General features: G+C 31.7%; 7 protein-coding genes across 15 annotated transcripts; 3 read left to right on the forward strand and 4 right to left on the reverse strand.

The window, feature by feature from the left end:
* Positions 1-9,246: 9,246 nt before the first annotated feature.
* Positions 9,247-25,668, reverse strand: LOC134724750 (patched domain-containing protein 3-like). 3 transcript variants are annotated; one of them, XM_063587962.1, is made up of 4 exons: positions 25,572-25,668; positions 15,280-16,287; positions 14,159-14,359; positions 9,247-11,222 (listed from the first exon to the last, which is right to left on the reverse strand). In XM_063587962.1, exons 2-4 carry the CDS (start codon positions 16,280-16,282, stop codon positions 9,823-9,825), a joined length of 2,604 nt encoding a protein of 867 aa, XP_063444032.1. In that variant the 5' UTR covers positions 16,283-16,287; positions 25,572-25,668; the 3' UTR covers positions 9,247-9,822. The 3 variants fall into 3 exon arrangements, with proteins under 3 accessions (XP_063444032.1, XP_063444033.1, XP_063444034.1); XM_063587963.1 differs by lacking the exon at positions 9,247-11,222 and adding an exon at positions 11,267-11,399; XM_063587964.1 differs by lacking the exon at positions 9,247-11,222 and adding an exon at positions 12,242-13,830.
* Positions 25,669-32,866: 7,198 nt separating this feature from the next.
* LOC134726217 (patched domain-containing protein 3-like) lies at positions 32,867-43,322 on the forward strand (the record flags this gene model as incomplete). Its single annotated transcript, XM_063590618.1, has 4 exons — positions 32,867-32,899; positions 36,680-37,454; positions 40,831-41,031; positions 41,790-43,322. Coding segments are annotated over 4 exons (2,463 nt in total), but the record flags the coding sequence as incomplete, so codon positions are not given.
* A 32,909-nt stretch (positions 43,323-76,231) lies between these two features.
* Positions 76,232-130,426, forward strand: LOC134724751 (ABC-type organic anion transporter ABCA8-like). Of its 7 annotated transcripts, none has more exons than XM_063587967.1 (35): positions 76,232-76,330; positions 88,257-88,367; positions 89,460-89,548; positions 90,278-90,698; positions 91,721-91,830; positions 93,243-93,463; positions 94,088-94,448; positions 94,702-94,846; positions 95,573-95,738; positions 96,727-96,785; positions 98,381-98,514; positions 98,893-99,045; positions 99,775-99,894; positions 100,822-100,960; positions 101,311-101,401; positions 101,840-101,979; positions 103,010-103,126; positions 103,980-104,405; positions 105,134-105,253; positions 108,267-108,406; positions 108,820-109,092; positions 110,533-110,664; positions 112,184-112,336; positions 113,095-113,232; positions 114,041-114,133; positions 115,039-115,251; positions 116,286-116,312; positions 120,672-120,902; positions 122,506-122,678; positions 123,212-123,287; positions 123,911-124,005; positions 124,274-124,393; positions 126,368-126,612; positions 127,129-127,184; positions 127,509-130,426. In XM_063587967.1, the coding sequence occupies exons 2-35, from the start codon at positions 88,334-88,336 to the stop codon at positions 127,608-127,610; spliced, it is 5,313 nt and encodes a 1,770-aa protein (XP_063444037.1). In that variant the 5' UTR covers positions 76,232-76,330; positions 88,257-88,333; the 3' UTR covers positions 127,611-130,426. The 7 variants fall into 7 exon arrangements, with proteins under 7 accessions (XP_063444037.1, XP_063444036.1, XP_063444040.1 ...); XM_063587966.1 differs by lacking the exon at positions 76,232-76,330 and adding an exon at positions 86,556-86,670; XM_063587970.1 differs by lacking the exons at positions 76,232-76,330; positions 116,286-116,312 and adding exons at positions 86,556-86,670; positions 116,961-116,984.
* A 12,882-nt stretch (positions 130,427-143,308) lies between these two features.
* Positions 143,309-163,882, reverse strand: LOC134726218 (uncharacterized). The gene is made up of 8 exons (XM_063590620.1): positions 163,674-163,882; positions 163,252-163,412; positions 162,434-162,637; positions 153,757-153,938; positions 152,930-153,104; positions 145,838-152,656; positions 144,838-145,008; positions 143,309-143,526 (listed from the first exon to the last, which is right to left on the reverse strand). Exons 1-8 carry the CDS (start codon positions 163,880-163,882, stop codon positions 143,378-143,380), a joined length of 8,070 nt encoding a protein of 2,689 aa, XP_063446690.1. The 3' UTR covers positions 143,309-143,377.
* A 16,263-nt stretch (positions 163,883-180,145) lies between these two features.
* Positions 180,146-186,597, reverse strand: LOC134726219 (patched domain-containing protein 3-like). The gene is made up of 4 exons (XM_063590621.1): positions 186,588-186,597; positions 185,084-186,091; positions 184,484-184,684; positions 180,146-181,631 (listed from the first exon to the last, which is right to left on the reverse strand). Exons 1-4 carry the CDS (start codon positions 186,595-186,597, stop codon positions 180,250-180,252), a joined length of 2,601 nt encoding a protein of 866 aa, XP_063446691.1. The 3' UTR covers positions 180,146-180,249.
* Positions 186,598-225,955: 39,358 nt separating this feature from the next.
* Positions 225,956-231,542, reverse strand: LOC134726220 (patched domain-containing protein 3-like). Its single transcript, XM_063590622.1, has 3 exons — positions 230,555-231,542; positions 228,663-228,872; positions 225,956-227,493 (listed from the first exon to the last, which is right to left on the reverse strand). The coding sequence occupies exons 1-3, from the start codon at positions 231,540-231,542 to the stop codon at positions 225,956-225,958; spliced, it is 2,736 nt and encodes a 911-aa protein (XP_063446692.1).
* Positions 231,543-261,105: 29,563 nt separating this feature from the next.
* On the forward strand, positions 261,106-270,189 carry LOC134726221 (probable polyketide synthase 1). Its single transcript, XM_063590623.1, has 4 exons — positions 261,106-261,304; positions 262,483-262,664; positions 263,752-263,968; positions 264,695-270,189. The coding sequence occupies exons 1-4, from the start codon at positions 261,106-261,108 to the stop codon at positions 270,187-270,189; spliced, it is 6,093 nt and encodes a 2,030-aa protein (XP_063446693.1).
* The last annotated feature ends 18,169 nt before the right edge of the window (positions 270,190-288,358 follow it).

Genomic DNA, 288,358 nt, shown 5'->3' on the forward strand with positions numbered 1-288,358 from the left:
AGCACTCTAAATTTTAAAACGTACATTTTGCTTTTGATTAACTTCTGAATGTATATTTAGACCTTATTGTTGTTTATATTTGAACATTAAGATTTAAATTTCGTATTTTCTTTATTTTTCGTTGACGAAAACAACATTTTCAGCATGGAATGTTTGCATATTTACAATTGATATTAGACAATATCGCTTTGTGATATAAGAAACGTTTTTATCGATTCGCTTCTTCCATAGACTGGGTATATCGTTTGCTTGAAAAATTAGTGACCACAACTCTCCAATCCAATACATCATTGCCTATAATATTTCCTTGATTGTTAAATATTGGTTTGTTGGTTGTCAATCTATGACTGCCAAGGTTAGTATCAGACGACGAAGGAAATTTATACAATAACATCTCAAAGTGGCAGAAGGCCCAGCTTCTCCCTTTTGTGGGAACAAAATTGTTTGATTATTAAGGAAATCACTGAAGCATGATTGGGGCGGGGCCCCACTTTGGCAGTCAGTGAGAATTCCTGGATATTTCACTTCATCTGCTGGAGTCTGCATCGGTAACAATACATGTACTATATCTGCCCTTGAATTTTTACTAGAAAGCATTTTTGTTTGCTTTGGAGATTCCGTATATCGTCAGGTTATCGGAATTCCTATGGGGACTAATTGTGCACCACTTTTGCGGACCTGTTTTCGTATTGCTATGATTTACAATTTATGACAAAAATCAGCAAATACCCATCGAAACAACATCTTATACACAAATTTAAAAATACTCATAGATATTTGGATGACATTTGGCTCTCAATAATGACGACGTCAGTATGTATACTAACGAAATATTATGTTGAACTTACTTTAAATAAAGCTAATACTAACAATAACCACTGCCCTTTCCTCGATCTTGATATCTATATCATTAACGGAAAGCTTAATACTAAAAGTAATGATAAAATAGATGATTTCTCATTTCCTATCGTTAATTATCAATTTTTGCTTGTCACCATCTTACGGTGTTGATATATCTCAACTTGTACGATTCGATCGTGTATGTAACAATGTTTTAGATTTTAACGAGATAAAATTTATGTATTACTGAAAAATCATTACAATAGGGTTTTCGATGTCACAAACTAGTCAAAACATTAACTAAATTTTATCATCTGTATAAGGACATCATTCGTAAATATAGCTCTCAACATGCAGACTTCTTACACGTTCAGGTATTTCACATCCAATATTTTATGGAAATTTTCTTTTTAAAGCACATAAATGTCAGTATTCACCTAAGAAGCTAACAAAAACTTTAAAAAGACTTATTAAGAAGGGATATAGTTACGATACTGTTGTCAGTTCATTAAGGATTGCATATTTTGGCGTTAATATTGATTCACTTATAGGGTCTTCGCATCGGAACTAAACACATTTATTTCAAAACCAGTTGTTGGCATTACACGGGTTATGTTCTTCTGAGTTATATCTCGTTATAAATGATGTGTCATGTGTTTTTTAGTATTCGTATCCAATTAGTATCCGTGTGCATTCAAGTATCAATACAAGCAAAATGCATTTAAGTCAAGCATGGTGTAATATAATTTAATTTCATACTATATAACTTCTTAATTTCTAGAAATAAAAAAAAATCATCGTTTAAAAACATTTTTTTTAGACAACTTGTCTATCAGTTCAGGGCAAGATCTTAAGTTAACATAATCAGTATTCATGTTTTTTCAACAGTAACTTTAAATCAGTATTCGAATTACACTTTACGACTTTCTCCCAAACGGCAAATATGATCTTAATCGGTTTTGGCAAAATGCCTTCGTTTTGTTATACTCTTCAACTTTATAAATGAATTCACAGACATCCGTGTACTTCAAAAGATTACCTGATTGATAACATACGACTACTTTTATTCTAAAGAAATAAAAATAATCGTCGTTTAAAAAATTGTTTGACTGGAATTGAATTCCAAAATTGGATTCACGGACATCCGTGTACTTTAAAAGACAAACGGCAAATATGAACTTAATCTGTTTTGGCAAAATGCCTTCGTTTTTTTATACTCTTCAACTTTATAAATAAATTCACAGACATCCGTGTACTTCAAAAGATTACCTGATTGATAACATACGACTAATTTTATTCTAAAGAAACAAAAATAATCGTCGTTTAAAAAATTGTTTGACTGGAATTAAATTCTAAAATTGGATTCACGGACATCCGTGTACTTTAAAAGACAACTTGATTGCTTTAAGAATACATACACGATTATTATAAATCATACATTTTAATGCTTCATTTAATTTTTAATGTAATTATATATTTGCATGTAAAATATTATTTATAATGCAACCTTAGTTTGTTTTTAAACGAAGAAACGATGCAAAGGTGCATTTAGAACCCATAAGTCGACCAAGGTCAAACAAAAAACGACGAAAATGCAAAAAAAATTCCACAAAAACTCCACCAAAAAAACATGGAGTTCATTTCTCTATGACGATCAAAATAAATGATTTAGAGAAATCCAGGCACGTACATATATGTTTTATTTTTTCTAATTGATCTCGTAAGGCGGTCATAAATAAATTTATCATAACATAACTTATTGAAATGCATCAGACTGACAAGTTGTCACAGCCAGCTCCGATGATCAGTTAGGCGTAACTGAGAATGAAACATCTAGACATTCAAACAAAAATCACATTAAACATACAACAACAAACACATTGATATAATATGGAACGTACAAAACAACGAAGATTCACTGGTCTTATAAGTGTTTCAAAAAGGTCTGAGTTGCCTTTAAACTTGTTTAAGGGCATACGATACAGTTACAGGGAAGGTAATGACGTTGCTAACGTAATTTGTTATTTTCGCGACGTCAAACTGTGACATATCGGGAAAAGATGCATTTTTCGACTGATTTTTATCATTCAAACTGATTTAATTTGAAAACGAGTTCATGGACCCCTATTTTTCAAAACGGCATTTTGTTTCATTTTGCAGGGAGATTATGTGACCCAAATTTTATAAAACTGTAAATAGAGGATTTTTTAAAATTTTGATAAACATGCAGTAAAAAATTACGTTTTTTCCTCAATTCATGAACATTTGATAAATGGGAGTTATTTCTGAATAAAAAATTGCATATTTTTTTAGGATATTTATAAAATACAGAAATTACCGATTATTTAACAAAAAACAATTTGTGTTTATCTTTTATAACAAAACAGTTATGTCTTTCTTTCGAAAAGGAAATTACGGCCACAAATCTGAATTTTGAGCAAATATACAAAATTTCGACCTCATTTTACTCAAAAAGTAGCACATGAAGATATATTTTTTATGACATATTTGATTTAATCAGGTAAAAAAATGCCTATATGCAAATTTTCATGAACTTGTAAATACAGGATCAAAATTGTATCGTATGCCCTTAAACTGTATTTGCAAGTTGTCCGAGTTGCCTGATTCAATTTTGTACAGATATTTCTTTAAAATCCGGTCTTTCAACAGTTTTCTATAGAAAAAAAACCATCAAAAGAGTTAATCATTGTTTTGAATTGACGGTTTATTTTTACACTTTAAAACGAACCAAGATAGATATGATACCTGTAAGTGTAATTGTAATCATTATCGAAGGTGTGTGCATGACAGTTTCTGCAAATGTCTAACAAAACTATACATTCAACTACATTCAAGACCTTACTCTCCACAGTGAGGCAAAATGTTGTCCGAACTATGTATTGGCTATCTGAACTACACAACAAGAAAAAACGTAGATACTTTATCTCGGCCTATAGCCTAATCAATATAAAGCCAACGGAGTCAAAATTCTAGATTCGTAAATTGTCAATTTGTAACTTGTACCTTTGTGCTTTGTAATATGAATATTTGTGTAATTCTTGAACTATTTATACTTAATCGACACTTTTCTAACGCGATGATTGCAAAGTGGGTTATTTGTTCAATCGACATTTGTACATTCATTTGTATGCCATATTTCATCACAGATATTTCATATCATGATAACAAATGGCGCTGCTATCGAACTTTCTGTTTTTTTTGGGAGGTCTCTTACTAAAAAATATCAGCTTCCTGCAAATATTGGCTAACTTGCTGCAGACTTACAGCAAATACCGAGTCTGTATTTGCGGCATGTTTGCTGCAAATGTGCTGCAGTCTGCTGCAAACAATTTACCATGCAAATGAGTGTTTGCCGCAGACTAACAGCAAACATTGATGCACAGATAAGTGTTTCCTGCAGACCTGCGACAAACATGTATATGCAAATTAATATTTCTCATGTGTGATTGCTGCAAAGCTGCAGAAACTACATACATTTACCAATGTCATGTTGTCTACACATTACATTATTTCAATTACAAAGCTAATTCCTAAAAAGTTTGGTTACATGAATACATACATACAACAATTCAAATACTTCATCGTTTGCAAAATTATCATATATCATAAGTAGATAGATAGATCTTTATTCTCATGAACTTAATGACATAGTTACAGAGATGAAAATATATACAATACAACTTATTTTGCATTTGTGGAATTTACATAAATAAACATAATTAAACCAGGAGGACAGACTTTCACTGATATCTAGTTTATAAATCTACACTATTTTTCTAGTAAGACAATATTGACCGTAGTGAATACATTTTTAAATTTAAGAATATTAACGTGTGTACAACAATAGTGTGGTAAGACAATAACAATCAAAACCAAGGAGTAAACGAAGACTAAAAAAACAAAGGACATTTACATCAACAGTTATAAATGATAAATAAGAATCAACAAAACAGGGTGTGAAATCAGGTACTCCGGAAGAGTAAGCATTTTCTGCACCGTATACGCCACCCGTCGTGTTATTTCTTTGTTCAGTTTGGTAATGATGGAAGGTTATAATGACTGAAGAAGAATATTCGATATGATTTCTGACACTCTTTTGTCATAATGGCCAATCAGCTATATTTATATCGTTCTTCTTTTTTTTTAAAGGACAATACATTACATAATGGAATTCATCGACGATATAACCAGATTAACAAAGATGACATAGTCTCTCGGGTCTTTAAACATTTTGCCACCTCCCTGTCTCCACTGGCAAACGGTGATTGTCACATCTAAATTTACGTAGTTTCAGTGCATAATTTAACGATAAAACTGAAAAATAATTTTCAAATTTAAGTTCTGTTTTGAATTATTTATAACATAGATCATTAGATTGTTGATTTACAGTTGCAAGCCATTCTTGTCTAAACTGATCTTTTAGCTTATGTTCAATGCTAAATACAATCCATTTTTTTATATACAATCTTTATTTTGTCATATGTTTGACATTCCACAATTATCAAAAGTACTTTTGATAAATAACAATCATTTGTTTTCAATTCCATACTTATTAAAATTGATATATATATCAACTTAGATAACATTGACGAAATCTTGTTATAAAAAGGTTGCATTAAAATTTCATCATCCGTAATTTAACGTATAAAGAAATCGGATATCTTCCCGGTTCCCCGAAAATCATAAAATATTTTTAACCGTTAAACATGTTTACAAAAACATTACTTTTTGAAAATATCATTACCTTTGTCTTGTTAACATTCAATTTAAGTTTTCACTTTTAAAAATATCGAGACAAACTATTTAAAAGTAATTGCAAATCTGTTATTGTCTCAGCAAGTAAAATCGAACAGTACACAATGTCCGAAATCAACCAAAATTGCTTATACCCGTGTATATTCAAGCGAGAATCTACGACCAGCTTGCATTGTAAATATCATCAGTATTAAAGTAATTTTTAAGACTATTTTCAGTTATTGCATGCCGATTTATCATATAAAACAATAATGAAAATTCATCGCACCTCCTTTTAACAATCAAGAGTATACAATTGTTTATTATAATTTCTATTACAAGTTAGCATATTTCTAGTAAAATCATGTGAACCAAATGTTGCTTTGATAGAATCAATTAAAACATCAGGAATATTTATGTAACTACAGCATTTATTTTTATATTTTGTTACATTTTCCTGATTACTATAAACAGATAATTCATCAATAACATTTCTTATTTTGTCACAATCTTTGTCATTTTTGGAATCATTCACTTCCTCAAATTTCCATTTTCAAATTTTTCTTCTATACCAATAAAAACGTTTTCAGGTAAATTAGGACTTTATTATCATTAGTGAACCATTTAACAAATTTACATCCAGTTTCAAAAGAATGGCCATAAAGTTTTTCGTCTGTCATTAATTTCTTTTGGAAACTGCTCACTAAAGCCGAATCGAGTATCCATCAACTCTCTTGTGGCTTTTCAAACAAACTCGCATTCTTTAAAGTTTCCGTTTGTTCGTCTTTGTTCGTCTTTGTCATGAAGCGGTATTCAAGTGAAAATCAGATTATCCCGCATTGATCTTGTTTGGAGGTCTATGTGCCGATCATACATGTATAAGTCATCTAGATCTTGTTGTAGTCAGAAGATTGTGTTATTAATGGCATCTTTGTCGGATCGAATAACATTAAAAGCACTTCCACCCTCTTTAACATCGTTTTTTGTTATGTTTAAATTGTTTGTTCAACAAGTTTATGCTCTTTTCGACCTCATCGACTCTTTTGAATATATTTTCGACGGCTTTCACTAAGGTTTGTACAGTTTTATAAAACTTATCTAATTTTTTAGACAGTTCATCTATAACCGACATTTTGTAAAAAATAATTCGATAACTTTCTTGGTAAGTATATCAAGTTCATTGTTTGCATCTATAGTAGGATTCATCATAGGTTGTAAGTTGTGTGGGGTACTTGTGTAAAACCCAGCAGCTGGTAGTGTTGGCGAAAATTGAGTGAAATTTGGATTTGGAATTGGCTGCAGCGATAAAGCATACTGTTGATACTGTGATTTGTTTTGTTGGATCATTTGGGAATTATAAACTGGAATGTTGAACGTATCCATTTTCACAGTTTTTATTACATTGCTAGCTATTTTATTTTGATTTGCATTGTTTTTGTTTACATTCGATATAGGCGTGTGAGTTGATTTCATTATCTTTCTTTTTGGTTTCTCACCACTTACTTTTTGATCACTCGTGTGTTTCTTTTTCTTTCAATTTTTGGCTTTCTTTTTTTTTTGGACTCATAGAAATTTTACAGTTCCTTTCACATAATAGTTATCAAAGGTACCAGGATTTTAATTTAATACGCCAGACGCGAGTTTCGTCAACATAAGACTCATCAGTGACGGTCAGATCAAAATAGTTATAAAGCCAAACAAGTACAAAGTTGAAAAGCATTGAAGACCAAAAAATCCAAATAGTTGTTCCAAATACATCTAAGGTTATCTCTTCCTTGGATAATAAAATCCTTAGTTTTTCGAAAAAATTAAAGTGTTAACATAAAATTAAATGCTTATTAAAACATAATATTAAATATTAAGTTACACTCTTCAAACATATTAGAGAGTACTGTATATATGTTACATGTTTGTAAATAATCTTCAGGTATTTGTGAAGGTGACGACTGTGATAACTAGTTTACAGTTCTATGATGAATTTGTACTTACAAATAATATCTTTGAAAACTAAACATTTTATATTCAACCTAAAGTGCCTCCCTGAAAACTTAAATTATAACTTGACTCATCATCATAATCAAGCACCAAATTTCAAATCTGTAATTTCCAGGAAGTTACCAAAAGGCATGTTCAGTCATGTATTATTTGCAATGATCTTGCAAACATATAGAATTATCAAAGATTTCTGCAATCTAGCTGCGAACATTCCTTACATTCTATTTTCCTGCAATCTTACTGCAAACTCAATTGTTTCTGCAAACTTGACGCAAGCTTGTAGCAAAAAACAGCAATGTTTGCAGGATGTTGGCAGCTAGCTGCAACAACTGCAAACATTATTCAAAGTGTTCATGCAAACAAGCCATTTGTTTGAAGCAAACTGGCAGCAATTTTGCTACATATTTGCAGCAAACATTTCAGTTTTGTAAGGGTTACCATTTTCGAAGTATAGATAACGTGGATGAAAGGTTAATTATTTTGCAATAATATTGAGGTAAACACACCGTTTACATTCTTTGTCAGGGTTATTATTGATGTATGTAGGTCACCAACAAATGACACACGCCTGCCCTTAATGAAAAAGACCTGTTTGAAATTGTAAAGAAAGACATATTTACCATATATCTGTTTTCTCATACAATTGGTATAACTCCATGCGGTTTCCATCAATTTTACCTCCGTAGTTCTTTCTTTATACTTTGATTAGGTAAAGAAATATCGGTTAACTGCATACTTTAACTAAATAAAAGTGGGAAAATGGTTGCCAGTAAAGGCAACAGTAGTATACCGCTGTTCAAAATTCATAAATCCGTGGACAAAAAACAAAATCGGGGTAACAAACTAAAACCGAGGGAAACGCATTAAATATAAGAGGAGAACAACGACACAACACTAAAATGTAACACACACAGAAACGGACCAAGCATCAGACAAAATGCCACGAGAATAACAAATATAACATCAAAACCAAATACATGAATTTGGGATAGACAAATACCGTGACGCGTCTTATCGCAATGTGAATTTACACTCAAAAATAAGAGAAAACAAACTTTTCTAAGTGGTGCAATCTTTCATGCGCATATGTCTTAAAAATGAAGAGTACCTACAAATACGCAGATCTGCCCGTTATTATCAATTTTTTGGAGCGTTGTTTTGTACAAATAAGTAAGAGTAAGTAAATAAAGATATAAGGAAATAAAACAATAAAACAATTATGAAATTGTTTAATGATTGATATATTTTATCCGTTTTACAATAGTATTTTGTTAATACACAGTTATTTGGAATATACAATACAGAATGTAAAGCTTTTATAAACAAATTGGAATTATCAAAAAACAAAACAACATCGAAATGTATGATTTATTGCAGAACTATAATTACTTTATTGTCATCGGTAATTTTGTAATATTATATGATCATTATATTTGGTATATAGATATGGGGTAAACTCATATTTTCACATCGAACTATGTCAGAAAACATCTGATTAATTGTGAAGAGTAGCTTTGACTACTGCTTAATGGAGAAATTTATCAAAGGCAGCAACACTAAAACCATCAGGCAATCATTAACGCTTTATAAAAGAGTGTTTAATACAATATGTCTGTTATAATGATAATCGATCTAAGACATAAGACATTGAGATAACAGAAATCGATTTAACGGAGATTATCAACCATTTTCCATAAATTTAAGATAAATATATAGAATTAAAGAAACACTTTATATAAAAAAAGAAAAGCACCGATGAAGTGTGAATACTAGCTCATAAATGTAATGCCTACGCTTCACTTTTCGAATGAATGACGTGAAATATTTCCAATAGATTGTGTTCTTTATTCATTCGTTGAAAAGAGCTAGAAAATCAGGAAATCTTAAAGCTATACAAAGCGATAACATAACGTCAAATGTGCATACAAAAAGAAAAACCTAACTATTCAACGATCTAATTAATCAAAGTACATCATTGTCCTCACAAATCAATCTTCTGTGGAAAATATGATTGATAAATGTATACAAAATTTTTCTAAGATAAAAAAAAAATTAACTAAAACATATTATATTTCATTCGAGTAATCAGTTATGTCTCAATCACCAATCAACTTGCATTGTGAACCTAAGAAGCCTGATATCAATATAAAGGATATAGTTCAAGGATTCAAAAGAAGGTATTTTTCATAAGATTGATTGAATATTATAAGTGGATATAATAACTTCTTTATGTTATATACGGGTGTCATTTGAAGAGTATCCGTCATTTACATTTGCAAGTTTTTCTTTTGTAAATATTGTTTTCTTTTCAGGCATCGAAGTTTTGCTAGGCCCAATTAGTGACAAAATAACAGGTAGAAAAAAAATTGCCTGGCCAAGACCGAACAAAATCACAAGAACCATTACTTTAAAAAAAGAAATAAAAACGTAAGATTCAGAAAATGCGAGCATGATTACCCCAGCCAAGGAGGACATGGCCCCATTAAATATTGGGCCACCAGACAGAATGAATGCTTCATTTACTCGTTCATTTCTGTTTTCACCATCAACGATTAAAAAAGCATGACACATATGTGTTGTATAATCGACAGAAAATCCGACACTCATTATTATATGAATCATAGTGATTGCACTTAAAGATAGTCCCCATAAATGCATGAAACCGAAAATTCCCAGCATAATAAATGCCATTGACAAGGTAACAAACACAATCACTAGTGGGTTTGATAGGAATATACTAGTTACAATAAGAACAACAACCGCTGCTATACCAACAGTCCGTATTGTATTCGGAAGAACGGCGACGTATTGCTCAAAATAAATAAAAGCAGGCGAGAAAGAAATTATTCTGAAATCCAATTTTTCAGTAATTTTTCTTATCCTCAACATCAACTGTCCTTGCATATATGAATCTTTGATATCATTTGTTATCATGTGGACTCTAGAATGGGAAATTGTACAGTTATCACTAAATATAACATCATTTAAGAGCGCTGAATTCTGTATATATACCTTTAAATTCATGCAAAATGATTGCTCGGAAGAATTGTTATATATATTTGATGATGTATATGAGCTTAGCCAATTAATTTCGTTTTCAGTACTTATGTCGTGATCATTTTTTATTTCAGTCAATATATTTTTTAATGCATTTTGAATTTTGCTTGATTTATAATTAATTTTTGAGGGAAAAACCAAGGAAATCATAAATGTTGAAGGGAAATGGTCGAAATCCCAGATACTATATGAATGGTAATATGATGATTTAGACACCAAATTTCGAAGAAGGAGACCCTGCCTTAAGTGAACAACTCCCCATGTAGAGAATCCCAAATAGACAAAAAAAGCTACTAATACTAATATTTTAAACGGAAGCCATAAGACTAATTTTGGAAATGCAATAGATGGAAACTTCTGAAGAAAACTTTCTTGCTCGCTCCTTGAGAAAGTTTGCGATCCAGTACAGCATGCTTTTTTTAAACAACTTCCTCCTTCATTACTTATTTCGTCTTTTGTTTTTGTTGGGAGACATGTTATGCAATGTCTTAGAGCTGCAACTCTTCGTTCATGTATGCTCATACAACCTAGGAAAAACGTCATCTGATTGACATAACACAGTAGCACAGCCAAACCTGAAATAATAATGATGAAAACGTCATCTGATTGACATAACACAGTAGCACAGCCAAACCTGAAATAATAATGATAAAAACGTCATCTGATTGACATAACACAGTAGCACAGCCAAACCTGAAATAATAATGATAAAAACGTCATCTGATTGACATAACACAGTAGCACAGCCAAACCTGAAATAATAATGATAAACGGCTTAATGGAAGAAATTACAGATATTTAAGTTAACTGATTTCTGGTTTTTAATTTACGCGGCAAACATTACATGCACATTCAGGACAATAGCATGGTCATATGTTAAAGTGTTTGCGTCTTATCCTTTTTGTTATAAATACCTTGACCCTGAAATAGGGTCTTTTCTAACATCAAATACCGAAACTGTCAGGTATAGAAATAAAATGTATTTTTTTTTATTAAATAATAGCATGCCCTCACTACATAAAAATGAGAAAGTTAGAATAAATCTGGTTCTTAACGAGCTTAACAGTCACTAATATATGTTATCCTATCCGGAAATGATATTCTGACTTTGAAACAACCATCATATGGGTTAACTCCTAAATGTTAAGTTCTTACCCAGATAAGGCAACAGTAGTTAACCGCTGTTCAAAGTCATTAATCGATTGATAGAAAATATATTCGGGTTACCAACTAAAAACGAGCATTTCATTAAGGTGCCAATTTACAACCGTTTCGCTTTCTCGTCATATTTTTGTTTTAGATATCCGTTATGTGCCGTTTTGTCGTGTTATTTTGAAAGAGTTATATTCACATTTTAGTGTAAGAAGTTCCCATCTTAAATTGAAAACAACTTGACATTTATCAGTTTCAATTTAAAAAATAGAGTGAAAATACTGGTCTTTCGCAGTGAACGCGAAGCATAATGTATGTATCAGTGATATACATGGATAAGCGTTGATTCTTGAAAAAGAAACCATGAGCCCGGAGGACGAATGGTTTGTGTTTCATGAATCAACACTTATCCATTGCATCTATAACTATAACTATTGTCTTAATGTCTTTTAAAAATCAACGCCTATTCTTAATTAGAAGGTATTGTAAGTGAGTTTAAATAACCATGCTATCGTGTCAAACGATCCATTACAATAAATTAAATATCACAATCAAATGGTTAAAAAAAAATATATATCATAACACAATACGTCTGTCCTGTAAGACCTTCATATGATCAGGCATCTGCATATTATCTGTTTTTTACAAAATAAAATATATTCAAACTTATTTCTATTAAAATTGAAAGTTGAGATGGAGAATGTGTCAAAGGGACAACAACCCGACACAGAAAAAAAATATATATAACATCTCCATGCCTTATATATCATGTACTGTAGTACGCCGCTAGATTAAAAACTGACGAGGAAAGGTAACAGACAAATTATGTAGTCAAACAGATGAAATCATATTATATTAATTTTATTTTATAAAAGAAAAATGGACAAATATGTGGAATAGCCAACAATAATCCGATAATAAATGACCAAACTCGCTTTTATTGCACAAAATATCCAAAATAAAATACAAAACAAGAACAAAAACTGAAAAATTTGAGAATAGGGACAACAATCAGAATTCTGGGATTCGAACCTAAACAGACAAGTTCTTACCTTTAATTCATTTATCTTGACCATGAAACCTCAAGGCTACCAACTCATACTATGTGTTTGCCTTTTATGTCCAGTGTTTCCGTTGTACCGATACATATCATATATTCAATTATAAACAAGTTTAAATTGAAAACTACGTTCAAACCTATGATTGCGTTGGCTAAAAACCGCAATTTTTATACGTGTGCATGTAAAACGAATTTCGTTGTAGAAGGGTCTAAATACAGCACAAACTACTTTTTCCAAAAGACCAAAAAAGTGAAAAAGTATATTTATATAACAAAACGCATTTGACTAACAGGTCGAACAACTGATGTTCTTTAATCCTGCTGACTGCCATTGGCGATTGCCAAATAAAATTGATCACAAGATGTAACAAAATGGATTTTAATATAACTTTAATACTAAACAGAAAACTAGTGGCCAAGATTTTATGCCACAAACATAAGGTCAATATTTTTTTTTTGTACACCAGATCCAGATTTCGACAATAAATGTCTCTTCAGTGATGTTAGGGATCGAAACGGTATTTGGAAGGCCATATATAATTTACCCTCATTGTTAGATAGACTCTTGTATTTCAAGAGTCAATAGGATGAATGGATCATATAAACCGGAGGGAAAATATGATACAAGCCCAAACGAAAAAATATAAACAAGTCTAAATTGAAAACTACGTTCAACCCTATGATTGCGTTGGATAAAAATAGACATTCTTATCGTGACCGATTGGTAGCCCAGAGGTTTCGTCTATATGTTGATATCAGAAACACGTAACAGAATTCATGGACGGGTCCGATTCCCGGTAAAGGCATATATACATTACATAAAATAAAGGGAAGTTTTTAAAATAATTCCATTAGTGAACAGAAATCAGTAAATATTTCAATTCAAACTTAATGAAATAAGGCACACATAGAACACAATAGAATATAATCTGGTGAGTCCATTTCAGCGACAGATGTAGGAAGCGTTGATTCTAGAAAAAGAAAAAAAGAATCCACGGTTAATGAATAGGCTGACGTCACCACAACGATCTAATTACAAATCGTATCGAGGGATCAACTGATTTTTATTGACATGACATCTCAAGGATGTTTCTACTATTATTATTTTATTTCATGCGATATTCATAACAAAATTACAAATACTTTCTTAAAACATTTTCGTAGGGTTTGTTTTTTATATGTTCGCATAAAATATTCCACATTTGCCTCGATTCATGCTTAATTACCATGTTGTCAACATTTTTATTTCGATGGTATATTGCATAAATTAAACTATTCCAAAGATAAAGTGCAAGTTACCAGTGTAAAAACAGAAATTTCGGACGCTTTGAAATGTTGACAACATCCCCGCAGCAAACGCTGTTACATTTGTCAGTGATGTGATTGTGATAGCTACTCCACTTGATTGTATAGTTCTTCCAACACGTTCCTCAGCTGATTTGTCTTTAGGTGCAGATGCAAGTCCTGACATCAGAATAAACATATCATCCACACCAATACCTAAATGGATAAAAACGATAAGTAACAGTACCGATTCCACCTTGAAAAGGTTTGCAGCAGTCCCTTAAAGAATTTTGGTTGATTATGAACAAGAAATAATTTGAGTTATTTTTTTTTTCATTTTATAATTCTGAAACAACATTACCATTTTGTCCAAAATGAATCAACTGGCCCGAGAACACAGTAATTTCGTAAAAAACGCAAATTAAAAAAAAAGCACCTGCGTTTTTTAACGACGATTTTTATAGAAAAATTATACCAAAATTATAGCAAGTGTATTGGCTGTAACCGAATATAAGTAATTTTAAATGTCGGTCTGTAATTCAGTTTGACAGCTTCAGAAACATTATTTGTTTACCTTTTCAAACTGACCAAATCACTACTTTACCTGAAAATTCATGCCCCAAGTGTTTTTTTACATTTAATTTCATCCCCTATTTACTTTTTTTGGGCATATAATATAAAGAAATAAATATGGAAGGTGTAAGAACAAAAATCAAATTATACACTGTTCACACATATATATATATTTCTTAATACAGATTGTGTAGGATTTCATATTGCGAAATTTAGCAAGCTATAAAACCAGGTTTAATTCACCACTTTCTAAATAAGAAAATGCCTATACCAAATCAGGAATATGTCAGTTGTTTTCCATTCGTTTAATGTGCTTTAGCATTTAATTTGTCATTTGTTTAAATATTTCCGTTTTGTTTTTTGTTGGTTTTCGGTTTTTGTGTTATTTTACTTATTATGAATTAAAATCTTGTAGAATTTTGAGCACTCCCTCCGCTTTTTTGGGGGGATTCGATTTCATTGATGAGTTATTTGATGACAAAACGCGGTTTTGACGTACAAAATTTGTAATCCTGGCATCTATGATGAGTTTTATTGTGTAAGTTTTTCATATGTATGCATACCAATAATGAGAAATGGCATAACTCCAACGATGTTTACAAATTCAACCTGTAAAGCACTACCAAGTCCCAAAGCGCCCAATATCGACAAACCACTAGCAACCACTCCTGCACGACCTAAATGTCCAGTATTCGATACGCAGTTACCACCAGCTGCCACGAAAGAGGCGTATGTAATCATCAACGTAAACGTTAAAGAAAAATATTTAATATCACCACCAGTATTGGCATCTAGTTCTTTGCCAAGAGAGTCTGAATTAGCAAATGCAATACTTATATTTTTATCGTCTTCATTGGACACAAAACCCTGCAATATGTCTATGAATTTCTGTTCCCACTTTTTTGCTAGCACATTACTTAAATATCTGTCTTGCCTTAGGTAAAAATTTATTTTCAAAGCTAAAACAGATATTATAAGTCCATCTGCATTTGTTAAAACACCACCAAGTGTTTGGTCTAAAAGTTCTTTCCTACCATCTTCTGTTACAAATTCCGGAAAGGTGACATTTCCGAATGCAACCTGTTTCCAAAAATAGTCAGAAAATATTACTGAATGACTGGCAACACAAGTATTATTACGACGTGCACACAAGCTTTGATATAAATACGTTTGATCTTCATGGGCGATTGAAATTTCTTCTACCGTTTTAATAATTGTTTGTATATTTGATTGAAACATTTCGTTTAATAAATTTCCATCGTTTTTTGATTTTATTATTATACTCCCATACCTGCCAAGGTCAAGCAAGCTTTGTTCATAGAAATTTGTACCAGTATAATCGGGAAAATAATTTCTGACCAACGCGCTGTCTTTATACGCCTGGCTATTACTTGGAGCATACACTGTCAACTCATTGTTGAACCTCATCCACAAAATATTTATAGCCAAGAGCCCATTTAGCATAATTGAAAACATTATTGCTGAAATAGGATTTCTCGCTATAAGTTGTCCATATTTATTAAAAGTCCCAGAAAGTCTTTCTTCAAATAATTGCGTTAAAAACATGACCACTGAAAAAGAAAAAAAAAAGTCATCTAAGAAATTTTCGAGATAAATATTATGTATATTTGCATTACCGAAAATGTGCTGTTTAAACAATTGAAATCTTAGCCCCACGGTATGTGGATATAAGAAACATTAGTATACTCAGAGAACTTCTTTATGAATGACACAATTGCGAAAAAAAACATTAGAGTTTTTCCAGAAACAAAATGATCGTTAAGGCCAAATAAATTTTGATGATATGCCTATAAAAGCTTAATGAACATTAAAGTAGCATATCAAAGCTTTTTACAGGGAAAGGAGCTAATAAATGTTTCGTTGGTAATTAGTTTCATACAGTAACAAACGATAACTTTATTAACTTGTTCGCTTCTTTGGCAATGATATAATTCGAGGGTGTGATGAGAGTTATTATTTGACCCTTAAAATTGTATGAATAATAAAATTGACCCTTTTGAAATAATGATAGTTTTATCTATAAACAGATAGAACACCATAATCTGTTCACTAGAACACATTTATTTCGTTTGTGAAATTCCTGGGACACAATAATCATTCTTTATTAATTATCAATGCCTGTCATATAGGTTTCTCCTTTTATTTTATTTTCAATTTATTATCTTGATTTCTTATAATCATATTTTAATACAGGTAGTGTTTAAAATTTAAGTATTATCGACAACTTAGGATTTTTTTTATATATATACTAATTAATGAAAAGAACTGAAATGATTTTTTTTTAATACTTTAATGGGAGTTCCCATGTATTTTGTTCAAAGACAATTTAGTTACACAAAATATGAAAATTTAAATACTGTGAACTGCATTTTCATCTGTTTGATTTTCTTTGATAATTAAAAACAATGAATTATAGTGTGCAAAAGTAATCATAACTCTGTTAACATAAAATGAAATCTTTTAAAAATCTGCATTCATTCAAATCAAAATTTTATAAATAAAAACTGACTAACTGATAAGATAATCAAGAGAATCATGTTTATAATAATCATGTATGGTTTTTTTCAGGGTATATATAAGAAAATAAAAAAATGCATATTAATTGTTATATTATAATAACGTTCGCATTATCTACATTGTTCATATGTGAACTATTTTCCAATCAACGACGATATATATTCATTTTCATTTTCTTTTTCTAATAACTTTGTACTTATACGGTTTTTATTGAAAAATTGATCGTATATATGTTACAGTGAATTTGTATAATAAGGGATTATGTAGAATCCCTGATTTTTCAGGGAATATGTAGAATCATTGGAATCATTAGTAATTATGTATAATCCCTGAAAATGACCAGTGATTTACATAATCACTGAATATTTTAATAATTATTCTACATATTCCCTAATATGATTTCAGGGATTATCAATAATTTAAGGATCCTTTGTTAAAAAATAAATAATAATATAGACAATTTTTTTTCTTTCATATTCCTTGCCAGATGAAATAATTTTGCTTTTAAACACAGAGGATAATCTTAAAGATATAACCAACACAAGGTTTCGAGATAAAGTTGAAGACTTCAAAATTATTAATAATCAACATTCCCTTTATAGCGATAACTTTAATACATGTATTGTTTGTTTAAGCGTCAAATGGATATTCATGTTCTAATTGTAAGTCCACAGAGCATGTTATTTTTGGTAAAAAGGATTATTAGACATGTGTTTTTTGTGTTTTTTTTGTGTTTTTTTTTTTATGTCAAATGAACTAGAAAATTCAAACTGAGAGAACTTACGCATCTAAATGTCATGGGGTAGAACTAGTAAGGATTATTAAATAGAACAAAATTTAGAGGAAGCTGGAATTTGGGTTTATATTCTAATAACAATTCCGCAGGGAAAAAAGGAAAGGGAAACCCCAAAAAGTTAATCATTGGCAATTGTTCACAAAAAGTCTGAAAAAGATTATTGCCTGGCCACAAAAAATGGTATTTTGCTCGAACAGGTTTGAGGTTGCTAATTCCCTTTTTTTCTCTTTTTTTCGGGATACCTTGAGATGTTTTATTGAACACTTTATTTTTATAAGGTGTGTCGAAAAATTTGATTCCACATGTGAAGGAAAGGGTTTTTTTAAAATGTAGATAATGTGATAGAAACAGATGTGAAGCAGCATGATTATTTTAATATAGTGTGCCTAATATTAAAAAAAATGGGGTTCTTATTTTGATATATTTACAATTTGTGTTTATAATGATGTTTTTTAATATGATTTTATAGAATAAATTATTTGACTTTTGTTCATTTTCTTTATAAATAAAACTATTCCTTCATTTCAGTTATTATGTATCATCTGTAACGTTTTTTCGAGTGATTATACATAATCCCTGAATTTTTTTTAGATTATATATAATCCCTAAACAAGCCAGTGATTCTACATGATCCCTGAAAAATTTCAGGGTTTCTACATTATCACTGATTATACAAATTTACTGTAACATTTACATTATATATATTTACGCCTAAAAAGTCTACAAAACAGCACCAACATTTAAACAAAAGGAACATTAAATATAAGAATCTAATACGTATAAATATTTGATTTAAATGAATGCAGGTCTTTATAAATATTTCGGATGACAGATATACTTGATCAGTATGATTAGAATTATGTAAAATGAATCATATGAATCTATTCTGATTTAATTGATATAATCATTACAGTAATACATTTAAAAACTGAACAACGCTTGCAGACTTCTAAAATTAAAAAAAAAGGTAAGTTAAGCATTTATAACAAAGATTGCCTACACATGTTTCTAAAAAGAATACTTATCTGCGACATGATCTGGTACAATTCTTTTATTTCATCGGTGACGAAAGTAAAGTTATTTCAAGAAAGACTGCGTAGAAATATTTCAAGTGTAATATATAACGGAAACATGAGAAATAACAGTGTCAACTATGAATTATGAAATGATTTCAACTAGTATAAGACTAATATTTCAAATTTGGCGAAGGTTAAGTAATTACCACAGTGGTTACGTATTCATACATCCAAAATGAATTGCTATCCAAATTGAAGATATACATATGAAAATTTAAGAACAATATAATATTATCAAAATATAAAAGCGTTAAATGCTGCAATATATATGACCATGTAAACAGATATAGAAAAGCAGGGAAATATATGATACTCCTTCATGCTACTTATGCAATGTTATTTAAAAGTCTGTTAAAAAATCATAACTTACGAATATTATGATAGATTTTACATATTATAATATGTTTTTTTGATAAAATAATACTTGGATTTCATATCCAAGGATTTGATAACGTAAAAATGAGACGAAAGATATTATGAAATTAAACAATTATAACTATGTAATTGTCTAGCATGAATACTACTAATCAGATTAAAAAAAAGATATGAAAATGTAAACTATATTTAAATATGAAGTGCTCAAACGGGTAGACATTTACATGCTTTATAAAGCAGTGAAACGAAAATTTACTATCATAATACAGAAGTGTCAGACATTTGTACCACATTTTAATACCTATCTAAATGATGCTTCATTAATTAAGTTAATAGCTTTTTTTTTAATTCTAGATACACTTAGTTTTATTTTAGATATCTAAAAATGCGTAAAACAATATATGATAAAATGGAGTTATACCGATATCAAAAGGTTTCACATCGGTTTTTCTCTGATTTTATGATTATACCAAAGGTAAACATGTTATACCCCAAAGTGTGAAAGTACATTCACAAAATTGATTTGTTCTGGATCAATAATTAAACGAAATATAAAGGACAAAATATTATACGGAAAAAAACCGTTATGTTTTTAGAAAATTGTAATTCTATTACACTACAACAATTAAAGTCTGAAATGGCCTATATCTGTACTCGACTGTACTGATTTTTACCCGACCAGTCTGAATTGGTCTGACTTTTACTTGACATTACTCAATCCCAGTCTGAACCATACTCGACTGTACTGAATCGTACTTTACCCTTATCTTTGCCGTTGAAAATAGTCTGAACTATTACTTGACCAGTCTAAAAAGTCTTAACCCATTCTCGACCTGTACTCGACCTTTTTTCCAGTCTAAATCATACTTAACCAAAGGTCTGAACAATACTCGACCAGTCTGACCCATACTAGACCAAATAACCTCTATTTTTTTAACTATTAAAATACATTTCTCTTTAACTGAAATATATAACAACAGCCAACAAAATTTATAAAGTATTTAACCTTAAAGTATTTATTATATTTATGATAAAAAAAATATATAATATATAATTTATATCAAAAAGGAATAAAATTAAATAAAATTGTTTTTCTGACTAGTGGTAAAATATAGAGTATAACCTCTGCTTGGGGCAAAGTCATAAATAAAATCACACCTGGTCAGATGTATTAAATTCTAAATAACATTTATTTAAATTTGCAACATCCTGTTTAACTTAAATAACAAAGCCTTTCAAATATACTAGATAAGTAATACACGAATTTAAGAAAATAGGACTTTCATTTTACATGTAAAACATACATGTACTGAGGTAATTAGACCATATTAAAGTGATTTTTTTAAAAAGGTTATCAAGGATTACTATGGAAATTCTATTATCATGATTATAATAAATTCTTGGTTTAATAAAACAAAACAACTAAGGTCTCATTTTTTTAATTTTGTTAAGTTGTTTTATACACTATTTTATTTATATCTTAATAAAAAAAAGCAACATTCACTGCATTATTAACACCATAAATCTATACTATGCTTAAGTTAATGGTGAAAAATAGTCCAGTTACCATAACATACTTCCGAAATATTCATAAAATTTTTAATAATATTGAAAATATTAGTCAAAATTATTTTTTTATATTTTTTGATCAGCTTGTTTTATTTATATTTTAAAGTTGATATATATTATTATGTAAGTGATGATTAATATTGTGTTGAAGTTATATTATGATTGATTATTGTGAAATTTTATTTTCAATACTATACTGAATACATTTTTAATTTCAAGTTGTTGTTAAAATTTCATTTTTATTAAAAATATTTCCTCAATTGATAAAATTTAGTTGATAGATACAAAGAATAGATCTAGGTTTGTTAAGACTTGGTCGAGTATGGTTCAGACTAGGTCGAGTATGGTTCAGACTAGGTCGAGTACGGTTCAGACTAGGTCGAGTATGGTTCAGACTAGGTTGAGCATGATTCAGATTCGTATAAAATGGTTAAGAACTGGTCAAGTACAATTTCAGACTGTTTGGTATGGTTTAGACTACAGTCGAGTATGATCAAGTAAATGTCAGACCAATTCAGACTGGTCGAGTAAAAATCAGAACAGTCGAGTACAGATATAGGCCATTTCAGACTTTATCTGGTTTGTAGTGTTGTTATATAAAAGGTAGCAATAGAGAACTTTTTTGTATACTTAAAAGTTTTGTAAACATCTTCAATACTATAAATAATGTTGTTTTTTAACTAGGTATAAAAAAGGTTTTGTTAAATGAAGTTATCGTAGATCAGCGGAATATAACGACTGATGTATACGGGTAACTTAAAGTTTTTGACGGAAATGCATCGAACTTGAAAGTTGTATATTGAACCAAACGCATCTATATTAAATTTAGTGTTGTCAACGATTAACCGGTTAACCGATTAACCGTCGGAAGGACCGAATATCGAATGCAACAAACGCTAACCGGTCAACCGGACTTTTACAGTTTTAATAGATTTAATCTTTATGTGTATAAAAATCGTTTAATGATTTTGTTCTATCTAAAAAAAAATATCGCCGTGTTCATTATTTTGACAAATCAGTTAGTGTCCAGTATATTGATTGCTTTTGTTAATCGAAAAATATAAATTTAACAAGAATGCTGTAACGAAGTCTCCTCAACAAGCTCCCATTATTAGCCATTCCAATGGTCCGATATTTTATTATCTATAGAATTCCCCTATATCTGGTTTGATTTGTTTTTTCGTCCCATACAAGAATATATATAGATTAGGGATGGGGATCTCGACCATTTACAACTTCGCAAACAAGATGGGGTGGGGTGACCCCTATGGACTTCCCTTTTCTTTCATTTGATCTATTTTCTTTTCCCATACAGGAATATATATGGTTTAGAGGTGGGGATCTAGAGGTAACCCAATGGATTTTCCCTTTATTTCATTTGATTTGTTTTATTGTCCCATGCAAGAATATATTTGGTTTAGGACTGAGGATCTCGACCGTTGACAAGTTCTCAAACTAGAGGGGTTGGGGTGACCCCAGAGACTTCCCTTTTATTTCATTTGATTTGTTTAAGTGTCCCATAAGATAATTGCACATTCTCAAATTGAAGGAAGTGGGAATACCCCCCAAGGACTCACCCCTTTTTTTTCTTTTTTTTTCTTGTCCTGTGATAATTTCTGAAGACTCGATTTGTTTATCACATACAGTTTTCAAAAAATAATCATTTGATTTTTTTTTTAAATAAAATCCCATAGGGTTCTATAGTAAACCTCTCCCCTCTTTATGCCCCTCAAAATACCCCTTAACAGACCCCAATGTACATGATTGATGGCTCCCCTAACCATTTTAGTCTAACATATTATAAAATCCTAAGTAAATCTGACAAGCCGTTTAGGTGAACCGCTGCGGACAAGTTCATTTTTAAAGTGGCGGAAGAAGAAGAGGAAGAAGAAGAATAAAAATAATCATAACTAACCAAAAACAATAAGTCTCCAAACTTTGTTTAGAAGACTTCATTAGAACTTAGACAACTTGTCTATCACCTCGGGGCAATATCAAAGTTTACATTATTAGCATACATGTTTTTTAAACAGTAACTTTAAATCAGTACTCCAATTGAATTTAATGATTTCCTTCATTAATTTTTTTTTAATTTAAAATTGGGTAGACCTAAATCTAAATGTGCAGCCTTTTTCGTGCAAGGCTTTATCATACTATATACCCAAAAATTGTGAAATGCAAATCAACGTGAACGTAATTAATGTACACTTGATGGTTCGAGTAACACGTTTAATCCTTTCCAATTGAAACACTCCACATAATTTGTTTATTAAGGAAAATGAAAGAATCATCAGTTTCAGACATTTTCAATTCGACGAGATCAAGAAATTTGTTTATCTTTTCAATCTGAAATTATTACAAACGCCGTAGTGGATACGACAGTATTAGATTATTAAGAGTCAAACTTTGCATTGAACCTCACAGACAAGCCGAATAATGCCCAAGGACAACCAGCAATTTCTCGTATTATAAAAAAGTACGTATGTAGGGTTTCATAGATAAGGTTTTCAAACTTAAACTTAAACTACCGGTTAACCGGTTAATCGGTCGAACGATTATTCCAGTAATCGATTAGTCAAAACTCTTCGATTTGATAACACTAATATCAATGAAATAATTGATGACAACGTTCAAATCGATGATAATAAGATGCCGCGACAGTTACAAATAAAACAGAACTCGATGACCGTCGCAAATAATCAATACTAAAACAAACCAATACCAAGAAGTTGTATAGATTCCCTTAAAAACAAAACTCGGTTAAAATTCCAAGTTTATAAATAGGAAAAGTCAATAAGAATGAATTAAAAAGAAAAAAGTTGTCAGATATGGACAATAAAACCGTATGGCAATATTTTTGAAATAAAGACAAATAACTCCCAACATTGGAATAACGAAATGGCAGACAAGACAAGAAAATGTTATTCCATAAAATCACTGTATACACGTTATTAAAAAGAATGAAATGATAAAACTTAGTATATGAAATAAATTAACAAGAAAAGAAAGTTACAATTACTATACATAATAAAAATTAGATGATATTGTTTAATTGTCAATGAGATAACTCTCCACTAGAGACCAAATGACATAGAAATTAGCAAATACAGGTAATCGTACTACCTCGAACAAAGCCTATACTGCATTGTCAGCTATAAAAGTCATTGACATGATAAATATGAAACATTTCAATCAAGGAAGCCAATTACCTCGTTTATATACAAATCAATGAACTTCAAACAGATTTGCTATACCGCAACAAACGACAACCACTAAATCACAGGCTCTTGTATTAAAACAATTTTGTTATTATAGTAGAAAAAAGGCTAGACCTGCTAGTGAATCTATTAAATTTACAACATATACTTTTTTTGTTGTTTGTAATAATTAACAAAATTGAATTAACTTTACACCGTTACAGTATACATGGTATAATTGATCCAAAACACTTTTCGTGTGTCGATTTGAGATCTACAATTCACAAGAAAATGAAAATCATCACCTAATTTTTGACATTGACGTTCAAAATTTCAATCCTGGTATCTATGATGAGCTTATTGACATATATCACACTATTTTCTGTTGTGACAGTGAAAGTTTACGTTTAACTTCATTGATTGAAAGTATTTTGCATTAATTATTCCAATATGTTTTGTTTAATTTGTCATTATTTAAAAGTCATGTATATCAATATCTATCAATACCTTTGCATCAATCAGTTCTAATTAAGTACGCCAGACGCGCGTTTCGTCTATTCAAGACTCATCAGTGACGCTCAAATCAAAATATTATAAAGGCAAACAAGTACAAAGTTAAAGAGCATTGAGGACCCAAAATTCAAAACAAATTGGGCCGAATACGGCTAAGGTAACCTATTACTGTAATAAGAAAATCTTTAAAGTTTTGTAACAGTCATAAAAATTACCATATAACTGATACTCATGTCAACTCCGAAGTGCTGACTACTGGGCTGGTGATACCCTCGGGGACGAAACGTCCACCAGCAGTAGCATCGATCCAGAGGTGTAAATAGTTATCAAAGGTACCAGGATTATAATTTAATAAGCCAGACACATGTTTCGTCTACACAAGACTCATCAGCGACGCTCATATCAAAATGTTATCAAGCCAAACATAACTTTGATAGGTTTCTCAAAATCATTTCACACACCACAAAAAGAAAGAAATCTGTAAACATATACAATATTTTAATAAAGCGAATTTAGATTATACTTTGAAGTAAATAGACACATGAAACAAAGTACAGAGAATCAAAATTTTAACTTCTTTTTTTCACCATTTTGTCAGGGATATCGTAGACCATAAATATATTCATAGATGAACTAATGTATTTGTAAAGGGAGAAACAAGACATTGCAATGTAGACTTGTCTCCTCTCTATCCGTTATTTTATAACTTCAAATCATAACACAATATTGTCAATATATGATCAAGGAAATTAACATTATATTTCGATAACAAATAAAATACAATACCTTACCTCTTGATTATAACAATTTATCGTTTAATCATACCATGTAATGATTATTTTATCACACTAGACACACGTATGATATTTCTAAACCTGTAAAGTATGCATACGGTTGACTGAATAAGGGTGTAAAAGTAAAGTTCAAATCCGGAACAGAAAATCCGTTACCTTATTCATTGATTATATTTTCTTAGATACAAACATTTGGTTTGGCTGTTAGTTTGTGATCCTACCAACTTACCACAAAAGGGATATCTCAACCTTATTTTACAGGGATGTTGTCATTGATACGGACTATGTTGAATTATTGGTCCTTTAATTAAAACCATTTGTTAACGGGGTAAAGGTTATCAACATGACACTGTAATACGATTTTTAAAAGTTTGATATTTTAGTCTTAAAATTTTATTTTAATTGTTGTAATTGGCTTTATAATAAAAACTAAAAGCAACACGTTATAAATGACATTAGTCGCAAGCGCTTTTTCTGGATTTACCTTTATCTGGAACGCTCAAAGCCAAATATTTGAAGGCCAAGAATGTATAAGAAGCTAAACAATTGAATAATTAAATAACAAAAAGATCCTAAAAAAATTTAGCCATATCCATGTACTACATTTAATTACTGCGAGTATTCTTTAATCGGTTCTTAAGGTCTTTTTTATTAGATTTCTGTGTGTCATGTCTATCTCAGGAGTCAAGACCTTACAAATTGAATCGTCCAGTCTTTATATGTTGTGCTGTACACATCTGTCCTAGGTTAGTAAATGAGTGCTTTTGCACTCATAATTAACTCAACAACATTTTGTATGTGCCTGCACATCTTTTCGTTGATTGATTTGTATTTTGTCATGTCAGGGCACTTTATAGCTGATTTTACGGTATGAGATTTTTTAAGATAACATATAATGTAATTGTAATGAAACATCAAATTTGTTTCGTTATAAATTGTGTGTTATCTTTCTAATGTCGATTCAAGCCGGTGCACATCCGTGTACTTTAATTAAAATACAACGTGTGTTAAAACAGCTTTATCTGATCTGAAATAACGACTTTATGCCGAATGAAATATGGTATTTGTGATCATTTGAGGAAAGATAAGTCATGCTTTGAATATAAAAGTGTGCCCTGTCGTATGGGATCAAATTAACTGTTTAACAGTAGATACATGTATAGTTACGGACGTCAACAACCATACATTACCCTTTAAAAAATTTCTATTAAAAATTTAAACATCAACACCTTTTTGTCGAAACACGAAAAACATATTAAGACACATTAGACAATCACTGGGAACGTTCCTGACTGAAGACCATTACATTGGGATTAAAATAGTTTTGTTTAGATCAGTACCAGAAAAGTGCAAAACTGTTAACTTATTTTTCTGTATTAGGGACATTGTTCAAATAATTCTTGACCTAATAATTGTTTTTAACACATGCAAATAAACGGTTCGGACAACTCTGAATTCAAGTTTTAATTTTATTTGAAAAAAAACAGAAGAAAAAGAAGGAAGTTGACTATTTTCACGTACGAAAAAGTTAAAAAACAAAAATACCGAACTCCGAGGAAAATTCAAAACGATAAGTCCCTAATCAAATGGCAAAATCAAAAGCTAAAACACATCGAACGAATGGATTACAACTGTCATGTTGCTGACTTGGTACAGGCCTTTTTTATGTAGAAAATGGCGAATTAAAAGTTTTATAGCTAGCTAAACCTCTCACTTATATAACAGTCGCATAAAATAAAATACCGATTAAGTTTCAGTTGAGTTTTAAAATCGTTTTGGTCAAATAAAGTTTGAATAACCATTATAAGTTAGACGGTACTTAGAGTTTAAAAAGAACATTAGAGGGTGTTATCTGTATTATATTTAACCGCCTCGTGAAAGTGTGATCGCGTCGACTGCGGAAAATAATGTGTTATATCCCTGGCAAGAATAGACAATTGTACCGAATTAGACTATTTACCGGATTTGTTATCTCATAAGCAACACGACGGGTGCCACATGTGGAGCAGATCCGCTTACCCTTCCGGAGCACATGAGTTCACCCCTAGTTTTTGGTGGGGTTCGTGTTATTTTTTCTTTATTTTATTATGTTGTTTCATGTGTTCTATTGTTTGTCTGTTTGTCCTTTTCATTTTAAGCCTTGGCGTTGTCAGTTTTTTTTTCGATTTATGGTTTTGATTGTCCCTCTGGTATCTTTCGTCCCTCTTGTGTAGTCGATGCTGCAACGACTGGTTAGCTCTGCGGCAGAAAAAAATGTGTTCTAGTATGTATTAAAACGGACCTTTTCCGAGGTCAATATACAATTGGAATGCATCCAGAAGAACGCAAATATATGAATACAAATGGAGATGACCTAATTAAAAATTAGTAAAATTTTTAACGTATAACCAAATCAGTAAAACTAGGTATTGTTTATTTTTTAACCTGCAAAGACAAAACTTTTTAAATCTTTTTATTTACGAAAAGTCAATATTTCTGTATTGAAATTTACGTCACAAGGGCAGACCCGCGTACTCATAGATGTGGTTAAAAGATATATTTTTGAAAATGTAAACGTGACAAGAACTATTTTGAATACTCCGAAAGCTTGTGACTTGAAAGAGATTTAGATTTTAGAACTTTTTATCTAAATAAAGTATAATGTTGACGCTTGGTAGTTGAAAATTCAAATATATAAAGTATACAAAAATCTATAGACTGGTTCCAATTTTTTTAACAATTGTTTTCTTAACTGCATCGACTCTCTTGGAACGATTAATTTTAAACTCATCGGCAGTTCAGGTCCGATTCCCGTATGCCCTTGACAGACACGATCAACAACTATTTTGCATTATCCCTCCGTGTGAGTCACATAATAAAAAAGCGACAAATAGTTTTGGTAATTCAAGTACGAAAATACTCGGAAAATGCAAATGATAGGGAAAAAATACCGGGCCGGTTGCAGGCGACTTTGTGAAAAAGACCGCTGAAAACAACTTGTTTTGTTTAATATTAACGTCAGATTTTTATAATGAGTAAACAGGTAAAGTAAACAAAATTTTTGCAAGTTAGTTAATTAAAACATATTTATTTATAGTAGATTGGGATACAAGTTATTGCAACTTATATTACTCCCTTTGCACTTTGCGGGTGCGAGTGCTGCCTTGTAGCGGCATAAGCTTGCTATTTTACGAAGTCTACAAGGATGTCTTTCAAGTATAAGAGATATGGCTCTCTCTTGACACGGGTAGGCCATTTATCGCCCCCTTCCAACGAACTTTCATCATTTCTCAAGACCATACTTGCAAATGGTGTCAAGGGAGAGCCGAAAATTCCGTCCCTGAAACTTCTCCCCGGAACGGGGATCGAACTAGGAACCTTTGTGTTAGTAGTCCAATGCGCTAAACACTTTACCACGGCTCTCCAGGTTAGTTTTTCAGGTCCCAGATTTCTTTTTTAAACAAATACAAAAAGGAGAAAAGTTACAAATCTATTGAATGCAGTAGGTGTAAATACATTATTTTAACACCTTTGAGTCAAAGTAAGGTTGTCGGAATCAGACAACTCGGACTTAGACATTTCGGACCAATCTGAAGACAACTCGGACCACTTTAAAAGACAACTCGAACTAGTTTGAATCACTATTCAGAATATTGTTTTGTCTTTGGCCTCTTGTTGCACATGTAAATATGTGTCAGAGTGTTTCCAAATAAAGTATATTGTACTGTATTGTCTAGATTTGACTTAAGTTGTTTTATATGTATATACTAGTATTTATAACATTGAAACTAAAAAGAACATTTCATAGGACGGATCCAATTTTGCATTAATATTTTCTAATGTAATATTTTAAAGTACACGGATGTCTATGAACCCAATTTCAGATTTAATGCAGGTCAAACCTTTTAGTGATGAAAATTTTCCTGTTTATTTAGAAATAAAGTAGGCGCATGCGTTCACATGTTTTAGTAACGAACTCGTTTGTACCAGGTATTTTCCTATAGAATACGTTGAAAATATGTTATGACAACATCAGAAATTGATTGATTTATTAATTTATTCATTCCGAGAATGCAACAGTATAATAGTAACTCGAGTGTTTAAAGAAATATTTAACTAGATGTTTGTATGATAATAACAATGTTTGATATCACCTACGATAGCGGTAACCCTTTCTGGTAAACAACGATCATACCATGATGATGAAATAACACTGGTATATCAGGTACAGGAACACCGCTATCCTCATTGTTTCGTGCTTTTAAAATCGAATATTAATCTTGTTATGGCTATCATGTATTTTAAGAGAGTATATCGTTTCTTCAAAGAATGAAAACAACACGTTATAAATTTCATGCGTCAGACGCGCTTTGTTAAAGGTAAGTCCTCTTTTCACATTACATTGTAGAAAGCTGTTTTGTAGTTCATGTTGTCTGGGTGCCGTAAATAAAATCTGAATTTAATAGAATTATAATAACAATAATAATAATAATAATAATACTGTGCTTATGCTGCGACTTTTGAAAAGACATACATGCATTAAATTCCTGTTTCAAATATTTTCAAAAACTCGGAGTCCTAAATTCGCGTTTTAACGATAACATCGCGCTGGTGGTGAGTCATATGCCAAACATTAATTTTATATAAATGATATAAATAGTAAATGACTGCCACGTGTGCAACAAATTGTGAGATAAATTTCCAGATGAGACAATATGTACTGACGTTTTTGCCAATGTGGTCCGTGCATCTTAGCTGATGTCATGAAGTGTATCTTGAAGGAGCGACAGCTTAAACATTTTGTTTTGTACACTTATACTAATACACCTATAATGGTTTACTTTTTTTAAAATTGTTATTTGGATGGAGAGTTGTCTCATTGACACTCACACCACATCTTCCTATATCTATGAATTTAAGCTTTTCCTTTTTAATGAACGAATTCTGTTTTTAAGTTTAAATTGACGCTTATTGCTAACTTGTGTTTATCGAAGTGATTAGATTCTTTAACTCATATTGATTATTGTTTTCAGTCTACAAATATGAGATATGTATTTATTAAAAAATGTATTGATATTGAGTAATAAATTCTATCTTATTATTGTGTCACATACTGATTGATCATTATACAATGACATAATAAAAATATCAATTAAAACAATCATTACCCAGTCATAAGATTGGCATATGAGACACATATCTACAAAACATTTCACATTTAAATATATGTAAATATAACATTTCCTAAAATTTGTTTTTTGTACAATTTCAAAAAGATTTATCATTTAAATAATTACAAATTCAATTCAAAAATCAATGAATAAATAAAATTTAGTGTAAGACTGCCGAAAATAGTAAAACAAAAAGCATAACGTTATAAATTTTTCGCGTCCAAAGCGTCAAAAAATCTATAGGGCCTAAAGTAAAACGGTCGACTGCAGGATACAAGTTGTTCTTCCAGCTACCAAAATAAAACACCTTTGCGTAAGCAGACAAAGCACGGTAAGGTTTAAATTAATTAAGTCATTGACATTTGGTTAAAAAGTTCTTTATCAAATATTTGTAATTTGTCTTCCGGGGTGTTCGTATTTAGTTTGTATAAACGACTGATAACGTCATAATCCAAATACAAGTTTAACGTCTATACTTTCGCAGACCATCGCACTTTAGCGAGACCATCGTACTTTAGCGTCCCAATCGCACTTTAGAGTCCTGCATATTTAATGTGCTTTTTTGCTGGTTTAATGAAATTAAAAGTACGTAGTGATGGTGTTTCATTTTCGTTATACGGATGCATTTAAATATTAATATTTTTCGTACAATAAGTAGCAGCTGCACTTGTATTTATAGTTTTTAACAAGATATATTGAATTATCAATAGGAATTTATTAGTACGGGTTGCAATTGGCCATGGTTTGATATTTTGTTAGGTATAGACAAAAAAAAACAGTATTATAAAGACAGCATACAAAGCAGGTACAAAACATTGAATTGTTTCATTTTCCGTTGTTTAGCAATCGAATAAAAATGAAAATATACACAACTGTTTTGCAAATATATGTTTTAGAAAGTCTTTTGAAATATATAATCTTCAATTTCTTGGACAAATCAAAAACAACATTCTATTTTGTATGAAAGAATACAAAGGATAAAACAATAGTTTAAACTAATAGGTAAGCAGCTAAGTAAATTTAAACAAAATTTAGAACCTGTCTATTATAGAGCATTATAATACTAAGTTTTAAAATTAAACACTAATAAATCTGAGTTTGAAAGCCCAAAATAATACCAAATTACCTCGAAATAACAACCGATCGATTTTAAGAATGAAATTTATATATAAAAAAAAACATGTTACATAAATATCCTGTATCCTGCTTTTATTGAAAGCGAACGGATGCATTTGAATCACTGTTTATGTCGGAATTTATTTTGTGGTCCCCGTTGAAATGTTGTCGCTTTATCAAAAAGTAACGTCGGCAAAATAAAGGTACATATTTTTTATTATTACACATTACACGCGTAAATTATAAATTGTTTAATAAAACATTATTAGAGTGTACATTGCCGGAATATGTAACATGGATGTGTAGTCGCTACAAAAAAAGGCGAAATAAAGCTCGGCAAACATCGTCGTTCTCTCTCATTTAAATTAAACAACTAAATGTTACATATTCCGACAATATTCGAATTTTGTATCTTCTGTGACACCTAAAATATCTTTTTAGCAATTATGACGTGGTCGATCTTTGAGAATCATTCACTTAAGAATACTTTTAAAGTATACTACCTTTCACATATGGTATACACCTTATAACAATAGATTTTACAAAAGGATTATTTTTTAGATTGAGTGTTCTTCAACGGGTTTTTTGTAGAGCCCTCGAACCTTACCCTTTTGGTCCATCGCACTTTAGCATGATACACCATTGTACTTTAGCGAACACACAACAATCTCACTTTAGTGTGAGACACAATCGTACTTTAGCGTATACCATCGCACTTTAGTATGACCATCGTACTTTAGAGTACCATCGCACTTTAGAGTCGTACAAATATATAAAATTTAAATTTCATTACCACATTTTATATTGTACCTATAATAATTTATATATTGATAGCTATGGAAATATATTTTAGATGTTGTGCTTTTACCATCTTCACCAGAAAGTTGACAGGGGTATAGGGGGCCTATTTGAAAGATATGGGAAATTTATAGCACGGCATCCCTGGAAGACTGTAATATGTGTTGGAATTATCAATGCTGCTCTTGGAGTTGGTCTTTTAAAACTTAATCCAGAATCAGGTATTCAACAGGAAATACTGCAAGCAAAGACAAAGAAACAGTAAGTTTTGCATGAAAACTGTTTTGTACATAATTGTTTCATAAAAACATCAACTTGGGTGTACATATCAAGCCAAAACATAGAAAGGTTTTAACTCATTCGATATATGTGTATGCGTACAAAAAGGTTGTTAAAAATGTTTGGAATGATATACGCTGTTATTTGGGCAAATGTATAAACAAATAGTTGGTTTTGTTTTGTAGAAATGTACATGATATTTGTGTACAGGATTGATTTTCTAGCAGTTATAACGTTGTTTTAAGGCCGTACCTTTTCTATCAGAACCAAACATTTTGAATTGGAAAAAAGATTATACTGCATTCGAATATGATATTCAACGTAACAAACAACCAAATGACACGTTCTATCAGATTATTTATTATTCAGCTAATGCATGTTGTTGAATTATTAATGATGTTATTTTGGAAGTTGTTACATAATTCATAATAGAGAACAAACAAAAAACAATTCGAATATTATGTCAATTTTTAAAACATGTAACTTTCTCGTAATTTAACATTTTCAGATTAAAGTATACAACATGAGTTATGTATACTATCAAAATTGTACTATGTTTAACCCCGCCGCATTTTTGTTAGTCTTGTATTATTGTAATTTTAGTTTCTTGTGTACAATTTGGAAATTAGTATGGCGTTCATTATCACTGAACTAGCATATTTTTGTTTATGGGCCAGCTGAAGGACGCCTCCGGGTGCGGTAATTTCTCGTTACATTGTATACCTGTTGGTGACCTTCTGCTGTTGTTTTTTCTATGGTCGGGTTTTTGTCTCTTTGATACATTCCCCATTTCCATTCTCAATTTTATTGTATATATCTATATTTTTATCATTGTTCAAATTCAATGTCTTGCATTTTCTTTAATATTTTCTTCAATAATTATCGGACTCATATAAAATAAGTGTTATATGATAACCTGAATACTCTATTATTTAAGTATTATTAAAATCTTAAATAAACAACAGTATTTAAAAAAATCGCTGACATATGATTATACTCCCCACCAATCGAAACAAATGTCCATCGTATTATTTAAAACATATATCCAAAATGGATCTCCTTCTCTTAAAGTCATAAGAAACGAGTGACCGGTGAAAAATTATGTTCTTCCAATTCTTGAACCAATGCATACACACATCATAAACTTAGTCTTCTGTGCACGAATTTGTCATTTTTTTCTTGTAAATTTCGTATAAAAGAGGGACGAAAGACACCAAAGGGACAGTCAATCGTCAATTTTTTTTCCAATCGGTCAGTGTTGTTGTGAAAATATGGCAGGTAATTAAAGTTCGTCGTTTGAAGCCGAAGTTTAACGATGGTCACCTGTTTGTCAACAATCGACAAAAAATAAACAAAAAAGCATGGAAAGAGAGCACGTGTTTAACATGTGTATTCAGATAATAGTTTATTTATCACCGGAGTTTTACAAGATGGGTTACACTGAGGTCACTTTGCATACGGAAAATATGTCGGGGGAATTGGTTGCTGGAAGCAAGCAATTAAAATAAAGTAAACTTCTTCTAAATATGAATAAATTAAAGAATGTTCTTCAGAAAAAAGTATAGGTACATAAGTTTTATAATGAAAACTATCCCTTGAGTTATAAAAAACATATGCATTATTTTTTTTGATTTGAGGTTTCTTATGACTTTAAATATGACTTTATTATGATGAAGTAACTTGTAAGATTTTTTTTAATTGACGAATCTGTATAAAATATAAGGGCAAAAATTTTCGGTGAATCGTGTTGGTGATCACAATAAACAAACTGGTAATTTGACAAACATTTCTATATAATATATATTTTTTAAATAACAGAAAATATTTGTAATTGTGTGTATAAAAGTAAAATAACAAAAAACCCGGACTCCAAGGAATATTCAAAACGGAAAGTCCCTAAACAAAGTTAAGTGTATGTTATCCAAAATGTATTATCATAAAGAAATGTCATTGAGACAATTTAAAAATATCTAGAATTACTTAATTTTTCGTTCATGTTACCAGATATATGTCTCAAAATAATACTGCCATTGTAAGCACTTGATATTTTCCCGGTTAATAGTGTGTAAGTCATCTCAACGATAGCTTTAGTGCTGTGATTGTCTAAGCAGTTTGGCAGTATGGGGATTTCAAACACACATCATCATACAAATTTTACCCATACTTAAACATATTATTTACTCCTTTTTTTAACACTCTATTCCTTAACTGAAATGAAATAGAAAAGAAAAAGCAGCCACAAACAATAATTTACATATTTAGATTGAATTTTGTTAACTTTTTGCCTAAAGAAGTCATTTTCAGGGTGCAATAAATGTGATTCTATTTAAAGTTCAGTGCCATTAATTGTACATTTTTTTTTACAAATGACAATTGACAATTAAATGTTTTAAAATACAATAAGTTTGAGGGTCTAAATAACAAATATAAAAAAACAATGAGTATATTCTTATTGATTTATAATCGATAAATCGACTTTTCTATACCTTTTTGTGGCTTCAAAATTGTTATCCGCAGTAATTCATATTATAGTTCTCATTTAACATCAGGAAAAAAAATATATGATTTTCGCCAAAACAAAATTTTGAATTATCTATACTCCGTTTGTGGAATTTCCACTAAATTTACTTGGGCAAATATTTTAAAATGTCCTGTACCAAGTCAGGAATATGGCCATTGTTATATTATTGTTCGTTTCTGTGTGTGTTACATTTAACGTTGCATTGCGTAACAGGGACATCATAAATGACAATTTTGCCCTGTATTATCAAAACAATAATGATTCTTTTCATTTATGAATGAAAAGGTCTTATTTTGAAAGGACTGAATGTCATAGTCTTACTTTTGTTATAGTTTCAGGCTCTTATCATACCATCTTCTATACCTTTTAGAATAGTTGTTTCTCAAATTTTAAAAATGCAATAAGGTTTATTTGTTGGACCTATTTTTTAACTGGTGGATACACACAGTGTAATATGTGTATAACCTGATCTTTAATAATATTAAGGTGGTATGGGTGGCTTTCGCCATCTTGGATTGTAAAAAACAGAGAACTTAAGGTTTAGATTTTCTATCAAGTTAGCAAAATTTGATGCAGGAATTCAGATATTTAATTTGTATTTCCATTTTAAAGAACCAATTTATACGAATATAACTTATACATATTAATATTTTTACAAGACTTTTAGTGTAGATTATTTTTGATCGTTTTAAAATTGGCATTTTAAGGTGAGGTTACTCTAAAACAGTGCATTTTCTGAAGGAATCTACATGAAATTTTCCTATTTTGTATTTTAGCCGGAAAAAACGTATGGTGACCCTACCTTTTCTTTTGATATTCTCAAAGCATTGTGTGAAAACTATATTTTCCAAATTTATTTTACAATTCTATCATTTTGTTTAGTTTCTAATCACAAAATGGTGTTTTTTCCTGTATAATCCATACAAACTGTGTCTTTTTGCCCTGACCTGTAATTTGAGAAAATGCGCGGTGTCCTATCACTTTTATTATATTTTTGAACAAACATCAATATATACTACGTTTTGGCAAAGTATGAACAAATTCTATCATTTTTATCATAGACTCCCATACCACCTTAACGGTACTACGTTAAACGTCTCTTCAGTGATGCTCGAGGCCAAACTATTTGAACATTTAAGTTTATTGAAAATTTTGAGAGCTTTGTAACCCAAAAAGGACAAAAAAGAAAATAAATAATGAAATTGAATAAAATTATTATCAAATCTTGTCATTGTTTTCAGGTTGAAACTTTGTTCAAAATCAACACAAGCGCAAACTTTAATGTACAAAGTTTGTCGGATTTGGGTCAGTACGGAGAAGTTATCATAGAACTCAAGAATGGAAATGATATACTAAACATAACAAATTGGAAGCACATTGAAGAACTCAACAATTACATTCGCAACACGACAGTCGAAGATTCTTCTGGAAACATTTACTTCTATTCAGATGTGTGTGCACGATCAAGTAATCAATGTGTTGTTGACGGTAGCTTCTTGCTAGATTCTAAATTTACGTCAGATATGAAAACAGGCAATATCACATATCCCCCTTATAACATAACGTTAGGACAAACAGTTCTTTTAGATCGATTTATTGGAAACGTAGTACTTGTAAATGGTTTAATCAAACATGCAACTGCCCTTAAGTTACGATTTAATCTTATATCTGAATCATTTGATTTATCCAGAAAATGGGAGAAAAAATTTGTTAAAAGAATGGCATCATTTCAAAATACTGATATAATGGTCAAATATTCCCATTCTGGTAGTCTGAGTGCTGAATTAAGCAAAAATGTAACTGGTGACATTTCCGTGTTTTCAGTTACATTTACGCTTATGATCGTATTTGCGTGTCTAGCTTTGATGGGAACGAACTGCGTTGATAATCGATATTACCTTGGTTTAGCTGGTGTTTTGTCTACATGCCTGGCGATTCTGGCATCATTTGGTCTTGTTAGTGTTTGTGGTGTTTCGTTTGTAGACATTGTTGGGATAATGCCGTTTTTGATATTAGGTACGTATCAAACGATTTAATCATGTTAATTTTATTAATATGTTTATGTACATAGCGGGCAAATGTTGTCATTAGATCTATTATAAATGCATTTCATTTGTAAAATCATTGACGATGAAATCTTGTCATATGATATATTATAACTGCATTTCATTTGTAAAATCATTGACGATGAAATCTTGTCATATAATCTATTATAAATGCATTTCATTTGTAAAATCATTGACGATGAAATTTCTATTGCGCTAGATGCACGTTTCGACAAATAAAGTCTCGTCGTGATATTCAGGGCTAAAGTTATTCAAAATTTAAAATCGAAATAAGTACAAGGAGTCAAAGCTTTGCATTCGGGAGATACATTCCTAGATCCGCAATGATTTTCTTTTTATTAAAACAGCAAAATTAACAAAACATTATTCATATTTTCATGCCAATACAGAAGGATTGAGCTATGGAGCTAGTAAAACTCTCGATCACTAAAAGTGGCCCCTTCCTGTATATATTTACCTATTAATTTACAATAAAACCTATTTTTATATATTTAAATTACTTAACTATGTGTAAATTTGAAGAAGAAACATAATATTTAACAAGTGACAAATTCAAAATCTTTTTTGATAATTTGGTCATAACACCCTGTCTTATTAAACTGTCAAATAGATAACACTTATCAAAAACAGTATTAATCAGAAAACAGTACTGTTATTAGATTTGCAATACGTAGTCGGTATAGTTTCGGTTTGTACCCTTTGGACTTAGGGACGCTTAACTATGGCAACAGAATACGCATGCTCGAAAATTCTTTCTGTGATTGGACAAAATGCTGTCATGGTGGGTGATTTGGTTGTGTTTGAAAAAACGTCTCGTTAATTATATCGTGATGGAAACCAAGTGAAAAACTATAAATATTTGAACTAGATCTTACAAAGATTTATATTTTTATTAAAATAATTGTTTCTCCAATAGCTCTTTGCATCCATGACAGCTGTTTATTCGGAACAATTATATAATTTTTAATGTAAACTTTGTTGTACAATCGTACATGACTTTTAGAACGAACCTACGCATGTGAGATTTCCGGGATTTAATTAAAGAGGTCCTACATCAATGTGCTTATCGAAATGATAGGTTTAAACATATACTCAAATTTAAATACGTCGGATATCTTTTTTAAAAATAGTTCTTGTTTTTTTATACGATATTTGCACCAATAACATTATTATTAATATATATAGCTATCAAATTTGTTATTATTATTTTCATTATTATTATTATTATTATTATTATTATTATTATTATTATTAAATATTAAATATTAAGTTATTATTATTATAATTATTATTATTATTATTATTATTATTATTATTTTACTATTATTATTATTATTATTATTATTATTATTATTATTATTATTATTATTATTATTATTATTATTATTATTATTATTATTATTATTATTATTATCATAAGTATTATTATTATTATTATTATTATTATTATTTTACACGTTGCTATATATCTTGTTTGGATAGTCCTTTCCATAAATACTAGACCAATTGCCAGAATATTTTTAATTTTCACCAATCTAACCGGCGCATAATTTAACTTTGGCGATTAACAAAATGTCAAAATTGACTTTACAGTTACCAATAATTACAACCTGTCATAAGAGAAATACATACTTATATATCTACAAAATCCTACTGGCTTTCAAAATAAACCTTCACAGATGGATTTTTTTATCCATTCTATATAAAGATAAGATGTGATATAATATACATCTCAAACCAAATCACTTAGATGCATAAGTCCCCGTACTTCCTTGAACAATAAAACTGTAAAGCAAGCTATAAAAGTTCATGATATAATGTTAAACAGTCAAAACACTATACACCATGGCCGGATTAATTGAAACCAATAAACGAAAAACATCTAAACGAAAGACAACTAATTGCTGGCTCATGACTTGGAACATGAACATTCTCAACTTTTACCTGGAAGAAGAAATGTCACAGCACAACAACATAAGAACCAATTATAAGAACCAAAATAGATAAGCAAATTACAGGTTTAAGAGTTCTTACATGTATTGTAATCTAAGTCAAAGTAAATTTCAACTGATCAATAAATCATGCCTTCTCAAACAATAATAGCTATGATAACATATTCAACGGCTTGAATGTACAGGCAAAAAATTGGATGGAAACATTACTTTGTGCAAGTTTTGACAGTATAAAAAACCATAGGCCTTCATAACTGCATACTTAAGTAAGGCAACAGTAGTATACCGCTGTTCAAAACTCATAAATCCATGGACAAAAAACAAAATCGGGGTAACAAACTAAAACCGAGGGAAACGCATTAAATATAAGAGGAGGACAACGACATAACACCGAAACGTAACACACACAGAAACGGACCAAGCATCAGACAAAACACCACGAGAATAACAAATATAACATGAAAACCAAATACATGAATTTGGGATAGACAAGTACCGTGCCATGTCTTATCTCAATTTCTCAAAAATAAGAGAAAACACAAACGACGCAACGTAAAAATGCAACACACACATAAACGAACAATAATATAACAATGGCCATCTTCCTGACTTGGTACAGGACACTTTTAAAGGGGAATAAAAGTGGTGGGTTGAACCTGGTTTTGTGGCATGCCAAACCTCGCACTTTAATGACAAAGTTAAATATAACATTGAGATGACAACATAATATTACAGGTCTACAATACAAAATAAATAAGAGAACATATTAGACAAAGAAAGACATGATTAATAGATAGCAAAAAGCATCAGGTTTAAAATTCAATACGCCAAAAACGCGCCGTGTCCACACAAAAATCAACAGTGACGCCCAGATATAAAAGATCGAAAGTGAAAAAAGTACAAAGTTGTACAGCACTGAAGATCAAAAGTTGAAAAGGTTTCGCCAAATACGACATTGTTTTTATGCCCGGGATAAGAACATTCTTATTATATAGAACAATTCATGCTTTTGCAAACAGTAAATTTTATCAAATGTATATGAAAGACTTTACATAAAGAAACTGAAGTATTAACTAATTACAGAAAACTAAACCCGAATAATATATATTCAAATACATTTCTATATTGTGTTATATGTACTTTTGTTTATTTGTCTGGTTATTTTTTGTGTACTTTAAGTTGTCTGTTGGTCTTTTCTTGCTCAGCCATGGAGTTGTCAGTTAATTTTCGACATGTGAGTTTGAATGTCCCTCTGGTATTTTTCGCCTCTCTTTTTTAATTTACTTCTATCAATCGAGACTGTTTTATAATGATATTGAGGTGTATGTCATGTAACTTAATCGATGATAAAAGAAATTTATATTTTTATTCCAGGTATAGGTGTGGACAATATGTTTATTCTTTTATCTGGCTTGGCTGATACAAAGAGTGACGATTCCGTCGAAGCACGTATTGGTAAGACAATAAGGACAAGTGGAATTGCTATCACCATAACATCATTAACAGACATCGTAGCGTTCTGTGCAGGTGCAGCATCAGTCTTTCCTAGTGTCCGCAATTTTTCTTGGTATACAGGTAAGTTCTAAACTTTAATTGACGTTTTTTCTTTATTATATAGATATTAGAAGATGTTGTATGAGTGCCAATGAAACAACTCTCCATCCAAGTCACAATTTATTTAAGTTAATCATCATAGGTCAAAGTACGGTATAAAGCACGGAGCCTTGGCTCACACCGAAAAGAAAGCTATAAAGTGCTCCAAAAATTACCTGTGTTAAACCATTCAAACGGAAAAAACAATGGTCTAAACTATATAAAAAAACAAAAAACGAGAAACACTTATGAACCACATCAACAAACGACAACTACTGAACATCAGACTCCTGACTTAGGACAGGTGCAAACAATTGCAGCGGGTTTAAACGTTTAAATGGTACCAAACCTTCACCCTATTTGAAACAAAAGTGTTACATCACATCATAGAGAGACACATTATAAAATATCATTTGTAATGGCTTAATTCAATCGAAAGACATATTAACACATGTTCACTTTTTAGGTTCATAGATTTTAAATTTCAAATAATAACTCACGTTAAATACTGACAAAACGTTAACTGGACAGGTCCAATGTTTTTATACAGATGGCTCATCTTAATTTAAATAAGAACTATCTTTCCGAGATATGATTGTTAATTGGTCGTGGTTCGTTCAACACCATTTATTTTAAATTAAAGAGCTACTGAATTATGCACCGAATATGTAAAGTGTTATTTCAATTTACTGTATGTGAACAGCTATTATTATTAGTATATAAGTATCGGTTTATTACAGGTTGTGCTGTTTTGTTTTGTTATTTCAATTACCTGACATTCTACACCGGAATCATGACTATCAATGAAGTTCGAGTTTCAAAACAGCGCCATTGGTTCACTTGTTGCAAAACAAAACCTCATCAATCACTCAAAGAGGAAGGAAAATCGAAAACAGTTGTCTTATTTTGTGGAGGTGCGCCACGTCAGAAGAGAGAAGAAGTTGAAGGACCTATTGAAAAATATCCAAAAATTCTATTAAAAAAAGCTGTAAAGAGTAAACCAACAAGGATTATTATCATACTACTATTTTTAGGCTATTTAGGTGTTTCGGCATGGGGTGCATGGAATTTTCGTGAGGATCTTGATCTCAGAAACTTAGTCTCTAGTGACTCTTATCATTATAAATTTTATGACACAAACTTAAAATTTTTCAGTCAAAGCTTCTTTGTGTCGTTCTATGTAAAATCTGAAATCGAATATAGATTTTCATTAAATGATTTAAACACTTTATTAAGAAAAGCTAAAGAAGATAAAGATATTCATAATACTTTTGAGCTCTCTTGGTTAGATTCATATACAAAATCCCCAGCATTTTTAAATGCATCGCAATCGAATTTTATTTTGGGATTGAAGACTTTTCTAAACACTCATGGCAACATATTTGTTAACGATGTCATTATTAGAAACAATTCAATTGTTGCATCACGGTTCCATGTTCTCAGCAAAAGCCTTACAACATCAAGCGATCAAGCTTCTCTAATGGTACGTGTCAGAGAAATTGCAAAGTCATCTACTTTGCCAGTATTTGTCTTTTCACCCAGTTTTGTTTTCTTCGAGCAATATGTACAAATTGTTCCACAAACAATTCAGACTTTGGCAATAGCTGTTTCTGTTGTGTTTTTAGTCACCGCTATATTTATGCCTTTGCCTGTCCTTATACTTTTGGTAACGGTTTCTGTTTCGATGATCATGGTAGGTGTTATTGGCTTAATGCAAATTTGGGGCCTCACTTTAAGTTCTGTGACGATGATCCATATTGTCATGTGTGTAGGATTTTCTGTTGATTTTAGTGCTCATATTTGTCATGCGTATGCGCATGTTCCAGGGAATAATAGAGATGCTAGAGTAAGTACAGCATTAGATTTGGCGGGAGGTCCTATATTAAATGGAGCACTTTCTTCTGTTATTGGTATAGTTGTGCTGGCTTTTTCAAAATCATACATTTTCTTTTCCTTTTTTAAAGTAATGTTTATTGTTGTGGTTGTAGGTGCTATGCATGCCATTTTTCTTCTTCCAGTATTGCTCTCTTGGATAGGCCCTATTTACGGAACACCAGACACAGAACCAGTAAACGACAAAATGAAATATTCAGAGAAAGACGAAAAAAACCAAAACGAACTTATGAATTATAAACCGAATACCATACCACGGATATCAACAGCAAGTCTACGAAGTTTAACTAATGCTTCTTAACGATTGTTATACTTATTCCAAGAACAACTACGTTTGTGGTGCCATTCAATGCTTATATATTTTGTTGTGCTTACAAAAATGAAAAAAATATCATGGTTTTAATTTCTATGCAGGGTTTTATGAAATTGATTGTCGTTTCTTCGTCGTCCATAGTTCATTTGAAATAGCGTTCAACTTGTCAGTTTCTTTCGACTGATTTTTGTTTTGTGTTTTGCTTGCTCCTTGTTATCTTCGACCTCTAGTTCTTCCAATTTAACAATTTTTAATTTCACAGAGAAAAGTTATAATTTTATAGGAAATGAATTTTGCAGTATTCATTATAGTTTCTTTTAAAATGATTGATAGACTAGTTATTTTTTTACCTGCTTACGAAAAGCCTTTGTATTTCTTATATTCGACCTTCTGCATCTTGAATATTTTTCATTTCAGTCTCAAAAAAGTAGACTGTATCACTGGCTAGATATGTAGTAGAATTTTTCTGAAAACTCAATAATGAGCAACTAAATAATGCCTGTAATCAACATTAAATAATGTTTAGAGATACTAACAATAGTTAATACTAGTACGCTTATATCAGATACAACAAAACTATCGCGTTTACTACCGACACAAAATTATGTTAATGCTCATGATTTCCTGATTTATCATCCAAGAGGTATGATTTTTATAATATGATTTATCATAAGACCTCTGTAAGGAAACAATATCGAAAGAAAAAAATCGCCTTATATGTATATATAACGAGAACAATCTAAACCTTAAATGATTTAAAATAGTCGCAACTTTTGAATACGGAATGTATAAATGTTAAATGTCAATTTAATTAGATTCATAACAATTGTCACAAAAGAGCATCATTCAAAGTGCTTATAATTTCAAAATGCTCTCTAAAAGGTAGTGCACAATGCAAGGTTACCTGCTGCAATATCAAAGGTGATGGCTCCTCATTTAATGAAGGTATTCTAGAACGTCTGAAATGAGTTAGTTAAGTTAAAATTAAAACTTTTTTATTCGAGCATCACTCGTGTAGTAAAATACAAACTGATTACAGGATAGTTATCAATGTAGTGGAACTCATTAGACCACTAGGTAATTTAGGTCACTGAAATGAACTAATGAACCTTATGGTCAAAATATTTCATTATCTTAAAAGCAAAATAACATTTAATGATTTTTTAGTTGGTTTATTTTATAAGCTTTGAACTGTAAATATGAACAAAGCCTGAACAAATCCATATATAATTGAAAAATATTGCCTAAAACAATCATAAGTGATATATGTGATAACACCTTATTAAACCTGTCTTGCTTTGTCATTATATTATTGAGAACTGGACCAAGTCGGGTGTGTCTATTTTTCTGTGATGGACTTTGTATTATGTATTCGGGTTTTGTTTTCTGTAATTAGTTAATACTTCAGTTTCATTATGTATATCTTTTATATTCATTTGATAAAATTTACTGTTTGCAATAGCATAAATTGTTCTATTATCTATTATAATAATAAGGATGTTCTTATTCCAAGCATAAAAACATATAGCCGTATTTGACACAACCTTTTTCAACTTTTGATCTTCAGTGCTGTACAACTTTGTACTTTTTTTCCCCTTTCGAGCTTTTATATCAGGGCGTCACTGGTGAGTCTTGCGTGGACGAGGCGCATTTCTTTGACGTATTGAATTTTAAACCTGATGCTTTTTGTTATATATTAATAATGTGTTTCTTTATCTAATACGTTCTCCTATTTATTTGTATTGTAGTCCTGTAATATCATGTTGTCATTTCAATGTTATATTCAACATTGCCATTAAAGTGCGAGGTTTGGCATGCCACAAAACCAGGTTCAACCCACCATTTTTATCTTTAAAAATGTCCTGTGTCAAGTCAGGAAAATGGCCATTGTTATCTTATAGTTCGTTTCTGTGTGTGTAACATTTTAACGTTGTGTTTCCCTTGTGTCGTTTGTTTTCTCTTATATTTGAGTGTGAATTAACATTACTATAAGACATGATACGGTACTTTTCTATCCCAAATTCATGTATTTGGTTTTGATGTTATATTTGTTATTCTCATCGGATTTTGTCTAATGCTTAGTCCATTTCTGTGTATGTTACATTTTAATTTTGTGTAGTTGCTCTCCTCTTATATTTAATGCGTTTCCCTCGGTTTTTGTTTGTTACCCTAATTTTGTTTTTTGTCCATAGATTTACGAGTTTTGAACAGCGGTATACTACTGTTGCCTTTATTTATATTAGTTTGATATGAATTTCAGAATTGATTATCCATATGTGGTGGGCCTGAGGTATGATTTAACGCGCCTATTAATGTGCTTGTAATAATATATGTGTGTGTGAGAGATTTATAACTGCGTGTCTGAAATTCTGTACTCGTTTTAATTTTGTGTTAACTTAATTGTGTACATATTTTAACTAAGTAATTTATACTGTAATTGAATGTTTTAACATAAAAATCATATGTTGAGTTTATATCTTAATTTGAGCCCTTTTGCACTATCGAGATTATTTGAGCGCACTTTCAGCAGAATGTTTTAAAAATATTGAATTCACTGAGTGAACAATCACAACTTAGCCTGGATGCAGCACAAAATCTGCAAATATCAGCATATATGAATTACCCAGCTAACAATGTAAAGCCCCAGTCCCACTAGACCACGATCACACCACGCTCACCGCGATCTAAAATAAATTTAGATCGTGGTGAGGTCGCGGTATGAGCGGTATGAAAATGAAAATTTTCGTTTCTTTCACGATACTACTACGTCCTCTCTACGCTTCTACAAAGATCCCGCTACGATTATACCACGTTCTCACCGCGCTTATTCTGCGACCTCACTACGCTTATCACTATCTTTCTACGCTCTTCACGTTCTCACTACGACCATTCCATGAGTTATCCGATTGCAACACGATCTTACTGCGATTATAACACGTTTTTACCACGATTATACTACGTTCATAGCGCGATCTTACTACGTTCTCAGCAATTTAACGTCAACATCGTGTTCCATATCAATACAGTTCAATTCCTTCTATTTCTGATCAAATCGTAGATTTCTCGGAAACAAAACAGTCATGCCACCAAAAGGAAGATGTGGTATGAGTCCCGATGAGACAAATCTCCATCCAAGAAACAATTTATAAAAGTAAACCATTATAGGCCAAGGTACGGCCTTCTACACGGAGCCTTGGCTCACATCAATCAGCACGTTATAAAGGACCCCAAATATTACTAGTGTTAAACCATTTAAACGGGAAAACCAACGGTCTAATCTATATAAAAACGAGAAGCATGGTTGAGCCGTTAGAGCAAATGGATAATTACATTCAAACAAACAAAATCTAGGGAGCTTTTTTATATATTTTATGTGAAAATGACAATGAGAATGATGGTCGTAGTGTGAACGTAGTCAGGTCGTAAGAAGAGCGTGATGAGGACGGCAAGGGCGTGCTAGAATCGTACTATGGTCGTAAACAGCGTGGTATAGTCGTAGTGAGAACGTGATGGTCGTAGTGAGATCGTGATAACGTCGCTGTGCGATCGTAGCGCAGTCTCTCCGAATAGAATCACGCTTTCGCTAAGCTCTCGCTACGATTGTACAGCGACCTTTGCGATCTTACTACGATCTTAGTCCGCTCTCACTACGCTTTTACTACGACCTGATTTCGCCACGACCGCACCACGATTGTTTTGAACATGTTCAAAGTTGGCCACGCTCTTCACGATCTTGAAGACCTCACCACGACCGTGATACGACCTTACTGCGATCTACACGATCGCACTACGATCATCAAAATTTGCATTTTTTTCACAGATCGTAGTGCGATCGTGGCCTAGTGGGCCTGGGGTATAACGTCGTAATTACGTCGTGACAATGTCATGTTTTCGTCGCATTGACGTCAGGTTATTACGTTGTATTTACGAAAAAGTGTATGGTTTTCTTGACGTTGTAACAACGTCGTATATTAACGATGTGATGACGTAAAATTACGTTTCTACAACGTTATTCCTAACATTACAACAACGTTTATATCACGTTATGTCGACGATGTCACAATGTCATACATTAACGTGTTGGTGACGTAAATTGACGTTTCCACAACGTTATCCCTGACATTACAACGTTTATATCACGTTATCACAACATCATACATTAACGTTTTGGTGACGTAAAATTACGTTTCTTCAACGTTATCCCTGACATTACAACAACGGTAATATCACGACACATTATGTCGACGTAATATACTTGCACTTTTATATTATGCTATATAATTGGCCCAAAAATGATCATAAATATATATATATATATATAAACGCCTAAAAAGTGTACATAACAACACCAATAACACAAAAAGGAACTGTAAATGTAATTATTTATAAATATTTCGGATAACAGATATCCTTCGTCAGTCAGATTCTGATGTTAAATGAATCATCTTTAAGTCTTCTTAGATTAAACTTTTACTAAATCTTGAAATTTATACAATAAAAAAGGCAAACCGAACATCAGTTAAGACGCTTGCATCATTGCAAAAATATGTTGAATATGAAATAGGTTATATGACTAATTACATCAGAGTTCAAATAAATGTTTTAAATAAAAATAATAATGTGCGATATGAACTAGCACAATTCTAAAGCTTTAACAGTGTCGATAATTATGATGTTACAAGAAAGATTGCGTCAATAAGAATTCCAAATAAACAGCATTGAACGGTCTTATTTCTAAATAAACAGCACTGAACGGTCTAAATTTCTAAATATTTCAGATTTAACAACTGTAGTGTAGTTACATTAGAGTCTGCGATGTTTAAAACAAACGGCCGTTTAAAAATTTTTTTTTACTAAAGTAAAATAGTTGGACGTGGCTTGGTACTTATACATCCATAAAAAAATTAAGCAATTTAGATTGTTATATTCAACAGATATATTTTAGAAATGAGTAAGGATAGAAATAGAAACGGGGACTGTAATAATAAGTGATATAACCCAGATGTGAAGCACTGCATGGTGTCGAATTACATCTTTTCATTTATCCCATTTGGTGCCAAAGTTGTTAATTTTCTTATCAAAAATCTTTCCCGAGTAAGTCTATCCTCCCTAGACCAAGCATAGTTGTGGTCAATGATAGTAATGGTCAGTCGATTGAGATCTGCCTTAGTGTGGCCAGGGGATCTCAAATGTCGACTAAGAGGGAGGTCTGGCTTGCATTGGTAGTCGCTACGATGACCGTTCATTCGTTTGTGAAACGGCTGTTCTGACTCGCCAACATACTGTTTACCACATTTACACTGTAGGAGATACACAACATTTGTAGTCTTGCAATTAACATTGCAAAATATGGTGTATTCTGTACCAGTGGAGTGACTGTTAAAAGTCTGGGTATCCAGTATTTGTTTGCAAGTCAGACATCGTTTGTTTCCACAACCCTTACAAGAGCCCACTGACGAAGAGCCTGCTTGAGAGCATAACTCAGCTCTCACCAGCAAGTCTTTAAGGCTTTTGGGCCTGCGGAAAGCCAGTACAGGTGGCTCGGGAAAGATCTTGGATAGTTTAGGATGTTTTTCGATATCTTTCCAACTTTCGCGGATAAGGTGAGACAAGTTGTCAAATTTTGGATGGTAATTCAACACAAAAGGCACCCTCCTGTTGACCTTTTTGACTTTATATTGTAAAAGTTCATCTCGGCTGATGTTGCTAGCACGAGAAAACCCTTTATCAATGTCTTTCCTTTTGTAGCCCCGATGTTTTAGGTGACCGCGAAGTTCTTGTAGTCGTTTTTTGGCAACATCGTTGGTGGAGCAAATCCTTTTTTATTCGTATGGCCTGGCTGTAGGGAATGCTCTTGGTGCAATGTTTAGGGTGACAACTTGAAGGAGACAGATATTGATGTTTGTCTGTGGGCTTGCAATACAGATCTGTAAATATGTTTCCATCCCTCAATTGCGTTGTAGTGTCAGGAAATGTGATCTTAGAGTCAGAGATTTCATATGTGAATTTTATTGAGGGATGGGCATCGTTGGCATGTTGAATAAACAAATCTAGTTCTTGTTCAGTATTATCCCACTTCATGTCAATATCGTCAATAAATCGGAACCAAGAGAGGGGTTGATAAAGAAAAGAATTGAGAATTCTCTGTTCTAATTTCCCCATAAAAATATTGGCATAAGACGGGGCCATCTTTGTTCCCATTGCTGTTCCATTAACTTGGAGAAAGTGCTCACCATTGAATGTAAGTTATTGCATTTTAATACCAAAGTAAGAAGCTGGATGAGACATTCAGTTGGTGGATGTAAGGTGTTACGAGAGTTCCAGACTTCCCTGCAGGCTTCTATACCATCGTCATGGGGGATATTAGTATAGAGGGAGGTAACATCAAGCGAGACAAGGATCGTTTCAGGTGGGAGAGGGTTCATAGATTCCATTTTTTTAAGATAATGTGTTGTGTCTTGAATATATGATGGTAAATTTTCTACGTGTGGTCGGAGATGAAAGTCAATAAATTCTGATATTTTTTCTGTAGGGTGGTCATTGGCGGAAACAATTGGTCTACCTGGATTATTGACTTTATGTATTTTGGGCAGTAGATAGAAACGCCCCAGCTTTGATTTTTCCGGTTTTAGATATTTAAATGTGGTTTGATGTAATTAGTCATATAACCTATTTCATATTCAACATATTTTTGCAATGATGCAAGCGTCTTAACTGATGTTCGGTTTGCCTTTTTTATTGTATAAATTTCAAGATTTAGTAAAAGTTTAATCTAAGAAGACTTAAATACTAAACCCCTTACGGGAAGGATTGTGCCTGATGTTCATATGATGAAATCATAATCTTTCAGTCAGTTTAATTGAAGTCTGGAGCTGGCATGTCAGTTAACTGCTAGTAGTCTGTTGTTATTTATGTATTATTGTCATTTTGTTTATTTTCTTTGGTTACATCTTCTGACATCAGACTCGGACTTCTCTTGAACTGAATTTTAATGTGCGTATTGTTATGCTTTTACTTTTCTACACTGGTTAGAGGTATAGGGGGAGGGTTGAGATCTCACAAACATGTTTAACCCCGCCGCATTTTTGCGCCTGTCCCAAGTCAGGAGCCTCTGGCCTTTGTTAGTCTTGTATTATTTAAATTTTAGTTTCTTGTGTACAATTTGGAAATTAGTATGGCGTTCATTATCACTGAACTAGTATATAATTGTTTAGGGGCCAGCTGAAGGACGCCTCCGGGTGCGGGAATTTCTCGCTACATTGAAGACCTGTTGGTGACCTTCTGCTGTTGTGTTTTTTATTTTGGTCGGGTTGTTGTCTCTTTGACACATTCCCCATTTCCATTCTCAATTTTATTAAAGATGATTCATTTAACAACAGAATCTGACTGACGAAGGATATCTGTTATCCGAAATATTTATAAATAATTATATTTATAGTTCCTTTTTGTGTTATTGGTGTTGTTATGTACACTTTTTAGGCGTTTATATAATTTATTTTATTGTGTACATGTATCGTTACTTGTAACGATCCAGCGCCCTCGTGAGAAAAATCGTTGACTATTATTCAGTCATATATATATGCAACTCGTCTAAACATCAACCCAACAATGTTAGATCTGTAAATTTGTTTTCGCAAATTTTTGGTTCTTCCCTAGCCGGGATTCGAACCCATGCTGCTGTGATATCGTGACACCAAATCGCCTGCACTGCAGCCGTCCCGCTAGACCACACGACCACCTGGGCTCTCAAAAAAAGAGCTTTCGGTGGCCATATGTTACCTTTCCACGTCAGTTTTAATCTAGCGGCGTTATATATACATAGTATCAACTGTGCTTGAGACCATGAGGTGACCTCTAGATGATACATCTTGGTGTTATTCTGTGAAGGAACTCGTATATTCGGCATCATCATCACCTTTTTTTTGTAGTTTCAATCGAATCACTGTTTCAGTAATTGTGATTTAACAGAACCATCCATAGCTTGGTCGCTGCCTTTTCGTATGCATTTGTTGATAGTTAGTGCTTGTAAAAATAATATGCATTTATCATATATGTTACTCTATAGGGGGATGTTGCCCCTGTCTCTTTGAAACGCGCGTCTGGCGTATATACTAAATTTAGTCCTGGTATCTATGATGAGTTTATTTACAACCACTGGGTCGGTGCCACTGTTGGTAGAGGTTCATTATTTGGCTTTTTTTTTAAACTTTTTTTTGATTCGAGCGTCACTGATGAGTCTTTTAAAGACGAAACGCGCGTCTGGCGTATATACTAAATTTAGTCCTGGTATCTATGATAAGTTTATATTAACCCGTCTTTAATTGCTGCCTATATGATATGGAATTTTCCCATTGTTGAGGGCCGTACAGTGGCCTCTATAGTTAATTTCTGTGTCGTTTTGTCTCTTGTGGGGAGTCTCATTGGCAATCATACCACTTCTTCTTTTTTGTATTCTTTTTTTTCATCTAGTGTATACATGTATAAGTATACATTTCTCATTTGGCCTGTTAGTAAATAATGCCTGTATATCAAAAAGTGAAGAATTGATTGTTAACTTTGTTTATTCTCAATGTTGTCCTGGGTCCCTGGTAGTAGTATTTCCTGATCTGCTGCCCTCTTAGCAATTGGTTCCTGCAATGACAATACAAACACTTAAATTATTATTATTCTAGGTCTAACATTATTGCGAATAAATACTAAATGTAGCTGTGTGTAAGACGTGGCTTTCCAAATCTTCTCGAAAAACACATGATTATATATTCAGTTAAACTTAATGTTTATACTCTTTATTGTCCAAAAAGACTATCATGATCATGCGAAGCGGATTATGTTAAATGTGAAAAGTCAAAAATTAATTTTATGGTCCTACAAATTCAAAATAAATTATTGCCATTCATTATAAATGAATTTCTGTCAAAAATAAGTCTCAAAGATATATATATATATATCTATATTAATACGAATAACAACGTATATACAGATGTTTGCGTATGAATATACAACGTCAGAGTGGGCGTGTCGCCATAAAAATTGATAACATTGAAAATAAAGCTTATTCTTTTAACCAATCAGAAGACAGTAAATACATCAAATTTATTTATATATCTATAATAACAATTTCGTACTGAGTTAAAAAAGAACCAACATAGAATACAAACAATAATAATTTTGTGAAATAATCCAAGATAGATCGCACTATACGGGGGAAATAAGACCATTCTTACCTTATGGCGTGTTCCTCCTGGTTTTGAGGGAGCATGCTTTAGGGTTTCCCCAATCAGTTCTTCGATGTCTGCTGTCCTTGCTGACGGGTAGTTCTTCATGTAAGACTCTACAAAAATTGACATTGATAAACTATCTGCATGTATATATATATATATATATATATATAAACGAGTCTAAATTGAAAACTACGTTCAAACCTATGACTGCGTTGGATAAAAACCGCAGTTTTTATACGTGTGCATGTCAAACAAATTTCGTTGTAGAAGGGTCTAAAAACAGCACAAACAACATTTTCCAAAAGACCAAAAGAGTGAAAAAGTATATTTAAACAAAACGCATTTGACTAACAGGTCGAACAACTGATGTTCTTTAACCCTGCTGACTGCAATTGACGATTGCCAAATAAAATTGATCACAAGATGTAACAAAATGGATTCTTATATAAATTTAATACGTCACAGAAAAATAATAATTGTTAACTTGTGGACAGGATGTTGTGCCACAAACATTCGGTGTCAATATTTCTTTAGTACACCATATCCGGATTTCGACAATAAATGTCTCTTCAGTGATGTTAGGAATCGAAACGGTATTTGGAAGGCCATATAAAAAGTATCCTCATTTTTAGAGAAAGTACCCTCATTTTTAGATTAACTCTTGAATTTTAAGAGTCAATATATAGGATGAACGGATCATATAAACCGGAGGGAAAATATGATACATGCCCAAACAAAAAATGTAAACGAGTCTAAATTGAAAACTACGTTCAAACCTATGACTGCGTTGGATAAAAACCGCAGTTTTTATACGTGTGCATGTCAAACAAATTTCGTTGTAGAAGGGTCTAAAAACAGCACAAACAACATTTTCCAAAAGACCAAAAGAGTGAAAAAGTATATTTAAACAAAACGCATTTGACTAACAGGTCGAACAACTGATGTTCTTTAACCCTGCTGACTGCAATTGACGATTGCCAAATAAAATTGATCACAAGATGTAACAAAATGGATTCTTATATAAATTTAATACGTCACAGAAAAAAAATAATTGTTAACTTGTGGACAGGATGTTGTGCCACAAACATTCGGTGTCAATATTTCTTTAGTACACCATATCCGGATTTCGACAATAAATGTCTCTTCAGTGATGTTAGGAATCGAAACGGTATTTGGAAGGCCATATAAAAAGTATCCTCATTTTTAGAGAAAGTACCCTCATTTTTAGATTAACTCTTGAATTTTAAGAGTCAATATATAGGATGAACGGATCATATAAAGCGGAGGGAAAATATGATACATGCCCAAACAAAAAATGTAAACGAGTCTAAATTGAAAACTACGTTCAAACCTATGACTGCGTTGGATAAAAACCGCAGTTTTTATACGTGTGCATGTCAAACAAATTTCGTTGTAGAAGGGTCTAAAAACAGCACAAACAACATTTTCCAAAAGACCAAAAGAGTGAAAAAGTATATTTAAACAAAACGCATTTGACTAACAGGTCGAACAACTGATGTTCTTTAACCCTGCTGACTGCAATTGACGATTGCCAAATAAAATTGATCACAAGATGTAACAAAATGGATTCTTATATAAATTTAATACGTCACAGAAAAAAAATAATTGTTAACTTGTGGACAGGATGTTGTGCCACAAACATTCGGTGTCAATATTTCTTTAGTACACCATATCCGGATTTCGACAATAAATGTCTCTTCAGTGATGTTAGGAATCGAAACGGTATTTGGAAGGCCATATAAAAAGTATCCTCATTTTTAGAGAAAGTACCCTCATTTTTAGATTAACTCTTGAATTTTAAGAGTCAATATATAGGATGAACGGATCATATAAACCGGAGGGAAAATATGATACATGCCCAAACAAAAAATGTAAACGAGTCTAAATTGAAAACTACGTTCAAACCTATGACTGCGTTGGATAAAAACCGCAGTTTTTATACGTGTGCATGTCAAACAAATTTCGTTGTAGAAGGGTCTAAAAACAGCACAAACAACATTTTCCAAAAGACCAAAAGAGTGAAAAAGTATATTTAAACAAAACGCATTTGACTAACAGGTCGAACAACTGATGTTCTTTAACCCTGCTGACTGCAATTGACGATTGCCAAATAAAATTGATCACAAGATGTAACAAAATGGATTCTTATATAAATTTAATACGTCACAGAAAAAAAATAATTGTTAACTTGTGGACAGGATGTTGTGCCACAAACATTCGGTGTCAATATTTCTTTAGTACACCATATCCGGATTTCGACAATAAATGTCTCTTCAGTGATGTTAGGAATCGAAACGGTATTTGGAAGGCCATATAAAAGGTATCCTCATTTTTAGAGAAAGTACCCTCATTTTTAGATTAACTCTTGAATTTTAAGAGTCAATATATAGGATGAACGGATCATATAAACCGGAGGGAAAATATGATACATGCCCAAACAAAAAATGTAAACGAGTCTAAATTGAAAACTACGTTCAAACCTATGACTGCGTTGGATAAAAACCGCAGTTTTTATACGTGTGCATGTCAAACAAATTTCGTTGTAGAAGGGTCTAAAAACAGCACAAACAACATTTTCCAAAAGACCAAAAGAGTGAAAAAGTATATTTAAACAAAACGCATTTGACTAACAGGTCGAACAACTGATGTTCTTTAACCCTGCTGACTGCAATTGACGATTGCCAAATAAAATTGATCACAAGATGTAACAAAATGGATTCTTATATAAATTTAATACGTCACAGAAAAAAAATAATTGTTAACTTGTGGACAGGATGTTGTGCCACAAACATTCGGTGTCAATATTTCTTTAGTACACCATATCCGGATTTCGACAATAAATGTCTCTTCAGTGATGTTAGGAATCGAAACGGTATTTGGAAGGCCATATAAAAAGTATCCTCATTTTTAGAGAAAGTACCCTCATTTTTAGATTAACTCTTGAATTTTAAGAGTCAATATATAGGATGAACGGATCATATAAACCGGAGGGAAAATATGATACATGCCCAAACAAAAAATGTAAACGAGTCTAAATTGAAAACTACGTTCAAACCTATGACTGCGTTGGATAAAAACCGCAGTTTTTATACGTGTGCATGTCAAACAAATTTCGTTGTAGAAGGGTCTAAAAACAGCACAAACAACATTTTCCAAAAGACCAAAAGAGTGAAAAAGTATATTTAAACAAAACGCATTTGACTAACAGGTCGAACAACTGATGTTCTTTAACCCTGCTGACTGCAATTGACGATTGCCAAATAAAATTGATCACAAGATGTAACAAAATGGATTCTTATATAAATTTAATACGTCACAGAAAAAAAATAATTGTTAACTTGTGGACAGGATGTTGTGCCACAAACATTCGGTGTCAATATTTCTTTAGTACACCATATCCGGATTTCGACAATAAATGTCTCTTCAGTGATGTTAGGAATCGAAACGGTATTTGGAAGGCCATATAAAAAGTATCCTCATTTTTAGAGAAAGTACCCTCATTTTTAGATTAACTCTTGAATTTTAAGAGTCAATATATAGGATGAACGGATCATATAAACCGGAGGGAAAATATGATACATGCCCAAACAAAAAATGTAAACGAGTCTAAATTGAAAACTACGTTCAAACCTATGACTGCGTTGGATAAAAACCGCAGTTTTTATACGTGTGCATGTCAAACAAATTTCGTTGTAGAAGGGTCTAAAAACAGCACAAACAACATTTTCCAAAAGACCAAAAGAGTGAAAAAGTATATTTAAACAAAACGCATTTGACTAACAGGTCGAACAACTGATGTTCTTTAACCCTGCTGACTGCAATTGACGATTGCCAAATAAAATTGATCACAAGATGTAACAAAATGGATTCTTATATAAATTTAATACGTCACAGAAAAAAAATAATTGTTAACTTGTGGACAGGATGTTGTGCCACAAACATTCGGTGTCAATATTTCTTTAGTACACCATATCCGGATTTCGACAATAAATGTCTCTTCAGTGATGTTAGGAATCGAAACGGTATTTGGAAGGCCATATAAAAAGTATCCTCATTTTTAGAGAAAGTACCCTCATTTTTAGATTAACTCTTGAATTTTAAGAGTCAATATATAGGATGAACGGATCATATAAACCGGAGGGAAAATATGATACATGCCCAAACAAAAAATGTAAACGAGTCTAAATTGAAAACTACGTTCAAACCTATGACTGCGTTGGATAAAAACCGCAGTTTTTATACGTGTGCATGTCAAACAAATTTCGTTGTAGAAGGGTCTAAAAACAGCACAAACAACATATATATATATATATAATAACATATCCATGCCTTATATATCATGTACTGTAGTACGCCGCTAGATTAAAACTGACGGGGAAAGGAAACACACGGCCACTGAAAGCTTTATTTTGTAGAGCCCAAGTGGTCGTGTGGTCTAGCGGGACGGCTGCAGTGCAGGCGATTTGGTGTCACGATATCACAGTAGCATGGGTTCGAATCCCGGCGAGGGAAGAACCAAAAATTTGCGAAAGCAAATTTACAGATCTAACATTGTTGGGTTGATGTTTAGATGAGTTATATATATATATATATATATATATATATATATATATAAATATATAGGTTTGAACGTAGTTTTCAATTTAGACTCGACACGAGTCTAAATTGAAAACTACGTTCAAACCTATGATTGCGTTGGATAAAAACCGCAATTTTTATACATGTGCATGTTAAACAAATTTCGTTGTAGAAGGGTCTAAAAACAGCACAAACAACATTTTCCAAAAGACCAAAAAAGTGAAAAAGTATATTTCAACAAAACGCATTTGACTAAAAGGTCGAACAACTGATGTGCTTGAACCCTGCTATAGAGTCTATAAGAATCTACCAACCATATATATATATTTTCGAGTCTAAATTGAAAACTACGTTCCAATCTATGATTGCGTTGGATAAAAACCGCAATTTTTATACGTGTGCATGTCAAACAAATTTCGTTGTAGAAGGGTCTAAAAACAGCACAAACAACATTTTCCAAAAGACCAAAAAAGTGAAAAGTATATTTAACCAAAACGCATTTGACTAACAGGTCGAACAACTGATGATCTTTAACCCTGCTGACTGCCATTGGCGATTGCCAAATAAAATTGATAACAAGATGTAACAAAATGGATCTTAATATAAATTGAAAACTAAACAGAAATTTTTTTTTTAACTTGTTGTCACGATGTTAAACCACAAACATACGGTGGCAATATTTTTAGTACACCAGATCCGGATTTCGAAAACAAAAACAAAAACAGATACCAACAATAATAACTTGTTTGGTTTAGATGCGTTTTATGAATTTATTTCAATCTGAATCACCAATTTCTTCGTCTGTTGAAACCTTAACGTTTTTTCTCAGTACTGTTTGTTTTTATAAAGGGACGTAACGCCACTACTAACCGTGTATGAAATAAGCCCCGCCTCCCTACTACCTTATATGGAACATAAAGGGACGTAATGAGATAAGCCCGCCTCCCTACTAACCTAATATCAAATATACACGGTCTCCACGAGGGCGCTTTTAACCATTCACATTCCTAGAAATGTATAGGAGGTAAGATATATATATACAAACAACAGCTATGTTTACAAAACATGTAATAAATCATATATACTATAGTTGTAACTAATTACTTTAGTACGGTGATCAGACCCAATATTTTTTAGATTTAATCGTCAAACATACCATATGGCTATATTATATATCATTGGATTCGGAAAAATGAGTACTATTGAAATATCGATGTCGTCAAAAAGAAATGTGGTAACAGTTTTGCATAAAATGAGGTCAAAGATCAAATTCTGTTTTTATTTTTTTTCTTCCATACTTTCAAAGTTTTAAGAAATATATAACAATTTAGGTTAATTCTCGATACAGACATTTTCGTATATCAATTGTCAATGAATAATCTCGAAAATTAAAAAAAAATGAATAAGAAATCGATTTTTTTCTGAAAAATTGGCGTTTTTCAAATACTTGTTCTATTACACAAGATCAACACATTTTCTGTTCAAATTTCAATAGTTACCTTGCCGTCTGACATTCAACCTCATCAATAAATGATGAATATTATTTTTTACCTGCATCCTACTGCAATAAAGGCATATTTTGCATAAGATCATTCATGAAATTCATTAAAACTAAAAATCACTCAATACTTCGAAAATAGTTACAAATCAACATTCCAATTAAAGAGATCCACACAACAGAATTATATCTTCTGGTTAATGGTCAAGAAACATGATTTGCAATTTTCTAAATAATTTTGACCTTTTACAGGATCAAAATCCGGACATGTAAGGTTTTGAAGCGAACAAACACATGACTCTTTCACATGCAGATTTTCCTTTCAATGAAGACACAAGATCCTGAAAGAATTCTGCTGTAATATGCCCTTTAAAATACACGGGGTGTAATGCATCATTTTACTCACGCCAACTGTATTCTAAAGGTGACCGGATAGGGGTTTAGCAATGTGTAATGCGGTCCAAATTTTTAGTTTGAAACGAAGTATGTTTACTTTTTAAATTGTTATTTGGATGGAGAATTGTCTCATTGGCACTCACACCACATCTTCCTATATCTGTTTCAGTGCCGTCTCGCAAGAAGTTAATCTGACTAAACTTAATAAAATTGAGAATGGAAATGGGGAATGTGTCAAAGAGACAACAACCCGACCAAATAGAAAAACAACAACAGAAGGTCACCAACAGGTCTTCAATGTAGCGAGAAATTCCCTCACCCGGAGGCGTCCTTCAGCTGGCCCCTAAACAAATATATACTAGTTCAGTGATAATGAACGCCATACTAATTTTCAAATTGTACACAAGAAACTAAAATTAAAATAATACAAGACTAAAAAAGGCCAGAGGCTCCTGACTTAGGACAGGTGCAAAAATGCGGCGGGGTTGAACATGTTTGTGAGATCTCAACCTTCCCCCTATACCTCTAATCAATGTAGAAAGGCAAACGCATAACAATACGCACATTAAAATGAAGTTCAAGAGAAGTCCGAGTCTGATGTCAGAAGATGTAACCAAAGAAAATAAACAAAATGACAATAATACATAAATAACAACAGACTACTAGCAGTTAACTTACATGCCAGCTCCAGACTTCAGTTAAACTGACTGAAAGATTATGATTTCATCATATGAACATCAGGCACAATCCTTCCCGTTAGGGGTTTAGTATCATACCATCATAACATTTATGAGAAGAACATAACCCGTGTCATGCCAACAACTTTACTAGTAGCAAACTTGAATAATTATTATGATGGAGTTGTTTTAAAGAGATAGTTCTGATCATAAACCTTTGAAATTATCTTTTATGCCATAACAAGGGCTTCATTATTGTCAATATTACCGAAACTCTAAAAACAACTGAAATAGTCGTGCGTGTCCTCTGAAGACTTGTAGACAAATTGTATACTTTTTCCAAACAGAGACGAAGTTGCGTCGCACCCGGTAATTACATGTGCAGCAGGCAATAGTTAACAAATTGTTAGGCTAAGACAGACACATAGTTATAGAATGGGTGAAAATCTCCGCCCATCATTTACACTGCTAATGTTCCACATCTGCAACCACAACTCGCTTGTGTGTGACCTATTTTTTTTATAGTAGCGAACACACAGAACAATTACAATTGTATAAGAGGTCCGTATGTTCACATTTCCCTAAACTCTGTGTCAAAGTTTAAGGCATTGTGTATAGGCCTGCTCTTGAGTGCTGAACAAGCTACGACAGACATGAACAGTGTTGTAATAACTTTTATAATTTCGGAATTAACAAACCTACTGACTATGTAAAGCTCACATAAGGTGGAATCTTCTGGGATTAGTCAACGTTTTCCAGTTAGAAATACTTCTCCCCTCAATAATCTGATACACTTTGATGGAAGCTGCATGTAGTCTCTGTGCGGCGTTCCCTTTCGGCAGACTTTATAGAGTTGTTCGTGTGGTAGCGATCAAAACATGTGCTACTATGTGCGCCAGAGAAATTCATTGGGACATATTCTTTTAATAGTAAGCTGCAATGTCGCCGTATGTTTGACCTTTTGTAGCATTAATAAATTGAACCAATGCCATACCATCTCTTATGTAAGTTGTGAGTGACGGTATAAAGGGAGGTAGGGTAAGTGCACAAGAGACTTAAGATTCGGATTGCTTCACAAAATCTACCTTGCATGATTTTCTCATGGTGCCTTCATTTTGAAAAGGGGATAATGGAATGGGTGCGACAACACATTTTCTATGATAACATCATCTCTACATCCTTCCGAATTCAGTGCACGTCTAATCACAAGCTATTGATTTATGCGACCTGGAAGTATTTCCCCCGATTTAGATTAAAGGTTTGTGTTTGACTTTGATTTTGGACTTCAAAAACCTCCTTGTGATCTTAAGAAAGAGCATTAGTGATAAAATGTTTAGACATGTTCAAGCCCCTCTCAACAACTGTGAGCAAAGAACCTCGAATATATCATGAAACATGCATTTAAGAAGAGATATTGATAAGACATTGAGGGTGTGATTCCACACCAAAGGGATCAGTCATGGATCATTTAGATGGTTCACAATAGAAATAACAAGCTCTTCATCTCTTTTCGTTGCTGTTGGCTGTGTTTCTTCTTGTGAATTTGCATAAATTTCAGCAATTCCATCCCTTTTAAGCATTACACGACTATGGATTCTATGAAATGTCTAGTAAGTGTCTTTATAACAAGCGCAGACTTTTGATTTGTTATGCCTACAGTGCCACCGAATCCGCCAATTGAGGCTTTTATATATGTCTTTTCTGTTGCCATATCATAGTACAGTTAAAATGTCCAGGAATCTGTCTAAAAAGCAAAGTAGCCATTTATAAAAGGTGATCGAATTTTCTCAGAAAAATTGAAGCATATCGAGTAGCCATCTTCGTGCGGTACGGTTGGTTACATTTGAGATGACGATCTCAAGGAAGAGACCAATTACCCTCTCGTTCTGCTCTAACTTTTGACAGCTAAATGTCTACTGCTTCAAGGAACATATCCCAGTATGTAAATTTAAGTAATACATCACATCCCAATTGCTTATTTATATCTATAAGGGGCTGCATATGAGCTTCGAATAGCTCCGTCATATGACCGTTATGAATTTTGTCTGGCTTGAATTGCTGAAATAGTGCTTCTGAGACAAATGCATCTGATATAATTGATTAACAAAGGTACAAATGTATGAAATATCATGATAAAGATATTAATTCTTTTACATTTTGCGTTAAAAAAAAATGGAATTAAATTGGAACGTACTCTATTAAATGCAAAGTATTCGTAGTGTAAAACTGTTACAAAAACTCTTTAATAACGAATTAATTTTGCTTAACTTTATTTGAAATCGTTAAAATAACACGAATAAGGTGTAACAACAATGTATATAATAACAGAAATCATATCACGGATGTTATTTTACAATGTTTAATGGTTTAACTTTTCTTAGTCGAATTTTCGTTCAAGTAAACTAACGTACTTCAAAGCCCATTTTACGAAAATTGCACCGTACGATTTTTTGACGACAAGTCAAAATGTTAAGTTTAACCTTTGAACTGTCAATACTGTGATTTTTAGCCGTATAGTCCGAATGACAATTAAACTCCTTAAATACGCTACTTTTCCTTACTCGGTCACCGTACTACTTTACATACAAAGTCAAATTATTCAGTGATAAAATTTGCATGTTTACTTACTTATCATTACTGCACACACTGGTAAAGGTTGAACTGCTATTTTCCCCTTTTTCCCCTTCAAACTGTATTTGGACCACAATCCTAAGGTGCCAATGGTTTTCAACATTCTCCTGATGGTGTCGCCACTAGAAAAACCACCTAGGGCACTCAGCTGTTTCACCTGTTGAATAGAACAAGAAATTAAACCGTTATAATGCACTATTCTAATTTTCTTTTTACATCGGGGAAAATGTATTAACCTTGTTGTGTGTGCCAGTCCTTCACACTTTCGTTTAACTTGAACTCCTCATATAAAGTGTTAAACTAAAGTAGTCAGGCCTTTTATTATATATGTCCTACATCAACGAAATTTTTGTCAAATCTATCATTTTTAAATCAGGTTGGAAAAAAAAGTAAGATGTGATTAGATAAACGAATTGTATTTTTTAGAAAACTGGATTTCTATATCGTTGCTAACTAACTAGGAAACTGCACACGCCATTATAAGTTATATATGGTTCGCTATTGACGCCCTCTGGATCCATAGAGGATAAGTATTAAAAATTCATAGGGGGTGAGGCCGAAAAACTCTAAGTTCAGTAATTTTGTGATTTTACCAGCTGTGCGATAAAACGCCGTATCTATAAAAGAGCATAACAGATGCATGACCATATTAATAACTAGAAAAAAACTGACAAATTCGATTGTGAAAAATCTAATTACCATTTTCCTCTTGAAAGATTGGTCGTCCTGCAACCTAAAGCAGAAGGACTCCATCTCCAGTACAGACTCAATCAAGTTGAAGTCTACTGCAGATTGCTCCTCTGCCTGAATATCTGCAGCTCCACTACCTGCAACATTAAGCTTTCTCAGGAGACTCAATATTTCCTGTTGATCCTTCTGTATAGAGTCCAACTTCTCCATAGAGGTGTTGTCTTTTCTCTCTTGTCGGGACATCCGAACAATAGGTGGAATAGGGGCTTCTGCATTAACTAGCTCATTACGCGAATGAGGACGACTGTCTATAGCTAATACAGATGCACTACACTCCATGGGTTCTGGTGAAAGAGATCTACCATCTGGAATTATATCATAAATGTATTTACATCATCATTGGGTTTGCATTTTTCAATTGGTACGAACAGCTTCATTGACTTAAATTAGAATTAATAAGATAAAAAAAAAGTTGACTGACATGTCGATTCATATACATGTGTTTAGCCAGAGACATACCAAACAACACCGCTTACCGTAACATATGGGATCTTTTCTGCCTCTTGGCGTAGAGGTACCAATTGGTGGACAGAGCAAGGAACATGAGGAAGGCACTGACCTTTCATCCGTAGTATTACCTACAAAAAAATAAAATGCAAAACTAAATATACTTTGCAAGCATGAAACTAGAACTGATTTACTGTCAAAAGATATCAATTATACAGCAACCAGCTCCATTTCCTGTGTATAAAGATATGCATATTTTTGGATTTCATGTTTCGAGCACGATTTTTGTGCTCCAAGAACTGAGCAAAGATTTTGACTTCATCCCCTAAAACATGGTTATACTGTCTCTATAAAGGATTATGAAGACTGAACACCTGACCACTTTCATATTTGTTTAACAATATTGAATAAAATACATAAATAGAGTATTGATTATATCCATGGACTTGTTAGATTAAATTGACACCCGGATTCGTTCTCGGTCAATTTTATCTGAACAGGTCCACCATATATACAACTTATGGATCTCGTCAAAAGTCCATAATTGGTAAATACTATATTCAAAACACATATGTGCAATGCTTACTTCCTATCAGTTTATATCATGTATGTTATCTAAACAGTACGGACAGGAATTTTTACCATATTTTTTAGCAAATTTACACATTAATCTACCATCTGAATTATTTAAAGCCCCGCTTAATTGAAGAAAATAACGCTTACTTGTTACTCGATGCATGCCACTGCTAGACTTTGAAATCTTCGCTTTCCTGCTACTGGCTGAACAACCCTGCTCTTCTTCTGGAAATGTAAGGAACAAGTATATAAACAATTCACCAAAATAGTCTATTAGTATTATGTTGATTACTGAATTTTCTTCTGTGAAGATCCATGGATATTGTAATTGATCAAGAATACAAAAATAATATTGTGCACATGAGCAAGATGAGTATTCAAACAAAACTCTTAGTAGAAAGTAATAAATACTTAGAGAACTTCATTGAATATGTTGGTTCAGATTGTACTATTTATGTAATTAAATGTGTCCATATAGATAAAGAAAACGATATACCATAGTCATAATCATCATATCGACTCGGTTGGCTGGTTTTCCTTTTTGGTGTCGTCTTTTCTTTCTCTTACTCTTCCTCTTCCTCTGTTTCTATATGAGAGGTATACTCTGCTAGTTTGCATCGTCTTGCTGCTGTTTCATAATCCTCTATTTAATAAATAAGAAAAAATGAATATAAAAATGAATTATGTAATTTCCTAAATTAATAAAGTTGCAAGCTTATCTGTTAAGATAACTAGTTAAACCATCATTTGGTACTCAACCGATGATCTCATCCACTGAAACAACAAATCATAAATAACGGTTTCATAATTTAAAGCCAAAAAAACTAATTTGAAGGAACATTTACATACATTTTGAAAAAAACCTTTTCTTTCAAGATAGAAAACAAATAATTGAAAGTGTTGCATTTTCTGTGTTTTTAAGATATTAACACCATATAGACTGCGTGTAGTTGTACCTGTTGTTGATAGTACACTGATTTTGTACAGTATCCACGTCTGTGGATCTTGGATTGTCCCAACCTTTGTCTGTTTTGAAGCTCCTAGTTTGGGCCAGTAGGTAAACATAGCCTACAATAGAATACGTAATATTAAAGAATTTGAATATGCATATGCAACTTCTTAAAGCTTTGATATATTTACATGATATTGTACTTTGCACATAGTATAAAAGAAACGAAATAAATCGATCTGGTTTTAACATCAATCCAAAGTAATCCGTAAAAAAATACTCAAATTTAAATTGTATATTGCTTTGTGGTGCTCGCTTTTTTTTTAACTTTTTATTTCATTTTTTTTTTCTGATTGTGTGGTTTCTTTTTTAACATTTGTCACATTGATGTTCCCAGTTTTTCGTCATCCACGTTTACTGACATTTTGGTCTTCTTACTGTGTCTGATTCGAAAATAAAAATATAACTAAGATTATATTTATTTGAAACTTACATCTTGTATACTTTTCAACCAGGTTTTATGGACAATGTCTACTGTTATCATGGTTATGTCTTCGGGATCCACAAACTCTACGATGGCATATTCCATCACCCTCTGAAGAAAAAATTATAATCAACATATAAAAATTCTTTTCTGTGCTCTTTTATATATCTATAATACTAAAATTACAAGGTCCAATTTGTCAGCCGTCATCACTCATTACACCACTCCAGACCCTTTTGTTTTCCACATAATTAATATTGCCAATAATTAAGAAGTTCCGGGTCGTATCCGATACCGATACCAATAGTATATTCACCTGTTACCTATTACCTTATCTGTAGGTTCCGCATCTGACAGGCGCACCACCAAACGCTGTATTTAGGATTTTGCTACTAGTATATACACGGGTCGTAATCACAGGGTTGACACTACTAAATTCAATCATTGTCACATTATTCCCGATTGTAGTATTTTAATCAGTATGAGTTTCTAAGATGACAATACGAATAATAAAAATCAGGACTTAAAATAAGGCGTATAGGTACAGCATGTACAGTTTTCAATTTGATAGCCGGAATGACGTAAAACAGCGAATCAAAGAATTCAACTTTATTTAGTCATAATTAAGGACAATGCTGTTGATTAAGAAATACTCCTTTCCAGGCCCTTTTGTTTTCCAAATAAAATTAATAATACCAATAATTGATAAGTTCCAGGTCGACGGGTTCAAACAGAAAGATGTTGAAAGCAGAGAAAACTGTGCATCTTATAATTGGCTTGACTTTATCAGATGACAATACCAATATTTAAATTAGGCTTACGCATAGTTTTATTCTTAAATTCAGTCACAGACCCGCATTATCACGGGTTACAACATGGAAATTTAATGATGTAGCAAACTGAGAAATATTTTTATCCCATTGCCCTTTTCTATCATTATAGCCTTCTGTTTCAGAATTCCTGGAGATACTATCTTCATCCGTGAATGTCTATCAATTCCTCTATAGGAACCAATTATGCCAAGATTACAGGGCTTATCATCAAGTGGTTCACATCTTTCATAAAATCTACACATTAGTTTTTTTATAGTTATTTCCATCGTCAATGTTAGTAGAGCTTACTACTTCACAACACGACGAATCGGAAATTACTTAGAAGTTATTCGGTCTTTTTATCTCTATAATGGTTTCTTAGGCAGATTAAGAAGCTTGCTTAACATTTTCAATTTCATCCAAATGCTTCGGTATTTGAACAATTGGATTTTTCCCTGACCGAACCATTCGTTTTATTTGTTGCATGAAGTTCTCAAATGGAAAAGCAGAAAATGCATCTAAACTTCCAAATTTAACAGCATCTGATGTGATATGAAGCATGCTGTGTACATTATACACAATGAATTCTGGACCATATAAATTACGTCCCATTTCAACGAAATATTTCAAAAGCGCATTTGCATACTTGTGATGTTGTTGCAGTAGACTTTTGGAGGCTAAAATGCAAATGGCAACACTAAATGTCATAAAATGTAAATATAAATCTTCCCTTAATATCTCTTTTAAGACAATTTTCCCCGTGTATAGTAAAAATTGTCTATACTCAGTTGCTTTCCATTTGTCTATTTCGCTCAAACTCCTTGGCTTCCGTACAAATCCGCGCGGTATGAATCTTTGCAGACCTTGTAATCGATTGCTGATTTGTTCTGAATGCAATGCGGACATTTTAACTTCTTTTTTCCCTCTAATCCAAATCAAAATAAGTCTCTTCATTACCCCTAAGCAGCATTGATGCATGTAATTAATGGGAAATTGTGCAATCATATCAATGTCTAAAGTGCAAAAGGGGGAGTCCCGATTATGATGCTCACGATTAGTTTGTCTGCGGATAGAATCATTTGTAGTACGAAGACTTAAATTATCAGTGTCCTGATAAGTCATACGTCCGAACAAGTTTCCTCTTTGATCACATCTATCACACCGAAAGTACCCCGAATACAGTTTTACTCCTTTTACCATACATTTTGCAGGAGCATCACAAACAACACATCTTAATTTTATTTTAATGTAAACTCCAGTGTACATTAGTCCATTGTGCATTATATTGTCCAAGTCAGTTATGGTATCATGTAAAAAATCAAGATTTGCAGGTTTTGTTGGACCATAACTCAAAGCAACTGGGAAAATTAGCAAAGGGTCAAGGTGAAGTGCACAAAGTACTGGCCACACGGATTTTTAGGAGCTTTTAAAAAGAGATAATCCATCAATATTTAATAAAATTTCTAAATTTGTTATGTTATCTCGAACTTCTTGTGGATATTTATCTATGACATTAATCAATTGGTCTGACAATGAATAATATAGATATTCCATTCCAGATTTCATTTCAGTTATAATATTGCGTTTGTTTTAAGAAGTGTTCTAGCGGTTGAAGGAATGTCTGAATGACCATGTTTTTGAAAAATCTTTAACAAATTGTCAACAGCATTATGTTTTATCTGAAATTCGTAAATCCAAGCAGCCAAATCGTCGCACAAAGTGTCCGTGTATGTAGATTCAGTTTCGGATTCAGAATCGTAATCAATCGCATTATCTTCGTCTATTATATCCCAGTTTGAAGTATTGTCATTTAGACTTATATGGGTGTCTTGAGTGAAATACATTGTACTACACTCTTCATTTTCGTCTGACATATTTTCGTTGGCAATAATGGGTATGTCAGGGGTTGTGATATACTTTGACGTAGTTGTTTGACTGGCATTATCACTGTCGGACGAACTTATTGCAGTTTCCCGTGTAGGTTTCCGATTTAGAGCTCGACTAGCCTTTATCCACTTTCTGTTGTAGTCTAACTTTCTTTGCATTATTTTTCTTTGCTGTTCGTCCATTCTGAAATGTGTGTACGTACTATAATATACACTAATTATAGAGAGACTAACCAGAACTGTAAAACAAAAAATTGAAGACAGTGGCTATTTTGCTCCTGTTTTCCAACAGCTGACAAAATAGCCATTGCCTTACATTTCCGTTTTACAGTTTATAGAGTTAACGTTTTTGTTACCGATAAATGCAATTCAAAGAAAAGGCTGTCTGTCAGGGAGCAACAATTTAACTTCAAGGAGGGTCATGGTTTTTGCTTGAGTCAGATTTTTTTTCGCGCAAAGTGCAAACAATTTTATTCAATTTTTCAACGATATCAATCAAATTATTTTGTTCAAATCTTACACTATAAGGTAATGGAGGCATATTTTCCCAACAAACGTTTAATCTCCCATGCAGAGTTATCGGTACTTGAGAGAGAGAGAAAAGACCGATACCTCAGTCTGCATGGGAAATTGCAAAACGTTCTTGAGATATTCTTCCGCATGCGTTAACACACTTGTTATTTTAAGAATATATATATATATATATATCTTGAATAAAACCACAGACATAAACACCAATGAACCACAACATATCAACCACCTTAAAAACCAATGAAATCGAATATAAAAAAGATCCTTCAGACTTGATTGTACATTCGATTTTAGCTTGGTAGTATTTAATTTGCAAGGTTGAAGATTGTTCGGAACTTTTGTTGACAGACCGTACGCGTACGGTCCAAATACTCATACGGTCTGGAACATAACCACTAAAGAAAGGTTGGGATTGATTTGGGGGGTTATGGTCTTAACTGTCTAGGAATTAGGGGCAAAAAGGGGGTCGAAATAAACATTTTTTGTAGTTTCCAGTCATTAAGTGTACATGTATGAATCTCTCTAAAATTATACCACAAATTTCCAAACTACAAAAGGGATGGTTAAGATTTGCTCGGAGGGGTAGGTGGAGGGAGGTGTTATGGCTCAAACCGTTTCAAAATTAGAGGCAAAAAAGAGGGAAAAACAAGGGTTTCTTGGTTAATGGTCAATTAAGACAATTTGAAACCAGTGTAAGGAAGGTAATCCAAATATATTGAGGTAATCCAGACATGTTTGATTACCTCCTTTACACTGCTTTAAAATTATGTGTAAAGATTTTTTTTCTCCCATATCAGATTTCAGAAATAAAAAAGAAAAAAGTGGGGGATACATTTTTCTTTTCTTGAGGATGGGGTCAGTATGCAACAGCATAGTATATTGCACAAAACAAAAATGAGGGTATTTTTTTAATTTTTGGAGGGGGTGGGGCAATTCGCAACAGCGTAGTGCAAAAGCAAAAAGTTAAGTATAAATTCAAATTATATAACCAATTTTTAGTTCTTTGACTACAGTTATTCTGTGTCAGAAATTTATTATGTGTCAAATATTTAATTACATTCCAAATTCAGACCTGAATCAAGCGTGAATAGTGTGTCCATTTTTGTCCGAACGGTTTAGGGTTGGACCTCTGTGGTCGTATCCAACTGCATTCGGCGAAGCAATTTATTAAACACTTAAATATATATACATATTAAGTTGTGAATATGGTGAAACTGATCCTCAAAATAAGTTTAAAATGGTGTGGAATAAATTTGTGTTAAATTGATCATACTTCTTAACTTACTTATTTCAATCAGTTTTAAATAGTGTATACTGCTAAAAAAGCCCTTAATGATAACAGATAACAATAACTGTTTAAATGTGTTTGCTGGGCATTAATTACCGTAATTTACCAATTATGGATTCGGTAATTTCCGCTAAAAAACGAAGTTTACCGAATGATCTCATCATTCATTTATCTCATCATACAACAAAAAACGTATAATGTTGTGAGCACTTCATATAATGTTGTGAGCACTTCATATAATGTTGTGAGCACTTAATATAATGTTGTGAACACTTTATATAATGTTGTGAGCACTGCATGTAATGGTGTGAACACTGCATATAATGCTGTGAGCTCTGTATATAATGTTGTGATCCCTTAATATAATGTTGTGAGCACTTAATATAATGTTGTGAGCACTTAATATAATATTGCGAGCACTTAATATAATGTTGTGAGCACTGCATATAATGTTGTGAACACTTTATATAATGTTGTGAGCACTTAATATAATGTTGTGAGCACTTAATATAATGTTGTGAGCTCCTAATATAATGTTGTGAGCACTTTATTTAATGTTGTGAGCACTGCATATAATGGTGTGAGCACTGCATATAATGGTGTGAGCACTGAATATAATGTTGATCATTAACATAAGGCAGTCATGGCGTTCCATAGAAAACGGTCCTGGTTCTGTGCTCCTATGTCCTGGTTCTGTGCCTTTATATTTTAGTTAAAAGTGGCATATATTCAAGATCATTGATGCTGTACTGTTATTGAATAATTAACTGTTGTCTGCTTTCCTGAAATTAACATTGTTGTGAATCTGTTTACTGTTATTACGATGAGAGAAAAAATACCCCTATTTATTATTTTTTTTAAAGATTAACTGTAATCTTATTTATTGGCGTAGAAAATGGTGGATTAAACCTGGTTCTATAGCGCTAACCCTCTCACTTTAATAACAGTCTCATCAAATTCCGCTACATTTACATGATGCGTTAAATAAACAGTCACAATTAATAAAATAATATGTTTACGAATTTCGGGATTACGATCATTTTGCAAGATCACCAAAATATGTTGTAATTTATACAATACTTATATAAAGTAGATGATGTGGTATGTTTGTTGTCAATGGACAAATTTCCATAAGAAACAAAAGGAAGTATGTGTTAACAACCTCACGTCATCGTACGACCTTCAACAATAACCCATATAATAAAAATGTAAAAGGTTTTGCATAAAAATTGAGAGCAAAAATATAGAACAAAGGACTTTCTGAGCGTTTGAATCATATGTCTTTAACAGCTTAAAACACATTTGTTTGTGAACAATCGAGTGCTGACTATAAGAATGACAATATTGTTGAGGGTTTGTTTGTTTGTGTTTTTATGGGGGGAGGTGGGATAAGTTAGAGCGAGGTTACAGTGAAAGTTTTTAGCTTGGAATAGTTTCCAGTAAGATTTAAAAGTTATATTTTAAAAGAAAAATGTATCTTATAGCTATTAAAAATCACTTGCTGTATCTGTAAGATTTTTTTCAACATATTTTTTTTGTCTGAACGGTTATTAGGTATTTTTTTCGAAAGTTCGATAGAACACTAAAACAAATTTCACTATTTTATGAAAGGGCCGACTAGAATATGTCAGAGAATGAAGACGAGATAACCTAGAGAACACTAACAAAACTAAGATTTCTTAGCTTTTTCATTTCAAAATTCCAAAATAAATAAATATTTTTGATAAAGAATTACGGGGGAGGAAGTGAACAATGTGTCCTACTTTTCTATATTTAAATAGTTTTATGAATAAAAATCAAATGTGCCTTAATTATAATTGAAAATGAGTAAATGGAAAAAATACCCAACTAAAATACACTTTTAAGTGAAATGCGTACTCGGCTGTCTGTAATCGACCATTTTCAGACACCCTCCTAAAAAACAAGCCGGGGTGGGGGTTCAGAGATGTAAATTAAGTACTTAAATCAATATTTTATCTTTTCGTGTATGGTTTATGACCCCTTCTGTGGCCTGTCAATTACGAAATGTGTAAACTGCAATAGTATCAAAACAGCACAGACAATGAATAATAGAAATATAATTTTGTACATATATCATGGGGAAACTTCTTGCAAAGCATTATTATTTATAGTTCATTATTGTATTTAGTAGAAAAAGAGAAGTGGGGAGCGCTAACAAACATGTCTATGCGGCATGGGCTTGGATCATTGTTGAAGCATCAATGTAAGTAAGGGGCATTTACTATCTTAATAAAACTATTCTTATTTTAGATACTATATATTGTTATCTGATATTGGACGAAAGATGTTGCCCTTTTATGTAAAAATGTAATACAAGTTACGATCATTTAAAAACACATATTAAACAGCCAAATGGATGCACAAGAGCTAAAATAGGAGTCATAGATCCTATTGACAACAATTATTTTCCCAAATTAATTGATTTTTTAACATTTGTTTCAAATATGACCAGTTTCTTATCCAAAATCACCAGCACCGTATCAGGACCCACCAGTACAATGACAGGACCCACCAGCACAGTATCAGGACATGCATAAATTGAGAAAATGCTAAATTTTAATAAATTGCAATGTTTTTTTCACAAAATAGTTTTGTCGTGTGGATTTCGGTATAGAAAGCGGACTCTATGAGCATTTTTGTTTTATTTTTTCAGTTCGAGATTTTCTGAAAATGAGCATTTTTGTGTTACGTTTACTGAAACAGTTTAGAGGGTCAACTTTTTAAAGGTTTACATATGAACCCATAAGAAACAAAATTGAAAAATCTCAACTGTTTTCTTCCCATTTTTTATGAGTGAAAACGTCAAAAATCATCATTTTCGTCTTTGTTTACATTTTTTCATTGATCACCAGCACCCGTCAGGACCGAATCACCAGCACAGAACGTTCTCTCGCAGGACAACCATACCCACCGTGCTTATGTAAAAGTGTGAAGCGAAGTCTCGATAGAAAAAAAGAAAATGTTTCCTGACATCTGCAAGATGATAACTTCAATAAAGATATTCTCTCAAAATATCTATGTTTTCAATGTTGTGGTAGTAATAATTCTGTCTTCTGAAATGTTTTGATTCACAGCAGTTTCTTATCTATAATTTATATATTTTCTAACCGAAATGCATGTACTTTTCATGGTAGTCATATTAGCGAGAACCACTCCGTAAAGTTTAGACCTCACCTCAAGTAAGCTCTGTAAAGCAAATGACATATGTTTATATATGTCTCTAGTAAATCACACGACCAGCACTACAAAATAATACACTTCAAGCATCCTTACTGGACATTTTCGAATGTGTGATCGAGATATATATCAAAATTTAATAAAAAGACCAAATAAATATTTTAAAAAATCGTAACATATAATATATATAAAAAAACCTCACCCAGACATATTTTGCATTGGATTGTAATTGTTTTAATGAACATTTATATTTATATTTAGACATCTCGTGGAATGTAAAATCTGTTCATTAATGTGGCAGAATAGATACCGGGAAACATTTCCTTATTGAGTGTCATAATTTTTTTATGTGCCCGAAAACATAAACATGCACTTGAAACTCTTCTGTTCCCGATGATTAAAATATCAAAACCCTCTTTGACATATAATGAATTCCTTATTATCTCGGATTTGATTGGTTCAGCCTTGAAACACATATCCTGGTGACATTTTCAACCATTTGAATTGTATTAATTTCCTTTTTTCTGATGTCAATGAGACGGATTAATATAAAACAATATTGTTTCCGAATCTCTTTAGATTTGGTGTGCACGTCTTTCAATTAAAATATAATACCAGTGATAAGCCAGTTTTTATTTAGAATATTTCCAATCATTGCATTACGAATCAAAGACACCAACCCAACTAAGATAGTTTCTACTTTCTAGTAAAAAATACCAAACTTTTGAAGTTGGCCAAGCAATTGCACAGGAAAGACCCAAGTGATTGTATAGAGAATTTGTAAGCGATTGTACAGTCAAATAAAAAATCCAACATTGTGATAATGAATATATTTGGGTTTCTATAGGAACAATAACTTTTAAACTTTCAAACAGGTAAGACTATATATATCAGAAAAGGTACATGGGAAAATTCTGGTAGCAACGATTGGTTTTTTCAGTGCCGCTTTTTGTCGAGCCTTCGACTTTAGTCGAAAAAGCGAGACATAGCGATCCTACTTTCCGTCGGCGTCGGCGTCGTCGTCGGCGGCGTCCACAAATATTCACTCTGTGGTTAAAGTTTTTTTAAATTTTAATAACTTTCTTAAACTATACTGGATTTCTACCAAACTTGGACAGAAGCTTGTTTATGATCATCAGATAGTATCCAGAAGTGAATTTTGTAAAAATAAAATTCCATTTTTTCAGTATTTTACTTATAAATGGACTTAGTTTTTCTGCCGGGAAACATAACATTCTCTCTGTGGTTAAAGTTTTTAAAATTTGAATAACTTTCGTAAACTATCCTGGGTTTGTACCAAACTTGGACAGAAGCTTGTTTATGATCATAAGATAGTATCCAGAAGTAAATTTTTTAAAAATAAATTTCCATTTTTTCCGTATTTTACTTATAAATGGACTTAGTTTTTCTGCCGTGAAACATTACATTCACTCTGTGGTTAAAGTTTTTGAAATTTTAATAACTTTCTTAAACTATACTTGATTTCTACCAAACTTGGACAGAAGCTTGTTTATGATCATAAGATAGTATCCAGAAGTAAATTTTTAAAAAATAAATTTCAATTTTTTCAGTATTTTACTTTTAAATGGACTTAGATTTTCTGCCAGGAAACAACACATGCACTTTGTAGTTAAAGTTTGAATTTTTTTAATAACTTTCTTCTTTCCTATACCATTTTGGATTTGTACCAAACTTGGACAGAAGCTTTTTTATGATCAAAAGCTAGTATCGAGAAGGAAATTTTGTTAAAATTTTGTACCTGTGTATCTGTATTTTACTTATAAATGGACTTAGTTTTTCTTCCAGTTAACATTACATACAGTCTGCAGTTAAAGTTTTAAAACATTTATTAGATTCATAAACTATCTTGGATTTTTACCAAACCTGGACAGAAGCTTTTTACGATCAAAAGATAGTATCAACAGGAATAATTTTATTGATTTTTTTCCTCATTTTTGTTGAGCCTGTGATTAACAGCAAAAGTAGGCGAGACACTGGGTTCCACGGAACCCTTACGAATTTTTTAAATCTTATATCGCTGTTGTCTGACAGTTTTGATCTATTTACCCGGAGCTTACCCATTCTATAGAAAAAGTTTGGATGCATTTATCATTTTTATAATTTGATTGGTTAATACTTACATATAGAATGTTTTCGTTACCAAGTCTTGAAGCAGAAACGTATTAGAAAAAACATTTCATATTAAAAAGAAGATGTGGTATGATTGCCAATGAGACAACTGTCCACAAGAGACCAAAATGACACAGACATTAAAACAACTATAGTTCATACAGTTCATCAAAATTAAATTTCCATCAAGCAAATTATATTTTTTTCGAATGTCGGAGCCCCGGTTGACCGTCTCCAAAATGACAGTACAGTACCTTTCGCACACTTCAAAAATCTTAAATATTGTTTAACTCTACGTAAAAATGCCCGTTGAGACTCAGAGAATATAATATCCGCTGATTAGAAGCTTGCAATCAGACAAAACCCAACATACATATTCAATGTTTTACGAACTGGTAATTTAAGTCAATGATTTCGTTACCACAGATATCGTAAAACATTTACGAAATTCATAATCATTTATAGCTGAGACTACTATGATATAGTAGTCTCAGTTCAGTTTATAGATACAAGAATTAGTTTGGAAGTTTGGCTCTACCGGTAGAAAACTTATTATAAACCGGGGGCAGTAAAGCGGCACATCCGTTTTTTCAGCTGTATCCTTTTTATCTTAGCACCCCATTCTTCTCTATTATTTTTTTATTGTTTCGTTCTTTTTCTCTTTTCTTTATTTATTTATAACCCTGCGTTATTCTTTACACTAGTTTTATTCCGTTATCGCCGCATAGATGAGGGGGTTATAGATAACTAATCCCTATCATCGGGCACTCACGGGCTGTGGGTAAATCTATGGGAAACTGAACAATTAAAAAAAAAATCCCTAAAATGCATTCGGATGTCAATACTGTGTAATTAATGACCAGTTGATTGATCGTGATTTATACATAAAATACGTTTATTGTCCTCTAACACCGGAAGGCAATGACACGACAGCTTATTTACGTTGTATTTTTTGTAAATAAGACAATAGTATGGCAGAAAAATATCAATGATTTTTAGGAGGTAAGATAAAATTCAAATTTGTATATTCAAATTATCTAGCGATTTTCTATGACTGCGGTTCATTATATAAGTTTGTCAAGCTAAGCAGGCTTTCAGACTCGTCGTTTTATACAAACACAATTATGATCCGTTCTTTGCAATTTGCATGATAAATATTTGTTTTCCCCATTATGAGTATGTGACGAAGGGCTATATACGACATATACACATGTATATATTGGAAGAGTTGGTAATTGACCATAAATAGCTGATTGGGTTTGCAAAGCCCGACAACCCTTTCAAGTCTTACTTTCCAAAATGCATGCATGTACCGGGAGAGTTTGATAAAGTTATTGATGTATAAAAACAGTAATCATATATATATCTTTATTCTCACAAACCAAATTATAAAGGTATAGAGATAATTATACATATTTCAATACAATTACATAAATAAATAATGTACAAAAGTAGATAGAGGCATTCACAATTGTTCACCCAGAAAAGTTCAATTACTGCATAGTTCGTTCAGTTCTGTACATTTTTTTTGAATTCATTAAGTCATAAAACTTCAATGTGTTTAGTCTATTTCTATAGTAAAATGCAATACATTGTATTCTACAGTTATCAAAAGCAGAGACATATAATACATATTATACGTATTATAAGTCTCTGTCAAAAGATAGCCAGCTAACTTCAGTTTCATGTATGAAGGTAAAGAACTACAGATAGTGGACTCTTACGTGTATTTGGGTATGCTACTTCATTATAATTGAACATTCTTATATACCCAAAAAAGATTATCTCAACAGGGATCAAGAGCGCTTTCGTCACTTCTGAACTCTTTGAAACATGTGTTTTTATCCACAAGTCAAGAATGTTTACTGTTTGATAGTATGCTTGGTTCCGTATTGAATTACGCATCTGAAATATGGGGTTTTCACCGTGCAAATGATATAGAGCAAATACACAACCGTTTCTGTAGATTTGTTTTAAAACTAGGTAAAAATGTTCCTATAAGTTTTTTGTGTGGTGAAATTATAGGTCATTTGCCTATGCATGTCTCAAGAAAACAAATTATTTTGAAATATTGGCTTCATATTATTGTAAATAAGCCACCTATTGTTTATGATGTTTATCAACTTTTATTAGAAGATGCAAACAAGGGTAAAAAGAACTGGGCGTCTAGTGTTCGTGATTTATTGTTTAATCTTGGTTTGATCTATGTTTGGACTGCACAGAATTATGTAAATATACAGTTAGATGTTATAAAAACTCGTATAAAGGACCAGTATTTACAAACTAGGTATGCATCAATAAATGATTGTGAAAAACTGTGTATTTATAAACACCCCAAAACAGACTTTGTAATAGAGAATTATTTAGATTTTTTTATTAATAGTAACTTACTTACAAAATTGAGAAGTGGTACTTTGAAACTGAATTTAGGAATTAGGGCGATATAAAAATATTCCTAGACATTTGCGTCTATGTACATGCTGCAATATGGCTTGTATTGAAAATGAATACCACTTTATACTTGTATGTCCAGCTTACAGAATTGTGACGGACAAGAACATTTGCCAAAATATTATTGTTCTTGGCCAAATAATTTAAAACTTTTTCATTTACTTCAAGCAAAATCAAAATCAATCACAATTAAACAGTGTAACTATCTGAAATGTTCTTGGAAAATTAGATCATGTATTGTGAATTAATTGTACCTTTATTATGTTATGTATTGTTCTCTGCTATCTGTTGTTTTGTCACATTGTATATACTTGTTTATGTATTGCCATAGCATATTATTTATGCCTTCGCAAATAAAATATTCATTCATTCATTCAAAAGCTGAACAATTAAAATGTAATGGTATTCATCACCAATGGTATTTGAATTACATAATACACATTTTATGTTTTCTCTTTCTATGTTTTGCCATCTTCCAGATTCTATTGAAATTGCATTGTCCCATGCAGGCCTCAAACTTAATATTTGATATAGAATAATTTCTTTAATATGTTTACTTATATAATGTGTATACAAAACTATATATATTTGCTCTTATACAAACGATAATCATATCATAGCAACAAAACTATTTTTATTTTTATGCCACTTTACTATCATTGTCCACGGGGATCGGGGAAAATATTATAGAGGGACAACACATATATATCAGGCTGATAGTTTCCATTTAAAATTAAAAAAAGAGATGTAACTCTTCATTTAGAGAAAGTTATTTAGTCAAGTTAGTTAGTCGGTATATCTGAATTGTTCATCTGAATAAATGGCCTTTAAAAGTTAAATAAATTCTTGTACAACACAGTTTTTTTTATTAACCATTCTTGCGGAATGGGCATTTCTCATTGTTGAAAGCCGTACGGTGACCTATAGTTGTTAATGTCTGCGTCATTTTGATCTTTTGTGGATTGTTGTCTCATTGGCAATCATACCACATCTTCTTTTACATATTGTATATATAATATAGCACACATTCAACATTTTTTTTATATTCGAAAACTCAATGACTGATATGCATAAGTATGAATTCAATCGAAAGAAATCCACAGAAAGGTTTAAGATTTACTTGAATGAATTTGAAATGAAGCGGGAAATAGAATACATCACGTCAAAAAGCCAACAAACCTACCAAAGAGCAGAACACAACCAAAGGCCACCAATGGTAGATCAATGCAGCGATAAAAAAAACCTGCACCTGGAGGCGGTCTTAAGCGAAAAGGACATCTAACTAAAACATATATGACTTAGATAAAACAAAAAAAAAAACAAAAAACAAACAAAGACAAAATTTTTAAAGCATTTGCCCTGTTACAGATTTTAAAAAAATTGGGGGGGGGGGGGGGGGGGTGAGGGGAGGGTTTTCTAACAACTGACAATACTCTTATCGAAAGTGGTTGTTGGATACACAATTTTTACGTTCAAGAATGTTTGAGTTGCTGACTGTATATATATATTGCTAAAGTTACATAAAAAAATCCTATATCTCTCCGAAAGTGCCAATAAAATATATGGGACATGCAAACTGTCGGCGTTCTATATAATGACTCATAACAACAGACTTAATGTGTTTGAATAAACAAACATTTTCGTGGTACAAAAAATGTTAAACGGCCTTGCGGTGTATTTTCGTATAAAATTATAATCCTGGTACTTTTGATAACTATTTACACCACTGAGTCGATGCCACTGCTGGTGGACGTTTCGTCCCCGAGGGTATCACCAGCCCAGTAGTCAGCACTTCGGTGTTGACATGAATATCAATTATATGGTCATTTTTATAAATTTTCTGTTTACAAAACTTTGAATTTTTCGAAAAACTAAGGATTTTCTTACCCCAGGAGTAGATTACCTTAGCCGTATTTGGAACAACTTTTTGGAATTTTGGATCCTCAATGCTCTTCAACTTTGTATTTATTTGGCTTTTTAAATATTTCGATCTGAGCGTCACTGATGAGTCTTATGTAGACGAAACGCGCGTCTGGCGTATAAAATTATAATCCTGGTACTTTTGATAACTATTTGACCGATTTTTGGCTTATTCAATCTATTTCCTTTTGAAGTATTTGGTCGTTAATCTGAATCTCGAACCCTATTAATTCTGTAATCTCCATTAAGACCTTCTGTTAAATAAATGAGTCAGATAAATAATTTGTTTATTAAAGAGTCACATAATGATATTGATTGCAACACAAAATAATTTATACACAATATTATACATAATAAAACAACCAATATGATTATCCAGCCAAAACCAGGACTTATGAGACAGTATAGTATTCCAAATAACTATTAAAACAAATTAAGCCTGCGTAAAAATAAAAGAATTCAAATAATATATGTCTTTTTCACTAATATAAATTTATTAGACCAAATCAAGGATTTCTATAGTATTGTCTAACTATACAAATCCTTTACCAGATCGAAACATAGGATTATATATAACTTTTCTGTCTCCTGTGTCCATGTTTCACCCTTTTCCTCCCTTTTGACCTTTTTCTTTTTTTTCTTTTTTGAGTGTTTGAAAAAACAAAATATCCAAATTATAAATAGGAAAATTGAAATATCAAAAATACAAACGAATAGACGGAGTACTATATAGAGGGGGACAAGGGGTTTAGCTGTTATGCTGTTATGGGACATTTTAATTCTTTGTTATCTGTTCTGATAATATATTTGCTGTTAGCTGTTATTGGGGTTTTAATTTTTTTGTTATCTGTTATTGTGATAATGTATTTGCTGTTAACTGTTATTGAAATTGGAATGTTAGCATTTTTTTGACAGCCAAAATTCGGTAGAAATTGAAGATCATTGGTCATTAGAGTCTACCACTACTAATATGTTGGTCCCGTATTTGGAGAAGGATTCCATTAACATATACCCATCACAGAAGTGAGATCCAGGACAATTCCAGTATATCTTATGATTATTCTGTGTAATACACTTCATTTTTTGGAATATTTATTTAGAATTATCTTATTTTTTTTGTATGAGGATAATGTTCCTTGTTTCCCGTACGAACATATTAAATTAGAACAATTCTTAATATGACAAAGTCAGGAATATCTGACAAGGATCTCAATTAAGGACTAGTTCCTTACAACCAGTTAACCTTTTATATTATATGGTACATAGACTTAGTTCTTTTCAAAGCAGAACCAAATACACTGTACAATGAAAGTTCCCACCATGTACTGGGATTAGAAGCTGCACATAACTCATTACAACTTTTGAACAAAGATTTATTTCGTCTTCAAGCCATTGTTCCGCAACTAAACTATGTATTCTACTTTCTAGACTTGGTACAATAAAAAACCTGATAAAAATTGTTCAAATAAGGCCTTCGAAAATAGTGAAATAATTACTTTTGAGTGTCAAAATTGGTTCGAGGTACTTGATAAATGGCATGCTTATAATTGGTGCTTTTGATTGTTCTACCCTATATATACAACTTTGCCTCGTAGTCTTATTCGGAAAATTCCCACACCTCATTAAATGGGCATTTAAAAAAGCCAGAATGCGAATATGTATATATATATTCAAACTCTTTTAGGTCATTTTTTTAGTAGCAACTAATACAAGAACTATGTCAATAGGACCTATACTTTGATAACTGCCCTTGAATTTTTACTAGATATTATTTTTGTCTCCTTGACATATTCCTCATTTGCATTCTCAATTTTATTACACACTATTTAAATTACAAACATTTTTGAGTTTCTATAACTACAAAAATAAATGCTGAAAAAAGTGTTCTATAACAAATAAACAGCTACGCAAAGAGCGCATGATACGCCCGTCACCTTTTTGAAATATTCGATAACTTCTCAATGTCATATTAGATATTTATAAAAATCAGTCAATATATATGTATATAAACAATACATCAAAGTTTCATGAGAACTGCTGAAAACATTTTGAGTTATTGTCCGAAAACTGGAAAATACCATTTTTTTAATGATAGTCCAGCAGATATCAGAATAATTGATCACTTTATGGTAAAAGCATGAAACTTGGCATAGTGAAAGATTAAGGGGTATAGACAAAATTCAGATATGGAGCCACGAAAAACAAATCCAATATGGCCGCCAAATTCAAGATGGCCGACATTAGTATAACATAATTCACTTGATGAAGTCTTCCAATTTTAATGTGTTCAGAAGATGTCACAAACTTAAGGAAATACAATTAAGATATGACAATAATTATTTTTTTTAAACCTTATAATACAGAAATCATCAAAATGGCGTCCAAATTCAAAATGGTGCGTCAAAATGTCTAAGTTTGACAGTATTCGTATGTATACACCATCATTGTGTGATAGAAAGTTACCAAATCAGCGAAACTGATCATTTGATATTGACAAAGGCCTACAATGTATCATTAATGCCTGGGTGCATATATAATATCTTCAAAATGGCGGCAATATTCAAAATGGCGCCGTTTAACATGTACAAATTTGAAGTATGTTTTTAAATATGGTATACAAATGATTAAAAAATCATGGATAATTTATTTCAATACAAGCACGTATATACAAACATATTATTATTTAAATGTAACATGTGACATTAACTATGAAATAAAAACGGCCGATACAGTTCAAAATGGCGTCTTTGACGAGTTCTTATTTTTCACAGTTACAGGTAATGACCTTAAAAAATTTCACAATTTTTCTGAAATGAAAAAAACCCCAACATATACAGTATTGAATCAGTGCAAAGAGTATTTCTTTTTTAGAAATGAGATAAGAAATAAAAAAAAAAAACTCACAAGTAACTATGTATTTAACATAACAACAGATTAAAATTATAATTAAAATATGATACAAATGCAAGGAAATCAAAAGAAAGCACAGTCACGATCAGTTTCTCTTGCACAGTCCGGTGAGCAGTTGCATAATGCTGTGCATTTTAATGCTGCTTTCAAGAATTTACATGCTCCTATAAATCCTTTCTTACATCCAAAGTGGATGAACTCTTGGCATGACATTGAAGCTTCAGCAAGCACAGACCAGAATGGTACCCAAGTACCATCAAGTTTTTGCCAACCAAATAAATCTGGTGATGGCATACTTGAATGTGCAACTAAACAATTGCGCCAAATAACACTACCTTGGTAAGCTGCACGTTTCGTATGTTCAATGAAGAAGTGCATCTCGTGATGGAGGAATATTGTCAATTGTTCTTGTCTTCTGCGTGAACAACTGTTTTCTAAACTCATTCACCATATTAGCTGTACTAGACCGATCATACAAAAGGACAACATATCGTTCTATTACTTTTAACACTTTTAAAATTTCCACATCATTTGGATTTTCAATAACCTGCAGAAATGCTTCTGACAACTCCTCATATACGAACCATTTATCCCCAGCTGATTTCGTACCTTTCCCAGAAAAAGCTGAGACTGTGTCACAACCGGTAAATGAATGGAACAGTGGAAAGACTTTCAATTTCAATGGTCCTAGAGCAAGGCACAATCCATGAATTGAAATATATAGAAAGTTCTTTCCAGTGCCAAAACCTATCCACAGCTGTTCAGCCATTTGAATTCCCCTTTTAATGCAGCTGGGAATGAGGACATATCAATTGAAAGTTCTCCTTCAACTAATGGGATATCTGGTTCGATGAATATTAGTACAGCTGGTGGAAGATTTGAATAACTCTCTGGTAAAAGAGACACTCTCTTTGACTGGCATTTCAACATAGGTTCAGATTGGTCAAATGTTTGAACAACGCCTTGAACATCTTCTGAAATATATTGGAATAAAGATATACCTGTAACATAGAATGAATCTTTTAACGAGATACTGCTTGAATTGTGATCAATGTTGTCTACAGCAGATGAAGTAAATACATTTTGTAGTGGATTGGTAGGGCAAACAATACCTTCTTTGACATAACAACGACAAGCATCCTTGGCCATGGAAGTAGAAATTTTTAACACTCGGTCGTAGGAGACAGACAGTCCAAGATTGAAGAAAGTATCTACTAGATCACGTTTGCTAGTCTTACATGGATCATGATTCCCAAATAAGCACAAACTGGAGGTTCATGATCTTTCATGTGACGGTTGGATAGTTTCTTTGTACAACTATACATCAGAAGATGTCGACTCAGAATATGAACGATCCTGAATGTTGGGTCCAAATTGAATCATACTGACCAAAGTAAGCAATGACTGGGTACATAAGCTTCCTGATATCCCTTTGTGAAGGTTCCTTTAAATTCTGAATTTGATGCGAAAATATCTTTACGAACAAACGTAGCTGCTTTTGATATGTTGACAAACTCATTATCAAAGTCTTCTTAGCAGACTCTCTTCAATGCAGGACCAATGTCATCTTTGAAAGCAAGAATGTTTTCAAGACCTTGTTTGTAAGCATCTAAGTTAGGGAAATTACAATTCTGTGTTTTAGTCCATACTATTAACTCGAGATGAAACATCTGCACCTAGACATGTTATTCTTTCCGTATAAAGTTTACATAGATCTGGCAATCTGAAAATGCAATACCATGGATTTGACTTTCCTTCTTAGATTCGACATTATCATTTTTCATTTCAATTTGAGATGCACGATTATATAAGGAAACAAAACATTTAGAGTGGTACTTTGCTTCCTTTGCAATTAGATCACCAGCACTTAACTTTGCAAGTTACAACGTGTCATTTAATTTTACTGCTCATTCGCTCACACATGTATCCTGTCCAAACGCGAAGAGCTTCTTGGCCATTTTAATTACAGAAAAAGCACACAGACGGGTTACTGGTGGACTGAACGGAGAAGCTATGTCTAGTTTTCTTTTAGATGTGGTTGCTTTATCATCTATTCTCTCATGTGAGGTTGGTTTTTCTGCTCTATCCAACTTTGTCCTGTCCAGTTTCAAGTTGCAAGATTTGTGCCAACATGCCTTTTGGTCAATGAAATACTGTGCTATTCCAGATCCCTCATCTAAATATAAGTTTTCAATGCACACATTAATGCCATCAGGCATCAGTCGTAATTCATGAAACTTCTAAATATTGTCAGCTAAAGATTAATAACCAGCACCAACATTAAGACGTTTAGAATCAAATGGGCATATACGTTTTTCATCTATTATTTCTTGGCATAGGATGCAATTAGCCCAATCAATATTATTTAACTTAGTTGGTTTGTCATATTCTACACTTGATACCCTGAACGTCTTTTCAGTAGCCATGTTGTAAGAAATATTATCGTAAATTAGTTTATATATTCCTTGTATATAACTTCTGTATACCAGACGCGTGTTTCGTCTATAAATGACGTATCAGTGACGCTTGAATCGAAAAAGTTAAAAAGACAAACAAAAAGTATGCAATTTAATATTTGACGACCTGACTTCATGAATGTTTTGCAAAGCACAAATATATGTTGATTATTCTAGATATACACGATATAGTTTCTGATAATAAGACTTTTGACGGCCATTTTGAATATGTCGGCCATTAAGCAATTATTTTTGATTGTTCCATATTCAGAAAAGAGTAATTAGCATCATAACTAGCAATATGCAAAGTTTTTTGCTTTTATTTTCAAATGATCAATTAAACCATTTTTTTTTTACTCTGTCTCATGACTGTTGGCGGCCATTTTGAATTTGTCGGCCATTATGGAATTATTTTGATTGTTCCATATTCATTAAAGATTGATAAGCACCATAACTAGCAATATGCAAAGTGGTGTGTTTTAATTTTCAATGATAAATTATACCATATTTTTAGACTCTGCCTCATGACTGTTGGTTGCCATTTTGAAATTGGCGGCCATTTTTTATTTTTTTTTTATTGTTCCATATTCAGAAAAGATTAATAATCATCATAATTAGCAATATGCAAAGTTTTGTGCTTTTATTTTCAAATGTTAAATAAAACTATATTTTTGGACTCTGCTACATGACTGTTGGCGGCCATTTTGAAATTGGCGGCCATTGTGGATTTTTTTTGGATGGCTCCATATCCAAAAATGTTTATAAGCATCATAACTAACACTGTGCAAAGTTTCATGCTTTTACCATAAAGTGATCAATTGTCCCAAAATATTGGACTTAGCTGCTGGACTATGAATAAATCTCTAACTGATGACAAAATCGAAAATTAATAAAAATCGAAAGGGCGCTTACAACAGTAGGTAGCCTACAAACAATTCACCAAAATTCCTTGCAAATTTGTGTAAGAATTTTTTAGATACTATCAGAAAACTGAAAAAAAACCACCAATTTTATTGAATAAAACTCAGAAACTTAAAATCTAAAATTTATAAAAAACAAAAAAAACAATAGGGAGCTCACATCACTGATAGATATAAACAATTTCCCAAAGTTTTATGTAAATTGGTTAAAGAGTGTTTGAGGTAATGTCCGACATGTTGTCGACGGACGGACAAGAATATACCAAATAAACATATCTAGATAAATAAATGTCATAATTCTAAAAGCCATGTTCATAGAATGGAATTCATTACAAAGGATTATACCCGTAATAAGAAATACTGGATATGTCAAGGACCCGACTTATTTTAATATTTCATTTACTGTTATCTGTTTTTGTCCATTTTAATTCCTTGTTATCTGTTATAAGCCAAATCAATTTGCTGTTTTGCTGTTATTGGGACCCCCTTGTCCCCTCTATATAATTAGCAACATTTGTAAAATTTCCGCGGGAACTTTGAATTTTCGCGGGAATGTTGGATTACCTCCCTTATGATGGGGTCAAAAACTGTAACCGTAAACAAATGTCAAAACGCAAAAAAAAACCTGTACTGATACTGACGAAGAAGCAGACGTACTGACATTTTCACCTTTATTTGCCAATAGGTTATATTTTTCTTCTTCAGTGGAACATACAATAGTCAATTATCGAACGTTTGTATCTTTGTTTACATTTGTGACATCACATGGGCAGGGTTATAAACTGGGTTATAAATGTGTACAATCGAAATAACATAAATCAGTTTTTATCACATGTGTGTTTACAAAAAGGATTTTCCATAGCTACTTCATTTATAAAAGTCTGTATGTGTGGCATGTGATTAGTTTATGCTGCTAGGAATACTAGAGTAAGTGCACAAATGATTTCAGTTATTTTTTTTTCAGTAGAAACAAACTATTATGGCACAACTTTACACATGTCACAACTCACCATTTTATACTCTTTGGTACAATCAAATGGGTCAAATTTTGCCACTGGAAAATGCTTTAATGCATGGCAAAATCTAGTTTAAAAAGGTTAAATACATTTTAATTTTGAACAAAACCCCACCCAGGGCTGGTAGACAGGTACAAAAATAAAGAGAAGGGAAAAGGGGGGGGTTGAAGAGGAAGACCATTTAAATGAATTTTAATTCTGAATAGTTAAAACATATTCATGATATTTATACATATATTGTATTATATGTGACTCTATATATAAAAAAAGAAGATGTGGTATGATTGCAAATGAGACAACTCTATATACAAGAGACCAAGTATGAAATTGTAACAGCATTAAAGGATTAATTCTTCACCTCATAATTATTTGGACTAACGATAAATATGACATTACATAATCTCATAAGAGTACAATAATTCATGACATATACAACATGCATACATGTATATATGACAATTTTTTTAAATGAAACAAAAAAATGCTTAACAACTGAACATTATTGATATATCATGTACATGTATGCTACACTGTATAATCACAAGTGTATTATTTTTTGCAGTCTGTACTGTTAGTCTGATGACCCAGACTAGTAAAATTGATTCGGACTAGTGAAAATTTCAAAATTTTATATAGTCTGATAGAGACAAATTTTGAGATTTAGTTTCTGGACTAGTAGAAGAAAAAGTTTTTGGCGCAGACTGTTTTTGTAGAGTAATTCCATGGTAGATCAAATAAAACTATTTACAATACAGTTATTATTAATTTCATATACTACATGTAGCTATAGATTGTCTCAAATAATTGCATATGTGTTTGGCATGGTAACACAATTATTTGGATTAAGTCAATCTAATTAAAATTAAGTCTTTGGATTCGCTCATATTTATATTTTGTTTGATCTCTGAGATTAAGTAGAAGATATATTACTGATTTGATACACTGTCAAAATTAGACTCTGATTTTGACTGAGGCTTTTATACCAAATTGAAAATATTTTGTGTCCCCTGAGAGACGTGTTAAGGGGAAGAAGAAATATGTTCTGTCCTTGTGTGTATCCGTAACTGTCTTACTTGTGCTCTCTGCGTACAATTGTTGCCAGATTTTTTTTTATAAAACTTGCAATTGTATCAAAGGTTTATATCAGAAAATAAATCTACTACATATATTTGTATCATATCACCATTGATCACACTTTTGACAAAGTTATCAATAGTAATGCATATTATATCTTTATATATTTCTTATTTTACAGGTCCTGTAGAAGATAAAGACCATGGATATCTTAATCATACTATAATATAACACTGACCATTTATTGAACATTTATCCATGACACAGAAGACATACCACTGTCAACAACCAGGTAATATAATTAACACACATAATGTGATCTTCTTTACTGATACACTAAATTTGTCAATCACTGACCTTACAATGTACATGATTTAGTCAAATATCTTATTACTTTTAATAGTGAAAAAGTAAATATAGTGTTAGTATCATTGAAACAAGATCCACACACAAACCAAAAAAAAAAAACCCACACAAGGATATCAAGAGGTAAACTTAAGTGTGATATGAAATTTATGTGTTCATAGCTTTCAATGATCCATTTTCAAGTCAAGGGATTACATTTGGAATTAATATAGCACTAAGGTGTACATGTCATGCATGTAGCTAAATGATTTAGAAAAAGTAGTGAACTATGTTATAAAGAACTAATTTACAGATTTGTGATATATCCATACCAATAAGGCCAAACAAAATATTAATACATGTGTTATCGATAATTTGGTAAAAGAAAGGGTAGGTACATTATAGGTAGGCAATATTAATTTATTTAACAAGCATTTTTTAGTTGGTTACTTTTAGGGAATCAGTCTAACTTTAACAGGGCTTATTTATATTCCAAAATGGCATAAAAGTGTAAGGGTAGGCACAAAAAATTAGGGTATGTAGGGTTAGCAGAAACGCAATGTAATATTTTTTTTGGCCTAACCACATGCATGACATCTTAGATTCAGGTCTGGGATTCAAATTGATATTCTTCCAATAATGTGCAAAATCATTTATAATTATTCACTTGAAACATAGTTCATTTGGACCTAAATATTACATTTAATTGTCAAGTCTTCTCTTGAATGTCTTGTAAAAGTTTAATTCTCTGATACAAAGTGACTTATTGACACACTTTAACTTATTCTGAAAGTATGCTATTGAAATTAGTATTGTAACTTTATGAAACATGGTGCTGACAAATGGTATTTCTTACGGCTTCAACATAAAATTAGAATGTAACTATGATCTACAATTTATACTTGATGAACGAATGATTTAAAGTTACAATTCTTTTTTTTCTATTTGTTCCATAAATGACAGATGAAATGGACTACCTCCAATCATCTTATCATAACTGTATCTTTATATCTTTATTCAAATTTAAATTCTTTTTCAGAAAAAATGGCAACTTTTTGGGATCAGTTTAAAATTCTTATGTGGAAGAATATTTTACTGAAGAAGAGAAATAAAAAACAAGTAGCACAGGTAATTTATAATCCGTAATGATCTTGGCATATATTTGTAGTTAATTTTCAGTGAGTGTTTTTCATTTGATTGTTTATATAGAACTAGTCAACCCAAATAAAATAAAAAAGAAATCAGTGAGCCTAAACTAAAGACTTTCTCAGAAAATCACAACTGATGAGAAAATTGTAAATTGATTGTTTTGTTTGGTTGTCTCATGATTTGGTTGTCTCATTGAAATGTTTTATCCAGGAAACTCATTCTGTTTTAGTTTTATGATACTTGAAGTGATATGTGTTCAATTATCAAGCAAAAATCATTTGTAAGAATCTGTTCAAAATAGGATGGAAAAAGTATCGTGTAAACAGAACGCTATACGATTTACCTGAGCGTCAGTATATTATCGGATGGAAAATGGTACCGTGTAAACGCACCTTTAGTTCAGTTATCAATCAGATGTCATTTGTCAATACATGACGTTGAAATTAAAATTGGACATGGATTAGAGTACCAAAATATTGGATGTCTATTTGTGAATGTGACCTCCGATTTGGACGTCGATTTTAGGAAAGGACGTTGATTAGAGGCCTGACGTCCATCTGAGTCTAACATATATAATAATCAAATTTAACATATAGATATTAACTGTCAGAGTCCTATTAAAAACACACAGTTAATTAATACATGTTTACTGTAAGAATGGATTATACAATTTTGAATAATAACACTTTTTTGATTATTTATTTCCAGGAAATTCTGTATCCGTTATACTTTATTGCCATTCTGATATTGGTAAAGGCTTTCAACAAAGGCACAGAAAAACCAAGGATAACTGACTTCCCAACATATTCGATGACAAATGCTAAATTTTTAGACCAAAACTTTTTTAAAGGAAAGTACATTCTAATATCTCCAGACACGTCTATTTCACATTCTATGGCCAATGAAACGATTAAAGTATTTGAAGAAATGGGTAACATAACTTCCAGTCAAGGTCCGTCCCTTATGTATTTTACTGACAAATCAGCAATGGATGATTACTATGATGCTTATACAGATAATGTTGCTGCCGGAATCATCTTTGAATATTCAGGGGGAGATAATTACTCATATGCATTGAGATTTCCTTCTAACAAAGTTCCTGGCACAGGATCGTGGACTTCTGTTGCTGGTAAGTTAATATGTATTTAAAAGATCAAAATTGCTGGACAAATGCATATATAAGAAAAAGATGTTGCCATTTCTGAAATTTGAATTTAACTGTAAAATAATTACACAATTGTTAACTTGACCATATTGTCCTCAACCTTACTGAATGATATACTTTACATACTGTGGATTCATTAATATTCGTTGGATACCAATTTTCGTGGATTTCGTGGGTACAGCAGAACCACGAATTCAAATGTTTAACGAAATACAAATTTTGTAAAGGAATGAAAGTAGACTTTGCTAAAACCACGAAATTAAATATCCACAAATATGTAAGTTTTCCTCAAACCACGAAAAATGGTACCCACGAAAATAAATGAATCCACAGTAACTGATCACTCACCAGACTTTATAATATGGCTTTTGCATGTTTTATTTGATTGAATTATTTAAGTCATATGATTTACAAGCTTAGTTTTCTATTGACTTATAAAGTTGAATAAGATTTATTTCCCTTCTCTGCAAAGTTGAATCCATCTTGAATCAAATCAACTTGTTATACTGACTGTTTGACTATAGAAAAAGTTGTATTCCTAACTATTTTAATTTTTTAAAGTCTTGTTAAATTCATCACTACAATCAAGTTAGGATATTTATCTTATTTAAGACTTGTTTATACTTTTTGTTTTGTTTAACATCTCATAGAGAGATAATTGTATAGCAAGCTGTATTTATACCCCCGCTTTAAAAAAAAGGGGGGGGGGTATACTGTTTTACCTCTGTCTTTCCTTCCGTCAGTCCGTCCGTCCCATGAATATTTTTCATCGCATTTTTCTTAGGAACTACAATACAAGGATTTCTGAAATTTGGTTTCAGGGTTTATCTAAGTCTAAGTCAGCTATACCGTGTGATTCATCACTCGACAACTTCCTGAATACTGAACACTTGCATATTTTTACACTATTAATATTATCCACTTGCGGCGGGGGTATCATCAGTGAGCAGTAGCTCGCAGTTTCACTTGTTTTTTCTATTGTTCAGGACAGTGCCGAGATGGAGATGGATTAGATCAATCTAGCTGTGATGTTAACCAGTATTTAAATCCAGGTTTCTCTTTGCTTCAGTTAGCTATAGATACAGTTTTAATTAGGGTATGACTTTATACTGTAAATAAGTTGATCTTTGTGGCATCCACTTTACAAGGTAGAATTCTATCAGCTTTAGTTAAAGTTATGTTAAATGAACCATGCATAAAGTAGAAGTCTGTCATGACTGGTTCCTTGAAACAGATGAGTTCAAAAGGAGTAGGTCCGGTAAGGACCGATTTTGGCCTCAAATTTAAGTTTCATCTGACGAAAGATTTTGACCACTTTTTAAACACTTAAGTGTCTATTTCATATGATTCAATTAATTTATGTGCAAGATTTTAACTTATTTAGTCATTAAAAACGATCCGATTCAAGCTCAAATATGAAAAATTTACCAAATATGCGAAAAAATGACACTTTTCAGATGGTTTTTGTGAAAAACGAAAGTGGCCGCATCCATGTTCATCCTCAATCTTAACATATATGTTATGTATTATCATCAAATACAACTTTCATTTCAATATTTTGGATGAACACGAATGCGGCCAGTTTCGTTTTACCCGGAAACCGTCTAAAATTTTACTAAAATGCTGGAATTGTGAAGATTTCAGTAATTTAGCACGACTTCATGGTGCTAGTACCCAATATATGTATATTGTATTGTCAGAAACAGCCCATATTTATGTAGCAGAACCATTCTACTATCCAATGACTAAGAAAAAGTTTAATTTCTTAAAATTTTGTAAAACTGCTATATTTTGGGGCCAAAAAAAGGTCTTACCGGACCTACTCCTTTGGACTGATTGACTTGCATATGCTAAGATATGATATAGAGTACAACTCTCCCCAATAACATATTACACATCAAGTGCAGTTTGGAATAAATGAATTTTGATGTAACATGTCTTCTGATTGGCTGAAGGCGTTTTGTTTATCAGCTTATAATCATAATTTATTCATGTGAATGTGATGTCATCAACATTTTTCATGAGCTACTCCTGTTTAAAATGGAATTAAGAAATAAATTATAAGAAATGACTGTAATATTTTTTCTGCTATTTTGAAATAATATAAAAAATGTGATGCACACTTTAAATGTTATTCAGTGTGAACCACATTTTTTATGTTATTTCTTCATAGACAAAAAAAATGTTACAGGCATTCCTTAATTAAACAATTTGCAAACAAGAATATATTTTTACAATCATGACAATGCATGAGATATGCATGAGATCTATGTTAAATAAGCCAAAAATTCCATGATATTTTGTGTTTTTAGTCGGGCATATTACCTTCATTATGTCATTTTAATAACATTACACACTCCCTTTGACCTGGAACAGTGGTATAACAGCACAGCATAAGAACAAACTATAAAAATCAGTTGGAAAGGCCTCACTAAATGCATGAAGCTAAATAAAGTGTCTATTCTGTGCTAATATGGTCCTGATGGTATGTCAACTGTTTCTTTATAGATGGACTATCCTTCCTACCCATTACCAGATGTAACGGTAGAGATGTTACCCAAGCCATCGTACAAACCAGATTCAACGTACATCCAAGTGTTATCATCGATATACTTTGTCTTAGCATACTCGCCATTTGTTAATTTCCTCACCGTGCACCTTGTGGCAGAGAAGGAGAAAAAGATAAAAGAAGGGATGAAAATGATGGGCTTAAGAGATTCTGCTTTTTGGTAAAATTTGCTAAATATTATTAATTTCCTAAATTAAAACAATAAAGACAACAACACCCATCAATTACTGCATGGTAAGAGTTTATTCTGGTCGACTGATTGGCCAACAAGGGTGGCGTCTTCAAGACAATATTACACATGTAATCAAACATTGAAGTACAAATTTTGCGGTTGTGTGGTTTGACATACAATGAAGGTTGTTATGATGATGTTATAGATATGAATAGAAAGTACAAGTAAAAAAATATAGTATAGTCAAAAGTGAAAGTTAGTCAATATTAACGATCCTTATTATGCTTATATTTCTTCTTTTTTTAAAATTTATTTGTATACTTGTCTTAAAAAAATGTATGCTATTTTGATTTTAAAAAAGGATAAAATCCTCTCAGATATTCTGAACAAATGAATTTCAAATATAATTTGAAGGTTATGGAACGGTTGGCATGATCATATTGATTGCCAATTTCTTAGGTTAAAAGTTTTCTTCAATGTACATTATAGATAAGATATTAATGAAAGCAGACATGGCTGCACAGTGAAACATGTTTACAATCTTTAGTCGTTTGTCTATAATAATGAAAATGATTAAGTGCTTTGTTTATCTTTATTTAATTTCTATTGTAGGCTTTCCTGGGGACTTGTGTACCTTATTTTCATCACTATAGTTACCGTAGTAACAGTTATATTGGCATATGTTAGCGGATTTTTTATTAACAGTAATGTGTTCTTGTTTTTCCTGATTTTAATGTTTTATGGACTTTCTATTATCTCTTTTGCCTGTCTGTTAACACCATTCTTTAACAAGGCACAAACAGCTGGAGGCGTGGCCAGTTTATTCGTCATGTTGTTAAGCTGCTTGTACTTGGTTGTCAGTTTGACGAGACAGTTAAATGAAGATGGTACTGTGACGTATTCCATTCCAGCAGTAGCCAGGGGATTTATGTGTCTAATTTCACCCTGCTGTGTGTCATTAGCTATTGATCAGGTATGATATCAATGGAGTAGGAGTTACTTATAATATTAATTTGAATATGGAGAATATAACAGTGATGATTCAATAACTTCTCTGATGTCGGGAGTATACTGCTTTACCTCTGTCCATCCATCCTGTGAAATTTTAGTTCAATTTTTTTCCTGAACTACAAATCGCATCTTTTTGACATTGATACCAATCTTTTATATTGGCAAGCTTTACTTTGTTTCTGTAGATTAACCTTGCTTTTTGTGATATTTTTCAGGCAGTGTTTTTGGATATTGGAGTTGGAATGGATTTTACGACTGCCGGACAAGGAGACTTTCCACTCTATATTCCAATGTTCATGTTACTGTTTGACAGTATTTTATACTTTGTCTTAGCCATGTATCTGGACAATGTCATCCCTAGTAAGAATAAATATTTAATTTTGATATCATGTTAATCTTATTAATTGTCAACATACTGTAAACCAACTTAATTTCACCAGTGATTTATTTTTGTAGAAAAATAACGCGTTAAATTGTCGGGAATATGCAAAACTTGAACCTTTCCTTATATAACTTCATCAAGTAAATTAGAAAAACGTGAAATTAAATCGCTGGGAAGAAGACTAGAAAGGGATAAACACAAAATAAAGTATCAGCGAAAATTAGTTGACTTACAGATGTCATGATCTCATACCAATATAACATATAACATGCCAGTATGTTTTGAACGAAAAAAATCAGTAGCATTTCCTTTTGCATGAGGGAGATATATTCAATAATTTAAAATAAGTTCTTGTTTTCAAAATTCCAATAGGGAACATACTTTATATAATTATATCAATAAGTTCCAAAATTTTGTAAAAACAAATTTTGAGAACACAAAATCTGTATAATTTTATGCCAGTAGCAAAGTTCTAGCTACTGGGCTGGTGATACCCTCTGATACATTCAGTCCACCAGTAGAGGCATCAACCCAATTGTAGTAATAACATAAATGATTCTTATGTTCTGAACAGAACACTTTCAAAATTTCCTGTTCTAAATTAATTTAAAAAAATTATCTTTTAGTCTCTTGTGGAGAGTTGTCTCATTGGCAATCATACCACATCTTCTTTTTTTATAATAGTCTTAAATTGTTTGTTGTAGCTGAATATGGTGCCAAGAAGCCACCTTATTACATCTTTATGAAGTCGTACTGGTTTCCTGGTACCAGAGAAGAAGATAATGACGAAAGGGCGGAGGATTATGATGCCTTATTTGGTAATGATGTGGAGAAAGTGACCAGTGATATGAGAGAGCATACAGGAGTCAGGTAGATAATACTTTTTTTTTTCCAAAATCACAGGGAAGTTAGCTGACCCTAAAATTACACCTAATATAAGATTTTTGCAATTGAAATTCCCAAATATTCTGATTCGATAATTTTAGTATGTTACCTGTATAAATATAAAAAATATAAAACCATTATATGCATGTACACTAGTGTCCCTGACTAAAATCAACAAGTAAAATAACAAAAATACTGAACTACGAGTAAAATTCAAATTGGAATTCCCTAATCAAATGGCAAAATCAAAAGCTCAAACACATCAAATGAATGGATAACAACTGTCATATTCCCAAATATAGCCAATATAACATATGATTTTGAAATACACATACATATAGAAGGAGGTCATTATGATTTTCTGTCTATAATAGTCCATTTTTCTGTAAGTCCGTGAAGTCCATTGCTCTTTCCCATGTTACATACTCGTAACCCCCCTTGAAAACAAATAAGCACAGTAAACGTCAACTTTCTGTTCGAATAGACCACTTTCGAGTTCATCCGTCACCGGCAAAAACTCGTCAATTATGCACGCCTTTATGACGTCATTTACCAGATAGAGGGGCTCGCCTGTATCCCTGCACTATTTACGTTCATCAAGCGTCTTAGTGATCGTTTTTTGTGCAGGATAAACTAGAAATAATGGTTGCTCTGTAGGTACTTACTGACAATTCCCTAATGACAGCAGTGTTGATTGTCTATTTTCAGAATTCAATTTGCCGAATAATTCGTACAATATTGAATTATAATTTTCCAACCACTCGCTCAACATTGTAAGGAAGTGACGACGCTCCTAAACGCACAGATGACGGTGATAAAGGCGCGTATAATTGACGAGTTTTTTCCGGTGACGGATGAACTCGAAAGTGGTCTATTGTGACTGATAACAATAACTGATGAAAAAAAAAACATACAAATTTCCAAGATATTGAAATAGGAAATGCAATAATCCATAAATCTGCTTTAATTTCAGAATTTTAAATCTAACTAAAGAATTCAGTGGAAAAGAAGAAACAGTCACTGCAGTAAATAGTAAGCATAGAATACTAATGTAAATAATTGTCTTGCCACCACAGAGTCTTTGATGTGAGAGTTAGGCATGCTGTTTCTAACTGGGTACCTGCATCAACAATTGTTACAGTTTATCATTTGGTCTGCACAGCAGTGTTTAATTGTCCATTTGCCAATTACCAACTTGATTCTATTATTACACACTTTTAAAACAAATTACTTTACTTTATCAATCGTAGACTGGTTCCATACTGGACAAAATTGGCTTTTGCCTATGCAAAGCATGATGAATTGAAAGTGGTGTATCAGCGGTTAAACTTATGAAAAATAATTTTAGATGTCAAACGTATTTAGCTAAACAACAAATTAATTTAATTAAAACATTTGAAAACCTTATAGATTACTCACATTATGCAAAGGTAAATTTGCTCTTTTTGCCAGCTCTCCATTGTAAATAAAAATTTATGTCCCTCATAAAGGGAGACAACAAAAATAAAGGTCTCTTATTATAGGGTCAATTACGGGAATTAGGAAATAGCCTATTTTAAGGGGAGCATCTAACATGCAGGTTAATTATATTGGTTAGATGTGTATATCCTTGACTCCTCTCAATACAATCAGGATTAAGTTTGTGATTATTATATTCAATGGTATTCAGTATGCACTTGTTGTAGCATTGACATATTACATTTCCACATAGTGTTATGCTCTGCACCTTAAGTCATGGTTAATTGACTTTGAATGTTTGGCATATTTTATATGATAAAGTATTGTAATTTAATTTCAAACTAGACAATGTTATGCCCCCACACTCAACTCTGAAGTAACTGTATCTCTAGGACTTTCTTTGAGATATAGTTGTGTCTGGGAGACACAAATGATGCCCCTGCAGATGCAAAGTGTTATTTTAAAATACACAAAGTAAGTAAATACTCCATAAAAAGACTACTATCTACAAAAAGGGCAAATATTAATAAAAATCAAAACCCTGACCACAAGGCACACCTTGGATATATGTACAAACAGACAGCAAAGTGAAAACTTCCTTTAAAAAAAAAAAATATTTGTTTTTCTTCAATATGCCATCATATGATAAAAAGATGGATTTAATAAATGAATTATAAAAGAATTGGACATTAACAGAAAGAACTTTTTTTTTTTTTAGAATTGTCTCTAGAAATGTACACAGAACTTTTTTGTTTATAGAATTGTCTCTAGAAATGTACACAGAACTTTTTTGTTTATAGAATTGTCTCTAGAAATGTACACAGAACTTTTTTGTTTATAGAATTGTCTCTAGAAATGTACACAGAACTTTTTTGTTTATAGAATTGTCTCTAGAAATGTACACAGAACTTTTTTGTTTATAGAATTGTCTCTAGAAATGTACACAGAACTTTTTTGTTTATAGAATTGTCTCTAGAAATGTACACAGAACTTTTTTGTTTATAGAATTGTCTCTAGAAATGTACACAGAACTTTTTTGTTTATAGAATTGTCTCTAGAAATGTACACAGAACTTTTTTGTTTATAGAATTGTCTCTAGAAATGTACACAGAACTTTTTTGTTTATAGAATTGTCTCTAGAAATGTACACAGAACTTTTTTGTTTATAGAATTGTCTCTAGAAATGTACACAGGACAGATCACATGTTTGCTTGGACATAATGGAGCTGGTAAGACAACACTGTTCAACATGCTGTCTGGTCTGGTACCACCAACAAGGGGAACAGCTAAAGTCTTAGGTTTGGTAAGTTCAATTGATAGGACATGTTGTCTGGTTTGTTATCACTAACAAGGGAAACAGCTAAAGTCTTAGGTTTGGTAAGTTCAATTGATAGGACATGTTGTCTGGTTTGTTGTCACTGACAAGGGAAACAGCTGTACTTTATCATTAGGGTTCATTTTTGGTTAGGGTAAGATTTTAGGGTTAGAGCTAGTGTCATGGTTCATAGATATTGGTTTAGATTGAGGGTAACTAAATGATTAGTTTAGTAAGGCTCTATATAGGTAAAAGAAGGCCAAATAATTCAATTTAAAATGTAACTTCCATTATTCTCAGGCTCTTTATATACATGTATCTGCATTAATTTTTGAAAATAATGTGTGAATTTTTTTTTTTACACAGGACATAAATAACCCAGGAGATATGTTAAAGATCAGACAAACAACAGGGGTATGTCCGCAGCACAACATTTTGTTTGACAAATTGACAGTCATTGAACATCTTAAATTGTTTGCTGGAATCAAAGGAACTAAAAAAGATAATATGATGAAATCAGTAAGTGCAACAATAATGAAATGTAAATCTCACTGTTTAATTTATCAATAAATATTTCAAGAGTTGCTTCCCTTTCTGAAATACATAATCTCTGAAATTGTGAATGTTCATTTATTGACCTTTCAAAATATCATGACAACTTTCAAGTAATTTTAAAAGGAAAAGATATACTCTTTGTTAACTTTACACTGGACTGATTGTATCAGATAAAACCCTTGATTATATTTTAATTGTATTCTATATCATCATAATCAATTTAGTATTTATATGTTTCCAATTTTTTAAAATAAATAATTCTTTTCAACATTGCATTGGTGTTTTTCTTGCCAGGTAACCTTTTCAAGAAAATAAAAAAATTGTCTGTTCTTTTTTTTACCAAAATTTAATGTCTTAGAGTAGTGAAGCCATACCTTGACCCCTGAAAAATTACTAACTACTGTTATTATTTGTTCGCGGTAACCTGGGAACCATGAATTTCACATCTTTGCTAGCCAAAGATTACGATCCGCTCCTCATTTCCTTGGCTAGTGAACATGTGAATTTCGATGTCCATCAAATTACAAATTTTCTATAAGAATGTATGCAGACTTTCACAAAACCATGAAATCCATGATAGTGTAGTTTTCCTCAATCCAAAGAAATAGGTAGCCACAGAAATAAATGAATCCACAGTAGAAAAGAAAGAAAATGCGCGCAATCATATTTTTATAATTTTTTTCATTTTTTCAGATAAAGGAGATATTAAATGATGTTGGATTACTTGATCAAGACGATACATTTGCATTAAACCTTAGTGGTGGACAGAAGAGAAAGTTGTCTGTAGCGATAGCTCTGATCGGAGATCCAAAGGTACTTTCTTTGCTGTTAAATTTCTTCTTTGGCCTAAAATAAAATATTGTTTGTTTCCCCAATCAAGACCGACCCTGCAAAAACAGTGCTACTCATAAAATTTTATTGTCAAAACTAAGTGGAAAATTATTTTATTCATTTTAGATTTTTCGCCCTGCAGTATCATCCAATACTATGATACTATTCAGGCTTTTTGAAAAAAATAAAATGATTTCCCTACCTACCTACCCACACCTTGCTTGGCAGGGTCGGATTGGGGAAACAAACAATATATTAATTTAGGCCTTTTCTATATCATTTTCTGTTTCCAAAATCATAAACACTGGGATATCTTTTACATCGTCATATAATCATGATAATAATTCTGTTCTCTTGAATTGACTAATTAGATTTTCAATACTTCAGCAGAAAATGATAAAAGAAATAAAGGATTTCTTTACCATGTCTTAAATGATGCTCAGGGATGTATATTACTCCTTATCCATTTAAAAATTGGTACATATAGCTAGGAATTTTTGCAGTTATCTTACTTTTACTATATTTTGCGGTCAGCATCAGATTATTGCAAATTTAAAATCCACCAAAATGTTATACCAGCTACAGTTGTTCTTTGCGTTCATTAGAAAATCAAAATTTTAAGCTACCGATAAAACTATACCAAAACCCAAAAGGTTTTTGCATCCATAAGGAGATGCAAAAATAAGAATCCACAAATTGATATTGAAAATTTTTCATCCTCAAATCTTTCGTATTTTCTTTAGTTAATAACTTGGCTGTTTTTTTTTGTTTTTTTGGGAAACAGTAGATGAGTCTAATTTTTTTTACAACAGCAGGATATCAGAATTTTGGCACCATACAGCAGTAGTTTCACTATATAGATGTTTGTTGCATGTGTTTGTGGTGTTTATATTTTTGTCTTGTATACAGATTGTGTTTCTGGACGAGCCTACTGCAGGAATAGATCCGTTTTCAAGACGCCATCTATGGTCTGTCCTTAAAGAAAAGAAGAAAGGGCGTGTTATTCTTCTGACAACACATTTCATGGATGAAGCAGATATTTTAGCTGGTTAGTGTCTAAATTTACCTTTTCAAAGAATGAAGCATTTTGGGTAATATTTTCCTTAAACTGCGCCCCCCAAAATAAATAATTAGTTGAAAATGTCTAAACAATGTATGAATATGTATTAGCCAGTGAGACATTCATCAATTTATACTTCAATCTGAAAGAATTGCCCAATAATCAAAACTTAAAACTTTGTTCTTTTTGGAGTATGAAGGTGCACCATGTGCACAAGCATAAATTATTTTTTTTAAATCCTGTATATAATTACTTTCAAAGGTATGTTTTTATTTTCCATACCTAGCTGTTTTTGTATTATTTGATTATAAAACTTTAAAAATATTTTTCTTTTTTAGACAGGAAAGCTTTTATCAGTAAAGGAAAACTTAGGTGCTGTGGTTCATCCCTTTTCCTGAAGAACAGATTTGGAATAGGATATCATTTAAAGTATGTAATGAATACAGATTTTGATTATTGAAAAAGAAATGAAACCTTTACCCTGAATGACAACAAATCCAATAGCTGTTGTTCTCTGTGAAGTTTATTCAATTTTACCTTTGAACTTCTCATTGAAAAGATAATTATTGAATGTATGATAGAATATGTTTCAGTTATGAGAACTCTTTTTTTTTTATTATTCAAGTCACAATTAGTAAAAAGTAAACCATTATAGCTATAGGTCAAATTACTATCTTCAACACATTCAACACAGAGCCTAGCTCACACAGAACAGCAAGCTGTATAGGACCCAAAAATGATGAATGTAAAACCATTCAAACAGGAATACAAACAGTCTGATCTATATGAAAAACAAGAAATGAGAAACACTTATGAACTACACCTACAAACGACAACCACTGAACAACAATATTTATTTTTTTACAGCATGGTTGTAGGTAAAGTTAGTGACCGTGAAAGTATCACAGATCTCGTGTGTAAAAATGTGGATGGTGCCAAGCACAGGAGAACCCATGGAAAGGAGTTAGCTTATACTTTACCATTGGAGGAAGTTGGGAGCTTTAAGAGTAGGTTTATTGCAAACTGGATTACAAAAAAATAAGTTGGTGATCTGTGGTGTTTGTTCTTTGCTATGTTTTACTAAGTTGAGTCCCCCTTTCCTTGCATATTAGTTGGACAAAATTCTTGCCCAATAATATTATTATTGCACCGTGGGTAAATTATCACTTTATGATTGGTTTAAAGATGTCACATGGTGACTCCCTATGAGACCATATGGGGTAAGTAGATTTCATAGGGGTTCATGACACGTTTATGGTGATGTCATCTATCGATGTTGTTGTGTTTCATTGTTTATTTTTCAACAAAACATGGCAAAAAAAGTCTAGCGTGCGATAAATTTGTTATACGGTTAACTACTGACCCCTACGGATCCATAGAGGGTGAATAAAATCCATAGCGGACTCTCCCTCCAGGCTCACCCCCTATGGATTTTACTTACCTCTGGATCCACAGGGGGTCAGTAGCGAACCATATAACTTATAATATGATTAGCTTACTGTAAACCAACTTATTTTTGTGAGGCTACGTATTTTCACGACTTTCACAATTAGAAAAATAACGCAAATATAGATCATTGTGAATATGTAAAATTTTTATCTTTTCTAATCAAATTACATCAAGTGAATTTGAAAAACAACAAAATTAAATAGTTGCGAAATAAGATGAAAAGGGTTACACGCGAAATAAAGTATCCACGAAAAATAAGTTGGTTTACAATGGGGGTCTCATTGGGGGGTTCCGATCCCGGATCCCGCTTACTGTTTTGTCAGATTCCTGTATCCCGCTTACACTATATATGTAAGCAATTCTCATTTTTTTGTCATTTCACGGGTCCCGCAAGACCTCATTTCCCATTTTCACAACACAATAATTGACTTTCACATGTCACACTTACAAAAAAACGTCAATCCCACGTCACGCTTAGATCCCAATGAGACCCACTACAATAATACTGATATTGATTGAATGTCTCTTTTATTAAATGAATTTCACAATGTAAAAAGACAATCAGATTTTGACTATTTCTATTTATAGATCTTTTTGCTGCATTAGAATCTAAAAGTACCGACGTGTCAACATTGGCAGAATCTATGGGAATCAAAAGTTATGGTGTTTCTATGACAACACTGGAAGAAGTTTTCTTGGCACTAGGTAATAATTATTAAGTAAACAAATTGAAAAGGCTGTGATATTAAATTTGTGTACAATTTTTTGTATAAACCATTTAAGTTTTAGAAAGCATACACAGGTCTCTTAAAGAACATATCAAATACTGAACTATTTTATGGCCAGTTTAAAATAACACTGCATTGATTACTAATAAACTTGGTAATTGTCGTTAAGATTTTTACGTTTTACACATTTATGTGTTTTGACTCACTTTTATTATAATGAGAACACTTTTATAGAATAATTTTCAAAAGTTTAAATAGTATGTGATGTTTACCATGAAGAAAAAAACCAACAAATACATCAATTTGTCATTGTGTTAAATTTTGTCATTGATCAGGATTTTTTTTTAACCAAATACAAGGTGTTGGTGTATTTGAAAGAAAAAATTGCTTTATATTCTTCTTTATTCAATGTGTTTTCAAGGAATATATCATCTTTCACAGAATTTATCAGTTTAAGATAATAATTACATTAAATTTATATTTCATTTGATTCTGTAGTTTGATTGGCTGACAAAAAAATATTTTATTTCTGTATGAGATACAACAGCTATGACGGACAATGTAAAAACAATTCATAGAAAAACAAACCAAAAACTTGACATAACTCTTAAGTTCATGGTTATAGCATGAAAATGTAATAAGTTGTATAAGAATTGAATGCGTTTTAAAAAAAATATTTTACAGTGTTAAAAAAGCTTTGATAGTGTACACATTTTTAATATGAAGCACCTCACATAAAATTGCTCTTCTTTCAATGCTTTTACACCCCAGTAAAATTATTAAAAGAAGTATTCAATTCTTTATTACAAGTTTTTCTTTTGATTATTAAGAGGAAGATGACCAATCCATGGATATAAAAGACGTGTTGAAACTAGGTGGTCATGCTGCCAGCGCAGACACACTTGATAATAACCATGATGCTGAGTCAATCAACGAAAGTACCGTCAACATCCTTGCAGCCCTTGAAAAATCACCACTTGTCAAAGAACAAGATAACTTAAAAACGCAGCAATTTTGGGCTCTAAGCAAAGTTCGTCTGATTAGAAGTTTGAAAGACAAAGCTTTATTATTTGTGAATCTGATTCTTCCTGTAGTATTTGTGGTGGTAGGATTAGTAGTGAGTAAAACATCAGCGATGAACACGGCAACAGCACCATCACCATTGAATCTGACACTTGCATCAGGAATATATGCTAATTATACAAACTATTCACCATCTGCTAAAAATCCACCTGTGTTGCTTAGGGATTCATTAGGTAACTATGACTTGATTTCCATCTCACGGCTTCAGGGGTATTGTTGTATAGTTTATAAACATCTTTTCATTGAACACTAGTTTTTTTCATAGACGACAAGTGTAACCATCTTGCCATGAAAAATTCTGAATCTGTTCCTGTTTTTGACAAGTATTTTTTTTTTTAAATTTTAATGATAAGCATATATATGTTAATACATTTTATTAATTTATGATAAAGAACATCTAGAATCCATTACATCAACAAGGTTATACAATCACAATGACAGCTCACAAGGGTTCACCCCTGTTGAACATGAAATTAATTATTTGTGAAATAAGTTGATATAGGTAAATTATATGTACATTTCACAACAACAGTGTAATTATAATCTGTATTCTAAGTCTACCAAGTCAATATGAGGATTTGAATGGCAATTCTTAAACTGCTTTGCTTCATTAATATTATGACCATAATGAAATCTGTCCTTTACTCTTTTTTCTATTACAACCCAAACCATACATGTCCCTATACATTTTATTTTGCCAGATTTCATTTGAATTTTAATTTATCAGATGCTGTATTAAAGTTAGATATCAGAGTAATAATGATATTAGTACCCAACTGTTGCTAAAAACTCCAGATGAAACTCAGATTAGAACTGACAGGTTGCAAGAAATTAATTAAACCACCTATGATTTAAGTTTCAATAAATTAATACTAAAACATAACACATATTTATTCTGAAGATTCTGCTGGTCATTGTTCTGTTAAGAAGTACTGGAATAACCGATATTTAAAATTTGGAAAACGAATAGCAGCTTGGCAGTCAATGTCTTGGAATGATGAGAAAATATCCTGTTTTGTGGGTAATACTGGTGGTTGGTTCAGGTGAAAGCATTGTCCTTAGGGGTAAATAGGAACCAATTTCATGACCAGGTTAAAAATAACAATGCATGATTACTAATAATTAGAAAAACAGGTAACTGAGGTTTTACTAATTATGACAAACAAATTTTTCAGATATGAGGTATATTGAACTACAATTAAGGACAAAGGAAACTCCAATTCAAAATTTTGTCTAAATGTGTTCACATTGAAATATTTATCCTACAGTGCTAACAAGCGCTTTGATTCTCAGAGGCCTCCCTTATTATTCAGACAAAATAAATTGTTATTTTTTCACCTAATCAAAAAAGTGACATTTTATCAGGATTTATGGTGTAAATAAAGGACAACATGGAATTATTGTATAAATTAAAAGGAAAGGGATAAATGCTTGAGAAATTTTAAAGAGAGAACCAGTATTACCATGGTTGAATTAATATCTACTCTGAATGCATGTTGAATAGAACTTATTTCAAATGTTGTTTCTTCCAACCCTTTCCCCTTACTAACAGTCACCTCAATTATGTCTAAATTTATTGATTGATTGACAAATGCTTTACATTGCATCAGCACGAAAAAGATATATTGTGGCGATCGTCTAAATTTAACTATAGGATTAATTTACATTGTCTGTTTAAATTGAATTTTATATATGTAAGACTCAGATCGACGTCCTGTCTCTAATCGACGTCTGTCCCTCAAATCGATGTCCAAAGCTGACGTCACAATGAAATAAGTTTCCAAAACGTCGGCCAATTGTATCCCCCTCTAATCGACGTCCAATTTTTGGCACCTCTAATCGACGTTCATTTTTTGGCACCTCTTATCAACGTCCAATTTTCAGCTTCTCTTATCGACGTTCGTTTTAATGAACCTATGGAAGATCAAAATGTCGAGACATTTTGGGCTAACATGCCGTATTATACGGAAATACATCTAAAACAAATGAACAAAACTGCCGAAATAGGGACAAACAAAGTTTATAACAGAACTGAAACTTGGATTGTCTGAGAGAGTAGTAAAGACAGTTCTACATGTAGGTCAATATTTTTACGACCTAAACTTAGTACAAAATGTATATATATGTGACAAATAAAAAATATTAAAAATATTTTTTTAAATGTATTACCGATGTTTACAGGTTATGAGATTTTTTTTTATGTAATTTAAGAGCTTATTAAAAACAATGAGATGTGGTGTGATTGTTAATCAGACAACTATAGACCAGAGTTTAAATGAAGTGGGTGTAAGCAATTATATAGCCCTTTATCTTTATAGCTTGCTGTTCGGTGTGAGCCAAGGCTGCGTGTTTAAGACCGTATTTTGACCTATAATGGTTTTCTTTTATAAACTGTGATTCGGATGGAGAGTTGTCTCATTGGCAATCATATACCACATCTTCCTATATCTATAGTCAACTGTACGTCCTTTAACAATCATAAAGACAGTATTTAAAGGCTACTACATTAAACATGTTAAACAATTGGAACTAAAAACTAACTTATAACATAAGTATATCGAAAATCAAATATGCCAAACATAAACCAACGATAACCACTCCACTACAGACACATAAAATATTTGGCTGGGTTCAACATGTTTGTGAGCACTTAACCTACCCCTAACCTGGAGCAGTAGTGTAACAGCACAACATAAAAACATAATGCCAATTTCTTTTGTATATGTTTCAATCCAAGTGTAAAACTAATTAATTAGTTGAAAAAATATCTTAAAGAATCCAAATTATAATACCCTGGTACTCTCAAAACAGTTGGCATTACTTCTTTATTTTGTCCATTGTTGAAGACTGAGTGTTGCCCTATATATATGTCGTTTTGTTTTCTTTGTCGTTGGGTTCTTATTTACGTATACTCGCATGCCATTTATCAATATGCAAGTACATGTACAAGTGTAAGTGCAGCAATTTATTATTTTATTATTAATTTGATATTTGACATCGGTTAGATAAGACTAAAATCAATCGGACGTCATTTTTGAAATACATGACGGCACATAGGACGTCAATTAGAGGATCAAACAATTGGACGTCGATTTGAGAATGTGATGTCAGCTTTGGACGTCGATTTGAGGAACGGACGTCGATTAGAGACCGGACGTCAATCTGAGTCTAACATATATAGTCTAAAAATTTCCTTTTAAGGTGGTACCTAACACTACAGGGAGATAACTCTGTAAAGTCAGCTAAACGTTTTAATAACGTTGTGTTGTAAAAGGAATATTAAGCTTCTCAATGATCAAAATTGGTGTTTGTCAAATTGCTATATAACCAGTGTAATTTTTCTGACAAAACAGTTGGTTCAAAATTTTTGAAATTTTTATATTTTTTGTTTTAGGGTAAAAGTAAATTCTTTGACAAAATTTTATGAAAATTAAACGAGCCAAATTAATTTTAGTAAAAGTGTTGGGTACCACCTTAATGCCATACTGTAATGTTTTCTTTTTTATATGATGATAAAATCTCAGCATATCAAGCAAACTTTGTAGCATAATATTATGAATATGGTTTGAATTGGCAAGTGCCACCTAACAGTCTTTGATTAGTCAAAAATCTTTTGTCATCTTTTATGCAGTTATTTCTTAATCACAATTCTGTCTTCTTATCATGTGTCTTTGGTTTTTCAATTTGCCGTTTCAAGTATTGCATTCTGGGTAACATTTCCAAAAGCATTTACCAAAAACATTGTGATTGGTTAAAAACGTGATAAGCAATAGAAAATCTACCAATAACGTAATGTTATTTACATTTTGGTGTACGAACAATGAGATTACCCATAGTCCTAGATTCTGAAAAGTTTAATTGAAGTTAGTTAACAGGGACAGGCAGACAGTAGACATGGTATAAAATATACAAGGTTAGATTGTTAAAGAAGTTAGAAAAAATACATTAGCAGAACAATTTTTTAATACATATTTGTATTACAGAGTGATATGTATAGAAGAACTGAAATAGTAAAATGACATTCTGTATTTCAGGAACCACTACTGGGAATGCTTTCCTTCAGATGTTTAGGAGCATGTTTGAAACAGAAACTTTCACAAACTCATCTGAGATTGTAGATACTACCTCAAACTTTGGAATAGACTTGAAGAATCTCACTGTGACAGCTAGTTCAGTATGTATATAAATAAACAGGGATTTGAAACAATCATCAGCAGACGTTGTGCCTATTTTTGCAATTTTCAAATTTTCAAATTTTCAAAAGAAATTTGTTTGAAGAAATCAGAGATCTGAAACAGCTTATATATAATTTTTTTTTTTAAAGTCAAATACAATTATATGTTGAAAGTAAAGATTCTACTTGGTACATTTAAATTCACTCTTTAGATTTTCAATGCTAGATGAAAAAATATCTAAACTCTCAGCCCACTCCATTTCAATTTGACTCCCTTTTAAGAATTTGAATGTTATCATTTCTTCAATTTTTCTATTTGGCTGTTCCCAAATGGATGGAAATGGTTAAAAAAAAAAATTATTTAAGTAAAAAATCATGTCTCCCAATGAAATAGCTATTCCCGTATTTTTCAGATCAGCAATGTTGGATACAGTATTTTGTATAATAGTAAAGCTACACACAGTATACCTTCTGTCATACTTTTGATGAGTAACAGCCTTCTCTCAATGGCATCTTCCTTGGTCAATGGAACAAGGAACACAATATCTACTGCTAGTCTGCCATTGTGGAAACCATCAACTAAACTAACATACAACAACAATGCATTCTCATCTGTTATATTAGTGGCCATTGCTTTTGTTGTTGTGCCACCAGGTTTTGCTGTTGATCTCGTCAAAGATAGACAGGTAATTTAAGATATTTCCAGCATTGGCTGTCAGGTCATACATATTTGTACTAACATTGATATTATTTTAAATTGTCAAATACATAACATTAGTTATACTACTATCCAGTCATTAAAGATGTTATCTAGTCTGTTTCAAAATAACAGGCTTTTTAAATTACTGTTATACAAGGATAGTATATAAATGACAGAACTTAAAAGGTAGAAAATGACAGGTATTTGATATACAATCAATTGAAAATTTGTTCAGAAATGATTCTCTCTAGAGTTTTCAAACATTTAACATAGGCACCTATTTCTTTTCAGAAACTAAAATAATAACAAGGAATATATGAAATTTTCAAAAATGGCCTTTTAAATTATATTTCATAAATTATGAAAAGAAAAGTCTTGATAAGCCAATAAATATTTTATTGGCACTACATGAATAAAAGTAGAGGATTTCAAATATCTGACAAAAATTCAAAAACAAGAGTAGGGAACATTTTTAATACTTATGGTTCTGCATCCTGTCAATACTTATATTTTAATATTGCTCAAAGTCATGCTTATTCCAGACTGATTATAAGGATAAATCCATTGGAAGTGTGCTGACTGATATTTAAGTGGGGGGGGGGGGGGGGGGGACATGGTCACTTATTATTAGTTAAAAGAAGGCTTTTGAGTTGACTAGCTTTCAGTGACTGGTTATTCTGCTTGCTACACTGCATTGGTTTTGCTTATTGTTGAAGGTCCTACTTTGACATCTGATGTTATATTTTCTTATCCTATTTACTTTATTAAACGACATGCCGCCAAAAATATTACACTTATGTTCATGTACAATAAAATTGAGAATGGAAATGGGGAATGTGTCAAAGAGACAACAACCCGACCAAATCCATTTCATGATTTCATTAGTAGGGAAATGATTTTCAGTGCATTTCATTTGATTTGCCACTAGCAAGGTTATCTTTATATGTTGCATTTCTGTAAATATTGACAATGCAATTTCCCATAGGAACTCCTTTTACGAATAAAACTGTACCATTTTTACTATGAAGTTTTGAAAAAAATCTTATCCTAGAATTGAAAGTTCATATACACTACATTTTTTTTTTTTATCAAAGGTCAAAATATAGAGCTGTGCAGCATATTTTCAAAGTCTCAGAGTTTAAGCTAACACTAATTTTCTAAACTACCCCTACCTCATGTACATGGACTGTAGGGTTACCACAGGTTTCAATATAAACAATATTCACATGTATCTTTACTGGTAACATTCCCAAGTTTTGTCTCTGTGAGATGCAACACAGAGAGCATAACTGGGAACTAGTATGTAAACAAAATTTATTTTGTATGATATTCTAGATCTCCCCAAAAGAGGCGTGGTTTAAGAATCAGCTGTATTTACAAAGTGCAACCTATAGAGTTTATTGATGATTAATTTGTTTAATTACAGTATAAGATCAGAAGTCAGTTGAGAACAGCAGGTGTACCATTCAGTGTTTACTGGTTATCTAACTTCTTTATTGACGTCTGCAAGTTTTGTATCCCGGCAGTATTCTGTCTTATTCTGACAGCCGCTATACAGGTATGTTATAGGTAGAGGGTATTACATAAAAAAAAATGTTTATGATACAGTGGTGTATGTATACAAGTTATGTGTGCCTGCAACATTCTGTATTATTCTATCAGCTGTTATATAGGATATCATATAGAGGATGGTATGGAGAAGAGAAGGCCAATTTAAATTATTTGGTAGATTTTCATCCCCGCCCGCCCAGACTTTTTTTATTTTTGAAAATTTAAGATTTCCAGACTGTGAATGATATCCAAATGCAAGAATCGTGGAACACATTGGTACAAGAAACATGAAATAAAGAAATTGAAACAAGCAAGATTCTTTAGGAGTTTTTTAACTGTATATTGAGAACAAAAAGTCAGCCAATGTTCAAAATGTATTACAGCAAACCCTTCCAATTTACCCCAAAGCTGTTGTTTTTTTGTTGACCAACAGCAAACATCCTCGGTCTTCAGCCCCTCAATAGAGTCTTTAAACAACTTTTTGCTCTTGGTTAACATTGTAATTAGTATATTTGCACTTGCATAAAAATCTTAAAAGCATCAACCCTAGTAATTTCCACACAGATTAGGTATCTGCAAATAACATTTTTTCCTGAAAATACTACACACAATAATGTATGAATCCACATTTATGTCAAAATCAAAAGTTAAATTGATAGGTATTTATTAAAGAAAGTAAATGTTAAACCATATAATTGATATTGTAATAGTTTCACGTTTATGATAATAATTGAGGTGTTTTGATACTAGCATAATATCTAATCAATATCTGATCCATTTCAGGTTTTGTCTTTCTTTGACAAAATCAAAAAGCTACGCCAATGTTATTTTGTGATTAAGGGGAAATAAATTTAAAATGACATTCATTTGACATTTGTATTGGCCAAACAGGTGTTATTTATAATCTAAACAATTTCTTTACATTTGATTGAAAATATGCAATATAAAAAGTATGAGATGAGATTAATTTTCAATGAGACAACTCTCAACCAGAGTTGAAATGACGGGGATAAATGCTTAATTTCTAAACCACAAAAAATGGCATGAAAGAAGGGTACAGTCCTTGGATGGTGTAAACTTCACACTTACACCATACACCATTACACCATTACACCATTACACCATACACCTTGTCCCATTACACCATACACATTACACCTTTGCACCATACACCTTACAAGTACATTACACCATACACCATTCCCCATTCTATCTACGTGATCCGAAGTTACCAATAATGCAATTGAATTTCAAATATTAAGATTATTATTATTATTGTTTATGTTTTCAACCAATGAAATGTCTTACACCATCATTCACACCATTCCCAATCGCACGTTACACAACCACACCATTCCTCAAACACCGTAACACCATTCCCCTTACACCATACCCCATAACACCATTCACATTGTTTTGGAAAGTTTACACCATCCAAGGGCTGTATTAGATTAATATAAACCATGTTTTTGATATGTTTAGGTATAAAATTTCAATTGATTGTATATTTTATTTTTTATTTTCAGGTTGACAGTTTAAAGCCAGGTGGCGCTATGGTGTCCCTCTTTCTTCTGTTCCTGACAATTATACCTTCATCTACACTCTTTGTTTACATCTTTCAATTCTTATTTGACAACTTTGAGACCTGTCAATCATCATTGACTGTTCTCTACTTTTTTGTAAGTATACTAAATGTAAATCAAAATATATTTATATTGTCATCCCAAACACAATTAACATCTTGTTCATGAGAAGCACTGTTTCAAGCTTATAATTTTATTTTACTAGGTATATTGGAGGGAAATTTATTTTGCCTAACACCTTTCTTCTGTTATAAATTTTTACTCATTACAAAAAGGACCTTCATCAGAGATAAAATGATGGATTAATGTTTGCAACCTATTTACATTGATACAGTTATAATTTAATTTTAGATGTAACACCTCTTCTGATTGACTGACGTTATTTTGTTATGAGCCCATAGACATAATTTATTCATGTGACCGTGACGTCATCAACGTTTTTTCATGGTTTTCTACGGTTTTTAAAGGAATTTAGAATTAAATTATAAGAAATGACTGTAATATTTTTTCTGTCTATTCGAAATAACATAAAAAATTTGGTGCACACTGTTAAATAACCCGCTACGAGCGTAATTCAGTGTGCACCAAATTTTTTATGTTATTTCTTCATAGACAGAAAAAATATTACAGTCATTCCTTAAATAAATTATATTCAATTACACAATTTTATATATTTAAAAAAAATGTCCAATAAATTACTTCCTTATTTCCATGTATTTTTGTGGTAGAATGTTAGCTGCACTGTTTTACTTAATTGACTGTCATATTTTTCAGATATCTTTTCTACCGTATGTTAGAGTCAGTTTAGTTGACATGATTTCCGGCCTAAATTAAATATCATATTTGATTTTCAGATATCTTTCTTACCTTATTTAGCTGTCAGTTTAGTTGACATGATTTCTGGAGAGATCCCCGCCAGGATCATGCACTACATATTTGTTATGCTTCTGCCACCTTACAAAGTTTTTGGAGGCATTTATTATATTGACAGGGTAAGTCATACATAAATTAAGGTGGTACATAACACTACAGGGAGATAACTCTGTAAAAAAATATTTAATTTTAATCACATTCCATAAGTAAGCAAATATTAAGCTTCTCACCTATCAAATATATGATTGTCAAGCTAATATTTATCCAATAATTTTTCCAAACAAAGTGTGTGTGGTTCAAGTTTAGTGAAATTTTTGTAATTTTTCAATGAGTCAAAGTATATATTTTGTCAAAATTTTATGAAAAATTAAACTAGAATTAGTTTTAGTCAAGGTGTTTGGTGCCAACAATTTAGAAATAGCATAGCACTATTTGAATGTCTGTGTGTTTTGGACATACTGATTTGCATGGATGTCATTTAGTGGCATGCATGGCTTTTAACAGTTCCTCTCTTGATCGGTAGACAGTAACAAATTTACAGTCATAAAAGTGACATTATTGATACGAATTATGATATTAGTTGATTTACTGACCATTTTGAAATTTTAAAGAAAAAAATAGAGAGGGAACGAGTATTGTTGTCAATGTGATAAAATGGTAGAATCTGTTTCTGTATAAATCATTTACTTGACAATATCATTTGTAATAATCCATATGAATATGGTGGAAAATAAGACTAGACAAGTTTTTGTTTTCATGTTTAAAGGTGTATTATTGAATGATTTTTGTTATTATATGTAAATGAAATGTCAAATTTAAGTTTATTTTGAGCTTTATGATGTATCATAAAAAAAATATAATGATTATCAAGAAAGCTTAGTTTTAACTTTAAAGATGTATAGAGCATGTTTTGTAACTATTTTAAAGATTTATCGAACAAGTTTGCTAGGAAATGAACAGGACATTACGTTTGGAGAATATTTTAAGTGGGAATCCAACATACTCTTACCTATACTGTGGGTAGGTATTCATATATCAATTCACTAATTTTGTAATATCATCAGAACCCAATTGTACCTTTCCATAGATTCACCTGCAAGTTACCTGTCCATTTAAACTTTTGGCAGTTCTATTGTCCCATTGAACAAATACAACAGGTATTGTTCTCTGTTTAGTTTATTCACTGGTATCTTTAAATTTCTTCCAAGAGAAAAATATCACTCATTGACTAACTTACCTGAGTAAAATAAATTTCAGCTAAATTGATGGAAATAACAGAAAATAATCATTGATTTTGTTGTCAGATATCAGAAGATATGGTATGAGTGCCAATGAGACAAGCTACGATTTGTAAAAGAAAACAATTATAGGTCTAAGTACGGTCTCAAACACTGAGCTATGGCTCACACCAAATGGCAAGCTATAAAGGGCCCATAAAATGACTAGTGTAAAACCACTCAAACTGGAGAACTAACCATCTAATCTATATAAAAACCAAGAAACACTTACTAACCACATCAACAAACAATAACCAGTGAACATCAGATTCATGCTTGCTATTATTCTTGTTGAAGAAAAAAGATTTACCCATGTTGTCAACATATAGTTGAATAATTTTTACAGAAATAATTTTGCCAATATGACCTTCATTTCATGGTAGATTGGAACTCATTGAGGGAAGTGGTTAGAACACACATACATTGTATTTTTATTGAACTAGTGAGCATTTTGTATAGGCGCCAGCTGAAGACCACCTCTGGGTGCAGGATTTTCTTGCTGTGTTAAAGACCCATTGGTGGCCTTTGGCTGTTTTCTGCTCTTAGGTCAGAAAGTTGTCTCTTTGACATTTTCCACTTTTCCATTCTTAATTTTACTATTATTAGAATACTGAACCGTCCTTTAATGATATATTATGTTAATTCCAGCCATTAGTTGAGATACCATTGTATATAATGTTACTGAGAATCATTGATATCCGAAAAACGGGAGGTGAAATTCAAGATGCATTACCCTGTATCAGTAAAAAGAATAGTAACGAGGTTGACACAGAAAACTCTGACATCATAGAAGATGAAGATAAAGATGTCGCAGAAGAAAGACAAAGAGTTAAAGCTTTACAGACCAGAGAAAGGAACCAGGTAGGTATTTGATACAAATTTCTTAAACTTGATCAATAAGTGCAAATTTTTATGAAAAAAAAATATATACCAGGGGTATGTGTCGTAGATGAGGGTCGTAACAAGTTTGCATTTTTTTGCTTGAAGCACATTTTTCAATCTCTGAATGTAAAATCTCTAATTTAGAAATGCTTCAGTACATATTTTGTTTTCTTTGATTAAGTTTGAGTAGTGTTTTATCTATCATGTTTTTTTTAACTTTAGATGTGGGTATACATCATTGAGACAACCGAAATAACTGACAACTGAAAAGCTATTATTTTTTCTGTAATCTTATTGATTAAGAGAGTTAAATATTTGGTATCTCAATACTTAAGAGTGTGCATGTCTATCACAACAGGGACTTTCTATACTAATGGGACTCGTCTCTACTGATTTTATTTAATTACCAAGCCCCTAAAGCTGCGCCCCAACAATAAACTTAGTTTCGTATCTCTGATATATGAAGATAGAAGTTATTTGTGTATTTCAACATGTTCAAACTATATTTTAATTTAATATGTGTTAATAAAAAATCTTATCAATATCCATTCATCATGGCAAAAAATATAAGATTTTAACAGAATGTTGAATTATTAAACTGAGACATATCGTTTTTAAAGAACACTCCAGTCGTGCAAAAGAGATTAAGATTAAAGAAGATGGCAAACACTTGAAATTTACTAACAAATTGCCTCAAAGTTCAAAGATCTATATTTAAAAAACTATCCCATGATTTTTTTCAAAACAGCATTTTCCAATGACAAAATGTATTAAATTTCATAACAATGTTACTTCATTAAACTTGAATATATAATTATAAAGAACACTTCGTAAATATGAAATGATTTGCTTTAAAGCATGTGACATCAGGGAAGGCACAGTTCTGTCTGAAAATTTGTATAGACATTGTTATAAGTGACCTGAGTCTCTTTAGTATAGAAAGTCCCTGATCACAAGTTGAAGTATGGCATTTACTAGATATTCAAATTATTTAATCTTACTATGGTCATTAGGTTTGCTGGGCAGATAAATTTGAAAAGGTATTTATTGTTTGAAGAAATGACAGATTTAAAGGTTTCTGTAATGATAAACTCATCTATCAAGTCACCATTAATTTTAATTTTTGATTATTTATAATTAGCACTTGTGACAGACTGGTTGTTCAATAACTTTTTATTGACTTCTCTATTTGTCAATTGTTTTAACAGCAGTTATTTTACTTATATAAACATCACATTGTTGTGTTGTGTGTCACCTACACCACAGGGTTGACACATTTTGATAACATAGTTGACACATACTGATAACATAGTTGACACATTTTGATAAGAGAGTTTGATAGTTGACACACATTGATATAAAAGAAAGTTTGAAAGTTGACACATATTTAACTGAGTTAACACATATTGATAAGAGAGTTGACATATAAGAAAGTTGACACACATTGATAACTGAGTTGACACATATTGATAAGAGAGTTGAGACAGGAGAATATCAGTTTCAAGGTTTTTCATGTACTTTTTTTTTAAATACTAAACATTGAATTGAATGAAGAGAATGTATGATTAAACCTGAATGGTTGAGTGCTCATTTTTGTATCTTGTAAATTAGCAGTATCTCTTATAAACATAAGCAAAAAATATTGAAAAAATAATATTTTTCATCTTGCTATATTTTGTATTAATCAGCCTGGCCAGTATTCATATGAGTCGGTGAGTGACAACCAGACAGAATTTACAAAATATGAAGTCACTTTTTGTTGCATATATACACATCATTTGGTCCCTAGTAAAAAGTTTTGTTTCATTGGCAATCGTATCACGTCTCCTATTTTTTTTTATATTTCATGCTTAAAGCTTATTCCCAGTTGTTTATGAAAGTTTGTACCTGTGAATGCAAGTGTCTCAAAGGTTCTTATATAAACACAAACTGATTCTTTGTGCTTTTTTTGTTGTACTATTGCTGTGCATGTATTGATTTTGTGGCATGGATCCATTTCTCTATATCCTTTGTTTATCTGTTAGATAATGTCTAACAAAAAGTTCAAAAACGTAAACTCATCACAGAAAACTAATTGGTTGGGCAATTTTTTTCTGTTGTTGTAATTGTTGTACAGTGTAACCTGTGTTATCTGACACACTGTGGGATCAGAAAAAAATTAAGCAGGGTGTCAGAATACTCAGGTTTTTTCTAGGTTTTTCTGCAAGGATAGGCATATTTTGGGACAATGAAAATGTTTTGGTTAAAGTAGGATGTTGGAATACTCTGGTGTCTGATTCATAAGGCAGGTTACACTGTACATATACTTGATATTTGGTAGATTTCACTGGACAACAAAAACAACATCTAAACAACAAAACTTTATTTGTAGCGGTCACACAGTTAGGTGTACAACTAACCATCCCCAAGTTCCCCATCATAGAAAGGCATAATGTTCGTTCAAATACTATATTTTTTTGGTGTTCTTTGGCAGTTTATTTTTGAATGGGAATGGATTACCTGGTACTTAAGGGCATACGATACAGTTTTGATCCTGTATTAACAAGTTCATGAAAATTTGCATATAGACTATTTTTTACCTGATTAAATCAAATATGTAATAAAAAATATACCTTCATGTGCTACTTTTTGAGAAAAATGAGGTCAAAATTTTGTATATTTGCTCAAAATTCAGATTTGTGGCCGTAATTTCTTTTTCGAAAGAAAGACATAACTTTTTTGTTATAAAAGATAAACGCAAATTGTTTTTTGTTAAATAATCGTTAATTTCTGTAGTTTATAAGTATCTTAAAAAAATATGCATTTTTTTATTCAGAAATAACTCATATTTATCAAATGTTCATGAATTGAGGAAAAAACATCATTTTTTACTGCATGTTTATCAAAATTTAAAAAAATCCTCTATTTACAGTTTTATGAAATTCTGGCCACATAATCTCCCTGCAAAATGAAACAAATTGCGGTTTTGAAAAATAGGGGTCCATGAACCCGTTTTCAAATTAAATCAGTTTGAATGATAAAAATCAGTCGAAAAATGCATCTTTTCCCGATATATCACAGTTTGACGTCGCGAAAATAACAAATTATGTTAGCAACGTCATTACCTCTCCTGTAACTGTATCGTATGCCCTTAAATTCCTATTAGCCTTTAGTTTCCACTGGATTGCTATTGTGTAAATGTCCAAATTTAAGTTTTTAAATTATTTATTTTAAATTAGTGTTTTTCTCAGGCTTCTCAATAGCTTCTTTTATATAAATATCTAATACTTGGTGAAATATACTTTAAGCTTCAATATGTTCTTTTAAAGTTTTAAAGTTTTTAAAGGGAGAAAATATAAATATTTTTAAGCATCACAATGATTTTGAAACTTTCAGGCTCGATTTCGCTATACCAATTCAATTGAACTTAAGTCTAATAGCATTGTAAGTATGCTTATTTTACCCCTTGCACTATGTTGACTTGACTGTTTTCTGCAGCGGTTGTTTAAATTTTTATTTTAAAAAAGTTTAAAAGTTTGGTTTACTGTTTGATATTATGATAAGTTGCAATTTGGACAGAACTTTAGATGAATTGCTATCGGTGGAATGCAACACGTACAGTCAAGTCACAGTAATATGCTAATGTAATTAAATTAGCTGAAAAGATCATTAAATTCACCAAATATCAGATAATTAATGTAATTTGATAGCAATCAGTACATATACAGATCTCATTTATTTAAAGAAGATCCTCTACTTTGCAAAGAATTTGGACAATAAAATATGTTTAAGGATGTTTGCTAGTCATGTTTTGGATTTTTAAGCCCCACCTACGATAGTAGAGGGGCATTATGTTTTCTGGTCTGTGCGTCTGTTCGTCCGTCTGTTACACTTCAGGTTAAAGTTTTTGGTCAAGGTAGTTTTTGATGAAGTTGAAGTCAAATCAACTTGAAACTTAGTATACATGTTCCCTTTGATAAGATCATTCTAATTTTAATGCCAAATTAGAGAATTTATTCCAATTTCACGGTCCAGTAAACATATAAAATGATAGTGCGAGTGGGGCATCCGTGTACTGTGAACACATTCTTGTTTGTCAGATTTTCGAAATCCTCTTGTTTTATCCTTTTGAATTCCTTAAAAAGGAGCACACAAACCCCCATCTTTCTTTTTATAAATCTTTTACAAGTATAATTATAAGCCATCTGTAAAAGTCTTATAAAATCTTTGTTATTTTTTAATATTTTTTTTGGAAATTAAACTCACGTTTGAATTGTTTTACATTGTCTTATCGGGGCCGTTTGATAGCTGACTATGCGGTTTGGGCTTTGCTCATTGTTGAAGGCCGTACAGTGACCTATAGTTGTTAATGTTTGTATCATTTTGGTCTTTTGAGGATAGTTGTCTCATTGGCAATCATACCACATCTTCTTTTTCATATTGTCAATGATGAAGCTATGAAAAATCAAATGAGAACATTTTACTGCCAAAATTTCAATGGCTAAAATTCCGAAAACAAGCACATGGACCTATATTTTTTTGCGCTCTTTTGTTTTCTTTTTTAATTCCCTATCAATATATACATGTACTGGTGTTATGAAAAGCTTTTTATTTTGAAACTGAGTCGAGAACTTTCTTAAACCAAACTTGAATAAATTGTTGATATCTAAAAAAAAACATAAGTAACTAATGTTAAAGATATTATGCTTGTCATATATAATGTTCATATCCCCAGCTTTTTAAACCAGTTGGTATACAGTGATGGGGAAGTCCGTCCATCAGTCCATGCATTCATTTATTTGTTTGTTCTTCCATTTGTTTATGATTCCTCCTTTTGTTCATCTTAAATCTGCATCATTATGAAATATTATGAAGCATGAAAAAGAGGCCTATTTTATATAAAGGAGTTTGTTCTTTGTGGTTACTGGTTCTACTGCTTTTGTTATGTCCTAGTTTGTGAACCTGGGCTTAAATATTTGTTAATTTGGTAAATTAGCATGAAGTTGATCAGGAAGTTGCATCAAGAACAGCATTCTAATTTTTATCCTTGAACGCAAAAATAAACAAACCTACCCAAAGTTTTCACACACCCATAGCATTGACATTCCCTGCTCATACAAGCTTGTTGTATAAATAAAAAATGCAAAGAGAAGATGATTAAAATTTAATTTATTTAGATTAACTGATCAGTTAAAATGGGATTAAAATAGCAATCAACTTAACAAAATATTGAAAAGGGTGCAGGGACTTAATTTTTTTTACAAATATTAAGATGAATGTTATAATTATGAAGTTTGAAAGAAAAGTTTAGCGGGGTAATTAATATTCATGGAAACAGTACAGCAGTAAAAATTAATTAATGAGATCAGTTCATTCATAATTAATACATGTATTAGAAAATCATTTAAATTTTATTTCAGTACCCTGTGGTAATGGTGGAAAATTTAAGAAAAGAATTTGCAAAAAGGGGAAAGCAGAAAAGAAAGGGAGGTAAAAAGATCCAGGGAGAAGGAAAGGTCAAGGTTGTTGTTAGAAATACATCCTTTGCTGTAGAGAGTGGTGAAGTACTTGGACTTCTTGGTCCCAATGGAGCTGGAAAAACTACCACCTTGAATATGGTTATTGCAGAGGTTGGACCAACCAAGGGAAAGGTTAGTTCTATATCTCTGATATTGTTTGGGGATCTTGCTACAATTCAAGGCAGATTCTTTATCTAGTATGTCCTGTCATCAGATTATTGGGATCATAAAACATTTCCAAGGGATAAAGATTAAATGGACATATCGTCGCTGTTATGCAAAAACCTCGTATCTAAGGTTTTGATAATTTTACACCAGGCAGTAAAAACTGAAATCTTTTATCGCTTTTTTAGAATTAAATATGTATGTTCCTTTGTATGCCAAAATATCTGATCTTTTAACCAATCAATTACCAAGACGAGCAAAACTTTCTGCTACTATATTGTATTTTCAAAGCTTTTCCTTATTCTTAAGCTAATATATTAGCGTTGCGAACCCGAAATTGATTAAACTCTTCCTGTTATAATGTCAGCTGCCGGGCAAAATGTTTTTCTTTTGAAATACGATATTTTCGCACAACATAATGTCTCACCAATCCGACTACACTTTTTCGTCATATGTCAGAATTCAGATTAATGATTGGTTAGAAGATCAGATATTTTCGCATACAATGGAACATACATACTTAATCCAAAATAATCGATAAAAAGATTTCCGCAAAAAATTGAGATACGAGGTTTTTGCATAACAGCGACGATATATTAGTATGTTCATAATACTTCTGAATTAATATGATCTTTTAAAATTGATACTGATTTTGGTTATCAGCAATGTACTGTAAATCAGGAAATTTTCGCGGTAGTTATATTTTCGCTATTTTCGCGGTAGCAGTTGGTATGCAAAAATAAAACTACCGTGAATATTTAGCTGAAAAAATGTGTTTCCTACCTATATCGAAGTATTAATCATGAACAAAATTTACTTGAAGCACATGATCGGACAAAAAGTATATGTCGACGACAAATGTATACCAACATTTTTTTAATGAACACTACTTTACCTTTGATTCTTAAAGTTTATATACAAAGACATTTGGTAATAAAATATTTATTCATAATAATGACAAATGGATTACAAATTATCTCAAGTCTAATTCCCAATTTACAAATGAAAACTATTCACTCGTCCAAACAATTTATTGATTGATATCAGATTAAGTTACTACCGACATACAAGTATAATATAGTTCACTAATTAACGGTACACAAAAAATGTGCAGTTTTAAAATTTAAAGATATTTTTTCGGGACAACGGAAAAACACGAATTTAAAACAACACGAATCTAGATTGACTTGGCAAATCGCGAAATAAAGACGGCGTGAAAATTTCCCGGTTTACAGTATTCTTTAATTGGAAAAATTAAGCTATTTAAACTGATTATCATATGGAGGTTTGCAGAAACCTGCTTACATGTACTTCTAAGAGAAAAAGTGACCAATGCTATGAAATATAGGCCCAAAGAGTAGACAAAAAAAATAGAGATTAATGGGATATTCATATATAAAAAATAGAGTAAAATGATATCAAAATTGAATAATACAAAAAAGAAGGTCTCCCCACATACAGACCCTCATACATGCTAGAGGGGGCACCAGATTGTTATTAATCCAGTATGTCCAAACACATTCCTATTAGACCTACTGATGTTTTCAGTTTGTATATTTGTTTATTTTAGGTACATGTAGGAGGGCACGATGTAAGATCCAGCATGTCAGAGGCCTTTAAGGTGCTTGGATACTGTCCCCAGCATGATGCATTGTGGGATTTAGTTCAGCTTGATGATCATCTTAGAGCTTATGCTGCCATCAGAGGCATTCCAAAAAAAGATATTGAAAATGTCATCAATTAGTAAGTAAAATAGTCAGAAAATATATTTTTTTTTTGGTCCTTTTCAACTTTTGTAAAATCAAATTTTGTGGTCAGAATATTAAAGATGTAAATTCTGTAATGGTAACAAATAAGAGTAAGACTGGTTTGTTGAATTATCTATGAAAATAAATAAGGGAACTGATGATGTCAAGGAGACAAACACTAAACTATAAGTTAGTTTTGAAAATATGATCCCTTTGAATAATGACGAGGAGTTCATATATTTTAGTAATTTTCAAATTAACAAAAGAATTTGATTTAGCCAAGACACTGTAGCAGAGAGGAACAAAGACATGTATATCAATATTTTAAAAATCAATTTTCTGTCTAAAGACAGCGTCTCTTTAAAAAAAAAAGATATCATCAACCTTCTTCGATGACTAATGCTCCTAATATACAAAAGTTTTTAGGAATGTTTTAATTATCTGCTTACTATAAATAGCCATTTTTACACTTGTTGCTAATATTTACCAGTTACTTAAACGCATTAAAATGATTTCTCTTACTTTTAGTTATATAAAAGAATTAAAGTTGGAGGAGCATGCAGGAAAAATGGCAAAAAAATTGTCAGGCGGTACAAAGAGAAAGGTAAATGATTTAATATATATCTGTATGATACTGAGATGCATGTACAAAATCAAGTGTGTACAGATGCCATTTTGTCTATTTAGGAGATAAATGTGGTGCATCACCAGTAAACTCAATTTTGTGACCAAAGAAAATCAAATTGATGATGTCAGGGCTTAAAATACAATACTGTTATCTCCACCTAACTGAAAACAACGTCAAATCATCAATTTAAAATCTATCATACTTGGTCTGCACTTGTGCTTAAGTTTTCATGGCATCAATTGTGAATGATACCATGAGGGTTTGTGATGTTATCCAATCAAATTGAACGTTACATACAATTTTGCATTAATTTAGATAAATGTTTAACTGACTTAAAAAAAATTAGTGCATAGTAAGAACTTTCAATTATTGAATTGGAAAAGCATCTTCTTTTCATTCACAGAAGTATGTCAGAAAATTCAAATTTGTAATTTTTATGGCATGAATTTTTTCATAAGTACATGTAGCACATGATTGAATTATGAAATCGTGTATTTGTTTCCATTACAAGATGTGTCTTTTTAAGATTTTTGTGTTTCAAGTGAATTCATTAAACTTTATTATGTTTTGATTTAACCATTTTTGTTTTGATATTGTAGCTAAGTTATATAATCAGTATGCTTGGTCAACCTAAAGTGGTGCTAATGGATGAACCTTCAACAGGAATGGACCCACAATCAAAAAGATTTCTCTGGTATGTACACACAGCATGCACAGTAGAACAAGTTATTTATATCTTATGTTCCATTCTTATGTAATATCCCCCTGGAGGGGAGAACTTTTAGGACACTATATTAAGCCATAACATTTGTGTTTTGTTTTAAGAAACAAATGGGAAAGGGGGATTTGAAGGATTATTTGATCATATTGCAGTGTAATATTATTGAACTGAGGAATTCAAATAAGCAGTTACTTTATAGACAATGACACAGAGTTTGATTTTTGATCACTTTTGTTTCTAGGGACACTATTAGTTCCAGTTTCAGTGGAACAGAACGTGGTGCTATTTTAACGACACATTATATGGAAGAAGCAGACGCCTTATGTACAAGAGTTGCGATCATGGTCAATGGAAAGCTTGAGTAAGTATTTAATCTAGGTCACCTACATTCATTTGATAAAGAAGTCTACTGTGTGTGGGGTTGTATAGCCAGTCAAGGTCGTTAAAAACTAACATCATCAACTATTGCATACAATAACATCATTCTGTCAAAGTGTCAATTTTCATTTTCATTATGTTCCAATGTTATGAATTATATTGTTTTTAGCTCACCTGGCCCAAAGGGCCAAGTGAGCTTTTCTCATCATTTGGCGTCCGGCGTCCAGCGTCGTTAACTTTTACTAAAATCTTCTCCTCTGAAACTACCAGGCCAAACTAAACCAAACTTGACCACAATCATCATTGGGGTATCTAGTTTAAAAAATGTGTGGCGTGACCCGGCCAACCAACCAAAATGGCCTCCATGGCTAAAAATAGAACTTAGGGGTAAAATGCAGTTTTTGGCTTATAACTCAAATACCAAAGCATTTAGAGCAAATCTTACACGCGTTAAATTGTTTATCTGGTTAAGATCTATCTGCCCTGAAATTTTCAGATGAAACGGATAACCCATTGTTGGGTTGCTACCCCTGAATTGGTAATTTTAGGGAAATTTTGCTGTTTTTGGTTATTATTTTGAATATTATTATAGATAGAGATAAACTGTAAACAGCAATAATGTTCATCAAAGTATGATCTCCAAAAAAGTCAACATAATCAAAATGGTCAGTTGACCCCTTTAGGAGTTATTGCCCTTTATAGCCAATTTTTAACCATTTTTCGTAAATCTTAGTAATCTTTTACAAAAATCTTCTCCTCTGAAACTACCAGGCCAAATTAAAACAAACTTGGCTGCAATCATCATTGGGTTTCTAGTTTAAAAAATGTGTGGCATGACCTGGCCAACCAATCAAGATGGCCGCCATGGCTAAAAATAGAATATAGGGGTAAAATGCAGTTTTTGGCTTATTACTCAGAAACCAAAGCATTTAGAGCAAATCTGACAGGGAGTAAATCAGGTCAAGATCTATCTGCCCTGAAATTTTCAAATGAATCGGTCAACCTGTTGTTGGGTTGCTGCCCCTGAATTAGTCATTTTAAGGAAATTTTGCTGTTTTTTGTTATTATCTTGAATATTATTATAGATAGAGATAAACTGTAAACAGCAACAATGTACAGCAAAGTAAGACCTAAAAATAAGTCAACATGACCAAAATGGTCAATTGACCCCATAAGGAGTTATTGTCCTTTAATCAATTTTTAACAATTTTCATAAAATTTGTAAATTTTAACTAACATTTTTGACTGAAACTTTTAGGCCAAGTTCAATATAGATAGAAATAATTGTAAGCAGCAAGAATGTTCAGTAAAGTAAGATGTACAAACACATCACCATCACCAAAACACAATTTTGTCATGAATTCAAATGCGTCCTTTGTTTAATATTCACATAGACCAAGGTGAGCGACACAGGCTCTTTGGAGCCTCTAGTTAGGGTTTCCATTAGCATATTCTGAACTTTGTCATAGTTTTATCTGGGATGCCTATTTTGTATACACAACTCCTTCTAAACTCCTTAATGTGGATTCATTATTTCTTGTGGGTTACCAAATTTTGTGGATTTAGTAGATATACAAGTTAAGCTATTCTATTAAAGCTTTGATGGAGAGTTGTCTCATTGGCACTCAATCCACATCTTCTTATATCTATTGTATGTAGACTTTATCAAAATCATGAAATCGAAAATCTAGCAGTTTCTCTAGTATTTTATCAGTTCATCTAGATTTATTAGACTTAAATCATGAATAATAAAGCAATATTTTAAACTTTGTTATGCTTTCACATTATCTCATAAATTTTTTCCCATTGTTTTTGGGAAATTAAAAAAAACCTAACATGTATTTAATCTGTTTATGTTCACTGATTTGCGGTTGAATGAATTGTACACTTATTTATATTTCATTAGTATTTTTAAAATATGTTGTTACAAAAAATAAATTTTTGAATGTGTTAACAGATGTATTGGTGCAACTCAGCATTTAAAGAATAAATATAGTAGTGGATATTTATTGGAAGTCAAACTTAAAATAGAAGACATCACTGACGAAGAACAAGCTCACAGATTAGAGGAGTTACAAAACTATGTTGTGTCTCTATTTCCCAATGCTGTAACATTAGAGAAGTTTGGAACCTATGCCCAGTTCAAAGTACCAAAGGAGGACGTTCCGTCATTAGCTAATGTCTTTGCCTCCCTAGAAGAAGGTAAATATTTATGAGTTTGTTTGGAGTTTGGAGTCAGTTTATACAATAATCATCTTAACATATATCTTTAATGTTTCTTCATATATTGTCTTTTAGTCTTGTACTCATAGGATAAATTTTCTTCTACCTCAATATTCTCTTATGAAATTTGATATGTAAAATTGATTTTATGTTTTTTCTTAAATAATTAGACATCATCTGGCTGTTTCAACATTACACCTGTATCAAGTAAAAACACTCAATATCATCCCAAGAGCTACTGAAGGATTTCATAGGTTGGGGGGTTATACAATCCGGCCAAAAAATTGCAATAATGTGTAAGGTGTGTTGGACACTAGGAGAGCTTGGGCAAAATTAGTGAACATTGAAGATTTTCTGTTTTTATCTCCTTTCAATTAGATATTTTATAATGATTAAGTGAAAACAATACATATCCACCAGATAACATATAAACTATTTGATAATTTGAAGACGATTATGCTGTTATATTTTTATTGATGACCATTTATATTTCAGGTAAGCGTCACCATGGAATGGAAGAGTACAGCTTCAGTCAGTCCACATTGGAACAGGTAAGTACCTTAAATATCTAATGTATAAGTTTACATGTATCATACTGTGTCCTCAGTTTGTCTTACAAATTTATAAAAGACAATGAAAGAAGGAGGATAGAAATTTGGACCTCAAAATTGTATATGCCTGTTCTAGACAAAGTCATTCAATTGTTCTGGGAAATGTATTTGTTTTTATAAAGAAGGTAAAAAATGAGCAGTATTTAGACATCAGAATTCTATGTATAAGCAGAGCCAATCAATTTTTCTAAGAACTGTAAATTTATATTGAACTATATTATATTATATTGTATTTAGACTTATAGAGTTTTTTTCTTCTTTTAGGTGTTTATTGAATTTGCTAAAAGGCAGTTGGATGAGCATGCTGGTGACCATGAAGATGATGATCAGATAGATGACACAAGAGCATCCTCCCTTGTTATTTGACAATAGACTGGTGCTGTAGTGTTTACACTTTGTTATGGCATTAACTTGTTGCCATTTGTATGGCATTTACTTGTTGCCATTTGTTTTGCATTAACTTGTTGCCATTTGTATGGCATTTACTTGTTGCCATTTGTTTTGCATTAACTTGTTGCCATTTGTATGGCATTTACTTGTTGCCATTTGTATGGCATTAACTTGTTGCCATTTGTTTGCTCTGTGTGATGATTAAATATACAAGATGCAATTCAGTGATCAAATAAATGTAATATTCCAAGATATGTAAAATTGTTTTAGATGGTACTTTTTAGGTAACATGAATGAGTGTGTATATTTCTCTATTTTAAGAACTTAATGTGATAATATTTGTTAAATAAGACAGGAGCCAGTGTGTAATTTGCTTACCTGCCAGCTTTTCAAAATGCCAATGAGGGTTTTACGGTCAAGATGGCTCTAATAGTCCTACAAATCCTTCAAGGGGGCCTTCAAGTACATTTAAAAGTTGATTTTGGTTTCTTCATACTTTTACAAGCCCATAGTCATCATAAATTTAATGTTTGGTCTAAAATTGTGGACAAAATTGCTCTTCTCTAAATTTCCATGGGGGAAATCCCCTTGCAAATAGTGACAGTTGGCAGGTATGAATGTGATGTGTTTGTCTCTTTGTTTGTCTGTTCATCCATTTGTTCTGTCCATCCACATGTTGTATTCAAGAAAGAAAAATTGAAGTTACAATTTTTATTTTATATATTTTAATTATTACTTAGCATTTTAATTACTGATTACCAAATTTGTGAACACTAAAAAATTGTTTTTCTAATGAGCATAATTTGAAGTGTTTTCCATTACTAAACATGGCATTTGTTTTTTAATAAATGTGTGTGTATGTAGTTTTAACAGGTCTGCATTTGAGAATAGTGTAGGAAAATTAAGACATTGATTCCATTATTATAATCAAAAGATGATCAAAGGTGTTATAAAATCATAATGGTCAATATGTCAAGACTTTTAACTTAAATTATTATAGATTTTAAAAACATTTTAAAGTTATTTTTAATGTATGAGCTTAATATTTTTAGACAATTATTATGAATCGGTGATATCCCACAGTTTGTTGTTAACTTTAACATAACATTTTAATCTGCCTGACTCAACTGTTAAGCAAGGATCCTACACTGTTTATTTATATACTGTAACTATGCTATTTGGGCAGTCAAATTGCATTGACCGTAAATTCATTTATGATATACAGTCACTGACTGTAAATCTCCTTGTTTTTGATGTTTACAATTTGTTCTGTGGAGTGTACTTGTGATGTCAATAAAATATGCAGGTTCGCAGAAATTTTACATTGTTTGTTCCAAATTAAAATGATGTTTTTACCCGTAAATCAATTAGAATAGCTATAGGAGTTGCAGTTTATAAAGAATATCAATATTTGTCCCCAATAATAAATTTTATTTGTACTCGGCTCAAAATGGTAGAAGGGCTCTGCAAAGCCTTGTTTTCTACCGGATTCTAAGCCTTGTACAAATAAAATTTATAGTTTGAGACAATGTATGGTTATTCTATATATTTACTAGGTATTTCTACAGTTATCTACCCTTATACCTGTAGGCAGGGGTCGAATTTAAGCTTTATTGTGTACTGGCCAGCCGGACCAGTGGACAAAAATCTACTGGTCCGGCTCTATATCTACTGGTCCTAAAAAAATTACGTTCATTCGACAAAATGATATATATATATAAATAATCCCCCAGTACCGTGTAATTTATTTCGCAGGTATTTTTTTTATAAATATATTGAGATTGCAGTGCAATCAGTAATTTTAATCGACAATTTTCCACTGGTCCACCGGACCACCACCTGACAAAGTCTACTGGTCCGACCCAAATTCTACTGTTCTCGGACCACCGGACAAGCGCTAATTTCGACTCCTGCCTTTAGGTCACTGACAAGGAATTAGTAAGAACCACACTGTTTATTTTTTACAAATCGCCACAGTTTTTCTACCAAGTTCTGATGGGTTATTGTTGAAAGATGTTGTTGTTTGATAAATGTAGTGTTTCATTTAATTTGTAAACACATGTTAAAATTATTTCATTGATGCCAAAATTACAGGTCTTAATTTAAATTATGTTCATTTTAAACACTGAGTCATTGTTGTTCTTGCCTCTGGATCCTGGTTTCTAGGGTCAAAACACATAGCATGACTTGTCTCTAGATGTGAACTTTTTTTTCTTCCTATGCAAAGGCTTTTCAAATTATTTGTTTAGATGAAGTTTAATTTAATTTTTAATACACTATATCACCATTTGTCTTTCATTACTGGTAACCACAAAGGTACTGTAAAATTTTGACAACAATATAGAAATAAAGAACACTAAAATGAAAAGATGATTGCTATATGCCTTCATAGAACAAGAGGCAAAGATTCTCTTGGATTTCAGAATAGCATTAAGGTCTATTCCTTTGTAGAATAGCATTAAGGTCTATTCCTTTGTACTTGGTATGGATTCAATTTCCATGTGTGCTGTCCTTTTGTATGTGTTTCTTGTGTATGGTGCTAGAAGTCTTTTAATTGAACTGATCATCATGTTCATCTGTCTCATTTCCACTATTACCTTTAGGTATATGTATGTTTGACAATTAACTGAACAAACTATATCAATGTGAATTTTAATTGTCAAAGAACACTTAATCTATTCGTCTGTAGCCATATCTTGTACTTGTATTTATTATTGTTATAGTTATTCTTGAAAACTACACATTTTTACATATGTATGTATTTGAGATAAATATTAATATCTGTAAAACTATTTTCGTTTATTTTTTATGCTGCTTATCTATAACTGTTGTTATTACCTTAGCTTCATTTGGTAAAACTTTTAGGAATTTTTGGTCATCAATGCTCTTCAACTTCATACTTTATTTGGCCTTTAAACATTTTGTGAATCGAGCGTCACTGATGAGTCTTTCGTAGACGAAACTCGTGTATGGTGTTAAAATAGAAATTCAATCCTGGTATCTATGATGATAGATATAGGAAGATGTGGTGTGAGTGCCAATGAGACAACTCTCCATCCAAATAACAATTTAAAAAGTAAACCATTATAGGTTAAAGTACGGCCTTCAATGATGTTTATTTCAACTTTCTTTCACCTAAAAAGTGAATGGTTGAGGGTGCCTTTATAAGTGCCCATCTGTATTTCATAAATACTAAATGTCTGAACTGTTGTATACATTTCAGCATGAATAAAAAAATTATGGGCTATATGTTTAAGAGACGGCTATCATACAACACATTAGATTAATTTTCTGTTCTAGACTTTTATCTTACAAAATGAAAAAGTCAGTACACAATATTGAATCAACAAACAACTTTTTCCAAATATATGGTTCAGGTTGCATTTTGTAAATACAGTTGTTTCATAAACCTTACCTATTTTTGGGAGATATTAAATATTACAAAATATTTTGTTTTGATTACACACTGGTTCCAAGATCTGATCTCCATGTTTTATCTCATAGTTGGACAACTTTGGAATTCTACCAGTATAAGTACACATGTATAGCCGTCAAATTGTATTATAAGAAATGGTACGGTTTGTTCTGAATTTATACAAGTTTAACCTTTTGAAGGTTGAGGTAAGAAATGTTAGACATATGCCACACAACTCTTTGTTTTGACTTTTAAAAAACTAGTAGTAAGTAAAATCACATAAATACTGAACCCTGAGGAAAGTTCAAAACAGCAAGTTCCTAATCATATGGGAAAATCAATACTCAAACACATCAAGGTACGGACAACAACTCATATTCCTGACTTGGTACTGGCATTTTCTTATGTACAAAATGGTGGATTGAACCTGGTTTTATAGCTAGCCTAACCTCTATATTGTATAATGTAAAATCACAAAAATACTCAACTCAGAGGAGAATCTAATCGGAAAGTCCAAAATCAAATGACAAAACACATCAAAAACGAATGGACAAGAACTGTAATATTCCTGACTTGGTACAGGCATTTTCAAATGTAGAAAATATACATTTGAGTTTAGACACCATTTCTTTAAAACAAGAAAAAAGATACTTTGGTGGCCGAAGTAATACAGTCGCGTCAAATTCCATTATATTGACATAGTTGTGCATATGAATTTGCCATTCTAGGATAACTTTTTTTTTACTGAAAGCATTGTAAAAGTGGCACAATTTTAGTCGTTATAGGAGTTTCAATGGGCATTTGTATTGTCTATTTTTACAGAGGTGCAACTTATAGAGGTTTAGCTAGCTATAAAACCTGGTTTAATCCACCATTTTCTAAATGATAACATGTCTGTACCATGTCAGGAATATGAAAGTTGTTATACGTTCGGTTGATGTGTTTAAGTAGTCCGTGTTGTAATCCAGTCCGACACTTTGACTGATATCATATAAATATTTTTTGTTTAAACCTAGTCGTGTAAAATATTTCGAGTTGGCCATTTAAATGTGGGATACTTGAAAAGATTTGTTAGCCCAAAATATACATTTGAGTTCAGACACCATTTCTTTAAAACAAGAAAAAAGATACTTTGGTGGTCGAGTTGTCTAATAAGTTCCTGTAGACCTGTCAAACAAAGACCTTATGCAATCGTTTCACAAGCAGGAAACAAACAATAGAAAATTGTTTCTTAATTTACACGGTAAATTTTTCCGTAATATGAAATTGTTTCACATATTGGAACCTTACTCTTGCAATGTACTACAAGTGATTAATTCATATATGCTGATATTTGCAGATTTTGTGCTGGATCCAGGCTAAGTTGTGATTGTTCACTCAGTGAATTCAATATTTTTAAAACATACTGCCTAAAGTGCGCTCAAATAATCTCGATGGTGCAAAAGGATTAAATTAAGATATAAACTCAAGATATGATTTTTATGTTAAAACATTCAATTACAGTATAAATTACTTAGTTAAAATATGTACACTATTAAGTTAACACAAAATTAAAGTACAGTATTTCAGACACGCAGTTATAAATCTCTCACACACACATATATTATTAGAAGCACATTAATAGGCGCGTTAAATCATACCTCATGCCCACCACATATGGATTATGAATTCTGAAATTCATATCAAACTAATCTAAATAAAGGCAACAGTAGTATACCGCTGTTCAAAACTCGTAAATCTATGGACCAAAAAGAAAATTGGGGTAACAAACTAAAACCGAGGGAAACGCATTAAATATAAGAGGATAACAACGACACAAAATTAAAATGTAACACACATAGAAACGGACTAAGCATTAGACAAAATCCGATGAGAATAACAAATATAACATCAAAACCAAATACATGAATTTGGGATAGAAAAGTACCGTATCACGTCTTATAGTAATGTGAATTCACACTCAAATATAAGTGAAAACAAACGACACAACGGAAACACAACATTAAAATATTACACACACAGAAACGAACTACTAGTATAAGATAACAATGGCCATTTTCCTGACTTGGCACAGGACATTTTTAAAGATAAAAATGGTGGGTTGAACCTGGTTTTGTGGCATGCCAAACCTCGCACTTAAATGGCAATGTTGAATATAAAATTGAAATGACAACATGATATTACAGGACTACAATACAAATAAATAGGAGAACGTATTAGATAAAGAAACACATTATTAATCGATAACAAAAGGCATCAGGTTTAAAATTCAATACGCCAAACAAAAAAGCGCCTCGTCCACGCAAGACTCACCAGTAACGCCCAGATATAAAAGCTCGAAAGGGGAAAAAATTACAAAGTTGTACAGCACTGAAGATCAAAAGTTGAAAAAGGTTGTGTCAAACACGGCTATGTTTTTATGCTTGGGATAAGAACATCCTTATTACTTTGATAGATAATAGAACAATTTATGCTATTGCAAACAGTAAATTTTATCAAATGAATATAAAAGATATACATAATGAAACTGAAGTATTAACTAATTACAGAAAACAAAACCCGAATACATAGTATAAGGTCCATCACAGAAAAATAGACACACGCGACTTAGTCCAGTTGTCAATAATATAATGATAAAGCAAGACAGGTTGAATAAGGTGTTATCACATATATCACTTGATACGATATTCCCGTGCTTGCATTTCCTATCATGATTTTCTTGATAGAGGGTTACTGCTCACAAGGAAGCTATTAAACCAAGAGTTCCAAATGGTGAAGTTGAAATCATCCCTTCGTAAATTTTACGGACGCCACCACGAGTTGGTTGACCGGTATGGAATAACCGTTTCACAAATGATATCGGATATGTTCCTTACGTCGTAACTACAATCCCCTTCCCTTTCATGAATTTGACCTACCGAATTAGACTATTTACCGGATTTGTAATCACATAAGCAACACGACGGGTGCCGCATGTGGAGCAGGATCTGCTTACCCTTCCGGAGCACCTGAGATCACCCCTAGTTTTTGGTGGGGTTCGTGTTGTTTATTCTTTAGTTTTCTATGTTGTGTCATGTGTACTATTGTTTTTCTGTTTTTCTTTTTCATTTTTAGCCATGGCGTTGTCAGTTTGTTTTAGATTTACGAGTTTGACTGTCCCTTGGTGTCTTTCGTCCCTCTTTTATGATTGTTTGAGGCAATATTTATTAATTATATATGGATTTGTTCAGGCTTTGTTCATATTTACAGTTCAAAGCTTATAAGAAAAACAACTAAAAAATCGTTAAATGTTATTTTGCTTTTTAGATAATGAAATATTTTGACCATAAGGTTCATTAGTTCATTTCAGGGACCTAAATTCCCTAGTGGTTTAATTAGTTCCACTATATTGATAACTATCCTGTAATCAGTTTGTATTCTACTACACGAGTGATGCTCGAATAAAAAAGTTTTAATTTTGACTAAACGAACTCATTTCAGACGTTCTAGAATACATTCACTAAATGAGGAGCCATCACCATGGATATTGCAGCAGGAAACCTTGTACACTACCTTTTACAGAGCATTTTGTAATTATAAGCACTTTGAATGTTGCTCTTTTGTGACAATTGTTATGAATCTCATTAAATTGACATTTAACGTTTATACATTCCGTATTCAAAAGTTCAACTATTTTAAATCATTTAATGTTTAGATTGTTTTCGTTATATATACATATAAGTCGATTTTTTTCTTTTGATATTTAGAACTCAATATTGTTTCCTTACAGAGGTCTTATGATAAATCATATTATAAAAATCATACCTCTTGGATGATAAATCAGGAAAACATAAGCATTAACATAATTTTGTGTCGGTAGTTTTTGTTGTATCTGATATAAGCGTACTAGTATTAACTATTGTTAGTATCTCTAAACATTATTTAATGTTGATTACAGGCATTATTTAGTTGCTCATTATTAAGTTTACAGAAAAATTCTACTACATATCTAGCCAACAATATTTCTACTGCTTTAAAACAATGAACCAGTCTACTTTATGAGAGTGAAATGAAAAATATTCAGGATGCAGAAGATCGAATATTAGAAATACAAAGGCTTTTCGTAAGCAGGTAAAAAAAATAACCAGTATATCAATCCTTTTAAAAGAAACTATAATGAATACTGCAAAATTCATTTCCTATAAAATTATTACTTTTCTCTGTGAAATTAAAATGGTTAAATCGGAATAACTAGAGGCCGAAGATAACAAGGAGCAAGCAAAACACAAAACAAAAATCAGTCGAAAGAAACTGACAAGTTGAACGCTATTCTAAATGAACTATGGACGACGAAGAAACGACAATCAATTTCATAAAACTCTGCATAGAAATTAAAACCATGATATTTTTTTAATTTTTGTAAGCACAACAAAATATATAAGCATTGAATGGCACCACAAACGTAGTTGTTTTTGGAATAAGTATAAAAATTGTTAAGAATCGTTATTTACCTTTCCCAAGATCTTTGAGGCGAAAGGCAAGTTCAAAACGGGACATAGAAGTACCAGGAATAAATACCTGCATAATGGAAAGTTTTTGCCAAATTTAGTGTCTCTTTTAGTATGAGACTAGTTTCTTCCTTTAATAGTCTATCATGAAAAGGAAGAGTTTGTCTTTTTATAAAGCAATCAATAGGGTAGCTGTCTAATTCAGATCGAACAGATATATTACAAGTGCATTTTTTTCCCTAAAGTTAACTTATTAAATTTATTCAGTACTTTATCAGGTGAACTCTTGTCAATGAAATTAAGAGAATCTACTGTTTTATTATTTTTATCTCCTTTAATTGAAGCTTTATAAAAGGATGAGTATGCATTCATATACCATATTTCACTGTTATAAGTTAATACTGGTCTAACGAGTGAGTTAAATAAATGGTTTGACAAATTTACAGGAGTCTGGTGAATCGAATTACAATATGCTTTTATAGAATACATTACTTTCTTATATTTTTTTGGCTAACTCTTGTGCTGAATGAATAAAATTTACATTCTGAGTAATGACAAACCAAGAAATTTAAACTTTTCAATTTGCTCTAATTTGTCACCATTATAATTAAAAGAATGGTTAAGATTTTTCCTATTGTTACTTGTGCTTAAAATCAAAGCTTTTTTTTTTTTTTACAATTTACAGTTAACTGCCATTTATCACAGTATTGAAACACATGGTTTAAACTTGACTGAAGACCCTCTTTAGTTTCAGACATTATCAAAATATTATCAGCAAATAGGAGGCTTCCAATATATGTCTGTTCTATTTTCAAGGGATCACAGTCATCCTGTTTAAAAATTTGAGGTACATCATTTATGAAAATATTGAATAGGCTGGGACTTAAAGGCTCCCCTTGTCTTACCCCTCTAGTTACTTCATACCAGTAAGTGAGTTTATCATTAATCTTAATTGAAGATTTTGTGGTTGAATACATATTTTTTTATTACTTGATACATTTTACTGCCAATACCCTGAGACAAAATTTTATATAAAAAAGCTGTTCTCATCTATTTCATTCAATAATACTACTTTTTCTGTTAAGTCTGTTTTTTATGATATACATTTGACGTGAAACTGTACTTATGTATCCCGTCATCCTTTATAACACACATGTATTTTATTTATTATCATTACTCTTACTGTTAAATCTGTTTTTGTTATATCTACTTCACGTGACTCTGCATTTCATGCCGTCATACTTTGAACGACAAAATTATTTTTATGTCTTCCTGTACGAATTTCAAACGCGCAATTTTACACCAGTACTGAAAACCTTCTATCCTTTACGGGTAGACTTCACATGGATAAATTAAGTCGTATAAGAAAAACTAAATGAGTAGGTTCAATTTGGTGTATGCCTTTTTGTGCTTCTTCATTATATTTGTTGTTTTAAAGTGATATTAAGATGATAACAAAATATTGACTGCTGTACCTCTATTTTTGACATTTTTACTCTTTGAGTATGTTTGTTTTGTTCATGCATCGTTGACAATGTAATGGGATTTGATGCGACTGTCATACAAGTGAGAGGTTTAGCTAGCTATAAAACCAGGTTCAATCCATCTTTTTCTGCATTAGAAAATGACTTTACCAAGTCAGGAATATGACAGTTGTTATCCATTCGTTTGATGTGTTTTGCCTTTTGATTTTTGATTTTCCTTTTTGAAGTTCAGTATTTTTGTGTTTTTACTTTTTTCTCCAAATGGAGTCAAATGCTTTACGTAAGTCAACAAAATAAAAATGAAATATATAATGGTTTCTTTTTTAAATTTGAATATTTATTAATCAAAGTTTTAAAAACAAAAAGCTTATCTGTAGTTCTTAATTTAAGAAGAAATCCAAATTGTTCCTGGCTAAACGTGTATTCCATATATATTTAATTATTCTGTTATTTACCATAACATAGATTTACAAACCAATTAATTGAAAATTCTGATTCTAATCAGAAAAGTATTATATGGAAGAAAGAAAAATATGAGACTATTTTGAACAAAATTAAGATTGGATAAAAAGGACATTCGTCGGATTATTATCATATGCAAAGGTAGGTGCATTTCTTCTGTTGAGCTTTAACTTATTTTAAAGTTTTCATAACAAGCGTTGATAAGAAAATCCGTAGGCTCCCATGAATTGCTCATCTTGCAAAATATTGAAAATAAAATATGATGCACTCATTTTACCAAATGGTCAGGTAAAAGAAGTACATGATCACATATGAAAATTGAGTTGACAAATTCTAATAACATTAATTATAAATAAGAAGATGTGGTATGATTTCCAATGAGACAACTCTCATTAAGTTGCCTCATAGGCCTATTGGGTATGAATGAAATATTTGCCACTTGAAAATTAGCATGCACCAATTCATTGACAAAACATTGAGCCTTTTTGTTTTTCTTTCTTTTTTCCCGCTACTAAATTATATTCTTTAAAGCTAATTGTATCAGGCCACTATTGAAAAGTTACAAATTAATAAATTCATTTACTTTGAAATTGCAGATTTGATGTGTTACACTGTGTTGATGTAGAAAAAATGATTAACAAGCGACAGTCATTGACAGATCCTATCCTATATTATGCATATGCAGAGGAAATATACAGCATTATAATGAGAGCACATATGAACACTGGACATAGTGGAAGAGATAAAATGTTAAAAGAGGTCAACAAGAGGTACTCGAATGTGACAAGGCATGTTCTGAATTTGTTTAAAGAAATATGCGAAGAATGTCAACTCAAAAAAAGGAAAATTGCCAGTAAAGGTCTAGTTGTTAAGCCGTTGATAAGTAAGGACTTCAACAGTAGAGCAATGTAGCAACAAATAATTGTCATCTTCAGTGTTTATGTAAAAGATTGATTTAATTACAATTATAAAACTTTTACTGTTTAAATTTCATGCAATATTTAATGATAGAATAAAATTATTAATTTGATATTTCTAGTCGTTAAATTTTGAGTACATTCCATTCAGTTTTAGTCTTTTACGCATTTTGTAAAAGCCTTGCAATTTTTTCAGGCATTTTAAATGCCTGAAAAAAATAGTCAATTTGTAAATGCCTTAATCAAAAATTTCAATCATTTTATAAAATGCCTAAAAATTTCAGTCATTTTACAAAATCCCTAAATTTAGAAAATGCCTGTAACATATACAAAATTTAGTCCTGGTATCTATGATGAGTTTATTAAATATATATGTTCCATCTATCTTTATTTTAAATATTGACTCGAAAAGCTTTGACCAATCTACCACGGACATTTTAAGGGCCTCGATAAGGAGTATATAAGATGGAGTCGGTTCATGTGACGCATTCGTGATAAAATATTGGTGATGTTGTCTTATGCTTAAAATAAAATACCTAATCTAAAGCTCTGAGCAGCAACATCGATTGTAACTATGGCAGATAAGCATGAAGTATCTATTGACATTGCCGGTCCGGGCAAGTTATAAACATATGATACATGAGAGGAAATAATGCTTGGCGATGTTCAAGTTAGACTGTAGTTTGTCATTGTAGAAAGATATTCATCAGCTATTCCTTTGTAATCGCGATATATCATCATTCATAAATCCTGAAAACAATGGGGGTTTTTCAAGAACATATCCCTACAATTTTTGTATTTTTTAAAAATAAAATAGCACATGTTGGCAAGCACTTTTTTAGTTGTTAAGTCTCTATTTCTGTTATACAAATATACAATCATGAAACCATCTCATATACTGGTTAAGGCTGAATAAAGGCAACAGAAGTATATCGCTGTTTGAAAGTCATAAATCGATTGAGAGAAAACAAATCTGGGTAATAAACTAAAACCGAAGAAAACACTTCAACTATAAGAGGAAAACAACAGAAACACTAAAGTGCAACAAAAGACACTTAAAATATGAAAGATTTTGGTAAATTTCCACGAATATTATATCAAATGTACACAAAATTCAAAATGCTATTTCGAATATATTGCTCATCGTTCTTAATGTTTAGAACATTTTTTGATAGATATATAAATAAAGGCAACAGTAGTATACCTCTGTTCAAAACTCATAAATCCATGGACAAAAAAACAAAATCGGGGTAACAAACTAAAACTGTATGAAAACCAAAATTTGCCGAATAAATAATTGTAAATCGTAGTATATTATTTAAACAAATGTGTATACGCCCTCAGCATTGTCTTGTTTGAAATAGAAGATATCTTTCTTTATAGGTGAGAGAATGGTATCTATTTATTAAACCTTTTATTTGATATGACAGCTTTCTAAATATTTTAAGTGATCTTCTTGATATTTATGAGTATTTCTTATATAAACTTTCTTTTTGAAGTTTATTTTCTTCCAAATTTGTTTTCACTTCAGATCGGATATTTGTTTTTCCAATAAAAACTCCAGTGTCTGATCCATTAATAATACTTCGTGTGAGGCCTCCTCAATTTATTTGGCAATCGCCAATGGCAGTCAGCAGGGTTTAAGAACATCAGTTGTTCGACCTGTAAGTCAAATGCGTTTTGTTAAAATATACTTTGTTTATTTTTTGATCTTTTAGAAAATGTTGTTTGTGCTGTATTTAGACCCTTCTACAACGAAATTTGTTTAACATGCACACGTCTAAATATTGTTTTTTTTTACCCAACGCAATCATAGGATTGAACATAGTTTTCAATTAAGACTTGTTTGTATTTTTTCGTTTGGGCTTGTATCATATTTTCCATCCTGTTTATATGAACCGTTCATCCTATTTTGACTCTTTAAATTCAAAAGTCTATCGTAAATTGAGGTATATCATATGGCCTTCCAGATACGTTTTCGATCCCTAACATCACTGAAGAGACATTTATTGCTTTAAGCTCACTCGCCATTTGATTCAATGTAACAATGTATCCTCATGTATTTCGCTTTTCAAACTGTTCATCATTTGAGCATTACTAATTCGGTTATTTTTTTCATTCTTATTTTCTTGAACATTTACAGGTTTGATTGATGATTCCGTTTTTTACTCCTGTTACTGTACAGCTTCCAATAAGCTTGAATCAGTCAGCGATACATGACATTCATCTTCATCGTGTCACAAATTTCTGCAGGGATGTTTACAATATTGATTATTCTGTCTCTTTGTACCCCAGAGTTGTTTATCTTTTATTCATTTTTTTTCACAGTGCCTTTTAAACTTTCATACTCTTAGTCAAACCATTTTTTAGGAGTTTTCCCCCTGTAACGTTATATTTGTAGTGTAAAATAAACTTTTCACACATAGTTTTGTTCCGTCAATTTTGACATCAACAGAAGATTTCATTAAATCTTTTTCTGGGAGTCCTCATCTTTTACAGTTATAATGCTCGATTTATTGTCAAAATATTTCCATTTAATGTTAGCGTGTTGCTCACCTATTTTTTTTATAGTGTTTATTCAGAAATATTCTCCTCCATATTAATATTGAGAATTTATCTGATTTTATCGTGCACTGGTTATCGCCCAGCGTGTTGAAAAAAGGGGGATACTGTTAGTCATTGCTGTATTACATTGATCATGCTAATAATAATAATAATAATAATAATAATAATAATAATAATAATAATAATAATAATATAGGGTTATTGCATGAATATTGTGGAATATTGTCCCGAGGAGAATTTTATATTGCACGAGCTTGCGAGTGCAATATATGTTCTACGAGGGATAACATTCCCCAATATTCATGCAATAACCCTATATTATTATTATTATTATTATTATTATTATTATTATTATTATTATTATTATTATTATTATTAGCATGATCAATGTAATACAGCAATAAGGATAAGTATATAATATGCTGTGTTCCACATCAGAAATTGGTTCAAATCGTACGATTTCTTATGAGACAATTGTCCAATAAAACATGAACTCTGGAAAAATGGTTTCAAGACACGTACAACTTTGACCTTATTCTATCCTATACCAAATGGTATTAAAAACCACGGACTGATTAATATACTAAACAACGAATAGAAAAACCCACTTTACTACCACAATAAAAGAAAAAAAGTACATGCTCTTCAATTTTGTACGTGTTTGACTATTTTGATCTGAGCGTCATTGATGAGTGCGCCTGTCGTTTCAAATGATAAAGCCTGGTACCTTCGATAAATACACAACTGGGTCGATGTCACTGCTGATGGATGATTTGTCACCGAGGGTACTATCACCAGCTCAGTAGTCAGCTATTCGGTGTTGACATGAGTATCAATTATATGGCCATTTATATATATTTCCTGATCACAAGTATGTAAATTTTCGAAATAATAAGGATGTTCTTATCCGAGGCGTAGGTTACCTAAGCCGTATTTGACATTACCTTTCAGAATATTTGGGTCCTCAAGGCTCTTCAAGTTTGTACTTGTTTGGCTTTATAACTATTTTGATCTTAGCGTCACTGATAAGTCTTATGGAGACGAAACGCGCGCCTGGCGTATTAAACTTGAATCCTTTGATAACTATTAATTTAGACATCAATCATTGTAAATGCATTGATTACCTGCATATAGCATATAGCTTTGGACATAAACGTAACGAGTTTATTGCGATTCAATTGTGAAAGCTAAACTCTCTTCTTATCTGGGATTGTTGTATAATATCACAACAACAACAAAGAATAACTCATAAATATTTGTGTCCTTATTTTATTCAAACAATAAGATATAATAGCTTTTTTAAACATTATTTTACTTCAAAAGTCATTTATTGATAAAGGAAACATCTAACATTATCAAACTCAACCAATGGCTTCATGCCTTGTTCACATATCTGTATTTAATTATGCATATACTTTTACTTTTACAAATTGTAACTTGAATGGAGACTTGTCTCATTGGCACTCATATCACATCTTCTTATATATTTATATAGTTATTCGATGAACAATCTTTAATTAAATCGAAATATAAAAAATATATATTATATGAAATTAAAACAGCTAAACTCCTGGTATTCTTTACAAGTTATATTCCAACAATATCTATTAAAAAATATTGGATTTCAAGTCAGCTGATAACATACATTATGTTGTAGGTTTAACTATTGCTTTACGCACTAGAACAATCAAGATACAAGTAGATAGAACTGGATAATGGAAACAAACAGTGCTCGTTTATTCTAAACTCAATATTAAAAGCAAAACGAACAATTTCCTATATTTTTACATCAACAGTCTTTAATCACAGTACATTTTTGCTGCTGTTATGCACCTAGTAAAATGCTATATCATTTGTATTTCTATTCTATTGAAATTTACGCTACTTGTTAGGTTTTCAATGCTATAATAAATAAAAAGTATAACATTTAAAACACAAATTATCATGATACTGTATATTCTATAATAAAAAAAATACCGAATGTCTTATACGATTGATACTAAACATTCCGTTGTTACCGGTTTAACTGATACAAAGTGATATAAGAACATATTTCATTGAAAGACATTTCGTTGGTGAACTTCAGTAATGGGTTGTAATTGTTTACCAGAAAAAAATCTTAAACCTATAATTAATCCTCCCTCCTTCTTCCATTATAGAAAATGCTGTCTTAATATTAAAATTCAATTATATTGTGCTCGACCGTATAATGCTATAAATTATATAAACACATGATGAATTGTCTTTTCTATTTTACTTTATGTACAAACTGTTCATATTATGTCTGAAAAAGGTAAAAATAACTACATTCATTGTTTCCAATTTGTAAGGACAGGATATCAAAAGGAATTATAGAATTAATTTCACATCTCCTTTCAATCATATTGAATCGTTAGTCTTAAACTAAAAGTGTTCAGAATAATAAACTTTCATTTTCCATTACACTTGAAAAGTCACGGTCAGAATGTGTTAACTCATATGTGAAGTGTTCAAATAACTTTGGGTCAGCTGTCTTGAAGATATACAATCTGTGGTTTGCATGGATGCGTATACAATATTTACCTGAAATAAAAGAATAATGGAATTACAAAACACGAAGTATTAACGGTGTATATAAAACGGGATTCATGTAAAACAGTTGTTTATGTCACTATATTTTCGAAAATAGTCGTGCATCCATTGTCATTTCATGTGCATTTCATATTTTGTATATTTTACCTCCTATGTTTATCTTTTTATACCTGATCTGTCATGTTTTTAAAAATTTCGTTTACTACCGATATATTTGGTAAGGTATTAGCTCATTCGTATTTCAACTATTGTAAATACGACCCCGTCGTCTTTTTTCAAGAATATGATTCACCGAATTAGACTTATCACCGGGTTTGTACGTACAATATTACACGACAGGTGAAGCAGAATCTGGGTTACTTTCTTGATCACATAAGATCTCCTCAGTTTGTGCTTGGTTCGTTTTTACTCATTCTTTACATTTCTATGTATTTGTACTGTTGTTTGTATTTTTTGCCGTTTTTAATTTTTTGCTGTGGCATTGTCAGGTTGTTTTCGACTTTTTAAAATTTTGAATTGATAAGTGTTACACGGACCCTTTTGGTTCTTTCGCCTCTCTTATTATTTTTATCCATTTTTAGCAATTGTCAGATAAATTTCAAAAGCATTCATGAAACATGTTGATTTGCACACAGTGTCATTATTTATTCACCAATGAACTGGACGCTTTTAACATGCAGCAGTTCGATCTGTGATTTTTTTTAATATATTCCTTTTGATAAAGATACGGCGGTTCGCTTCGAGTAAGCTTTAATCGATTCCATAAATTTTTATTTCTGGTCATTCCTTTTTGAAAACTCCGGATAAAAGGGATCGGTATATGCTGATGATTTGTTATAATAGGAGCTACATTGTGTATTTATGCAAGAGTTTACACTTTAACATTGTTTAAATCTATCAAAGCGATTTAGAATAAACCAAAAAAAATAAAAAATGATAATATATATTAAAAAGTAATGACTGATAAATGTTCATTGGTTATTGTAACATGCACATTTTGGAAAATAACAAGTTAATATCAAATCAATATAATTTTCAGTTTACTTCAGGGACACGTTAACTCAACTTTATTTCGGCAGTCAAAACGATGAATGTTAAATTATTATACCAACAAGGGCGTGCGTGTTGAAATGACTTTGTTAGGCAATAATTATTACATGCAAATAATAAATAAAGACAGAAGATATCAAAGGGATATTCACACTCATACGTCTAGGGCGAACTGCCAATTCAATTCACGTAGGGTACTAAAACAGTACTACTGGACAAGCGCACGATGTACCTTTTTTATTTGACACTCACCATTTGTTTCAGTAGTTTCTACTTTTTCAATGGCATTTATTGATAAAGATTTCGTCATTGTCTTTCCCTGGAATCCCCAGTTAAATGAACGTCCCTTTACCTCTTCTTTGATTGAAATCATCACTTGATGATCCCAACCATGAGTTGTCTGCTTCATAAATTGACCAATAACTGAAACGATATTAGGTAAAATAAGAAATAAATATTTAATGAGTTTTTGGTTACTTTTTTGCTATTTTCGTTGCATCTGGTTTTTTTTCAGTATTTTTTTCTTTTAAATGAACATTGTTGCTTTGAATTTGTAGTGTGTATCTCGTTTCATTAAAATATAAATAAGTTTTGCTATTGGTGAGCAAATAATCTAGGGTTTAAAAGTTATAACAAAAAAAATAACTCCAATGAATAATAAAAAAAAAACTAAATATGTCAATAAAAACGGCAAAAATCAAAATACCTAAAATGTTATCTTGCGTTGTATTTAAATAGTGCGTATCATACAATATTAGATCACCAACAATACTTTTAAAGATTTAGATCTTGGCATAAATGGTACTATTCAGTGTGATCAGTTTAAACTAAGTATTTTTTTTTATTTCGTTTGCCTTTTGATTGCTGCATATAAACTGAGAGTTTGATTTTTATAGTCTGATGTCGATTTACATTTTTTTAAACAAAATGACTAGTGGTCTAATGAATTTTTCAATCTCTTGTTGGAATTTCGAATACAATTTGTCATTAACCTTACATAAGAAAAACATATCAATTTGAGTGAGAATAGATGTACATGCAAAACAAGTTTCATGTCTTTTGGGATCTTTTTTGACCGACTAGTATGTAAAATGAATTGATTAAGTACATGTCAATTTAACTAACTTAAGAATTTATTCAAAATAACCTTTAATGGTCTTTTGAAGAATTCTTTAAGTTACCAATCGTTTCGACTTGTGGATTGTTCCTAGTTAAAAACATGAAACAATTATTTCAAAGGATTCATATTTACCTTTATGTGAATCAAGGTCCTTTAAACCAATAGAGCTTTCACTTTTATAGTTTGTTCTGTTATCCATGACATCTGTTCTTTCTGATAAAGGTGCTCTTTTTGTCATCCGTTGCTTAGTTTGCACGGAATCTTTTTTTGTAAGATTTATCAAAGACCCTGTCGTAGAATCCGGCTGTTTTATAACGTGCTGAACAAATTGATAAAGCATATTCAAAATATTTCTTGCGCGTGTATCATTTAACATTAATGTACTGTAACCCAGCTCAAAATCAAGTCTGCATTTTTCCAAATCATGCCATACATATAGAACTGTTTCATTGTAGTAGTTACCAGTGCTGACACGTTTCACTTGGACTTCAGTATCCGTATTATCCTGGTAATCTCCAATGTCTTTAATAGGTTCCATGATGATTTGATGTCTGAATACGTCTTCAGGGTTAGTATTCGTCAAAAACTCCACAATATTTTCAAATGGTAATAAACTATTTTCAATAGCACTTGCAATTGTCCGCTTGTTGTTACTAAGAAAAGAAGACAATTTTTTCATATGATCGATGTTTGCGTAAAATGGAACAGGGTTTGTAAATCTACAAATAGTTTCTTTTAAATCTGGAAAATGTATTCGCATATCGATCGTTCCAAAAAGAGTAACTGTTTTTATTTTCAATTCCACGGAAAGAAGAAGTTGATATAAGCTGACAACGACATCAAATAGTTTCAAATTTTGTTTCTTCATGAATTGGGTTAATTGCAGAGCAATATCTTGGTCAACATTGACTTTGGCAAAATCAAATCGTTTTGGATTCAAATTAATCCCTGAAATACCCTTAAAGGACATTGGAGCTACAACGGCAGGTGTTTGATGTTTCCAAAATCTTATAATTTTGTCTTTTTGTGATTGAAACTTTTGTTCATATAGTACAGCAATGTCTTTGTCTAAAAGAGAATGAACATCCCTTGATTCGGCTTGATCTATATCTGAAATACCTCTAACTGCAATCCAAATGGACGTAAGATCAAATGATAAATGGTTAAACACCAGTCGGACGATACATTTGTTCACATTCCTAGCAAACATAATTTTCAAGGGTAAGTCTTTTGACGGGTCAAATAGGTATGGTTTGATGTCTGACGGAACTTTATCGGCATGATCTAAAGCTTTCATTGGAACTTCAATGAAATCAACAGTAACATCGTCTGGATCCATTGTATGTTTTAGCACTCCATATCTTATATTTTCTTGGTTTGGCACAAAAAGTGTTCTTAATGCTTTATGCTTAGCATGCAGCTGGAGAAAAAGATATTTCCATACATCAGGATTTTGAAGACGCCCAGAGACTTCGAGATCTGCATAACTAAACAATGATGGATCTTCCGAGTTGAACAGATAAGCATCATATGATTTTTTTTCCATAGGGGTTATAGAATTAACAATCGAAATGTCCACAGGTAATTCAGCTGGCATTAAATGTGACCGTTCTGAAATTTCAGCATTTAAAATCTCAATTATGTTTTCAAATGAGGTTTCATCTGACATCAATGTGACTGCAGGAATCCTCACGCCAGTTATGTCGTTGATTTTATTGACGAATGACATGGACTGCATTGAGTCTATTCCTAATTCTTGAATAAGTGTTTCGTTTTGTAGAACATCGATTTCTATCGTGAATACTTCACTAGCTGTCCTGAAAACAACGTTTGCAATTTTTTCTTTCCTTTCATGCGTTGGTGCATCTGTAATTGCAATCAGTTCGTCATTAACAACTCTAATGGACGAATTTTGAAAAGTGTCCTTTTCTTGACTATATAAATCATGAAATCTTTGTGGAACATAGTTCGTTTTCATTGCTTTCAAATTCATCCCTATCAAATTCCAATCAAACTGTCCAAATGTCACTTGGATGGGGTTACTATGAAGGCTTTTCTGTAGACACTTCATAATGTCAGATACATCCAACGGAAAATATCCTTGTTGTTTTAAGATTTCTTCAATATTTGCTCCATCTTTCACCATTCCTACATCTAATGGGCCCCAATTTATACTTTGTCCACTTAGTCCATTCACTCTCCTATAGTGTGCAAGGCAATCCATAAAAGCATTGGCAGCTCCATAATTACTCTGGCCTATGTTTCCCATCACTGATGTCATGGATGAATGCATAACAAAATAATCAAGTGGATATTTTCTTGATACCAAATGAAGATTCCAGGTTCCAAGTACTTTCGGTTTTAGTACATCTATCAAATGAGCTTCGTTCATACGAGAACTTAGAGTATCTTTTATTACACCAGCACCTTGAAAAATGCCCTTGATTTTGCAGTGTGAGCTCTGCTCTATATCGAAAAAAACTTTCTGTACATCATCCCAGACAGTTATATCTGCTACCATTGTTCGAACTCGACATCCGGTACTTTTACTTAGCATGTCAAATTCATTTTGCTGTTGAATAGAAACATTTCGACGTGACAAACTTATTATCTCACCAGCTCCGCGATCTGCAGCAAAACTAATAATTTCCAATCCCAAACCGGTTAAACCCCCAATGACGATGTAACAGCAGTCCTTTCTGAATAAAGCGTCTTGTGGCATTTTGACGAAGTTGTAATTCTGAATATTGTCAAATTTCATGGACATAGTTCGGGTTGGTATCTGTAGTGTACCTTTCGGTTCGTATTGGCTATTTCCATTATTCTCACATGTCTCATGTTTGAAGATTTCAACATCTAGATTGTGTTTATTCCAAAACTTAAAGATAAATGGAGTCACTCTTACAAAATTTTCTTTTGATACGACATCATCTATTTGAATGACTTTAACTTGAACATTGTTCATTTGGAGAATAAGTCGATCCTCTTGGTTCAGAAAAGTAGAAAGAGCTATAACTAGGCTCAAAGATCTTATCTCTACTAATTTAAGTATGTCTGTAGGACTTACTGTTTTCATAATCAATACTGTATTCAATGAATCTAAATTCGAATCAGCACCTACATGTAGTCTAGCGCTCGATCTTTTGATTGTTTTGAGCAACAGTTGAAGTATTCTGCCGGCAAATTCATTTTCTTTATCGCATAATATGTGTGCATGGTGTCCTTCATCAACTTGATGAGCCAATGAGTGCATTAGAACACTAGCAAAAATGACACCTGGTTTATACCCTGGTAATTGATGTAGGGGATAAACAGTTGTAAATGGGACTTCAACTGTACTCTGAACCTTCATTGGGAAACATGCTACAACTTTATCTTCATTTGTCGATTTCTTGATTTGAATTGATCCGTTTAATTCTTGTATTGTTGCAGTAGATTCATATGACAGTAAATCAAACTCAGAACAATGCGTCCCTTTGAACGTAAAGACAGTCTGATCATGACTTTCACTAGTTAAGGTTACTGGGTACAAATATTTACTATGCAGTGATACTTCCTCGAGACGCAAGGAAATATGGTTTTTTGAAATTTCTTTTTTGCCATTTTGTAGAACGCAAAATGTCTGTCTTATATCGTTTGCTTTTTCAGTTTTTATTGCCACTTTACAGTAATCATCAATGCTCCCATATCGATATTTACTAATTGGCTTGTCAGATGCTATTTTCTGCAGATGGTTTGTAAAAAATTTCCCGTGATAAAAAATAAGCTCGCCATATTTTGGTATACTGTCATCGATGAAAAGTTGCGAAATGAATGTCGAAGCGCCACTGATGGATGGATGGCAATCAATTAATCGAATTTCAAATGATATGTTCTCGCGTATGATTGATCGTACTTGTCCCCAAAGTTCGGAACCAAAGAGATTTACAAATGAACAATTAGTAATATCTGGTACCTGGGTAGCTTCGGTAATGACGGTGAGAAAAGCTTCCAACTTCTTGCCTGTGATACATTGGACAGCAGCAAGTAAGACTATGCAAGAAGCATATGTTTTCTTTAAAACGTCAGTTCCTGAAATCCAGTCTGTCATCCTTTTACCTGGTGCAAAGTAGATTTCCACAAATCCTGGATTTTCTTTCCAAAAGGAATTGAATATATCCTTTTGTGAACTAAGTGATGCTTCTTCATTCAGCAAAATGGTTTTTACTTCTATATCTGGAACACTTTCCTTTATCTGACACAATATTTCCCTGTCAAACGAACATACGAGTATCCTTTTTTTTATTTTCTCTAAATCTGTTTGTTTTGGCAAGTGGCTCACTTCAATATTTTCCCACAACAAGCCGTACTCCTGCGAGGTATTTGACATCACATCGCCGATAACTTTTAACCTAAAGTCTTCAATTTCGGCGATGATACTACCATTTACAGTCAACAACAACATATTGTAAAGAACTTCCGATTTTGATCGATGCTTCAATTCAGTATAAGCAATCATGTTTCGTTCGATCCCTCGCCTCAGGATTAGTTTCCCTATGCCTGAAGGTAACACTGTTCTATCATCAGAGGCGTCCAAAAACAAAACACTTGGCGTTTGAAGAAGACCGTCCAATATAGCTGGATGGAAATGGGTCATCTTTACATCACTCCAGATTACATCTGAAACATGCATTTTAACGATACACTGCTTTCCATTGTTCCATGAATCACCAAGAATTTTTAGGTGTTTTCCATATGAGAAACCCATGTTCTTCAATGTATCATAAGTATCTTCTGATGATTGGAACTGTGGACAAATTTTGAAAAGGCAATCAATATCTATATTTTCTCTTTCAGGTCGTTCTTCTATAGGATGTATTGAAAATTTTGATATGATGTCCCTGTCTTTGGTTAACAAACACATTGGTGATTTCGATGATAAATCAGCGATTGATACATCTACAGTGTACGCTTGACCGGGAGATAAAAATATTGGTCTTATGAATTCTACTTCAATACTTATATCTTGAACTCTTTTTTGTAGATGTGATTGTCCTACTTCAAGAGCCACCTCGGCATAAAATGCACCAGGAACAATAGGAGTGTTTGATACATAGTGGTCAAACACAAATGGTGTATTAACGTCGTTGATTTTTACTTTAAAACTTGCTGTTGAAATAGCGGATTTTGAAACAAACAAATGGTTTCCAACATTGTCGTCTAAACCTTTAAATTTCAAAAGTGAAGCATCTGGTAAGAATAAAGACTTTCTGGTGGGGTTGAACTTGTATTTCGGTATATCACATAATTTACCTTGTCCTTTGCAAACTTTGTGCCAATCTAAATTAACCCCATGCTCGAATAATTCTGTAATCGTCGTGAACAAAGTATCTTCTTCATGTCGTTCTTTTATTGAAGGTAGGCAAATTGCATCATCGTGTGTATAAGTGTCACGAAGATGAGCCCGTAAAACCGGTTTCGGACCTATCTCAAGAAATATGTTGAACGTGTTTTTCTTTCCGGCAGCGGAAATTGCATCTTTGAATAAAACCGGACAACTTATATTTTTGTTCCAATAGGAAGCACCAATATCATTGCCATCAACAATTGTTTCACCAGTAACTGTTGAAATAAGTGGTATGGATGGATCAGTACTTTTAATTTGTTTAACGATTTCCTCAAAATCTTTCCCTGCTTGTTCAGTGTGGTGACTGTGATAAGCACATTTTACACTCAAGTCTTTCAGGAAATAAGATTGCATCTCATCTTTTGGTAAATCATCTGTTAATGCCTTTTTAAAGATATCAATAATATCAGCATCGCAGGATACGGTGCAAGATGTAGAACTGATATAAACTGCAATGCAGGCCTTTCCTTGAAATTTGCTACAAATAGACTCGATGTATTTCGTGTTACAGTTTCCTATGACAAACATTTTGCCTCCTGTAACAGTTGATAGTATTCTTGATCTGTGGTATATCACCGCAACTGCATTTTCCAACGTCAAGCAACCTGCAGCATACACAGCAGCAACCTCCCCAACAGACTGACCAATAATTGAATCCACCTTTATCCCCCAGTGCCTCCAAAGGGACCATAGGGCTATCTGACATGTAAAAATAGCTATATGTCCAGTAAAAGGATCAGAAATATCTTTGCTATTAGCTAGAATATCATAAATTGACCACTCAACCCACTGATTAAGGATGCTATCGATTTGTTGCACTACTTTTTTCACTACAGTACTTTCTTTCAACAACTGATTGCACATTCCCTTCCATGTCGTCCCTACACCACAAAAGACAGCAATGATGTTTGGCGCTTTCAATCTCACTTTAGATTTGGATTCATTGGAATTATGGCGATTTCGTAATTTAAGTTTCAAATCTTCTAAACTGTTGGCAAAAAGAGCTATACGATACTGATGATGGTCTCGTCTGCATAGAGATGTGTATGAGATATCACACAAACGAATGTCGATACGAGTGATCTTTTCTACCATTTCAACTAAGGATATCTTCAGTCCGTCTAGGTCAACTGCAGATATAAACACTAAATGTAACATTCCAAAAGGTTCCTCCTGGCAGCATTCCTCTTGTTGAAACTGCTTGACTATCACGTGTGAGTTTGTTCCACCAAATCCAAAGCAGTTACCACACGCCATTCGCTGATTTTTTGCATCTGTTTTCCATTGAATAGTTTGTGTTGGAACAATAAAGTGATACTTCTCAAAATCAATTTTTTCATTAGGCTTCTCAAAATGAAGAGAGGGAACAATTGTTTTGTTTTTCATCATTAATAAGACTTTAATTAGCCCAGCTGCCCCTGCTGCTGATTCTAAGTGACCAATGTTAGTTTTTACAGATGCTATATAGACAACATTTTTCTCTAAAGATTGATCGTTTGTTTTTTTACCAAAAAATCTGCCCAACGTGTTCGCTTCTATCGGATCTCCAACAGGTGTTCCTGTCCCTATAAATACAGTTAACTACTGAAAATCATATTGGAAAAATTGGTTTAGTGAAATGATTTTTATTCGTTCGTTTATTTTTATGTAGATTATACGTATAGTAGTAAGCCAGCAATATTTATCTTTTTATTTAATAGCTTATCATAAAGTGAATATTAACCAACTAGTTTGTTTTACAAATAAACTAATCAGATACCAGGATTAAACGCGCGTTTCGTCTTCAAAGACTACAATAGACTACACAGACATGTTCTCAAATTCTGATATTAACTTACCATGCGCTTCTATCACTTGTATGTCATGGGGATTGATATTATTTGATAAATAAACTTTATGAAGAAGATTTTCTTGTTGACTAGCAGAAGGAGCTGTTATGGGGGTTGCTGTATGGCCATCTTGATTACAATCAGTAGCTATTGTTGCCCATATTTTATTTGAATCCCGTTTAGCCTAAAAAAAAGTATATACATTGTTAAATCTTTTTTAGTGTAATATAAACTATTCAAACAAATGTATATGAAGGACTTTTTAAACTTTGCAGATTTACTTAAAAGTAAATCCATCATGTGAAGGTTTCTGTGCTATCAAGGTTTTAGAAAAACGTGTTAACTTTTTTTTAAAGATTTTATCAGATTGTATTTAAAAGCAAAATGTAGCACACATTTTTTTTAATTTTCATCTTATATCTAATAGTTTTTTTAATCTTTACAATTTGATAATTTATTTTACTTTAATTGGACTCACATTGTACAAATGAAACATCGTCATATTCTATTTCGATTTTGTTTAATTAACTATTCATTTTTAAGAAGGAAAAAACATCATTAGAATAAACATGATAGATGTCATATCTTTATAAATCTGCGCATGTCTTGAAATAACAAAAGGAGCCATGACATCGATTTAAACTGATGTATTTTACTTTTAGAAATTCAAACAAATACGTCAACATCAAAGATAACTATACACCAAAGAATAACACATATGTTGGCAAGCAATGGTTAATATTGTAAGATTGTTGACTTGTAACTTTGTAAGAACATCTGCAATTTAAAACTTGAAGAGTATTATTTAAAATATAGGGAAAAGCAACAATACTAACATCTCCAAGTTTCTTTAGTATAACTATTCCACATCCTTCCCCTCTAGCATACCCATCTGCATTAGAAGAGAATGCATGACACTGTCCAGTTGGTGAAGCCATTCTTGCTCGGCTGAGTGGTATAAACAATTCCGGCGATATGATACTGTTAACCCCTCCACAGATAGCCATTGAACTGCGCCCTGAATGAAAAAATCAACAAGCATGAGATGTCAGAAAATATTTTAGCATTAAGTTTATTATAAGGTGAATAAAAGCTTATTTAACTACCTTACTATCTTAACACAGATTATTTGTGCTATAAAAGGTGACGACAATCAGTGATTGGTCAAACCTTTGATTATATGCACGGATCGGACGAATCCATTTCGAATTAAGATTGGTATTAAAAACAACTGTATAATAAGCAATAAACATGACATAGGCGGACCTCGACAACATTTCTTATTCAAAGGCAACTTGACGGCATATACATAATTTACAAATATAACTTATTTCTTCCAATATAATCATGCCGATATTTATCATCTTAAAAATAAGATTATTCAAACGAACTTTAGACATATTTTCAACTTTGAAGAGGCTGACATGATCTCACAAACTTCCTGTTTACTATCTTTATTATTTATTATCCCTCATCTCGCTTTTAAAATGAAAGAAGCAATCGTCATGCTGATTTAGTCGTTCTTTCTCATAACAAGTATGCGTTTCCTTTATCTATTTTTGACACTGCACCAAATCGTGTAAAACATTTATATATTTGGTGTTTAAAGACAAAAACCTGATATGCATTGCCATCTTATATTGTCTTTTCCAATATTTTTTTTAATATCCAATATCTGGTCTTTTGCAGGTTTTTGTAAACCTATTTTCTTTTCGGCAATTTTTCTATTGCTGTGATAATATCGTTCATATATTTATGAAGTTAAAGAAATGCACGTATGCAATTATGCATAATAAGCATCTTGTTTTGTTAATTTTTTATTACCCCAGATTACGTGCAACATATCTCGACAATGTTTCTCAATTCTGCGTTTTTGTGTCATGAATTAAAATCTATAGAAGTCATCCAAATCTTATATATAGAAATAAAACAAATATCTGTCATTTAAGACGAGATCGTATAAGCCCAAACAATAATCACACTTGGAAACAATCAACATAAAACAAAGGCAATGTAGACGAACCACGAGTAACTCGACTATACTAAGAAATAAGACATATATCAAATTCACTGAAAACACAAACTATCAGACATAACACAATATCTGGCCGATCTTACAAAAGAAACATGTCACATTCGGTACTTAGCAGACAAAACATCGTATATAGAAAACCACAATCTAAGACGTGGTAAAAATGTCGTTTTTAGTTACGACACAGACTCATCGTTTATATCAATAAAGTCATGATGGTTTCCTTAAAATTAACGGAGTGATTATTTTTTTATTCTTTTATCCTCATAGTTATGTTGGATTAGTTTCTGCATTGATAGCACACTCCTGTAAATGAATACAATTGAGTATAGAAATGGGGAATGGGTCAAAGAGACGACCAGACCATAGAAAAAACAACAGCAGAAGGTCACCAACAGGTCTTCAATGTAGCGAAAAATTCCCGCACCAGAGGACGTCCTTCAGCTGGCCCCTAAACAAAAATATACTAGTTCAGTGATAATGAACGCCATACTTATTTCCAAATTGTACACAAGAAACTAAAATTGAAATAATACAGGACTAACAAAGGCCAGAGGTGCCTGACTTGGGACAGGCGCAAAAATGCGGCGAGGTTAAACATGTTTATGAGATCTCAACCCTCCCCCTATACCCCTAGCCAATGTAGAAAAGTAAAGGCATATATATACGCACATTTAAAATTCAGTTCAAGAGAAGTCCGAGTCTGATGTCAGAAGATGTAACCAAAGAAAATAAACAAAATGACAATAATACATAAATAACAACAGACTACTAGCAATTAACTGACATGCCAGCTCCAGACTTCAATTAAACTGATTGAAAGATTATGATTTCATCATATGCTTATGAGATCTCAACCCTCCCCCTATACCTCTAGCCAATGTAGAAAAGTAAAGGCATAACTATACGCACATTAAAAATTCAGTTCAAGAGTCTGATGTCAGAAGATGTAACCAAAGAAAATAAACAAAAAAGTCTGTATATAGTGTGAACATGCACGATAATAACGTAACAAATGCGATATGTAAACACCATTCGGTGGGGAAGATGGTGTGTTACTTCAGTGGTATTTGGAAATGATAATTTGGAAGTAGAAATCATTCTGGTTGTCATAGATTTTAAGATTAAATCGTCCATATTTGTCAAATTGAGAAATAGATCAAGACATGAAGCAGTCCTTCCAGTATCAGTAGTATTCTTTATTTAAAATTCACTGAACTATATGAAATGAAAGTACTGACTGCAATATGGCTTATTTTAAGTGACAGGACATCATTAATATATCTAAAAGTAAAAGAATCTCGCAAAGTACTTTTTCTATTTGTCTTTTAGAAGGTTCTGAATGAATTCTGCTTCATACACGTACAAAAAATAATCGGCCAGTAAGCACAATGAAAGAGATGATTTTTCATTCCAGATTGTTTATTATCAATGTTTAGATAGAGACGACATCTCAACATGTTAGATTCGATCGTGTATCTAACAACATATTTGATCAAACGAAAACATATCTCTGTATTATTGAAAATTATTACTCACGGGATTCCTATATCACAAACTTGGCAAAGTATTTACTAAATCTTATCATCTGTACAAGTACATCATTCGTAAATATAAATCAACGAGCATACATCTTATACATGTTATACGTAGATATATTTCCTATTCAACCTGTCAAGGTATTATTCTTTACACAGTGCAAAAATGTCGTCGTTTACATCAAAAGAGTGGATTGTTTAGATTTCGTTAAAAAACATTGCATTTTCTAGATTCTTTTTTGACAAATTCATTAATTTATCAATAAGATTTCTATTCTATTGTGGTTAGTTATCACTTACAGGCAAACTGTGCCTTTTTATTACTTGTGATGTTAATCCAAATGATATAAAGCTTGAACTAATGCTACAATAAATCACCAAGTTTCATTATTTTCAAAGAGAAATGTATATTGCATATCGATGACTTCTAAACTGATATGATCAGTTATGTAATGAACTTTGAACACCACATATATTGATATTTTTGATTGAAAGTCAGTTAGCGGACAACCCCTCTCCTTCCCCAAAATTACAAAAACAACACATGTTTTTTTTAAAGTATAATGTGCAACTTTGATAACGTTTGTTTTGGTTAATACTTATTGAAACATGTCCAAATTGGAAATACAACTTTTAAAAGATGGGGGAGTGACAAAACCTTGTTAACATCAGACAGACAGCCATTCGCATAAATTATGATATGTTCCTCACTTATAATTAAAAGAAACTGATTGTTATAGGACGAGAGCAACGATCAAACTATTTTTGTTCTAATTTGCTCTTGATGTGTTGCTAACAACTCTATAAAGTAATCAAAGGTACCAGGAATAAAATTTTGTACGCCAGACGCGCGTTTCGTCTATATAAGACTCATCAGTGACGCTGATGCCAAAATATCTATAAAGCCAAACAAGTACAAAGTTGGAGAGCATTGAGGATCCAAAATGCCAAAAAGTTGTGCCGAACACGGCTAAGGTAATCTATGCCTGGAAAAAGAAAATCCTTAGTGTTTTCCAAAAATTCTAAGTTTTGTAAACAATGACCACATTATTGATATTCATGTCAACACTTAACCTAAAGTATTGATTACTGGGCAGGTGATTCCCTCGGGGACGAAACGTCCACCAGCAGTGGTGTAAACAGTTATCAAAGGTACCAGGATTATAATTTAGTTCGCCAGAACAGCGTTACGTCTACATAAGACTCATCAGTGACGCTCATGTCAAAATATTTATAAAGCCAAACAATTACAAAGTTGGAGAGCATTGAAGATCCAAAATTCCAGAAATTTGTATTATTAAATATACATGATGTATCAATTTCCTAACAACCCTAATATATGACGAGATATATATTTGTTAAATGAACGAATATACATGAATCAGATCTCGGATTTTGAAAAAAAACCCTGATGGCATTGGGGTGCGGGGCTAGCCAGAAACCATTTGGAGGGAAACTTTAATAAAAAAGTTTGTGCATTTATCATGCATATATCTATACATATATAAACAAGTCTAAATAACAAACAACGTTCAAAACTATGATTGCGTTTGAAAAAAAAAACGAAATCTGTATACGTGTGCACGTAAAATAAATCTCTTGGTAGAGAGGTCTAAACACAGTACAAATAACATTTTCCAAAATACCAAAAAAGTGGAAAGTAAATTTTAAAAAAATGCAATGATGTTCTCAAACTCGCCGAATGCATTTGACGATTGCAAAATAAATTGATCACGATATGTAACATGGATCTTCGATGCTCAGTTTCAAAATGAATAAATTTTCATAAAACTAGAATGTATTGGTAGGGAATAAATTGAGGAATCAAAATAGCAAAAAAAAAATACAGGTGTCCATGTGCTTGTTTTCGAGACATTGGCCATTGAAATTTTGGCGGGAAAATGTTCTCTCTTATTTTTTCAGAGCTTTATCATACACCATTTTAAGTTCTCAAATACTTTAAAAAAATAAATAAGACTTTTATAAGACTTTTACAAATGACTTATTATTATACATGTAAAAAATTTATAAAAAGAAAAATGGGGGTTTTTGGGGAATTTTTTTAAGGCATTCAAATGGATAAAAACAGAGGATTCCGATAATCTGACAAAAATTCCAAAACATGACAAGCAGACATCCTTAAGCGACAAAGATGGTATACCATGAGGTGCAAAACATTGTACATAACATCCGGATTTCGACAATGAATGACTTTTCAGCGGTGATAGGGGTTGAAATGTATTTGGAAGGCCATATAATTTACCTCAATTTAGGGCAAACTCTTGAATTTCAAAGAGTCGAAATATGATGAACGAATCATATAAACCCGAAGGGAAATATAAAACCAAACGAAATAAATATCAACAAGTTTAAATTGAAAACAACGTGCAAACATATACTTGTGTTAGATATAAACCGTAATTTTTATACGTTTGCTTGTAAAACAAATTTCTTAGTTAAGGGGTCTAAATACACATGATACAGCACAAACATCGTTTTCCAAAATACCCCAAAAAAATGAAAAGTACATTTGTTCCTAGATGTAACATTGTAACATGGAGCTTAATTATTAATTTAATACCAAACAGAAACAATAAAGTTGCGGAGTTGATGGTATACCGCAAACATGATGTTAAAAAATTTGTACACCCTATCCGGATATGTGTGACACCATAAGATGCCATATATAACCACATCAAACAAAATGTCGCCTTTAAAATCTGTACAAAAAATATATAAATACTTAGAAACAAAAAAATGTTGTCCTCCACACAATTATTTTGTTAATCTATAAAAGAAAACATTGAGGTGCTCAATCTTTCAGGAGGTTGAAACATAAATGAGGAGGTTTATATTTATTTCCTAATAAATTTGTGAAAATATGCCTCACCTGGCACACACAGATGAAAGTATAACAGTTGCTTTGATTCAGTATGCTGTTAAACATTTAAAAGATCTATTTCACTAGGAAATCATAGGAATTTCGCAAAAAGGTCTTTGTGTCGTTATCCATGAATTTTCTGTCAAAAATAGTTTTATCTATGACGCGCAGACGACAAGGACTGATAAAACTAAGACGTTGTGATTGTCAACAAAATTCATCTGTTGATTTAAATTTAACACTACGCTATAAACGCACCGATTCAAGGGAAATAAATGAATAAGAACAGTAACAAAATATGCATAATATTGAAGATTACCTGTCGTCTTATGAACTCAACGCCACTGGAGATTTAGGTAAAGATTCTTTTGTTTTCATTATAATCTTTAAAGAATTTCCCAACGCTTTTCTTGTACTTTGCTCACAAATAAAGCGGTATTGAAAGGCTACATGATTAAAATGTAATGTTATATTTTTGGTTAATTCAGTGCTGCCTAATTTAATACTTATTTATATTAAGTAAGCTTTAGTTAAATGTGTGTCTTTGTGTGGGTTGGATTTCAATTTGAATGCTTTACATATATCTATAATTCCTTAAAACCACGTGACCGATTCTAATTTTTGTGTATAAATATATCTATATTCGTAATCAAAATATTCATTGAAAATACTTCTGGGCCTAGTCCAATACCAGACCTACACCGATATGAAGAATATTTATTACGGTTTTCACAATCATAATGTCTTTAATAAATTTATGTGCCACCTCATGGGATTATACAAAAAGACTTGTAAATTATTTCAGAGTAAATTAAAATTTTCATGTTGTTTGGCTGGTCAGGAAGAATGAATGTTTATTCTAAAATTTACAAATTAATTTACAAGATTAAATAGAATAGAATTGAATATCCCGCATTTTTCATACTTTTCCACCATATACTGTCCAATTGTTAAAAGACATCCCTTCTTAAATACTCAAAACCACCATTTAGCCCTTACAATGATATGTTAGACTAGTGTAAATAAGAAATAACCTACTGCTTTCATGCATGGTTATATCTATCCATACAAAACTTGTTTTCACAGCTACTGTAGGAAATATTTCAAAAGTCTGATTGCTGGATATAACTGACGAGGATTTAAATGAAATTTTAAAGGAGATCATGTTAAACAATGTGAATTGTTTACAGAAGAAAACTATAAAAAAAAATACTTCGAGTTGTCTCATTGGTACTCATACCACACCGTCTTATATATATTATAGACACCCCGTGGTGCTTTGAGAAGATTATAAACTGGACTTTTTATATTTTGTCAACTAAATGTTAAGAAAGTACTTTCAGAAAATAATCGGAAGTAAGTTGTATTTAATGTGAAAAAAAAATCCTGAATAATAATGCAGTTTTAAAACAGAGTTTCAAAATTAAAATACATGTAAACAGATTTATTTTTAAATTGATCCCTAAAAATTGGACCCGTTAAGAAGTTTATCATTATTTAAATTCTTTTATGTTATGAGAGTCATAATGATCAGCATTCAAAGAGATTATGTGAATCTTTGTCATTATTTAGAGTGGTTCGCCCATAATTTTTTAAAATGACAATTTGAAATCTTTCTTGAAAGGTCAGTAATAGGAGTTCATTAATATCAATAGTATGGATGGTCAAAAGGAAAATGTTTTGAAATTGTTGAATTTGATGATATAGATAAATCGTTTTCAATTATTAAAAAAAGTCATAAGATAATGGTAATGATTTCAAGTTGATAAGGATGATTAAAAAAATGCCTCTCATATAGTTAAAAGTAAACGTATGCGATTATACAGAGCACCGAATGTTGTATTCGTATCTATTTCTAGGGAGTTTCTTATTCAAGTTGATTCACATATAATTTTTCATTTAAACAAAATAAATCCGTGGATACAACTCTTGCAAAATTGCTGGATGTTTGTCAATACCTTACTAGAACTAAGTTTAGATTGCTCCTACTCCTATAAGTAATGCAAATTCAACTTACTTATATTTTTTAAAATCTTTATTTTAAACAAAAAAAATAATGATCATTCATTATATATTTGTTACCGTTCAATGGAACATGAAGAGGAGTATAGCGTCTTGCTTCATGTATAAATATATAAACTCCATTCTACAACAGGTTTTTACTGCACATCCTTGATCATAATTATAGCACATATATGAGCAAAATTAGATTGTTTTTCGGATACATGAACCGTGCAGTTCGAATGCAATACTAACACATGTGTTAAAGGTGTGATTTTGCATACAGGTGAAACGCATGATTACATTCATGAATCATGTATCACATGCGTTTTTCACACTAGTGTCACAGGCATTTTTTCATTGGCATGCAACACGAATGAGAAAAGCCGATTATCTGAGTGAATCATGTATATCACATGCGTTGCACACATGTGTCACACTGGTGGCAGTATACGTCTCAAACACATGAATGTGATAGGCATGTGTCACTCATATGCCCATGCCTATCACACATTGCACACCTTATACACATTTTTATAACTGTGATGAGAGCTAAATCAAAAGCCATGTGATACAATTATCTGTAGTTTGTTAATCTGCCAAATTGACTTCTTTGAAGAAACAAACATTCCAAATACATTCTGTCCACTTATTGTAACGTTTCACATATCAATCTAATTCTAGTTTAAAAGCAATTGTAAAATAAAAAAATCGAAATTAATTACATAAAGAAACATATAATAAATCTTTTACGTAAACTGTACATCATTGAAAACGATGTATATTCTAAATGATGTCCACCGCGGGCAGGGATGATAAACTATTTAAAAAAGCATCTTCTTCAACCATTCGTTTTGTTTGAATTGAAACGCTCTGAACAGTTTTTATTTACATTTTCAAGGTCTCGAAGAGGGACAAACAATATCAAATATTTTGAAAGACCCACACAGGAAGAAAAAAGGGAGGTTATTCTTTGCATAAGGGAGTTGGCTAGCAAATTTCATGGTATGCATCCATGAATAATGTTTTCGAACGTTTGCCTTATGGTATAAGCAACATACCCATTTTCAAGCTCTGAGCAGCCACATCGATTGCAACTAAGGCAGATGAACACGCCGTATCTATTGACATTGATGGTCCTAGCAAGTTATAAACATATGATACACGAGCGGAAATAATGCTTGGAGATGTTCCAGTTAAGCTGTAGTTTGTCATTGTAGCAAGGTCGTCAGCTGCTGATCCTTTGTAATCATCATTCATGAAACCTGAAACCAATGTATTCTTTTATGTACAAATGTCGTCAATATTTGTTTTTATCGAATGTATGGAAAATGTCGGCAAACAATATTTCACTGGTTAAATGGTTAATTTTTCATAAAAAGATCTAATAATCATACTTTTTAAAAGCCAATAAACACATGTATGAATAGATTTTGGAAATTTTCCCGACAGTCAAATACTCAAAATTACATTGGAAAACATCGGAAATATGTTTTATTTGAAATATTTCATCAAATGTATACTATCATTTAAAAAAATGAAAAAGTGTGCATCGCAGTATATTGTTAAAATACAATAATATATTTTGAAATGATATCTTAAAGCAATTGCATGTGAAACATTTTGTCAAACTATAGAAAAAAGATAATAAAACATTAGCAGTTTTCTTGAACGTTGTCTTGTTAATAAATGAAAAGCCATCAAACTCTTAAATGAGATTGTTTAAATGCAAATCTCCATTACCCTTTATATTATATGATAAGACCGTTTTCCAGTTATTGAAAGAACTCGGTGACAATATCATAAAATCAATGAAAACTTCGTTTCTAATTTAAGTTCAATGTTTTCTTTTATTAATACACCATGATTTCTGTTTTACCAATAAAAACTCCGGTGTCTGATCCACTTATCATATTTCGTGTGAGGCCGCCATCTTCCAAAGCCATATGGACGCATTCAAGAACATATCGTTGTTGAGGATCCATTCGTTCTGCTTCAATGTCATTGATACCAAATAACTTGTTATCAAATTCGTCATGGCTACAATACATTTTAAAAGTTTTAATAAATGTTTTTTTTTTATGTTTCATCAATCAAACATAAATATGTAAATTTATAAGACCTATTGAATTTTCACAAAATTTGATTTTCATTGATTGTGAATTCTAGGCAAAGAAGATGTCACATGTTTTGTTAAGTTAAGACAAACAATATTGTTCAATGAAAGTAATTTAAAGAAATTCTATATTTTTACAATTGTGTTTCGAGTTACAAATATTTTCTAATGATTGAAATATTTACTTTCTCAGAAATCCTGCTTTTGGAACATATGTCTTTCCTTTTGCGTCGGGGTCTTTATTATAAAATGCATCATTGTTCCATCGTTCAGGAGGTATATCAATAACATGGTTCTCACCATTCACCAATAATTGCCAAAATTCCTCTTGGTTGTCAGCTCCTGGAAACTTACATCCTATACCAATAACGGCTATAGCGTCATCATCGTCCATTTTAATATTAAATCATGCTAATTTGTATCTGTAAACAGTCCTTTGATGTTTTAAAAAGGTAAGGAGATGTGGTATTATAGCTAAAAAGACAAGTATTCATCAGAGTTCAAATGAGGTCTATCTTAAGATAGTTTAATAGATAATAAAGTGTACCTATATATCACTATCTATATGATTAGATTAATCCTCTGATTATGCTTTAATCCAAACTTGTTTTTTGAGAATTGTACACGGTCGCGCCTTTCTTGCTGAGCTGTATTTGGCAAAATATTTCGAAATATATGCTCCTCAATCCTCTTTTTACCTTTTGTTTTATAGTTTTACTACACTTCTTGCGTTGGAGGTGTTCTTATTGATATCTAAGTCTTGGATAACATCAACTTTGAATCCGCATTAAGTAACTGCCAGTACTCATGTTTTTTTTAATTTATAGCACAATTGTATGTCACATTCATTTGTTTTGTTTGTTTTTTGTTCCTTATATCGAGTAAACCCTTTTGAAATGTGGTATTAAACATTTGTTTTTCGTAACTATAATGTTTGCACCGCTGACAATCATTCTTTAAATTGTTTTGTATACCGTATTCTCGGACATCGTTTTCCATAAAAAGCCAAAACAGTAACGATGGCAAAAAAATGCAATATAACCGGGAGTTAAAAAGCTGACCACTTAAGCAATGACAGACGATACAATTCGAAAATGATTGTTGCATCAGAGACAGACATTTAATTTTAATTTCCACGGAAAAGTTTCAATGTACATATAATTCTCACGTATTGACAAATCATTAATATACATGGAAACTATACAAAAAAATTCATGATATATAATTGAAACTTATTCCTCATCACATCACTTTTAAATTTATAATTAACTGTAGGTTTGTAAATTTACATTTTTAAATACTAAATGTATTACTTTCATTTTTGTCTTACATATGTGAAAAACTAAAATTATGCCGAAATAGCTTCAAAGTCAGATCCTGTCATTATCTTTTTTAGATACGAGAAAGTGTACTTAAAAATATTGCTGCAAGATTGTTCACAATCGATGTAAATGATATATAACCAGCGAACTAATCTAAATATATGTAAATATATGCTTGTAAGTATGAACATTTTTGATAAAATTATGTAAACCGTTTAAAAGTATTTTGTAAGTGAAAAAAATCAAAAGTAACTGACTCAGCTTCTATAGAAAACTTCCCCAATTTTACCTTCTTCTTCGTCTTCTTATTATTCTTCTTCAAGGTGATCTGCGTAAAGACTTGCGCAGAAATAAATAATATAGCAACATGAATTATATTTTTCTTTTATACTTTGTACTTCTGGTTGATGTTTAACATCTTACTTAAGAATGATTGGATACAAAGATTAGCAATGTTACGTGTATGAAGATTTAAACTACCAATCAGAACGTTGAATCATTAAAACCACCTTTAAGATTTATCTAGCCAATCACATTTCACAAATGGTTGTCGTTTCTGAGAACACACAAAACATTTTTTGATATTATAAACTTAGTTCGAAAGAACTGCGTTTCTGTAAAGAATATAAAAAAGAATGTCAAGATCATTCGTTTATCTCAGGTCAAAGGAAATCCCCCATTTCTCCCAAGGCTTTCTCATTTAGTTTGACTTTTCTATTGGTATTTTTGTTTTATCTCGATTGTTCACTGAAGGGATGTCAACTCGGCGAATCATTGTTTAGCATGTACTCGTTTGTTTTAATGAAAAATAGTGAAGTACTCACTCGAGAATATATCCACAATATTGTACAAAAATACGTACTTTGTATTCTGTGGTTTGTTATTTATCGGACGAAAAATCCTCTACATAAGTTCTGTAAACCAACTTATTTTCGCGGAAACATTCGTTTGCTGTTAGCCCATTCTGGCCCATTTTGCGGCGATTTTATTTCGCGATTCTCAAATTTACATGATGATGTTAAGTGAGGAAAAATCCAAGTTTTACATATTCACGACTGTTTATATCAGCGTTTTTTTCTACTCGTGAAAGTCGCGAAAATAAGTCGCTCGCAACAATAAGTTGGTTTACAGTATCTGGGATAAGGAATTATTACAAAAAAATATTAATAGCTTCATTCCCACCTACCTACAAGTACTTATTAAGTATAAAAAAACATGTATCTAGTCCATATGATTTAATGAACACCTATTTGTAAATGATAGCGAGAAAAACTATATCAAACAATTTTTTTGGTAACCATTAAGGAAACATATTTAATGTTTGAATACGGTTAGGGATTAGACGTTTTGCTTTTCACTGTGGAAGACAAGAGGATGCGACGAATCTATTTTATTTGGCAATTTTTTGTCCACTATTATTATTGGGGACAGTAAGTTTTGCAACTTTGTAAATTAGTCTTGCCGACAAAAATATTTGCTCTCACGGTATCGATGTTAGCCTGGGTATAGTACACATATTTTGAAGCATTTAAGATGACTATTAAGCACAACATATATACACCTTTTCGCTATTGGTCCGCCCTTTTTGGACATTACTTAGGTTCCCGGGAAATGCTTACATCATAATACAAAATATCTGACGCCACAATAGAAAGCTGATTGTAATATAACGCCAATAGTTCAAGCGGGATAGATTCTCGGGTCAGCCGGAAATAGCGATAAGGTGTTGTGTATTTACTAATATGATCAATCAGTGATGTCTATTTAATTTCACGAAAGAGGTTCTTAATGAGATCAATTGTATAAAAAAACTAGACATAAATTTTCTAACTGGAAACCGATTATTCGAGTATCGTTTTGTTATTCGATACTCGGTTCTATCGGGCAATACTCGAATACTCGATTACATGTTGTCATTTCTGTTTTATTATATTTGATCCGTTTATGCCACTAGTAGAAATTACTATTTGTTTAATTTTATTTTCATATATACATTTGTAAATTAGATTTAAAGTCACAGGTAATGTGAACATTTGGTTTCATTTTGTACAAATTGGCCTGACTGATTCTGTATAGATTTTGCCGTTCAGCTGTTTTGATGGAAACGCAATTGAGGAGTCATACATGCAATCAGAACGTTGAATCATTAAAACCACATTTAAATGTTACCAGGAAGTATAACTACCATTTATTAATATTTAAAATAGATTTGAATATTCAAAGTTGTCAACGGTGATATTAATGTTTGGTTTTCAGTGTTCTACAACGCTGGTATTAACTTGGCATTTCAATTGATTTGATTGGCGCGTGACTGAGGAGATAAACTACAAATCAGAAATTTTAATTTCTAAAACAACCTTTTACAATTATCTATCCAATTACATTTAACAAATGGAAGGCGGTTCTACGAAAACACCATACATTATTTTGTATTAATCTATTAGGCCGGATTAAATGCGTTACTGGGAAGAATGAAGATAATGTCGTGATTTATTGAAATTCTTGGGTCAATGGAAAATCCCCAATTCACCCAAGGCTTTGTATTACATAATGATTATTCATTGCTAAACTTATATTGATTTCGATTGTTTATTGGGATTGATCCTTCTATGTTACTAGGAGGAACTTTCCTTTTTTAATTTGATTTGCATTTCTATGCATATGTAGGTAAAACTTTTTTTTTATTGATTTGATTATGAACAATTTTTTTTGTCCAAATTGAATGAGAATTTCAGAGATGTCAATAATGGTGTTTCTGTATAAAAGTTGAATATTGGGATGATAGCTATCAATTTCATTACATTTCTGAATAATAAAATTTTTCATTTATTATAGAATTGATAGACAAAAACTCCTTAAATAACTTATATTTGGGTGGGTGTACCCGATTAAGGACGGTTGTGCGTTGATTTGCTAATTATAAAAGACAGTTTTAAATACGTCCTAATACAAAAGCAATTTCGTTTCAAACAGATTTGTGGAAAGAAATACCATTTTATTTACATAATTGATCAAAAGTACTTTGTTTTTATATTTGATTGTAAAAAGTAATTAGTAAGGGTCTAAAAACAAGTTTGAAGATCAATATAAATTTAACAATTATTTTGAATATACTTATTTCATAGAAGACTACATTGTAAATTACTTGGCTTATTTTAGTAGAGTTTATTGAAAATTAATGTGTAGCTACTGTAGCTTTTTGTGGAGCAAGTAAGAGTACCTTGAAATGAGAAAAAAAGACTTAATAAAAATCTTTGAAATTCATACAGTTTTGATTAACTGAAATGTACCTATATCATTCTTGCTGTTCGGTCTAAGCCAGGGCTCCATGTAGAAGACCGTACTTTAACCTATAATGATTAACTTTTACAGATTGTGACTTAGAACGAGAGGTGTCTCATTGGCACTCAAACCACATCTTCCTATATCTATAACATTGGTATATGTACATAACCTCATTTCAGGTTTTCATGCTGTAATTGTGTTTTTTTTTCTCTAGGTAGATATTTTTTTATTATGTTGAAATTATATTTTTTCTTTATTTCATTAGGAACTAGTCAATTCCTAATGCAAGTGATATTTAATTTTATACAAGGTTCTCTTTACATGGTCCTTCAAAATATGATGCATAAAAAATTATGGTCGTACACTTATGGAAGCAATACATACTGATATTGCGTTTGAAGGAAGCGGTGTTACAAGATGAAGATGTCTGCAAGTTGGATCGGTATATTCTTGAAAGCATAAATAATTATGCACCGTGATGAATAAAGGCAACAGTAGTATACCACTATTTAAGAGTCATATATCGATTGAGTGAAAATAAATCCGGGCTACAAAATAAAACCGAGTGAAACATCCCAACCATAAGAGGTAATCAAACGAACAACAAGAACATTGAAACACAACAAATAAACCTTCAAAATACATAGAAACAAATTATTGGATAACAATTGCCATCTTCCTGAATTGACATAGGTAATAAACAAATGATGAGTTCAACCAAGTTTAAAAACATTATTCCAGAGAAACGATGAAACAAATTATATAGTCGGGACAGCATGCAAACCACAGTACAATAAACGAAAATCTTCTATCAATGACAGACAGCACACACAGTGGCGCATTTATGTAAAGAAAAGAAAATCTTTAACTATATACAAATATTTTCACATTACCAGTTAAAACAAATCATGACAATAGAGGTCTCGAAAGGCAATTTTAGTAGGATTAAGACTATGAACAATATACGATATATAAACACAGCAATAAATCAAACCGAAACTACAACAGAAACACACATGAATCATAACATTTTTGAAAGGAATCTATCGCCACATTTGATGGTAACGCTTTAGCTGAACTATCTATAAGAAAAACAATGCTCAACTTCATCGTGATCGCATTTCTAGACAAGTTTTAGAATCGGAGTCAATAGTTATCAAAGGTACCAGTATTATTGTCAAAATACCATGGGTAGTCATATCACCATAGATGAATCTTACTAAAAACAATTGGGACGAAAACTTAATCAGATTGAAGCCAGATGTTTAAAACCTGCTAAATGGAGGATTGCTTTGGTATATATTTCATGGAATGAGAGGACTTATTAATGTACTCTACTTGAACGCGAACGGTATACCTAATATTGACCATTGGGATTTTAAGCGACAGTTCGTGTATGAATATTAAGTTACAGGGACAATACCATTAAGTTTTCTGCATTTTTAGTAAAAATGAAAATTTGTACTTTTTTGTTGTTGTTTTGTTATTTTTTCTCCTTGCAATAAAGATAAAATGTAATGAAATAAGTATGTACACAAAATATTGATATACCTATAACTATATGCTGTTATATACTTTTTAACTCTTTAATACGAATCGTTGAAAAACACTCTTCTGTGTTGTTGCACATATAATAAACTTTTGAAGCAAGACTATGTGCCCCTTGTATTATCCCATTTTTATGTTTAGAGAACAATTCAAACCGGGCCAAACCCTAATTAGGTATCGGAAGGGGATTGGCGAACGGAAAGACACATAGATCAGAACATATGATATCCGCTTGATATCATGAGTTCTACATAAAACGTAAAAAAAATCTATTAGAAAAAAAATTAACAAATATTCTATACCTATACGTTGTTCAGACATACTAATAAAAGCTCAACGCAGTTCATTACATTTTCTTAAAACTGCACATCAAGACTGTTCTTAGAACAATATCCAAGATAATGATTAAAGACAACAAGTTTAGAATATAACTATGTGTTTAGTATGATAGTTTTCCCTTTAAGATGGATACTCTTAAATCACCTTTATAAATTCTACAGAAAGATGACTAATGCAATCAAAAAGATAATTCAGTGATATAAATTACCACGTCTGACAAAAGTGGTACTTAAAGTGAAGACATTTGCTTTTAAAAAATGATCAAATCGTGTACAGTCGAGCGTTTTGAACTATTGTATTATACTTATAACTTATAAATAAAAGTGAAGATTATCATCTCGCTTGATATTTCATATTGTTCGTTGTTTAAGACTTAAGAATCAGCTGTCGTTGTAAGAAACAAGAAAGTCATTGCAGAATAGCAATTCATGACCCGTCTTCAAATGTCTTTATATTTCAAGTTTTGAATTAAATATGGCCCGAACTTAAGTGTCGATGATTTCTTTTTTTTCCCTTTTGATTCTGTATCGTCATGTTAACCATACCAACAACATTTTCTCAAAACGAGTGCAAAAAGTAACCTTTGAGAAAATTTATAATAATGGATAATTACACTGTAACTACCATTGATAAAAGTTAATCAATATATACATGATAGTTCGTTTCCTTAAGAATTATTAACAACTCTGTTTAAATTTTCCAATTACATATTTCAAAAATCGCCAAATAATATGTTCCGTTTATCTTCAAAGACCACCAATACGCATACATGTCACTGACAAATTTTGACGGAAATATAAGATATTTATTATTAAAAAGAAAGAAAACAATTGTTTTTTTTAGGGTTTCTTGTTATTGTTCATTTTGATTTAAAGGCAGATACCACAGAGAATTTTAAAACTTTTTTGACCTAATTATCCGACATCTTTCAATACATTTTGAATTTCAAATATAAATTTTCTTATTCTTAAGGAGAACATATGATCCTTTAAGTTATCTTGATACAGAATAAAAAGTAATCACTCTGCGAATGGTACCCTTTTTGTATCAGTTTTCACAATTTTTAAATATGTCAGAAAAGAAAGAGGGTGTATTTGATTGTTATTCTTTCGGAACATTTTGAGAATTTAAGCACAAGTTACTCCAATAGTTAGGGCAGTAAATGTGCCCCTCCCCGTTTTCAGATATGAGATTTTAAGAAAAATAAAATCAAAAATGTAAAAGGAGGCTTTATCTGAGACTGACGCTGTCAGTCTTAAATAAAAAATAATTTGCTTAAAGCAAAATGGACCAGACACAAGTAATGGATACTAAGAAAGTATCTTCAAAACTACACTATTTATATAACAATACATGAACGTGAGAGTGCAATAATAGATTCAGTGATCACTTACATTTAATATATCCAAGTGAACTTACTACCGACACAGATAAATCTCCTTCATTTTCTCGAAGTCTACTGATGGTAGGTTGATTACCAAAATTTATGACAAACGCGATGATTTTAATTTTCCTATAGTCAACTTTCCATTTCTGTTTGGCAACATCTCAGCGGCACCAACATATGGAGTGTATGTGTCTGTTTTCATTTTAATGTTATATTTAACTGTGCCATTAAAGTGCGAGGTTTGGCATGCCTTAAAACCAGGTTTAACCCACCACTTTTATTTCCCTTTAAAAGTGTCCTGTACCAAGTCAGGAAGATGGCCATTGTTATAATATTGTTCGTTTCTGTGTGTGTGATGCATTTTAACGTTGAGTCGTTTCTGTTTTCTCTTATTTTTGAGATAAGACGTGGCACGGTACTTGTCTATCCCATATTCATGTATTTGGTTTTGATGTTATATTTGTTATTCTCGTGGTGTATTGTCTGTTGCTTGGTCCGTTTCTGTGTGCTGTTGCGTTTCGGTGTTGTGTCGTTGTTCTCCTCTTATATTTAATGCGTTTCCCTCGGTTTTGGTTTGTTGCCCCGATTTTGTTTTTTGTCCATGGATTTATGAGTTTTGAACAGCGGTATACTACTGTTGCCTTTCTTTATCTGAATTGAAACGTTACTCTAGAGCTAGCTCAAAGTACGTTGATTTGGTTGAACGTGGAATACTGCTTTCTCAAAAGTTGTTAAGACAGGGCTATGAATCAATTAAATCAAGGTCATCACTCAAGAAATTTTACAGTCGCCATCATGAGCTGATTGTCCATATGACAAAAGTGTGTCAGAAATCATATCTGATATTCTTCCTCAGTCATAATAACATTCCATCATTACAGAATTGAACAAAGAAATAACACGACGGGTGCCGTATACGGTGCAGGAAATGCTTAACCTTCTGGAGCACATGATTTCACACCCGGTTTATAGTGGAGTTCGTGTTGTTTCTTTATTATTATTTATAACTGTTGATGTAAATGTCCTTTGGTTATGTCTTTGTTTACTCCTTGGTTTTAAATGTTATTGGCTATATAATATAAACAACATAAATATAACTACACTCTATCGAAAAAAGAAAAAAAGTGATGACGACACAGAACAGGATGGTTTTTACCTAAATATAAAAAAGAAGTTGTGGTATAGTTGCCAATGAGACATCCCTCCACAAGAGCCTAAATGCAACAAAAAGTAACAACTCTAGGTCACCGTGCGGCCTTCAGCAATGAGCAGTGCCATTTATGTTCATAATAATTTTGATAATATACTACGAGGAATCGTTATGATCTTTTTATAAAATTGAATACTTGTTTAACAATTTGCACAACTTGATCTTGGAAAACAATTTCTTTCCAAAACCAATAGTTATATGTCTAAATCGCAGCTTTTGGGAAGCCAGCTAAGACTATTAAACCAAATAGCCCTTTCCTTTAGATAGAAAAAAGTAAAATCACAAAAATATTGAATTGAACGGAAAGTCTCTAATCAAATGGCAAAATCAATGGACAATCAAAGAAAAAATGATGCATGTTCTCAAAATCTTAACCCCGTTTACATTTTGGATCAGATATAATATATATTCTTAACAATTCACTATTCAGAAGGATGCAGAACATCAAAATTGGGCTAAGATTAAACTTAGTATTCTATTTTCTGGGACCATATAATGTTGTTGAATTTTATTTTCATTTCCAATGTTGTGGTTTTTTAATTCTTCTTTGAATTTTGATAATGAGTCTACATTTCGAAATGAAATGTTCAGATTATTCCAAAGTTTAGTTGTTTTATGTATAAATGATTGGGAAGTCAGTGCCAGCCTGCACAATGGTAACATAATATCTAATAAATTTTGCAATGGATATTGATTTGTATTTTAAATTTTAGTGGGACACAAGACTACATAAATATACTGAATTTTACAAAACAATTGTGGTTTTCTTCCTTTTCTTCTTTTCTCTAATGTTTCCCAACCATCCTCGTTTAAGAAACTGTCACAATATGTGAGAACAGATAAGCCTGTTACAATTCGAGCAACTTCAAGTTGTAGCTTTTAACTAAAAAACCTTTTCCGCAATTGTCCCATACGTCAGTTGCATATTCAAAAGTTATCAAAGAAATACTAGATATAATTTTTCAAAATTTTGTCGGCTAAGTTGATATTTAAGTGTTGGCAGTATATTCAGATGCTTTCTAACACTATTTAATATATTTTCAACATGATTGTTCCATTTAGCGTCACTTCTAAATGTTACCCATAAATGCTTATGAAATTGCACAATTGATTTTTTTTAATATTCACAGTAAAATTGAGATCTTGTATCTCATTATTTGAGAACATCATTAGTTCTGGTTTTTTTTTCAAGATTGAAAGACATAAGCCACTTTCTTGACCATTCATCAGTTGTTTCAGGTCACGACTTACTACTGATAAGATAAGTTCCTCGTCATGACCCGAGTAACTGAATGAGGTGTCATCTGCAAATCGTCTGAATAAAGAAGTTAACTGTTCAACAATATCATTTATATTTATTTAAGGACCAAGAACTGATCTTTTGGCTTCACAAACTGAAACATTGCAAAAAGTCAAGGATGATTGATTAATAATAACCTTATGTTTTCTTTGCTAAAGGTTGCTAGATTAACAGATTTTCCTCAATGCCATATGCTTTCATTTTATGAAGTTTACAAACATACCACACTTTGTCAAAAGCCTTCGAAAATTACCAAAACATCCTCGAAAATTTCTTTTGTTTCTAGTGCATTGATGATACAATCATATATTTCTAATGATTTTTGCACTGCTGGAAGTTTTGGAAAAAATCTCATTGGAATTCATAAATAAGTTTGTTGGGATGTTAAAGCGTTGATTGAAGTACATTTTGTATGAAGCATGGAAGCTGATCGTTTTACAAATGTGTGCATGGTCAACGCCTTTGCAACACAATAAAATTACAAAAAGAAGCATTCCATACTTATAATTAAAAACCAATTGTTCAGAGAACAATTGAAGGTCTTTCCATCAAAACAATGTATTTTGATATGAAAAGTTGAGAAACTAAGTTTAAAATGTCATTTCAATCGTCAAATGATAGCTCCTAGTAAGCTGATTCCAAAAATATATTGTTTCCATACATTTTTTTTAAATAAGGGAGATAATTTGTTATTTCCGGTTTGAAAAATGTTACTTCCGATTATATTTGAATATTTACTTGACATTAATTCCAAAAATATCTGGTTCTATATACTTTTATATTAAGAAAGTACAAAAAAATAGCTACTTCCGGTTTACAAAAGGTCACTTCCGGTTGTTTTTTTCAAGGTTAAATGGTTTGATACCTTTTTCTAAAAGTTGTATATCTTTATCATGTATACATATAGAATAAAAGCAAAGGTCAAAATCTAGAACGTCAAATTAAGCTATGACCTTGAGATCAATTTCAAGGTCATAAACCAAGGACCTCAAATCAAAAGACCATAGGTCTTAATTATATTTAGTTAATGAGTTATATCACCAAACGCGTATTTTTAAATACAAGAGGGGAGAAAACTCCCTTTTACATTCAGCGTACGCTTGCAATCAAAATTTACATCTTACGACATGTCGCAACTAACAATTTAGTAAAAATAATTTGTTGATATCTTATACAGTCTTTGGATATAAGTGAAAATAAGCCAAATTCAAATATTAGAATATGACCTTGACCTTTGACCTTGACCTAATTTTCATTTGTAGGGACCAAAGACCTCAAATCAAAAGATCCTAGGTCTCTATCACTTATGATTTATAAGATAGAAATTCATATCACTTATATCAGATGCATAAGGGGAAATAACTCTCATATGGAGCGGTCATATCGCTTCGGTCAAAATAGGACAAATCATGCCAAGGATATAACGAGCAATTTTGTAAAATAAATTTGTCATAATCTTTTACGGTTGCGAAGGAGATGCGATAACAAGGAAAACAGTGTTTGGGGAGATAACTCCTACAAAGAAAAGTATTTGTTTACGCAGGGTAAATTTCAAAAGCGCATAAACTGTTCGATATCATATACAAAATATCTAAGCGACATATTGCGAAACAAATGTTTATCGCAAGAACAAAATTAGGCAGAAGAAAAAAAAATAATCAGAAGAAAAACAATAGGTCTTTCCACAGAAAAGTGGAAAGACCTAATTAGAGTTCTTAGCTAGGATGACGAAAACACTATTTCCATAAAGTTTTTCTTTAATTTACCGGTGCACTTTATTGGGGGGCCTCGTGTCATCATGAATGTTACATTTCATTGTGTAATGAGTGTCAATTTCAATAGGACGCTAGATTGCTGTTTGCCCATCAAAATAATGTACTACAAGGAAACATACATGCAATGTCATTATGTGTCAAATATAATCTTTGAAAGTGAAAATGTAAGGAGTAAAAACTAAGAATATGTGCTATGTGTCTTATTTAGATTCTAGTACACAAACTGGCCTACAATTGAGAGAATGATGGGGCACACATAAAAGGATAATTACATATTCATTCTCATTATAAAATATTTAATTGCAGACAGATTGTACATACACGTAAAAGTTGAGTACAACATAAGATATCTAAATTCATGTATAGTTATTATGATTATCAACTCTAATCTCAATGGCTACTTAGAAGAAACAGTTAGAGTGTCATAAAACGCAATAATTGTTTACATCAGATTATCGATGTTGTAAAAAGTTCGGTTCGAAAAAGTGTAGTATTTGACATGGTTTACTAGTATTAAGTTCAATCTTTAAAGTTAAATAAAAAAAACTCTATTTTGATAAAAAGACATGTAAAAAACACAAATAGAATAGTGTTGACAAACTTTAATAATAAAAAAAATGATTGATATATAAATTTTAAAAAAGGGAAACAAAACAAATACCGATGCTCACATTTCAAACAAATGAGGGCTTACGATACATAGAGCGCAGTCGTAAAAATCTAAATATTAAAGTCAGATATGCAAACAGTCATAGCAAACATCTTTTTTTTAAGAGGCCACCTTTTCACATAGTTAAACAAAATGATGTTTAGACTTTTACCATGGCAATGCATATTTTCAGCCATGGCGCTGTCAGTTTGTTTTAGAATTATGAGTTTGACTGTCCCTTTGGTATCTTTCGTCCCTCTTTTATACAGAGGAAATGAAAACAGAATTTTACTCACAATAAGACCTCAATTCATTTGAATTGGAGGAATTATGTAAAAGTGGGATGATGTTTAAAAAGTGATTATGGTTTATGAAATAATTTGGTCGAAATTGTCATAACTCTTTGTGTCTCAAAAGAAATTCTTAAAACAAGGTGGATAGGAGTTCAATAGTAATATGCAATATTCGCAAATGGACAAAAAAGCTACAAGACATATCTATCTGAAACGTAGTCTACAACAAATGTATCAGTACATAGAATTTGAATTAACTTTGAAAATATAAAATAACATATTAATATATCTGGTAAGTTGAGTACTAGTGATCATGTTTTTTTTTCATTTGCAACTGTAATATTCTTGTTTAAGTGTAAATAGTTTAAGTACAACTATTAATTACTTTTGTACTATGTGAGATCTTGTATTTGATGTTAAAATACGAAATGTGGAATTGGAGAGGTTAATGTGATTTTTTTGTATCTGGGTTTGATACAATTCTGCTACAACGTAGTTAGTGATTGTTATTTCCTGTATAATATACGCTTATATTTCTCTGCAGGCAGGATTCTAAGATTAATCATTTATTTTGTTTAAAAAATACCAAAATTGACCTATCTTGTATGCATAACTTCATAATACTGGATACTTAAATTAACAGATATGTACATATAAATTTCTAATCAGTTTAAATATTGCATATACAGCTACTGCATACAATTAAGGTTTTGTTTAGAGACCTGATTAAAATATCTATTGATATGTTCGAACACATGTTTTACTGTCACATGGTGGTGATAACATTAAAACCCATAATATATGCCCTTTTGGATTTTGTCAATTCAGCAAAGATTACAACATCTCCTTGACATAAACATGCCTTTTTTTGTCTATTTTGAGTATGAAGTATTATCTCACGGTTGAACTGTGATAAACTTGAAATTGAGGGCTTTCGTTATATCTTTTTAGAATAAAATCTTTATGTGTATTCCTTTGATGTCTTCGGGAGCAGTATACTTAATTTTTGACGCATGCATATGTACGTTTGTTTCAACGTTTTAAACACCACATCTCGACTTATTTATGTTTGGATACAGCAGAATTTGAGCGCCTCTACTGAGGTTTTTGTATCGGGATTTCTTGGTGAACTGGCCTACAATTTCGTTAAAGATGACTGTAAACCATATAATATTATTCAAACCCAGCGTATCCATACACAGTAATACCACTTTTTGATTTTTTTTCTAATAACAAGAGTTCGTTTACTTTTTTTGTGTGAACAAATGAGACTGTCTAAAGCCATGTTTACACCAAACGTCATGTACAGTAGACATGTTTACACAAACACAAAAAATAGACACACCCGACTTAGTCAAGGCCTCAACGCATTTTTGTGCCTTTTCACCACTTCGTATGTGACGTCACTTTTTTTTATCACTTTTTGCATTGAAAAAGTGACGTCACATACGAAGTGGTGAAAAGGCACAAAAATGACGTCACATTTGAAATTCTGAAACAACACAAAAATGACGTCACATTTGAATGACTAAAACTTTATCTCAAAAATAAGATAGTATTAGGATTGATTTAAGATTATATTTGAACTAAATACTGATATTACATTACTAACAATGCACATTGCAATACTTATTTATAGCAAACTGATGTAGCAATTAACTATATTATATAGCTATGTCCGGTTTGTTTTGAATCTAACTTCAAACGTAAAACATCGTACAGATTACATAAGATTTGTTCAAACTTGTAAACTAAATGTCAATTAAATGTTCATAACGTAGAACCGAATGCAAATTTTTCGAACAACTTTTTGAGCGGTTAGGGAACGACCTTTTGACTTCAAAATTTGATGAAAAAAAAATAATTAAAAAAAAAACAATATTCTGTTCATACAGATGATAACAAAAAAATTCTGAATCCAGAGTTTTTTTTATACATTTAAGTGTTAAATATTGAAAAAAACATTATTCGATTGCATCGAAACAATATGAATAAAAACGATCGCTCGAAATTCTGATTCAGAAAAAAAATAAAACAACATACCATCCCCTATTTGAAGGAAAGTGGTTGCTGCTTTATGCAAGCCATTTTGATGATTTGCAGTAGTTTAAAGATACTAAAGATGTCTCGATTACGCATTAGAAAACGTAGGCTGCAGCAGCGTGCTTCGAGACGAAGAAAGGATTGAGATGTTAAAAATCACTACACTCTATCTTTTCTGTTTGTTTCTAAAGATATTTCTTCTCCAAGGAGTATTTGGCAAAAGGAGGGGGTATGTTTAGATTTAATTCCTACGTGTATTGTAACGGAGCTTAGATACTAGACAGTAAATGCAATTTACCTCACATTTTTTTATAGTAACGCATTTATGAATAAATCGTTGTTTGAGTAAAGACCAGTGGCAAATATTTCTGTATACGTCCAGTTGATTCTGTAAGACTTTATTAAATGAATTATGTGTTCGACAATGATGATGCTCTGAGTCTTGATAGGGGGTTAATAACGCTGCGTAAAGTTCTTTTTACAACAAATAAATATATCAAGTTTACATAAATATTTCTGTAAAGAACTTAATTAATAATTGTTATAAATATCAATTTAATTTAAAAATCATTTCTTCTTTAAATTGCCATTGTAAAATAAATAATGTTCAAAATGCATAGTTTTATGTACACTTAACCCACACTTTGATTATCGACTGCATGTAGACAACACATGATTTAAACTACATGTAAACATTGAGTTTTATCTGAGCTCAAGGATGTATGACAAACAACACGATCTATGACATAGCCCTGGTTCATCAACTATCTGCTCAGACACTGTCCTCAATGTGCACATGTCCAAACATAAATTATACATCAACTATCTATACACAGATCTGCACAACAAATTATGTGAAAAATGTTTTAAGATTACTTTAGTTTTTGTAAGCAAAGCTATGATAAAACAAAAGAAAAGGGTGATGATAAGAAATGTTTTATTGATTGAAACATTTTGTCCGGTTTACAATTGTAATTGATAATTATTAGTTATACAGATAATTGGTATACATATATGGTTATTATACACAAAAGAGAACTTCAAACTATAAAAATGATATTTGTTAGCAAAACTGTTATTAATTGACTGCTTTAGGTAATTCTGCAACTTGATCATCATATTTACAAATAAATAAAATGAAGAACTCGTTTTTCCATTCATGAACACTGCAACAAAACCACTAACAAAAGGAGATATATGCATCACGTTGCTCGCTTTTGAATTGTTAATGCTTAAATAAAAAAGAAAAGAAGCAGAGAACTTGAAATTATGATGAGTGACATTTAGACAAGGAGTTTAATTTAGATCTTATGAATTCGAATACTAAATAATATCCTCACCAAATAATCTTTTTGTAGAAAACAGTAAATCATAAATCTATACAAAATGTGTCTAACGAGTCCTTAACTTTATTGCAAATGCAGGTTATCATTGAAAAATCATATGTCAAACCTTCAAAAGCACTTAACGAGGATCGTTCAACCAGAAAAGCAAGTGAATATTCTAAAACTGAAACTTTGAGATCCCAATATAAAAAAGCTTTATAAAATTGATAATATATTATAAATCGATAGTCGATCTTTTTCTTTCTTTTATAAGCGACTGTCGTGTTAAGTAAATCCTGTATTTACATGTGCATGCATTTCTTTCGTAAATATTGTTTTCTTTTCTTGCATTGGAGTTTTGTTAGGCCCAATAAGTGACAAAATAACAGGGAGAAAAAAAATTGCCTGGCCAAGACCAAACAAAATTACAAGAACCATTACTTTAAAGAAAGAAGTGAAAACGTAAGATTCAGAAAATGCGAGCATGATAATTCCAATCAATGATGACATGGCCCCATTAAATATTGGACCACCTGACAAAATGATTGCTTCACTTACCCGCTCATTTCTATTTTCCCCATCAACAGTTAAAAAAGCATGACATATATGTGCTGTGTAATCAACAGAAAATCCGACACTCATTATTAGATGAATCATAGTAATCGAACTTAAAGAAAGTCCCCAAATATGCATGAAACCGAAAATTCCCAACATTATGAATGCCATTGACAAGGTTACTAACAAAATGACTAATGCATTTGACAGGAATATACTAGTTACAATAAGAACAGCAACCACTGATATACCAACTGTCTGAAGTGTATTCGGAAGAACGGCGACATACTGCTCAAAATAGATGAAAGCAGGCGAGAAAGAAAATATTCCTAAGTTTGAATTTTCCGTTAATTTTCTTATCCGCAACATCAACTCTCCTTGCATATATGAGTCTTTGATATCATTTGTAACCATGTGAACTCTTGAATGTGAAATGGTACAGTTGTCGCTAAATATAACATCATTTGAGAACGATGAATTCAAAATGTATTTTTTTAAATTCAAGCAAAACGAGTGCTCAGATGAATTGTCATAAATATTTGACGATCTATATGAAATCATCCAGTTAATTTCATTTTCTGTATTTATGCCCTGATCCTGTCTGATTTTAGTAAAAAGATCAGCAAATGGCTCTTGAGATTCGATCGATCCATAATTTACATGTGAGGGAAAAATGAAGGAAACGATAAATTGTGATGGAAAATGGTCATAATCCCAGATACTGTATGAATGGTAATATGATGATTTTGACACCAAATTACGGAGTAGAAGACCATGCTTTAAGTGAACAACTCCCCATATTGAGAATCCCAAATAAACCAAAAAGCCTACTATTACTAAAACTTTAAATGGAAACCATAAGACCAATTTAGGAAATGCAATTGATGGAAACTTTTGAAAAAAACTTTCTTGGTCGCTTCTCGAGGAAGGCGGGGATCCACCACAACATGTTGTTTTTAAACAACTTTCTCCTTCGCTATTCATTTCTTCCCTGCTTTTTGTTGTAAGGCATGTAATGCAATGTCTTTGAGCTGCAACTCTTCGTTCATGTATGCTCATACAACCAAGAAAAAAAGTCATCTGATTGACATAACACAGTAGCACGGCCAAACCTGAAATAGCAATTGTATGATTGACATCTTGCTTTATGACAGCAAACACACTCATATCTAAATATATTACCTGCGTATCCAGTTCAGTTTGATGTTTTAATACAATAAAATCTTTGTTTCTGCTAGACCTATTATAATCATGTTATTTTAGTACGTAACGTAACGTAATGATAACAATTCAAAATTAGATGATGGATGTGTATTGACTGATTATTCAGTCTTATGTAGCAATAAACAGTTCGGAAAAAGTAAATTTATTGAAATAGGTTTTACCATCCCCTTTTCCTTACTTTCAAATTAAACCTATCGTTTATGTCATAAATGTGCATGTGAATGTTATTATATGTTAAAATATTTGATTTTCAGTAGCTAAAATGGTCGAACCAAATTTCTTGTTGGTGCATCCGTGGCAACAATCTGCATTTGAATGTTATAAAATATTGCTAAACAAGGGGTTGTAAAGATGTCACATGTTTCACAAAAAAATGCCCAAAAGTAGAATTTCTGATGGATTGATACCTGTTCTGAAACTGTTTACATACATCTCTCAAGATATCAAATAAAAAACTTGTCTTCCATCTCATTTGTTTGTAAAATTGCGTCGGAAAATGTCGTGCGAAAAAAAAGTGTTTGTAAACACTTCAATTATTTTTGGACTTGTTCTTGCTAAAAATACGGAAATTCAAACAGAAAAAAAAACCACAAAACATGTGAAAAAAATCTTGTGGTTTTTTAAGAACTTTATTCGAGAGCTGTTTAAAAATGAATTTTATTGCACAATAATTTAAATATTCGAAAAAATCTACCATGGCCAAAATGAGAAACTACATTCCTAACCGTATATTTCTACCTTAGATACATGATTTGTTAAAACCTTTGATTTTTCAACACACTATTCCACATATTAAACTTAAAGTTCGACTGAAAAAACTCGTCAGCTTCTGTTTCTTTTACAAAAAGGGCACTAGACAGTCTAAATATCAAGTTTTGGGCTTGAATTCAGCTTACTTTTTAGAAAATCATAGAAAAACTATACCGACGAGGATATAACTGCCATGCTGGACTTTTCAATTGACAACATATTTTTTGAGTTTTGAGGTTTGGTCTTCAAACAGACTATTGGAATCCCAATGGGTACCATTTGCGCTCCTATACTTGCAGATTTGTTTTTGTATTCCTATGAAGAAGAATTTATCCAAGGGATTGTACAGAAAGGAGAAAAGAAATTAGCCCAGTCTTTTAATTTCACCTTTCGATATATTGATGATGTACTGTCTCTTAATAACAATAGATTCAGTGATTACTTACGTTTAATAATGAAAGATACTACCAACACAGATAAATCTGCTTCATATTTATACCTTTTCTCGAAATGACTGCTGATGGTAATTGATGGTTACCAAAATTTATGACAAACGCTATGATTCTAATTTTCCTATAGTCAACTTTCCATTACTGTGTAGCAACATCTCAGTGGCACCAGCATATGGAGTATATATGTCTCACTAGAGCTAGCTTAAAGTACGTTGATTTTGTTGAACGAGGAATATTGCTTTCTCAAAATTTGTGACACAGGGCTATGAATCAATCAAATTAAGGTCATCACTCAAGAAATTTTACGGTCGCCATCATAAGCTGATTATCTATTATGACAAAAGTGTGTCAGAAATCATGTCTGATATTCTTCCTCGGTCATAATAATCTTCCATCGTTACCAAACTTAACAAAGAAATAACACGACGGGTGACGTATACGGTGCAAGAAATGACTACCCTTCGGGAACACCTGATTTTACTTCCGGTTTTTAGTGGAGTTTGTGTTGTTTTTAAATTATTATATATAATTGTTGATGTAAATTTCCTTTGGTTTTGTGAGTCTTTGTTTACTCCTTGGTTTTGATTGTTATTGCCTTGTTATGTTAAATTGTTATTGGCTTCAAAAAAGCTATAACTGTACTTTTAGACTGTTTGCTGCCACATCCACTCTGTGTTGTTGTATTTCAGCTTTGTTGCGATTTGAATAGTAACGCCCTTGTTAACGCAATTTTGATAGGTTGTTCTTAATTAGTATTTTAATACCACTGTCCTATGTTAGGGGAGGGTTGGTTCCCATGTAAGAAGTTCCCCTGTCACATTATGTATGTGCATATTCCTAATCTGAAATCTGTAATTTAGTAGATGCCGTTTTTGTTGTGTTACCTTTTTTACGTTCATTACTTGGTATATACATTAGACCGTTAGTTTTCTCATTTTAATTTTTTTACATTTATCATTTCGGTCATTTTATAGCTGACCATGCTGTATTGGCTTTTCTACTTGTTGAATTTCGGACGGTTGATTTCTGGTTTCTTCTGAGAAATGTCTGATTGGCAATCATACCACATCTTTCTTTTGAATATATAGGAACTTGTGTGAATAAAAAATAATAAAAACAACAATATGGATTATTGTGGTTGGATATATTCTTTCAATCTGGTAACACGATTGTCCTGTTACTTTAAAGAGAAGTTGTTATATTCTTGTATAATAGTGTTGAATTTGATATTTCTCAATTAAAATATACACCCTAAATATAGCCGGTATTTTCAAAATGCTGTGAACAATTGACCGCGGTACCGTAGGATCAACTGATTTTTTTTATGAAGATTCATCTGTTTCTTTATTTGATACGATATACATGTTTGTGTACATCACAAAATGTGTAATTAAAAAGTCATCAAATGGCTCGTTATTTGATACGCCAGTAGCGCATTTACATATTTGACGACTTAAATATTAAATCAAAAGTGCTTATTGAAAATAACTAAATAGAAAAATAACGTGGAGATAACATGTGAATAATGGAAAATTTACCAGAGTAAAAACAGAAGTTTCTGACGCTTTGAAATGATGACAACATCCCTACCGCAAACGCTGTAACATTTGTCAGTGATGTTATTGTGATAGCTACTCCACTTGACTGCATAGTTGTCCCAACACGGTCTTCAGTTGATTTGCCTAAAGGTGCAGATGCTAGTCCTGACATCAGAATAAACATATCATCCACACCAATACCTAAAAGGATAAAAAAAAAAGTAACGATTACACATTATTATGTTTGAAGAAGGTGGTTGTTAACTGTGGAAATATGAAATGGAGATGTTGTGAGTGAATACATGTTTTATGTTTTTAATTTTTGTTCACTCGTAGAACAACATTGACTTGTCGTAACTAGATATGTTAAATTTGCATTAATTATTGATATGTATTTTGTTTGTTTGTCTCCCTTCACACCGTTTTGCATATAGTTCTAATGTCCTTAATTACGAGTATGAATGTATATACAGTATTTGTAAGAATTAGTTATGAACCCTTAACCTGTTGGAGTTAACAGCATTGTTCCCCTTCTTTTGTGTAACGTAAGTAAGAAACAAATTTAATACATAATTCTCCAAGAATCAAATGTATGCATACCAATTATGAGAAATGGCATGACTCCAACGATGTTTACAAATTCCACTTGTAAAGCACTGCCAAGTCCAAAGGCACCTAAAATGGATAAACCACTAGCAATCACTCCCGCACGCCCTAAATGTCCAGTATTCGATACACAGTTACCACCAGCTGCCACGAAAGAGGCGTATGTAATCATCAACGTAAACGTTAAAGAAAAATACGAAACATCACCACCAGTATTGGCATCTAGTTCTTTGCCAAGAGAGTCTGAATTAGCAAATGCAATACTTATATTTTTATTGTCTTCATTGGACACAAAAGACTGAAATGTATCAATGAATTTCTGTTCCCAATTCGATGCTAACGAATTGCTTGCATGCAAGTCTTGCCTTAAGTAGAAATTTATTTTCAAAGCTGTAACAAATACTACAAGTCCATCTGCATTTGTTTTAACACCACCAAGTGTTTGATCTAGTATTTCCTTCTTACCATCGTATGTCATAAATACAGGGAAGGTGACATTTCCCACTGCAACCTGTTTCCAAAAATAGTCAGAAAACAATACTGAATAACTGGCGACACAAGTACCATTACGAAGTGCACATAAACTTTCATATGAATAAGTCTGGTCTTCGTGTTCGATCGACATTTCTTCTACCGTTTTTATAATTGTATTTATATATGATTGAAATGTTTCGTTCAATACATTTCCATCGTTTGGTGATTTTATGATGATACTTCCATACCTGCCAAGATCAAGCAAGCTTTGTTCATAGAAATTTGTACCAGTGAAATCGGGAAAAATGTCTCGCACCAACGCACTATCTTTGTATGCCTGGCTATTACTAGGGGTATAAACTGTCAGATCACTATTGGACCTCATCCACAAAATGTTAATGCCCAAAAGGCCATTCAGCATGATTGCAAACATTATTGCTGGAACAGGATTTCTTGCTATTAGCTGTCCATACTTATGAAAAGTACCAGCTAGTCTTTCTTCAAATAAATTGGATAGAAACATGACCACTGAAAAAAAATAATTTTAAAAGCAATTTAAATAATAAAGAATGTCTCGTAGGATGTCACAGGAATATGAAAAAAGGCATTTCTGTGCTGAGGTAAACAGAAAATAGGATGATAGGAGTATATCATTCAATCTTTTGCAGTAGGGATGTTGTCAATATTTCAATTCTTTTCTTTGCTAATGTGGCCAATAAATAAATTTGTGGGTTGTGGGAAAATAAGCATTGATTGATCCTGAAAATTGTATAAAAAAAATAGCTATCCATTCAAAAGAATGTTTTTCCCAGAATATAGAAACCTTTTATCTGTTCACCTAATCACAGATTGTTATATTCCTGTGACCTCCTGGACATGCTTAACCAGTACATATTTTTGTTAAGAGGCGAGCTGAAGTCCACCTCCGGGTGCAGGGTTTTCTCACTGTCATGTTGCCTATTGATGCTTTCGGCTGTTTTCTGATTTTGGTCGGGTGGTTGACCCTATGACACATAACATGTACCTATTGCCATTCTCAATTTTATCTATTAATCTAATTATTTTAAATATACATATTCACATAAAGAAGTGTTTGAAATTTAATCATTAGCAGTATTGCCTTGTATATTTGATATTGAACTGTTTATAATATAACAAAAACACAATGTACTATTGAATTGAGTTTTGCACGAATTATACTTGTTTAAGATTTGTTATTCTTTTTGAAATTGTATAGAGTATTCATGTACTTTGATCAATAAATTTTGAGTTCGAAAATGTCAAAGATGAAAAAATTAACAATGCTAGCTATAATACGAATATTATCATGTCTGGCAAACTAGTTCTTATGAATTTTATGTAAGACAATTAGTCATAATTTATATACATAACCAAATATGAAAACTAATATTCAACTTTATCTAGAATGAAAAACATATTTGGTGTTTGAACAAATGAGGGGCAATAGATAACTGAGGGACAGTCAAACTCATAGATTGAAAATAAACTGGCAACGCCATGGCTAAAAAGGGGTAAAGACAAACATACAAATAATAGTACACAAGACACAACATAGAAAACTAAAGAGTAAGCAAAACGAACTCCACCAAAAACTGGAGGTTATCTCAGGTGCTCCGGAAGGGTAAACAGATCCTGTTTCACTTGAGACACCCGTCGTTTTACTCATGTTACTAAAAACCCGGTTAATTTTTCAACATTAAAAAGACCAGTTTATATAGATGATAATTAAGCTACCTATTTATCCGGAAAATTGTAATAAAGTTAGTTATCCTAATAAGATATTCGCAAAAACCTCATAGATTTTCAAACATATTTTGCACAATTAAACATAGGCATCACAATTATGGTATAGTTCCTTCGTGATTGATCCATGTATTTGACCGACATAAACTAGCGTGTACAGAAACAAAGAAAGAAATAAACAATAAATTACACAACTTATATTCGGGGTGACACCATTTATCTTTTATTGTAAAAATTTACACAATTAATGAAAGTAATGTTAACATACTAAAACCTAACAAAAATTAAATCTGCAAAAGTTTACACAAAAAAAAAATATAATGGTATGTAAAAAAAATCAATAAATGAATCTTAGAATGATACAACACGCGAAATATATAGAATATTAATTTGACCTTACATAAGAAGTAATTAGCAGGAAAGATTTCCTCAAAGGGAAGATATACATTTTGAAATTTAAGAACAATTTGATATAATTATTTAACAACCAAAATAGAAAAAAATGATATATCAAATGGAAATTGATGCAATAGATATTACCATGTAAAAAGATATTTAAAAGCTTAAAATACTTTATAAGCATAATGTAATAAATGCAATATTGTAGAAAATAATGATAAAAAATATTTCATCACTTACAAATTTTGCAAACTAACACTCTGCATCATATCCAAGAAAAAATATTAGATGAAAAGTATTATGAAATAAAATAATAATGACTGTTTCATAATTTAGCATCAATAAACTCTACTTTTTATCAAAAAAAAGTATGTTAATGTATTCTTTATTTTCAATAATTAATTTCTCATAAGATTAAACGTTAAGAAAGTAGCTATACAAAATTCGGTTTCATAAATTAGAGATCTGTCAGATATTCACAATTTTTTGTCTATTAATGCCTGATGCACTGTACTTTTCAAACTCCTTGTCTAACTTTCAGAAACTCTAAGGTAAGATTAAGTATTAACAGAGGTGAAAACAAAATACATTAAAAAAAATAATAGTTAATACCGACATGAATAAGTACAACGTTGATCAATGTCAAATTTTGTGATAATTTTAAAAGCAAAATTTATAACTGTATTTTTTTATTATTCTAACGCTTACTCAAGTTAAATTAACAATATTACTTCGTAAAGGAAATTTTTATACAGATTTGATTACAGCTTAAATGATATAAAAATCAAATGTAGGTTTAATTTTTGAATAAGCGTACAAAATCCTGTTCAGAAATATTACAATATGATTAGTCTTACCCTCTTCCTCGTCAAGACAACCTCAACAGCTTGTTTATCTAGTCGTGATTGAACTTCCTAGTACAGTTTTTGGTATAATAGATATGCAAACTGTCCAATTTAAAACTGTTTGTTCTTCTAAAGATTTTGCATAAGTGAGCTTATCATTCATATAGCGTTATAAGTGTCTCCTATATGACGGGTTTAATAAACGAGTTCGATGTTGATCTTTATCATTTTGAAATAAAATAAATGATATACAATTCAATTTAAATAAAGATGAAACTGTGAAAAGAACTTATTTTCACTCGAATCAATATAAAACAAATCAACCATATTTTCTTAAAACATAGAATATTTAGATACAACTCACACAATAAGTAGCGAAGTTCCTAAAATAAGAAGTAAAACAACAAAATACCGAACACCAAGGAAAATTCTTAATGGAAAGTCCATTATAAAATAAACATTTATTTTACTTGTTTAAATCGAAGTAAACTATTTTTAAAGTTTTAACTTCGATTTAATTAATTATTCCCGTGCTCCATTCCTGTCCGTTTTCTATACAAATACGTTATTGTATTATGATAACTCATTACACAATACTTTCAGTGTGAAAACATATGTAGGTTATAGCAAATATGGGTAAAAAATTTGCAAACCCAATACCGTATATACATAGTAACAAATAAAAAGCCACAAAATGACAAATGAAAAAAAAAAATAACAAAAAATACTGAAATCATAAACAGAAAATCTGTTAACAAAATTCAAAAGCTAAAAAACATCAAACAAATGGAAAACAACTGTCATATTCCTGGCATCGTACAGCGTTTCCTGACGTTACAAATTGCAGATTTAACCTAGTATTATAGCTAGCTTAATATCTAATTAAAGTCATATAGAATGTTTTTTTATTAACAAAAAGGTGTCACCAAAACAAGCAAACATAATAAGTTAGATTTAAAAAAAATGGATAATTATCATACATTTCATAATAAAATCTCACAAACATCTTAAAATCAAAAGAAATGAAAAAAAAATATTAAAATAGTTAGAAACAAACGTCTACAAATGGATAACAGGCCCAGAATTTGAATAGACATTTTAGTAATATAGTGTCTGAAATATAATAGATGAGGGACATTTTCAATAAGACGCTTCATTTTTCACTTTAATGCAATCCCTAACATACAGCGATAGGTGAACATCTGATCTTCATTTTTGTCCGGTTTTGAAAAAATCATATGGTGGGGTTGTTATGAAAAGTTGAATTCAAGTCCAGAAATATTTCAAGTACAATCAAATGATTAAAAAACGTCCCTTCTTTTCGATTTTTTTTTTTACATATTTGATTTCTTTTAACGCAGAATCGTATCTAGTAATCATTTAAATTTAATAATGCATTGTATGTAAAGTGTTTAAACTGAATTATTCTTGATTTTTACACATTACGTAAGCATATTGGCGATCGCGATTATGTAACTCAAAGTAATGCATATCCGTCATCTACAGATACTTCATGAAGTCAGTCCCTGAAATATATGCCCTCGATTTTGAAAACATTCTCATACTGGCTACTAAAAGAAGATTTCTATGAAACTGTAAATAAAGACGATTGCCTTTTTACGGAAATATTGTACCAGAAATTTCAATCTAAAGAAATTCGTTCACACCTTTCAAACTGTGTTTTGCATTACACATGCAACGTGTATATGGGGTTAAAAGCTTAGCCGATCATGATATTGACAAGATTGGAAAAGGAATATATCTTCAAAAATTTCTTAACTGAACTTCTTGCGGTGGTTCCCTCATTCAAGAAGCAGCAGAAGATGTTCAAATTTATGCTGAATCAATGGACTGTAAAGATATATTCTACTCAATGACCAGGGCGGTTTTTCAGGTTCAGTCTTTGTCTTATATCAATGATGATTTAAATGAAATAAGGACTAAACGTAATCAAGTGCGTTTCCTTCCATTGACAAAGACCACGTCTGTTTTGGTCAGTTGTTATCTATCGTTCGATAAACAACAAAACAAGTCATGTAATTTATACCTCACGAAAATGCATATCACTAGTTGTGATTCAAATCAGACATAGCTTGGGTATTGTTCAGGCTGTTCTGATGACATACTGTTGAATTTTACATAGTGAACAATTTGTCTTGAGATCAACAAATTATTTCTTTTTGGCCAGAGTATCACCGTAAAACATTTGTGTACCGTATATCTCTCAATATAGTACCATATGCATCTATTGTAGATTCAAAACCAAGCGATACGGCTACTGTATGCTATATATAATATTATGAAAAGGTGTGTTGATATGTGTATGAGACCAGCCTTCAATAATCAGTTTAGACCTTTTATATTCATATCATTCGTTTGGAAGGGCATGCTTAGTTGCTTCTATTTTGAAAACTCTTTAGTGATGGGGTTTGAAAGATCTACTAGTTGATTCTTCAGTATTGGCAGCATGAAGTAGTTCTTCCAAACGATAATGCAATACACAAAGAAACGAACTATAAGATAATAACTGGCATTTTTCTGACTTGGTACAAGACATTTTAAGAAAATAAAATGATGGGTTAAACCTGGTGTTGTGGCTAGCCAAACCTTGCGCTTTTATGGCAATGTTTAATTTAACACTAAAATGGCAACATTATATGACAGAACTACAGTACAAATAAATGCAAAAACATTTAGGACAGAGGAATACACAAATAAACAATACAATAGTACATTTTGACATGTATTTAATTATCAAAGGAACCACGTTTAGAATTTGATACGCCTTTCGCGCGTTTCGTCTACATGAACTCATCACTGACGATCATATGAAAATAGTAGAAAAGCCTAACAAATACAAAGTTGAAGAGCATTGATGATCCAAATTTCCAAAAAAAGTTGTGCCAAACTCGGCTAGGTTTTCTATGCCTGGGATAGAACAATCTTTCGAATTTATAATAATTTTATAAAAATGACCATATAATTGATATTGATGCCAACAATGAAGTGCTTAATATCAAATTTATAAAACAAAATCACGTAAAACAACCAAGGAAAGCACATTGAATTCAAAATCAAAAAAATGATATAGTTTATTTCAAGATCAGGTTTGTAATCATGGTATTATATGTGTTTTATAAAAATTACAAGACTATTAATATAGAAATGTGTTAGTAATAACTTAATTAATTGTATTATCTAACTATATCGGTATTTCTTCTTAATCAAAGTTTCTATAGGATTAAACACATTGTTATATCAGCCATCAAACAAATAATGTAAAATTAATAATTGCGTATGTTTGACTGAATAATTAAAACACATTTTTTCTAGATGTTTTTGATGTGTAAACCGGGGCGATTAACTCAGAAACTAAGTAAAAGTCCTTTGGACTTTTATGTCAAGTTTGTAACTAAGGAGTACGCCACCATCTTGACTACGCTTTAGTCACTCGCGAGACGTTATCTCGACATTTTAAATTTTTCTGTTACCCACTGTATCATCACATAGATTTTATTTATTATTTTTTTCTGTTTTTTTTCCGATTTTCTAGAACTGTTTAAAATCAGACCAAAAAATATTTACATGATTGATTTTGCAGTTTGTTGGGGTTTTGTGTGCTTTATGATTTTCGGTTAATTTTTAAAATCGACAGTTTATTCAATGTTGACCAATATCCGTTATTTTGATTGATATTTTTATAGAAAATAAGGGATTTTTTAATATATATTCTGATAAAATCATGCAATATATTTTTGCTATGCTAACATTCAGTATTGCTTTACTGTGGTATACACATCAACATAACAAATACCTTTGTTAATATTAAAATATGAAATACTAAGATCAACACAGTTTTGTGCTGTTAATGCTTTTAGTGGGGTTAGTGCTGCTAAGTCTTAATTTTTCAAGTTTTCTATGTTTTGTTTTGTTTTGTGTAAAACCCTGCAGAAACAGTATATTCAATTTGGATAACAAATGATGTAAGCTATATGACAAGATTGTTAAATACACACTTTATTGTTTTATTTTGTTTAATTAATTATCAGTCAATGTTTATTGAGTAAATGCACGTTCAAACCCCAATGGGGTTGAAAGCATACATAAACCAACAAAATGATTTTACAATATTGACTGTTTATTGAAAAACATTTACGGCACTAATTTTACTTTTATGTTGAATTATTCGTAATACCAAATTGTGTATACCCGTAAAATATTTGACGCATATAGTTCTTCAGCTTTGTACTTGAATTAGTCATCTTACTGTTTTGTAACAGTTGAATACAATTTTAAGAAAAAGGTTCAACATTATAATCTATTGGATGAACTTTTACAAGATTATTTATGTATGTGCCTGTCCCAGGTCAGAAGCCCGTAGTTCAGTGGTTGTCGTTTTTTTTTTATAAGTTACATATTTGTTTTTCGTTAATTTTTTCATACAAATAAGGCCGTTAGTTTTCTCGTTTGAATTGTTTTACATTGTCATATCGGGGCCTTTTATAGCTTACTATGCGGTATGGGCATTGCTCATTGTTGAAGGCCGTACGGGGAGCTTTAGTTGTTAGTGTCTGTATTATTTTGCGCTTGTTGATAGTTGTCTCATTGGCAATCATACCACATCTTCCTTTTTTATAAATAATCGTGAGAATTCATGCGTTTACGATGAGAAAATGTGAGCATGCCGAGAATTTTTTTGTTTTAATATAACTTTTTATAAACTATTGCGTTATAAGAAATTATTTGAGAAAAAAAAATATGTCGAATATCAAAATCTTCCTACGCAACAGCGGTATAAAACGGTTAATAGGCGAATAGGCTGTAAATAAAGTACCCTTTAACATTTAGTGAACATAAAGGTAGACACGGATATGAATAGTTGTAGGAAAACCTTATCAACTTCAAGAAATTTCCAATTTATTCTATTTTTCTTTTCTACTTCAAACAAACAAACCTTCGAGTGAACAATTGATTTGTTGAAATGTAAGCACCAAAAGGTAAAAGAATATCGTAAATAATCTAGCTACGTCAAAGTATGCGATTTGAAGCTAATATCATAATAAATCAGATACGGAAACCACTTGTGCGTATAAAAATAGAATATTTAAGTCATGTTTATTTCTTTCAAATGAAATTTGATAGGATTTCGTTTCATAATGTAGACAAATTTGCCCAATGCATAGTATTGTGGAATACACATGCAGATTATTCAGATTTCGAACATCTATCTGTTTTTGGTAAGAATCGCCAAAGTGTTTGCCTATGTGTTAAGAGTCATATTGAAATAAAGTATTTGTGGAAACCCTTAGTTTTTGGTGGGATGTGTGTTGCTTAGTCTTTAGTTTTCTATGTTTTGTCTTTTGTACTATTATTTGTCTGTTTGTCTTTTTAGTTTTAGCCATGGTGTTGTCAGTTTATTTTCAATTTAGGAGTTTGAAACTAAAAATAAGCAAGATGAACCCCATCAAAACTATGGATGATCTCATGTGATCCTGAAGAGTAAGCAGATCCTGCTCCACATGTAGCAGCCGTCGTGTTGCTCATGTTATATATAATAAATCCGGTAAATAGTCTAATTCGGAAGGTCACATTCGTGGAAGGAACGGGGATTGTAGTTACGACGTAAGGAACATATCCGATATCATTTGTGAAACGGTTATTCGATAACAGACAACCAACTCGTGTTGGGGTCCATTAAATTTACGGAGTGATAATTATTACTTGGTTTAATAGCTTCCTTAATAGATGAACTGTTTATCGAAAATGTTGTAACTAAATTCATAACAATCGTCCCAACAGTAGTTGGATAACTTAGAAGGTGTTTTATAATGGCTTTCATAGTCGTACGATGGTCCTATCTTTAGGAAAAATTTTATGATGATTGATTTGTTAGTACATTCTTCAATTCTCTAAATATTTTGTTCTATTTTTGCTCTTATCTGAAAACAAGACGTATATATAGGACACCAATCTATTCATACTTTCCCCCTGGGAAACAAGAACGAAGGGATATTGTAATTAAAGAATATTTACTTTTAAAAAAGTTCAAAAAAGGTGGTTCCTCACCAAAGCGCCCGTGATCCGTAATGAAATAATTAATGTATTCCGTAGTTTATGAAAGATGCAAGAGGTTAGTCTTTGAAATCTGTAAAGTATTAAACCCTAACACTTCGGATTTAACTCACTCGAAAATATATATAAATTATTAGCGATTGTCATTTTCAATTTTTTCCTGTTACTGCTCGTTACGCCCATTGTGATCAATTATTTTATAAAACGTTGCTAAATTTTGTGTGTTTTATATTTTGTTTCAATAAGTTTGAATGAACCATTGTTAGATAAATAGTTTTTTTTTCTTTATGGTAATAAAAATTATATTTCTTAGTTTTAATCTTTTGCTTCTGGTGAAAATCAATGTATTCTTAAACATTTAAAAATTCATATCTTTCTTTACGCTAACACTTTAGACAGCGGTTAGGAATACTAGCTAAGATAGTCATAAGATGACTCCGATATCCAGACTTTGACATATAGTAATTCAGTCCTAACATAATCCTAATTTATTTTTTAAGTGTGACCCCACTGACGATTTTACAACCATCCTGGACAGGATGGTTCCCAATTAAAATTTGTCAATTACCTAGATCCTGTGAATCGGTGCTGGATATTTCAACTTAAACTTATATTTGTAAATACAATTGTTTTATTACGATAACAATCTGATATTGTTCAGGAAGGGTCTTTATCAGGCCGTTTCCAGCCCGATGGTCAAATCTGTTCCTACAACGTCCCGATTCAAATAACGATCAGACAATAAACAGACAGTGAACCGACGCTGACGGACGATATCTATTAGAAAACTATGACCATATTTGAGATGATCAGGTTCTTTGAGAACGCAATTTTGTGCTTTGCCGCATTACACATGGCTTTGTCTAGACTCAATTGTCTTGTGTTCTGTAATTGTCTGAACACTGACGTGACATTCATTACTGGATTTCATATTTATAACGGTATTGGCAATGACTGTTTGCATTCGGCAAGATCTGTATTCATTCTGGAATCAATAGTTAAAAAAAAAACACAACAAGGACAAATTCCTTATTCATGCTTGTTCTACAGGAAACCGTCAAGAAAACACAGAAAATAATTTACGATTTTGATCAGATATAGGAGAATATGTTACAACATAGTCACGATTTTTATTTGACTGGACAAAATCGGCTGATTAATCTCAATGTTACAGGACACTTTTAACTGTCGAGATGCTTGGTCGTCCTCTCCAGACCATTCCGGGTCAGTAGGAATCTGTTACGAATATATTGGACTGCGGTCAGACAATAGTAGGACATTTCAGATAATTCAGGATAATATCTTCGTGTCCTAGCAATGTGAGAACTCAAACGAGAGCAATAATCAGCTCTTTTGTGTGGGAGAGGTCTTATGACCGATCATACGACAGTTTCAGTAAACAGGTGACTTCTAGTAACCGACAGATATAATGAACGAACATACAATGTCGTAGAGGAATGAGTTGTCCTTATTCGTAAATATTAGGAAGTTGGCAAGCTTGTTGACGAGAGACGCCTCCACCATTTCTTGAACTTTATATCGGTCTTCCGGTATCTCCCACAGTCTCTGTGTCCTCTGTGTCCTCTTGTTTAATTCTTGCATTGGAAGAACGTATACTTATGGCATGTTTGGCAGACTCTTGTCCTAGCCACCTGTTCAAAAGGTCTATTTGTTTCGAGTTTGAAACTTGTAATTGTCTATGACGTTTCTGAATCATGTATGGGAAGATTCTTTCCGGTTGTTGAAGCATGTTAAATAATATAACAGCTGGTTCTTACGCAAGATAAGTCTGGATTGATTTGTTGCAGGTGTACAGCATGGGTTTCCTCTATTCCTTATTTTTGGTGTGGGACAAGAATCTCCCCTGAAACATCTTGTGTTTAACAAGACCTCCTTTAAAACGCTTAGTTTTAGTAAAAAGTGACTGTTCCAAAGATCTTTGATTTTTAAAGTATCTTCTGGTGACTTAGTATGTGTAGGCAAGCCTGCAGATGTCTGTGATGGCAAGTTTTATGCTACGGATGACACGAACTTAGATGTTTCATGACTAACATCAATCATTACCGGAGTTTATTTTATCTTTTGAGGAGCTATCACTTTCTGTATGGCAGTTGGTTCTTGATGTTTATTGACGAAGTCTTGCACACGTTGAAGTGGTTCTTCGGTCTCGTTAGGAAGTTCTCCAAACGATAAGCTATCGTTGTATTCTTAGATACGGGCCTCTGCTTCTGAGGTTGCAGCTTCTCTATGTGCTTCAGAAATATTCATTACAGCCTTTGGCTTTTTTAATGACCGCACGTGCAGCTTCCTGTTCCATTTGAATTTTCAGGCGAACGGCCTTCAGTTCTTTTTTTTAGCTTTGATGTGCTCCTCCTCCTGATCGATTCGAGCTTTCAATTTAGCAGTCTCAAGTTCCATTTGAGGTTTAAGGTGTGCAGCCTAAGTTACTCTTCGCGTGGCCTCTTGTTCCGCCTCGGCTTTTCTACCTGCGGTCTCTTGTTTTGCACGGATGGCGTCTTGTTCTATTTCGGTCTTGATTTGATTTTGTCTGTAAGGGGACTTCTCTGATCTTCTTTTACAAAATCATGCTTTAGGAGATCTAGAGCAGCTGCTTGCTCGACAAAAGCTATCTTTGGTTTAACAGAATCTTCTTTGGCACGCTTTCTCCGTGCTAGGCTTGACATGTTAGAGACGTTAAAGCTCTCACTGTGAGAGGTTATCTTACACATAGTTGTCCTCGTTTTTTTTTTTTATATTAAGACGTTGTCAGGGTGAAGCGATGCTTGTGTAAAGTTAAAATTGCCAGGTCAATTTTGGACATTCGGATATCTGTTGAAAGTGTACATGTATAATCTTTGTAAGGACTGTCTAACATTCTCGTATTTGTTTTAGCGATTTCAAGTACTCTTCTGAGAGCCTGCACTAATTAGTACAGGCTTATACAATTTTATATTTTACTATTTGCAATTGGTCATAAGGAGGCGTGGTAATTTCCTAACTGAAATTCTAAGTCTGACAAAGGACCTCTAAGTCATGATAGAACTTGTCGCGTTTTTCTGAAAAAACTTCCTGTTTCTTTTCGGTAACTTTACATACTCGCCTTGTCTCGGCATTTACATCTAAAGGTGTTATAGTATACGGATTCTATATCTAGGGATGAACCTCGTCTTACTGTTTCGTGTGACTTGGATCCAATGGACCATAATGTAAATCAACTAACTGATGGCAATGTTGGTTCAACGTTGTTGAATTGCTGCCTGTGATACAAAACTCTATTGTATGTCCTGGTCAGGAGATGTGTAGACAAGCTGTTATCAATTTACTTACATGTCAAGGGATGACGCGTTCTTGCAGGGCTCAACACGCAGGTTGTAGCTTTAGAACTTATGTGAAGTGCCGTTATCTGTGAGACACTCCGGGCAAGTTGTAGACTTTTTTTACTGTAATGGCCTGACCACTAGGTTTAATCGACGATTTGGTTTGAACGGGAAAAGACTATCAGGTGCTGATATCTTAATTAAGAGTCAATATAACAAATTGTAAAAGGCTGAAAATACAAAATAATGTGTTGAATTAATGTTATAATGTTTGAAGGTCAAATGTAGATAATTGCACTGTGCATATAACGTGAAATAAAGCTGCAATTACAAAGATTAGCCTGTCTATCTGCCGTTAGTTTTTAAAAGACGATAACTCTATAGTTTACAGGAAGTTAAAATTGGCAATGCAAATACAACTTATTTTCACGAGACACAGACAACAATCTTCACTGATTTCACCTTTAATTATCTTATTTCTTATAAAAGGTGCAATCGTTGTATTGAACAAAATTATTCCTCTTCGCCGCATAATTTATATATGACCGTCACTGATGAGTCTTATGGTAGACGAAACGCGCGTCTGGCGTACTAAAGTATAATCCTGGTACCTTTGATAACTAATTATATATAATGCATTGTGATGTTTGTTGACTGAATATGAAAGTGCATATGCAGTTGTTTCCCTTACTAGTGTAATCAGTTTCAGAATGTATCATTAAGTCATTGTTATTTACCTTGTTTAATACTAAAACTTTCATGATGTTTCTTTATTTATTGATTTACATGATGCTCATTCAGTTTATATTGGTAAAATTTAATAAATATTGGTATTTTGAATTAATTGTTAAAATATATTTATTTGTATTTTAAAGTTTAGTTTTTGCATCGTCACAAATCGTTTATCATCTTCTTTGAATGACTTAGGCCTTCACATTTTATATGATTGGTTTGGAATAATTATATTGAATGATCTGCGGACTGAAGTAGAGTCCACCTAATGAAAGTTGTGGTGGTTGCAAATCCTTCTTTAATGGTTACTGTATTCGCAAATTTTCCTTAACTATTTAGTGTGTCAGCAATGTGCCTTCTTAATGCGGGAAATTATTGAATTCAATGAATGCTTCTTTTTTTTTACATTTCACTACATGATACAAGTTGTACTTGAATAAATTATATATTGTTTTCACTGCTTTTTTTGGGTGGGTTTTCATTAACTTGGATATTAGGAAAAAATATCCCCATCCACCCCCACCCCCACCCAAAAAAAACCAACAAAATGATAAAAATAAATCGAAATTTTAATAACTGTGGAAGAAAATAGTAACCCCCATCCAAAATACCCCCCCCCCCTCAATTTTTTTTCTTAATATGAAATTTAAAAAAATATGAATCCATCCAAAAAAAATTACATGATAATGGACTTGGTTGCGGTTGTAAAAATCTTCTCTGAGAAAATGATTTTGTTCGTTGCCAGATAATTGATGAAACAGACTATACTAAATAAAAGTGGTGATTGAATATAGAGTTATTCCTCATATAAAAAAAGTTGTCAAAGAAAAACTTTGATTGTTCCCCTTGATTTCAGTTGTTGTATACATGTATATACAAAAAAGGAAATTTTTAAGGCTTGCATGAATATACAGTCAAATTTTGTTATATTTTCCAACAGTTGAATGTTTAAATTTTTTTTTATCTTTTTTTATATTTACAGAATAAGAAAGATTACAAGGGTGAAGTTTCCAGCACATCACGGTTAAAGAGTTGAAATATGTGACGAATGGTTTAAAGGCATTAAATACAATGTGAAAAATGTAACTCACCATGTGGTTTGCCGCGAATTGTGTGTAAGATGAAGTTTGTCCATAAATATACTCCAGTTCTTGGATGACTTTCCAATATTCAGGACAAGATACGTGTAAGAAAGGGACAAGAAACGATGATACGATGTTTTGATGTTCTTATAATGTTAAGGATGAATCATCTTCCTAAACTGGAACACATCAACAGATTAATCAACAGATTAAGAATATAACCAAACGAACTATTCACCTAGAAAAAAGTATTGTAATACTTGATTTTTCCATTAGACAAATTTCTTCTAAAATATGGTTAAGTATTAATAGTTTTGTGGTGAATTGGGTCTTTGTAAAGCTGATAGACAGGTTAAGCACTGAAAAAGTCAAAATCAATTATACAAACACAACCATTTTGGTCCATTTCGTCAATTTGAACACGAAAGTTCAATATTTTGTATAATTTTCGTTCACTGCTTCCAACCGCCTTCTCAAACCACAACATAACCGTCGTAGTTGTTGTTGTGTTAACTGTTGCCGTTCATGGTGCAGTGCATTGTCAAATTCTGCAATATTTGCACAGGAGGTGTCATTATCGCAATTTTCGACCGATGATGTCTAAAATGTGTTTTATCGGGTTTAAATTGGGGCTACATGCTGGCCAGAGCAATGTGTTTACTGACTCGTCGTGAATATACGCTGTTACAGCCCGTGATCAATGTGATCGTGCATTATCGTCCAACAAAAATCTACTGTTATCGGACCAATGCATCCTTCTCCAAGATACCAAATTCTAGCGACAATGAGCTCGACACCACCATTATCGTTCAGCTTTGTGTCTAGGCGTTAACAATGGCCTTTTTACGTGCCTTATGCTGGTGCCTTATGCCTTCTCAAGTGTCAATAATTTGCCATCTAACATCAGTAGAAAGGTGAGGAGGACCCATTTCATCAACTGTTGATAGGTTTTTGACAAAAAGGTCAACGTACAGCATACATTTGACTCGAACCATAAACTTGACTTTTGGAAGTTATAAGTGGCGGCCACGCATGGACCACTTATATGTAAATGCATGGCCGAAAACAATTAATTGAAGGTCAATAAGTCGGAAAGATGTACTCTATCAGATAAATAAAAAAAATAAAAAATTGAAATTTCAGTTTTTCATTTCATTTTATATTTTGTGTTGCGATATTTTTTTCCAGGTGTATATATAAATTGAGAAACGGCGTAACAAATAAAATTCCAAAACATATAAATGAACTTAACTAAAGAAAACCATACGAGACTAACAAAGCTTTAGGCTCCTGGCTTGTGACAGGTGCAAAAACGCTGCGGGGTTAAGCATGTTTTAAGAAATATCAACCCTCCCGCTATACCTCTATGCAATATAGAATTAAGAAACACAAATCGATACGCACAGAAAAACTCAGTTTTTAAAGATGTCAGATCACCAATTATGAGTTCCTCTCTGTCCAACCAAATTTTGCAACTTTCACAGCTTTCTAAATAGTTTAACTTAATTCTTACTGCATATAAACCAGGTATATCCTGAACTGTACATGCATCAGAGTTCTATATTTCAATTTGCAACATACATTTGTAATCAATTTTAAAATTAAAAAAAAAAAGTCTCTCGAATAGAGGTTCCACTGAAAATAACCCCTGTTTACTGGAGATCCTTAATTAGTATACTTTGGAGAACATTAATCCTCAATGTTGAAGGCAGACTCATAGACATGTAATTATTTTATAAAAAAGGTCTAAATATATTTCTCTTTCAACAAAAGTTTTAGTTCTGCTTATTTGCTGGTTAGTTAAAGTAACCAATGACATCAAATGCACTATTTTATGTCCGAGTAGGCCAACTTTCACATACGTTCTTAATTGGAGGGAGTAATTGGTGGTCTGACACCATAAAAATTCCGAGTTCGATGTCAGAAAAAGTATCAAAACAAACTAAGCAAAATGACAATGATGCATACATGAACTAAGGTCCACTAGGATTCACTGACATATCAGCTCCAGACCTCAATTAAACTAACTGAAAGATTATGTCTTCATCATATGAAATATCTAAGTACAATCCCTCCCGTTAAGGGTCTATTGCCATACCATCATTAAATATATGAGAAGGACACATTTAACCAACATCAAGCCAACAACTAGTATTAGAATAAATGATTTTATTTCCGATGCAAAAACCCTATGCATGAATCAATATTTATATTAAAATATGCAATATTCGATGGTTTGACGACAGTATCATAACAATATCCTTTCCAAATAAGTGTGTTTGAAGGTTTTTCAAGTAATCAATCATTGAATATTCGACTTTCCAAAGTAGACCTCCCAATACAAAAATTGCACGAACATCGCCTCTCCTTGACAGGGGCTTAATCCACTAAAATAATGACATAAAAAGTAAGACAAAACCCACACAGGTATCAAGCAGATGTCAAGTCTAGCACATAAGAAGCGTGCCAAAGCAGATGTCGCTAAATACAAAATAGCCTATGTCGAACAACTTAATTAAAAGCAATGATAGAGGAATAAGCTCTGTCAGACAGGCTAAAATGAAACAGGAAGCCACACGTAAAAAGGCTATAATAGAACAGAAGCCTACACACATGTAGTCTCAAATGAAAGAAGAGGCCGCACGTGTAAGCTGAGAATAGGCCGAAATGAAAGCAAAATTGAACCTTCTCGAAGCACAAAGAGAATATGAAGCCGCAAAAGCCGAGGTTAGTATTTTGGAATACGACGACAGCCAAACGTTTGGTGACCTACCTGACGAGACAGAAGACCCGCTCCAACGTGTGCATGATTTCGTTAAAACAATACCCTGTAACGACTGCCGTACATCAAATGACAGGCCCTCAAAAGAAAAAAAACTCCTGTTTTGACCGAACTAAGTCATGATGCACCACACTTCATGCCATCCGTGGCATTAAACTTGCCGTCACAAACACCTGCTGTCTTGGACTCGGAGCATATAGACCTACTGATTAAGTGGCTAGAGTCTAACAACCATGCCATCAGTATAAGGGTATCAAATGTTAACAACCCAACAAGAGGCTTACAAAGAATAGTGGAGAGACTGGACGACGATATGTGATTCCAGGAATGTTGGAGTCGTCTCTCGTAAACAAAATTACTATTACAAGTCAACTTCCTTATAATGACTAACAAGGACATCGCATTCCATTGCGATTTGTCAGATATTATCTCAGAAATAGAATATCACAAAGAACATCCCAACCTGCGATTGTTCGTCTAGGATAAATGCAATTGTGGAAAGAATTACACAATTAAACTTGAAGTTTACACGACGATAACTAACGTTTCAATCACTCTACCAGAATAACTTCTTGCCTCAGGATAGGACATATCCACCGAGGCGTGATTCTAATCGTTGGTCAAAATACTTGAGTTCGAATGTCAAAAATGCATTCCATACTCCTTGAGTGTACTGGAATTAGTACCAAGTCTAGTAGATTCATGAATTTCTCTAAAGAGAAAGCACTTGTTTCACAAAAAGTAGAATCTGTGACTTTTATGAGAAATTCAAAGGATACAGAAAATGTCATTCTGAAAAACAAAATCTGAAGTTCATGGAGAAGAAATAAGTCGCAATCAAAAGTCTATTCCGAAACAAGGACCGATTGCCAATCTCAATCTACCTATGGAAAAACAAGAACTACTCCGAATAGGAAGGTGTATAGTCAAATATGAAATGAGTATATCTGAAAAGGAACAAGTGATCCTGTCTAGACAACATCACAAAGTCTATTTTCAGACATAAATTCAACAAAATCAAACATCGATAACGCCACTTCACAGATAGTGCTACTAGATCCGGAGGGTAAAACGTTAGAACAATACGCATAAGTTCGTCTGATAATCAGAAATATGTGACATTTCGATAACTCAGAAGAGGACCAAGTACTATCTTTCGTCGGACTCACCAGAGGACTATCGTTACCTTTATCGCTGTCTTTTAACGTCGACGAAGATAGTTCCTACCGTCGTAACAGCAATAATGAAAGATTCTACAGATCACAGCGATCTTGAAGAGAGCCTTTTTCTCAAGGAAAAGAAACGGTGCAGAACCCTGTTTCACGTTGAATGAATTAATTGAGGAAATTTTACAGTGAAAAGTTAGGAACTTATAATTCTCACACGGCCAATTTTGGACATTACTTCTGTACATATTCAATTCATGTTGGGATTCATTTATTTATATTATGTCCATATGCAATTTATTTATGAAAACTGATATCAGAGAGACATCAGACGGAGAGTATTATATTACCTCGTTCTTCAATTTATATAGTTCGTCTGATTACATTCCTAATCTGTGTAATCTGATGTTTCTGTAATTTATACGTGTTTCTCGGGTTTTTTTTATAGATTATACCGTTGGTTTTCCCGTTTGAATGGTTTTACACTAGTAATTTTTGGGCCCTTTATATCTTGTTGTTCGGTGTGAGCCAATGCTCCGTGTTGAAGGCCGCACATTGACCTATAATGGTTTACTTTGTTTTAAATTGTTATTTGGATGGATAGCTGACTCATTGGCATTCACCTAACATCTTCCAATATCTATTTGTTTCTGACCTTATTATCTAAGGGGAATATTCATTGTAAACCCGTTTGGAACTTCAAAACATCGCATCATCGTTACCTTTTCTCTTTCTTAAGCCTCGGTCACACCTTACCGGATAGCTCGAACGGACGCCTAACGGATAAAAAAAAAGTTATCCGTTGACAAAATTTTTATCCGTTGGGAGTCCGTTGGTGTACTAACGGACATGTAACGAATGCCTAACGGACACACAACGGACATTGAACGTACGTGAAACGGATACGTACCGGACAGAACGGACGTCGAACGTACATCCAACGGACGAGTACCGGATAAAACGGGCACCTAACGGAAGCGTAACGGATGAAACGGATGAACAAAATATTCTGAAAATAAAAGGCAATAAACCATCTAAAAATTAAAGGCAATAAACCATGAGAAATTTCAATTGGCATTTGTCCGTTTTACATCCGGAAGGCATCCGTTTTATCCGTTATCCTTCCGTTAATGTCCGTTTCACATCCGTTTTATCCGTTAGGCGTCCGTTAGGCGTCCGGTAGACGTCCGTTGGTGAATTGGTCTACCGGATCTCCAACGGATGCATAACGGACACGTAACGGATACAAAACGGACGAGTACCGTACAAAACGGACGTCTAACGGACGTTCAACGGACATTTTATCCGTTGGACGTCCATTCAAAGTTTTGAACATGCTCAAAATTTTCCACCGGACAGAACGGACGTCAACGGATAAAACGGACGCTTAACGGACGCCTAACGGATATGGACGGATGCTTAACGGATAAGAACGGACGTCTAACGGACATGAACGGATTGAAAAAAAGTTATCCGTTAGGCGTCCGTTCGAGCTATCCGGTAAGGTGTGACCGAGGCTTTACACATATCTTGATCTGATTTGCAAGGTCATCACAGAACTGGAGAATTTTTAATGACAAAAGTCAAATTGGACACAAGTTTTAAATCGTTCATATTTAAATTTTTTATCCGTGAATTACTATAGATTGACTGTTCTTGAACGTGCAACATTTTCTCGCATTTAATGGACTGTGCTATCAATTTAAGATGACATTTCGTTCAACGTAACATTAATTCAACACATTTTAAATTTTTATTTTATTTTTGTATATCAACATTAAGTTTTTTTTTGTAGTAGGCATGTCTCATAACAAATAAACATAAGCTCTTTCAGGATTTTACTATTCGTTAGATTGACGCTTGATTAAAGTATCAGCACCTAATAATAATTTCTGCTCGAGCTCAATCGAAGGTTGTACTGAATCGTCAGTCCGTTACACTGTTTATTTTTCCTTTTTTTTAATTGAAAGTATATTATTAAGGCTTTCTTTTAATATTTTATTTTCAAATTCTTTTTTTATATCACACATAATTTTGTTTTCCATGCATAGTTTATACAAAACGTGACAATTTTGTCCAACCCTTTGAATGAAAACAAAACTCGTGATCAATACTTTTTTTTAAAAAACAAACATGATAAAACATTCATTTTTGACAATTTTGTTTTTTAAATTTTATAGATTTTTATTAAGACCCCTATCTACATTGTACATTAACAGTTAAAATATACAATTATGTATTTTAATAATTAGTTTAAAAGTGTAAAGGAGCATAAAAAACATTAATTATATTCTCCAGTCATAAGGTAATATATTTTAAAGAGTACAATAAAAGAAAAATATGCAGAGTCTTCACACTGATCTCTTCCCGGTTTTTTATTAACTTTCTTTTCGTCATTTTTCTTCCGCGAATTTGTAAGCGACTTATGAGTATTGATTTTTCACTTGGTACTTATCAATGCTGATAAGGTTTTTCTTAGTAAACTGATTTTAAAAAGGAAAAATACTTTGAAGTCAACCCCTTACACCTTCAAACTATTGTTAGTAGCGAAAAGAGGGGTTAGATAAATTAATTTTAACATTTGTAACTTATCTAATATGTACTTGTATTTAGTTCACAAGTCCTCTTAAATTTTAGAATGAATTAAAACTGTCGTGCACTTGGTGACACCGATATTTATGGCCGACAGCAAAGATTATTTAAGTACTCAAAGTCCTCATTCTATTAATTTTTTACATGAGAAACAAACAAAAACGTTTTGTATCAAGATAAAAATGTAATCTATGTGCACTTTGGGCTTGAATAACACTGTTTGAAAGCAGATGAACTATTTGATCTAAATAAACAAAGATAGTATGTTACGTAATTTTTAAACTTTATGTAGACCCTACGTAAAGAAATTTGTTCATCGATAACTGTAATCAGTTTTATTTAAAACGAATTAAATGTTAAAATTATAACTGACTATGTGTGTCATTAACAGGATATGCACGTACACACAAGAGTCGTTTAAGTAATTTTCTTTCTCCCTGTTCTCCAATTTTAAGGCAAAGTTTCAATATATTAATAAATGTTAACACAGCAACCGGATGCGATGTATTACGAAGTGTTCTTTTAAAGACTATATATTTATATAAGACGTTTATCTTTAAGGAATGTATAGAAAAATCCGTCGTTCGTTTTAACATATAAACACCAATTTTGAGATACAGGTATAAAAAACATACTTCAAAATAAAGACATTTTAGTATAACCATCGTTGAATTGTTTGCATAAAGTACAAACCTTAAGAAACGTACACTTTGACTTGCTTTGTGTGGGACACTAAAATTGACCAATGAGACTTTACCTTTAATCCTTTCTTTAATATATAAAGAATTAAATGACACTTAGTTTGAATAGTTTGCGAAATGCGCAATAAATGCCATCAAAAAAGCTAAAAGCTAAATTGTATAACTATCTTTACGATGATGGACGTGTCTATTCTCAAATTCTATTTTCGTTGTTTTGGTGTTTTTTGCAATTCAGATGTGATCATTCAAAGCAATTCAGATGTTTATTGAATGACATTCAGGTTTACTGTTTTAGTTCACGTCTATTTTGTTGTACACGTTTTATACTATCGACTACTGCATTTATTTCAAGTAGAGTTCCAGCGTGCTCATAGATTAAGGCGACAGTAGTTTCTCGATGTTCAAATCGATTAAATTATTTAAAAGTAGGATGATCAAGTAATAAAACAAAACTTGACGGAACTTCATCACTCTCAACTGAGGAGTCAACAGGGCAGGCATTTACTGAAATGCATGCATCAATATCCAGACAGGCGAATTGGCGTTGACCCAAAATGTCGCAAAGGCGACACTTATGATGCAAATACCAGTACGATAATGTTTCTGTTATATTAAGGTGAAATTAGACGAAAACATGTCGTTGGTGAGTATAGAAACTTGATGTTCAGTGGTTGCCGTTTGTTGTCAATGTTCGTGTTGTTTATTCTTTAGTTTTTATATGTTGTGTCATGTGTACTATTGTTTTTCTGTTTGTCTTTTTCATTTTTAGCCATGGCGTTGTCAGTTGTTTTAGATTTATGAGTTTGACTGTCCCTTTGGTATCTTTCGTCCCTCTTTTGTTGATGTGGTTCATAAGTGTTTCTGGTACTTTGACTAATTATGGTTTGTTTGGTAAATTATGACTTGGATGGAGAGTTGTCTCATTGGCAGTCATAACACGTCTTACATCTATAGTTACCGACACATTTTTTACAATTACCACAACTCTGCTTAAGCATTAAGAATTCTTATTCATTATTTGTAACTGTTGATGTAAATGTTTTTGGTTTTATGAGTCTTTTTTACTCCTTGGTTTTAATTGTTATTAAAGGTTATATTCATACGACGGAGTTAAATGTTTGTTTCTGATGAGAAAGGTAAAGTTAAAAAAAATAATGTTGACAGGATTTTTTAACAAAGAGTAAAGACTCATATTGTCCGTCGATAAACTCGGGAATAAAAAAAAGGAAATTTAATTACATCACTATCATGTGAATTGTATCTAATATAAAAGAAGAAAGATGCGGTACGATTGCCAATGAGACAACTGTTCATAAGAGACCGAAATGACACAGACGTTAACAACTATAGGTCACCGTACGGCCTTGAACAATGAGCAAAGCCCATACCACACAGTCAGCTATAAAACGCCACGATATGACAATGTAAAACAATTCAAACGAGAAAACTAACGGACTTATTTATATAAAAACTGGTTTGGATATTTAAACATATGACTGTTCGGTATGGGCATATATAGTTTAATTGCATCAAAATCGAAGCCGAAGCGAAATAAAGACGTAGTCAAATCGGGGTATTCACAGTGAGATCTTGGTAAAAAGTAAAATCACAAAAATACTGAACTTCGAGGTAAATTCAAAACGGAAAGTCCCTAATCAAATATCAAAATCAAAAGCTCAAACACACCAAACGAATGGGCAGCAACTGTCAAATTCCTGACAAGGTACAGGCATTTTCTTATGTAGCTATATAGAAATTGGTGGATTTTCCCTGTTTTAATAGCTAGTTAAACCTCTTACTTGTATGACTATTGCCTAAAATTCCATTATATTCACTACGATGTGTGAACAAAACAAAAGTTGAAAAGGAGCAAGTATCATTTTTAAACTTTCTGTTGACGATACCGGTATCCATGCTATCAACTTTGAAAATATCCCTTGTCATGAATCAGTTGAATAAAGACTTATCAGATGTATATAATACAAATTTCAGATGATCTTTCATAGAACATACAGTTTAAAACAAATTTGATCTTGCAATAGTATTAAAACGTTTGATTTTTCTACACTTTACAACAGTTTTTCCCATTCAAGTCTTTTTTGTCGTTTTTCAATTTCGTTATGGGTTTCACATTTTCTCTAGACTTTTACATATCTACTTAACATTCTCCACTTTTTGTCATCTACCAAGTTTCCTCAGTTCTAAGTCTGGAGCTGGTATGTCAGTTAACTGCTAGTAGTCTGTTGTTATGTATGTATTATTGTCATTTTGTTTATTTTCTTAGGTTACATCTTCTGACATCAGACTCGGACTTCTCTTGAACTGAATTTTAATGTAAGTATTGTTATGCGTTTACTTTTCTACATTGGCTAGAGGTATAGGGGAAGGTTGAGATCTCACAAACATGTTTAACCCCGCCGCATGTTTGCGCCTGTCCCAAGTCAGAAGCCTCTGGCCTTTGTTAGTCTTGTATTTTTTTAATTTTAGTTTCTTGTGTACAATTTGGAAATTAGTATGGCGTTCATTATCACTGAACTAGTATATATTTGTTTAGGGGCCAGCTGAAGGACGCCTCCGGATGCGGAAATTTTTCGCTACATTGAAGACCTGTTGGTGACCTTTTGCTGTTGTTTTTTTTCTTTCTATGGCCGGGTTGTTGTCTCTTTGACACATTCCCCATTTCCATTCTTAATTTTATTAATGTTGTAAATTTGGGGTACAGTTGTCAACATTGTGTTATAATCTAAATCATTGTTGAAACAAACAACTATGTTAACAAAGAAAACCAAATTGGCATACATACACTCTTTAGACAAACTGCATGGCCAAAAAATGAAATACAAAAAAATAACCCAGAGAAATAACCATAGGAAAATAACACAATTGTGGAGTGTATAAATATTGAGCCACGACAAAACAAAAAATATCCAAAATGGACAAAAAAGTAAAGGTTAAAAATAAACAGAGATAAAACGAATCTTTATATATACTATAACACGTTATCAAGAAGAGAAGACAAGTAACGAGAGTAGCTAGCAACTACATTTTAAGATCATGATGTATTATTTCTGAAGTTAATACGGAGGATTTATCAACAAGGTCTTGAATCATCTATTTGAAATTATAGGGCTTTCCTATCTCTGGAATACAGTTACACGTCTATCCCATCGAACTAGAAATAAGAGACACTACAGATACAGTTAAGTCGGCTTCATATCTTGACTTACATCTAGAAATTGACAATGACGGTCGGTTGAAAACAAAACTTTACGACAAAAGTGATGATTTCAGCTTTCGGATTGTAAACTTTTCATTTCTAAGTAGCAACATTCCAGCAGCACCTGCATACATAGTATATATCTCCCAATTGAAACGATATTTCCGTGCTTGCATTTCCTATCATGATTTTTTTTTATAGAGGGTTGCTGCTCACAAGGAAGCTATTAAACCAAAAGTTACAAATGGTGAAGTTGAAATCCTACCTTCGTAAATTTTACGGACGCCATCACGAGTTGGTTGACCGTTATGGAATAACCGTTTCACAAATGAAATCGGACATGTTCCTTACGTCGTAACTACAATCCCCTTCCCTTTCTTGAATGTGACCTACCGAATTAGACTATTTACCGGATTTGTAATCACATAAGCAACACGACGGGTGCGACATGTGGAGCAGGATTTGCTTATCCTTCCGGAGCACCTGAGATCACCCCTAGTTTTGGTGGGGTTCGTGTTGTTTATTCTTTAGTTTTCTATGTTGTGTCATGTGTACTATTGTTTTTCTGTTTGCCTTTTTCATTTTTAGCCATGGCGATGTCAGTTTGTTTTAGATTTATGAGTTTGACTGTCACTTTGTTATCTTTCGTCCCTCTTTTACACTAGCTTTAAAAATTCGAATGAGATATAACGAGTCCAGAACCAATCCTATATATACCAATACATATTCTTAGTATTTGACTTTATTTCATAATCTATTTTGTTCAATTCAATATTTTATCATAAATATTTGTTGTTTTTTAAGGTGTTTCGGTTAAGGTTTAACTACCAAGGCTTTTCCTCATCAGGTATCCCAAGCCTCTAACTAATAAAATAATCAGTTTCAAAGTAAAGTTCAAAGCATCCATACGCATAGAATTTAAAAATTCTGCATACCGGGATACGACACCTGGTAACTTTGTATTGATGTATTGTATTCTAAATTAAATCAGTTTATGATTTGATATAACTATTGTATTTTATATTGTGATTTGCTCATAGCATATACTGTTGTTCAGGAAATTCAGTGTTTGTTTAATATATAGATTTTTATCCAGAACAACAGTAGATGAATTTTTGTCAGCTTTCTTAATAATTATATTATTATTTGAACGTAAGGTTTTGAGTGCCGCTCTCTCATGTTTAGAAAGATTATTTCTAACTTTGTTTATTTTAAGTCTGCATATTTCCATCTTTGTGGCAAATAGATAATTTTCTATTGTGTTGTTTGCTAAAGAGGGCTTAAATCCCGATTTGATTCTAAAAGGATGATTGGTGTCCGCATTAGTTTTATCACTAAAGTGATATTTGCATCGCATTTTTCTACCTAGTTCGTTTAATGTATTTTACATCTGGACTGGGAATAAATTTTAATCCCTTTGCAAGAACTAATATTTCATAGTTTGTGAGATTCTCACGTGAAAACACTTCTATATAGTTTAAAGCTTTTTTTACATTTTCATGAAAGTGTTTTGTGCGTTTAAGATGGCCTTTGTTATTATTATGTATACGGAGTTTACTTTTGTATTTTATTAATCGTTTTTTCTTTTCCCTTTTCTGAGAGATCTTTTTCTATTACTCATAGTAATTTATTTGTATAATTTTTTTTTTTTTTTGTGACAAAACAATTTTGTTTGTTTGTATAATTAGTTCAACTCTAATTGAGAGATGAAATGAATATATATGAAATTCAACTCTATTTGAGAGATGAAATGTATTTTATTAATTCTACTCTATTTGAGAGATGAATTGATTTGTATTTTGTTTAAATCTATTTCAAAAATTATACATTGTATATGTAAACTCTGTTGAAGTGTTTGTTCACTTCTGCGGCAATCAATGTGTACTGCAAATATACACCAAGAATTACCACGTGCATACATTAGTCTAAGACTTAGATTCTGATTGGATATTCTAATGTTCCCACGTCACTCGTAACAAGCAACAAAGTTCGTCATTTGTATTCTCAATCTGATTGGTTGTTCCGTAATTAGTGTAGATCAGTTACTACGTCATCGAGCCATCTAACTCTGGTCATATGTGTGTATTTTATTAGATAATGATTTAACACTTAATTGTTATTAAACTAGTAAGATAAAAAATAATGCTAATTAAATTCCTTTATATAAATAAGTAATGCTTTAGACAATACTATTAAATTACGATATTAATATTATCATTCTAAAAATAAATAGAGGTAATTGTGAGACAGATATAATCTATTCATGTAAAGATAAGGGTTGTTGATGAAATTGCACTGTTTGCCCTTGCGTAGTCATGTGTATAATTTAATGATAACAATCCTGCTACGTGTGTATGATACCTGTAAAGTTATGTGATTTTTTTTGAAGATGTTAATACTGAGATTGTAACTTTCAATGCCCCATTATTGGGGTTGGTCTAACTATTTTGATTTGAAGTAATGAAGATCTTTATAGTTATAAACAATACTATACATTTGTTACAATGTTCAGGTGGTCTGTCCCTACAGATAATCAAATTCGATGCGCTTCGTATTATTTTGTATGAAGTAAAGGTGTGATGCTATTAGAAACTGAATAATAGTTACCCATGTCGAATGTAAGTTTCCTGTGATAATGGTTGTAAGAATGATAAATTTGGATGTAATTTGTCTGTACGTAATGAATTTGAAGCTTATATATTCCGAAACAAATTCCACAGACTTTAATAATGGCATATTTGTAAATACCTTGTTATACAATAATAGCATTTATTAATTAAATCTAATTTCCGGGAATTCCTTACGGAAGCAGTTAAAGAATATGCTGACAACCTGACAGCTGAAGTTGAAAAATACTGGCTAGAGACATCAGCGGCAATAACCAACGGATCAAGCGTTGTCCGTTTGAACGACAGAGTGAGGAGCCTGAAGGATAAATGGGCCGATAATTATAGACAAAGTGCAACCAAGGATCCAAAAGAACTGTCAGATCTTGACAAGATTAAGCAAGAACTTGAGGTACTTAAACAACAAACTGACAAAACTAAACCAGTAAGTGAAATGGACTTGATGAAAAAGGAAATTGATGACCTAAAGAATGTTCTGGGTAACAGATACGGTCGTGGGAACCGTGGAAGAGGCCGCAGAAATTTCCGTAATAATTATTACTAAGACAAGTACAATAATATTCTTACGTATTTCAGTGGAATTATGTGTTTACAGTGACAAAACAAAGTGTCTTTATAAATTATACAAGATGGATATCAAATTTTATTCAACTATAAACGGATGTATTGTATTTGATTATTAAAACAGGTCTGACTACTTTGAATATTGTAGTTTTATCTTATTGATTAGAATTAATTATCACATATATATATATATTCATTAGTTATTAAATCAAGGAAACTTTTGATTATTTTAGTTTAATTAGTTTGCTTTAATTGCTACTCATCAATTGACAGCTATTACTTAAAAGATCGCTTAAGAAATTATACTTATAATTGCTATCATTTTATTTCGTATGGTTTTAGCAATGAGCATTATAATCGTACTATCTAGGTACAAATATTCTATAAATTATAGTTCGTTCGTATATGGATTATCTACAACATCTTCAAATAAAATCACATAACTTTACAGGTATCATACACACGTAGCAGGATTGTTATCAATAAATTATACACATGACTACGCAAGGGCAAACAGTGCAATTTCATCAACAACCCTTATCTTTACATGAATAGATTATATCTGTCTCACAATTACCTCTATTTATTTTTAGAATGATAATATTAATATCGTAATTTAATAGTATTGTCTAAAGCATTACTTATTTATATAAAGGAATTTAATTAGCAGTAAATTTTATCTTACTAGTTTAATAACAATTAAGTGTTAAATCATTATCTAATAAAATACACACATATGACCAGAGTTAGATGGCTCGATGACGTAGTAACTGATCTACACTAATTACGGAACAACCAATCAGATTGAGAATACAAATGACGAACTTTGTTGCTTGTTACGAGTGACGTGGGAACATTGGAATATCCAATCAGAATCTAAGTCTTAGACTAATGTATGCACGTGGTAATTCTTGGTGTATATTTGCAGTACACATTGATTGCCGCAGAAGTGAACGAACACTTCAACAGAGTTTACATATACAATGTATAATTTTTGAAATAGATTTAAACAAAATACAAATCAATTCATCTCTCAAATAGAGTAGAATTAATAAAATACATTTCATCTCTCAAATAGAGTTGAATTTCAAATATATTCATTTCATCTCTCAATTAGAGTTGGAATAATTATACAAACAAACAAAATAGTTTTGTCACAAAAAAATTTTTATACAAATAAATTACTATGAGTAATAGAAAAAGATCTCTCAGAAAAAGGGATAAGAAAAAACGATTAATAAAATACAAAAGTAAACTCCGTATACATAATAATAACAAAGGCCATCTTAAACGCACAAAAAACTTTCATGAAAATGTAAAAAAAGCTTTAAACTATATAGAAGTGTTTTCACGTGAGAATCTCACAAACTATGAAATATTAGTTCTTGCAAAGGGATTAAAATTTATTCCCAGTCCAGATGTAAAATACATTAAACAAAATCTCTTACGAGATTTTGACGAACTAGGTAGAAAAATGCGATGCAAATATCACTTTAGTGATAAAACTAATGCGGACACCAATCATCCTTTTAGAATCAAATCGGGATTTAAACCCTCTTTAGCAAACAACACAATAGAAAATTATCTATTTGCCACAAAGATGGAAATATGCAGACTTAAAATAAACAAAGTTAGAAATAATCTTTCTAAACATGAGAGAGCGGCACTCAAAACCTTACGTTCGAATAATAATATAATTATTAAGAAAGCTGACAAAAATTCATCTACTGTTGTTCTGGATAAAAATCTATATATTAAACAAACACTGAATTTCCTGAACAACAGTATATGCTATGAGCAAATTCATGAATTTAATACGAACAAAATATCCGAAACTATTCAAAAAATGATCAAACAACTACACAAGAAAGAATATATCGACGATATAACATATAAATACCTTGCCAATAATGCCAATATACGAGTGGGACGACTCTATATGTTGCCAAAAATTCACAAAATTAACCATGAAGATAGAGAAAAAATCAAAACTAACAAAGATTTCCTTCAAAATATAGATATTCCTGGGAGACCAATTGTATCATTATGCAATAGTCCAATTGAAAAAATTGGTCAATTTATAGACCACTTCCTAAAACCGGTAGTTAGCCAATTATGGACTTATACACAGGACACGACCTCATTTATCAACAAAATAGAACAAATAAGGGCACCGGATGACATAATTATGTGCACTTTTGATATTACTAGTATGTACAATTCCTTAACTCACGATGAAATACTGCAAGCAGTTGACAGAGCATGGTACAAAATATGTCGTAATAAACATGAAATACCTCTACCACCAAAAAAGGACTTCTTACGAATACTTCAATTCATTCTATGCAATAATGAATTTGAATTTAATAACTTGATATTCAGACAGACATGTGGAATCCCAATGGGAGCCCCAATGAGCCCATCCCTGGCTGATTTAAGAATGTTCGAGATTATAACGAATATTCTTGATATATTTCCTTTTAAAGATAACTTAGCACTGTTATCTATATACAGAGATGATGGATTCATTCTTTTTAATTCTAGTCAAGATAATCTTACTGAATTATTTAACATTGCTAATAATATACACCCGTTGATAAAATTTACGCATGAAATATCACAATCTAGCATTCAATTCCTTGACGTCACAATTTTTAAAGGAAACAGATTCCTTAATCATAATATATTAGACGTAAAACTATACCGTAAACCTACTGATAACTTTCAGTATCTTGAACGAACGTCAGCTCACCCATCATCGGTGTTCAATGGATTTATTACTGCGGAAATATTGCGTTTTATGAGATCATCAAATAACAAAAAAGATACACTAAAAGAAATTGAAACTTTTAAAACAAAACTTCTCCAAAGGGGATACTCGGAAAAAGATATCAACCCCATTATAACAAATGCACTTCATAAGGAAAGAAAAGATTGTCTAAGGTACAAGCTTAAAAACAAAAGAGCAATGCCTCCATTAGTTTTAGCCACCAAATTTAATCCTTCCTTCAATGGACTAAATAAAGCAATTAAAAAACATTGGCACCTAATTGAACAAAATGATAGCACAAAAACCATGTTTCCAAAACCTCCGATCATAGCATATAAAAGACACAAAAACTTGAAGGATCTACTTACATCCTCCAAGTTATAGGATAAACCAAGTTATAGGATAAATCACAACATAAAAGACAATAGTTATATCAAATCATAAACTGATTTAATTTAGAATACAATACATCAATACAAAGTTACCAGGTGTCGTATCCCGGTATGCAGAATTTTTAAATTCTATGCGTATGGATGCTTTGAACTTTACTTTGAAACTGATTATTTTATTAATTAGAGGCTTGGGATACCTGATGAGGAAAAGCCTTGGTAGTTAAACCTTAACCGAAACACCTTAAAAAACAACAAATATTTATGATAAAATATTGAATTGAACAAAATAGATTATGAAATAAAGTCAAATACTAAGAATATGTATTGGTATATATAGGATTGGTTCTGGACTCGTTATATCTCATTCATTTCGTCTAGCAAATGATTATAACCCCTTATTAAAGTTCACCTATGAAATCAAAAACGATAAAATGTCGTTCTTGGATGTTGATGTAATTAAAGGTCAAAGATTTACAACATATGGCATTCTTGACCTCGAAATACATTTTAAAGAAACAAATTCTTATCTGTTTCTGCACAGAAATAGCTGTCACTCACAGCATGTATTCAGAGGATTTATTAAAGGTGAAGCAATACGGCAAATTAGAAATACAAGTGACCATAACAAATTAATAAACAATCTAACTAATTTCAAAGTGAAATTATTAGATAGGGGTTATGATAACTTGGAAATAGATGATAGTATTACTGATGCTTTAGCAATTGACCGTACTGATTTATTACAACAAAACAAATCTAAAGAGAAGCAAAGTATTCCGTTAGTTTTAATAACTAAATATAATCCATATATACGTAAAATAAAGAAACGTATAATGAAACACTGGCAGTTATTACAGTTCGATGAATACTGTGCACAAATATTCAATGCAGCACCAATAGTTGCGTATAGCAAACATAAAAGTATTGGAGATATGCTTAGTAGATCAAAGTTAAAGACTTTAACATTAAATTGACAGTTGGACCCCTGATGATGGTAGATCTGTCATAATAACTAGATATAAAGAAGAAGAATAAAAATATAAATATATCAATATAAATATGAATAATTTTCATATTTGATTATATTCAAATAATGCATCTTAAATTGACCATCCCAAGCTTAACTACCGAAACACGAAATTGATATTTGTGTCGGGTCCTATCAGCAATATGGGATGCGTGGTTGCATGGGTGTTTTATTATAACAAAAAAAGATACACTAAAAGAAATTGAAACTTTTAAAACAAAACTTCTCCAAAGGGGATACTCGGAAAAAGATATCAACCCCATTATAACAAATGCACTTCATAAGGAAAGAAAAGATTGTCTAAGGTACAAGCTTAAAAACAAAAGAGCAATGCCTCCATTAGTTTTAGCCACCAAATTTAATCCTTCCTTCAATGGACTAAATAAAGCAATTAAAAAACATTGGCACCTAATTGAACAAAATGATAGCACAAAAACCATGTTTCCAAAACCTCCGATCATAGCATATAAAAGACACAAAAACTTGAAGGATCTACTTACATCCTCCAAGTTATAGGATAAACCAAGTTATAGGATAAATCACAACAAAAAAGACAATAGTTATATCAAATCATAAACTGATTTAATTTAGAATACAATACATCAATACAAAGTTACCAGGTGTCGTATCCCGGTATGCAGAATTTTTAAATTCTATGCGTATGGATGCTTTGAACTTTACTTTGAAACTGATTATTTTATTAGTTAGAGGCTTGGGATACCTGATGAGGAAAAGCCTTGGTAGTTAAACCTTAACCGAAACACCTTAAAAAACAACAAATATTTATGATAAAATATTGAATTGAACAAAATAGATTATGAAATAAAGTCAAATACTAAGAATATGTATTGGTATATATAGGATTGGTTCTGGACTCGTTATATCTCATCCTAGTTTTGGTGGGGTTCGTGTTGTTTATTCTTTAGTTTTCTATGTTGTGTCATGTGTACTATTGTTTTTCTGTTTGCCTTTTTCATTTTTAGCCATGGCGATGTCAGTTTGTTTTAGATTTATGAGTTTGACTGTCACTTTGTTATCTTTCGTCCCTCTTTTACACTAGCTTTAAAAATTCGAACTTTGTTTGGCCTTTTTAACATTTTGTATTATTCGAGCGTTACTGGTGAGTCTTTTGTAGACAAAACGCGCATCTGGCGGAAATATTCCACTTCAATCCTGTTATCTATGATGAGTTTATTTTTTCGCAAAAATCTCTTCCCTGTCAAGTTTCAGTTTTTTTTAATGTGGGATTATCTGTGAGCTCATTTATCCCCTATATTTCACAAGACACTCGAACGATTAACAGACAAAAGCAATATTATTTGCAGTTTTCTCCGCAGAAAAAAAACAACACATTTATCGTGGGAAAAATAGTAGATATGTTACATCTTCTTCTCTAACAACAATGTATGTATACATCCCTTGTCAAGTGTATAATTCCTCAAACATTTTAAACATATAGCTAACAAGTATTAAAGATCGAAAACTTCAAATGTAATGTAACCCTAATGAAAGATCAAGATGTGAAAGAAGGCAGTCATAACTTCAAGAAAGCTATCTTAACTATGAAGTTTTCTTTTATACATCGGGCCGATGGTAATGTTTTTTGCCATTTATACATCACTCCCTACTCCTTTGATGTTATCATTGCAACCATATGTCATTGATATATAATCATATTAGTTTTCTGTAAAGCAACTATTGCTCTGTTAAGTGTTAAGACAATCCCGCCAGTCTTTTAATGCTGAACATTTTTACAGGTTGCAGACTTATGATATGATATTTAACTGTGCATCAATCAATTATCTTGATATGTGTTATTCCATTACTGTACAACATTTACTCCAATCCTAAGGAATAAAAGGAGATATGGGGTATAAGTCTACGAGACAAGAATAACTTTAAGAAATGTCTGTAATATCGTAGCAAATCAATTTGTGTATAAATTTAATATCGAGAATCAATAACCTGCCATTAACTCGTTTCATCAAAATGGAAATAATGTTGATACTTGACTGGCATAACAGATGAAAATCATGTGGAGTCAAATTAGTCTTCTAAGATCTCGGCTTTCTCAAATTAAAATCATGAAAAGAAGCCTAATAATATTTTAGTATTATATCACAATAAAATCTAGAATAGGGAAAACATTGATATTGTATCATTGAATTTTCTTAAGCTCTATCAGCTCAGATCCGAAGCCAAGCCGATTCACATATTTTCATTTTGGTTTAATCAACATCTTAAAAACACAAATTTCACTTTTTCCTTTTAATAGCAGCTTAGCATTAATCATCACAAAATTGTGACCGATTATATAGCGTGGAAAATAATAAAAAGCTGATGAATTCTTTATTGAATATTATTACATACATGATATAATTGAACGATAATTCTTAAACTGAAGTAATATGATTATTACAATCAAATCCTTCAAATATTGCAAAATCAGGTTAATCAGATATTAAATAAAAATACAAATAATTGGTTAACACAATGAATGCGACAAAAAAAACGTAAATGATTCTAAAATAATATAAGTCATAGAAAAGATAGCTAGAATTAAACAAACGCTTTATATGTCATGGTCAACAATTTTTATGATATGATAATTAATTCTTTATTGTCATATTAGTAAAATGATGACATAAAGAAAAAACAACAAAAACAAAAAATAACTAATTTGAACGAAAAGGGCAAATTTAAATATATCCCTTTTTTTAAATGTGGACCGAAGATAAAATTCCACGTGAACTCAAGGAACACTATTTTATTGAACTGTACAAGTTGACTTTAAATAGGAGGTGACATTCGGTTTCATGAATATGGGTTTGTAATATATACAAAAAAAGTAAAATCACAAAATTACTAAACTCCAAGGAAAAATCTAAAGTTCAAACACATCAAACGAATGAATAACACCTGTCATATTCCTGACTTGGTACAGGCATTTTCTTATGAAGAAAATGTTGGATTGATTTTATAGCTAGCTAAACCTCTCACTTGTATGACAGTTGCATCAAATTCCATTAAAATGTCACCGATGCGTGAACAAAACAAACAGCCACAATAGGCAAAAATGTCAAAAATAGGGGTACAGCAGTCAACATTGTGTTATCATTTTAATCACTATATAAACAACAAATGTAACGAAGAAGCACAATAAAGCATACATCTAATCCTCATTTTACTTACATTAAAGGATTTTATATAGCTATGTAAAATGCACCCATAAAGGATGGAAGTTTTTCAGTACTGGTATAAAATTGCGCGTTTGAAATTCGCACAGGTAGACATAAAATAATTTTGTCGTTCAAAGTATGACAGGATACATAAATACAGTCACGTAAAATTGATATAACAAACAACAGACTTAACAGTAAAAGTAATAATAAAAAATAAAATAATAGTGTGTTTCAAAGTATGACAGGATACATAAGTACATAGTCACGTCAAATGATTATCACAGAAAACAGACTAAACAGTAATAATAATATCAAAAAAGGAAATAATTTTGTTAATCAAAGTATGACAAGATACATAGGTATAAACTGGAACCCTTTTGTGTTCACTTATCGCTACACTGACAACAGGAATGGCCTAAATCCAGTGGTCAGAATTCTGACCACGGGATTTAATAATTGGACAAGACTAGTACATCATGGGCTAGATTAAATTATGTTTTATACTGATAGCAAATCAAAGAAAATTAGCACATTTATTACCGTACTGAGTTCTTCAGGAACAAAAGATACCGGCTCAGTTGGTCCAGAACATATTAACACGCTCATTGGTCATTTATCTGCGCTACTACCATGGGGTTCATTAACAAACACTTTTTATTTGCGGCATCGCAGTATTAACATTTGAGCTCATTTTCCTGTCACTTTAATTGGCCAATTTTATTAGCGAATCGTTGAATTTGTAAGACTCGTCCAATAAATGCCAATGTGACAATAGCTTTAACCCGTTCATCCGGTGCGAAGCTGTAGATAAAATGGCGGACCAGTTTAACATAGGTACAAAGTCACATAATAAAATAATTTAGTCGTTTAAAGTATGATGGGATACATAAGCACAGAGTTACGTCAAACGAATATCTTAAAAACAGACTTAACAGTTAAAGTGATATTAATAAAGACAAATAAAAGACTAATATGACACGTTATTAAGATGATAAACAACGTCAGTACTCAAAATCTATACTTCAAGACCACCGTGTGTTATTTGTGAAGTTGATACAATCTACCGCTAGACATTACTATAAGGTAACGTCACAAGTTGTTACTATTGACGATAACAATCCTGCCTGATGAACCGTAGGCGGTGCGGCGAAACTGCTAACAAAACCAATATTCGATTTATAATGTGATTTTCTGTACCAAGGACTTTTTATATTCATATACTTTATTATCTGGCCATTTCTATTTTTTTTTATTCCTTATGAAGTTTGGTATACCTCTTACATGTCTAAGTGTACACGATTTTTCTATTAAGTTGAATAAAATTATATCAAGATCACTACCCGCCGTATCTATCTCATTTTGACTTTCAACATATTTCTTTGATTTAAAGTTTATAAATTCATTTATAAAAAAAATAAGATTATAGGTTTTGGATAATGAAAATGTGTTAGGCATTTTGTCGTATTGAACACAATTAGCTGTTGGAAGGTCTTAAATAATAACGCAATATTGTGAAATCAACTTATTAACAGCATTCTTTGAAACACGTGGTATAACAGTTCAGACTCAAATTAATATAACGATTTGTGTGATATTGAATAATAAAGTATGAAGTTAAAATCAGTGGTCTCTGGTGACAACAATAGAAAAGTTGGGAAGATTTTTGCAAATTATACAGCAAAACTATTCTAAAACCTTTAATCAAGAATTGTGAATTTCTACATTGTCACATTGAAATATCATGTATACACATTTCTTCTATTTTTTGTTGTTGTAAATAATACGACAACAACTTACGTATATATTACACAGCTCAACAGATAAGGGAACGACACATTAACATAAAAAGCGGGATAAACTGGTCAAGCAGCAGACCAAAAAAAAATATTCTGAAACAAAATAGTCCCTATACCTAAGTTGATTAATAGCGTTGGAATTTTAAACAATTTATAAAAAAAATCTTCGATCTTTGAACGAAAACAAATCTGTTTCAGACAAAAAAACATAAATCCCCTTGAAGTTAAATTGTTAATACCTACGTCATAAGTTTGCAATTATAATATTCAGATGATATTAACCGATTCTAGAAACGATAAAACGCATTTGACGTAATATAAATCAATGCATTTTTATAGATTCTATTTCAAAAGGGGCAATATATGATATTAAAACAATCTAAGTACAATAAATCTATATGCAACAGAAAAAAAGATGATAAGATATTCTACTAGTCGTACATTTGATTTAAAAAGTGAACACATTTCATAATGTATTCATATTCTTATCCAATCTGTAATCCGAATTAAATATTCACAATTTTCGTAAAATAAAAAAAATATACTTTTTATAACTATGTTGTTATCTTTAACATCTAATTTACAACCCTCTTATACTGGAGGCAAATGAATGTTGATAATAAGGTTAAATAAATAAGTTGAAAATTGTTGGTTTAATAAAGTGTTTCTTGTGATCTGTGGATAATAATGTTTAAATTTACCTACAATGTATTTCTTTGTTTTAAGTAACTTGCAATACATTTTTAATTATGAAATTTTGCATTAATTTTCCCACTGACACTTGTGCAACAACTTGAATTTGAGACGCGACATATTTTAGTTGCCTGTATGTCCTATATTTTTTTACTGTAATCATGGTTATATATAAAGTTTGGGTATTGTTCACCCTTTAGATGAAAATGTTCAGATGAAAAAAAATGAAAATTTGCCAGCTGGGGTTGGGGTAAACTTCTAAAACATTTTTTGGTAAGAAATAAGTGTAGATTAGTATTCTTTATTGTAAAATGTTTCCTAGTAAGAAGTCTTTGCATCGTAGATGTCATGACTGATTTTAAGTTTGTAGTGTCTTGGTGAAGGTAACTAGGTAGTATTTGCATTCAAGATTTTAGGTAGCTCTTTTGTGTTCCCTACTTAGGTCATGTATCTGAACAGTGTGTTTATTGGACTAAAAATACAGTATCAACTGAACATACTTTCCGAAACTGAGGGATGAATCAGGTGTAGATAAATATGAAATTATTTTACAAATGAATTTTTGAGAATTTTTGAGAATTTTGTATTCACTGCATGATAAAAGAAATAACAGCACTAGTGGCCTTAGGTTTTTAAAAATAGCAGAAAAGTAAACGGTCATGATACATAATCAAATTTATTTCTGATGAGTATAATGAAAGTACTTCAGTTAACTATGTTTGTAGACTTTTTCGCAGTGCTAGAACATGGTGAAAATCCAAAAAAGATTATCATTATCCCTTTATGGACCAGGAATTATACCGTGCCACCTATATACATAAACAAACATATCCTATCAGAAGAAAATAAAACTGGATAATTGGCCGTCATTTGTTTTGATTTAAAATCAAATCTAGTTTAAACCGAAAATAGAATTTACCAACAAGCATTGTTGGCTTGACAAATAATTTCATAAAATGGTGAGTAGTTTATAACAGTCACCAAGTCACTTATCAAATTTGTAAATTTGTAAACTTAGAATGATCGAATATTTCAGGAAAGTAAAAAATTAAGTATATAAAAGAGATCAAGGAAGGAGCTATTGACCCCTGGTCTTGTTTAATTTGTTCAATTATTGATTGAGTGATTCTTTGTTATTTAAATAATTTTGTATTTATTTAAGGTCTAATTCTCATAAAACAATACATATAATCAAAGTTCGGATATTTCCTCTTAAATTTCCTCAAAAATATACTATCTGGATGATATAACATTTGTGTTTCAATTTCACTTTTCAGAACTGACAACATATTCAAAAATTTAGTTCTTTTTTCTGATAAATAAAAACATTTATAAATCACAAAACAAATCATTGTTATAACATGATTAAGATGATTATATTCAATTTATTCAATTTTATATCAAAGAGCAAAATTTTTAAGACAGAAGGCATGTTGATCAATGTTAAAATACATTAATATGTCATAAATTATTGACATATACATTTACATTTCAAGAAATAATGATTATAGTTATCACAGTTGGTACAAATCACAATTTGGATATCAGATATTTTCAAACGGTACAAATTATGATTAATTGCTGTAATAGTATGCAGTAAATTCTATCTAAACATGTTCATTCTATTATCTTTTAAAAAATGGAATGTAAAAGTAAGGTTCTTCTTTATAAAATAAGAAACGTTTTCAAAAGTGAAATGATTTTTCCATACATAGAATCCTACTGGGAGCTCTTTATTAGATTGAATTATAATATCATATATTTCTTTAAATGAAATTTTGTCCAGATTGTAATACAATCGAAATTCATCTTTATATCTCGTTGAATATGATCGTTTTTGTTTTCCTGCCACTATGTTTCATCCAGCATTATAAAATTTCTTTGTAAAAGTGGACAGTTTTTTTATGTGTTCTAATGATTTATGAGAACCCAGATTCATTCCAAATATACGGCTTTTATCCCCAAACTCACTGAAATAGTATTTATAAATTTTCCAGTTTTCTCAAGTTTGATCTTTCAGTCTTTTAACCTAATTTATTTTCATTGCTTCAATGTAAGAATCAAGATCTGTCATTTTAAACCCCTCTTCTAAATAGTCTTTTCTTAGCACTGAGCGCTTAATATTCTCACTACCACCCTCCCATAAAAATTATATATCATTTTCTTAAACTTAAATATAGTTTCTTTTCAATGATGTATAAGTGATGCAATATATGTTATATAAGGTATAACACGTGTTTTGATGATAGTAATTTTTGCAATCATGCTTATTTTCCTTTTTTCAAATCGTTTATTATTTTTTCTGAACTTTCAAACTGTTTTTGGGATCTATAATATTTCAACAACTTTTTGTTCTCAAAATAATTTTTCTTTAATATATATTGTATTAGCAGAACATCATTGGCTTTAATGCTCAGGTAGTATTTTTTCCCTCACATTTAATTTAAAATTTAGATCTCTTTATTGTATTGATACCTTCAGCTACTACAAAAAACAAACAACATGTGGTATAAATTATTTAAACTGTGGTCAATAAAAAGGATTTGATTCATCAATTTTCACTAATATGATTTTAAATAATTTTTTAAGAAAGATTTGCACACAAATAACGTCTAAAACACAAAAATGTATAGCTACGCCATCAATATTCATCAAAATCTAAGACGTAGTAATCAATGTTTGTTTGAAATTGATGGGAGGATAGGAAGTTTCCTTGGCTGTATTTTGGTTAACTCTACTCCGTTCTCAGAATTTGTATTTGTCATAGACAATTCGCTACCAAATGCTTCGTTCTTGTGAGAAGTCTTCATGTTGCTTCTTGGTTGATTCTTGTCTCTCTTTTCTGCTTGTGATGATATTTTTTCATCATTACCATTATTTTTAAATTTTGGGCCACACAATGAAAGAATAACGGGTAAAAACAATAGAGAATGCGATGCCCCAAACAAAACTATCAGTAACATAACTTTAAAAAAAGATCGAAAAATGAACGATTTTGAGAATGACAGCATTATAATACCTAAAATAGAAGAGACTGCCCCATTGAAAATTGGCCCACCAGCTCTTACTATCGCTCCTTTTGCACCATCATCTCTATTCGATTTAGCCGATTCCATGAAGCCGTGACAAACATGTGCACTAAAATCGACAGAAAAACCAACGCTCATAATGATATGAATCATTGTAATTGAGCTTAATGTGAGGCCCCAAAAATGCATAAAACCAATCAATCCTACAAGGATCATTGCTAATGTCAGGGTAACAAAGAGAACAAGTACCGGATGAGGCAAAAAGATAGCCGTTACTATGAAGATAACGACAGTTGCAATACCGAGAGTTTGAAGGGTATTTGGTAAAATAGCTACATATTGTTCAAAAAAGATAAAAGCGGGAGAATATACGATTGCCTCTGGTATAACAGAGGAAGATGCTGTCTTTCTCACCCTTTTCATTAACTCTCCTTGATCAGCAGAATCTTCGACGTTAAAAGAGAACACGTAAAATCTGGAAGCAACAATCGTTACATTTGACGTATCAAATTTTATATCATTTTTAAAATGTGGATTCACAGGTAAGAAATTTGAACGTAACGCCGAAATAAAATTTATTTCCGATGAACCGTCGTAAACAGTTGAATTTCTAAATTCCTCAAGCCAATTTAAACGTAAGTTATTTTCCACTCTTTCATCTTGTTGTAACAAGGTTTGAAGGGCCAATATCTTATTCCAGGTCTGAACGTCAGAATATTTCAAAGTGTTTGGAATGTTAACAGAAATTGCAAAGCTTGAGGAAAAATATTTTTCATTCAACTGACTGTAACTGTAGTAATACGAGTCCTCCGTTACCAAATCATTAAGCGTAAGGCCTTGTTCAAACTTGGTAGCACCCCAAATTGAAATGCCCAAATAAACTGCAAATCCCACAAGAATGATTACCTTAATCGGCTTTTGAAGTACTAAGCGAGATATAATTTTAGGTGGATATTTTTCAAATGGCCCTTCAACTTCACTTCTCTTTGTTGGTATTGATCCAGTACACATACAACTGTGTGGTTGTCCTTGTAGACAATTACTCCTTCCCTCCTTTTTGCTGTGGGATATAACTTGACATGTACAAGCATGGCGGCTACCAGAAACACGTCTCTCGTGGATTACCATACAACCAACAAAAAACGTAACATAATTCAGATAACAAAACAGGACGGCAATACCTGAAAATTAAATTTGTAATTATCAAGCATTGAATAAAATGAAGTTTTTGCAAGTATCATAAAAAAACTATGACACTAAGAAGCAGTTGCATGCTTGCTAATGAGACAACTCTCATAAGTGTAACAGTACAAGATAAGAACAAACTAGGAAATCAACTGATAAGGGCTTAACTCGTCAAATCGATACAAAGCAGAAATACATCTAAAAAATGTAGACGTGAATGGGTACTTGTACATCCATAAATCAAAATCTCAGCATTAAGTGCAGAGCTGATAGTACTCGCAGTTACTGACAGCCAACAAAAACTACTTAAAAAACTTCAAGCATCTATGACTAAATAATCCACCAGTACACAACCAACATCCAATAAATTCAGTATAAATACGTCGTTAACAGTCAGAGAAAAGTATGGCTTTGTGCAACGTTAAGATATAGGTATCAATAGATTGTAGACCCATAAATGTGCATATGTATATGAAATTAATTTTGATTTACTGACAACAAAATTATTATAAATATCAAAACAAACAATATTCAAAGATCTAATTAAAGTGTTGAATAAGTAACCTTTTGAAATAAGTTCAAATAAAGGATCGATAAGTTTACCCGGATAGTATCTAAATTTCCAGGCTGAATAAATAAAATCCCCGTAAAATAAGGGTTTATTATTTCGTAACAATGCTTTGTATTGTATTAAACTGATTTTGTTGCATGTGTTCTGAATGATTGTCTTTTCCGTGAAGATATGATTTATTCATTTGCTGGTATAAGACCAGAACTAGCTTTCAGTTACTACGAGTACATCAGAAATGATGTCTTTTGTATTTCTATAATCTTTTTTTTTGCGTGCATCGTACCGAGATTTGATGAGTCAAATCCTTCAAATTGCTTAGTCTAACCGTTACCCCACTGTCTAATGTGTGGGTGTGTCAGACCATCCCAAACACCAGACATATTCTTTATGTGCCTGTGTCGAGTCAGAAGCTTATAATTCAGTGGCTGTCGTCAGAATCTGTCTTTTAACTATTTTCTTGTCATACTTTATTATACATTATGGGTTTTTATAATTATCAAAATCCGTAGAATTACTGAATGTTACTTACATCCACAATCTTATCTTATCTTGACTCATTATATTGACAAGCATAGTTATTAAATGAAAGCGAACCTGTGTATACGCAAAAATTTCTGACGCTGATGAAAGACGAAGATGCGCCAACAAGAAAAGCTATAAGGTCTGTCAGAGAGGTTATGGTTATTCCTACACCACTGGATCGCAATGTCTTCTTTATACGGTCTTCTGGTTCTAAGGCATTTTTGCAATCATATGTTTCTGCAAGACCAGATAACAGCAAAAACATGTCATCAACACCAATACCTATTTAAATAAATAAAAATATTATGTACTTTTTCGGTCCCATATAAAACAATTCATTATGTTGAAAAAAAATTATAAGAAAAAAAAATCATTTCTGATGATAAAATATGATAGGAGGAAAAATATTATTTTGACTATAAAGATGCTTGATTGACTCATAATTTTCCATAATTTTTCAAATACTACACAATGTATTCTCTCTTAAGTAGAATGATGAAAAATGCTACTCCTTTTGACTAAAGAGAGGGAAAATATACCAGATGGACATTCAAACTCATAGATCGAAATAAACAAAAAAGCCTTTGTAAAAAGTAAAAGGACAAACAGACATATAAAAATACATAAGACACAACATGGAAAACTAAAGACTATGCAATCCGATCCTAACCCAAAACTTGGGGTGACAAACATAGTAACGCCTTTTTACTACTATATAGTATTAAGAATTTAATTGCAATTTGTAAACGCAGAATTAGCATATGATTATGGACCCAATTTTATCTTATGTTTCATGTGTTCCAAACAAAAAATAAAAACGAGTCATTTCTACCAATAGCATTTGAATTCTTAATACTATGTCTGTCAAAAGGAGTGACATGTTTTTATCACTCTATTTTTTCGTGCTGACATGAATTGTCATTGATATTGTTATATTTATAAATGTACTGTTTACAAATTTTTGAATTTTTTGAAATACTAAGGCTTTTCTACCTCAGACATAGATTACCGTAGCTGTATTTGGCAAAACTTTTAGGAATTTTGGTCCTCAATGCTCTTCAATTTCGTACTTTTTTTGGCCTTTTTAACATTTTTGGATTCGAGCGTCACTGATGAGTCTTTTGTAGACGAAACGCGCGTCTGGCGTATACTACATTTAGTCCTGGTATCTATGATGAGTTTATTTAAAACCACTGGGTCGATGCCACTGCTGGTGGAGATTTTTCCCCCGAGGGTATCACAAGCCCAGGAGTCAGCACTTTTTGTGCTGACATGAATTGTCATTGATATTGTTATATTTATAAATTTACTGTTTACAAATTTTAGAATTTTTTGAAATACTAAGGCTTTTCTACCTCAGGCAATAGATTACCTAAGCTGTATTTGGCAAAACTTTTAGGAATTTTGGTCCTCAATGCTCTTCAATTTCGTACTTTATTTGGCCTTTTTAACATTTTTGGAATGGAGCGCCACTAATGAGTCTTTTGAAGACGAAACGCGCGTCTGGCGTATACTAAATTTAGTCCTGGTATCTATGATGAGTTTATTAACTTGTTTTTAACCATTCAACAAAATTTAAATATAAATCAAGCATCTGAATTTCTTAAATACACTAAAACATAACAAACAATAACAGATAGTAAAATCACAAAAATATTGAACTCAGAGGAAAATTCAAAATAGAAAAAAGTGATATAACAGAAAATGGTTCAGTTAAGAGTTAAAAGGGAAAGAAATTGAAGCCTAATGCATACATCGGAGTTTATCTGAGTTGATTAAAATAGCAAAAATATTGAAAATGTTGATACATAATAACAAACTACCATACGACTAATGCAAAAAAGCTGTCTTTTTCGAGTTTAAGTAAAATTATTAGATATTGAATAAATGTTACTCACATTCCAAAAGCGGGAATGTATGTTCGTTCTAGATAGTTAGCAGTGTTATGGTATTAAAGGTGTTACCTATAATAAGAAACGGCATTGTACCAACAATGCTGACAAATTCTAATCCACAGGCAGCAATAAGTCCAAAAGATCCAAGAATAGCAAATGCCGCCGCTAAAACTCCTGCTCGACCAAGGTTCTGTCTGTCTGAAACACACTTATAATTCGATGTAGCTGTTGTGGCATAAACAATCATCAGGGTGAACGTTAAGGAAAAAAATACTATGTCTCCCCCAATATTTGCATTGAGCTCCTCGTCTAACGATTCAGAGTGTGCATAATATATGTTGGTATGGTTTGTCGTTATTTTTTCTATTTTTTTTATATAAGAAGCCATCCACAAAATGTTGTCGTCTTTATTTGTTTGGGTTTCATGTTTGAGATGATATCGCAGCTTTACGAACGATGCATTTGTTAGAATACCATTTGAAACAACAACATCACCGAAAATTCCTTGCAAGGAAGTAGCCCCCGATCCAGGATAAGGAATGGTATTAGCATTAAGGTTGGACTGAAACCAGGGATTGAATATCACATGGCCGTCAACCACGCATGCATTGTCCCTTCTTGCACACACTTTCGACAAATTAGATAACGAGCCAACGCTATCTGTAAACTGTAATGATGATATCTTACCATATACTTCTTTCATTTCTGATAAGTATAGGTTACCTAAAATATTTTTTCCTTGTTTTGCTTCAAAAATAATGTCACCATATATTCCCGATTCAATCTGGCTTTGCGTATAGAAATTTTTAGCAGAAAAATCTCCAAATATTTTTCGAAGAGTTGATCTGTCTTTTGACGCCTGACTATTCATCGGCGTATAGATTCGCTCGACATCATTATCACTTTTAAGATTTACCAAACCTATTCCTAAAAGGCCATTTATTATCAATGGAACAAAAATAAATTTCCATGGATGCTTACAAACAAATCCAGCATAACTTTCAAATTTGGTTCCAATGAATTCCTCAACTTTATTATAACACGTCAAACATCCCATAATGTTAACTGAAAGTGATTAAAAATATTTCATTAAAATATTCAAATAAATAATCAAAAAGAAATCAAAATTAAAGACAAACATTTATTAGAAAAACAAAAAATATAGCGGAAACTCATGTATTTTTAATTTCATTTCGGCATTTTATTGCTTGTATCGTGCTTCGTAAATACCAGTATTACCAATGTTATTTCAACTGATCGGGCGGAACTTTCGTTTTAATATGCATAAGGACAGTCTATTTAAAGACGTGTGTGATAAGGATGATGGTCGTTATAATTCATATGATTTCTAATCACCTATTAGGGTCACCAAACTGATATGCAAATTAATTGATTGTATGATATGGGACGAATATATGGACACTACATTGATGAGTTTATCCAAACACACCTGCTTATAGATGTACTTGTCTGAAAAGTGAAATAAATCAAGTAATACCAAGTCAGAGAATATCACACATGGTTTTTTACAGTTAGTAGAAATAGTCTAGCTTTATTTTTTGTGAGGATAAATTGACTTTAACTTGGAGGTCTGTTATATTTGATTGCAACTAATCACTCCACTTCAATTATTGAAACATTGTTGTGACGTCATTGTATTGGTGTACCCGTTCTATATTCAAGTGATTGGACTATCATTTACCTTTAAGAAACTTTTAACTGTCCAATATTATTAAGAATAACCCTCGTCTTTCTTTAAAATATTGGACCGCTGGAAATGACAGAAATGATTTTAAAGGTGAATAAAAATTCAAGGACTGATAAAATCCATAAAATCCCAGAATTATTTTTATCTTTTAATAAAAATTAACAACGAAAGAACACATGACAATTACATGAAAATTATTTTTTATTTGGTTCTCTTTCGAATACAATAAGTTTGACACTCATCAAGGTGATTTCTTGATCAATTTAAATTCATTGTCTCACTACCAGCATCAATACTATTTCACTGCCATTTGTTTCATCTTTATGGTTATCTTCTTTATGACCAATGTGACTTTCAATGTTCTTTATAATTTATATTGTTGGTGCTTTGAGATCATTTCTTTTCGCACAAGCTTTTTGATATTCTCTTCCATATTTTGGAAATATTTTCTGTATTTTCCTTACATCGTTTTTAGCTGAAAGGAAAATGAAAAATATTAAGTAATACATTTAACGCTTGATAGATCATGTCGCAATACGAGGGCGACAGGTAAAATAATTTTATTATTATCATTTAATGTGTGAAATCGTATGTTTACTGATGCTGATGTACCAGCCACATATTGTTCTGTGGACGAAATAGCCAACAGATTTTACAGTTATCAGTGCCGTCGTTGATTTGCTAATTCGTCAATTAAACAAATTTTATTCTCGGATTACTTACGACGTCGATTTATAAAAAAGATAGAAAAAACGAATACGTTCCTACAGGTTAATGACATTAATCGTGTGTCCGATTCAAACTTTGTTTTTGGCGATCGTTAATTTTTGGAACCGATGCAGTTTCTTAAAATTAAAAACAAACGTTGGTGCTTAATTTAATCATAGGTTTGCTAATAAGTTTTTTTCTTCAGTTTGTAATTGTGTTATATCATTTTTCATAAAACCGTTTCCTCCATTGAAATAAGTGAATAAGGAGGAGTTATTAATAAATGTATTTTGTAATATGTTTACCTCAAAATACGAATAAAATTTAGTTCTTTCAAATTTATTCATGAATATTTTAAACATTTAAGGTCTCAAAAGTAAAATTTATTGATTACAATATAAAAAAAACACGAAGCATAAAAACAAGGAATTGTAAACTTTCATGCCTTGTTTTGAAAGAATAAAAAAAAGCGTGGTTTTCAAAGAGAAACTCATGGATCAATATGGATCAATATATAGAAAGGAAAAAAAGCAGCAACACGCAAATAAATCGAAATAATGAGTGACACGAACCTTGTCAAACCTTGATACGAATGGACAAAGGGAGGAGGTCAATTGAGTAACCTGTTTGTCCGACTTTATAACAATAACCGAGGAGTAAATGTCAATCTCTTTGGAATAAAGAAGAACAGAGGTGGCCTTCGTCATACGGGGAAATTTTTAATCAAGATTTCTCTTTTCATATATAGTGCATGTAGGTGAATACGTTTAATCGATGTCTTGATACCCGGATATTCCATGGCGGAGAACTAAGATATTTAAACTATATTAAATATGTTTTGCAAGTAAAAGATATACCATTTGGATCATAAGTTTCTTTTCATTGAAATTACACTTAAGAGGGGCGATTTTGATGAGTAGATGTATAATTTAAATTGTATTGTATTTACGCTTGGTATCTGTTCATGAGTGCTTATTCATTATTTTTTAATATAGATGTATTTAAATTAAATCGTTGCATTGCATTCAAGAAAAGTAAAATAGTAATCAAAGGTACCAGGATTAAAAATTAATACGCCAGACGCGCGTTTCGTTTACATAAGACTCATCAGTGACGCTCACATCAAAACAGTTAAAAGCCTAACAAGTACAAAGTTGAAGGGCATTGAGGACCTAAAATTCCAAATCCTTGTGCCAAATACGGCCAAGATAATCGACTCCTGGGATAAGATAATCCCTTTTCTGCGACGTGAACATGTCTTCAAGCCTCATATGTTTTTCATAAATTTTATATGTATGAAAATTAAACCCTAGGAGAAATTGGTACTTAAGTAATTAGTAGGAAGGAAGACATTTTAAAATTATATAAAACTTGCCATCAATAGCTGCTATAACTAAATCCTCATTGTTGTCCACTCTGTAATTGGATATATATTTGAACACAGATTTGATTTTAATTCAAAATTTAAAACAACACAATCATGATATTCGACATCGTTTTCTTCTTTTTGTTAAGCATATACCTTCATCGGTTTTATCCATTTTTAGACAAATAATGAAAGAAAAAGAATTCACGAAAGATTAATAGTTCCAGCGCACGTATAAAGCATACATATAACCTTCATCTTCGTGTTCACGTAGCTTTACTTGTAGTTTACCATCACTGTACTTTATTTTTTCTATATTTTCATTAAATTAATGTTGAAAGGGGTCTACGTGTAGGATATATCAATATAAATAATACTTGAATAACATTTTCCAAGACAGTTTATTGACTTGAAAAACATGAATTTCTACAAAATTTTGTATTTATTCACGTTTTTAAAAGATATTATATACAATGGAGGGGACAAGACAAGTTTTACAATGTTTTAAGTATAAATTCGAAGCACAAAACAAACGATTATCATTCTAAATTTATAAACCTACATATTTATCTATACTAAAAGAATATTTTTATAGAAATATACAACACCCTCTCTATAAATCTCTTTCTGTTTGGAATTCATGGTTCCTTAATCTCTGTCTTTCTCTCTGGTAGTTTGAGAGATTATTGATTATCGTTGGTTATCTCAACGAGATGAATGTTCTCGCTTGAGCCTGTCAAGGCGAAAGCGAGAAAAGCAATCGAGTTGAGATGACCAATGATAATCTGTTTATCGCTATTTTACATATGACGACGTTGTCAATTTCATGTCAATAATTTTCCATCTCAAGCGAGTAGCATGCTATAAAAATTATCACAAACAAATATCAAAGGAAAAATGCACAAAATAGCGATAAATATACTTACACGTGAGTGTTAAAAAACTTACTGATGAAAATCCATCTTCCATCGCAGAAGTATATTTAGATTTTGACAACAATGAACATCTGAATACCAGTACAAGTTGACAAATTATACATACTATACATTTTGTATGATGTAGCATTACCTTTTTACTACTCTTATTACTGGACGCTTGGTCATTTTGGATGTACGAATATTTACTTTTTGGCCTTCATATCATTTGAAGTGTTGCTGTGCATATTCTATTCTATTCAATGTATATGCGGCTTGGTTACATGGAATTATAGTAAGAATTCCCTTTTACTTTATATTCCATATCGAATTAAACCAATTAAATTGTTTCTAAAGTAAAAGTAAGATTTAGGTATTATATGCTCTTTTTCTAAAACCACTTACAGGAAAAGATTGTTAATCAATACTTTGTTATTACAGTTAATCTTTCAATGTTCACAAATAAGCAAAGAAAAATACTTAAAACGTAATTGTCTTTCTGAATAATAATTCGACCTTAATCCTATCACTGGGCATAAGACTTATGCTGTTACTTGAGTTGGAAATAAATCCTAATGTGCTCATAATGTTTAGTTGTTGTAAAGGAAGGACCCTTTGCTGAACTTTCCCGCAAACAAATTCTTCTAAAAAATATACATACAAAATAAGGAGACTGTCGTTTAGCAATGTTTAAATCTCGGAAATCGATTAAGACTTTACAAGATACTAGTAGTTTAAAGTTGATTACAGTTTCCGAATCAACTTTATCTCAATTCATTTATGGTATTGCCTTTGTGACGTTTTCACAATAAATAAAGAGATGTTATTAACGTCGGAAATAACTGTTTCAACATGGTTCAAGTCTATCTTAATGCATCTGTCAAAGTTGACTCACAATAACTTAAATATTGATACATGTGGTACAGAGTAAAGAGTATATGCAAACACAGCTGTTGTACATTCTCAATAACACAGATAAGGGTTTCCACTGGGTTAATTTTCTATTTTAGCTACCCATTAACAAAAACAACATTTGTTCGCAAATGTTTATTACCCTCTGCAAACAAGGTTAATTTTCAATTTGCAGTCTGCATATGTCAATCTGGGTGTAACATTAAAGTGTATAAATATAAATAAACACTAATTAAAACAAAAATATCCGTTCACATTAAAATTACGCTTCAACTAAATGCTGATCTTGTACCATGTCACATACATGAAAGTTGGTATCCTTAGTTTGATCGGTTTGAGAGTTTGATCTTATAATTTGCCTAGGGACTTTCCTTTTTGATTTATTTTTGGAATTCGGCATTTTTGTTACCTACTTTTTATACTAAGTAAAACTCATTTTCGATGTCTTAGGAGAGCCAATTATTGTATACAAAATGAAGATGTTTAATTTTCGATGTCTTAGGAGAGCCAATTATTGTATACAAAATGAAGATGTTTAATTTAAAACAATCAATTTATCTGATAATTTCATTTTCGTTCAATTGTTTTTAAATTTCGTAGCTAGTTTAATTAAAACATATTTTTTTCAGTTATTCGTGATCAGATAAAACGGAAAACTTATTTGGAAAAAGGAACGTTAAAACGTTTGCGAAATGTCGCGACTTAAAAAAAATAATTAGTATATAGATTTTGTATAAGGGGTAAGAACAACTAATCTTTAAAGTGAGATATGAAGACATTTGTCCAAACAATTTTAATAAATCAATACAACTAACACCTTTCGTTGTTTATTGTTTAATCACAAAAAAAGTAAAATTACAATAAATATCAAACTCTGAGGAAGATTACAGGAAAACCGAACTCAACGAAAATCTTTACGGAAAGTTCCTTAACAAATTCAATGGCAAAATCAAGATCTCAAACAAATCTAACGAAAGGATAATTACTGTCATATTCCTCACTTGGTACAGGCATTTTCTTATGAAGAGAATGATGGAATAAACCTGATTATATAGCTAGCTTGACCTTCCACTTGTATGACAATCGTACAAAATTTCATTATCTTGACAACGATTGGTGAATAAAAACACACCGTCATAATAAGCAAAAATGTCAAAAATAGGGGACCAGCAGCCAACATTGTGTTATAATCTTAAAAATAAAGAAGGCGTATAGACAAAGAAAATAAGAAACACGAAAGACAAGAATACAAACATTTACCATAGCACAATAACACAATTATGAAATGTATAAGTACCGAACCACGTCAAATGTATATTACTAACATGGACTCTACATATTTTTTTTTTTCATAAAGTTGTGATTATTTTTTACTGTCCATAATTTTATAGTTGGGGTTTTAATTTATTACCATATATTGTCTATTTTATTCTTCAGTAGTTAATTATTTTATCCACATGGTCCAATCCTTTATAACTGTATTTGACAAATAAACAAAACCTAAATATTTTAAACAGCTGTATTTGTTTGATTCTGAAATTGTTCAAATTGTGTAATCGATCATAGCTGTTTGTCATTTTTTAAACAAAGAATACGACTGTGGTGTATACATAAATCAATATGATCTTCCACATAAACATTCTTTCACATACGAAACAATGGGTGTACCAAGTGAGGAATGCGACAGTTGTTCTTTTTTCGTTTGATGTGAAGCTTTTGGTTTTGATATTTGCATATGGGACTTTTCGTTTAGAAATTTCCTCAGAGTTCGATATTCATGTAATTTTACTTTTTTTCGAAGGATTCACGAAACCAATATCAGAAGAATATTTCACAAAGAGAGGCGAAACATACGAAAAACAGATTCAAACTCTTAGATAGAAATTTTTCTGACAACGCCGGGACAAAAAAAACCCACAAAAAACGATAACAAAATTGACTGATCAGAACTATCCTTTTCAAAAATTTGGGTGATCGCAAGGTCTCTGAAAGGGTAAGCAGATTCTGCTCCTTATGTGGTAATCGTGTTGATGAATTTATTTAATTTTTTTCTTAATTCAGTAAATATTCCTTCATAAATGTAGCTGATTTTTTTTTTATATTAAAAAGAACAAAAATAATATTTTGTTTGTATAAACCAAAAGTATGGACAAGAAAAGCCTAGAAATGAAATTGTGACTAGAAATTAGTAATGTGTCAAAGGGACAACAACCTGACCGTAGAGCAGAAAACAGACCAAGGCAACCAATTTTTCTTCAACGCATCTAGAAATTCCCGCATCCCTAGGCTGACTTCTGATGGCCCCCTAAACTCACTATGTGTAAAAGTTCAGTGAAAATGGAACTCCGAAACGTATAAATTAACTAAAATTTAAAAAAAAATGCAATACTAACAAAAACAGAGGCTCCTGGTTTTCGAAGGTCGCCAAATTGCGGCGGGGTTAACATGGTTTTGTGATATCTACATCAATCGCTATTTATCCAGCCAATATAGAATAAACAAACACACATCAATACGCACAGTAATACTCAATCAAACATTAGCCCGATTCAGATGTCAGAATAGATAGGAGTAAAAAGTAAGTAAAATGACAATGAAACACGAATTAACAAAGGACTACTAGTAGTTACTGACATCAACTAAACTGACTGAAAGATTATGGTCGTCATCATATATAAATCAATATTAATGTTTCTTGTTAGGGCTTTACCTGGTACCTTTGTTAACTTTTATTATCCCTCATATTACATATGAGAAGAAGAACATAACCAGTACCAAGTTGATAAATGGTTTTTAGAATAAATGTCTTTAATTCTGAATTCATTTGCAGAATTACGAGTCGCAGACAATATTTTCATTTGTATATATGACTTGGTGAATATAAAATGATAAAATTTGCTTAAAAAACGGGACAGTCAAATTTAGAAAATAACATGCTGCCACATGAATGATGATTTCATTAGAAATATATGCGACAAATAAAACAAATGTATTCGAATTGGTAAATATAAATAAGATAACTGTAACGATGGAATATTTCGTTCGATAACTATTTTGTTTCCTCATTTTGAAACCTACACATATTTGAAGATTCAATAACGAATTTGTGTAAGGCAATTAGTATCTTAAAATGCATTTCTTTCCAATAATTTGTTTTTTTCTGCTCACAATTACTTTCGTAAAATACAAAAATACATGTATGTCTTTACTTCAGGAATGACTAAAATTCATTCATAAGCAGGATTATTCAAATAGTGAGGTTAAATTCAAGTTCACATTTGTATTCTACAAATCAGAAAAGGTAAGAAATATAATAACTATTTGATACTTAAAAATTATGAGACTTATTTCGATTATCCTCTGAAACACTAGATTATATTCGAAATTATCACTCGTGATATGTCAGTTTCTTAATATTACAAGATTGGTATACAAAGTATTGGAAATGTGTTGAATATAACAGATATACATCAGTTGTACTGGCATTTTTTTTAAGAAGACTCGTATTTTTTTTAATTCTAAATGATTTCTATGATTCATGTTTTTGCCAATAATTTTTCTATTCTAAAGATGATAATTTGTAGGTTTCATTTGTATGATTTATATAATATCTAAGGCAAACGTTTATATTTGAAATATATCTTTGCTATCGTGTCGTAGAGCAGCTGTCTCATTGACGTATTCCCAATATAAACAGAGAAGGATAAGGTAGGATGGCCAATGCGATAACTTTTCACCTGAGACCAAATGGCGTACAAGTAAGCAAATATATGTCCCGTACGATCTTAAGTATTGTAATATATATATATATATATCGCATTACAAACTAGAGAACCCGACATGGAAAATGTAAAACAAGTCATATTTCTTTTTTCAGATAATATAATTATCATTTTCTACTGAGTTTAGTTATAAAAGATCCGAAGACCTATGTATACCCGAGAGAGAACGATAAGATAAAGATAAATCCAAAATGTCTTACCATATGAACAAGAAACCAGTTGATAAAATATTCGAATGCTTAATTGTAAGAATTACCATTAATTTTCTAGTTCAATTGTAATAATGTGACTTACACTAACATAATGTTCCTTGTAATGTTTCTGAATTCAACGAATTGCAACTGGAAAACAGGAAATAGTTCTTATCAAATTACGTCACACATTATTTTTATCAAGTAATAAATGTGTCACAAATTATGTAATGCTAGATACGGTAAAAACTGATCGATACATGTTTATATTTGACTAGTGCAACAGATAAAGTTTAAAAGGGATTATCTCAAGATTTGCAATGATCGCGTGCATGTGTGATAACGGTATCTATTGATTATTTAGTATATCTTACATACTTTAAAACATACTCACCCCTTCTCGTCTAATGAAAAGTCATTTTTAACCTCTAATTTTCATAGTACATGGATTTTCATGCACTATGCAATGCTTTACATGAATGAATTTTCATTGTAAAGTAATTATGAAAGTGACCCCTTAATAACTGCACTAAGGAAGTGTACAATCCTCTGAGGCATTTTCTAGGGGAAAAAAGCTTACGTATTAAAGATGAAAGAGAAAAACAAAAACATTTAGAATTTTGCAAATGTTGTTATATTTTCTGATGGTACACATATCAGGAATAAACAGGGGAAAATGAAATGGAGTTAAAGATGAAAGTAAAACAATACGTATTTAATTTATATGCCTGACATTTAAATGATTTTTTTTCTTTCAAGAAAACAATGCGAGACTGCTGATATATAAAGCAAAGGATTTTCTTTTTGAGAAACAAAATACATGAAAATTTATCAATAAAAATTAATCATTTAATGTTGAATGGTCTTAATTCAAATATTTATACAGTGGGCTTTATAATCATAAAAAAACAAAATCAAAAAGGAATTTATCTTACATGGTGTGCTTTTTATGATAAAAAAATTAATTATTACCTGAAGCAAAAAAAATAATTTATCCTTTTGGTCCTTATTAACTATGTCAGTGCTATTTCATTCCATCCAGTGAATTGATCATTACCTATGTTTTATATTTAATTCATTATAAAAAGTGAACTCTTTTTTTAGGTTTGAATATTACAATGGGAAAGTCCAATTTTGTAAGTCACTCAAAAGTGTGAATATGTAATAATTTGGTCATACAAAAATAGGTCTAACCTTACGTATAATACCTGCAGTTGGCTTAATAGATACAAGGATATACAACTGAATTAATTTTTCATTTCCATGGTGCTGTAACATTTTCCTACACATAGCTGTTTAGGGGGGCATTTCTCGGTCCAAAAAATTGTGTTTCAATATTTCAATTGATATTGATAAGTATATATGACATTGCAGTAGGAAGGAATAATGTAAGGTGCCGAGTGCTAGCTTGCATTTCAATTATTTTTATATAAATTTGATAAATTTTAACGTCCTTAGTTGAATAATTTTATTTAAAAACAAATTATTCAAAGATTTGGATCCTGGATTTTGCATTATTGTACATGCTTTGTTAATAATAAGCATGTTCTAGTGAATCACTGATAATATGAACCAGTTATTAATAAATTATAGATTAATATAACACTGATATGGAGGTTAAATAATAAACACCACTTGCATTCTTATTAACATAAAAATTCGCTGTATATCTTTTTACATAAAACAAAAAACAAAATAACAAAATTACTAATCACCAAGGTAAAGTTAAAATGGAAAGTACCTTTTTAACCATACCAAATGGTAACATCTAAATCTCAAACACACCAAAGGATTGTAAAGCACCATATTATTTCATTATAAATTTTCTTTGAGACATAATTTACAGAATAACTATATGGTATTATGAAGATCAAAATGTACAGGTAAAATAGTAACTCTGGACCGGGCCACTACAAAAAAAACAAACAAAAAACAACATTTAGCTTGTGGTGAATGCATTTTCAAGTTTTTAATCACTTCACAGTATAAAAGTTGCAAAAAATAGAAATTACGACAGAAAATGAGAAAAACAGTCAACTCTATAAACATAATCTCACCAAAATAAGAGGGTTAGCGGTATAAACCCAGGTTTAATCCACCATTTTCTACATTTGAAAATGTCTGTACCAAGTCAGGAATATGACAGTTCGTGTGTCCATTCGTTGATGCGTTTTGTTATTTGATTTTGCCATGTGATTATGGATTTTTCGAATTGATTTTCCCCTTAGTTCAGTACTTTTGTGATTTTACTTTTCACTAATACCAAATAATTTTTCTTTTAAATTTCAATTCACCAATTTTATGTTTATCAAACCACAGCATTCCTGTTTGTATATTTTTTTCTGGTTAAATTACAATAAATAAACATTATGGTAGTTCGGCAACTCATCTGAAAGATTAAACATATATCGATAGCTCTTCATCTTTAATGTAAGCTTTGGATTTCAAATATTTTGGCCAAGAGCATCACTGAAGGGACATGGATTGTCGAAATGCGCATCTGGTGCAGGAAAATTGGTACCGTCAATGTTATTAAAAGATTTGCATAAGCGCGGTCTTGGATAATTTCTAAATGTTTATATCAGCAAATTTTCTTGACACAATATCCGTATTTTCATGCCAGAACCGAAGTCCTGGCTACTGGGATAGTGATGCCCTAGCTAAATAACAGTTCGTTACCAGGCGAATATTCCGGTTGTAGTAATACCAATAAAGCAACAAGGTGTACTGTATCAGCTGCGAATTACGTCAATGAATGTTTCTTTAGTGATCCTCCAGACCAAAATATTAAAACTTAAAAAATTAAGATTTTATTAAACAGAAATGATGCATGTGTACATATTTAGTACCGTCATTATATAGATTTGAAGCTATAACCAGACATTGAACGTCGAAACCCAGCGCCACTGTCCCTGTATAAAATATGTAAAACCGAAAGGAAATTTGCGGCTGAGAATAAATAAATGGTTATTCAAATTGCTAAAATCAACATTATCAGTGTCTATAATTTAAAATAATAAAAACATCTGTTTCAGTAGATGTATAAATATTTCCACCTTCCTTTTTACACCAGACATTCAAACAATAATATATTTTTGTAAAGTTCTGGCATATGTAGAAGAAATGAGAGATATTGGAAGATTTCTAAAATAAAACATCGCCTGCAATTCATGATGACATTGTAAAAGTGTATAGAAGAGGGACGAAATATACCAAAGGGTCAGTCAAACTCATAAATTACTGCTATAACTGAAGTGAATATATCAAAAATATACCGACAATAATAAACATTTATCTTCGTATTCTTTTGATTGGTCGTGATTAAGCTTCTGTTCAATTTTCATAACATTGAATGAAAAATTTACTTATACAGTGGTGTAAATGATACGAACGGTCAAAACAAATGTTTCAGAACGAACAGTTTGCTTTCAACAAAATCATAGATCATGAAAAAGTTACCCATTTTGTAGATGCGATAAACATATATTCAGTTTCCAAAAAAGATCTCATCAATTTTTTTTGATAGGTGCAAATATTGGAAATTCGAAATAGGATGTGGTGTCGTATTCATTTTCTCCAATTTCACATTAAATGTTTATTGTTTTATATATTTCGTTTCATTTTGCTTAGACAAAAAACACTTCCTTAAAGTTTGCTGCATTTGCTTCTGTTCTGAATGACACTCTTGACGATTGACATCAATGAGACGATTTTTTGAAAACCAGTTATTTATTTTGTTTGTGTTATTCTTAAATGTTGAGTGATCTTTTCAAATCAGTACAAAATTTATATGTACAAGGACGATCTGAATAGCTTAGGTGAAGAAATTATAATTTATAATACAATGAGGTTAGCAATTTCATCATATAGAAAAGCAAACAAGAAAGTAAAATAGCAAAGAATACCAAGGAAAATTCAAAAACGAAAAATCCTTTCGCATAGGGCAAAATCAAAAATTTAAGCAAATCAAACGAATGAAAAAAATATGTCATAAATGTGACTTGGTACAGGCACATTTTCGTGCAGATAGTGGTGAATACAACATGGTTTTATAGCTTACTAAACCTCTCCTCTGTATGAATATAATTTCAATTGCAACAATTATAAAATAAATTTACAAGGATGGCTATCGCAAGCATTTTTGTAAAGGGTGATCAAAGACCTTATTCGTAAATCATCTAGCAATGCATAACATGGCACAAACACCCGTCCAATTGTCATTTTGATATTTGAAAATTTTCAAACATTTCGTAGATTTTCAAAAAGAAGTAATATTTAAAACTGAAACAATCACTCTTGGTTATTTTTTTTGTTATACATCAATACAACATTCTTAGATGATTTAACGGTGGTTAAAAATGTGTAAGTTTTGGAATTGCAATAAAGAATTTATTAAGAAAAATCGATTTACATTATCTTCAATAGAATAATAGTTGCAAATGATTTGAAAGACTATTTACAACTAATAATTGTATAGAATTATGTCTTACCTTTACTTATAAAACTGGTAACCAGTTAAGATAAAAATCAAAGCCTTTTTAACAATAATATAACTAATCTGGTTCTATTTTAAGCATATGCAAAATAAACGGGACGTGTATCGAGATAACAATTTCCTTTTTATGTTTCCGAATCTTGTCAAATAGAGTTAATAACAATACAGTTACTGCACAATAAATTTAAGCACATTTCTCCGAAAATATGGTCGTAAATCAAATAACTAAAAATAGGTGTTAAGGTAGACTTGTTTCTGAATTGTTTGCATGTACCGATAAACATAATTCAAACCTTAAAGATAACATACGACTAATTTATCATTAAATGCATTTACTGTTCAAATACTCAACGAGAAAATTGCATAGCGAAATCAGTGTATATAAAGTGCGAATCCAGCTAGTTCATTTTTACTGTTATATGCGGGTATGTCTATTGTAGAATAAAGGATCATGGGAAAACTGTATTTGTTTACGTTTTGAAAATATCAAGTTAAAGGATTTTAATTTAAGTTTTAACATATTTTCATTGTGATATGTCTTTATAATATACAAACATAGCATTAAAGTTCAAATAAGTGTTATAAAAGCATCATAATATAGCATATCGATTATTGAAAGCGATTCATTTTAACTATAGATGCGATGAATTATCACTGTTAGTGCAGTCATTATTAATGTAGAATTTTCAAAGATGCGAGGAATTTTTATTGTAGAATTATGTGATAAATGCACTTGCAACAAATGAACAAAAAAATTAGTTGATGACTTTAGGATTTATGATACATGTATTTTCAAATTGAAATACAAACTCCTCATTCATTCTTCATCAAATATATAGCTTTTCAAACTTGTAACAAAAGCGATTCTCAAAATGTCATTTTGTATTCTTCAGATTACGTTTCTCCTTGATTTTAACTTATATAGGGAATTACTGGAAGGTGACAGCAGCGGGCCCTCTTAGGCAGTCAGTGGGCCCCTACTTATGAAAAATTCTAGATCCGCGAATGGATACTACCGCAGAGGTAAAACCATGCACATTTGGGTTATTGTACACTAGATGCATGCTACAATTCATTTTTGTTGATTTTAGACCCTTTGGAACTCTATGTGGGCTATTTCAGCAGCTAGGCAAAAAATCCCCAAACTAGATACACGGTTAGATTCAGCATGTCAACGAATTCCAAATATCTATATTAAAGGACTTTTGTCTATAAATTTGGACCCCACAAAATTGAAAAAGGGACCAAAAATATAAAAAAAAATGCATGCATCGGATACATTTGTTATTGAAGGCATGACTGCAACAATAGGATGAATATACAAAAATATCTTATTCTTGGGTCTCATTGGGGGGTTCTGATCCCGGATCCCGCTTACTGTTTTGTCAGATTCCCGTATTCAGCTTATTGTTTTGTCAGATTCCCGTATCCCGCTTATACTATGCAGTTCTAATTTTTATACGTGTCCCGCTAGACTTCATTTCCCATTTTTCACTACACAATCATTTGACTTTCACTTGTCACGCTTGCAAAATATCGGCAATCCGGCGTGACGCTTATACCCAAATGCGACCCACTATTTTACTCTATTTTGACTCATATTAAGCCCATTATAAATATATTAAAAAAGTAGCGTAGATTTTTTTATCCCTTTTTATCCCGTCTCGTTTCGTTTTTGAGCCGTATATAGATGTCGTGTGTGACAATGAGACAACTCTCCATCCGAGTCACAATTTATAAAAGTAGACCATTATACGTCAAAATACGGTCTTCAACATGGAGTCTTGGCTCACACCGAACAGCAAGTTACAAAGGGCTCCAGTGTAAAACCTTTTAAACGGGATCACAAAGGTGCAATCTATATCAAGATGTACGTAATTAGTGGTGAAGTGTCATGGAAATGGATAAAAAATAAGGATAAAGATCCCTATACGCTTTATAAGAAACTAAATGGAATACAGTCGGAATAAATGTTATTTCTATTGAATTTATTAGAGTGTTTTAAAACCAAACTTTTCTCCGTAAGTTAATTATATCAAATCTTTCTCTTACTTTATCTATTGTTTGAGCAAGTCGGCTAAATTAAGGCTTTACAGCTAATTTCCTAATGCACATAAAGCAAACGTTTGGTTGGCTTGCTTGCTTTGTTTGTATAATTGTTTATACAAACTTTGTAAATAAGATTGACATTTTTAAACAATATGAATAGGCATAGTTTAACCTGTATTTTTAATATTTGCATTAAATTGGGTGTTATCATAATGATTATCCAATAAAAAAAGCAAGCAAATCAACTAAAGTCTTGCTCTACATGCTTAAAGAAATGAGCTGTAATAGATAAAAAAAAAAAAAAATTATACAGTGAAAATGCACCGCATATACAATAATAATGATTCGCTCCACAGTGAAAATGAAAGAATAGTATCATTTTTCGACAGTAAACATGACTATCATTACGAAATCATCATAGTGGAATTTAGTTAAATATGAAGAAACTGAATGACAAAACAAATTCTACGTTATACAACTTTAATAATTGTATTAAAATGAATATTTTTTACTGCAACAACATATAACCTGCTAGTTATAAAGCACCTGCACGATCTGTTCGTGAAATGTCCTAAATATTCACCTATTTTTGTATATATTTCACAGCTGGATGGCTTTAGGCGCGATAAAACCCCGCTCGCATCTCTTACTTTGTTTTATTAATATTATGTATTTCTGAACATATACATTTTAACTAATTTTCTTGATTTTTTCAAAAATTAAAAAAAGTTCGTCTGTTTATTTATCATTCTACATTAGACATTTATGGCATATACAGTAAAAATGATATTTTAGGATCCGCACTTTACATACACTGGAAATGTCGAATATTACCTATGATAATTTAAAATAATATGCATAAAGACGATGCGGGGTACTCTTTGCTGATATGACAGCAAACCACAACATAACTACAAACAATACAATAGTAAAACACTTTTTTACATATAGACAGATTTATCCTTATATGCATGGTCCTACAAATTATAGCTGGAATTGTCACCGACCCCTTAGGTATGGAATAAATTGAAAAGAATCGCATAGGTTTGTTATACACAATAATTTCGGATATAACAAAACATGATTTTGTTGCATACATGATGACATATTCATCTAATAGAAATATCAAGATATATATATATATATCTATAGTATGAGTGCAAATGAGACAACTGTTCAATGCAAACCAGTTTAGGTCAAAGTACGGTGTCCAACACGGGGCCATTGCCCAAACAGCAACATATAAAGGACCCCCAAAAAGACTAATGTAAAATTATTCGAACCAACAGTCTTATATATATTAATAAAACGAGAAAAGATAAACAATTATGAATCACAAAAACATACCACAAGCACACAACAGTAGGTTCCTGATTTAGGACAATTGCAAATAAATGCAGCGGGTTAAAACTAAATTAATGGCGCAAAAACCCTCACCTTAACCGGGGACTGTGGTGTAACGCCATACAACATATGACTGCACAATGTAAAACAGTAAACAAAAGACAAATATAAGAAGCAGAAAAATGCTATAAAACAAGTAAACACAATTTTAATGAATAAAGTTGATCTACTATACAATATAAATACAATTTGACACATTCCTCATTTCCATTCTCAATTTTGATATGTAGAATAATATCAATAAGATTATAACCTTGGACAAAATGGCGTCTGATAAAATGACGTACACAGGAAACTTTAAATATAAGAATTTTTTGTTAGGAGTACGGAAATATGTTTTACAAAATAATTTGTTGTTCATAGTATGTGATAATGTATCGTATTCTTAGATATAGGAAGATGTGGTGTGAGTGCCAATGAGACAACTCTCCATCCAAATAAAAATTAAAAAATTAAACCATTATAGGTTAAAGTACGGCCTTCAACACGGAGCCTTGGCTCACACCGAACAACAAGCTATAAAGGGCCCCAAAATTACTAGTGTAAAACCATTCAAACGGGAAAACCAACGGTCTGATCTATATAAACAAAACGAGAAACGAGAAACACGTATATATTACATAAACACACGACAACTACTGTACATCAGATTCCTGACTTAGGACAGGTGCAAACATTTGCAGCGGGATTAAACGTTTTAATGGGCCCAAACCTTCTCCCTTTTTCTGAAACAATAGCATAACATCACAACATATAAAAACATACGATAAAATATCAATTGGCAGACTTAACTCAATCAAAAAACGTATGATTACACAATGAACGAATAAATTTGATCTGCGATATCTGAATACAAATGCACAGTTAATTAAATATTAGAGACAAACATTCATGACCAAAAGGCTTACAAACAAATTCAAACACACTGAGAAATATTTAACCAATCAATGTTCACTTTAGAAAAAAACCGGTTTTTTATAATCTTGAAGTTTATACAAATGTTGTAAGAATAAGTGAAAAATTGAAGATATTACAAATAATCAAAGCTGGTATACAAGAAAGATCCATATAAATAAAAAATGACAAAAAAGCATTATAAACAGTATCAACAGGTCGAATTAACAAGAAAATACGATTTGAGAGTACTCGCAGTTACTGACAGCTAGTTAAAAGCCAAAACCAATTAATAGTAAAAAATCATGCATCAGAGACTAAAATCGACTAAAACACATCACAGGGATTTAGTATTTTAACGTCATTAATAGTCAAAGAAGACATGACTTGTGCAATGCCAAAAATAAATGTATCGACAGGTAGTAGTATAGTGAAGAGCTACTTCTATAGAAATAAAAGTTAACGTGGCTGTGTCCCCTATACATCTCGCCTCAAAAGATAATGAAATTTAGTTATGTTTTAATTTGCTAATGACAAAATCAATATTAGTGCCAATGTGAACTATATTCAGAGATCTAATTACAATATTGGTACGATAACCCTTACTAATAAGTTTGTTTAAAGGTTCGATGAGTTTACAAGGATCACATAGTGATTTCCTCGCTTTAAGTACAATATTACCATAAAATTTAGGATGAGAAATACCATTTTTAATAAGCTTTCTACAGGTATAGCCAAATTTACTAATCAAATCTTTGTATCTATGAAAGAATTTAGTAAAAGTTTTAAGTAATTTATGGTATCGAAATCCCTGACACAACAATTTACCAGTGATGCATTGATTACGTTCGTTAAAATCTATGACATCAGAACACACACGGGCAAACCGAACGAGTTGCGATATATAAACACCGTATGATGGAGCCAAAGCCACATCACCGTCTAAAAAAGGAAAATTAACAATAGGAAATGAAAAATCGTCTCTTTTGTCGTAAATTTTAGTGTGAAGTTTCCCGTTTGAAATTGAAATGTCTAAATCTAGAAAAGGGCAACTGCTGCTGTTTATGTTAGATTTAGTTAAAGTAAGTTCGTTTGGGTAAATTTCTGAAGTATATTTAGAGAACTCTGGATTATTCAACGAAAAAATATCATCCAGATAACGGTAGGTATTTTTGAATGTATCAACCAAATGTAACAATGATGGGTCTTTACTGAGTTTGGTCATAAACTGAGATTCATAGCAATATAGAAATAAATCTGCTATTAAAGGGGCACAGTTGGTGCCCATAGGAATACCTACTACCTGACGATACACTTTATCGCCGAAACGTACATAAATGTTATCAAGCAGAAAGTTTAAAGCTTCAATCATATCCTCACATTTCCAGTAAGTGTATCTAGCATACTTTCCTTTTTCGTTACAGAAAAAGGCCTTAAACGAGTTACAGCAAATAAAATTACAATGAGATTTTTCGAAAGACCATTTTATCAAATACAAAAACTTTTTCTTTATAAGATTGTGTGGAAGTGTAGTGTACAGAGTAGAAAAATCATAACTGTCAACAGAATTGTAAGGACCATTGAAAGCATGTATTTTATCTAAAACCTCTAAAGAATTTTTAACACTCCAAAAATAATTAATACCATTATTTTCATAAGCTTTATTACAAAAGTTAATAACCAGTTCTTTGATAGTAGTAAGGGAGGTGGTTAGAAGCACTGATAGATTAGTAGTAGAACACTTACTCGAAGCGGAGATGAAACGGAATTTAAATGGTTTTTTGTGTAATTTCGGTAACCAGTACATGGTAGGGACTTTCAAATGTTCGGAAGATGCTTTAAGCTGGGCAGTGGCAGTGGTATGCTTGTTAACGATTTGACTCTCTGTGGTGCGCACTGACCTGAATGTAGAGGAATTGATAATTTCGTTTTGAAGAACTTTCGTGTAGTATATGCGTCACACCACCACTACATTATTTGCTGCCTTGTCTGCCGGTACGAACACAAACCGCTCTGCGAGTACCTTGAGTTTGTTTTTTATTCTAGAAATGGGTATATCATGGTTCCTATTATTAATTTCAGAATTGTTTTCTAAATGAGATATTCGAATATCAACAGTATTCATAATTTTATTCAAATAACTGTCTAAAGATTTTTTATCGGATTTTTCACGTTTGGACCAATTTTTACAATAGGCAGACAGAGCGTCTTTAAACACATATCAAAGGTAGTATATATAAAAAGAAAGTGAGATAAGATATAACACAAAAACGAGCAAACCACTGAATAACAAAAAGGATTTTAAAATTGTGTCAACAGTTCAATAAAATTGATAATGACAATCGGGAATATTTCAAGGAGAAAACAATCCGATCAAAGAGAATATAACAGAGGCCACCAATGGATTTTCAGAGCAGCGAGAAACCCCTGCACCCGGAGATGGTCCTTAGCTGGGTCCTTAATAAAAATTAGTATAAATGGACATCATACTTTACTCCGAAACTTATTAAAGAACTGAAACTAAAAAACATACAAGACTAACAAGAATCAGGGGTTCCTGGCTTGGGACAGGCGCATGTTGTGTTAGATTTGAACACTCCCCCTGTACCTTAAGCCAATGAAAAAAAAAAAAAAAGTTACACACAGCCATACGAAAAATAAAAATCAGTTTAAGGGAGGTCCGAGTCCGATGTCAGAAAGGTTACAAAAGAAACTAAGCAAAATGACAATGATACATAATTTTACAAAGAAATACTAACAGTTACTGACATACTATCTCCAGACCTCAGTTAAACTAATTGATAGCTTATGTCTTCATTATTTGATAATCGAACGCAATCCTTCCCGTTCGGGTTTTGGGGTCATACAATTATAAAATATATGAGAGGAATATAACTTGTATCATGACAACAACTGTTTTTAGAATAAATGAGTTTCTTTCCGATGCAAAGAACCGTGCATTAATATGAATATCGAAATATGCAATCCTTAATGACCTGAAAACAGCATCGTAACTATACCCATTCCGAATAAGTCTGTTTAAAGGTTTGATTAGTCTTTTAGGCACAATTTTTGAATGTTTTGTTTTAAATGCTCTTTAAACTCGTTTAAGATTGAACATCTCAGATGTTTTTGATGTGAACGCCACTTGCGTAGATGAAATGCGTGTTTTGCATTACAAATTAGAAGTTTTGTATCTTTTGCACGAAAATTGGGATATTTTGGTGGTCAATGCTCTAGAATTTATTTTTTTTTTGTTCGAGCGCGACATATAGATTTGACTAAGATAAATCCGATGTAACATAATGTTGTTATGTTTCGAAAACACCTGTCATTTGAATAATCATTTCAACAAATCTTTAATGATACTTTGTGAATCTCTTTTTGAAATTTGAAAGAGTAATTGAAAGGAGTACAGAAATTTCTATTTAAAAATGCTAATACAGGACAAAAAAGAGACGTTGTAAATGAAGTCAAATGATTTTTCCATTGTTGTTTATAAAATGCTTTATTTTGAAGTGAATTATTAAACCAAATATTTTCCAGATTATAAACAATCAAGTCAGCGCTCTCTCTTTTGAAGGTTTGACAAGTTTTTTTTATTTTTAATGTTCAGTGATTCGTTTACATATCTCTCCATGTATTTGGCCTAATATACATTGTCGACTAAAATTGATTCAGAATTAGACGCCACTTTATAAGACTATCTTCGTGTATTCATATTAGAAGGTACGAAACCATAAAACCCGGGTTATCAACAACTTTTAGCGTTTATCCGACGAACAAATAATCTAAGGTTTCTCTGTCCATCATTAATGTAAAATCCTCCCAAAAGCACAAATGGTAATATTGATCACGTACCAACTTCCTTAAGAAAATTTTACTATTAATGAATTTAGCTAATAATTGTAGGTCCTTTTTTATCATACATCTCTTCAACTGTTCAAGTTCTTATATATTCTTAGCTTTCAAATATTTGGCTTAAAGCGTTCTTGGTAAACCCCAGAAACGAGTTGGTTACGTTTTATAGTTCTTAATTGATAAGTCATTTCTTGTATTATATAATAGTAGAAAACAATCTTGACTTATAAACTTTGGTGTTTAAAGAAAGATAACTGCATTGTTTTCAAAGCTATCAACATACGTTATATCAAGCGCGGTTGTTCCATATATTATGTTCTATTATGATAATAAAGTCATTAGATCACAGTTCTTATCTAGCATTCGATATATATATATTCTAAAATGTATACATGTAATCCTATAGTTGTTTTTTTCCTTATATATTCTTTAAAAAAAAGAAACTATGTGGTATGCTTTAACCTAAAAAAATAGTCAATGACATATTTGGAATGCACATAACGTATGAACCTCTTTTTGTATAATTTTGACGCATTTATTTTTTTGCAATATCCATAACAACATTAAAAAAGAATGAATTATGAACTACGGTTGCTAAAAGTGGACACATTAAAATCATAATAATTCGTGTCCTCGGATTCCAAATCCGTGAGCTAGGATTCATTCTCCTTGATAATCTGAGGTCTCAATAAATGATATCGGATTGATAACCATTGATCTGGTATAATGAATTCGTGATCTCGGATTCTCTTTAGTGGCATCCGATCAAGAAATCGAGATTTCGATATCCAGTTCTACGAAATCTACGATTAACAATACATTATTCGTTTCCGAATCCGTGATATCAGACAATTTTAAGAGAGTTTGAGGAATAAAAAACCAAAAAAGGACGGAGACATATGTAGAAGGAAGTTGGGTATGCGTATTTGTAAAAAAAAAAAAGAAGAGGTAACGTCACTGTATAAAAGATGCACATATATTTATGACTAGAAGTGCTTTTGTTAATTTCAAGCGAGTTGAATTGACCCCAAGGGATTGCAACCGCATCATATACTCATTACAGAAAAAGAATAAAATTTGATAAACTGTATTACTAGTCAATGAACTTTAGTCTAAAATGGTCGTTCTGATCTTAACATCATAAAAAATGTCTGAACAACAATTTATAAAGTCATTCATTTAGTACTGCTAAGACAAATCGTTACTGTTGAGTAAATTTTGTAGCTTTTCAGACAGTTCAGCATCTCACAAGTAAATAACAACTGCTGAACAGTCTTAAATAACACGAACAAATGTTGATCGATTGTAAATATATGGTCTGAATTTAAAACAGAAAAACAAGACTTGATAATTTATTGTTCAGTCATTTAAGGTGGTATGGGAGTCATAAATTAAAATGATAGAATTTGTTCATACTTTGCTAAAATGTAGTATCTATTGATATATGTTGAAAAATATAATAAAAATGATAGGTCACCGCGCATTTTCTCAAGCTACATGACGTGACAAAATGACACATTTTGTATGGATTTTAAAGGAAAAAACGCCATTTTGTGGTTAGAAACTAAACAAAATGATGGAATTGTTAAATACTTAAGGAAACGATAGCTTTCAGACAATGCTTTGAGAATATCAAAAGAAAAGATAGGGTCACCGTACGTTTTTTCCGGCTAAAATACAAAATAGAAAAATTTCATGTAGAATCCTTCAGAAAATGCACTGTTTTAGAGTTACCTCCCCTTGAAATGCCAATTTAAAAAAAATTTAAAACAACCAAAACTTATTAACATTTTGAAAAATATTAATATTTGTAAGTTATATTCTTATAGATTGTTTTTTTTAAATGAAAATTCACATTAAATATCTGCATTCCTGCATCATATTTTGCTAACTTGATAGAAAATATTGACCTTTGGTTCTCTGTTTTTTACAATCCAAGATGGAGGAAGACACCCATACCACCTTAATAGATGCTCAGATCAAATTAACCTTTGTAGACTAAAATTATGTTTTTCTTGTGAATAACTACAATGACTTCTGTTTTGTTAGTTTGGTTTTTTTTTTGTTTTAATAGGAAATAGGAATCATAAATCTAAAAATGCTAAACAAAATAAAGGACATTTTTACTTCAAGATTAATCTCCCTCATTTATAGCCACGAATCGTCCGGTATTGGATTTTAATTCCTGTTGACATTATTCATGACTGATAACTTAAGGACGATAGTTTAATGTGTTCGCCAACTGGTAAGGACATTTCTTCGAACCTAATAAAGTTCAACACAATATAGACACCAACGGGAATTAATCACTGACCATATAATTTAACAGACTAACCAATTAACGACAACAGTAGTATACTGATGTTCAATAGTCATAAATCAATAAAGCGGGAAAAAAAGGTTACAAACTAAAATCTAGTTAATCACAGCAAATATAAGATCAAAACTTCGGAACAGCAAAAACACTAAACTTCAACAAAAACAAACACCAACATACAGAGAAACGGACTTTTTGATATGATAAATGGCTTTATACAGGGCATTTTAAGAAAACAAATGTTGGGTTGAACCTAATTTTATGGTTAACTCATGATAATTATAAAGATAAAAAAAAATTAGTAAGTAATCATGGTGCCTAACATTGAACTATTCAATCAAATGAATTACAAAATAGTTCACAGTAAATGATTAGAATGATTAGAATTATTCAGGTACATTAATACAAGAACATGAATACACGTTTAAACAAAGTAACATAATTATAAATCATGGTATTGAAAAATCATCCATTTATTTTGGAAGCAATTGTGAGCTGGCTAAATTACATTTCTTAATCAATTTATAGTCCTAGGTGTATGGGAGAGAACTCCTTGTCAATTTTTATTAATACTGCATTAATCATCAACAGTTAACGCGACTTGGCACACACAACTGTCTAATACAAGTCTCATTTCTCCGTTTATGCAAAGCCGTCTTTTTGTGTGTGGTAAGATGGATAACTTCAACACAATACAGACACCAACGGGAACTTATCAATGACCATATCAACTAATAGACTAACCGATTAGAAGCAACAGTAGTAAACCACTGTTCAATAGTCATAAATCGATTAAGCGAAAAAAAGGTTACAAACTAAAATTTAGGTAATCACAGAAAATATAAGATCAAAACAGCGGAACAGCAAAAACACTTAACTGCAACAAAAACAAATAGCAACATAAATAGAAAAGCATTATTTGATAACAACTTCCGCGGCTTTATACAGGACATGGCTAACAATAATAATAATAATAAATAAGATAAGAAATTTTATTAAGTAATCATGGTACCAAAACTTTGAGCTTTTTAACAAAATAAATCACAGTAAATGATTAGAATGATTAGAATTATTCAAGTACATTAATACAAAAACATGAATAAACGTCATGAATTGAATATTGAACCCTTAGACAATATTGCAGACTTTATACACCTTCAACCTATTCAAATATAATGTTCATTTTTACAAGTATTGTGAAATTAAATGATTTTTTGAAACACAAGAAAAATATGTATATTTTGTCGCCGTTGAAATTTAGAAAGCAGGAACAATAATACTCCTTAAGAGAAAGTGTTTCAAATAGTAGTATATAACGTAATTTCAGGAACTTCAACTTTCTTAAGTGGAACTTAACTTATAAGGTAATCTAAGAAGTCAGTATGTTTTGCTGTGAACTGGAGATCAGGACAAGACTGAACAAAATAAATATACTATAACTGTTACGCGTTTCAATCAATTCCGTGCATGAAATATCAAATAAGGTTAGAATTCATGACCAATTAAGAAAACTTTCTTAAAGGGCAAAACATTTTTTGATAAAGTTATGCTTACCTTATTCACATAAAGGTGTGCAACGTTGGTGCAAAAATAGCCAATAAAGAGCAATTCCTTTCATTCGAAAAGAACTATCCTACACAAATTTCACTTTGAAAAATTAAATAAGTGTCAATATTTTTGAAATATACCAAATATAGAGTAACTAATAATTCTACGCTTCCTAACAGGACAATACACTTAAGGATGATTTCTTCTGACTTTTCAGTCTCGTTGATATCTCGTCCTTGCATAATTTCGAAAACATGTGATACAAGTGGAAAATTTCATGAATTTTGAAAAATATTATAATCAACATAACTCTGTGAAAAAACTGTGTATTTACAATGAATGGTTTTTGGGTATTCCAGTTTTCAAATTTTACGACCAATCAAGTCAGTATTTTTAGCCAAAATTTTGCGAAAATGAGTGAGGGATACAAAAAAAATGATTTTACAAGAATCATGTACATCAATTATTTTTTTGTTTTTTTCAAATTTCTTAGATATGTTTTAAAAGGAATGACTGTAATATTTTTTCTGTCTATGAAGAAATAACATGAAAAATTTGTGCACACTGAATAACGCGCGTAGCGGGTTATTTAAAAGTGAGCACCACATTTTTTATGTTATTTCGAATAGACAGACAAAAATATTACATTCATTTCTTATAATCTAATTCTAAATTCCATTTTAAACCGTAGAAAACCATGAAAAAACGTTGATGACGTCACGGTCACATAACTAAATGATGTATATGTGCGCATAACAAAATAACGTCAGCCAATCAGAAGACGCGATACATCCTAAATTAAATTATTCATTTATAACAAAAAAGTTAAAAACGTCTCTTTTGTGGTGTTGATCCAGTCATGTGAAAGAAAGTTCGTGGTTCTGTTGTGCTGTTTTTGTGTGCTGTCCTTAGGTGGTTTAACGTATAAAAATGGAGATGTGGTATGATTGCCAATGAGACAACTGTCCACAAGAGACCAAAATGACACAGACATTAACAACTATAGGTCACCGTACGGCCTTCAACAATGAGCAAAGCTCATACCGAAAAGTAAGCTATAGGAGGCCCCGATATGACAATTTAAACCAATTCATCGAGAAAACTAACTGCCGTATTTAAATTAGAAAATGAATGAAAAACAAATATGTAACTATAAACAAATATGTAGCATATAAACCAACGACAACCTCTGAATTACAGGATCCTGACTTGGGACAGGCACATACAGAAATAATGTGGCGGGGTTAAACATGTTAGCGGAATCCCAATCCTCCCCCTAACCAGGGACAGTGGTATATCAGTACAACATAAGAACGAACTATAAAAATCAGTTGAAAAAGGCTTAACTCATCAGATGGACAAAAATACAAGTGAACGTAGCCGGGTACTTGTACAACCTGACAACAAAAAGACAATAGGAACAGATCTGAGAGTACTCGCAGTTATCTAACAGCTAGTGCAAAGCCCCTTACAACTACCGTAATAAAATTAATCATGCATCTCAGACTAAACTATCAATCCGTACACATCAACCATCCAATGGATTTAGGATCATGACGTCATAAAAGGTCAGATAAAACATGACTTACGTGTTCGTTTTTATCAGCATATCGAAATGTACTATTGTATTGTTTATTTGTGTATTTCTATGTCCTGAACGTTCTTATTTGTATTGTATTCCTGTCATGTAATATTGTCCTTTTAGTGTTATATTATAACATTGTCTTTTGCATAGATCGCGAGTTTTATCTAGCCACAAAAACCAGGTTCAAATCACCATTTAATTTACCTTAAAATGTCCTGTACAAAGTCAGAAAAATGGCATTTTTTATCTTATAGTTCGTTCCTGTGTGTGTTGTATTGTCGTTTGTGTTTTGTTGCACTTCAGTGTTTATGTTCTGTCGTTGTTTACCTCTCATAGTTGATGTGTTTCCCTCGGTTACTGCTTGTAACCCGAATATGTTTTCTCTCGATGTAAGACTTTTGAACAGCGGTATACAGCTGTTGGCTTTATATAGCTTAATTTCAAGTAAGTTCAGCCGGAGAAATGAGAGCCAATATATCATCCAAATATGAAAAAAATTATTATTTTTTTTTATCAGATGTTGTTTCAATGGGTCTTTGTTGATTTTAGTCATCAATTTTAACTATAAGAATAAAGAAACAGTGCCATTGAAATTCCAATACCTTGACGATATACGGAATATCCATAGCCTACAAAAATATTATCGTGTAAAAGTGCAGTTATAGTATCAAAGCATGTCAAATCTACAAAGTTCTATTGTTTGTTGTTACATATATATTTGCATTCTGATTTTAACATTGCTCATTTAATTGGGTGTGTGAATTTTTCTCAATAAGATTATGATGCAAAGTGGTGTATAGGGTATACAGATAAAAACTTGGAACTGACTCTGAATCACCAATTTAAGCCAAATCTACAAAGTTCTATTGTTTGTTGTTACATATATATTTGCATTCTGATTTTAACATTGCTCATTTAATTGGGTGCGTGAATTTTTCTCAATAAGATTATGATGCAAAGTGGTGTATAGGGTATAAAGATAAAAACTTTGAACTGACTCTGAATCACCAATTTAAGCAGAAAGCCATGCAATTTATTAAGTACTTCCAGCGAAATTTTGACTCAAAAAGTAATAAATATTTTTTTTTATTTTCAAAGGCCTTATTGGAACAATTTTTCCAGGTTTATGATTGTACCAAGAGTATTTGTAAGTAAAATAGACAGTTTAATAGTGGGAAAATGGCTTGAAAAAGAAATAAATCTAAATTGTAAGTTGTTATGTGTAGCTTTTGAAGACAGTACATGGTTGGAACTTACATTGTATTTGGTTCTGCTTGTAAAGAAGTAGCAATTAGTTTTACAGATGTCACTTTATGAAAAAGAAGTCAGTTGGAATGTTAGTGAATTCGTGATTTCCTTTTGCAGAACCTCAATGTAAACTATACAAACTACACTGTAATAAGATCATTGAATATTACTTTTATTGGTAAAAATATTGATTTTGTTATCAGTAGATTAAAAGCAAACTAAATATTACTAGTATGTTACATACATATACACATTCATGGATCTACATTCTGTCGTAGCCGTTACTTGGCATTGCACAAGGTCACGTTTTTCTCTGACTGTTTATTACGTCTTTAAACTAAATCCATTGGATGTTTGATGTGTACGGATTGATAGTTTAGTCTTAGATGCATGATGGTTTATTAGTTTTTAGTGGCTTTGAACTAGCTTTCAGATAACTGCGAGTACTCTCAGATCTATTACTATTGTCTTTTTGTTGTCGGGATGTATAAGTACCCGGCCACGTTCACTTGTATTTTTGTCCATCTGATAAGGTAAGCCTTTTTCAACTGACTTTTATATTTTGTTCTTATGTTGTTCTGTTATACCACTGTTCCAGGTTAGGGGGAGGGTTGAGATCTCGCTAACATGTTTAACCCCTCTACAGTATTTATGTATGTGCCTGTCCCAAGTCAGGATCCTGTAATTCGGAGGTTGTCGTTGGTTTATATGCTACATATTTGTTTATAGTTCACTTTTTATACAAATAAGGTTGTTAGGTTTCTCGTTTGAATTGTTTTACATTGTCACATCGGGGCCTTTTATAGCTGACAATGCGGTATGGGCTTTGCTCATTGTTAAAGACCGTACGATGACCTATAGTTGTTAATGTCAGTGTCAGTTTGGTCTCTTGTGGATAGTTGTCCAATTACCAATCATACCACATCTTCTTTTTTATGTATACGTCAAAGAATAATGATACTTTTAGCAGTTCTATCAGCTGACAATCGTCAATGGTCAAAGAAGAGAATGAAAGCTTTGGCAAATTACTTGTCATTTCATATACAGGTATATTAATAGCTTACACAAAGCATGCGATAAAGGGAACAAAAACTGGGGTTCATATTGGTTAGAATAAATGCAACATAAGATTATCTGCAATGTTGTGTTTAAACAAAATAATGTTCATTTATTTCTTTACAGATTGTATAAAACATCTGTTTACATGTATAAATAATTTGACGTTTCAGAATATAATTGCTGAAGCCTACACAAATACTTTTGATTTGATAGTTATATAGTTTTTTGTCTAGATGACTAGAGTTATATTTGGACATATTTTGGAGTAAAGTTCTTATGAAGTCCATTATTGTCGTAAATAATTTGTCTTACTAGCTATATATTTTGTATTAGTGCCACGTGCGAGTATTGTATATGCGCACATGTAGTGTACCAAATTATAAACTTTGTACAAAATTGATTGTTTATGAACAAACTAATTGAAATGTAAAGAATAACGATTTGTTAACTTTGCATGAGCAGTGATAAACATAATTATGTTTCTGAGTCACCCGGATGCCCCTTATACAGTTCAACACCAAAAGTTAATCCTGATATATAATCGATCGTATAATATATACATTTTCCACACTAGGTGCAATGAATGACGACTTTTTGATTGGACTTCCCAATACAAGACATGAATTAAACAACTTTGTTGTCACTGGTATGGCACCGAGTATCACATCTAATAGAATTTCATATTATTTTGATTTAAGAGGACCTTCAATGACACTAGATACAGCATGCTCCTCTGCATTAGTTGCTGTTCATCTTGGATGTCAGTCGATTCGCTCCGGTAAGTATTCCTTTTGTTATGCGAGGATCGCGTAATAGCATATAAAATTAAAAAGACGAAAATCAAATTTTTAAAAATTTCTTATTTAAACATGTTTATCAAAAAAATGACAAAACAAGTAGAAGCTTTTTTATAAAAAGATTTTATTATTGTTAACACAAAGACGATACGTATTTTGTACAATAAATGATTTTGGTGAAAAGAAGTGCCATATATAAATTTCAGTCTGCAATATTTTGTGAAAAAAACAAATGTATAATTCCGTTTGAGTATTCCAAGATACTTGCTATAATAATAATCGTTAGCAATATTCTATGCAAAAGTTCGACAGAAAGGTCTCTAAAATCTAGAAACATTTTCCTTATATTGAAATTTCAGAACATGTATATATAAATAAAAAAGAAAGAAACATATAGGTTATATTCATTGCTTAAAGAAAGTTGACAATAATTCAATGAATATTTAATATTTAAATATTGAAGCAATCATTTGTGAAAGGAATTCATGAAATTAAAACAATGCCGGTTCGGGCAATACTGCAAATAACCATATGAATCTTTCGAAATATTATCGATCATACATTGCTACACCAGATCTTTTTACGGAGCCTCTCCTTCCACATAGTGCGTAACGGTTTTCGCCATGATTGTGGAATTCGGTCAAGATGGTCTTATGTTAGACAGCCCACCAACACAGACTTGCACCACAGAAGTGATGGACCAATTCGTAGTAACATACGCCGAAATAAGCATTTTGCTTCTACCAGCGTGAAGGAATTTCAATGTAAATGTTTAAATGTGGTTAACATCATTTTTAAGCGCAAAGTACATAGATAATCTTAGCCTAAAATATTCCACCACCGCAACACACCTCACGAAACTCAAACAATATAGGAAAGGATTTATTTTGACCTACGCAATATATGAAAAGGTTAACATATTAAAGATCTAAATTATTGTGGGTAACATAACCCAACAGACACCCCCTATCATCTAAAAATTGACGTCCCCCTCCGAGATTAAAATCACCGACAACACTTAATACCTGTTGACTTGAAAGATCTTAATTACAATCAAACCACTTCTCCTTATTTCCAACAATTATGTTCCCTAGTTGACATATTAATGCAATTTCTCTTCAACTGCAATTTTTAAAAGTAATTATCATGTTAATTGTAGGTGAAAGTGAAATAGCAATATGTGGTGGAGTAAACAGTTTATTGTCACCATTGCCTTTTATGGCACTGAGTAAGGCAAAAATGATTTCCCCAACAGGAAAAAGTCGTGCTTTCTCGAAGGATGCAAATGGATATGTTAGAGGAGAAGGTTGTGGAATTGTCATTCTAAAAAACTACAAACAGGTACATGCAAGCGCATAATAGTCATATATTGATAGTAAATATCTAGACAAATGAACATTAAATTATTTGAATATAAAAAAAAAATTAATGCGTCAAAAACGATTGAGTCTCCTGAATTGAAACGATAATTGAAAAATATGTGAACGATATCCATAACAAACTTTACAAATTAGAATTAACATGGAAATCATTAAAGAATTGCTGAATTTGAATTACACTAAAACATAGTTTTTTTAACAAGAAAATTTACGCAGATCTAATCAAATAAAGTAATTTCACAAATTTTGATGTTTTCTTTACATTTGTTAAACACCTAGTTAACAAAACCCTGAATTTAAGTTGAAAATCAAAAGTCTGAGATAAATGAACTTCAAATTGGTCAATAGAACAAGAATTCGATTAACAGATTATCAATCAATAATAATACTTTATTCCGAAAGCAATACAGCTTATAGGATTCATATACACAATTTTACACCAATATAAGAATTTCACAAGAGATATATAATATATATATAAATATAAGGTGTGCATGAAAGAACATATAATACATAATACAAAATACAAAATACAAAATACGAGCGGAGAATGATATGATACTTAAATAAAGTGAGAACAAAAATATTATTTACTGCAATTAAATTCTAAGTTTTTCAGCAGATTTTAGAAATATACCTAAGTTATTCAATTCTTTAATATTTCTGACAGATAACAACTGGATAAGTTTGAATGTAGAAGGATTTCTCCAATAATACTTTTTTATATACTTTTCTCGAATCTGACTATATTTTTTACATTCAAGTATAAAATGGTATTCATCTTCAATAGAGCTAGTATTACAATTTGTACATAGTCTATTATTTTTATCAACATTATAATATCTACCTGTTTCTATACTCTATCAAAGTAATTTGTGTTGTCTTTAGGTGAAACAAATTTTATTTTCCCAGAAAAAGGTGTTGAAGACTTAAGAAACGTTGTGTACAAGTTTTGAAAAATTTCAATCAATTTAAAATAAGTAATACGCGAAATAATTTTTTACTCATAAGACATCAATAAACATAAAATAAGTGTCTTTTTGTTGTAGACTGTATCGATCGATTTAAAATTTGACTCATTTTTTATGCAGGCACAGTTGGATGGCGACCAGATTTGGGGTTTGATCGCAACAGGGTGTAATCAGGACGGCCATACGAATACTCCGATTACTGCACCATCAAGCAAACAACAACAGTCACTTCTAACAGATATGTACTCTACATTTAAAGTTGATCCAGCAACCATACAGTATATTGAAGCACATGGTAAATATAACATTTCTAGAATCGTCGACCATGAATAAGAAAATGAGAGCTTAAAATGTTCTTTTTCGCTACCATAAACCAAAACCGAACAAATATATACATTAAATAAATTGATAATGAAGGAAGGTATGTTTTTTATAATGTTAAGATATTTTACGATTTGAAGATATGTTTTGTAGCGAGAAGACTTCCTCTCAATTCATAAAGGAATGTTTTATTGTTGTTTAATGAGATTTAGGATTTGACTTTGTGCATAGAAATAAATAGCTTTTATGAAAATCTAAATTCACTTCAACGATATACACACATTCGTGTTGAATGAATGAATGAATGAATGAATGAATGAATGAATGAATGAATGAATGAATGAATGAATGAATGAATGAATGAATGAGTGAATGAATGAATGAATGAATGAATGAATGAATGAATAAATGAATGAATGAATGAATGAATGAATGCATGAATGAATGAATGAATGAATGAATGAATGAATGAATCAATGAATGAATGAATGAATGAATGAATGAATGAATGAATGAATAAATGAATGAATGAATGAATGAATGAATGAATGAATGAATGCATGATCAAATGAATAAACGCATTAATCGATCAATCAATCAATAAATAATTGAATGAATCAAGGAATTAATGAATGAATGAATGAATGAATGAAGCAATGATTTGTGATTTGTCGTCCGAATAAGTACTGTTCTTTTTCAGGTACTGGAACTCCAGTTGGCGACCCAATTGAAGTGAAAGCCTTGGCAACATTTTTTGCCTCGCATGTTGAAGGCAATAAGATTTTAATTGGTTCAGTGAAAACAAACATAGGTCATCTTGAGTCATCGGCTGGAACAGCAGGTTTGATAAAAACTCTTCTCATGATGAAACATAGACAGTTTGTTCCATCTCTTCATTTTAATAAGGACAATGCAAATCCTGCCATTCCCTTTAATGATATCCCGCTACAAGTTACAATAGATGTTACAGATTGGAAAGCCTATCCTGACGGATCAAGGATTGCATGTGTGAACTCTTTTGGGTTTGGAGGTACAAATTGTCATGCAATTGTAAAACATATGCAGAACTCAAGGTCACCACATACTAATCAAAGCGAATACGTTTTGATTTCCTTTTCTGCAAATAGTTTGGAAGCTTTAATGAAAACAACAGATCACACACAAAAATGTTTAGCTACGTCTCGATATAACCCCATAGATCTCTCTTATACATCTTTGGTAAAACGGAACCATTTCACATTCCGTATGCAATGTGTAGCTTCTAATCAAGAAGAATTAGAAAAAGAAATTTTGAGAAAATCCTCCAAAATCGATTCTAGAAAGATCGATGGTACAATAGAAACCAATCTGGTTTTTCTATTCTGTGGCGTAGGAACAGTGTGGAAAGGTACATGTCAGCAGATGTTAGCTACGTACAAACATTTCAGAAAAAAGTTTCGAGAGGTAGACGAAGAACTTCAAAAATATACTGATTTTTCTCTGTTTGATGAAGTTCAAAAACCTGAAGATAGTATAGCAAGTGATCCATTTAAAGGCCCATTGATAATTTTTGCCTGTCAGGTTTCTTTATTTCATTTATGGACAGTTTTAAAAGTACGACCTAACGTTATTATAGGCCAGTCTGTTGGAGAAGTAGCCGCAGCACATGCTTCTGGATGCTTAAGTCTAAGTGATGCAGTGAAGATAATATACCATCGGTCTTTTCTTTCTGCTAAAGCGAGGGGTGGTTCCATGATGGTGATAGGTAAATGCAATGTAAAGGAAATTCATTCACTTTGTACAGAATACAACAATAAAGTTTGTATAGCAGTGTACAGTAGCGAAGAAGCTTGTGTCGTTTCTGGAGACAAGGATGCAATCCAAGATATGAAGTCTAAACTGGATCAAGAAATGCCACATCTTTTAAAGAAGGAACTAGATGTTGGTTGTGCTTATCACAGTTATCACATGAATACTGTTAGTAGGGAAATTGAAAACAAGTTATTCGATATCTCAGGGAATGCACCAACGATTAAATTGATATCAACTGTTACAGGTACAACAATCAAAGATAATGCAATGGGATTGCCTTCGTACTGGACAAGAAATTTAACAGATCCTGTTTTACTTAAGAAAGCAGTTGCATGTGCCTTACATAAAAATAGTATAAATGTCATTGTAGAAATTGGTCCAAAGCCTGTTGTTAAAGCTCACCTGAAAAATATTACAGACTTTCACGCCATTTCTATACCATCTATGAACCAACCAAAGGAACAATACACTTTTACCTGTGCTCTTGGTGATCTGTATGAGCATAGAATACATGTTAAGTGGAGTAAACTATTTAAAGGGGACGAAAATGTTGTTGACATTCCAAGATATAAATTCTTTCGCGAGGCAAACTTGGTCAATGCTGATTCGATGAAAGCAGGTCTAAGACTGGAGTTCAAGAAATCAGACAATCACCCTTTTATATCTGAGGCACCAATGTCAAAGGATTTTCGAGTTGATATAAACCCTAACACCGCGCCTTATGTATATGAACATCGTGTTCATGGAAGAAAAATTGCACCCGGTGCGCTTCATGCTGAAATTGGACTAACAGTCGCTACTAGGGTTTTAAGTTTGTCGTTTACTCAAATTGAACTAGATTTGCAATTTATACGTCCACTAGCTGTAGGTCAAGATCAATCTGTTGAATTACGTGCAATTATCACCGACAATATATATTTCGAAGTTAAAAGAAATGCAGATACCATTTGCAAAGGAAAAATGAGTAAAGCAGGACGACAAGTTTTGAAGCACATCAGTCTTTCACAGGTCAAGAAAAGATGTAAGACTCAAGTCAAGTCATCAAGTTTCTATGGCCTTTTAAAAATAATTGGATTTGAGTATGGTGAAAGTCTTACGGTAATTGGTGACTGTTTAAAATCAGAAGACGAATATGTTGCAGAAATGAATTTACCCCCTTCCATTTCAAGCTGCTTAAATAGTCATAGTTTCCACCCATCTATTCTTGATGGTGCCTTGCAAACGGTCGCTCTTTGTTACGCCAATATTCAAGAAAATGAGTTGCAGAAGAGACCGATACCAGTCAGAATTGCCTCCTTAAAGGTTTATAAACCAATGGAACCGAAAATGCATATTATAGGAAAACGTATGAAATCAACCTCAAGCGGTATCAGCTTGAATCTTTTCATAGTGAATGATGATGGAGAGATAGTCATTGAGATTAAAGGATACGAGATTAAAAACATCGCACAAGGCGTACCACAGGAGAACATTAATGACAAACTCTACAAAATCATTTGGAAACCAATTGACAATAGCCATGAGCAAAGTAATGAAATAAGAAAAATATTTTCTATAACGTTTACAAATGATGCTAAACAGATATTAGAAAACATTTTCAAAGACGAAAATCACTATATTGTATCTTTGCCATTTGATTACGAGAGAATAACAATACAAGAACTGTTGGAGGTACTATTCAAATACATGGAAACTAAATTTGAAAGAACGGAAAATATTTCACATATTTTGTTCTTTCCCGGACTATCGTGTAGATCTATAGATCAGAGCACAGATGAGATATTTACTGCTGTAAAAGCATCGTGTGTTGTACTTGCCAATTTAATACAGCATCTTGTTAAGGAAAGAATGGGCGAAATACCAACGTATATCATAACGAAACAAACACAGATGATGGTAAACAATGAAGGTGAATCTTGGGTTAATGTTATAGGATCTGAGTTATGGGGCATGGTGAGATGTATTCTGAGGGAGAGAATATTATCAAGTTTACGCTTGATCGACTTTGATAAAGAAGCAGACCTTTTTCTACTGAAGGATATAGTATTCAAATCGGAAAGAGGCGAATTTAAAAATAATCCTGAATTTAAAATACAAGGACAGCGTTTGTACAAAAACCAAATTTTCAAGTGTTTGGTAGAAGAACCATTCTATAGAAAGAGCACATATAATTCAAGAGAAATTGTTGAACTAAGATCAACTCATCACGAAACACTGGAAAATCTTATATTTGTGCCAACAAAAGACTATATATATAATCACAAAATGCCCTCTAACCTTGTGAAAATGAAAGTAACTTCCGCATTTATAAGTGATATATGGACACCAAAAACCTCCACACAAGCAGCAGCTGATTTAAACCCTTGGCTATTTCATTCAAAGGATGGTCATCAAATTATTTCCTCCGAAACGATCGGCCGTCTAGAGCACGACACCATTGTGTACACTGAATCTGCGACATGTTTTAATAGTTCCAAGATTGGCGCGCAAATTTGCTCAAAGCATGCAGAATATGTGACCTGTTTTCCTTGCGCTGCGTCAAATGTTATCAACGTACCTGATAAATGCATTTTAGAAAAAAAACTTTTTCCAAAATACATACCAGGAATGCTTTTAGAAATTGTCATGTACTTTGCCCTTGTCGAACATATCAAGGATAATACTCCATTGGTAGCATTCTTGGATCAAGACATTTCATTAAACAGTCATTTATTGGAATGCATTTTTCAATACTTCAAATACAAGTTAATGTTGTACAGGAATGTTGAGTCCATAAAAACAGCAGTAGCATCCAGTAGATATCAAATTATTCTTTTGACAACCAATATCAATGAAATAGAAGAAATTTTGAACCAGTTGGAAAGTATGAGAGTCCCTGTCTATTTCTTTTCCAGTCTAATGAGCAAATCCTTAGAAAGAAATATTCGTCATAAATTTCCAAATGTATCTCTCACTCAGATAAACTGTGACCAGGTACTTTCTCAAGAAACGTTGACAAATACCATTCCAAAGGTAAAAAAGTGGTTATCATCAAGGCAAATAAAGAATAGCTTAGGACAAATAGAGTTACCTCCATGTAGGAATGGACATATTTTATCGTTTGAAAATTTTTCAAAAAATACAAATGAAATAGTTGCAGAAAGCATACCTGTGGCAAGATTCCAAGGACAACTGTTTAGTAAACACGCTCTATATATCATAATAGGCGGTCTAACGGGATTAGGTTGGGAAATACTTAAAGCGATCGCTGCAATTGGTGGAGGAGTGTTAGTGAGTATTTCCAGAAGACCACCTAATGAGTTACAACTTCAGAATATAGATATGGTAAAAAATAAACATAGCTGTCAAATAGAAACTCTTCAAGCTGATATTTCAATTTTTTCTTCCATATCGAACGCGTTTGCACAAATCAGAAATTCTTTTCCAGAGCAAGAAATAAAAGGAATTTTTCATGGTGCAGCTGTTGTCGATGATGCTCTCCTACCTGATATGACGGAACATAAATTTGATAAGGTCCTTAGACCAAAAGTTTTAGGCACATGGAATCTTCATCTCTTGTCAAAGGATTTACCACTTGACTACTTCATCTTACACTCTTCAATAACATCAGCATTTGGAAACGCTGGTCAGACCAATTATGGTGCAGGAAATTCCTTTAAAGATTCAATTGCAATGTTTAGAAGAGGTATTGGGCTTCCTGGTCAAACAATCAATTGGGGTGCTCTGAAATTAGGTCTAATAGATGAAAAAACTGAAAAACATCTTGAATCACAAGGATTTCCGACTATGGAGGAAAGTGACATAATTCAATGTTTTCTTCACAGCCTATTTGTAGACCCGGAACAAATCATATGCGCAATAGTTGATTGGAAAACCGTATTGCACGTATCACCAGACATGTTGCACATAATTTCAAGAATCCAACCAATAATTGATGATCTAAATATTCAATACTCAACTCGTCAAACAGGACAGAATTCTTCTTACATTCAGGTCGTTCAGACAGATGACTTTCAAAAACTATCAACAAAAGAAAGGAAGGAAAAGATAGAAAAAACATTATCTCAAATTGCAGCTGAAGCATGCGCAGTTGATATAACAATGATTAAGTTAGACACAAAGTTTGCTTCTTTGGGAATGGATTCAATGAAAGGAATGGCTTTTATCAACAGTATTTACAAGTACATCAGTTGTAAAATTCCTGTCCTTGCTGTTCTAGAAGAAGAATCAACCATAGCAAGTGTCGCGGAAATCATATTGGAACAGATTCAGGTTGAAATAAGCAAATTTGAAAATCCAGCAATTGGAAAAGATGCAATGAAAAAGAGTGTTATGACTGAAAAGGTGCAAGACTTAAAGACAGAAAAGTTGAAAGAGAACACAAAATTACAAGGTAATTCTTAAACGTTAAATTATAGATATTTTCAAAGAACAAATATATTGAAATTGTGTATACATGACACCAGTAGACTACAAAAGACATTATGTGACGTTCGGATTAAAAACTATTAAATTATTAGAAAACTATGATTTCAACCCCCTCAGGCAATGTTGACCGTAGATGGATTTGGCTAATATTTGATTACTTTTTGGTAATCTTGCTCTTCATATATCAATTGTGTGGCGCATAGTTCATACTTCGTTCGTGGTGTTGTACATCCATGAACCGTGTTATTCTGTGGTTTACATGTTATAATATACTAGTATATCACTTATACATGTGTTTCTCTGTCCTAAATGTTTTGGGGTTTATTTGTACTTTATTCCTGTCACGTAATGTTGTCATTTTAGAGGTATTCTTAACATTGCCATATACACAAGGGGATTGGCTAGACATTATGAACTTACATTCCTTTTGTAGTAGAGTGGAATTATGTTTTCTGGTCTGTCCGTCCGCCCGTCCGTTCGTCCGTCGTACCGTCTGTGCGTCAGTTCGTCCGTTCGTCCCACTTCAGGTTAAAGTTTTTGGTCAAATATAGCTCAACATGCAGACTTCTTATACGTTCAGGTATTTCACATCCAATTTTTTATTGAAATATTCTTTATAAAGCACAAAAATGTCAGTATTCACCTCAGAAACTAACAAAACCTTTGATTGAGACTTATTAAGAAGGAATATAATTACGATACTGTTGTCAGGTCATTAAAGATGGCGTTAATATTGATTCATTTATAGGGTGTTTGCATCGGAACTAAACACATTTATAAAAAAAACAGTTGTTGGCATGACACGGGTTATGTTCTTCTCATATATGTTATGATGGTATGATACTAAACCCCTAACGGGAAGGGTTTTTCCTGATATTCATATCATGAAATCATAATCTTTCAATCAGTTTAATTAAAGTCTGGCGCTGGCATGTCAGTTAACTGCTAGTAGTCTGTTGTTATTTATGCATTATTGTCATTTTGTTTATTTTCTTTGGTTACATCTTGTGACATCAGACTCGGACTTCTCTAGAACTGAATTGTAAAGGTGCGTATTGTTATGCGTTTACTTTTCTACCTTGGATAGAGGTATAGGAGGGGGGTTGAGATCTCATAAACATGTTTAACCCCGCCGCATTTTTGCACCTGTCCCAAGTCAGGAGTTTCTGGCCTTTGTTAGTCTTGTATTATTTTAATTTTAGTTTCTTGTGTACAATTTGGAAATTAGTATGGCGTTCATTATCACTGAACTAGTATATATTTGTTTACGGGCCAGCTGAAGGACGCCTCCGGATGCAGGAATTTTTCGCTACATTGAAGACATGTTGGTGACCTTCTGCTGTTGGTTTTTTTTTTCTATGGTCGGGTTGTTGTTGTCTCTTTGACACATTCCCCATTTCCATTCTCAATTTTATTTGATGAAGCTGAAGTCCAACCAACTTGAAACTTAGTACACATGTTCCTTATGATATGATCTTTCTAATTAAAGAGCCAAATAATACTTCTGACCCCAATTTCACGGTTCATTGAACATAGAAAATGAAAGTGAGAGTTTCAGGTTAAAGTGTTTGGTCAAGGTAGTTTTTGATGAAGTTGAAGTCCAATCAACTTGAAATTTAGTACACATGCTCCCTATGGTATGATCTTTCTAATTTTAATGCTAAATTAATTTTTTTACCCGATTTTACGGTCCATTGAACATGGAAAATGATAGTGCGAGTGGGACATCCGTGTACTTTGGACACATTCTTGTTTATTATTGTTATTCGACCAATATATTTCATAAGGACACTAATTTTACTGTTTTACGACAGCAGCCACGTAGTTTATTTTGGAAATTGTTGTTTTGCTGTAAACAAAAAGAAAAAAAAGTATTAGTTGCATTTGTATTGTTAAACAGATATAGAAACTGAGGTCGTAAAACAAAGCGTTCTATAAACCAATTTGCTAATTTCTCGGTAGCATCTGTTGAAAGTTGAAAATTTTCTTTTCAGTTAATACTGAATTCAAGAACAAGACTAGAGTAGCAGTAAAAATAAATATTTTAAATAGTACTTTACCAAAGCGCCTACAGTGCTTGACGGAGAATGGGGAGAGCGTCGTTCATTTCACAGACATCAAAAACTTTCAGATGATAGAAACAAAGGGTAAGATTGATAATTCTTGTTTAGCTGATGAAATGATTTATCTTTCTTTTAAAAGTTTAGTTTCGCTTCTTTTGCATAGTTGAGGTAATGCCATTCGAGGTTCTTGATATTGTTTTATTAAGCGATTTATAGTTTTACTTCCTTCAACTAATATTTCGCCATGTTGTTTGCTGTATTCGCCGTTTGATTTTATGTCTCATCTATGAAAATTTGTATATTGCAGGCAAGAAAGTTTTGCAATTAGAAACCAACAAAGAACGATACGAGTTCAAATCGTCTGATGTAGGGCAAATGTTAGAAATATTCACACAGCTAGAAAACAGCTTCGAAATTCCAAAATCAACGGATTTATAATTTATTTAGTTGAAGACAAGTTGTACTACAGATGTTTTACATTATTTTAACTTAGATAATTGTAGATTTAGTTTAACTATAGACGATTGAAAAAAACTAGATGTCACAAATATGAAACAAATGGCGGCCGCAAATTAAACAGGAAATATAGTTATTTAAAGATTGATAGCTAATAAGTTGTTTCAGCAATTTAATATGAGTATAGTTTTATCTATTCAAATTCTATTCTTTTTTTTTATATGCATGCATGTACATGTACAACTGATTTAGATATTTTGTTTTATCAAATGAATACATTCATAATTATACTTATTATCACCATTGAGGTTGTCATTAATTGAAAAAAAATTGTTGCCATTAAAATCATTGAACTGTTAAATTTGTCACGTTTCATGTAAGAACTTCTTCAACTGTATTTTATCAAATGTTTAATAATTGACGGACACAAACTATATTTAAAATTTTACATTTTAATTCTGTTATTAGAAATAAAACAGTGATTCGAATTGAGTATTACTACACAATATAACAATCATCCCGAATCTGAATGTTTTCCTTGTCTAGATGAATATTTCAATTTTCGAAGAAAGTTGATTCAGACTCACTTCCAATTGAAGATATACTTTGAATATATTATTAGAATTCCGAATATTAGAACTATTATAAATAATCCACACTTCACTTGGAATTCACTACTTTAATCCAAAGAACAAATTATACTCACTATTCACACTATATAGGAATTAATTATAACCGCTCAGAATGGCCTATACACCGACACTGAACAACAAATGGAAGTTTTTAACGACCTTGACTTTAAAGCTGGCTCATTCACTACTAAGGTTGGTTTATGTGTAAACATGAGAAATGTTCCATGGTTTGAAGATGCTAATCCAGACCATTTTTATCCACGTTGTTATAGACTTGGTCATGAAGAAGAAAAAAATGCATTTATAGGTAAGGTATTGATTTTGCTAATTGGAACATATTTTGATAAATAGAGTGGTTGAGGGATTCTTGAATTACATTTACTAGATTTATTTGTTTTTTGCAACTTTCAGCTTCCATTGATGTAAAATTGTCTTTATATGGAAATTTATCTGTCAGTTTGATAGGTTCTGCATATAAGCCTATATTGATTTTTTTTATTATATTGAACACTTAAATTCCTTATTCACTAATAGAATTCACAAAAGAGTAAATACACAAAATACAAATATTCAATAATGATTGAAATATGTCCTATGTAGCATCCCAAGTTTGGTTATATAAAATTGGCTATTTAAGGGATAAAATATCGCAAAATACAAAATAGTGAGGAACAAGAGGTATGAATAAGAGACTGAATGTATGTGCCTGTCCCAAGCCAAGAGCTTTGAATTCTAATTCAGTGGTTGCAGGTTGTTTAATAAATTATAGATTACTTAAATTTTTACAATAGGGCAAGATGAGGTTGTATAAAACACTGTACTCTAGTTTCTGTCAATTTTGATTGATTCAAACTTTCCAACAATCTGAAATGTATTATTACATTTGTTTGGTTAAATATTCAAGATAATCATGAGATCAACCTAGTAGACCTGAGTTTTCACCAAATTTGACTTAATCCATGTTTGCATTTCTTTAATCAAAACAAATGTTGGTTGATTTTTGATTTAAATAAAAAATCTTATTTTAGAAGGCAGAAAAAATGGACCAGATATATTAAATGGGTATTTTAAACTCTTAGGTCAACATTTTACTAGTACCGGATAATCAGAACGTATTTAAAATAATCTTTAATGTTTGAACATATTGAACTTTCAATTCTTTCAGTTTGCCAGTTGAAAATAAACTACCTGTGTAAAGGAAGTTTAAAGTAAAAAAATTGATATGATTTTCCTATTTTTGTCATTGCATCAAAAAATACAGAATTATCTCCCTTTAAATCCTTGATTATTTTTATATTTTTACTTATATCCTTTACATCATAATTTATTTATACTTCATAAATACATCAGATCAAAAAACAATTTTCATTGTCAAAACTAGATTGTCAACTAAGTTATGACAGCTGTGATTATAATAAATGCATAATGAATTAAAATTTGGTACCTTTCCAAAAAAACATTGAAGTATAAAAATACATGAATAGCTTACATGTAACCTGTAACATTTACAAACTTTAACATTTACCATATTTTTAATGAGTATATTCTGTCTTACAGAATACTTGCAGATAAATTCTTATTGTCAATATTGTGTTTATATCCATTAGTGTACTGTTGTCCTAGTAGTAAAGTACTTAGATAATGTTTTACCTGTGAATCATATACTTATTAAAGTGTGTAAAATAGATATATTTAAACTTACCTCACATATTTTAAACTGATAGTAAAAATAAATTTGTTTATCATACATGTATAAGTTTTATCCTACATATTACATATCACTTTGCTTATCAACTTGACATGTACATATTTCATAATCTTTTCATAAAACACAAAGCCGGAATATTTAGTTTGTGTGATTAGAATCGTTCATTGTTTCCTTGTATGATAAATATATTTTATAATGGGAAACAATCACCATTTGTTTCCTTATTGTTTATTTTTTCAAATGAAGATCAGATGTATATTGCACCTATTTATCTAATTAGAATAATAAGCATTTATAAACAACAAAAGGTTCTGTAGAGTTTGAGAAAAAATACTAGTTTGAAGAAATAATGAACAAAAGACTTACTCAGATGTTTTCAAGTGCCAAATTTTTATTAATTGTGAAGTTGAAAATTTCCTTCATTATTGATTTTAACAATTAAATATATATTTTATATAAATGTGCATTTGCAAATGTGAGGGGGGACAGGGGGTACCCGACACTGAACAAATGGAAGTTTTTAACGACCTTGACTGGCTATACAGCCCTTGCACGGTCGGCCGACACTGAACAAACAAATGGAAGTTTTTAACGACCTTGACTGGCTATACAGCCATTGCACGGTCTGAACAAATGGAAGTTTTTAACGACCTTGACTGGCTATACAGCCCTTGCACGGTCGGTACGGTCTGAACAAACAACAAATGGAAGTTTTTAACGACCTTGACTGGCTATACAGCCCTTGCACGGTCGGTCTGAACTGATTTCTGTGCGGTCTTATATACTACCTAAATGGACGAGTCCAAGTCCCAATTTAAGGGTTGTCAAGAAGGTTTGCTTATCACATGACTTAACAAGTCTATTATCAATAATGCAATAAAAGGGGTGTTTCAGTACTTAACAATATGTGCTCCTTATTTAGGAGGAAATAAATGTAACAAATGAACAGATTGACATGCTTTACCCATTTTCACTCCCCGGAACTATTTATATATGGTTGTAAGGTTGATGTATCATTTAATTGAGAATTTACATACAATTACATATGGACAATAAGTTTTTTTTTATATGAGATCCGAGCAAAAGCATATGTCTATGTATAATTTTACAGAAATGTTTTATGAGAAGGAAATTGTTAACATTTTATATTTGATCTTTAATTGTTGTCTTAGTTTTAAAAGAAGGTAGTATCTTTATTCTTTGATATTTATATTTTTATTTTATTCATTTCTATTTTAGAAAACAACTGATAACCTTTTTTATAATAATAAGAAATCTAAAAGTGTATTTCATATAACTTTTAATTTCAATTGTATTTTTGAAAGCGATATAAAAATTAAAATAATTAGAATTTTAACTTTGGGAATATTTTACAAATTAACTTGCAGTTTATTGTATGTATATACATGTATGTTTTTAAGTGTTTCATAAGTTAACTGTTTGGCAGGGCATTGGTTGGATTTTTAAAGATATTACTTAAATGTGTATGTATATATGTACTGTATCAATCAATGTGTGACACTCAAATAAAGTATACAAATGTGTCTTATCTTATCCTTAACTTACGGGCCCAGACCACAATTAATTAATGACCCACTGTGCGTCGTCCTACAATGCATATAATTCTATTTGATTAAGATTTTTTTTCTTGGCATTTTTCGTTCATTTCTTGGTTTTTATGGGGTTGAAATGAAATAAAATGGGTGAAATAAATTTTTGGATGTTGTATTTAAACTGATTTTGATATGGTAAGAGTGAGTATGCCAAGTGCAAAAAGATAATATTTACAGTTTTCGGAATATCTCTTGAATTGCCAATAGCGATAAATGGGTAATTGGCTAAATTTGTGTAATGCTGTCCGAGAGTGCAATCTTTCTGAATTTTAAATACAGATCTGTATATGTTTAGACTAGTACTACATGTATACATTACATAGACAAAAATATTTGACAAAAATATTTGGTGCACTTTTTTTTTAATGAGACAAAAAGTTACTAAAGACTAATAGAGGAATTAGCTGACTGTTTAGCTATTGGAATAAAGGGAAGAATCTTTAAAACTTTATAATCTACCAAAAATTTGAAGGATACTAGCGTGCTATAATAAACCTCTCTCTCAAAAAAGAAATGTATTCATTTTAATCAAAGGGGCCAACATGGATTGCATCACTGTACAATACAAAACGAAAATCCTGTATCTTTGAAATACGAGAAAAGCATGGAAGTGTCCTTCAAACTTTTAGGTTTTTAGATTAAAAAAAATCACCACTTCAGTGGATCAAAGTGTTTATCTTTTACAACAAAAAAAATATATCTTTCTTTCGAAAGAGAAAATATGGCCACTAATCCAAATTTGAGCAAACATACAAAATTTCGACATCATTTTACTAAAATAGTAGCACATGATGGTATATTTTTTATTACATATTTGATTTAATCAGGTAAAAAATAGTCTATACCAAAATATTTATCAAAATGTAAATACGGGATCAAAACTGTATCGTATGCTCTTAACGTCCAGTGGCACATATGGTATGCATATTCAGAACGAGAACAAATTAACAATGAACACAATGGGTAGGTTCCATTATAGAAGCCGTCCGGTATGAAAGTCGGGAAAATTTAGACTGCCACTGGAACATGAGGGAAAATTGGATAGGGACAGAAATTTTGCCTTGCAACAGGCCACCTACGGACCCTCCAAGAGTTGTTACAATGGTTTTTAACGTGCAGAGAGAGTGGCACTCTCTCTAAAAGAGTGCGTCTCAATAAAACCAGACAGTACAAAACTAGTATTAAATGGTTTTTTTTTCTATTTTGCTTTTAAGAAATAAAACTCTGAGGAAAGTTCAAAACGGAAACTCCCTGATCAAACTTAATGACAAAATCAAAAGCTCACAAATACTCTTGCAAATGGTTGCATTTCGTGTTTCAGATGATATTAATTCCCATTCTATCTTGGCCATTTACTTTATTTTCAGTCCTTACCATGTCTTAATATCTATTTTAAGAAAGTTCCTTTCCTCAATCCACCTATCAAATGACTGTCCTCTAACCGTATTTTAGGGAGGAAGAATGTTTCATGAATTTAAATTACAATAAAAAAAAACTCTGATTGTTGGCTGCTTATCATACAGTGTCAAATATTCCATTCGTCTATTGATCAAAAGTTGCTGCAAACCAAAAGAGTTTAAAAATGTTAAGCGTGGACACAGAATATGTACAGATTTTATTGAACGTAAGTTTTGTTTAGCTTGAATTTTGCATATAATTAGCTATAAAGTGTAATGTAAAACATTTCAAACGAGAAAATTAACGGCCTTATGAATGTACAAAATTATGAACGAAAAACAAATATGTTGCACAGCAACACTACTCAAGAGTGTACAATCGATTCTTTATCTCGATAAACCATAAGTAGCCCCGTTTTCAAAAAACTGACATACATCATTGTATGCACACGAAAATTTACTTTCGCTCATATATAAAACAAAATTTTGTTTTCCATCAAAACACGTGAAACATAAAACTATTTTGATGACCAATATACATGTGAAGCAATTCCATTCAACCAAACAATTGCCAAAGTTAGTCACTTTTTACATGAAAGCTAGTGTCGGTACAAACTACATACATTGGGGTAGATCTACGTGTTTCGTTTTCGACGGTGTGATACATCACCAAGTTATTATTAAGTTTAGTGACTGACTTGCAAAAAAAAACGTTTTGTCTTTATGTTGTGTTGCTACTTCACTGTTCCAGGTAAGGGTAATGGTAGTCTAGGATTGCAGTCTGTCGTATTTGTTTCTCGTTTTTTTGTTTTTTTAGAATAATATATACAGATCTTTGTTTTCTATTTTGAATCAATTCACATTTTGTTATGCCGGGGTCTTTCATAATACAAAATGGTATCTTGTTTTGTTCATGGTTGAATCTGTACGGTGACTAATATGATGTGTGCATCCTCGTCCTTTGGGTACTTGTGGTTAGATGTCTTATTAACATCCATTTACGATGCTGCTTCTGATGTATGCTTAACTAACACTGTACATTATGGTTATATTATTGATTCATCTTATATATAAAAAAAGAAGATGTGGTATGATTGCCAATGAGACAACTATCCGCAAAAGACCAAAACATTAACAACTATAGGTCACCGTACGGCCTTCAACAATGAGCAATGCCCATAATTATACTCTATATTTGAGCTGTAAGTTGTTCGTTTGTATCATCTTTCTGAACATGTTAATGTGCTGATATTTGTCCATAATGGGAACTGAGACTACTTTTTTGAAAATATAATTTATCTATCTAGTATACCCCTTTCCTCATTTTAAAACATGTTCTGCTAAAAATATATGAATACATCTTGGACTAAAAAATAACACTCCATAGTGACTGAAAAGAATAAACAGATCATCGGAAAATGGAAAAGAAACTTCCAAACAGCATTAGATAACTTGACGTTTTAAGAGAAAACTCAGATTTAACATCTTATTGCATGTACAAAAGGTGGAGATATTAAATAGGTCCTTAAACTTTAGTAATCAAGCATATGGAAATTAGGAAATCAATTAATTCTGGATAGTAAAACCTTTTTTTAATATTCCTTTTAATTCGATTGACAGTTTTGAATTTTCGACTCCTTACGCTACAATTCTATGTAATCTTTTTTTCTATTTAATGTAAATGGTCGTTTGAAAATTTTCATCGCAAATTTGTTTGCCACAACTCATTTAAATATTAAAAAAAAGAGATGTGGTATGAGTGCAAATGAGACAACTGTCCACAAGAGACCAACATGACACAGAAATTAACAACTGTAGGTCATCGTACGGCCTTCAACAATGAGCAAAATCCATACCACATAGTCAGCTATAAAAGGTCCCGAAATGACAATGGAAAACAATTCAAACGAGAAAACTAACTGTCTAATTTATATAAATAATGAACGAAAAACAAATATGTAACACATAAACAAACGACAACCACTGAATTACAGGCTCCTGACTTGGGACATAATACATAATTAATGATTAATTAATTAAAGACTTTTTCTACGATAAAAAAAAGTTATACTTGATTGATATACTTACTGGAAGTGATATGATATGTTTAAAGCATTATATTTTCTCCTTTGCAACATTTATTTCTCGACTACAGAGTGTATCGGAGTTCCTAAGGGCACCTATAGCGTTCTTTAATTTCAGACTTGTGCCTTTGCTTTCTTGAATACAAATTGTGATCAAATTTAGTAAAGACCCATCTGAGTCTAAATTCATTTAAGTGATTCTTTCAACAAAACATACGGTTATTTTGATCATGATATTTTTCGTTAAATAATCAATCGAGAATTCTTTGAAATTCAATGTATTGTTGAAACTTTCCCTATGGAGTCAATATAAACAGCAACAGTTGTCCTTTCCTATACATGTATATAGTTAGATATATAAGTTTCACACGGGAAACTCTTTACAAAGATTTACGACAAAAACAACGATTTTTTCCTTCCCTATTAGTTTTTCTTTTTGTGGACGTTGATATTCCTCTAGCTCCATCTTATGTTGTTTATTTATCCCAACTATGATCAACTATGTTGCTATGCCCGTACTCTTTTGTATGATTAAGATTGTAATGAACTTGATTTATCGTTCAACTTGGTTTACTGAGAAATAATTTCGTTACAAATTACCAAGAAAAAATAACTAAATTCTTTAATAAATACAAAGATTCTGTTTGCAATTTTAGCTGTTCCTGTGGACAACTTATTACAAACCAAATATCACCTCATCATCTTATAGTGATGTTGTTTATCGAGCTCGTAAACTTAGATACACTTTGTGTATACTCAAATTCCGGTTTAACAGGATTTTAGTGGTCAAATAAACTGGGCTTGTCATGTGATCATGGTGTACTTGTTTCTTTATTTACCGAAACTTGATCTACATTGAAACAGACACGGGAAACCAGTCGAAGGAAATGTATTCATGTCAGTTTTTTTAATTCACCTATATGAACATAACAAAATATGTGTTGTATTTTTATACCTGTATTAACTGATTCGTGACCTATGATTGTAAGTTTAAACCATTATAACCAAGTATAAAGTCTGATGTAAGCTTGTAATAGAGGAAGAATAAATGCGAAGGAAACCTCGGACAAAAAGGACAACTGAAATTCCTTTTACGTGACTTTTAGTAAGACCTCGACCAACCATTAATTGAAATAGACATCGTAAGTTTGTTAATAATAGTACTATATATACTATACAAAACAACGAGTATAATTTAAATCATTTAAGTTCATAAGTTCAGTGATATACTTTCATTCTAGTTTCTTTAAATTTCATTTAAAGTTTACAAAGGTTGACACAGGTGTAATTTGACAGTTTTTAAAACTTCAGTTTCCTTAAATATTGTTACACGGTAAATATAGATAGATGTGAGTTATTGCAATGAGACAGTTATCATACGAAGATCAACAAAACGAAGAATATTCAGAACATTCAGTCCGGGGACACAGTTATTGTTCCTTGATAGTCCCTAGTAGCGTGTTACCAACCCTTTTTATAACCTTTCCAAATTTATTTCTTCATATCTTATGTCTCAAATAGAAAGTAGGGGGAAGAGGAAACTTCACTTCAAAAAAGATATAAATTTTAAAGTACCTTATATAGTGATTGGTCAAGCTAAAAAAAAAAAAAAAAAGTAAAAACATGGTACTTTGGAAGCTGTCAAAATGAAAAATTTAAGACCCCCTTAACATAAAATAGTCCATATTTTAAGTAAGAACTGATGAAGTTTCTATAATTTTGACGTAACTTGTCCCAAAGTAGTAGGTGGGATATTTTTTATTTCCATTTATTGTCAAAAAGAAATACACTGCAAAAAAACTGTTTTCTAGGGCCGTAAAAACAACATTCACAACAGTCAAATTTCATCACATATCGTGCGTCCGAGTCAGCAAACTATTCAGTTTTATAAGATGAGAAGCGAATTAAATAGAAAATAAAACAAAAACATATTTACGGTAACATATTACTTGCTAACCTTTAAGCCATTCTGGTCAATGGTGGAGAGTTATTTCATTGGCAATCATACCACACCTTCTTATTTTTATAATAATTTATATTAAGTGAACAACTATTGGACTCCAGATTCGGAACTGGCATATATCATTATCGGACAGGGTTAAAGCGTGTTATGCGCTGATTTCGTTCTTACAAAACGTACATTCATTTTTTTTTATGGAAACCATTAAACAGAAACGACACGAGACAAGAAATATCTATTTGTAAATAATCGTTATTTCGCATGTTGACTCAGAAGTTTCTAAAGTTACAAAAGGTTGTAAGTTCATCGTAAAAACAAAGATAAAATTTCCTAGAATGATACCTTCCCTGTTTTAATCTATCTTTTAACTGTTATGGTTATCTTTTGTTAAAGGACATTTATAAGGTTATTGACAATGACTAAAATAATCTACAGTGGAATTGCGTCATTTGATAATTTTTTCTCTGCAAGTTTAAGCAGTTCACAATTCCACCTATTTTTTTTCTCTCTATGGATACTGACTTAACCTTCAGTTGCTAACGATGACCAAGTTGTGCTTCTAATTAAAGCTAATGGTAGTTTCATTGAGAAAACTTTCAATATTATAGAAAAATATCTTGGATACATTAGGATAGTCAGCTTAAACTTATCATTCAAAGATCTACTGTATAAATTGTTATTTATCCAGCTACAGAGTAAGCGATGAACGAAGTAAAAACTCTTTTTGGATTTTTTCTTGGGAACAAATATAGGTGTCGATACAGCGTAAAGAAGAAGACTTCTACAGAAAACTGTTCAGTGTTTGCAGTCTTTATCTTACTTAGTAACATGTCTTAATACCGAAAACATGAAACTGGTTACCCACCCTCCATATGGAAGCATTAACAATGTCAAAATGCTAAAATCTTACTGCATACATATCTTGGTATACAATCGGTACAAAAATAGTATATCCACATCTGACCGTTTTGATAGAACTACTATTCATACTAACTGAAAAGAAAGAAAAACACTTAAAAGCAATTTAATAAGGAAATAGTAGAAATCATAAAAGTATACTTGACAGAAAAAACAGAAATATATGATAAAAATAGTAAATTTAAATTTATAAAAATTTAAAACTCATTTACCTATGCTTGTATTAAATTACAGTTACAACCATACCTACGCAAACCTTGGTTTTGTTTAAACAGTATTTATACAATATAATAAACTGAATTAGATTTGGCAGTATGCAAAGCCTGTGTAAGCTCTTTTCATAAAACAAGGTACAATATCTTGCATTTAAATAAAACAAAACAACACAAACAATGACAACACTATTGTTCTTCAAAACTACTTCATTGGTATGGTCCTTTTAAAAAAAGTTTAGTGCCCGATATAGGTATATTCTTCACATTTAAAATAGTCAATGTGCAATTATAACCGCAGTATACAGTCTTTTTAAATGATACACAAATACCCCAATACACTTTTTTCTATTTAATAGCTTAGGTTTATAGTTGTGTTGTATAACATAAGTTTTTGTATCATATTGTATGTTTGTTGATTTATGACACATACTTATTCACGTATCTTATATCTTACAAAAACTTCCGTTTAGGTAATATAGGTAATATCAAACGACAGAGGCATTCAAGATGAATGTGTGTATAAACACCTGCATGTTCCTATTATATTCTATTGGAAACAAAATGTGTGTGGCAGAGGATAACCGTGAGTAAAAATTTGCTTTAATACTTTTTTTTCCATTTCGTTACATTTTTTGTAATCCAATCAATATACTTGATTTATTTTTTTTTATTCATCTTCTATGTTGCATTCCTTTTAATTGGCGTATTTGTTGTAAAGTAAGAAACTCTTTTGTACTTTTTAATTATAAATGTTTTCCTTGATTTTCTTTATAAATGCAGTGGTGCCAAAGTATGCTTTCAGATCTTATGCTTGGAGAAATGTTGGAGATCATGCAAACTGCTTTAACAATTATTATATTACCCCGACAGTTCACAATTGACATGTGCAGTTTGTTTACAAATTAAATTTCATTCATAATACAATAGCAATGAAATGAAAACCAAAATACTACTGCGAGGACAGCGTGCTCAGTCATGATACTGGTCAAAGCATTCACAAAACTGCATTTGGGAACCTGCAAAACAAAAGTAATTTTAAATGTAAAACCCATAGGAAACTGCGTTGAATTTAGTCAAGATAATACAATAATATATCAAAGACGATTCGTCAGTGCTGGGAAGACAAGAAATAATATTAAGTTGTTTGCTTTTTTTTTTTTTTTTTTTATAATCTTTTTTTTTTTTTTTTTTTAAAGACATATAAACATTTTATTTCTAAATATTTCCTGTGCACAATTACCTTAGTCGTCCAGGATCAGGCTAAGGGTCCCTGTTTATAAAAAGAAACCATCTATCCAGGGGAAATAGAAGGCAATAAAAAAGTTATCCACTTTTAACCTTGGAATATATTTAGTGTAAAAAATATAATATCCATATAATGTTAGAAGCATCTAACAGTTCTACACTTTAATTTCAAAATAGTAAGTAAATTGTTATAAGATACCCACATAAAAGATGTGCATTTACTACATTAACCATGATAGGCTAATACTTTTTTTTATCATTTGTTTTTGATACAATCATTATTCTAATACTATAAACCAAAAATAAATGTACTTTGACTCAAGCTGTATTATTCTATATAAAATGTCTAAATTTTCATTATTACAGACTCCAATTTTGTCTTATCAATGATAATATCAACGCCTTTCAAAAGAAGAACAAATTTTAGATTATATTTCAAGTTTTGTTTCCAGATTTTATAAATATATTGTGGTGTTTTAGGCGTTTTATCAAATTTTATTGAATTCCTAATTTTCTAAAGTGTCCATTTAAAATATATGACTATTATGTTTAAAAAATTATCATATTTTAGTTCTCCCGTGTTTTTACCCAATAGAACCTCTTTTTCACCACAAGGATTATTTATTCCTATTTTTGACTTAAATAAGTATTTCTTGGAGGTTTTTTAAAATTAACTGGGATGTACTACAACTGAAAAATAAGTGTTGCAGGGTTTCTATATTATTGTCATTTTGACAAATGTGGCATTTTCCATTTGATATCTACCTTTTTTTTTAATCTTTCTTCAGTATATAAAATATTGTGCAAAGATTTCCATTGGAATTCTTTTACTTTATTTTCAATTTTCAAAAATTTTAGTCCCGACCACATATTTTCCCAAGGTATAGTTCCAAATATTTCCTCCCACTTAATTTGACATTTTGGAGATACATCTTTATTCAAAAACGTACGAATAAAATTGAGTTTTAACTTTGATGGTTTAATTTTTTGGTTGTTTAAATTAATGATCGCAAGGTCATTTGAAATCCTTAATTTACTTTCATGATGCAAATTCTGGTTTCCGCAAGATTTCAAAATTTGCACGAAATCTTTAGGAATTGCCTGTTTAATTTTTGAAAATTCGGAAATACAATTTCTTCGATCAATCAACTTCTTATAAATTTCATTGCAGCTGATGAAATCTGTAGTTTCTAAATTCCAAATGTTCTGGATAGTTGTGAAACCGCTTTTTAAAAAAGAAGAGTAGAACAATGGTTTATTTTTGAAACGAATAGAAGAGTTTCCAAATATCCTCGTATTTAAAATAGCACTTTTATATGGAGGTATTTCAACATTTTGAATAAATACTGACCACGTATTTATAATTTTCTGATAAACTTGTGGTAGTTGGTTCATATCTAAACCATTCAAACTTGAACATTTACATACAAAAAAAGTGTCATTATATTTTTCGTCAAATTTCCGAAGCCAATACTTACCAATCGCATTACAGCTTTCCAATGGCTCATGAATTAAACGATATACTAGTTTTGTTTGTTTGCTTTTTATAAACGTATCTATACTTACCATTCCCATCCCCCCTTTTATTTCGTCCAAACAACAGACATTTCTATCTACCTGGTTCACTTTACCGTCCCATATAAAGTTCCAAATTATATTATTTAGCTCTTTAGTATATTTGTCCGGAATTCCTCGTATTTCGATCTCGTAAGAACAAAGAGAAAGTATCATATTTTTTACTATAAGTGTTTTACCTTTAAATTTAAGCTTCCTACTTTTCCATACATGTACACAGTTTTTAACCTTTTCTATTATTTTTCTCCAAATATCATTGTCATCTATTTCATAACCATGGCACACCCCTAAAGTTTTAACATTGCCTGTGATCCATTTGATTTTATCAAATTTAAATCGTTTTCTTTTAGAAGCCCCTAATAGTAAGCCTTTTGTTTTGCCATAGTTTATTTTCGAACCCGAAGCTTTTTCGTATAAGGACAAAACTTTAAAAGTATTTTCTACAGATTTTTCATTTTTATTAAATACCTGGGTGTCATCTGCAAACATACATATAAATTTGGTTTCTATAAAGTTCCCTCCCCCTCCTGGTAATTTTAATCCTTCTATTTTAATGTCACCCCTTATCGCACATGCTATGGGTTCAGCTTGTATGATATACAACAGAGGCGCTATTGGACACCCTTGCCTAGCGGAGCGAGTAATAGAAAAGTAGCTTGATACAAACCCATTAGTTTTGAGACACGTAGTAGCATTATATAATAGCATCTTTATCCATGCTCTAAATTTCCCGCCAAATTCAAATTTCTCCAATACAAAATCTATCCATTCCCATTCAACCCTATCAAAAGCTTTTTGTTGTTCCAAAAATAATATAATTCCTTCTTGATCTTCGTTGTCAATATATTCTATAATGTCCTGAATCATTCGGTTAGCCTCGCTTATATTTCTACCTTTAACAAACCCCTTCTGATCGGTATGAATAATTTTAGGCAATACTATTTTAAGTCTTTCAGATAGAATCTTTGCAATCATTTTATAATCACAATTTACTAAAGTTAGTGGTCTCCAATTTTTTTTATATTTTCCCGTTCCCCTCCTTTATGTAATAAGGTTAAGACCCCCTTATGTTGAAAGTTACTCAATAAAGTATCATTAAAAAATTCTTGTAGTAAACTAAGGAAATCGTCTTTTATTATATCCCAGTATAAAACATTAAATTCTGATATTATACCATCTTCGCCAGGTGATTTGTTTTGTTTAAGTAATTTTAGTACCTTTTCTACTTCAGAAATATTTACATCTCTATCTAACATCTCTTGATCTTCCTTACTTACCTTGTCTACGATAATTTGACAAAGTTGTTCGCCCGCTGTTTTGTCCCACCCTTCCGTGGCAAAAAGTTTAGTATAACATTGTACTTGTTCATTTAAGATTGAATCACTGTCACATTTATACTCACCATTTTCTGTTTTTACACGTTGCCATAGTTTGTTCTGCCCATTTTTCCTTTCTAAATTAAAAAAGTATTTTGTCGGCTTTTCCCCGTCTTCGGCCCATTTAGTTCTTGATCTAATTTTTGCGGAGACTGTTTTTTTAGTATAGTATTCCTTAATTTTATTTTCTAATTCTGAAATTTTGTCACATGATTTATTTGATTCGGTTAATTGAAGTTTCAATTTTTCAAGCTGTTTTTCTAACGCAATGACATTATTTTGTTTTGATAAACGGTTTAGTTTTTGACTAATTTCCATGGTCAAAAATTTAATTTTTGATTTTGTAACATCCCACCACTCTTTAATACTATTGAATAGATTCTTATTTTTAACCCAATTTTCCCAAAACGTTTTAAATGCATTTGAAAATTCATCAGTCTTAATTGTATTTAGATTCTTGATCCACATTCCCGGTCCTCTTTCAATGTCATCTAATTTTATTTTTGAAGTAACTATTTCATGATCACTAAAAGGAAATGTGATGTCCGTACAAAATTGAATTTTGAGTACAAAACCACAAGAGTCCCATTCGTCGCCCCGTAATACGGGGCGCCGAATGGGACTCTTGTGGTTTTGTACAAAATTCAATTCTGTCATAACAAAATCATTTTTGTCTTACAAAACTATGTGCTACAGACTTGTTTTGTGAGAACTTCAATTTTGTGATGACAAAATTCATTTGTGTAGACAAAATTCATTTTTGTCAATGACAAAATTCATTTTTGTAGACAAAATTCATATTTGTCATGACAAAAGTCAATTTTGTCTTAAAGGTATGCAAATATAAACATATTTGCATACAAAATTGACTTTTGTTACCTGATATGGAAATTAAATCACAAA

The sequence above is a fragment of the Mytilus trossulus genome, chromosome 7 (genome assembly GCF_036588685.1).
Source record: "Mytilus trossulus isolate FHL-02 chromosome 7, PNRI_Mtr1.1.1.hap1, whole genome shotgun sequence".
NCBI classification, from domain to species: domain Eukaryota; kingdom Metazoa; phylum Mollusca; class Bivalvia; order Mytilida; family Mytilidae; genus Mytilus; species Mytilus trossulus.

Excerpts from the sequence above, each read along its gene's own strand:
- LOC134726220 (XM_063590622.1), bottom strand. The coding sequence starts at position 231,542 with ATGGGATGTTTGACGTGTTATAATAAAGTTGAGGAATTCATTGGAACC. Across the intron at positions 228,873-230,554 it reads AATGCCGTTTCTTATTATAG|GTATTGGTGTTGATGACATG; the intron begins GTAACACCTTTA and ends TTATTTAAATAG. Across the intron at positions 227,494-228,662 it reads AAATTTTTGCGTATACACAG|GTATTGCCGTCCTGTTTTGT; the intron begins GTTCGCTTTCAT and ends TTTAATTTTCAG.
- LOC134726218 (XM_063590620.1), bottom strand. The coding sequence starts at position 163,882 with ATGGACGATGATGACGCTATAGCCGTTATTGGTATAGGATGTAAGTTT. Across the intron at positions 145,009-145,837 it reads GGACCTTGATTCACATAAAG|TTATTGGTCAATTTATGAAG; the intron begins GTAAATATGAAT and ends ATATCGTTTCAG. Across the intron at positions 143,527-144,837 it reads AGAAACTACTGAAACAAATG|GTAAATATTGTATACGCATC; the intron begins GTGAGTGTCAAA and ends CTTTTATTTCAG.
- LOC134724750 (XM_063587962.1), bottom strand. The coding sequence starts at position 16,282 with ATGTTTTTAACGCAATTATTTGAAGAAAGACTTTCTGGGACTTTTAAT. Across the intron at positions 14,360-15,279 it reads TATGCCATTTCTCATTATTG|GTATTGGTGTGGATGATATG; the intron begins GTATGCATACAT and ends TTATCCATTTAG. Across the intron at positions 11,223-14,158 it reads AAATTTCTGTTTTTACACTG|GTTTGGCTGTGCTACTGTGT; the intron begins GTAACTTGCACT and ends TTATTATTTCAG.
- LOC134724751 (XM_063587967.1), top strand. The coding sequence starts at position 88,334 with ATGACACAGAAGACATACCACTGTCAACAACCAG. Across the intron at positions 95,739-96,726 it reads AGAGAGCATACAGGAGTCAG|AATTTTAAATCTAACTAAAG; the intron begins GTAGATAATACT and ends CTTTAATTTCAG. Across the intron at positions 109,093-110,532 it reads ATCTCGTCAAAGATAGACAG|TATAAGATCAGAAGTCAGTT; the intron begins GTAATTTAAGAT and ends GTTTAATTACAG.
- LOC134726219 (XM_063590621.1), bottom strand. Across the intron at positions 184,685-185,083 it reads CATGCCATTTCTCATAATTG|GTATTGGTGTGGATGATATG; the intron begins GTATGCATACAT and ends TTATCCTTTTAG. Across the intron at positions 181,632-184,483 it reads AAACTTCTGTTTTTACTCTG|GTTTGGCCGTGCTACTGTGT; the intron begins GTAAATTTTCCA and ends TTGCTATTTCAG.
- LOC134726221 (XM_063590623.1), top strand. The coding sequence starts at position 261,106 with ATGAATGACGACTTTTTGATTGGACTTCCCAATACAAGACATGAATTA. Across the intron at positions 261,305-262,482 it reads ATGTCAGTCGATTCGCTCCG|GTGAAAGTGAAATAGCAATA; the intron begins GTAAGTATTCCT and ends TGTTAATTGTAG. Across the intron at positions 263,969-264,694 it reads ACAGTATATTGAAGCACATG|GTACTGGAACTCCAGTTGGC; the intron begins GTAAATATAACA and ends GTTCTTTTTCAG.